At 39.1% G+C, this 288,358-nt stretch overlaps 1 protein-coding gene and 1 long non-coding RNA gene across 8 annotated transcripts in view; one reads left to right on the top strand and one right to left on the bottom strand.

Annotated features, from left to right (window-relative positions):
* Positions 1-65,532: 65,532 nt before the first annotated feature.
* Positions 65,533-268,321, bottom strand: NTRK2 (neurotrophic receptor tyrosine kinase 2). 7 transcript variants are annotated; one of them, XM_048930850.1, is made up of 18 exons: positions 267,988-268,321; positions 250,876-250,950; positions 250,561-250,632; positions 244,358-244,426; positions 240,710-240,864; positions 226,701-226,837; positions 223,701-223,833; positions 221,895-222,194; positions 216,639-216,671; positions 212,063-212,163; positions 210,190-210,289; positions 188,644-188,715; positions 153,646-153,834; positions 117,953-118,083; positions 110,195-110,367; positions 107,008-107,242; positions 68,171-68,329; positions 65,533-67,348 (listed from the first exon to the last, which is right to left on the bottom strand). In XM_048930850.1, exons 1-18 carry the CDS (start codon positions 268,194-268,196, stop codon positions 67,163-67,165), a joined length of 2,529 nt encoding a protein of 842 aa, XP_048786807.1. In that variant the 5' UTR covers positions 268,197-268,321; the 3' UTR covers positions 65,533-67,162. The 7 variants fall into 7 exon arrangements, with proteins under 7 accessions (XP_048786807.1, XP_048786808.1, XP_048786809.1 ...); XM_048930851.1 differs by lacking the exon at positions 188,644-188,715; XM_048930852.1 differs by lacking the exons at positions 65,533-67,348; positions 68,171-68,329; positions 107,008-107,242; positions 110,195-110,367; positions 117,953-118,083 and adding an exon at positions 127,458-133,574.
* Positions 268,322-286,944: 18,623 nt separating this feature from the next.
* The window catches only part of LOC125686652 (uncharacterized), a 1,889-nt gene continuing 475 nt past the window's right edge, over positions 286,945-288,358 (top strand). Inside the window, exon 1 of the long non-coding RNA XR_007373861.1 lies at positions 286,945-288,302. This is a non-coding gene — a long non-coding RNA (uncharacterized LOC125686652). The remainder of the gene's footprint in view (positions 288,303-288,358) is intronic.

Raw genomic sequence — 288,358 nt, 5'->3', positions numbered from 1 at the left:
GTTCAGACAGCAATTGTTTACTTTTTTCATAAATCCAGCTGAAAATGTTCAAAATACTAATCAATTTATATATAGATTCATGTTCACAAGTATTCACGAGATAGTGAACACTTACAATAAATTTACAGTAGGTGTCTCATGCAGAAAATCATGAGTCCTGTCCTGGGAGGGTCAAGTAGTGTCCAGGACCAATATCAGCATTCAACTCCATTTTGTTAGTGGACCAGGAGTTAGGGCAGAGCTGTGGAAAAACAGTAAATTGCAGAGGAAATGCAACAGAGTGTGGTTTTTATAAGTGCTGCTTCTACTGACTTCAAAAGACATTAGAGATCTGTGCAAAGCAGCTTTTGCATTTTGTGTTTGTAAAATCAATCTGAAAAACCCTGATTCAACACCAACATTCCTCCCTCTACCTTCTACTATGTCCTTGTAGCCTTTCAGCTCCACCATTGTGTGGGCTTCAGGTGAGTGACTTTTGGGGGAAATAAGACACCCAGCTGGAATGAAAAGGCCCACAGCAATGTGATTTGCTCTTTACCTTTTGCTAAGGTTGTTTAAATAAAGTACCATAAATAAATGAAGGGTTCAGAGCAAGGTTTTCTCAATCAAGGGAGGTTTTGAAATAGATCCGCACAGAAATGAACTGTTCCCTCTGTCTCCCTTGTCCTTGCTTCTCTCTTGCTCAGTTGTGTCTTGTTTCCCTCCATCTGCTCTGGCACCAGTGCTCACTGACTGCCCAGCCCTGCCATGGGGCTGCTGGAAAGACTGTCTCATGGCCCCCCATGTTTGGGGGCTGCCCCACATTAGGGCTGTGATATCTGTCAGGTATCCTCAGGCAGTCTTGTGCTACATGGAAGCTGCGCCAGGAGTGGATGTGAAAATGGTGGGTTTGCTACCGGAAGGAGCCTCATAAGACTTGCTTCCTCTTGCTGCTTCTATCTGCCCCAAACTACATGTAACTGTACCAATAAGGGCTGCAATTTTTCCTTGGAATTCTTTCCTTCTGTTCACATCACCTTCACTGGAAAGTCTGAGGCTGATCCTAAAGCTAGAAAAAATACAGAAAAAAAACAAAAGAATGGATAGACTAGAAATGTGTCTGCTGCCACGATGAGCAAGACTATAAATATGATGTGGTTTTGAAATATCCTTCTCAAATATGAGACCCTTCAGTGTGCTGATTATCAGCCTGCATTCATATGTAATACACAACACCAGAGTTTCTACCATTTTTTCCACTTCATGAACCACTCAGCATTTCAAGGGTAGTTTGTCCTTGTGGTAGAAAGACATAAACAATCTGATACATGATCAGCAATGCAAAGGGTGGTAACAATCCTCCTTCCTTTTTCAGAGCTGAGAGTACAGCCTAAATGCCAAATATCTGGTACTAATCTTCCTTGCTGAAGCAGCCCCTCGCAGAGTGCGGTTTCAGCAGGGCAGGGGGGATATGTGATTTCTAGCACTGGCTGTTCAGTAGTCACCAGGGTCTTGCATGCAGATTTCCAGCTATGGCCATCTACCTCTGTGAGGGTTTGGGTGGCTGCTGAGAATGAAGGCAGATGCTCATGCATGTTCCAAAGTTTTGCTCACGTGCCACTTTTGGTTTTGCCAGTCCTCCTGATTTTACTGGAATCACAGGATAATTTACTTCATGGTGCTCGGAGATTCAGGAAATGAAGATAATAGCAGGGTGTCCTTTTTGCAAATTGCTTTGAGACTCAGCCAAGGTGTACAGAAAGGCCCAATGTTTATTTTTAAAATCTCACAGATTTTAAACTAATCTCATGATACTTGGAAGACTCCAGAGCTTCTTCATTTCTGAGTTCACGTGGGTTGGCTGGGCTCCTCCACTTTTTTTCTTTATTCTAGATTGATTTTTCCTCTTCAATCTGTAATTGAAGTCATCCCACTCTAGGCTGTCTTTTGTTCTTTGTATAAGAAACTATAATGGAAAATCCACATTTGCCAGCAGCGATCTTATTTTAGTTTTGGAGACATATTCTGCAATGACTTAGTATATGCACTCTGTGCTTTGTGGTTAAAGAATAGCCCTGGTGGGAGGCAGATGCCTGGGAAACAAATAGGTTGTGGTGGAATGTAGAGCTGGCTGTGAATGAAACTGTTAAGAAGTCTTTGACCTTGACTTTTGCATCTTGTTATAAAGGCTGACAAATATGGATTTATTTTCCACTGGAATTTCTGTGATTGCAATCTACTAGAGAAGAATAACTTAATTGAATGCATTTAATTAAATGCAGGCTTATAGCAATCTTTTCCTCCTCCTGAACCTGATGTCAAACAGAGATGGCAGCCACAACTGCAGAGCTGTCATGCATCAGGACAATGCCTATATGCAGCCCCACATATCTCCTTGCTCTGCAGCTCCTTGTGCCCAGCAGCTCCCTGTGCCACACAGCTCCCCAACCTGCCTGTGGCTGACTCATGGTGAGGTGAATGGCATCACAAGCTGGTCAGTGACTGATCACCCTATTTAAGAACTTCAGTTTCTCACATAACTATCATCCCATGCAAAAGTTCCCAGTAAACCAATGGAGACTTTTTGTTTAATTTTTAAACAAATGCTCTTTCTATGTATGTCTGGACAACACATCCAGGTTGACCAGGCCCCTTCTTTTCCTTCTTGTCCTTCCAAGTTGGGGCTTCTGATGCATGCATAGGTTTATAGAAGAAGCCAGTGAAATGAGTCCAAAATTCTTCTGCAGACTGCAGAATCTTCTTTATGGTAGAGTTATAATGTTATAATATTTTGTTGCACATAAATCTTTCTCACATTTTTACTGTCACTGCTATTGAAGATAGTTGTGTCAGTTTTTCATACGTTGGCATCACAGTACTTGGTGGAGTGCTACAGAATGAAATTAAACAGGTTTACGTAGTCAGCAAGAATTTGTTTTTGCAAGACCTGCTAAAATGCTCAGCTCAATATTTCTGAGCTGTAGATTACTGTGTTTCATGAAGCCTTCCAGACAACACTGCAGAGATCAAATAAGTTCTCAGACAACCTTCTTGTTCTGTCTGATCTTTCCTACTTTCCTCTCCTCACTGAAGGACTCTGACTTCAATGAATAAAAGAGCAGACCCAGACAGTTTTCTGTCTGACAGTACTTGAATCGCTCATGCAATTTTCCAAACTAAGTGGTTTATCCTCATGATGATGTGTTTCCATGTAGAGTCTGAAATGAGAGGGCTTGAGAAGCATCAGGACAATGACATATGACAATATATGACAAACAATGACAATCAGGATAGCTATACATGCTATACATTAAATGCAAGAGAGGGCAAAGCTTTTTTCCTCTGTGTGACAGAGTGCTCCTTGATTATGGGGAGTCTGTATTAAAAATACATTAAAGAAATAATTTCTGTCTGGTGAACATTACAGAATTGTCAAAGTTTTCTGCTGAGTTCTATTAGTTTTTATTGACAAAAATGTGAGAAAACAAAATTATTGCTTTCAAACTTGGATTCACAGACTTTACCCACCGCTGGTTATTTTAGAGATTCTAAGAACTAAACAAAATTAGAGTGTGAATTATGTCACGCTGTCAAAAACAGAGCATCTTTCCTTATTTTGAAACTGTCCCCAAGAACCTGCCATGGCTCAGAGATCTTTCAGTTGTACTTGGGCTAACACACAAGAATTACGCTAAAGAGAAAAATTAAACATAACCATCTACCTGGGGGTTAAATGTATGTTTAACTACGTATATCTGTGTTAACCAAGAAAAATAGCAATTTTCACATGCTTAATTAGCTGTAATAAACAACTGCAGCTTCAAAATTGAGATACTTTCTGGCTTATGTTATCAGATTGTTTACTCTGAGGTGCTTAAATGCAGTTTTGTATTCTCAAATAGAGGCAACCATATCTGAAAACATGATCCTTGTTGAACAGAGTAACACAGTGCAAAGTGAATTCTGTCCTTCATGGAAGAACAAATAAAAGATTCACAGTGCTGAGCCTCAGCCCTACCCATCTGGCTTTGCTTTTTCTTGAGACGCTCTTGAGAGAACAACACCTCACAGCCAGGTGCATTGTTCCAGGAAAGGTTGGCATTGCCTCATATAAGGGTAGGTCCAGGTTATCTGTCTTTGTGTACAAGAATTCCAAGTGGAGTGCTAAGTAGGCAGGGGGAGAGATGCTTAGCTCCATGGTCAGAAAAATCAGGTGAAAACACCCCTTCTTTAAAAGCTGGTGTTTTCAATGCCTCCATCTTTTTCTACTCTGTCCATCTAATACAGATGGGTACCGAAGAATTTATCTAATAAATTAGGGCTTCCCAAACTTTCTCCCTGTGAATTTCTCTATTTATATCTTTCAAGTACTAACTTGACTGCATGTTATTGCTGTTATTTATAAAATACGTGAACAACAAAAGCATTTCCAAGCTGACATGCACCAGTGACTGGTGTACTATAGGGTAATGTGGAAAGGACACTGTTCTGATTTTTAAAAGCCATGTTTTTAAGCAAATATTCCATGGTAAGTCTCAGTCCTACACATCTAAAGAACAAAATATAAGGCTTCTAGTCCAGGAGGAGGTGCCACATCCTTTTTACCTGTTGTCTCTGTGGGATTTCTAATTTGTCCCTAAAACAATTTAGGAAGCTCTGTGAAGCTGCTCAATCTAAAACTGCCTTTTCTTTGCTGTCTATAGGTGGCAATGCCATGCTGTTGACAGTGTTATCACCAGTGATCAAGTCTTCAATACAAATAGGCTTGCAACTATCCAATTCAGTGAAACAGGGCTGAAATACAATATGTGACAGAGACCTTTTTTTCTGAAGCATTTGTCTCTCTTCTTAAGAGCAAGGGCACATCCTTGGCTGCCCTTCTGTAATGCAGCACTGCACAAGAAGCAGTAATATACAAACCAGTCCTTCAAAAGTAGCTTGTGCAGTCACCTTTCCTGCTAGCACAGAGCACATTTGTGCTGCCTATGTTTCAGCTTTCTGCAAGAGGGCCATCTCTGGAGGATGCAGAGAGTAGTCAGCATCAGTCTTTTTTGCTGGGGCAGCTCTTTGGAGCCACAGTACAGCAAACGAGGAGACTTGAAGGACTGAGGAGAAAACATGGTCTATGTATCCCAAAATGCTTTAGAGGGGAGCTTTGAAGTGACATAAAGGCAATGTTACCCTGTCCCCGCATTTGGTACTAACACAGTTGCACAGAAATGTTCCACTATCCTTACCCATTTATGTTTTCAAACATCCAAGCTAGGCACAAGCTGGAGTGCAGCTTGATCAGCTCATAGAGCATGACCCATTTTCTGTAGCATCAAAATATAGCATGGCATTACATCCACAGTATCCAATTCCATCCTGAATAACAAAGGGTCTCACCATACATTGAAATGGAAGTGATCCAGCACAATGTGCAGACCACCTCCCTACAAGTGCTAGGGCAAAAATAGTGCTAACTAGAAGTAGGTAAGTGGGTTCTTGAGTCCTTCCAACATCACTGCTGTATTTTCAAGTTAGAATGAACTTTCCATGGGTTGGTGACTTATAGCAACTTTGTGACAGCTCAAAAGTCAACTTCTTTGCCCCATGCTTCCAGTGCTTTCAGGTTGCATGGATGTTTTGGTCTGAGTTGTGAACAAATTGCAGACAAAATACCTGATAAGTGACCTCAAAAACATTTTAACTGAAGTCAAGAAAGTAGAAATAACTTTTGAGTTAAGATTACCAATTACCCAGCTCTTACTAGCTTGTTAACCATATCAGGCTAGACCTTTTTGATGGCAACTTAGATTATAAAAGAGTCAAATTAGTTGTTTAAACAAGGCATTCACAAAGGGCTACCTGCTAAAATCGATCTTCAAACACTGGCACAGTTTGGAGTGGTTGCAGATTTCTTTCTAATTTTCTCCCAGGCAGATCGGGCAGAGTTTGAACATCCTATGGGTATATTCTGAAAAGTTTTATTAGTGAAAGTGCTGATTTCATGTAGCACCGTGTTTCCTGTGTGCTCTTCAGAAAGTATCCAACTTAAAAATGAGAGTGGCCTCTTTCACTTCAAAGATCTTAGAAAAATGCTGTATAACTAAGATGAATCTATTTTCTTGTTACTGTGGGCAGTAATAAATAGTAGAGCATTTCCTTGTTTTCAGTTTGATATTTGTATACTAGAAGTAGGATATCTGATGATTATCTCTCAAAGAGAAGGACGCTGTCCCTAAGAAAGGATATGGATTTCTCCATGGTGTCATAATCAAATCAGTATTTTATGCAATGCTATACATAAGGCAAGTATTTAGTCTAGACCTTATTTTAATCCTTCCCAATATTCTTAATTTTGCAGTTCAAAGGAAAGGGCCTTGTGCATAAGCTTTTGAGCCAGAAACATTCTTAGAGAAACTCTGCTTAGTATGCCTTGGGCAGCAAAAGGGGCCGTTAGAAATATACAACTCTAAGATGAAAAAGTCTGACAGTACCAAAATTTTCTTAAAATTCTTTGTGCCCTTCACCCGCAGAGAAGATGAACCTCTAATCATATTTCAGTACTAACAGTTTTTGTAATTCTAATACGAACACTTCATATCATTCTGTACTCTGATCTTGGGTCATTGAGTCTGTCTTTTGTGGGAAAGATAAGGCAGAGAATAATCTCTCTGTATCCTCTTACCTTGGGTGGTGGTAGTTCTCTTGTAAATAGAACTCTCAGCTTTCCCTAGCCTAATAATCATATGTTTTCTGAGGTGCATGGAGTACTTCTTGGAAGTAGAAGATCTCTAAATAACAGCAAAAAAAAAAAACAGCAGGCTGAGGTGCTTGCATCCAATCTAAAGTGGAGTGAAAACAAGATAAAGGCATCAATTCTCCAAGAAACCTTAACCTGGGAAAAAAAAGCTGGCTGTTCTATACAGTTTTTGACTCAATTATCTCTCTTTGTCTTTCTCTCTCTCTTTCCCTCCCCCCTCCCTCCCCCCCCCCCCCCCCCCCCCCCCCATAAGAAACATGGGCCAGAAAATGAAGAGGCCTGCTGTTTCTACAATTGCACTGCAGGCCTGAGCCATCCCTTGGGATCATTCTCCAAAGATGTGGAGGGAATGCTCTGAAGGAGGAAATGGGGTTCCTGGCAGACACAAAGGTGCCATCATGCTCCCTGGCAGTAGCAGCCTGATGAGGAGCTCGTAGTTTAGCTTGCTAAAAGGGGCCATTGAAACAGATCTGTTCAGTCAATCTGTGTCTCTGAATATGACACCACTGGCTCCCTCGTGACTGAGAATTGCTGAGTCTATTATTTGTGCATTCATCTCCAATGAAAAACTGACAGAAAAAACAAGTGTAGCGCAAGCCTGCATCTGTGCTATTATGCCAGCTGTGTGTGTTTATCCTATGCATTTATGTACTGAAGTTCTTTCAAAAGGCATAAATACAATGGAAGTCAAAATAATGAACTCTGATTTATCATGCTTTATCCTGAATGAAACAGAATAAGAATATGCAATTGCTACTGCCCTCATCTTAAATTATATCTTTTGGTCTTAGATAACAACCTTTATGAGTCTGAAACTGCCACTTAGATTTTCATTGAAGAAATGTTCATAAATAATGACAGTATCAGCAGCAATCTTAACAAAACCATAGGATATCTGGGGAGCCTGCCTAGAAGCTGTGCTTGGTCATGGCAGAGCAAGGCATGATGACTCTGTTCTCATTCTGTTTTGCCTGTGTGGGTGAAGAGCTGCTTCTCTGCCCAAGGAATAGGAAAGCTTTCCCCTCAGGCTTTCTGACCAGTAGTCCCTACACAGTCCTGCAAGCCCAGTGCTGGTAGCACACTGAATATTGTGTTGATGTGCAGTCTCACCAAAGAGACTAAGCAGATCAGTTATTTTTGTTTCCTCAGACAGAAGAGAGAAGGCTGTTCTAACTAATATTTACTAACAGCAGGTGCTAACATTACTATTTGCATCTGTATTATATGACAAGCAACCCCTTCAAAAGCTGTTGAAATCCTATGTTAGAAATTTTACTGTCATCTGAGAACCATTCAAGTATATTTATTTTACCTCCATTAAAAAAAAAAACAACAAAACAACTTGGCTGTTCTGAGGAGACAAACCCTGAAAGGACCTGAAGCTGTGTTAAACTTACTCCAAATACTCACAAGTCAAGGAAAATAGTCTAGTGATTTGATTTATTTAAATTGTAACTAATGTCTAATGATGGCCACAGATTATTTTCCCATTTGTTTTGCTTTTAAATCACAAACCTAAGAGTGGCATTCAAATAAGCGAACAATAAATTTTCTCCAGAAGGAAGTTGACTGGGAGACAGGCAGCTGTTACCAGTGATTTATCGTTGTACCGGAAGATTGTACTGAGTGAAGTATCACAGAGGGTTTACCCTAGATGGTGGATTTGCAACTAATGACCAATGTGCTAGAGCAGAAAGCATGTCTGCAGACAACACTCAACGGGACAGCAAACTGGGAGGCACTGCCACCAGCTGGGGGGACGGGATAGAAACTCAAAACAGCCAGGAGAGATGAAAGAAATAAATTCTGTGAAAAGAAAGGATACAGTGTATCTGCATGCAAGGTATTATCGCAAATTTGGGGTAGGATGGAATAGCTTGGCTCTAGTATTGGTTACGCAGGAGTCATGAGGGATGGGAAGCCAAACATGAGTCAGCAGTGCTGTACTACTGTGAACGAGGCAGATGTCACAAAAAGGAGTTTTAATTGGCTTATGATATAACATGTGAAGCTGTCATTTCACTCCGCAAAGCCTTAATTGAGATACTGTGTCCCATTTGCACATGGCACTTCAAAAAATCTGTCAACTAGTTAAAGAGAGGAAATAAAAGAATGGCAAAAACATTCAGAGCTTTCAAAAATGTGATTTGCAAGAATTAAAAAGAAATTAAGATTTTTAGTTTCAAATGAGTTAAGATGAAGGGAGGGGCATGACAAGTCTTGAAAGATATTAAACATTCCTGCAAAGCGAAACATCTGTGTGAGGACAGTAATACACTGGAAGAACTGTGCTTCCTCTGTCTAGTGGCAGTTTTTAAGAATAGAGCAGATAAACTCTCTAAGTAATGGGAAAAGCATGGTGATCCTGTACTGGGGTGAGTTCATGGAAAAGACTATGCTCTTGAGAGTTTATTCTTTCTTCTTTAAGATTCTCACTGACGGAAATGGAGATATGTCCATTACATGCTCCATTTATTTGCAGTTAGAGCTGGATGTCCAGGTCTTCTGGTTCCCTTTCACACCCCAGAATCTTGATCTGTGTTTGTTTTGGTGATTTATCTTACTGTGAGACAATAAAAAAATACATTTACTACAATTTGTCACATCAGGAAAGTGTTAAAAATGCAACATAATAGAAAACACTCAGACTGCTGTGAACTAGAGTGTTTAAAGCTACCAACACTCCTATTTAAGAGATGTTTGTGATTTGTAATTAAAAACAAGATGAGAAGTTTCCTTAGGATGGCTTTACTAGCACTTTTGCCTTTACTTCTGTGAGGAGAGGTCTAGTTCATCAGGAAAAACCTCAAAGAAATCAGTGGTATTTTTGATTTCCAGATTGTAAACATAGTAACATCTCTCTATGCACTGTCATAGTTCTCTAATGAAGGATAAGTACTCGGTTCTCATCCATTACATCCCTGTTACTATCAGTAGTGTTCTTGCCAAGACTGGGTTGGAAATTTTTATAGGCATTTAGGATATTTATAAGAATGGAGACATTTATACATGCACTAGTGTATTTTGATGTCAGTATTCATTATGTTTCATAGCCCACTGTTCTTGTCAGTATCCTCTGAATGAATGTTTCCACCTCATACAAAAACATATGCTTTGCACTAGACCTGTTGTAACACAGATATGAAGGTGTTACAATGAATATGTTTTTCAATAATGAAAAAACATCAAAGTGCTGTGCATTAGGTTTGTTAGCCTTATCTCCTTCAAGCTTTAGTGAGGCATTCATCCCAAAGCGGATGCTCAAGCAGCATCCCAGACCACAGGAAGAAATATCTCGTATGTGTGAAAGAAGATGCTGAGTTCATAGGCTGTGGTGAGTAATACAACTCCTCAGGCTGAATACAGTTGTTCTCATGCGGATGGTGCAAATCTATATCATTCAAAACTGTGTATCTTCATAAAATTAATCAGGAATTTTTGCAGAGCCCAGCCTTGTCATCTGGCTCCTGCAGGTTCCCCATCACCAGCCAAACCTCCTCAGCAAATCCTACATAACTCCTCGTTTTCCTGTTTTCCTGAGTTTTTCTCCTGTTCTTTTGAGGGCACAAGCCAATTTCAGATTAGGGCTGTAGGGGGCATGTCTTGTCCATTAAGGCAGTCCCAAATTATCATTCCAGCACCTGTGGTAGATTTGATCATCACACAGCATACGGTTCAAAGCCCATGCCAATAGAAATAAATAATTGCTCAGATCCATTTTTTTTTTCAATCAGTGCTGCAAAGGCATTAAATCACAGGATGAACATGACAAGATTATAGTGTCAGAGGCTGATGTTTAGAAAGAAGTCATTACTTTGCTCTCTATATCAGCACAGAGAAGTGCTCTGCTCTGGATCCGTAGCAGCTCTACCTTCATATGAATGCAAAATGTCTCAATCACAACCAGGGCATTCCTGAAACACAAACATTCACTAGGAGCCTTTTTTTGGAGTGGGATGGGATTTCCTTCTCTTGGTTCCTCAACAATCCCCTCTAGGGACATGCATTTTTTGTATGTCTCCTTTATTGTGCTCTGTGTTTCAGAAGGACATGTTAGTTCCTGTGAGCTTTTATGCCATCCATCCAACACTGCCCTAATGCATAGGCAAGGTAATTTCTAGCAGAAGGCCACATCTGTGATATGCAATACATTCACAAGGGCAGCACCTTGATTTCCACGCCCTTCATTATCAGTGATTGGTAACTACAGAAATTAATGTTGCCATCCAAAGCATACTCTTGATTGCTTTGGGAAGACTGTCTTGCCTCTCAAAGACCTTTCATTACTTAGCCCTGGAGCAGCTACCTGCTACTAGCAATGTGTGTGCCCCCACTAAATGCAATTGCAGCTACATTTTGTGAGTTTAATGAAGATGTAATGGAAGCTTGTTGTTTTTTCCCTACGTCCACATACTAGCGTATGAAACTGACACAAAAGACAGAAAAGGAGAGAGAAAGTGTGAGAATTTGCTTTTATGAATCTTGTATTAGCAAACAAAGCTCACGTAAATATTGCCATCCATTTCAGGAGCCGTGTGCATTGACAAACCGCACTGAGGAAACACAGATAGTGCTCTACCCTCCTGGTAATTACACTATAACTCAGGTTTATATTAGATCTGGCTCAGAGCTACAGCCCAGCAACATGTCAGAGGGCAAAAGCCACAGTGGTACAGAGATATTCCCCGAGTAAAGCAAAATCTCTGGGGCTCTGGTCTGATATTTTTTTCAGATGAGCTATGGGCTAGATCTACCTGTCTGGGTAGGAAAGGCCAGCATGCTGTGTGATGACCATCATGCAATAACCCACTATAGAGTTCAAGTGGACTTAGTGGTCTTGTCCAACTTTTTGACCAAAAAATATTCCATGATTCCATGGCTCTAGGTATTTACAGAGTGTCCTTAGTCCTTAAAGAATGACTCAAGACAGCTCAAGATGCAAGCTATTTCCACATAAATAGAAAAAAACCCAAGTATTTTGCAGTCTGTTATCTCTTACAATAGTGCTCTGCAGTGCCTGTTTCAGGCATGGTGGGACTCCTACCACCTGCTCTGTCTAAAGTGATCAGGAAGTCCTCAGCTCTGGCCCCAGGGAAGGACCAGGGCGCAGGCTCCATCCTTTGCTCTTACTTGTTGGGCACTGTGGTAGAAACATCTGTGCTAGGAAGGGAAGCACTACAGCCTCACATCTACACTCTCTCATAAAACCCTATTATTCAGGATTTATGTGAGTGAAGAAAAATTCATCCCATGTGGAATGTTAGTCAAATCCTCATTTTCTGTCCAAGTTTTACCTAAATCCAGATGTTTCAGTGTACTGAAAAGGATAGATTCAACATGTTGTACATCACATATGTGCGCCCTTTGCTCCTATGAACTTCAGAGATAAGACTGAATTTCAGACATAGAACTGTAGAGAGATAAGGACATGAAGAAATCCTACTTTCCTCTTATTTTAGTGTTCATTTACCCAAGTTACCTGCCTCCCCTTGAAAGAGCTCCTAGCCTCCACCTAGGATGTCTGGACCCTTGGGATGTTCTGTAGATGTTGCAACTCATCCACTGGACAGCCTTGAAAACAGTGTATTGTTTGGCTTGGGCTCCAGGACATAGCAGTGAAGTGGGAAGCTAGTTTTGACCATTAGGTAAAAATAAATCCTTGTGAGATGACTAAGATGAAATGCCTTGGATGTCAGTGTAAACTCTTCCCTCTCTGTTGTGTTGTGGCCAAAAAAAGGTTACACCATTTTTTTCCTGAGCCCAAAGTAGAAGTGGGATAATCCAAGTAATTCAGTTTTAGCAGACTCAGATGCAAAAGATGACAACAAAAGCCTCAGTGGGAATTCATTCTCCCCACTGTATCTTTTGCAATAATACCAGTGACTGTTGATCCTTCTGGTCCTGCTGTCTGCCTCAGATGCTGTGATGCTGAGGTAACACAATGACTTCCAAGCAGTCTCATAAGGCACTTGTACAACTGGAGATGATGTGACAGCTCCTACTTAAAGCCTTCTGTCAATCCACAGAGTTCAGGAATACAGGAAATACATACTTCTAATGCTCTTCATTTCGAACCCGATACACAGAATTGGATCTAGATTGTAAAATATGAATTCTGTTGTCTGTTTTCTGTATGCCATATCAGGGGAAAACAGGGATGCTTTTGTACAGACGTGAATATTCAGCTAGTGAAACATTTTGCCTTTTGTTATCATTTCATGTCACAACTCTCTTCTTCCGGAACATTTTCAGAACTCTTTCCCATTTCCTTTTTGTCAGTCAAGTCAGGGTGCCAAAAGCATTATTCCTCAAGAAATGATAATAAAGACATCATCAAATGTCTATAGTTTTTAGTGTGTTTACCATGTAAACATAGATGTTTAGCTAATCAGACCTCAAATGCAGACCACAGAATGAAGCAGCTCTGTGTTTTGAAAGGTGCTAAACCTTAAGAGGGATCCTGGAAACCTCAGTAACAAAATCAAGACCACTGGATTCTGTTCTTTGAATATATGGGAAATAATATGGTTAGGATTTGAAGCCCATAGTTTTAGAGCCTGCCTCACGGAGGTACCACATTTAATGAAAAATTTCCAACTTAGGTCACTGTCAAAAGACCATTAGTGAATTCTTCCATGGAGAATATTACTGAGGATTTATCTTAACGCGTCCTAAAACAGTTCGGGACACTTTTTTTCTTTAGCTTTATCCCCTGTATATTTTCATAACAATCTCCATGTAATGATTAAAAGACCTATGGTGATAATTGCAACATAATTTTCCCTGACCTGCATTACTTCATTGTCTATTAAAATACAGATTGCTGCCCTGAGTTTTCACTTAACAAATTTCCCACTCCTCTGCCACATCTGGGACTCCTGTCCCTAGGGTAGATGTTCTCTCCTCTTGGTCACAACCGATGGCTCCAGAGCCTGTTTCCAGGACCATCTCTTGAACACTCTCAGATGAGTTCAGGCATCCAAGAAGGATGCCATCCACAGGTTCACCTCAAATATGTCTTTATCCAGGCTGCTGAGATAATTTCAGGCATGCACCAGTGACAACGGCATTCTCTTGAAAGCCTGAAGACAAAGAGTTCAATCTGTGTTCTCTGCTGAAATGTAGTCAACTGCTTCCTCAGACATTATCTTGCACATTCTCCTATTACCTTTAAATTCACATTAGGAATCTTTCGTGAACTTTTTAACTGATTAGTTACTTTATCCACATCCTAAGCTCACATAAAGATGTCAGCTTGTATCAGCATCAGGTGTTTGGTCCTTGCTTACACCTCTTAGTATATGCACCCTTCTATAATATCACAAAAGACTTGCATGGCCCTGATTAACCCTTTGATGAATTGCAGACATCCTGTTCACTAGTTGATTCTTAGTAAAATTCTCAAGATTCTCATTACTGCAGATGCCCAGTTGTAACCAAATTTTGTAATTGAATTTTGCATTTTTCAGATTTTTGTAGCACAGCTGTATCATATAGTTCCAAAGAACTTTGTGGAACAAGGGACAAGATAGAAAATGGGCTGTTTTCTCTGTAAATGATGCTGCTAGCTGCTTTTCTGGTAGCTGGAAGAAGTAGAGATAAGTGCTTCAATGCTTTTAAAGCTTTAAATGTCCTGTGCAGAATCTCATCTGCCTTCAGTGCTGTCAGAGGGCTTACTAGAAAGTTTTGCTTTTTGTGATCCATAAAACAAAATAGTGTCTGTGTTTGAAAATTCTGTTGTAGTATCTGTGCTTTAGCCACATTAATATATGTATAATAGAATAACTGGGAGGAAAGTTACCAATCATGCAAGAGCAATGACAGTCTGTATCTGAGCAATTTCAGATGCTGATCAAGAAATTCAGAAGGATGTGACAATGATAATTTAAATACTGAACTTTTAATACTGTTTTCTGTTGCTTCAAAGTTAAATCAAAATTAAACTTACAAATTAATTTCAGAAATCAGCCACATAAAAGGTGATACTTCACATCTCTTGGACTGACTGCTCATAGCCCATTGATCCCAAGCAGAAGATAAGAGATGCTGCTTGAGTACATGTGAGGGAGGAAATATTTTGGTTTTAAAATATTTTTATTTTCAGACATGGTTTTTAGAAATAAATCTCACAAAGTCTCTTTGAACATCTCTGTGGAAAGAGAAGAAGAGAAGTACAAGGAGTCAAACCAAATCTTGTCTGCAAGCAGAACCCAAGATGATTACTTTCCAGCAAGTGTGTGATTGAGAGATCTCTTCAGCACAGATGATGCAATTATGTAAGTTTAATTTCACCTCACTTTGTACCTTGAAGTCCTTAAGTGATAATTGCTTGTGAGAAGTCTTCTCATTATATTCTGCACAGCGATTAGCATTTCTGACCGTGAAAGAATATCTGAGGATAAATCACTGCAAAATATCCCATTGCTCTTTGGAATAGTACGAACAAGAGGCTGGTAACAGTGCACTAATGCCATCAGTATAGATTTCTCACAGTTGTATTATAATCAAGGGAGGAATTTTAAGACTATTTTCCTGATCAAAAGGAAAAATTTAAATTGTAAAAATATTATAATTTATTAAATAAGGATGCAAATGTCACTTTAACATAAACAAACCAAGTTCATTTTAAAGCCACATTATCATTTGTTGTACAAATCTTTGAAATGGGAACAGTGTATGACAAGTGCTAGCAAAATATTTTGAAAACCCTTTTCCAATGTCCTTTTTTCTCTATCCTGCAAAATAAAGCATTACAAGCACATTCCACATTTGTGTATATGCAAAGAATAAGGAAGGTATCAACTGATGAAAGTTGGCATCATTTGGGGTTTTTGTAAGACCTGTACATGTAGCAGCTGTGCATGGCAAACAGCATCCTCCAGCTGCTTTTTGCATTAACACTTAACGGTGTACACCCGGTTTTGACTCCCACAAGTTGCCATACATACAAATTGTATATGTGTGTTTGTGTGTGTCTTTACTAGTATGTGGTTTTTCATGACTTAATCATACTCAGACTGGAAGATATCTATCTAGTGCTATCAGATTTAGAAAGTGAACATATTTACACATTTCTTATCAAAAACTGAAACAGAGAAAGAACATAAACTTAATTCAGAGTTCACTGCCGCTAGTAATGTTCCTTTGCAGAATTTAATTCAGATGATCAAAAATCACTAATCATATGCAGGAAGCCGTGGTGCCTGGTATATGTGGTAAAGACATGACATATCAAGAGGAATTAAGTGACAGAAAGAGAACCTCAAAAACTAGCTGACTTGCTGCATGCGTGCAGAGTGATGATCTCAACCACTGTCTTATCAAACATCATTTTGGTAAAGATCTCAATTTGTTAAGAGAGAAAACTTATATCACATCTTGAGGATTTTCCTGTGGCTTATTGCCACTTCCTCCACTTTGTGCATGGCTCTGTGGTTTGGGTAAACGCTCTAATCACTGCAGTTATAGAAAATTCTGAGAGAAAACACTTTAGGAGAACATTTTATCCCTTAGCAGACTGCCTGACATGCCTATCTAATCTGGGTACCCTCCTTTTCTGAATGTAAGCCCAAGTGTTTCACTTTTGCAAACAAAAATAGAAATATACCTGTAGCTGTATCATCCACATCTCTGATACATTGTCCCTGTATATTTATGTAATATAAATATTTCTATTTATCAAATATGAGTTTATTCTCTACAAGTTTATACTTATTCCTATCTTATATTGATCCTAAATGTGCTTGTATTTACATGCAAAATTTTTCTTTCTTTCTATTCAGTTATACCTGTTCACCTTACTGTCACTTTGTATTTCTCCCCTTTTTGACTGCTGGTAGTGAGGATTACTGAAATTGGCAGAACTTTTTGGCTGAAACATTAGCTAAAACAATAAATGAAAATGCAGAAATGTTTCTTCTAAGGTATTTGAGCAAGTTGGACCCTCTTTTCCCCAGGTATTTTTAACTTCACCCTCTTAGCTTTCATTTTTCTCCCTTTAAACCTTGCTCCTCCCCACTGCATGACTGGTAAACTGATGCCTGTGATTTTGTCACAGTTTCCATCCTATTGCGTGCTTATCTTTCAGGAAGAGCAGATGTTCCCATATGTGCCCTATCTTCATCCTCTGATGCTTTTGCTTTTCAAACAGAAGATTGTATTTCAGTTGCCCTCTGTGTCTGGAGAAAAAGATACAGCACTAAGGAGTTTTTCTATGTTACTAATCAATAGGGTTTATAGGTAAGCAGAATAGTCCCTAGCCTACTTGTTTCCATTACTGCTACCTCAGGTATTTTGTTTTGGCATTTTGGCTCTTCTCTCCTCCTCAAATCTTCATTTTCCCTTGTTTTCCCCTTTAGCTTCTCAGTCTAATGAAGGAATAAGAATTGACTAGGTGCACAAAACATATGAACCCACTTTGGTTTCCCCATTTTCTCAGAACTGTCTCATACCAGCATGTTCTGATGAAGGAAAGCTCTGGGCCTGATGACAAGCCATGTAGGTACCAAGTAGGATTTACTCCTGCTTCTACTATGCACAGATAAAGATGTAGCTGAGGAAGTGTGGGAGGACCAACTACAGTTGTTAGGAGAGGAATGCAAATATAACTCCTTTGGGATGAACCTGAAATCAAGATGTGACTCCATGCTCATTGCAGGCACTGTTTGGTGGCCTAATGCTCCCTTTTTCCAAAAGCAGTCCCTGTTTTTCTCTTTGCTTTTCCCAAAATAATTCCCATCTTTGTTCTGCACCTATCCCTTGCCCACTAAAATCCAGGGCATCTTGGACTAGATGATCTTTAAAGAACTCTTGTTGAATAATTCTACTCTCCTAAGCAATCTCAGATTAAACATCTACATTCACACCCCAGGCACGTTTTCTGCCTCATCAGTAGGGATGAACAATCAGATGATCTCTTCATATGGAATACTCTCAGTCTTGACACATTTCATCACCTGTGTAGTAGAGAGAGCACTAGCAGACTTATCCATAGAATCATAGAATCTCCTGAGTTAGAAGGGACCCACAAACTTCATGAGTAAGGTTGATCATAATTGAAAGTCATGGGCTGATCTTGGTCTTGGGCTCAGCTACTTCAGGGCTGAAGTGGCTGGTCAAAAGACACTGGCAAGGAGTACAAGACAACAACAAGACTGTATCTATACAGAAACTCCTGGGATGTCAATCACTTGAAGCCTACACTATATTAATTACAGGGGCTTTGTAGCAGATTAGCTTCAGTCTCGTGCTGTGGTCTGGACACCCATTAGAAGCTGAGACTTCTTCTCGCTCCACATCCTTGTGCAGAGTGCCTTGATGTGAGAGCCAGATTGTAGTAAATAGAGACTAACAGGAAACTCATTTCAAAGCACACATCCCAGCTGAACTATTTATTACACAAACACACTCATTTAGCAGCCTTTAGCAACCAAAGTTTTCTCTTGGACTATATGGGTAATTGGGATCTAAATATCCTTGCAGATCTATCCTCAGCTGCTATTTCTCCTGGTCATTATTTACTATAGGATTCTTTTGTCTTGGTATTTATTTGAGAAAACATTTCCAGATAGAGTTGTCATCAAGAATGCTACACAAAATAGTCAAACTGGAGATTTGGAGGTTTTCTCCACAAATAAGAAATAAGAAACTCAATATTATTTCTACCTAGGTTATAATGAGAAGTTAGGCCTTTTATGAATTTTTCATAACCTTAACAGTTTAAAATGACTTCTATTTTTTGTATTACAATAGGGAATATACGTGGATGGCAGGGCCTCATTGTGGCATATGACTACTGCACCCGGCATACATCATCCCACAAAGGATATTGCAAAATTAGGCAGAGGTCAAGTGGGGCACTGAAAATTATTAGGCACATAAGAAAACTATTTTAGGAGAATATATTCGAAAGACTAGGACTGTTTATTTGTGAAAGGTTTTGAATGAGAGGAGACATGAGAAAAGCATAAGAAATAATGAATATTACCAAGATACCAGAGCAGGAACTTTTATCCTTACTGCTTGATAACATACATGACAATAAAGCATTCAAGGAAATAAAAGGTGGTGAATTCAAACCAGATAAAAGGAAATATTATCCCATACAAAACATAATTAGGCTGTGGAAGACTTTACCAAACGCTGTCCTGTTGGCCAAAAATGTAGTTCAAAGTTAAAGTTCAAAAAGAAAAAAGAACGTGTTCTTCGCATAGTAAGCTATATAATAGCAATGCAAAAGGAAAAAAATGGTGTCAAAAATCTTCAGAGTACTTTAAAAGTACTTCAGAGACATAAGCCACTCAGTAGGAGTGGTAGGACTAGGAGGAGATAGGCTATGCTGTTTCCTATCTGCTTTTCACTTTTTTTTTTAATCTTCTCTGAAAACATATGGGTTAAGCTCTGTCACAATGAATCCATTTGACATCATATATGGAAACCTGAACTCAAGGTACCTGAAATTTATACATCAGACCGTGAACTTTTGTGTTGAAGAATCTGCAGTTACTCCTATCTTTGTCCCCTTAACCACAGGGACAGTAACTGCTAGCACTCAGAGCGTAGCATTTTAAATTGCCTTGACTCAATTTACCACTGCTTATCTGGATATACTCTATGACAAAGTAAGGCAAAATGCTGTCACACTTAGCTGGTTGTTACTTCATGCATATTTCATAATCACAGAAGAGGTCCTTTCCACTCTCTTTTCCACTGCTGATAACAGTTGGAGAGGAAAGAGGTTTCTTTTTCACAGCCTGAGATTCTTCAGTACAAGGATACTGTGTCATCTCATCGTTAGCACTGAGTCTGCAACATTCCACACCTCAAAAGGTGAAAAGACAGAAGTCCAAGTGAGAAAAGAAGGTCCTGTTGCTGTAGCAGACAATAAGGGTTGCATTATTTTGGCAGGGTACTTTGCGATTTTTATCTTATCAGCATCTTAAAGAAAGAATGTTTTAGCTATCTCCATTTTGCTTTACACAGAGGAACTTGTTCCATTAACTTCTCAACAAAACCTGATACTTAACAGTAGGTAGTGACATTGTTCTTTCGATTCCTCTAATGTTTTCCAGGTTCTCTTCTTCACTTTTTGCCTGATTTCTGTGTGGAGAAGCAGCCTTGGTGGAGATGTGGAAAGAGGCACATATGCCTTGGGAGGAGAGGGGAAAACTTTTATGATTTAGAAAAGAAACAGTTAGAAAGTGACCTATGGACAGTTCAATTCCTTGGAAAAGTTCACTTGAGATGAATGCTCCCTTTGGGCAGGATGAAGATGAACATATATGTGAACAGGAATCACTCGTTTCTCTAAGGTGTGAAAAGATCACTTCATTGTCTGGATGATGAATTTTGAATGAGAGAGCAAAACAGCAGTGCTCTTAGTGTAGCACTTTCAGGAAAGATAAGGAGGGAAGTGACAACTTCTGGTGGCACACGTACTTGAGAGAAAAATGCTTTGGGCTTTCCTGGCATGCGCCTTTTTAATGAGCAACCATCGAGTATCAGTCTAAAGTATATGCTCTGTAACAATATGCGTCCATTGTCTAAAGCATTTATCTGTGATATTTTGTTATAGAATTAAAACGCCCCACCTCAAGTGGGAAATAAAATTTCAGTCCCAGGAAATAAAAATAAGCCTAAGAATCACTTTTGCACATACTAATAACAGAGTCAAGTTCTACATTGCAGTGTTCAAGAGGCGTCTGGACGACGTGCTGTGTGATATGGTTTAGTGCTAGTGGTGGCAATGGTGATGAAGAGATGGTTGGATTAGATGATCTTATAGCTCGTTTCCAACCTTGTGATTCTATGATTCTATGATTCTATGATTGCTCTGTAACAGACCTAGCTAAGCTCTTTTTGTGGATTTTATACTCTTTCATTCTTACAAAAGAATTGCTTCTGATCTGAAAGGCCACAGTAAGTGGCCAAATCTTGACATCTATGTACAGGTGTTCCGATGGTGCTGCTGTCTGACTGTGGACAAGAGGACAGTGACTATCCATGCTCCCTCCAGAAGCTGCTCTTCAACTATAAGCTTGCAGTTACTAAAAGCAGAGACATCCGATGCCTCTGGAAGTCCTGGAGACAAAAGTGTCAAGTGGCCTTCTTCTACAATTCTGCCTTGTCTAGTCTTAGTTGAATTATAGAATGGCTTGAGTTGACAAGCATATTTGGAGAAATCTGCTCCGACTCCCTTCTCCAGCTTCTCTCACCCAGAGCAGGTTGTACTGGTCCTTGTCCAGGTTGCTCTTGAAGATTACCAAGGATGGCACTCCACAACTTTTTTGGCCAACCTGTGGCAGTGCTCTATCACCTACACTATTTGTAAATGAAAAATAATTTGTTAGCCTCTCTGTGGTGTAAGGCTTTCCTGCTGTGTATCACTATATAGAGTGTGTTCTAAAAACATGGTTTTAAAACAGATCCAGCAAAACTACAGATACAATTGTTCCAAGACAGTCTAAATCTCTACTCTGATTACAAACAAAAACAAACAAAAATAAAAAAGGAATATGATATGCGCATAGAAAATATCTTGAAAACAAGTAAGAGAAATTATAAGTTTAGCATTTCAGAAGATCCTACTCCAATGAATTTTGGACATTTTAAATCAGTATTTTGTTGTTAGAGTGCCAGCATAGAAAGCTGGCAGAGGATATACAGCATGTGTATACGAAGGATGAAATATGACGGTATCCCATAGGAGTAAATGCACCAACCTTAAAAAATAACTGTCTGTAAATCTGCTTTTGGTGCAACATTGCAAATGCATACCAAGAGCCTAGATGCTCTTCACTGAAAACATTCACTTCGTCTCTTCCCTTTCCACCCTGAATATCTAGATCTGTTGCGTTAGATTTGTTACTGCAGGAAAAAAAAAAAAAAAATCAAATGAACACACAAACACATGGAGTTTGAAGTCTCAGAAGTCTCATGTGAGAAGTTCATGTGAGAAGTTCAGACCCATGAAGGAAAATAGTAACAGAAGAGTCAGTCAGACTCTCTGTATCAAGCAGCTTGTCAGTATCAGAATACTGACTGCCTGATGGCCATAGTGCAATTAAGTAGGTACACATTTGTAGTGTGTCTGAGAACAGAGGTGTGAAATAACAAGTTCAATAATTCTTTGCTTTTTCTAATGCAAATGCATTAACTAGCTTGAGACATCTCAGACTACTTCACAGTATTGAGTCTTCCCCTCAGCTGCTATTGAGGGATTACTCAGTGCAGAAAAATACAGTTGAAGCTCTTAGCATTTTCTGGATTATTCCATATATTACACTTCTATTTGTATATTATGCATATGTATTTGTATGTATGCATTATATGCATATATGTACATATACTATGTACTGAAGAGATGGCTTCAGTACAATTTATTTTGATTTGCACCAGAATTACCAAGAATTACTGAACCACTTTAAGTTTTTTTCTATCTAAATATGGTTTTATATTTTGGCCTGCTTCCTGCTTTGGAGCAAGTTTTGGTGACAGTAAGTAGTTGCTTTATAGATGCCATAAATTAAAAACTCCATAGAAGTCAGCATTATATTAAAAAAGTGTAACATAAGCAAAGTAAGTACAATTTGGTTTAGGATATTTAAAATAGTTGTTTTAGACTCCAGCTTAGCTGGAGTTTTCTTTTTCATGCCAGAAACAATAATATCACTTTAATCTTTTGTCTGGCTCTGAATGAGAGACAAGTAGAGACCAGGAAAAATTGGTTTAAATCAGCCATGTGGTAGAGTTGAAATAATTTTCCAAATCATCCTAAAGTTCTTGGCGTGAAATTCAGGAACTGTCTAAGCATGGGATCAAATAAGGATGAGAATTAGCGTGTTAGTGAAATACTTCTAAGAATCTCAAGTATTCTTTTTAGTAATGGGAGTTTCTTTTTTGTTTCGAAGTTTAAATTAACAGGAGAACATGTTTGCAGTCAATCATTTGTAAGTAGGCACCAAGGATCATTTACAAGAGTAGTGTTGACTTATTTTCTTACTGTGAATGATAAGCAGTTCTGTAGGGATGGAGTCCATATAATCTTGCTGAACAAAACTAAATGACTGCTGCTTATTTTGTTCGAATCAAGGACATTTCCTACATGTTATATGCTGAGTGATCTTCTCCACTATCTCCATGCGAGTTATTAGTACTTGTTTTGTGATTAATGAGTACAAAAAACATATGTAGGGCTTTTTCTTCCTCTTTTTTCAGAGAAAGTCTTGTTTTCTTAGAATATCACAGCTCATATAAATGAACATAATGATATTCTGTTTTTTAGAGGCAGCAATTTATTCAGTGTGCCTTGAAAGGAAGGAAAGAAAGTGGGAGAATTCCCATTCATATCAGTTTTTCTTACACCCTGCTCTTTCTAAAACAAAATCAAATAGTTGATCTCAAGCCACCTGGTAGTATTCTTTAAAGAATCTTCCCAGTATATTTTTATACCCACCCAGAGGGACATAGTTCCTGGAACATTTTATCAGTTCAATGAGAACTGGGAAGCTAACGAATATAAAAGACATAGTGTTCTTTTAGCCAATTTCTTCCTGTTTTGATAACACCACCCTTAAAGAAAACAAAAGGTCTTCAGTTTCTGCTGATCTAGGGTCTTGAGCTAGTTGTGTAATTCAGACCACTGCTGGAAAGAGATCTCCATCTGCTTACACAGACAGTGAAAACAAATGGGAAGGGGGATTTTTTCTCATGTATTGTACATACATTTTGATACCTTCAGGGAAAGTTAGTCTCAAGTAAGACAGGAAGTAACAGAAAAATGCAGCTCAGGCCCTGCTGTCTTTCTGTGATCTATTTATAAATGTGGTTGCCAAAGCTATTAAAATAATGTCAAGCATGTAATGATAAGCTTTAAGAAGATGTATTTGACAGTGTAATAGTGACTAAGACAATGAAATGTCATGGTTAAGTGCATTACACGCTATAATGTACCATGCCATTATATGCCAGCCACACAGGGAAATGGATACTATGGACTACCAATGAAACTTTTTAAAACAGAAAAATTTTAAAGCTTTGCTTTAGACTTCCACCAGTTAGCCATTTCACAGAATCACAGAACGGCCCAGGTTGGAAGACACCTCAAGGATCATGAATCTCCAACCCTCCTGCCACAGGCAGGGCCACCAACCTCCCCATTTTATACTAGACTAGGCTGCCTAGGGCCCCATCCAATCTGGCCTTGAGCACTTTCAAGGATGGGGCATCCATAACCTCTCTGGGCAGCCTGTTCCAGCACCTCACCACTCTCTCTGTCAAGAATTTCCCCCTGACATCCAACCTAAATCTTCCTTCCCTCAATTTAAAACCATTTTCCCCCTGTCCAGCAGGTTCCTGGTGGACGACAGGTTGGCCATGAGCCAGCAGTGTGCCCTTGTGGCCAAAAAGGCCAATGGCTTACTGGGGTGCATTAAAAAGAGCGTGTCCAGCAGGTCAAAGGAGGTGATCCTCCCCCTCTACTCTGCCCTGGTAAGACCTCATCTGGAGTACTGCGTCCAGTTCTGGGCTCCCCAGTACAAAAAAGACAGGGATCTCTTGGAAAGAGTCCGGCGGAGGGCCACGAAGATGGTGAAGGGCCTGGAGCATCTCCCCTATGAGGAAAGGCTGAGTGAACTGGGTCTGTTCAGCCTTGAGAAAAGGAGACTGAGAGGGGACCTGATCCAGGTCTATAAATATCTGAGGTGTGGGGGGCAGAATGGCGAGGCCGGACTCTTTTCAGTGGTGAGTGGAGACAGGACAAGGGGAAACGGCTGGAAACTGCAGCATAGGAAGTTCTGCACAAACATGCGCAAGAACTTCTTTACAGTGAGGTGACGGAGCACTGGAACAGGCTGCCCAGGGAGGTGGTGGAGTCTCCTTCTCTGGAGACATTCAAGACCTGCCTGGATGCCTACCTGTGCGACCTGCTGTAGGGAACCTGCTTTGGCAGGGGGGTTGGACTCGATGATCTCTGGAGGTCCCTTCCAACCCCTACAATTCTGTGATTCTGTGATCTACCCTTTCAAAGAGTTGATTCCCCTCCTGTTTGTAGGCTCCCGTTAGGTACTGGAAAGCTGCAATGAGGCCCCCCCATGGCCTTCTTTTCCCCAGACTGAACAAGCCCAGCTCTTTCAGCCTGTCTTTGTAGAGAGGTGCTCCAGTCCCCTGATCATTTTTGTGGCTCTCCTCTGGACCCTCTCCAACAGCTCTCTATCTTTCTTGTACTGGGGGCTGCAGACCTGGACACAGTACTTCAGATAGGGCCTCACAAGAGCAGTACAGAGGGACAATCACCTCCCTGTCCCTGTTGGCCATCCCTCTTCTGATGGAGCCCAAGATACCATTTGTTTTCCAAGCTTTCACAGGCAATCAGGTTTTTTTGTCAAACCAGATGATTACATCCAGGGTTAGGGATGTCAATAAACTGTTGTTATGTCAGAATTTCACTTGGAAATGCATAACTTTCCTTATAGATTTGGCTCTGGACTTTATTTGTGTATTTCTTCTTAGACATAGAAAGCATTCAAGTTATCTGAAGCAGCTGGACACTTGCTTTTCTGAGCAGTAAGATTTCAACACTGCTGAAACAGCAGTGCATATACATTTACTGTCTATCTCACATTTGAGTTACAATTTTATTTTTAATATATAAGGTTTAACATACCATGAGAAAAAGCATAAACCCACTGGTCTCATTCTTAAATGGCTATTACTCTCACCTTCCTGGTGAACTGCTTCAATCAGTAGCAGATCTCCCCATTTCCTATATAAGATATGGATTATCCACGTCAGATCTCTTAGAAAAGAAAAATAGAATAAGAAAAAAAAAAAAAACTTTTGAAAAACAGGTTTTTGAGTCCATAAGTGCTTTTGAAATTCCCTGGGATAGCCATAAGTGCTGCAAGCATGAATCTCACAATTAGAACAGCGTGTCTTCAGCTTAGCTCAGAGAGAATTCAGTGTCATTGAGGCATTACATAGCCTTAACTGATAACATGTTTGGAAAGCAAACAAAGCTGGCTATCCCTCATGGCAAGTCTCCTCCTCCAACATCATCCATGTTGCCCCATCCACCTGTGAGGTGCTGCCCTGGTTACCGCCGTGTCCAAATCCCTACTGTGTCACCTGAACTTTCCCAAGACCTGTCTGCTCTGGTCCCAGAAATGCTCCATTGACAGGAGTTTCTAAGCTCCCTTCTTCCTGGGCTGTCTTCTTCGTGCATCAGAGGATAGACCCACTCATGAGGGAAGAATATTGCTGACCTCTGGCAGTGCCAAAATGTTCCTTCATGCCTATTAGTATGAGCAGTCTGCACACTGCTGACATAGTTTTTCCTTTGTCCTGTGACAGCATTTATTTCCCACAGCTTTGCTTAGTGCCTAGCACAGCAAGCTTCAAGCCTACAAGGTGGCTGCATACAAAAGGGAATGGGGAGGAAGTTCTCATAACAATTTAGCAGTGGATTATGCACTTTATAACAAATGGTGAGGGCAAGCCCTGCTACACACGTCTGTCTTCACTGTACTGCTGTGTTCAGTTCTGCATGACCTGCTGTGAATGCAGAGACCCTCCCCAACCTGAGGAGCACTTTGTAGATTTACTCCACACCTCCTGGGCTCAAGGCCCTGCTTACATTCACATGGGAATTAGAAGCAGGGAAGTGCATGCCAGGAAGCTATAGGGACTCTTCTGTTAGATGCTTTGAAAGATCATTTGGCTGATTGACCTTCCAGTGCTACAGAGATTTAATTTGCTTCACGTGCCATTCCAGTACTCCTATTTCCCGCACTCAGTATGGTTCAAGTGCCAACTCAGTTAGTGCTGTCTCCTAGAAGTGTATGATGGGCATGGGAGTAAGCAGAATAAATCCTTTGAGGGTGATAAATGTAGTCAGAATTTACAAGCGAAGCAAGTCTAGGGAGTTAGCTTATTCTTACAAAAGGACAAGTCACATCCCAAAAGCATGTCTTGGAAGGAGCTACAGTCCTTAATCAGAAAATCCCAAGGGAAAAAAGACTGACAAAAAACTGAAAAAGTCAGAGAAAACTTGTCTAGCATCTGTTCTCATTCTAGTCAGCTTTCTCAGTATCTAACTCATATACCCATCAAAGATATATCTAAATTGTGAACAAGTAGTATTTTGAAAGAGAAAATTTAAAAAAGCATTCAGCATATAGCAGCTATTCAGATCAACTGTGCAAGTAAACTTTCTTCAGACAAAGCCAAATAGCAAGGCAGTGATATTTATTGGTAGAAAATGATCATTCTTTAAAACAGCTTCTGTCTACAAGGGCAAATTAGCCACAAATGATGTGTTACTATTGTATCAAAATGACTGTTATGCTCTGCTTTGCAGAGCAGGATATTAATGTTTTAGTCTAGAAAAATGTGCCCCAGATTTCCCTTGAAGGTAAGGTACATGATATGTCATGTAATTTGTTTTTCTAAAACCTGCTAGATCTTATCAAATAGGAGATGTATTGTACTCTTAATGTCTTACAGTGTACTTCTGTTATTTTGGTAACCATCATGTGTAACATAAAAACACAGTTTTTAGAAAGTAGCCTGTATTGAATAAAGGTCAAGGCAAGCACAGATAGTTAATCTGAAATCTTAATTTCACCCTACCTATGTAATCTAAAGAGCTCAGGCTCCATTTGTTAAGTTTTTTGTTTGTTCGTTTGTTTCACTGTACTGCATTTGTGTATGATGCTATGTTGTTTCATTTATCAGGACATAATACTAGCAATAAGGACAGCTCAAAAGGAAAACACTGTCTTCTTTCTCCTTTGTGGGAACAAAATTGCTCACATTAAAAAAGAGGATGAAAAATCCTGGCTGCAGACTTTCTTCTTTCTCAGGCAGGCTAGGTTTGCAAAAGGTCTTCCCAGTACTACTTTAAGTCTCATCACCATTTTTATGGATAGGCACTGGAACATCCCAGTGTAAAACAATAATGTCAGGGATCTGGTATAAGTCTTTCTGCAGTTCTCATCCTGCCTTCACATCTCTATGTTGCTGTCACAAAAGCTATCCAGGTTTCCCCCCAGCATTATCCTAAGGCAATGAAAGTTTCCCTAGTCACATTCCTCTGTGCTTGTCAGGGAACCAGCTGGCTGCCTATTGCCTGCAGGAGTAACAACAGCATGTAAATAAGTGATATTTCGAGCAAAAAGATAGTGGATCGAGTAAGGACTTTTGTTTGACCTGAAACAAACTGTTTAGCTCATTTCTGGGTACTTGAATGCTTTTTAAGTGTCTCTGAATGATAAGTTTTGACACACAATGTTGTTCTAGAGTGAAAAATTGAAACTTCTCAGTCTGAAAATGTCAAAACACTGTGTTCCCCAAAAGATACCTTTTCTTTCAGTGTGAACTACTTGACAAACTAAACACAAATTCAACAATGATTTTGGACATTCAAAATCTTCATTTTTCTGGCAGACCTAATTCCAACCCTAATATTTCACATAACCAGAGACAGCAATATAAGCACAGCAATATTCAAGTTACATGCTGTGAGTTCCCCTAAGTTCCTTTCAAGCTTTGAGGCCAACTTTTCTGATGCCAGCAGACATATCAAAGTTATCTTTTTTTTCCCATATATTTTCTTATTGGACATGGGAGAGAAAGTAAAGTGATGTAGCTTGAATGTCAATTAATGTACTTTAAGCTAGAAATTGCTGAAGTCTACAACAATTAGATTAAATAGCTATTGTCAATGCTGTGAGGGAATAGCTTTCTTGTTCTAAATACGATTCAATGAAAACTGCTAGAAGTTCTCAGCCTCAATCTTTTGTTTCTCTTCACCAAGAACACTCACGTTTCTCTGAAGGGAAACAAAAACCTGAAGGAACAGTTCTGAACACTTGATTTCCTGGCAGTATCTTTTGATCCATTCAAATCTGTACCCAATTGGCAGCTCATGAGGGCAGCAGAAACTTTTCACACTCATTCACAGAACTGGCTATTTTCTTAGGATGCCACCACCAGCATGAACTAATCATCCTCCTGTATGCAGTGACTCAAAAATTCAGAGCTGATCCTGCACAGCAATATCCATCTGCTTGAATCCTTTCTGGAGAAAAGTCCAATACTTCAGTAAAGTTTTGGAAGCCACAAGGAGGACTCCAAGGACATGTATTCTTAATGTCTATTTCAATAATTAATGCATGAAATGTAGAAGTTTTGGTACTTAGAGGCATGAGTTCCTGTTAGTCACATGATGTCAAAATCTTACCTTCTGTAACTCGTGTTCTCCTTTAGAAATATTCCTTCTCTAAACTGTCATATGTGAAGACTTAAATGATGACTTTGGACAGTTTAAGCCCATGGAAACCAGGGGGCATAGATCAGGCAAATCATTGGAGGTTGAAGGCATGCAGAAATGAAACACAATCTAAGATCTCAAGTCTTAGTTGAGATTGAGGAAAGACTGTGCCTTTGAGGACTTTCCATCTGATCAAGGAGAAGTTATTACAGCCCAGGCACTGAATGTATCAGCTTGTTTCTTTTTTCCAGTACCAGATAGTTTGAATGATACGTTCAAGGAACGTTTGATTTTGTGTTGAGGGACACGGTCTAGCGAGTGCTATCGATGATGAGTGGATGGTTGGACTGGATGATCTTGAAAGTGTTTCCAACCTCGGTGATTCTGTGATTCTGTGATAGTGAGAGACTATTACATTTTCTCTGAAGGTGGTTGTTTCTAACCTACAACTGAAGATAAGCAAAGATATGAATCTTTGTAGAGACAGTTCCTTAGTTAATAAGCAATGAGCTTTTGTGATGGATGGATTGCCTGATCTGCTTCATTGTCTTGCTGCTTTTGATTTTAGAGGTGTGTTAGTAACTTCCACTATGGTAATCCTTGTCAGGACCAACATTCATATGGAAGTTGCAGTTTTAATGACAACAGAAGACACATAGCTCCATCTATGCTATTCCACTTAACTGTAAAGAAAATGTTTTCCTAACATTCTCTGTGCGCCCTCCCCTCTTTACCTCTCCCACACCATTCCTCTCTCTTCCTTTGACTACTTTTTTATTGTAACCATAGAATAAAAGTACAGGAGAGCCCTCTATTCTAGATGTATATAATCTGCACATAGTGAAGTAGAAGTGAAATGGTTGCTAAGCCTTTTGCTGTTTTTTGTGGATCAATTTTCATACAGTAGTTATTTGCTCTGTATCTCTAAGACCAAACAAGAAATAGTCAACAAGGCTATGTTTTATCACCGATATTTCCTCTGATTCTCTTCTTCCTTGCACATCTCCTTCTTACTGTTACCACAAAACATGGAAATACCACTTTTTCTAGCATTATAGCTGAGTCCACAGGTGAACTTGTTGTAGGAAATACAGTTGGTTCTGATACAGCAAATATAGTTTAATCAGTGGTCACATGTTGAACATGAATAGCTTCCTGCATGTCAGTTGGACTGCTAATATAATACATTGGGCATATAATGAAGTATTATGTCTTGGGCCTCTGCAAATGTATTTCACACCAGACAACTAAATACCACTCCAAGAAAGTATGGTGGGAAGAGGTCTCTTTCCACAACATCCTTGTTTTATTTAGGAACTTCATTTACTGAATACTCATTCACCTTTTTAGTGAGGTGATCTTCCTCCCATGCTTATTATCTAGCACTGCTTTAGTACTGCAAAAGAGTGAGGCATATACTAGATTGTTATTCTCTTCAACACAATGATCAGCATTGTAACAGTAGTATCAGAATAACCTTACAAAATTGCATTCACTCTTGTATTCAGGATATAATGTGAAAGCCCATTTGTCTTCCTCAACAGGATATTTCTTGTAGAAAACCTGTTTTTACATTGCTAACCAATGAAAAAAAAAAAAAAAAAGGAAGGAAAAAATCTGCTCTCTTGATAAAGTGGAGCCAGCTAAGTCAACAAACGGTGCAGCAGGTGTGAAGGGTTCCACCTTAAACAGCTATCGGGGGTGATGTCCTGCACCATAGCACTATGAGATGGTTGGTCTGTTTCAAAAGGACTTGGAGAACAATGAAATACAGTGGCTGGAAAGGGATTACAGGAAGCTGTAAGGGCACCTTCCCAAGACACCTGCCTCTCCATGTTCTCCCAAAGAGAACAATATTTTTGGAAAATATTTTAACATTTTTGGATGTACCTACATACAGACACATGCATGCATATGTTAAGACAAACTATTCCACTGGGTTTCATAGCTTTGACATTAGACGTACAGAAAAGGGCTATGAACTAGCTGAAGATTGTGAAGGAAAACAAAAATTGTGTATGAAGTATGAGCATATTATTCACCAAAATGACCTGAAAATAACCTTTCCTTCGCTCATAAGCCACAATATTGGTCTCAGGCAAACAACATAGAAAGCAGCATTTCTGGAAAACACATCATACAGAGTACCACCTTTGTAACACAGAGAGAGAAACAGCTGCAACTCTGGCAGTTCTCTGCAATACTCTCCTTTAAGTTGAAATAATTAACTGATCATTAGTGTAACATTTGGGACACTTATTTGAAATCAGCTAACGATAAAATCAGAAAAAAGCATCTACTTTATTAGAGGAAGTGGAAAGCACAGTATTTAACAAACCTGAGTAATCATAATGTATCCCATCAGTTACTTTTTCAGATAAAATGAAAAGCAGTTAAGAAGCCTCTCAACAACTCACCAGAAGTCTCTTGCATAAAGAGGAAGCAGTAAATGCAGTGTTTGAGAGCATATTCTGTTCCATTTTCTCTGCTCAAAACACCTGTGTTTCAAAGGAAAGCCTGTCTTTTAAGAGATCTGGAGAGCAAAGGTGCCTAAGAATAGGTGCTGAATGTCATCTATCCCAGATATGAGATATCTGGCTTACAGTTCCTACCTTACAGGGAAGGAAATCTGCCATATCTGATATACTACTGTATGTCTTGAGCACAGGGAAAAAGTGAAGTCTGTCATTCACCCAAGAGCCTCAAGATCTAAGTTCTTTATGTCCTACATTCATAGGCATCATTCAAGTTTATGAACAAAGTTAGCACCAAGTTAATTTTATTATTATTATTAATTTTTATTGCTAGTAATGCAAATTTCATAGATTTTCTTTTACATGTGGTAAATAGTCAAAATTATACCTTGTTATTATTTTAGTCTCTGACCTGTGTCATGTAAATCAGAGGACTTTCTTGAGTCAGATCTTGTTCAGACTACAGTTTAACATGTTGAAGCATATCTCAGCACTATTTTAACATTTTTGTTTAAGAGTACTCAAGAATATACTACACTCTTTTATGGATTCTTTTGGTGGTGTTGATTATAGTGCACTAATTCTCCATTTAATTTTTAACATTGGCTTGGCCAGTTCTAGATTCCAGGCACTGAGTTGTGTACTCTTCTCCAAACTATCAAACACATCAAATGATTGACTTGTGTAGGCAGTCTCCTACGTTTTGTAGTATGCAACATTTAGCTTTCTTTTCAAACTGGTAAATATGTGATGATCTTTGAGCTGTTTTTCTAATGTATATTTCTGTTGTTTTTGATCACACCATCAGCTCATCTTTGATTCTTTCCAGAGCTGGATGTAGTAATCCACGAGGAATTTTAAAGGAGCTGAACACAAAGGTTGAATTATTTGTCTAGCTGTGTCAGCTAAAACTTTTCCAGATTCACAGTTTTCCCTCAGTCAGTCCCCAGTTCTGCAGGCATGAGCTGAATCTTGGTTTTGTGACTATGAATTTGGCTCTGCTAAAATATATTAGTTTGGATGGGCAAGTTCAAAAATTGATTCCCCCCCGCATTATTTGGTTCTCAACAATGTTGGTGTCACTTATTGTCTCTGTTGGTAAAGATTTTCATTCTTCTTCCAAGTCATTAATAAATTGTATAGCCAGCTTTTAATCCACTTAATGTGGGCCATGTTGATTTTGTACTGTTCTAATTTCTTAATCAAAATGTAATGTGGTATCAGATCAAATGGTTTACAGAAGTCTAAATGCATTATATTAACATTGTTACCGTTAGCAGTCAAACCTGTAACCCCAGTAGAAAATATATTAAAATAGCTTTACATGTGTCTTATAAAATAAGCTTATGTGGATTGTACCACAGACCAGTACTTTGCTAGACAGCCACACTAATGATTTCCACATAAATGATCCTAAATAATGTAATTGATTTTTTTTTGCTAGCATACAAAAGGAAAACTGAGAAAAATGTACTTCCTACTGACATTCCACTCAGTGCACATATCTCTTTCCTACATTAAGTGCTTTATTGCATAAGGTTTTATGAAATATTTTTAATTGATTACAACACAGTCTATTGGGGACTGAAGATGGGGAGTGGAAGAGAGTTGAAAAAAAGGTACTTATGCATAGAATAGCAAGAGATCTGTGTGCCACAAACTAACAAATTACTGCACTTCCAATTCTGGAGATCTTTGAAGAATAAATTCCATCATAATTTGTTTTATTTTATTTTATTTTTGGTATAATACATGTTGGATAGTTTTACTGATTTGGAAGCTTATTTTTACATATTCACAAAAGTGTGGCAGGGTAACTTTGTTCCATTGTAGGACTACAGAACATTCTTACCACAAGAAGAAAGTATCTTCATAGCAACGTGATGTATGGTCTGCTACAAAGAAAGAACAATCAGCCACTTAAAATCAAAGAAAGCCAGGGTTTGTATTTTCCATACTGCCTTTCCTGAAGGTATCATATAAGGAACATAACACTTACAAACAGGGACGCAGTGAAGACATTCATTATAAGTTGTGAATAGGATTCATTTTAATGATAATTCCACTTGCCTACATAGTGTTCTTAGATGTGGAAAAAAAAAAAAAAAAAAAAAAAAAAAAAAAAAAAAGCCATGGGATTAGGCCAAATATTGTCATGGTAACAGAAAGAAAAGCAAATCATTCTGAAAGGGTTTCCAATAAGTAAGAGCAGCTAACATTTAGTAAGTAGCCTTCAATAGAAGTTGACATCTGTTATTCATTTGTTGTTTCTAGGTTTGAAGAACAGCAGGATAATTGGAAATAGTACAGAGTTCTGGGTATATATTGAGTGAAAGGGCTCTTAGTACTTTTTAAATATTGGTCTATTTATCCTCAAAAACATTTAGCATGTACCTTCTTTGACCATTTACAAATTGGACAAGCTAGTTGGAAGGTTGTCTAGACTCAATTATGCTCAAGCAGTGGAAGATCAAAGCAAGACTTTTGCTTTTAATGAAGGGAACTACCATTTCAGTTAAGCAGGGAACACTTATTTCTGGAAACTTAGGAGAAGATGAGTGTGAATAAATTGTATAAAGTTATATATTTACCTCAAGCTGGGGACAGGCTGGGGACACATTAATATGCTCAAGAAGCAGGCACAGTAGAATTGCTTTACACTTCTTTTTCTGAAGCATACCACTCAGCCTCATGTAATAGTGACCTTGTGACAACATTGGAGAGAAAAAAAAAAACCAAAAAAAAAAACCCACCAACAACAAACCAGATTAAATTCAGTTATGGAATTCAAAGAGAAAAGTGCAAACCAAAAATCAGAAATCAGACATATTCCACACTGAAGGTGGTTATCAGTAGCACTGTATTTTACTATACATAGAATTTTAAAGATCGTCTTAGCAAAATTTCTACAGGGTTGGTAAAAAAGTTCATCATGTGCTGCTGAGCACCTAGTGTAATGAAATCTTTGTTTAATCACCTAGAATACACAGTGCAGCAATTAAAATGCTTTTGAACTATGAATCCATGTGGTATTTTATGCACCTACTTTCTACAGAAGTGGATGATCTGAGACAAGTGAGTTTATGATTAAAAGCCAGTGCATTTGGTAGAACTGAAAGAAAGACAAGTGAGAATGATTTATTTATCCTCAGTATTATTCCATTATTTCTTCATAACAATAAAGAGGTAAAACAAAGGAGAGAATAAAACTTTAAAGCTTACCCGATGCTACCAAAACCAGAAGTCTAGAAGGATACTGCTGTACAAAATATTTATTGCTACATTTTTAGACAAATGCAAGACACATAGATTTTGTACATTTCTGCCTGTACTTGAAATATTTTTGAGCTTTCAAGGAAAGTGAAAATATTTCTGTCACAAGAAACAATTAACAAGTACTCAGTAATGGCTGCACAATCTCATACTTTAATAATTTGATGTTAAGATTATGTTTTCTTACTTTAGGGTTAGATATTCTTGGAACACAAGGGAAGACAGCAGGACAAATCTGTAAAATGTATGTAAGAGTCTATGGAAGCACTCTGTCTGCCAGTGAAGAGTTAGTAAGTCTTCTAGCATCCACCAGATTGGTTAGTTTCTTAATTCTCTCAAACCTAAGGCCAAACGTTCCTCCTGTAAAATAAACTAAGACAATACTGACTGACTGAACGTCAATTAATTTGTTTCTTTTTACAGCTGGCAAACAATCATAAATTTGTCTGGCAAAGTGAGAAAATTCCTTGCTGTCTCACATGTTAATGCTACTTGCATTAGTCCTGAGGACAAGAAATAAAAGTTGTCAATTGTTGTACCTGACTATCTGACCAAACATCTATTATTCATCCTTGTTCAGGACTCCTGCATAGCACACAGAGGTCTCAGAGGCCCAAACTTAGTGAACACTCCAATACACAAAAATCTTCTCTGCCTTCTCTGATGGAGTGACAGATCCATATGAGAGATATAAAATTGAAGTTTATTTTTATTTGCCTATTACTAAAATCAACAAATGCTTGGGACAAAGTGCTTGCAAAATAGCTCTAACATCTCTTTATGTATGAGACCATGTGTATACATATGCAAACACAAAGCTAGACTCCCACAGACTCCTTGAAAAGTCCCAGATCAAGAAATTAAAAAAGTGCCCATGTTTTAAAGTGTTTTCATTTTGGAAAGCACTCTGTGTATCATCTGCAGACATTGCCCTGTAGATTCAATAACACATCCAGAAATCTTTGTACTAGCTTCCAGCTGGATTGTGTGTGACATAGGTCACATCTTTTGCATTCTTTGTCTCAGGATTAGGTTGCCCAATAAATTCATGCAGTTTCCAAATCCTCTCTGGCTATTGGTGAATGGGAAAATGCCTCCTGCTCAACCAGACTCACTGTCTTGCTCTCCTGCTTGGCTGCAGGGAGCCAATACATTAACAGCTGCATGTACTGTTTTTGCAACAGCTGGGGAGTTCTTAACGTTAGGACAGCTCGGTCACGGTCAAATCTTATTTGTATACAGAAGAGCAAAAACAACATCCAAAAGATAACAACACTTGAGTGTGGGGGCTTTGTTTATAGTGACGTTTTGAAAATTCAGCTCCTACTTATTCTTGTGACTATTTGTCACAGCTTTGATTTTCTTTTCTTTTCTTTTCTTTCTTTTCTTTTCTTTCTTTTCTTTTCTTTTCTTTTCTTTTCTTTTCTTTTCTTTTCTTTTCTTTTCTTTTCTTTTCTTTTCTTTTCTTTTCTTTTCTTTTCTTTTCTTTTCTTTTCTTCTCTTCTCTTCTCTTCTCTTCTCTTCTCTTCTCTTCTCTTCTCTTCTCTTCTCTTCTCTTCTCTTCTCTTCTCTTCTCTTCTCTTCTCTTCTCTTCTTTTTTCTTTTTTTCTTTTTTCTTTTTTCGTCATTTTTTCTTTTATGAAAGAAAATCTGCAAGTTTTAAGCAGTTGCCTGAATCTGAATTTCATACACAGAAAAGACTGGGCTATTAAAAGTGGTTATGGTTAATGAAGAGCCAGCCATACTCTGGGCTACACCAGGCCCAGCATTGCCAGTGGGTGATGGGAGAGACTGTCCTGCTCTGCTCTGTGCTGTGTGGCCTCACCTCCAGCACTGGGTGCAGCTTTGGGTGTTACTACAAAAGAGGGACATCAAAAAAGCTGCAGAGAGTGTCCAAAGAGATGATAAAGAGATGGTAAAGATGCTAAAGGGTCTGAGGTCAAGGTGTGTGAGGATCAGCTGAGGTCCTTGGGTGCGTTCAGCCCATAGCAGGGCAGGCTGAGGGCAGGCCTGATGGCGGCTGCAGCTCCTCACAGGGAGCAGAGGAGCAGCGCTGAGCTCTGCTCTGTGTGACAGCGGCAGGGCCGAGGGAACGGCATGGAGCTGTGTGAGGGGAGGGCAGCTGGGGGTTGGGGACAGTTCTGCACCACAGGGCGGTCGGCATGGGACGGGCTGCACAGGGCTGTGGCACCCAAGCTGTTGCAGTTGAGTGTCTGGAGAGCGCTCTCAGATGTAGGGTTACAATTTTGAGTGGTTCTGTGTGGACCCAGGGGTTGGACTCAGTAGTCCTCATGGATCCCTTCCAGCTTTGCATGTATTGCGATTCTTTCAAATCCTGAGAAATTTTGTTATTTTGCTGATTCACGGTCTGGGCTGTAATAATTTTGCTGTCTCACAGTAAGAGTGGATGGGAGATACTTGGAATGGTTCTGTCTGCCCTGTACCTGTGGGCCAGTGTCAGCTCTGGGAAACCACTCATCTCTCCTGCTAGTCTTCCTTGAAAAACCACTGAAACAAGTGCACACTTCTTTCAGGTCCCGTAATACCCCATAGGAGCAACCAAGTTATTTCCAGGAGTAAAAATTGTCATAGGAAATATAGAGAATCTTTTTCAAGTATTGTCCCTTCAGCTCCCATGACTGGACTTCCTGATGAAAGGCAGGGCAGGAGTTTAAGAGAGCAAAAGCAATTGGTGTTGCAATTAAAAAATAACAACCTTTACTGTCATGTTGAAGAGATTGTCAACTTCAGTACATAGTCAGAGGTAATCATCATATTCTGTCAGCAGTAGAAACCACCTCAGATAGCTAGAGATTATATAATAGGGCTGGAAATGAAATAGGAAACTGATTTATTCTTACTGTCCATTACTGCAATTCAGTCCAATTTATTTAAGGCCACTATCTCTCACTCTAAGGAAAAATGCAAACATTAATCTTCATAGACTGTATCTTGGATACCAGTGGTCTGGATAATTAGTTTGTATTCTCTGTTCATGCTCAGTCCTTTTGTGTTCAGCAAGAAAGAGGAGTCTAATCATGCACTGTATATGTGGGCTTATGTACACATCAAAGTTTAAGCAAACAGGATATGTTTGTTACCTGAAAGTCAGTGATACACTCAGTTTTCTCTTAGAAACAGTTTTTATTTCTTTTAAACAATATTTATATTCTCACATTTATATCCTCCATATTCCTACAGAAACCTCATTTCTCTTTCTGGAGTTGGAGAAATCTTTGTGTCTGGAGTAAGATGGAGATGAAGACAAGTGATGGCACAAGAGATTACCTAAATTTTCAGATAGATTTTGTTGTCCCTGTTTATCAGTACACCTGTCTAACACGACACACTTTTTTTTTTTCAGACACAGATGCATCTTGTGCGTGTGTATGTGTGCGTGTACATGTCCCACTTTCAATGTGCATATCCCATTTTCAATGATCCTGAAGTCCAAATCACTGCTTCATGAATACATACAGATTCAGCAAGCAGGAGCCCATCCTTCTTCATCTTGAGTTGAAAAAAACCACCACCAGTGGGAAAACACTCCAAGAAATCGACAAGCAAAAATCATAGAATCACAGAATGGCCCAGGTTGGAAAGGACCCCAAGGATCATGAATCTCCAACCCTCCTGCCACAGGCAGGGCCACCAACCTCCCCATTTTATACTAGACTAGGCTGCCTAGGGCCCCATCCAATCTGGCCTTGAACACTTTCAAGGATGGGGCATCCACAACCTCTCTGGGCAGCCTGTTCCAGCACCTCACCACTCTCTCTGTCAGGAATTTCCCCCTGACATCCAACCTAAATCTCCCCTCTCTCAACTTAAAGCCATTTCCCCTTGTCCTGCAGTTATCAACCCTTTCAAAGAGTTGATTCTCTTCCTGTTTGTAGGCTCCCTTTAGGTACTGGAAGGCTGCAATGAGGCCCCCCATGGCCTTCTTTTCCCCAGACTGAACAAGCCCAGCTCCCTCAGCCTCTTCATTTTCTCTTTCACTGCCTCTTGATTTTCTCTTTACAGAAACAATCTGTCCTCTTGTGTAATACTGGTATGGCATCAAACTCTGTAACATATCCTATGTGAGGGAAGGGTAGGGTAGGTTAGGTTAGGGTAGGCTAGGCTAGGCTAGGGGAAGGAAAGGGAGGGGAAGGAAAGGGAGGGGACCTTCTTGTTTGCCTAGGAGTAGGTGAGGAGGATTTGCTCTGCTGGAAATGGTGTAATGGGAAGTGGAAGACAAGCCACCTGAGGACAGAGACTTAGATCAGGTCCTATCAGAGGACTCCAGCAGCTCAGTGAATTTGCATGCTTAATTCCTGCTTTCCCAAGTAGCCATCAAATGACAACAGTCAAGCAGCAACATTAAGATTTTAAAAATTATCCAAAGAGTAAAGCTGGTTTAGATAATAGACAAATCAGACAATGGTATATTTGCAGAATAGGTCCTCATGTGCTCTCCATAAAGAGCCATACCCTGGAAAAATTGCTCTTTCATGATCAATTTCGCATCAAAAACTATTAGATAATTAGTGTACATGATATACACAATGAGTAAGCCCTCAACAACCCCATTAAGGTTACTTGTTGAAGCACAGAATTACCTACAGAAAGTCACTGTAAGCAACATGTATACATATATGCCTTACCCAAATGTTTATAGAGAGTTGAACTTTGAGCAACCCTTAGTAAGTGCAAGTGAAACTATCCTGTAGACAGCCCTCGCCCCACACTCATGTAGATTAGGGCTGCTGGAAAAGTCCCAGGAGACCCTTACAGCTGCAACAAGATATGTGCAGCTTGGATCAATTTAGGATCTGTCTCTGTCCTCTCTTAACATTTAAATACAGCCAGGAAAAAGAAAGAGCTCACACTTCAGTTTGGATGATAGAACTAAAAGTCTGTGCCTGGCCTGCCTTTATACTTTTCTGCAAAGAGCTACTACACACAGAAAAGTAAAATTGGAGGAGTGTTTATTTTTCCTTGTGGTACCCACTCAGCATGTATGAATAGCTCTAGGGAAAAAAAGGAACCAGTCCACTCGTACACTGAGTTGATGTCTACTCCCATTGGCTGTTGACTTAGACAGGGGGTCTGTGATTGATACCAACTGGAGATTTGGCTGCTGGTCTGCTTCACATAGCATGGCACAGATTAACTGTTGGGTAGGCCAAAATGGCTCATGAAATTCAGTCTATTTTCTTGAGTAGTGTTGGCTGAAGGCAAAGAAAATGGAGAAATTTTCTGGAAGCAAAAAATACTTTGCTTTGGGTTTGGATTTATAAATCACAAGAAGTCACAGACTGTGTGCAGACTAAGAATTTTATAGGCTTTGCACTTGGTTCAAGTCCAAGCTCTGAATGTCATCAAGGCAGGAACTGAGGCCAGGTCTCCTGTGTCCAAGTATGCTGTTTAATCCCCAGCTCTGAAAGAGGAGACCACCAGTGCTTTCTCTTTACCATCTTTGTGAGAGTGGCATATAAAAATGCGAGCGAAATGTCAGCCAGTGCCAGTTGACAGTCTTTTCCTGGTTTTGTTTATTTCTTTTCTTTTGTTGTTGTTTTCCATTGTGTGTTTAGTGTGTAAGTTTTTGTTTTGGCTTGGTTTGGTCTGGATTGTTTGTTTGTTTGTTATGGAGCTTTTTGGATTAATAGAAGAAAAGGATTATCCAGACACAGAGTTCATTACTCTCTTGGAATTTCTCTTCACCAGGCCCCTGTTGGAAGGCAATGACAAGCACCAAGGAGTGAACTGTCAAGCAACAAGCCCAGAAGAAGTCTTCAGGGAATCTGGATCACTACTGAAGGCAGCACTGCTCCCTTGCAGCCTATTCCCCACCCAGTACTTCTCTGTGTCTAGAAATGAGATATCAGCTTCTAAATCTTCTACATCCTCCAGACATGTCTACCTGTTAGAGCGTTTGTCTTAACTGATCACCAAACATGTTATGTGTACAATCATGACAAGATTTCATTCTTGCTCCTTAAAAACAAAACAAAACAAGACAAGACAAAGCAAAACAAAACAAAACAAAACAAAACAAAACAAATCAAATCAAATCAAATCAAAACAAAACAAAACCTTTTCTTAGTGTGAGAAACCTTACAAGAACAACCTGTTTTCAAGACATGGGCGTACCCGCAGGATATACAGAGTTATGAGCATGGATAGCAGCATTTTTTAAGTACATCTAGCCAATTGACAGCAGTCACTCCATCCTTAGATGTGTCCTCTAAGTAATACACTGTGGAAAGATTCTATTGGTGACATAGCAAATTTGTTCACCTGCACAATGGGGCAGAAAGCAGGCTGTCCTTACTTGATCTAGGGACTCAAGAGGGAAGTGCTGTGGGAATGAGGAAAGGACATTTCTGTGAAGGAGACCAGGAAGTGAAAGTGTTCAAGAAGTGCTGCCCTGCTGCTTGTTATCTTGTTAGCTAAACATCAGGATTTATTGCCAACTATGGTGGCTCTCTAGCCCTAAGAGAGACTCTGAAGGTTATAAGAAGATGACAATTATTTGGATGTGTTTTAGTTAATCTATTGTTGTACGAAGTGAACCGAGGTGAGACTACAACCTGGGCACAGGCTGATCTCTCCAGCACATTAGAAAGCAAAGAATAACCATGACCTTGTGAAATCAATGGGAGTTTTTCCAGTGGCTCCAATGAAGCCAGAAACTCACCCTGTGTTTTCCATAATGAAGGCTAAAGTGTCCTCTTGATTTATGAACCATAGGATCTTCTCCGCTTCAGTGCACATTGTCTATTATTTTCTTCCAAAAATACTTTAAAAAGCTGAAGTATACCTCCATGAAACAAAGGCAGATAAACAAATGCATTTCAGTAAAGTAAGGTTTATAACAGGAAGGCACAATGTGGACGTAGATTGCTAATTCCACTTTGTTACTGGTATAAATGCAAGTCACAGCAGCACTTGTTTTCACAAGAGATTGCTGCAGCTTTACAAAAGGATCATAGCACTGACCTTATGTTAAGGATGAACAGACTGACATGAACAAAGAAATCCCACAGTTACTAGTTCCAGTTAACTGCTTGTTGGCCTTGCTAACTTTACTTGAACAAAATGGCAACTTTTTAGAGAAAGCTTTTCAGTAACTTCTTGCTTCTGCTGAGTTTTGTGAGTCTGTCAAGGTCTCCACTTCAACAGAGTAGCTGTTTCATTTTAGTATCTGAAATTCTAACTTGAAGAAGTAATTGTCTTCCTTTTCTTCTTACAGTGTCTACAGTCTTAATGAGAAAAAAAATCTTGAAAAATGTGATCTCATGGACCAAGATGATTCAAAACTAAGAATGGAGGTACTGTAAAAAATATGAAAATTTTGTGTCCAATCATATTTTTGAGCTGCAAATGTTTGAAGTCATCAAGACCAAGAACACAAAAAGACCTTGGATTAGGCAACTCAGAGTAGCACTTCCATTTTTAGTATGATTTTCTGGTGGCAAAACAATCTGGTTACAGGAGGGTGCTTTAGAGTTTGGTGATTTGCTCACCAGGGAAAGAACTGAAATGATTAAAGAAGAATCATAGAATCACAGAACTGGAGGGGTTGAAAGGGACCTCTGAAGATCATCAGGAAGAAGGAAAAAAAAATTCTATATAGAAAGGCCAAGGGGCAATTAAACAAAATGTATCCTAAGTGCCAGATTGTGTGCTTGGGAGGAAAGAAGGCAAGCAGTCCTGAGAGTATGTGGAAATGTATCCTTTGACTAAATGGCCCTGAATGGGCACTAGGGGACATAATGCATAAAGCAATTCAACATGAGATATTCTGCTGATGTGATAACAGTTAATAAGAGCATTGAGTGTATGAACAATGAAGAAGTGAATAGGAATGGAGATAAAGGTAATATTACCTCCCTGTACAGTACAAGGCTGACTACTAGGAGAATCTTGCACAATTGGAAAACGATGCTGAAAAAAAAGAAAAAAAAAGACAACACAGAAGAAACACAAAGCTGGTAGTAAGTCTGAAACAAGCAGAGCATTTTTCAAACAGAAATGTAAGAAATTAAGCTTATCTTATCAAGTAAGAACTGAAGAGAATAAACAGGAAATAATCTAGTCTTGGAAAGAAAATGGGTAATACTTGCAGGATCTTTAATTCAGTGGAAGGCACAATAAAGACGGCATCTGGAGCAGTCCAATATATTTAGATAAACACTGAGGGCACACCTTTCCTTACTTGATCCAGAAGTGATCAGCCATTAGACACACTTGAAGGGGAAGCAGTGTGTACCCACCTTGCCTCTTGCTGACCTGGCTCCAAGTCTAACCACCTTCCAGGAAAACACATATAAATAAAACAAAGCTAATGGAGTACAATGTAGCCATAATTGGATGAAATATAATGATCTGTGTTGTATGGGAGAGCAAACTACATGATCTAATGGTCCCTTCTGACCTTAAACTTTGTAAATTGTTTCTCACAAGCTGCCCTAATGAGCTAGCTTCCTATTTAGACCAGAACTGGCTCTGACCTTCCCACTCTAGTTTTACTGCAAAGGTGGCACCCAGGACACTTTCAGGGCCAGGAGCAGAGCACGTGGCCAGAAAGGAGATTGTACTTGGTGTCCCACCACATCAGCAGCAGCACAGTGCAGTGTTGTGTAAGTGTTGATTTTCATGCTCTTTTTTAGTTGATGGTAATGGTTTCTGGAGCTAGTCTTTGAGCTTGCAGTACCTTGACTAGCTTATCTCCTAAGAATGCATCTGTCAAAGGATTGTATTTTCTGAACTCACTTTTAGGAAAGCCTGTGAGATGGTATCAACAGCCATGGGGCCACACATACACCTGAGCATGGTGTATTGCTTTGATAACATGAGGCTGTAAGCACCTACTGAACAATATCTTAAGGTGAGGTATATTGTTTGTAGAGGGAATCTCTTCCTTGCAACTATTTGTCTCATTTGGAAGAAAAGCAGTCTTATCATTTTGTTCCTCTCCTTGTTACAGGAGCTCTGTTGAGTGGAGAACACACTTTTCTTCTTCCTGCTGCCAACCTCTCCCATATTATAGTATTTCTATATAGAGCTAATTGATGTATTAAGAGATTCCATTTCTGTAGGCCTCACAATAAAGACAGATGTCCATAAAGTTTGTTAAAAATTAGTGATCTCCTTTCATTCAAATTTAATCATCAGTGAAGTTTAACTTGCATTTGTGAAGGATGAGGCACTCTGAGATGGCTTTATGGTTGCAAAAATACATAATGATTTTGATTCTGGAGCCTAAAGATCATTATCAGACAGGAAGAAAATTCTCTTCTTGGTAGTATTTAAAATACTTTCAAAACCAAGTGCCTTAAATTGAAGCTTTCCCTGCTCTTGAAGGACATTGAAAATTCATGTATTGAAAATTATATCTAAATGTAATGAGATCTAGTATAGTATATTTCCAGATGAGACCTTGAAATTCTGCCCTATTGTTCAGATATCTTCATTACATTTATCCTGTTAATTATTTAACAAAACTATCCTTTCTTGCTCTCCATGTGAATGAGCAGCTGATTAGTTATATTTGAAATCACAGTCTGATGTCCTTGCTGACTACAAAAGTCACTGTCACACTGTCGTGTTTAGAGGCATAGAAATACATACATGTAGGCATATTTGCTCTTATAGCATAAATGAAGAATTACCTGTCACTTACAAATAAGCTAACCAAGTATTTCATTCTTCAGTACTTTCACAGTAAATACCACAGCTCCAAAACAAAAAGTCTGCTACTATTTTAGCTACACACTGCAGCATACTGGAGTGAGACAACATAAATATAGTTTTGCTCTGCATTCTTCTGTCTAAATTATGACCGCATGTATGAAGGACAGTAAGATTATATTAATTTTCTTCGAGTTTTGGGGGCATTTTCGGTTGTTACTGAGTGACATCCTAAAATTTAACAAGTTTTTTCCTAGAAACAATAAATTCTTCCTTAAATGCATTCTAGTGAATGAGAAAAGTACAATTTTTTGGAAATTTATTCAGGGAACAGCAGCACATCTCAAGTGCTCTGTGTGGTTTAAAAGGCCACCACTTGAGCCACGGATCAAATCCTTTTGAGAACGGTGGCCTTCCACTTGTATACACATGTATGGATCCCTGCTCTTGAATGCAGCTAGGCGAGTACCATGAATTACCTTTACTATTCTTTCTTCCTCTGAACAAATGAAAATATTGTGGAGGAGAACTTAAGTAAGAAATAATATTGTTTTCTTTTGAATTTACAGAAAAATTACACAACTCCACAAATTTGCTGTTGTATGTGAATGATACAAACCAATGAGAAATCGGTGTGTTTTATTTTCATAGATTTTGTTACTGTTCTAGTTACTTTTTTCCATCTGTTTTAATAATTTGCAGTTCTAACACAGGAATTGTATGCTCAGAATTGTGTTGCTGTTCTCAAATCAGTATTTTTCATTAGCAGTGCTCCTTTCCATCTGCTCGGTATAGAGACATTTCTGATGGACGTAAACCAGATCAATTCAGCATGCCACTCCTATATACTTCGGAGCAAACAAAAACAAAAAGCCAGAACAGTGGGGAAAGAAAAAAGATTTTAAACTTTCTCAAAATAAAATGAAGCTCCTGGCAAGAATTTTGGCAAGGTATCTGATGAAGAGCTTTCAGGATCACCAGTCAAATCTTTTTGCTTCTGCTAATCTAGTGTTAACCTTTGTCATTTTTGTGATTTTATCTTTCAGATTCTTGGAACAAAGAGTTGAGGTCTTAATGAGGGCCATCTTGAAGGTGATTTCACAGACCATTACAGCTCTGCTGTTAATTTGATAGAAATAACAGGCAATGACTAACATAGATTTGCTGCTTTTGAAAATGCAGTGTTTTCTCTGTGCATCATTTTTTTTTCCCATACAAACATTTCATTTGCTGCTGCTACAAGTAGTGTATTCTTTTCAGTTCAGTTTCCATTGCATTTTCTTCTGAAGTGTTTCCTGTCATGTTCTAAACTCATTTTGATGACAACTGAATGACACCTATGAAAAATTAATTAGCACTGCAACATATTAAAATGTTCTCCCCATTTATTAGGGCAAAACAAAGTTTGAAACCCTAGGATCTTCTGTGCTGAGCAAAAGCTCTGATCTGCGCTAAAGGTTGTAGATGGCTTTGTCATTACTTTGAGGAAGGATACTCCCGATGATGCAGTGCAATTTGGGAGTTAGTGTGCTAACAGGTTCCAGATGTTTGCAGTGCATAGCCTTGTATGGAGAAGAGTGCAGCTGTGCATATCTCTTTTTCCCATCTCCTATTGATGTTATTCTTCCTTTACATCAATCTGTGCTTATTTTGTCACGTAGCTGAGAGAGACAAATCAACACAGATGCACAACTGGTATCATGCAAAGCACATGAAGGAAGCCTTAAATTCAGTATATGTGTCAGCTGTGGAGACACTGGCAAGATGCCCTGCTTACAGCTTCAGGAATGGCACCATTTTTGTGTTTTGGGTTCAGTGGACACAGGCACTTAGAAAGACTTTTAGTTCCAACTATTTAGGAATTTTGCTCTAGCATGCTACTATGTAGTGAACAGAACTATTATGCACTTCAAATGGCAAAGGAATTTGGCCATGCTTCAATTTGTAATGGCTCTGCTGCCCTGAACTGTAGTGCCATTTCACTGTACTGGAAAAGTGCAGTACCTGTATCAAAGTTTCCAGGGACTGTGTCTCAAATGCAGACTATGGGCTGGTTACTTATTAGCCATCATTATATCCATCATCCCATCCTGCAGCATTTCTGCAAAGGGCTATACATGCGGGAAGAGGAGTCAATGCTCATGAAGTTTGCATGGATTAAAGCTTCCAAAACTCATGTAGGAATGAGGCTGTTGTCTGACACACACAATGAAGTCATTATGTAATGAATATGTAGTGCAGAGCGTAAGGGAACTCTCAGCATAATTATCTCCCTATTGAAAGTAATATCACTATATAAATAACAGAGTGAATAGTGGCCTTTTAGAACAGAGTACTTATTGGGCAGATGTCTCCTGTGTTGGATTGTTTCTGTTATTTCTGTGCACAGATACTCGAGATCCCTTGCTGCCATGTGCACAAGTGCCCTGCGCAGTGTCAGCACCCTTCAGCTTCTTTCACTTCAGACAGTCAAGTATCTCTCCACAGACACCTGCTTTCTGACATTACTGGCAGTTTTTTCACAGTCTGCTAAGGCTTCATACCCTTTTCACCTGACTTGTTCTGAATGTCCGTGACAGGTGGACTACTCCATGTGCTGTCCTTTGAATCTACATTTTCAGATTTACCTTCTCTTATCTTTTCTTCTTCTTTTTTATCTTCTGTTTCCTTTGCCAATGCCTGAACTTGAGGAAGACTGTTAAGCAAAACAGACCTGGCTGGCCTGAAAGGGTCAAACAGGGAACACGCAGCCCCTCCTGAAAGGGAAGGACTGCCACGTGTAACATGCGGCCCTTCCTGAAAGGGAAGGACTGCCACGTGTAACATGTGGCCCCTCCTGAAAGGGAAGGACTGCCATGTGAAACCAGCAAGCATAATTAACAGCTTCTTCGTTCCATGACCAAGAGCAGAACATGTTCTGTGGAGAGAACACCTTTTGATCACTGTACTGATCATAATACAAAGAGCTAACTAACCAATGATGTATTGCTGTCAGCCACATGAATGTTATCCTATTTAAGTATTGTATACTCCTGTAGCTAAAAGATATAAAAACCCTGTAACAACAATAAACTTTGCTTCTTGCGCCACCAGAGCCTAAGCCCGTCTGTCCCAGGCGTCTTGAGCTGGTCTCCGTCATATGGTGCCGAAACCCGGGAATCTCGGACTCCATATGACAAAGGCGTCGCTTCCTCCCACGAGCCGCGGTTGGTAAGTTGGAATAGGGAGGTAAGGACTAGGGAATTGGACAGATTGTTAAATAAAATGGGACAAGCTGCAAGTACAGAACGAGGCATTTTTTCTGCAATGCTGAAATCATTATTAGTTGCCCGAGGAGTAAAAGTGACTCGGGGTCAGATTAGTAGTTTTTTAGATTTTATAGAGGAAGTATGCCCCTGGTTTCCCAGGGATGGAACTATTAATATTGAAACTTGGAATAAAGTAGGTGAAAGACTCCAGGGCTATTATGCTGTGCATGGTCCTGAGAAGGTACCTATTGATACTTTTACACTTTGGACTCTAATAAAAGAATGTCTCAGAGGAGACACGGGAGATGAGAAGTGGCAGCGGACCACTCGCTCAACAGAAAAGTTATATCCTGCCTTGTCGCGATCAAAATCTCTTGATCATATCCCTTTGTCTATGCCATCGGCACCCCCACCCTCCCCTCCCCAATATGAGCAACCTTTGATTTGTAAATTAGCAAACGACTTGCCGCCTTGTAAACCTCCTGGCACTAACATAACAAAGGATATTTTACCCCCTGATGATTGGGGAGAATTAGAAAAAGAGGCTGCTAAATATCACCATAAGGACTTAGCGGCTGTATTCCCAGCGTTACAGGTTGCTAATGCCGCTGTGCAGACACAACAGACAGTCAATCAGGCTCGATCAGATCCCCTTGCTGTTTCACCTGCCTTTCGAGCAGGGCGAATGCCTCCCCCGCCTGGAGTAGATGCTTTGCTTATGCAACAATCCCCTATGCAATTAGCATTAAAAGAAGCTAGGAAAGCTGGGGAGACAATTTATGATTTTTCTGGGCACGTTTTTCCCGTGATACAGAGCCAACAAGCAAATGGAAACACAGTAAATGATTATGAGCCTATTCCTTTTAAACAACTGAAAGAGCTTAAAGCTGCTAATATTCTTCCCCCTTCTGACTGGAAAAGCTTGGCAAAGGCTGTGTTAAGTGGAGGTGAATATTTGCTTTGGACTTCCGAATATGCGGAACGGTTCTTCTTGTGCCCCTTTATTACCAGCTCCTCATTTTGGAGTGAACCCCAGAGGATTAATGCCTAATGATTTATGGCAGATGGATATCACGCATGTACCTTCTTTTGGAAAATCTTCTTGTGTCCATGTAACAATTGACACTTTCTCTCACTTTGCAGTAGCCCTCAGACTTGTCTGGTGAAAAACTCTCTTATGTATGCAACCATCTTTTGCATTGTTTTAGCGTTATGGGAACACCGAAATCATTAAAAAACGATAACAAGACAGCTTATGTAAGTAGCAGTTTTGCAACCTTTTGTCGACATTTTAAAATTTACCATAAAACTGGAATTCCATATAATCCAGAAGGCCAAGGTATAGTAGAAAAATTTAATCATTTATTGAAAACTCAACTAAAGAAAATAAAAAGGGGGACATGAGGAATTAAAGATACTCCATCCTCTATGTTATCACATGCATTATTTGTTTTAAATTTTTTGACATTGGATGATGACAGAAAATTGGCTGCTGATAGACACTGGAGTAATAAAAAGAGATAAACCAATGGTATATTGGAGAAATCCAACGGATGGTAAAATTTATGGTCCTGATCCTGTACTAATTTGGGGCAGAGGATATGTTTTCCCTACAGATGAGCCATCACCACGGTGGATCCCTGAACGACTCATTCGACATGCCGAAAACCAAGATGGGAAAACTGCGAAGGAAGATTCAGAGACTGACTCTAACCCAGACGAATCCATTGTGTGAACAAATTATAATGCAGCAAGATTGGGATACCAATGTTTCAACAGGAATTCATTGGGCTCTGAATTTTCTCTATATAGATTTAGCTAATGGGACAAGAGGTTCTGGAACACCTCCCTTAAATTTTCCTTTATGTCAAAGCACAATCACTCCAAAAACAGAATTTGCACCTTTATGGAGAGCATGTCGAGCTAACGAAACAGTGTGCATTGATTCCACTATCTGTGATTGGAATATGATAGGAAATCAAGGGCGACCAATTAATTTGGTCTCAGGAATTTGGACAAAAAACAATCATACGTTCTATTCTAATTTATGGAAAGCAGTCGCAGCCATGGAAAAAATCAAAGCAAAACGATTAAACTTGACTTGGATTCAAATAAATAATAAATGGGCAATGACTGCAGAGAGTTATACAACTGAGTTTTATATGCGAGCTTGTGTTCCAGAACCTTATGCCTTTTTAAGCGGACCACTAAATATTGTAAATAGCATAGTGAGTTGTACCAATTGTGTAATCTCTAATTGTCTTAATAGTAGCAGTAGTTCCTTCTTGTTAGTAAAGCAACCTGATTATGTCTATCTTCCTGTAAATTTGACACATTATTGGTATGCTGATAAGGGAATGGAAATTCTCCAAGAAACTTCTTTGCAATTAATAGAGAGATCTAAGCGAATGGTCGGATTAATAATAGCCGGAATAGCTGCGCTCATTGCTGCCATAGCAGTAACAACAGTAGCTTCTATTTCTTTAACAACTAGTATTCAGACAGCAGCTTATGTTAATGAATTATCAATTAATGTATCTAAAGCGTTACAAAATCAAGCTACTTGGGATGAAAAGATTGAACTGCGTCTCAATTCCTTAAAGGATACAGTAGACATCCTGGGAAGACAGTTACAAATTATAGCTACTCGTGAATCTCTCTTGTGTCATGCAGAATACCGAGCTATCTGTGTGACTCCTGTTGAATACAATAATACCAAATTTTCTTGGAACAAAATACAAGATCATCTTCAAGGCATATGGAATAATGCGAACACATCATTAGATCTTAGGGAATTGAGACAGCACATTCACGATATGATACAATCGCACCATATAGATCTTTCAGTAGCAGCTCAAACTACTACATTTATAAGCGCTCTAAAATCTGCATTTCCATCCTTCAAATCATTTAGAAATGGAATTTATGGGCTGATAGTCATTGCCATAATGATAATAATAGGAATTCTTGTTTGTCCATGCTTGATGAAAATGATAACAAATAAACTCCAAAATTTGCGTATAAATCTTAAAAAATTGGAAATGGAAAACACAAAAAACAAACCACCACCACCCCTGGTCTAATAAAATAGAAAAGGGTGGAATGAGGAAGACTGTTAAGCAAAACAGACCTGGCTGGCCTGAAAGGGTCAAACAGGGAACACGCAGCCCCTCCTGAAAGGGAAGGACTGCCACGTGTAACATGCGGCCCTTCCTGAAAGGGAAGGACTGCCACGTGTAACATGTGGCCCCTCCTGAAAGGGAAGGACTGCCATGTGAAACCAGCAAGCATAATTAACAGCTTCTTCGTTCCATGACCAAGAGCAGAACATGTTCTGTGGAGAGAACACCTTTTGATCACTGTACTGATCATAATACAAAGAGCTAACTAACCAATGATGTATTGCTGTCAGCCACATGAATGTTATCCTATTTAAGTATTGTATACTCCTGTAGCTAAAAGATATAAAAACCCTGTAACAACAATAAACTTTGCTTCTTGCGCCACCAGAGCCTAAGCCCGTCTGTCCCAGGCGTCTTGAGCTGGTCTCCGTCATGAACTTACATGTGAAAACAGAGAAGTGAAAAAGGCAGTCTAGGACACACCATGTATTAATGTATTTGCTTATTTATGTGCTGTATTTCTGTCTGATGCCCTAAGACAGAGAATATCATCCCTGCAGAGGAGGAGCTATCCTCAATGCAAACCTTTGATTGAAACTATCACAAAGAACATCTTCAGAAATGCCATTGAAGTTGCTGTCATTCATTACTTGGATTTTATTTGGTTTCAATTTCATTTGTAAAAGATGTTCTGTTTACTCCCTATACTTGGTACAGCCATGGCAGAAACAGTTAAAATAGAGATGCCTTAAAAACATAAACTTACAGAATTAAAGAATACAAGCAATGCCTCCTATGTTATTCTGATAGCCCATGATGTCAGAGATAGATACTGGTGATATGGCAAAGGTTGAATGTTTCCACCAATATCCTGTTACATGTTGCTGCTGTTAGACAGACGGCAGCAGAAAGATGTAACAAATGGCATCTGTCATGGAAGTGCTTATGAAGCAAAAGGGTGTCTCCAAATTCCTGCATTTGGAAAAAATGGCTCCTACTGACATTCATTGATGCTCACTGAATGTTTCTGGAGACCAAACAGCAAATGTGAGCACAGTGAAGAGTGAGTGGTACGTTTCAACATTGGCAACAGCTTATAGAAAGTGTTTAGTTTTCCAGCGAGCATAAGACACAAGGTCATACAAAACTCATGAATTAACATGGAGTTCGTAAGAAGCCTTGGTTTTAATTAAGGTGTCAAAAGTGAAGATACTTATGACTGTCCTACTCATAGCTACAGAGTAATGCCACCATTTTCCCATTTTGCATACAAGGCCTACAGATATTTATAAAGGCATATAGATTATATTAGTAAGCATCTCACACATAATCATGAGTTTTGAAACCTTTGTGATATGACCCCCTCCCTCACTCTATAAGAGTTCTGGTAATGTACCAGCTGGGTTAGAGACCATTTCTTGATTCCTGTCATTTGGGAGGCAGAAAAACAGCATGGAGATCTCAAGGGACTCCATACAGCATGCAGTATTTTTTTATTTGACTCTTAATAGGAGGTCTGTTCACTTAATGTCACGTCTTTCCATGAACTTCAGCCTGCCGCTCTTAAATGAACACCTGACTAAGGATTTTTTGAGTCACCGAGGGTAGGAACTGAATGTGTGGGTAATCTCAAGCAAAATTACTTGATTATAACAGAAAAATTTATGAGCAATTTTTTTTTTCTTTCACATTGTTTCCTTTGTAGAGGTTTATTGGTAGTTTGCGTATTGCTACACTTACTACATTTTCCAGTTACTTGTAATCATCTTCTTTCACATAAGATAAACAAGTAGAATGTAGGAAAACAGCTATATAAAAATCATTAAAATTGAAAAGAATGCTCATGAGCAAGAGAAAGAAGAAAAACATGGATTCCATTTTAATGAGGCTATGTACTTTCTGTGTCTGAAATTTCATTTAAGACTGAAATTAACTTGAATTCAGAGGCATGGTTTCCTAATTATTCTACCTGAGATTTTGCTGACCATTATCAGATATTATTGACATTTAAAAATATATTGTTGGTGTTGCAACTAATACCTCAATACCTGAAAGCCATAGCTGCAGACATGCCATTCACTCATTCTGAGAAATAATTGGATATGCATGGTGGTACTCGACCGATGAAAGTTCACCCCATGCCAGGAGCTGCTTGTGGCTGGTGCCTGGATTTCTGCAAGGTTGCAAGGACAGAAAGAGCATGCAGTGATAACCTGAATCTTTTCACAGTCTCTCATTGGTTGTAAAACAGTTGCTAAGGGACCCCTCCCCTCAAAGATGGTTTCACTTTTCAGAATTTAGATAGATTTTTCTTCACACTGATTTGTTCAGCAACTTTTGAACCCACCTTGCTGGGGTTCACAAGAATCTTTGGCTGTGTTAAACCTTTGGCAGCTAGACTGCAGATGTGTAGCAGTAACTTTTCTTTCTGCCTGTGGAACAGCCTCTTATTTCTTTTCAATGGCTCTCAGCACTTGATTCTGAAAAGGAAGGATGAATAATCACGCCTTACTCATCTCCACGGGGCCACTCACCTCTTCTATAACCTGGAGATTTCTGCTGGCTGAAATGAACTCTCTGCCAGGCTGAGGCACTGCCTAGCTACCACTTAACCATGAGAAAATCACAGTGAATAGTCTGCTTATCTTGAGAACCAAGCACACAGTGTAAACTTTCACTGTTAGAATGAAGTCAGGTATTGCACAACTAAACTGCTATGCAGGCAGTTTTTCATCTCATTCTGTCTAATCCCATATTCTCTTAATCAAGTCTGTGATCAAAGCAGAGAGAAAAAACCAATCACCTCCACTTCATTTTTCTTCTTTTATGACTGATAACTTGTACAATTTTTTTATTTTTTATTTTCCAATTTTAAAGTTTAAAGATTTCAGCCAGTTTTATTTTTGCATGTTTTCTACTTTTCCATCTCTCTTTTTACCTTGGTCTTTGTTGCTTTTTTTCTTTTCTGTAGAACTTCTAGATGGCACCAGTTGGAGATTCATTTGAGCTCCTTTCAGTGTCCATCTGCCCCAAGTCTCGCAGCACATAAATGATTTGGAACTTTCTTCTATGCCAGTAAATTTTCCACTATTGGAGTTCTTCCAGCATTCAGGAAAATTTGGAAAAGTAGAGAAGATAGTAAAAGGAGGTGAGATTAAAAATATACATTTATGTATTTATGCATGTTTTTTACATACACAGATTTATGTAGAAATTACACTTTTAAATTGAGATTTCTTGTAGACAGAGACATACTATTCGTTTATGCTCTTAGCAGTGCTAATTCTGAAGAAAGTCTGTATCTTAGCAATGTTCCTGAACAGCTTGCCAGTTATGTTTCTGGACTGTGGTTGTTTTTTGTTATATGAGGACTTTCACTAGCAACATATTTTAAAAAGTGTATATACCCGTAAGATGAGGAGAACTGTAAAGAATCTATCAAAAGAAGTTCAAATCATATTATAAAGGCAACATGGATTCTTCTGACTTTAATTTTACTATGTTTTTTGTATGTTTTCTTGTACAACTGTTAAAACAATTCTGTGTTTTTTAACCTTTTTCTTGTTCTGAGGAAATGGGTGAATTTGCTACATTTCATGTAGTTTCTGGGTGGCTTTTTATTTACTTATTAATTTATTATCATCATCATTATTATTATTATTATTATTTTGTTATGCTATGCAGAAAGCATGTGTCTAATTTTTTTCTCTGCAATAACGCATCTTTCAACAATACCAAATAAAACTCATTCTCTTGGTGCCAAGGTGTAAGTTAACAGTAGCACTGATAATTCTCACACACAAATTTACATAAAATCCTCTTTATAATCCATTGTTTTTCTTTAGTGAATTGTATTACTATGATACAGCAGCTCAAAAATGTAAGTATCAAACTCCAGTCATAACTGTATGAACTACCCTAATAATGCAAGTGGGTTCATTAGCACATAATCCTTTCCCTGCAGCCTACTGTGGCAGGTATCAGTGAAGTGGTTGCAGTCCTTTTAGGACTCACTTACACAGCTCATACAGTGATACCACATGTAACAGTAAATGATTTCCATTGTAAATATGGTGGAAAGAATTGAATTCATAAATACTGCCAGGAAAATTGCCCTGTATACATGATGATAAGTTTATATGAATGTTTTAGAATCAGTCCAGCAGTTACTTATATGAGAAATAAGGGAAAGAATAGAAAATGTGTTGAACAAAACACTCATGGTCACTCTAGAAGATCATTCAGCTAGTATTGTATCATCTGATCAGCACCTAAATTCACCTCTTGCAAGTCTCACCCACTGCATCGAAGGAAGTTTTCCCAGTTGTTTCTTGTGGAGTGGCAAATGATTCACAATCAGCCAGAGCAGCAAGCCAGTGAACTAGAAAAAAAACAGTTTATCAGTATTTCTAAAAGTGCCGGGCATGATAAGGAGAGACTTAGTAAACTAAACAAACCAACAAACAAACCAACCAACAAACAAATAAACCAACAAACAAAAACCAACAAACCACCCCATAATCATAACAGTCAGATGTGGAAAACAATATAACAACTTGATCTGGATTGTCTCAGGAAGAACACTCAGGATAGCCTCTAGATGCCAGAGGCAATTGAGTGGGACACAATTGCTTTTCAATACAGAGTATGAGGGCAGGAGGAGTCCTCACTGGGTCATGTAGTCCAGCCTGAGGCACCTACATGAAGTGACTGCAGCTGTATCACTTGTAGCATTGATTTGGCCACCTTGCTCTAAGAGATATCCAAAGGTGGACATTGGAATCTCTCCCTGTGTTATTTCTAACATGTAAACTGATATCTCTCTGCATGTTTGCTCATGTATTGTCCATCCTCCTGATTCACCTGTGAGCTCTCGGTCACCTGGCACTACTGTGGCATGTGCAGACCAAGGAACACACCTTAGCTGAAAATATGCCACGTCTTAGCCGTGGTCCTGCATTTGCAGTAATTAGCTTGTTTTCATATCACTTTTTAATGATTCCCATCTTGGGGAAGGAAGCCTGGCCAAGCTCCTTCTGCTTGGCCTAGGGCCATGTGTCCTGGCCTAGAGCTCTGTGTTCTGGCTCAGTGAGATCTTTGGCCTGTTCTGCAGAGTTTAGGAGTTCTTCATGCAATGCTGACCATGATCTGCTGCAGAATGAAACACAGCCTTGTTCAAACCCCTTGGAAGTCTGCACTTCTTTGAGAATATGGTTAAAATACAGCACCCAGTAAGGTCAGGGTAGATAGGTTGGCCTGTCAATGAAGAAAACCTTGTTAGTGGCTCTCATTTAGCAGCTGAATCTCTGCTTTTCCAGTCACTCAGCAATTCTGCTCTGTTCCTTCCCAGACACAGAGCATTTCCGATTTGAAGAATTACTTTCCCATAATTAAATGCAAAGAGTTAGTCTCAGTCCTCTGCACAAATTACTACCCAGTGAATGCAGAATAACTTATTACAAATTGTACTTTATTCCATTTATTGTACAGGTATTGATGTGTGTTGGATTTGTTCTATTTTGGAAGTACTTCCATGGTAACTAGTCTCCCCTGACAAAGACTATGTCAGAGAAGAAGTGGAATACACAGAAACTGTACTTTGGGCACCCAGAACAACGAAGTCTGCCAGCATCAGCCTCACCAAAGCATCACCACAGAACGTGCTGTTTGCCCATGTCTATCTGAGCCTACTGCTCACTGGGGAATCCCAGCAGTGTGGAGGCACAGTGGCAGCAGTCAGCAATGTCTCTTTAAGGTAAAATATCACAAATCGGTTCATTTTTAAGGTGCTGATTGCCTGAATGTATTTTATCATGGTCACATTTTAAAGAGGAAATAGAGCATGAAAGTGTTGCCTTTGGCTGACAGAGCATTCAGTGCCAGCAGAAATTCCTCAGGTAACAAAACAGCCAGAAGAGTGAAAGAAACACCAGTTGTGCTTTGCTGCCTCTCACTGCTGTTCTCACTTTGTGTGTAATGGTTTTGCTGCCATTTTGAGGTGCTGCTGCTAACTGCCATTTTTAGCTTTTTTGAACCAGCCCTGTTTTGCTTTCCGAGTCTGGTGAGAATACCCTACCCCAATCAAAGACTTCCTGACACTCTTGCTACACACACCTTTCAAGATTTCATCTCTGAAGGCCATACAGCAGGGCAAGGCCTGCACAGAGTCCCAGAGATGTCCCCATCCCCCATGTTGCATCCTATCCTCTCGGGTGGCTGTCCTCCACTGCCACAGCCAGGGGCTGTGTGTGTAGATTCAAGTTTGACCCAGTCAGTGCTGCAGATTTGAAGCCAGGAATACTTATGCCAGTTGGTTGTATTTTGGGCTTTTTTAATAGGATTTTGCACACCTTGGGAAGACAGTGTGGACTGTGATACTGCACACCTCTCTGATTCCTATGCAGTTGCCTAGCACTGAAACTGGGGATGCACTATAACACAAGGCAATCCAGCAAGTGGAGTGCCATGCTCTTGACAGAGTGATTATCTCCCACTGGCAAAAAAATAAAAAATAAAAAATAAAAATAATCATTTTCTGCCAATAGGTGCTATTTTAACCAAGCAAAGTGTGTATTTATTTAGTAGCCTCTCTGGTATCAGAGGCAGCATGCTTACTTCCCATCTGCTTTCTCTCACCCAAGCTCCTTTGGATTCTGGGTGGATACGGTGCTAATGACATTTGTTAGCATAATTCCCTAAATCATGAAGTTATGGGAAAAAAAAAAATGAACAAAAATCATGAATGGATAGAATTGAGCTAGGTTTGCAATGGATTATTTGCAGAGGCTTGTGTAAAAGCTTGGAAGAGATGGAAGACAAACAGACTCTGCATTGAATCCTCTCTACTCAAGGATGATGGGAAGAGGGGAGTAGGGAATATGAGTTCCATATGTTCCTCTTATTTTGTCTCCAAAAGACTTGCTGTTCCTGGTAATTTTTCTTGAAATGTTAATTATAGGCACTGGGGATATCAGCAGTGCTCTTAATAGATTAACTTAGGTACTGGTAAAAAATAAAAATAAAAAATGCTTGATGAATAAAAAGACAGTTTCAGAAAAAGCAATCAGCTACCATGAAAGCAGGGTGCGCTTAGGGACAAAGGACTGTCCCGCTGCCTCCCGTTCTGTGCACTGTGCTGACTCTCATCAGCTTCTGTACCACCGTGGCATGAGCTGGGGGACCTCCTGGGTAGAGATAATGGTGGGGTCCTGTGATACATGGAGAACAGGTATCTTTGCACAGCTGGGTCAAGATCACTGAAGGGAGCGAGCTCTGTCAACAGAGCTCTCTGGGGCAGAGAAGGCCTAAGAGTACCCACGGGAGAGGAAAGGCAGGGCCCATTCAGACACTCCCCTTCTTGGCACAAGACTAGGACCCAATCAGTCCTCTGCTGTCCCCAGACTGAGGGCAAGGTGAGAAACTGTGCACAGCACCCCAAAAATTACCAAGATCCAAGCCTAGCTGCCAGTCCTCTCTGGAGATCAAATAACACAAATCTGCAGTTTCCCCTAGCCAGCAGATCCACCTAAATAGACGTGTTTCCTCTTGAGGAGATGTCCCATGGTCAGGAGCACCCACCTGTTCCATGACAGGTAGCTCTGTGCCACCCTTCTTGCTGTCTGCTTGTTCTGATGGCCAAGCGACATGTAGAGATGTGTTGTGAGGGGTATTCAAGTCTGGGATGTCTGTGATGGACAGATGCCCCAGAGATCGTAGGAGAGTTTTAAGGAAGATCATCAACCACGAGCTGGCCAAGGCCTCGCTCTATGCTAGAGAGGCAACCTAATGCTTTCATGAGTACCCCTTGGGACTGCTCAAATGAGCCATAAATGGACAGGAGGCCCATCATCTTTGCAGGATTTGACAGTTGGTGGATCTGTAAGGACAGGAAATTCTTGGTTGCCAGGATTCTCTCCAAGACTGTATGAGCCAGAGGGCTGTGCTGTCAATCTGTGTTCTCCTACACAGGAGCAACCATGCAGTGCTGGTCTGTTCCTTGCATACTGAAGGCTTTGCAAAGACAGGGAAGTATTTGTTTTCATGAGAAGAGACCTTCCATGGCTACTGTGTAAACATCACGTCACTGATATCTGCTTAGGATCTCTCAGTGGTGTTGCCAGCTTTGCAGACTGGTTTAGCCACCCTTGGTATTACTTTTTTGCTCTCTGGGTCATGGATGGTACTATTGTTTGCATGGCCTTCTGAGTACTGACAGCATGTGCTGTCTTCTCAGTATCAGCACACATAAATTAAAGAGCAGTTACAGGTATGAAGAGCAAATGGAAAGGAACTTTTCCCAGTTCGAAGCTGACCATCTCTGGCCAGTCTGAAGGGTCTGCCCAGGTAATGCATGCTGAAAGGGAAAATGTTGCCCAGATCTAGGGAAGGTAGCACTGGTCAGAAGAGCATAAAGGTGCTCTACAGAGGAGGCTTTTTCCTTTGATCAGCCATTGCAGAAAAAGTAGTAAATTGCTTCTTGTGAATAAGAAGGTCCTAAACATCTTGTCCTTGTTGTTGCAGCCCCAACCTTATACAGAAGGATTTGGGTTACTTGGAGCAGGAGCCCACCCTGGGAGTGACCTGTGTCAGTGTTCCTGAACAATTTCCAAGTGTGTAAGCTAAGATTATTTAACCCCATATCCTGCCCTGCCCATTTTGTGACACACATAACAGCATGATCAGCTTGTATGTTTTTAAACAAACTCCTCCAGAAAAAAGAATAGACGGTAATAGCGCTGAACCTTCCATGATACTTGCAGTCATTGTACCATGACGAAACGCTGCCTAGAAACATTGACTTCTGCATGAGAACTGACTAAAATATGTGTAAATAATTGGTTGTGTCTGTTCTATTTGTCTTTAAGCTCAGCATCTAGGGCAGCAAAAACACACATTTCTATTATTTACATCCTATTTTAAATAAAGGATTGCTCATTTACTCTCTTATCTTCTCCCATCCAGATCCTCTTTTCCTTGTATACTACTTAATAGAGATCTCTTCCAGAAAGAGCACAAGCACTGAACTCTTTTGTTCTTAGCATCCCTTTTTTCCTATTTTGTCTGAAGTTCTTCCTACCAGAACCTAGAACTCAGACAAGTTAGGCTGTGGGCTGCTTTGGGAGTCTGCCTGATCCCATTCTAATGATATTCAATTCTATTTTATTTTATTTTGTTTTGCCTTTCTAGTGCCAATCATTCTTCTCTGTAATGTGAACTTTCTCACTGATTTCAGAATAAATTATTATCGCCATTAAAAATACTAATGGGAGTAATCAATAGGCACTGTGAATCACTTTAAAATAATACAGTGATAAAGATGATAGATTTTTCAGTTACAGAACTGTTTAACACCAAGTCTTAATCACAAAATCACTTTGGGGATTTTGTTGAGTTTTGGCAGGAACAGGAGCAATACTTGTGTTGAATAGCCCCTCCTGGCCCTGTGGTATTTCACAGCTCTCCTCACGTAGAAGGCATCGGAAGGCTGGTGGTTCCTGGACTCTGCAGCCAGCTGAGAAGGGTGCTCAGCTGCTGGTGCACAGTGTGTCAGGGACCCTAAACACTGTAACATTAAAAAAGCTACCTGGTCTCTCTGACACGTTTTGGACCATCAGCAAGCTCTTGTCATCCTCCTTAAAGGGTCTTCTGCTAATCCTTGTGCAGCCTGAACTAATATCTTTAACCTTACAACTGCAGTGATCTGTCACTATTTTTAAGCTGCGTCTCTGGTGTCATGGCGTTCTCATGAAGGTTGGAGAGGCAGAAACCCACACAAAACTCTTCTGCACCAAAAAGAGGTGAGCAAGTGTCATCTCCTACTGTATGCAAGTGCTCTGTCTTGGGGGGGATTGGATGAGGTGTTAAGGGGCTAAAGGACACCATGGATTGGCAGTGTCTAGTTCTGCCACTGATGCACACCTCTGGCCTTAAAACCCCCAGAGAAAGGGGTTGGTGGGTTGTCCTTAGGCAGCTAAACTGGGAAGGCAAGGTGATGCTTACATGGGCCAACCCTGAGAGTTGCTGCAGGTCTTGTTGCTGCCAAAAGCAATTCTTTGCAACCAAAGTTGTTTCATTTCAATATAGCAGCAACTCACTGAGTCTGAAAGACAACCATGTTTTGCTGAGAAGGCAGACAGGACATGTTTAAGCCCCTGGTTGAACACAAACAGCCAACAAAGCTTTTCAGTATGAACTGGGGGTTATTTCATAGCTTTAGACAAACTATACACTGAGGCTTCTTCTTTGTTTTTGAGCACTTACCACCAGTTCACCTCATCTCAAAGACGTATCCTGTCAGAGGGAAGCAGACACATCACAGAGTGGCTCTCACATTTCTTTAACCTTGAGGTGTTTGGTTTACATCTATAGCTGATGGAGGGTTGTTCAACCATCTTACTGAACTTACTGAACTTACTGAACAGAGCTAAGTGCTCTGCATTCTGGATATTACTAATCATATTCTTTAAGGACTTAGGTTTATTGCTTTGTTAAGACTGACATGTTAAAAAGAACAAACCTTCCTCTTCTGCATTTTTAATGGAACTTCAGTTTGAGAGACACACTTTGCAAAAAGCCATAAATACTTGCAGACAACATAGATGAATTTCTTGAAGGCCTGTTTCTGGGAAAAGATAAACAGATATTTGCAAAGCCAGCTCCCCAAATGAATGAGTTAAAATATGATCTTTGATGTGGAAAACAATGGCAACAACAACAACAACAAAAAACAAACAAACAAACCCAAAAGTCAAAACAAAACAAAAAGACTCTACCATTATATTCAGATTGAGTTTTTTTGTTTTTTTTTTTTTTTTTTCCCTATTACTACAGGTCTCCTCTTTCATCAGCTAAGAATTCAGTACCCTGGTTTTCATTCAGGGTCTTAGAATGCAAATATATCATGCTTCTAATCATACCAAACTCTTCCTTAATTTCATACTTTTCAAAAAGAATGGAGATAAATGAAAGCATTTCAACAAAGAAAACACGCAACACTTCATGAAAATTGTAGGTCTTTAAAGTAATCATTTTATCTTTCTTTTGTATGACATTGTTTATTGTAAGACATCATTTTTATTAAATACACTGGAATACAAGAGAATTTCCATGTCGTGGAGAGAAACTGGTCACATGATTCACAAACAAAACTTTTAACACTGATACCTAGGCATCACTTCAAAATCAGCCAAGATGCAATGAAAGTTTTAAAGCAATGACTTGTTATAACAAACTGCAAAACAAGAACCACTAAATTTTTGCACAGAGACATCACATTAAAAAGAAAGAAAAGGAAAAAAGAAAGAAGAAAGATAGCTCTACACACCAGGTCATAGTTTGGTGACAGTAATGAGATTTATATTTATACGTAGGTATCTTCCTCTTTATCTCACAGATATTGCGACAGAGAGAGAGATATCTAGAAATATATATATGCATAAAGTATAGGTGGAGAACAGGGCTGGGGCAAATATTTCATAATTAATTGATTATTCAATTAAGCATCAATGCTTAAGCATCAATTGCTTTTATATAAAACATTCTTAGCTGTTTTTCTTCGTTACAGAAAGATACATATAAGCTGCAATATATAGGCCTCTGGAAAGATTTTATTTTCTTACATATTCCAATCAAATGGCCTTACTACTGGCAGCTTCTATCATCCTTGCACGAAGTACTTGGTGTTTATAAAATACCAGCCAGTCATCACTCAGAACCTTCTACAAGCAAACAAAAAAATTCCCCACAGACCTGGTCTAGAATGCATAGACGGTAAAATAATACACCCATCATTTCCCATTTCTTCTCCTGAGACATATGTTTAAAAGATGGCAAAATAGTCACTTGGTTGCTATTGTGAAATTCACAGTGTTTTCCCTGCAACATGTAGACTTTTTGTTATTTTTTTTTGTTTGTTGTTGTTTGTTTTTTTTTTGCTTCATATTTATGATGAATGTAGCATCCCTCACCCACCCCCCACCCCAGCCCAAACAAAGGTCTTTTAACTAAGGCTCTTAAAGGACCTCTTGATTCACAGCAGCAGTGGTTCATCTCAGCCCTGACAAGAAAATACAACTTCCTGTGCTATCAAAACCTTCATCTTTGATTAGAAACCCTGATCTATTCACCATCCCTTCCCTGGCTACCTCCCTCACATTTTATAGCAGTATTTGAAATTCCCTTACAGGCTGCAACAACTCAGACATAGTCTAACACATATGCACTGCATCTTATTCATCCAGTGACCTGATCATGGGTTGTTGTTTTATTTCTTTTTAAAGTGTTTTATAAAGTCTACATCTATCACAACAAAAACAATATCTGAGAAAGGTGGGAAAGAGTATACAGGAGGAAGGCAAGAGGAAAAGAGAATCAAAAAGAAAGGCGCTAAAAGAGAAGGAGATGAAAGAAATAGAGAAATAGAAGGAAAGAAATAGGAAAGAGAAGAAGAAAGGAAATGAAAGAAAAAGTGAGCGAGAAAGAGAGAAAAAAAAAGGAAAAGTGAAAAAGGAAGGAAGTAAAATATAGGCATTACTTGTTAAACCATGGACAATATACAGATATACTGGTTTACAAATCAAAATGAATGAAGTCATTTTTAAAAGGGCACACTCCATCATGTATCATGGGGTGCTGTTGCTTTACAAATACCTGTTCACCACCACCAGTTCTGGGTTCTGTAGATCAACTGAGAGTGAAGGACAGTGTGGCAGCTGCTGCAATTATTACTGCTGAATTTTGGCATTCTCAATGTGCTACATGTAGTGTTGCAGTCTGAATAGTCCAGCTCATGCTTGGAATTATTTCGCTACTGCAGATGAGTATAAAATGCTAATGGAGCTGCACTGTTATTCTAGGACAGCAAAACAACAATAGCACAAACCCAGAAATGACAGTCAGTCAAACTCTACTTTTGGAGTTTGGAAGCTTATTTGTTCATTTCTTTGTGACAAATCAACAGGTGAGATGCAAATGGAAGAAATGTTTTATGCAATTATATGGAGGAGAAAAGTGCTTGTTATATCTCTGGCATTCTAACATTGCTTCTGCTGCACACCAGTTAAAAAGTTGACTCAGAAACATAGAAAAAGAAACATCGAAAGAAAATGTGATTTTGGCTACTCAGCAGACTTAGTTAATTTATTAATAGCACTCTAATTATCATTTGTTATAACGTAGGTGTATGTAAATTTATACATATACACACAATCCATACATAATGTGCATGCATGTCTGCACATATAAATAAAATACAACAGACATAGGCATACATGTATATGCTGTGTGTGTGTATATATATATGCCATATGCAAGCACACATATATATTATATATATGATCAGTTCATAGCACAGTCCAGAAAGACTTTTAAAATGAGCCTGATTGTCATAGTTACTCAGTGTACACAATTTAGTGGACAGTGCAAGCATGATGAATATGCACATATACTCACCCTTTACTGGGATTTGAGAATATTTCTTCTTTTTCTCTGCTCATTCTGCTACACTTACCCACCTTTTCATGAACAAATGCAAAATATGTATAGCTACTGTTTATAGCTTGTCTACTCTGATTACAGTTTATGCGCCATCAAGAACATTAATGATATAGGTCAAGGTTACCATACTGGTGGCTCTGTAGAACATTTGGTCCTCTAGAAGTTTAACATACTGCTATGTTATTGCACAATGCATTGTAACATTATTCATTTTCTGAAATGACTGCAGTGGTCTCACTAGTAAATCAAAAAGAAGATGCCAATAATTATGATTTCAAGGTTTTGCGAGTTTGGATTGTTTTGTTTTGTTTTATTTTGTTGGTGGTGATTTTTTTTTTTGTATTCATTCTTTCAGTGCTTGCCAAACCCACCTGTTTGCTTTCAGGCTGGAGCCCGCTTTTCAGTAGAAGGAGCATCTCAGATGCCTTTTCCTCAAGCTCATAAGACCCTAAGATAGAACACAGCAGGCAGAAAGTCGGCATCTCTCTCTCTGTCAACTGCAGCCTTCTCCCACCACACAGTATCAGTGGACAGTTTTCTTTTCCACAACTGTTATTTTGAAAATCAGACTCAAATTCCTTTAAAAGATGAAACTCAAATTCTCAAGTGAATGGGTTCCAGTGGATGCTCAGTCTTTATCTAGCTTTCTATATGTATTTCCAGGACAGTCCAGATAAAATCTTAAGGCCCATTTTGTAGGAATCTTCCTCTGGCTTTTTGTGTGTTTCCAGTTCAGTAGCAATTATGAAATAACATCCTGTTATATAAAGAAATACTGAGTATGGCTTTATAGATACACTGTCATGTTTATTTGTAATGCTGCCCTTTCAATGACATTGAGAAGGGTAAAACTCCGTCGTTGTTCAATGAACTGTTTTATTCTGAAAACGTTCAAAATCTTTATAAGCTAGCTCTAAAAGCTTCAGAAGAAAGAAAACTAAAGTACCTCAATAAATAATATATGCATGCAAATCATATATTAAATGTGTTATGAGAACACTTACAAAAATAAAATGCTTAATTTATTAAATAAAATATCCCCAACACAAAAATGAAGGACTATTTTGATCTGGCTCATACCAATCAGAAATAACAAAAAGAGAAAAAGAAAACAAAGATTTTTTTTTTGTTCTGTTTTTTTTTGTTGTTGTTGTTGTTGCTTTTTTTGTTGTTTTTTTTTTGTTTGTTTTTTGGTTTTTTTTTTTTTTTTTTTTTTTTTTTTTTTTTTTTTTGCAGTAACGTCCCCTCACAGAGGGAGGCAAAAGTATTGAGGAATAGATAAGGTAGGTTGTCTCTTGTAAGAATTCATATTAAAAATAATCCTAACTCTAAATTTGAAATCTTCCAACTTCCGGTTTGAAAAATAACAGATATGCCCATGCACTTGTCATCAACACAGTGGCCATGCAAAAAGTACACACACAGTGCCCATCCAACAAAAAAGAAATTATTTAAGAAAGACTGGATGTTGGTAATGACAGCACTAATACCAATACAAACATGGTGCTGAGCTCAAGGTCTTTGCACTCTGAGAAGTGAGCCATAACCTCAGAGTAATTTGTTTTCCCCAGGTATCTCACTTTATCCCCTGCCATGGCTCAAATATAACCAGTGATGTCCATGCTTTAGATTATTCATGTAGTATCAGTCTATTGTATCTGTAACATTGTAAAGGCATTTTAACATAGCTAATGTCTTTGATTATCCCCTTTCAATGAAATATAAGTTATACCATTATGAGTTTGCTATGCCTACTAAGGTGTTTTACAAGATGAGTGACAGTTTCTGCACAAAGGGCATTAATTGACAGAGACCATGCACATTTTTGCTCGCACGGTTTGAAAAAAAAAAATATGCTTCTGGACAAGCAGAGTGTAAGATACATCTGCCCCACCATCCATAGCTTGTCCTGTCTTATCAAAATCCTTAGTTTCGTTGTGCGATCCTGAAATTACTACTGTACATTAATAAGCCTAGCTTCAGCCTTTATTAAAAGACTTGCTGGAGAACATTTATGTACCAGTGGCATGACAATATTCTACTAGAAGACGAAGTAAGGGCATGTGTTCACTTATCACGTTGCAACATAATTACGTGCAGTGCTGGCAGCATCTTTTTCCCTTTTAACATAAACTTGTATCTGGCAATGAAAGCTACTGGCAAAGTACCTCCTTGAATCCCCTTACTCCTCAGAAAGACTCTCCAGGGAAAGTGCTAAACCTCCTCTTGCCTTCCATCAAATCATTTCAATGTTTTCAGTGGGGTTTGATGCCATCTGATCCCACAGTTCCTCCAGATAGTGGATCACACAACACTGTCTTGTTTTCATCTGGCTTTTTCTCTGCAAGGAATACTCTTCATGTAAAGAATACCAGTCTTCTTTTTCCACCCACATGCTGAAGCAAAAAAATTGAGGTGAATCCATAGAAACTCTCAGTATCTTTACAGCAGACATCACAAAGTTCGAGTCAAATATATTTTCCCTTTTTTTTCATCCACATCAAAGGCATGAATACAACAAGGCATTGTTAGTTGTGATGGGCAAACTGGAGAGTCTGCTGATATAACAGATCAGGTTTTTAAGGCCTTTGTCTATGCAGAGTTACAATGATGCAGAAGCCAAATTGATTAGAAAGACAGGAAAGAAGAAAAAGATGATAGAAACTGAAAGAGGGAGAGAGAGAAAAGATACGTCTCAGTAAAGTCTAAAAAGTCAATACTGTGTCTACAGATGGAGAAGTGTACATTGCTTGCCCTTTAAAAGCTTCTCCATAACTCTGTCATTAATACTGTCAAAGTTAAGAACACATTTTAATGGAGTTCAGCGGCAGTAGAACACATTCATTCACACAGCCCATAAGAAGAAATGCTATGAGACTTTAGCCTAAAATATCCAGGTAGACTGGAGATGCCTTGGCCAAGTTCTGAAGGAGGGAATGGATTTCTTTGATGTTGAGCCTCATGTGAGGTTCCCGTTGCCAACATCCCAGCATCAAGTCATACACTTCTTTGGGGCACGTGCGAGGTCGCTGAAGAACTCGGCCCTGAGTGATGCACTCAATCACCTGCAAGAGATCAGAAGGAAAGAATCAACATAGCTGTGACAACTACATAGGTCTTATCCACAGAAGAACTAGCTGCTGATGATCACATCAGCCTCACTGGTGGCAGCCAATTCTGTGAAGGACTGTATGTCCAGGTAGATGGATGGGGAGCAGGATGCAATCCTGAAAATCACTGTAAATGTATGTTACCAAAGAGCAATAACCTCACTGACATCATGCATGTCCGTCCCTTTTAGTTCTAAGGAAATGATGGTCAGGAAGCATTCCCATATCTTCTTTTGCTACCCATCTCTTTACCACACTTAATCTCAGAGGATAATTTTTCACTTTGCTCACAGAAAACATCAGCACCCCTTTGTCCCTCCTTATGCCTTTTGAACGTTGCTGCGGCTAATCTCTGGAAAGGCATTACTTTTTATTCTCAGTACATTAAGAGAGCTCCTGATTCGTTACATCTATTTAATAATGCTTTTCAGTAACCACTTTTGCAATGGCATGTGTGATACTTAGCTGAAATCAGCCAAAGGCAGTAATGGAATTAACTAAGTTCCTTTTCATTACCTCATGGTCCTTCTCAAAACTGAACTATCATATACAAAACAGGAAACTACATTCCAACCTAGTTCTGCTTGAACAAATTCCATCCACCTTGGAAGGAAAGGCTGAAAAAGAAGAAATTAAACCACAATATTTATGAAAATATAATAAATAATTGATATTAAACTTTTTGCCTGTACTAGATAAATTCACTGTTGTCTCTCTCCTATAAAAATCATAAAAAGCAAGCCTACCCACAAGCAGTTTGGAATATATTGCACATACCTCATTGTTTGAGAGCTGGTACCATGGCTGTTTGCCATAGGTAAAGATTTCCCATAATACAACTCCCAGGCTCCAGACATCACTTTCAGTGGTGAACTTCCTGTACATAATACTTTCTGGAGGCATCCAGCGAATGGGGAGCATGGTGTGACCCCCAACCTGAGGAAAAAAAAAGGAAAAAGTTAGAGATAATTCCTCCAGATCCAATCAAGGGAGAGTATTAAGATATTAAACTGGGTGCATTCATTGTTTCTACTTTTCCTGTCTTTTGCCATTTGCTTCAAAGAGATTTTATTCTTAAATGGGGAGTTGTGATCCAAACTCCTCTCCTCAAATGACAGTCACTACTGTGGTAGATTTTTCAGCAGAATCTCCAAAGATACTATTTCTGAAGTACAAACTCATCTTGAAGTACAAACATTTACTTGGCAGTTCCTGACCAAGGAACTATAAATTAATTAATTTAGCCTACTTTTTCACTTCAAATTAGGTGAGATTTACTCTCCATTTTAAGACTCAGGAAACTATAAATAACCCATGCAATGAAATCTGCCCTGATGATTCTCCTACAAAATCAATGACATCAACTGAAATCCACAATGTTGCAGTGGCATGTGTGATGCTTAGCTGAAATCAGCCAAAGGCAGTAATGGAATTAACTAAGTTCCTTTTCATTACCTCATGGTCCTTCTCAAAACTAAACTATCATATACAAAACAGGAAACTACATTCCAACCACAAATCAAACTGACTGAATTATGTAGTAGGATCAAAATTTACATGGTTTAATCTCTTAATTTAGATTGAAAAAAAATCGCCTGTTGGTAATTTCCAAGTTAATCAATACATCTAATTACTTTTTCCCCGTTAACTATGCAGTATCACGTAGCTTTACAAAATTTTCAGTCCTTTGGATATATTCTCATCTTGCAAGACATAGAACCTTGTCCCAAATCAAGTTATGTTGAATTTCCAAGGAACTTTGTACTGAATTATTGACTTTCTGAAAATCACATAAAGCACTTCTTTGTTTTCCAAAAATGCTTCCATAAAATGTCATCAGCTAACCTTAATTTAAATCAACAAATACAATCCTTATTTCCAATTTATAAAGGATCAGTTGTTCCAAATATTTCCCATTCTGACACGACCACATCATTAAAAAAATCTACTCCAAGTACTTCTAAATAGTGGTACTGTGATGTAGATATATAAGCATTCTGATAATTTTTACACCAAGACAGTTGTGAATATTTCCAAGGAAGTAAGAAAACAGGAAAAATTTTTCAAGGACACCAAATTTTGATTAATTATCTTTTTCCTGTGTGAAAACGTATTTACTTATGAAACCATATTTGCTCTTTCAAGGTTCTGTCAATTCAATGCATCATTTTTCCTTGTTAGATTTTTTCATATGCTGTTATAAATAACATTCTTTGTTCTTATGTTAAAACAGCAAAAGGAAAGAAGACTCAATACAAGTTCATATTATTTCTAAAACACTCAGAACATCAATTTCCAGCAATTTGTCAATGATTCAGTGTTACTACAGTATACCAAAAACATAGCTATGGCTTCTAGATCTCAGCTTTGTTGCATATGTTGCCGCAAGTCCATGCTTGCTACTGAAGCTGTAAAAACAGAAAGTCATGACAAAACTTTCATAGACTTTCATGCCTAGTTTTAGGCATTTTTCCCTCTACCTGAGAAATCACATGAGGAGGAATACTTTTTTCTTCAGATGTTAAACAAAAGGCAGGTTCTCAAGTTCAATGTCTGATAATGTGAATCTTCTGACTCAGCACAAGCTGCTGTCTACAGATGCTAGAGCCATTCAAAATAGGCCCTGCACCTGCAGCATCTGGAGTAACTTGAAAACATAGAGGTGAGCAGTCTGTTTACAGAGAATGGATATATGCTTTTAAATGCTTTTTTCGATCAGACTGATTAGTCTTTGTGATACAGTTTATCCCTCTGACTGGCAGAATTCCTGTAAGACACTGGTCATAAGTATTTTTAATAATCTTTGACCAAGTTACTCAAAGATGTGGAGAGTTCAAAGTGATGCATGAAGAAAGCTCCAGTTTTCCACCTTATCATAAACTAAACTGACATGGTAACCAAACAGCTCCAAATCACCACTTTTACTACTGCCTTGAGGGACATTTCATTAGCGAGTCAGAAAAGTTAGTCCCTTTGAAACATACAGTCACATACACCCGGCCAAAGGGCAAGTGCCATTAAAAGATGATTAGTGATGAGAGGCTTTTGGTCTCATTAAATATTAAAATGGCTCTTAGGTCTGCTCATCATATAGCCTCTGTGATTGGTTGTTTTCAGCAATTTCTTTGACTCATTCCTTAAAAATTAATGAAAGCTATAAACAATAAACTAAGTCTCTCTATTTTTTCTTATTTGTCACATCCTACATTAAGAGACTTTTTAAAGAGCAATTAAAAATATCGCTCTCCAAAACTTTTCCATCATTTCCTGCTACTGAACAGCAATGTACTTGTGGTAGAGCTCTGAGCCTAGTTCCTAGTGTCATTCAGCTGCATGAATATCTCTAGAGTGATGATGAAAAATGACCACCAAATGATGGTTCTGCAATAAGCTGTAACATAACAGACTTATGTGTCTCTCTTGGTAGACCTAGTAAGACCAGCTCATCAGTACTGGTCCTCACCAGGAATTCAATTTACAGATAAGCACAAAACATAAGGCTCTTTGGTGTCTGCCCACATAGCTTCGCCTGGAGTTGTGTCCATTTCTGTTCCTGAAAGCAGAAGACTTAACTGGGAAAAACATTGTTTCAGGAATAAGAAGTTCTGAGATGTCTCCAACTCTATCATGGCCAATATCTACCATATTAAGCAAAGTTACCTCCCAAGCCTCAGACTCTTTGTGACAATAATATTTAACTTCTTTGCAAAAGTACCAACACTATTATTATATGTTTTTTTTGTTTTTTTTTTCCAGATTTCAGTGCAACAAAGAGAGCAAACTTGTGTAACACTGAGCAACATTTGTGGCGGTCCGCGCATCTTCTGTTTCTGGTCCAAGAACATCTTCAGCTTTAATGAAGATTTCAGCAACATCAAAAACATATATCAGGGTAAGATCAAAGGCACTATTTCTAAATGCACATTTCTTTCTCTATTAGAGATCAGTGGTTACTGAGCCAACTATTACTTGGTTGTGTTAGGTACATGCTCAAAATGAAGCACGTGCTTCAGAACCTTCTTGAACTGTAGCCTGGGGCTTGACATCATAGTTCTCAGGCTGCCTGAAACAATTTGCCAGTCAAATGTGAGCTGCTTTTGGTACCTACCTGCACCCACAGCTAGGTCATTAATAGCAGTGAAAAGAGGCAGAGTGCCTTTTGGCTCTTGTTGCCAAACTCTCAGCACAGTTATGGGGTATTTCCCAAGAAGGATCAATGAAAGTAAGCATGAGTATACTGACTAAACTTCAATGGTTCTGAGTATTTAAAAGGGATGCTTTCTGTGTATAATAAAAAATGCAAGCATCTTACAGCATTCACTCCTGATGTTCACACTATAATTGCAGTGCTGCTTGATACGTAAACAGCCATATGCTAAGCAGACTACCACTGGAGGTGAACAACACCTTTATATTCAATCTAGCTATGGTTATGACGGGTTTAAATATATTACAGTTTTAACTTAACATGCTACCACTTTAAAATGTTTTCTGTAGCTACAAAAATGCTGCAAAATGACAATTTTCTGGATACTAAGGGTAAGTTTTCTTGATGCTCACCTGAAGGAAGCTGCATTTTTTGTTCATTTTTATTTAAAGTTGAATGGATCCTTCCTGTGACATAAGTACATACTTGAAAACATCAGTTTATGCAAGCAAGCCCCTATGTAGCCTTCTATTAACTTTACTAGCAATATTGGGCTGGAATCTAAGCCAGAAAGCCCACTGAATTAACTTTTGCAATATGCGGACTATCCACAGGGAGGAGACTGCTATGCTACATCAGTGAGCTATGATATTCTCTAAGGAGAAACTGCCACATTGCTCAATGCATGAGATGCTTTACTTCCAACAAAACAATGTTATTCCACTTGACATCACTTTTAGCTCTCATTTGTTTTTTAATGAACTTACACTTTGAAAGATGCCAAGTGAACATACCTTGGACATTGTTTCTTCCTATTTACAAACATCAAGCTTCAAGGATCACCATGTCTTGAAGCTTGACACCTAAAGCTTCCACCAAAAGCTTCCACCACTTTGAAGCAGGACGCCTAAAGCTAGAGTCAGCTGAAGTTTGCTTGCTTTCTGGCTCCATAAGTTCCATATCTGGCTTTGCAAGGTTTTTGCAAGGTGTTTCTGATGCAGCAGCCTCTATTTTAAGAAGGAAACTTCCCTATAGCATGTAACCCTGTGGAAGGTGATTTTTGTTGCCCAAGACTGTACACATCCATCCATCTCTCCATCCATCCATTTAATGTAGCCATTGATTTTCAACATAAAATTCAATGGAAACATTAAGGCACATAAATATTACTACTACATGAGCCTTTATCTGACTATCATCAAGATCAAGGTAATCAATCACTGCAATTTTTGTATGTCATGTGAAAATATATCTGTGAACATGCAGCTCCAATCACTGTTTTCACTGCCACTGCCCAGTCACTGTGGGAACACAAAGACCTCTTGCCTGACATTTGTAGAGAAATTGATTCGTTCTTTTACTGAGAACAAGAAAATGAAGCCTTGTGCTCCTGCTGGGAACAAGAGGATATGAGTGGGACTGGGAGAAACCCATTTTTTTTATGTGGAAGAAACAGACTGTTTCCAAATCCACAGACTGTGTTTGTGAGTACACAGATAAGATAGAAGCTAAGGACCAGGAAAGGTGCAAGAAATGTGTAAAGATGGTGTCTCAATCAATTTACAGCAGGTTCATCCCTCACTCATTCACACTTGGAAGAGAGGGAGGGATGAGTGGATGACCCACTTCTGCAAAGCATGCCAGCTGCAGCCCAGGCTTACCATAGTAACAGTGTGAGCTGTGGTGCTGAGATTGCTACATAGGGATTCATGACTCCTGAGCCATGCATCAGGATGCTTGCAGGATAATCAAAGATGAAGGTCCAACTGGTATAATCTCTCTTTCCATTAAATGATGGTGGTCATATATGAGAGGCTTCAGCTCTCTGTGAGTGCACCAGTCTCCGACTTTTGCAAGTGCTGTACAGTGTAATTATTTTTCCCTTATTTTCAATTTCCAGCTTACAGTAGTTGATTATGCTGAATTCATGCAGTAAAAAATACAGCAATCAATTGCATAGATTTGGAAACCAGACTTCGTTATTTATGTTCAGCATTTGCAGATTCCCATGATTCTCTCACATAGATTCATAGAATCATAGAATCACAAGGTTGGAAAGGATCCTACAACCCATCTAGTCCAACCATCCTCCCATTACCACTGCTACTACAAGCACTAAACCATATCTTGTAGCTCCTCATCCAGATGCCTCTTGAACACTGACAGGAATGGAGACTCCACCACCTCCCTGGACAGCCATTCCAGTGCCTGACCACTCTCTGAGAGAGTGTGACACTGCAGTAGTGTGTGACAGTGGCTTGTTTGTCCATTCTCTGAAAACCAGTGCTATTTTAGCAACAGTAGAAACAGTAATCTGTTTACTTGCTCAGTCTTATGAAGCTGAATGCCTAACCCTTGGGTTTCAGCCGTGACCCTGCCCAATATGCTGTTTAGCCTGACTGCTGCACACATCTCTACAGTGTCCCTCTGGTTACAAGCGGAGGGCAAGCCTTTTGCAAATCAGGATGGTTGTCATGAAAGCGACAACACCGCCCAGCATTTGCTTAAAATAACTACATGTGACAAGTACATTCCTGGTGTCCTTAACGCAGCTTGATCTTAATTTGTTAAACTGGAACCACACTGCATCATTTACTTGCTCTAATAAAGCATCCTAGAAACTTGAGACTACAGTGTTTCAAGGTAGTTTTCACATTTTGTGTTTTGGTCTTCTGAATTGTTTCCCCGTATCAGGGCTGCAATGCTATGTAACTGCAATGATATGTTCTTGGCAAAGATTAGCATGTCTTGCTGTTAAAACCAAAACCCTCTCCTCTCTTGGTGAACCTCTGCTCTTTCCTCCTAATAAAATCCGGGAAAACATTTCTCACAGCACAAGAAAAAATCAATAATTGTTATTTTCATTTCTTCTATGCCATGGCCTTACAGACAAAGTCAATGTCTCCTCTTTAACTATCATCAGTCTTGCCATACCCACTTGCAGAAAAGCAATATATTATTTTCACGATCTCAGTCTGGATGATAAGCCATACCTCTGCAGCTCACGAGGTTATGAATTATGAAATAACTTATGAAGATTGTATGCCAACAACTGAATATGTTTTCACTTCCATTTTTAACACTGCTTTACCTCATTTTTATTCAAGAGGGGCTCATGTCTATAGTTCTTAATTCTTCCACTGGTACTGGTACAGAAAAAACAAAACAATGTCCAGAATAACATTTATTACAATGTACATTCTCTCCAGTTGTGGAACTTGAGTTCAATATTGTGTGTCAGCTTTGTGCCACTGGAGATAAAATTCTACTCATTAGTCTCAGTGAAACTGTAAGTAGCATGGAGAAGATGGAGAAGAAACAACTGCTAGCAGCTTTATGTAACATAAGAACCACAAAAAAAAGAAATTAAATTTGTAGATGGCAGGATTTGTAACAGATTAAAACAAGCACTCGGTCATGTAACAAACGGTTGCTTATGGAATTCATTGCCACAAGATACTGCAAGCAGCCAAGTTTTAGCTGGGATCAAAAAGTGATTAAGCACACGCATGGAGGATAAAATCTGACAAGGGCTATCTAACATGATGATAACATCCTGGCCCAGAAAATGCCTGAGCAGTGGAGTGCTGGAGGCTAACAGAGTACACGAAGGAAATGTTACTACATACTTACCTTTTCTTAACCTTTCACAGGCACCTGTTACTCACACAGTCCTGAAGAAGGGCCTTTTGAAAAGCAGTTGTTGTGCCCCTACATTTTCAAAATGAGGTTTTTAATCAAATGTCTCAGCAAAGCTTCAGGAGCACTAAAAATAATTATGCCAAAAGGGTGGAATGATGGAAATTAACTAGATGAAATTGCCTGTGAATGATCCATTGTATCTTATAATTCAGCTTCTTCCAAAGTCCTTTTAAAATTCTAAGTTGAAAAGATGTACAATGTCTTTCATTGTGTTTTACACACCACAGTATCATAATGGGTCAGTCAACCATAATGCATAATTAACAATGTGTAGTAGTTAAATCATTATGGGGAACTTAACCTTCCAAGAAAGTAATATGAAGTACCCTTGAGGTAAGATCAGACAAATGCTGAAGAGGGTGACATGATTCATATTTCTGATTAAAAGAAAAATTTTTGAGTCAAAGGGACAGAAAGAAAATTAACCCTGTGGAAATCTGCAGCACTCAGACATAGCAGATTACAGCTCTTGAGTGCTTCAGGATAAAGGGTCTATGAACACAAAAAAAATACCCTATTTCTTTAGAGTATCATTTCTTTTACTTTCAGATAAGAATAATTTCTAGACATAAACAATAAATTATAATTGAAGTGAAATCAAAAGGAGGAATACTGTGTTAAATTAACAGGAAAGGTAACTGTTTCAGTGGACATCTGGATTCATTTCTGAAGCTGAGAATATGCGACTCCGGAGAAAAAGCAGAGAGATATAAGACTTGGAAAAGCTGGCCCGTGGAAGCAGATGGTCCATTTTTTCTAGAACCAACTTGTATTCTTTCACCTTGCCATATCAAAGTTATGCAACAGCATACTGTTACTGTTCATTCTGATGTCATGCATGACTGAAAACTCAGAATATTGAGCTCATAGGAAGTCCTGTGTTTTGCTCTAAAAATGTGGATGCTGTAACACTTGTACTTCTACCCTAGTACTATTCCCACTTGAGCACCTGAGTGTCTGCTGCTCAGACCTCTGGATGAAGAGAGATATCAGGTACCAGGAGACAGCTGAAACAGCACATTAAAATCCCCACAGGCTCTGAGGGACTCATACAATGTGTCCAAGGCAACAGTGAAACAATTTTTAATGCAATATTAATGAACAACAGCTATGATCTTTCTGATTGTCAAAGCAAACAATTATAAACATAAAATTTCACTTTTTCAATTAACCCCATGGAGTCTGGGATAGCAGGGACAAAGACATTTTAAAACCAATCTTAATGTGCAATGGAAGATGACTCTACAAGTCTCTACTATACCCAAAGTTTGTGTTGAGAAGAGATGCTAACTATCAATATCAGTGCACAGTCAACATCAATAAGTACCATGTACATTAGTGCAGACTCTGAAAGTCAGTTTACATTCAGTATGAAATCTCTGCACCTAAAATAGTCTGAAAACTATCTCTCAAGATCAAAACCCTTTTCCATATTTTTTTCAATTTTACTGTAGGTTAATGTAATGTAATGTCTGTCTCTATTGGTCATGTCAAATTGCATCATGAGAGGTGAGGGGAGAAGCAGAACTTGGTTTGTTGCTTTACCTCTCCCTTGTGAGTCACAAAAGTATTTCCGTAATGTACACCGCATGGGAGCACCATCATTCTTACTTGAAATACCTCAGATTGTCAAGTTTTTTCAATGTTGATGAAACTCTTTTCCTGGTTGGTTAATTTACTGTATGGCCTACAAACACCAATTTAGAAAACTGTCACAGTATGAGGCAATTAAATGGGCAGAATCTTTAGATTCACGAATCCTAAAAATACTAATCTACTAATCTACTGAGTTCCCGTGTCTTTCCCATAGAATAAGGAAGTTGTTTTGAACCATTAGTGCAAAAGGGAAGTCAGTCATTTCATGTCAGCTATTTCAGTTTGTACACAGACTATGTATATGGAGCTATGCAAGACATGTCAGATCAAATTTGCCAAGTACAACACGAAAAGAGTTCAGAGATGCACTCCAGTGGGAAGTATGAAGAAGGCAGATCTTGGCTTCATGAATTCAAAGGAAGAAAATTAACCTTAATATTTCAGAGAATTAGTAAATTCTTATTTCCTGTGCAGATCTCTGCATGCCTAAAGAGCAAGTAATCATTACCTCCATCACAATCCTGATCTGTTTTCAGGATCCACATTGAGAATGTCTACATTAATGCTATCAGCAAGGTAGTCTATGCAGCTAGTCATCTACATCAGCAAGGATCTGAGAGAGGAAAAACTATGCTGCTGCCCAGCTAGGTGCCAATAAACAAACCAATGGCACGGGCTTTGCCATTTTCCTTCTCTTTTACAGTCTTGCTAATGCCTTTTGATTCTTTATTGTTTTCTTTCCACTAATTCTAGTTTTTAACCCCTTACTGGTACTACGGTATCACTCTATTACACAATATATAATATGATCAAACAGTACACAATCTGGTCATTAAAATTAACAATAACTTCTATTGCGAAAAAATGCTTCTTCTTATGGGATTTGAAAATTCTATGCTAATCTTACCTAATTCATATCGTGAAATATTCCTCAAGACACGCTTGAAATATTGCACAAGAGTTAATGTATAACTCAAGCAGCGTTTAAAACTTAAAACTTCTAGAGCTATTAGCTCTTCTGTTTATACCTGCAGAAGGCTTAGAACCATGAATTTGATTGAGCTCTCTGATATAAAACTTGTTAAACTGGTTCATTACTAGAGGATCTTAAGACACAGAGGAAGATCACAGTCACCCCTGAAAGGCTTTTGGACTCTACATCAGTGCTGCTGCATCTCAGGTAAGGGCCATCTGGACTTTCACACCACATTATAGATTGTACAGTGTACTCTTCACATCCTTCACCAAATGCTGGTCATACATGGTCAAGGGAGAAGATATGAGTGAGAAGGAAGCTGTACCCAGCTACACCTTGCTTTTCCATCACATATACCCCATGGCAGCATTCTGGAAAATACATTCCTTAAATATGAATGTCTCAAGTTGCTAAGATGAAAATCTTCCATTAGTTTGGGTTTTTCTGAGATTGCTTACAACCCCAGTATTTTGCTCAGTGAAGGAATAATTTGCACTAGGTCTCCCATATCAGACTGTTTGAAAATATGGCACTGTAAATCACATTTAAACAAGGCTGGCATTAGACGTACTCTTGTACAGTGCCTAGGTCAATGAAATCCTGATCTGTGCATTAAGCTCCTCCACACTTTGTAATACAAGTATTATATAATAATAAACTCTTTTTAAGGCCACATGTTAAAAGTTATAAACGGGCTTTCTTTAACTTGGTTATATGATAGTGGGTTAGTGTAACCCTACTAATGTTTATGAGTCTTAGGTATTTCAAAATATTTTGCATCTGCTCCACAGGAAAACTTTTGAAATATTATTGCATAAAAAACGGAATTTCCTTTTAAAGCCATGCTACTTTCATGACATTATTTGGATATGATTAGGGTGAGCCATATAGAGTGTTATCAAGTGCACTCAATGATGTTTTTATTAAAACGTTATGCGCTTCATGCCTCCATGCATAGTGTTCCTTGTTTTCTTGCCAGACAAACCTATTATTCTTTCTGTACATCAGACTGACACCTTGACTAATCCAAGTCCTGGCCTTTATGTATATTTCCAGTGTAATTTTCAATGGATCTTGTATCCATCAGTCTATTTTAATTTTTTGCTTCACCCTAGTATACTGAAGAGATCCTGTACCTAGAATGTAATCCTTCCCTTCCCTTCCCTTCCCTTCCCTTCCCTTCCCTTCCCTTCCCTTCCCTTCCCTTCCCTTCCCTTCCCTTCCCTTCCCTTCCCTTCCCTTCCCTTCCCTTCCCTTCCCTTCCCTTCCCTTCCCTTCCCTTCCCTTCCCTTCCCTTCCCTTCCCTTCCCTTCCCTTCCCTTCCCTTCCCTTCCCTTCCCTTCCCTTCCCTTCCCTTCCCTTCCCTTCCCTTCCCTTCCCTTCCCTTCCTTTTCCTTTCTTTTGCCTTCCCTTCCTTTTCCTTTCTTTTGCCTTCCCTTTCTTTTCCTTTCCATCTGTTGGATAGGAGTCTCCATTCAGAAAACACGAGTCACTGAGCAAACTAGAAGGCACTCATTAACAAAAAGGAGATGCACCACTACATTCTCTCTTGATAGGATAACAGAATCACAGAATCCCAGAATGGCCAGGGTTGGAAGGGACCTCAAGGATCATGAATTTCCAACCCATCCTGCCACAGGCAGGGCCACCAACCTCCACATTCAATACTAGACCAGGCTGCTCAGGGCCCCATCCAATCTGGTCTTGAACACCTCCAGGGACAGGGCATCCACAACCTCTCTGGGCAGCCTGTTCCAGCACCTCACCACTCTCTCTGTAAACAACTTCCCCCTGACATTCAACCTAAATCTTGCCTCCCTCAACTTAAAACTATTTCCTCTTGTCCTGCTGTTATCTACCCTTTCAAAGAGTTGATTCTCCTTCTGTTTGTAGGCTCCCTTTAGGTACTGAAAGGCTGCAATGAGGTCACCCCACAGCCTTCTTTTCTTCAGGCTGAACAAGGCTGTCCCTCAGCCTGTCTTTATAGGGCAGCTGCTCCAGCCCCCTGATCATCTTTGTGGCTCTCCTCTGGACCCTCTCCAACAGCTCCCTGTCTTTCTTGTACTGGGGGCTCCAGACCTGGACACAGTACTCTGGATGGAGCCTGACAAGAGCAGAGAGGGACAATCACCTCCCTGTCCCTGCTGGCCACCCTGCTTCTGATGGAGCCCAGGATACCATTTGCTTTCTGAGCTGCAAGAGCACACTGCTGGCTCATGTTAAGTTTTCATCCATCAGGACGCCCACATCCTTCCCCACAGGGTCGATGTTCCTCACATCATAACAATTCTGAGTTTGGAAACCCAAAGCATTACACAGAACCCATTCTGTATGTATGCTCCAGCTTCCGAAACAAGTGTTATTATCCAAGTCTCATGTTCAATGTACGGGTTGGCTTAGTACTAGCTAGCTAATAATACTGACAAAATAGTGCCTTGCTGGCATTTTAACTCCATGTAAATATTGACATTTTAAATGAATGTCTTCCAAGTTATTGAATTGTGGATTTGATTTGTTTTCATTTAAATGTTTAAATCTTTTGAGAACTTTGCACAATTTTCTGCAAGAGGGACTAGGTGGTCTGCTGCTGAGAACTATGAACATTGTAGTGAGGAAATGGAATTAATACAAGTTTATGAAGACTCCATCATAAAATGTCGTTAAATCTTGATACATTACTTACATCTGGTTATATATAGGATGTCTTTTTACAATAGTAAATAGTGCAATAATAAATGCACTGTAGTATATTTGCTAAGGGTACTTAACTCTTAGTGAGACCTTACCATCATCATAACTTCCTGAAGGGAGATTGTGATGAGGAGAGGTTTGGTCTCTTCTCCCAGGTAACAAACAGGAAATGGTAACAAGTTGTGCCAAAAGAGATCTAAAATTAGACATAAGGAAAAACTTTTTTTTTCTCTCAGAGAGTGGTCAGGCACTGGAATGGTCTGCTCAGGGAGGTGGTGGAGTCACCATCCCTGGCAGTATTTAAAAGGCTTCTGGATGAGGAGCTACGAGATATGGCTTAGTGCTTGTGGTAGTGATGGCATGGGAGGACAGTTAGACTAGATGACCTTGTGATTCTGATTCTATGATTCTGTTCATGATCAACACAATATCTTTGATGAAAAAGGAGAAATGGGTTCCATTTTCTGTGAGAATTGTTGAGCTAGGGAAACAGTCAAGTGGGTGTTAATTATTTTAAACCATGTTTTATCAGACAAGAATTACATCTGACAATTCCTAAATGAAACTCAATCCAATTTCTTGCTCTTTAATGCAGACAGCTTCCCAACATCCATGTCCTCCCTCTGGCAGTCCTGACACAAAAATAGCAAGAAGAAGTTATCTTCTTCAAGACTGTCTTATCCCTACAGAAAGCAAGGGAAACTTCCCTGTTGAATTAACCTAAGATGATGAGCACTTGCCCAAATTAGGTCATCTTACTCTAATAGGGACTTCTTTATGCTCAGTAGGATCAGTTTAACTAAGAGGCCTCTAGTAAAAAAAAGTAACAACAGCCTTGCTCTGGAGAGCGGGGAAAAGGAAACAAGATGAGTACCAACAGGAAAGAGGATACCTAGATAAGAGGAAGAAAAGATGAACAAGAGTTTGGGGAAAAAAAAAAAAAATGGTCATGACAGAAGACTAGTTCATGTGGAAATGATGTATTCCATTCCATTACAATCTATCTATTGCAGAATCACAGAATTGTAGGGGTTGGAAGAGACCTCCAGAGATCATCAAGTCCAATCCCCAAAGTGGTTGCAGTGGTTTCCATCACTCAAACAATTAGCAGCAAGCATTGTCCTGGATATAGCCCTCTTATCGTGCTCACTCCTTTTCTGGACAGGCTGAAGGTTGAAAAGTACTCTTTCAGACCCGGTCTTATATATACCTTTCAGATCAGCATTACTACTCCACTTGTAACTAATCAGTAACAACCTCCTGCATTAGGTGACTTACAGTCAAAACACTGCCAAGTTATGAGACGCCTCAACCTTTTTCTGCTTCAGTGAAAGGAATGCAATATTCAGAATGATCACTGCTAAAAAGAATGCAATGTTCAGAATATGTGCATCATTTCATCTCTCCAGCATGTAGAACACAAAAAAATGCAGAGTTGGTAATTTATTTTTCCTCTAGGACAGAGAGGTGGGGAATGAAATAAAGTAGAATTGGTTCCTTCTCTAAGATAACACAGAGAGCTTTCCACTGCCCTGCAGGATCCCACAGGCCCTTACCAGCAGGAGAGAAGTCCGACTTCCATGGGCTCTTGAGGGACTTCACAGTTCATGTGTGACTGTCAGAAAGTCCTCATGGAATTGGGCTTTTCAGGTGTCACTGCCATAAACAAGGCTTTCTCCTGTTTCAGGCAGTACTACCTACCAGAGTAAGCCTCCCGGCTTTCTGCAGGTGAAACTCGGAGGTCTGGGGAAAAGATGCCAAAACTTTGATTGACCCTAAGCTTCTAGGACTCTTGGGATTGTATCTGCTACCACGTGGAGTTGCTCCCACCAAAATAGTTATTCTATTTGCATTCTATCTTGTGGCAAAACTTTTGTCTATTCTTTCTTTGTATCAGGAATTTTATTTTTGAAATCTAACACTCGGACAATGGTCTTTCATCATTACTAGCCATTAACTTATTCTCATTTTAAGTTGTAATACACAACCAGGAATGTCTGTATCTACTAATATCTTTATTATTTCTGTCCAGGATTAGCATTCTGTGATCATGTTCCATCACTGTGCATGAAACCATTTATTTTTGGCTAGGCAAGGCCAGGCCTTGGAAGACACGATGTTCTCAAAGGACAAGAGAAGAAATATACACCTGCTGCACTGGGATAGGTACTGATCTCTGTAAGGTATTTGCCAAAATTTGTTTCCAGAATGCTTCATTTTAACATGTTAAAATCACAGAAACGCCTTATCATTAGTATTGCCAAGACTGTTAATATTTTAAAAATTAAACATTTAATATTTTAATGGTAACCTCAGTGCTACAAAATACAATCACTGGTAATTTTGAGAAGAATGGGTATTATGTACACAGAGAAAGAGAAAAATGCACTTAGATGAAATATAGGGCTGTATCTCTGAGTGTGAACTGAGTTGTAGAATTCAACCTTTTTCTACTATTCCAAAGAAAATAAAAATGTTTTTATATCGTGCATTGGTATCCAGAAGTAATCCATGTGGAAATGGGCCCTAGAATTTTTAGTTATATATTCCCATGCTGTCTCTCAGCACTGGACAGAAAAGGATCTGTTTGTGCATGTCCAGAGGAGAGCCACAAAAGTGATCCACAGCATGGAACATTTCCGCTGTGAAGCCAGGCTGAGAGAGAGCTGGGGTTGTTCAGCCTGGAGAAGAGAAGGCTCCGAGTTGACCTCATAGCAGCCTTTCAGTATCTAAGGAGGAGGCACAAAAAGGAAGGGGGCACTCTTTAGCAGAGTCTTTTGTGACAGGATAAGGGAAATGATTTCAAACAAAAAGAGGGGAGATTCAGATTGGACGTAAGGAAGAAGTCTTTACAGTGAAGTTGGTGAAGCACTGGAACAGGTTGTCTGGAGAGATGGTGGATGCTTTGTCCTTGGAGACACTGAAGGCCGGGCTGGGCTGGTTTCATCAGCCTGATCTCCTGCGACTGACTGACCCACTTGGTGGATGTGGGAAAGGCTGTTAACATAGTCTATCTAGACTTCAGCCAAAGCCTTTTACACTGGACCTCGCATTATTCTCCTGTAGAAGCTGACAGCCCACGGCTTGCACAGATTCACTCTTCGCTGGGTAAAGAACTAGTTGGGTGGCTGGACCCAGTGAGTGGTGGTGAATGGAGTTAAGTCACATGGAGACTAGTCTATGAGTGATGTTCCCCATTAGTCAGTACTGGGACCTGTGCTGTCAATATCTTTATTGATGAGGGGATTGATTGCACCCTCAGTAAGTCCGCAGATTACTCCAAGCAGGGAGGAAATGTCAGTCTGCCTGAGGGTAAGGTGCTACAGACATCTGGATAGGCTGGATTGCTGGGCTCAGGCCAATGAGATGAAGTTCAACAGGTCCAAATGCCAGGCCCTTTGACCACAACCTCAGGCAATGCTACAGGCTTGGGGCAATGTGTGGAAGAAATGGACCTGGGGGTACTGGTAGATGCTCAGCTGAACACGAGCCAGCAGTGTGCCCAGGTGGCCAAGAAGGCCAGTGATATCCTGGCTTCTATCAGAAATAGTATTGCCAGAAGGAGCATGGAGGTGATTTCCCTCTGTTCACAGCTCTGGTGAGGCTGCACCTTGAGTACTGTGTTTACTTTTGGGTCCCCCACTACAAGAAGGTCCTGAAACATGTCCAGAGAAAGGCAACAAAACTGGTGAGTCATCTGGAACACAAGTCTTCTGAGGAGCAGCTGAGGGAAGTGGGATTGTATAGTCTGGAGAAGAGGAGGCTCAGAAGGAGACCTTTTAGCTTTAGAAATAGGACCAGAGGAAATGGCCTTAAGTTGCACTGGGAGGTTCAGGTTGGATGTTAGCAAAAATTTCTTTGAAAGAGTGGTCAAGCATTGGAATGCACTGCCCAGGGAGGTGGTGGAGTTACCATCCCTTGAAGTGTTCAATAAATGATTAGACATTGTACCTAGGGACACGGTTTAGGGGGTAATACTGATGATAGATGGACAGCTGGATTGAATGATCTTGGTGGTCTTTTCCAACCTTCATGATTCTATGATTCTACAATTTTGTAGACAAGGCTCTGAGAAACCTGATCTAGCTATAGATGTCCCTGTTCATTGCAGGGGAATTGGACTAGATGACATTTAAGAGTCCCTTTCAACTCCACAGAATCAATGATTCTATGATTCCAAGTATAGTTTCAGTAAAGGTAGATATGATTGTTAAGAACTAACTAATGGAAGAATCACATTAACTTTTTACTATTGCTCAAAGAATCATAGAATGGCTTGGCTTGGAAGGCACCTTAGAGATCATCTGGTTCCAACCTCCTGCCAGGGGCAGGGTTGCCAACCACTGAGTCAGTCTTCTCAAAGCCCCATCCAACCTGGTCTTGAACTTCTCCAAGAAAGGGACATCCACAGCTTCTCTGGGCAGCCTGTGCCAGTGCCTCAATACAGGAAGAATTTCTCATAATGCAGAATTTCTTCCTCATATTTAATCCAAACCTACCTTCTATTCGTTTAAAATAATTACATCATGCCCTATAAGTATACTCCCTGAAAAAGGGTCCCTCCACAGCTTTCCTGTAGGCTCCCTTTATGTACTGAAAGGTTGCAAAGAAGTCTCCCCAGATCCTTCTCTTCTCCAGGTTGATCGAGTCCAGCTCCCACTACCTGTCATCACAGCAGAGGTACTCCAACCCTCTGATCATCTTTATGGTGTTTCTCTGGACACACTTCAGCAGCTCCACATCCTTCTTGTGCTGGGGTCCCAGACCTGGATGCCATGCTCCAGACGGGGCCTCGTAAGGGCATAGCAGAGCAGAACAATCACCTCCCTCGCCATGATGTTCACACTTCCTTTGATACATTCTGATTCAGAAGTATCATAAGAAGAACAGTGACATCAAAACTCAACAAGGCAGCCTCCTGAAATTTTCCTTTCCAAGAAATCCAAACTGGTTTACACAAAATCTTCTTTAGATTACTTGCAGTCATCTTATTAATCTACTCAAAAGAACAAGAGTGGTCGTTCTGTTCTTTGTGAGAACTACTGATGTACTGTACTGAAAATCCTCCATCAGGCACTGAGGATTTTCACAAAACGGTACTGCTCAGATGGAGAAAAACTGAAGTGAAAGATTTTACTCTTTTTCAGCAAAATAAACCAGCCAGATGCTCCCAAAAGATTTCACAAAAGATGGAAATTTAAAACAAAATGTACTCAAGACAATTAAAAATAAAATGTGATTGACGTTCAGCACATTCTACAGCAATTTTTTTATACCATGCATCTTTGAAACTGACTGTGAAGGGAAGATCTACAAAAGTCTGCTAGGAAAAAATCAGTGTCCACAGCCAGACTCCCCAAGAGGTAGAAGAAAACATTGTGCTTTTGCAGGGCATCTTCCAGCAAACAGTGGCACCTGCTTGAGTATGAGGCAGCCCATACAGGGAACTTCATTGTATTTCAAGCTTTGGCCATGGCACGATGTCTGGAAAGGGCATGAGAAGCATGTCCCAGCACTACTCTGAATAATTTCCAGTGTCACCTCCAGAAAGAATGCAGTCCTGCAAGAATTGCTCTCCTGCCTAAAACTGTTCAATTTATTCATAGCTAAAATACTGAAAATCTGTGCTGAGAAAAGCCTTGTTTTACAGAGATTCATAGGAAAACAAACCAACAAACAATGCTTCAAGCAAAATCAATAAAGCATGACTTAAAACAATTGGATACCATATAAAGCACTAAAACGCTAAAGAGAGCAAACATATATTGGTAAGAGGATGGATTATCTAACACACAAAACAAATATAAGCAACAACAAAATTAACAATAATTAATAGGCAAATCTTTCTGAATTCACCTGGAAAGTGACATGCTGGGTAGGAATGATCAGCACTTAATAAAAGAAATCAATATCTGAAATAACACCAATATTTTACTAAGATACCTAGATTGTTTCTCTGCTAGAAATTAAGCATGTGAGAGTATATGCATTATTAATCCATCTAAAACCCTCTTGCTGTCACATTGCACTGTTTATTCAGAAACATTACAAAACATTTATAAATCCTGTAGAGCTGAAAAAAAAAAAAAAAAAAAAAAAAAAAGCAGCTCTGACTGATGAGTAGTCAACCTACAACAAAATACTGTATTCACTTAGCAGAGAAAACTAAAATAAGCACACACCTATCAGAACAAAACAAGCAAAAAAACCCCACCAAAAACAGATTTGGCCTAGAAATTAATAAAAACACCAGTCCAACATAAACTTGATGCTCTACAGGAGGAGAAAGCATGTCTCCTGGTATTGCAACCTGAGTCTACTAGAGTCCTCTCTTCTGTTGCTGTGACCTCCTAGCTGCATCTTTTCTAAAAGACATGTTCTGCCATGTGCTGCAAGCTAAGTGGCAGCAGAAAAAATCTCTTTCTCTTTGTCTGATTTAATTTTCCCATCTCTTTCCCCCTCTCTTGTTTTCCATTTGAATGCCACGATATCTGACTCATTATCAGATGCAAAAAAAATTGAGAAGGTCTTCATAATTTTTATCCCTGCTTTTGGCCAACAGAAAATTAGGGACTTTCCAATTTCTTTCTTTTTCAATTTCAATATTTAGATTGCAGGGTGTGAAAACTCATCTGTAAGAGCAGGTGCATGACTTCTATGGTACCATCCCTTGGTAGTCATGCCGCCATTCAAGCAAACCATTCAAGCAAGGGACAGTTGCCCTTCAGCTCCTTCCAGCTGCAGCCAAATGCCTGCCACTCCATTTTCCCTGGGTCTACAGAGCAGCCAGGACACCCCTACCACCGCTAATCACTGCAAGCACTGCCTGACATAGCAGCCCTGGCCTTGCATACTAATTGGTGCATTTAATGACTTTCTCTTGCTTTCCGTCCTGTCTGCTCCTGAGCTGCTGGCTGGGAACAGAAGAGTCTAGCTGCCATGGAAACTGAGCATCCAAACACCAAGAACCTTCCTACCAAACTTTTGAGCGGTGAGGCTCAGGAATTGGATGGTTGGATGGATAGTTGAGTTGCTATAAAGGCAGAGAAGTGGGAAGAAGTGATGCTGACTTCGGTGGGAATAAGACTGGAAAAGTAAGACTGTTCGGCAAAATGAGTAGGGTAAAATTATAATGAGCATAAGAAGGCAGTCACTTAGGGCAACAGATTAATCTTCTATCACAAATGTTCTTCATCAAACCTTTCAAATCCACTTACAGTCGGGATCAAACACCCCAAATTTGTGCACAGGCCACATCATCAGAGGGGTTTTGAAAAATTGCATAATCACTTTCATATTTGAAGGACTGCTTGTAGCCAGCAAAATGCTGATTGTGCAAAAACTTAAGGAAGTCCCATACCTTTCAAAGCACAAGTTGACAGAGGATAAATCCCTGCCTAGGCAGTATAGCTGCAATCCCATGTGCAGCCTTGCAGTCTTGATTTCCCAGGCTAGCAACAAAAGTGCAGATGAACAGAAACGCAGTCTTTGTGGTATTCTGTGTGCAATGATGCTTTTCTCTGGGCAGGTGCTTACACCATCAGTAAGAACTAACCTTTGTACAAATCTTAGTAAGTATAGATAGATAGCAAATATATACTTTTATCTCAGATAGGATGACCATCCTTGAAACTGCTAAAGTGATGAAGTAGAGAAACTCTTAGTCACAGTGTGACAACTATACCTGCATCTGAAGATAGAAGCATCATGAAAAAACATGTAGATAATTAGCATGTCTATCTAGCCTGCAGGCAGGGAGATCAGCCCTATTTTTAACTGAACAGCTGTGGACCAGAGTAGTGTTCAAGTGACAAAAGTATGTATAAAAAAGTGTCATGAACATCCCGGTGTGTACTAGCTTTGTGGAAGACATCTGGCACCCAAAAATTCCACAGCTTGGCAATAATTCAACAACTGTGCTGTCAACAACTGTCTGTGTGTGTGAGATTGGCTTACTGCACACTGGGTAATGAATCTGCCTTTTGGACAACACCTAGTTCAGCTCCAGTACTGTGCTCAAAAATATTCCAGATCCTCATTTCTAGCTGTCTGACAAAGGAAACTACAACTTTTGTCCTCAGTTCTGCCTCCTGAGGATTTCTGGACATATAAGAAGGATAAGAAGAATGCACACTAAAATCTGATTTAGTGCCCAAATCTCAGACTTTGAAGACCCTCACTTACTCCCAGCAACAGAGTATCTCCTTGGAAATCAATTTGTTCTAAGCAAAGTTCCCCATGATACATATATAATTTATTCATGCATGGAGCCCTCAGAGGTCAGTAAAACTGGAGTGCTTCCAAAAATACACAAACAAACAAAGTGGGGGAGAAAAAATAAAAATAAAAAAAAAACCAACACAAACTTCTGTTCTTTTAGTAGAACACATAACATTTTAGACTGGCTCAGTGCTTTTCTATGGACTAGACAGAGCTGATTATGTCCAAGGAGACCCTCTCACATGCAAAGGACATTACAGTGTCTATCCCAGCAAACTGAACGACCAGCTTAATGCTGGGTATTTAATTCAGGTCCAAGTCAGAATGCACCTGCCAGGAAGAAACAAAGGCCCTGGTTAGCATCCTGAGAGTCAGGGAGATCTACTGCAGTGTAGGCTGGGGAACACAGTAAAACAGGTGTTGAGCTTGACGACTAAGGACAGTCCAACCTGCTTCCCATAACTCCTTTTTAGCAAAGGGAGATGCCTGCTTGGATTTTCACTCTCTAGATACTGTGTTTAGGTCGTCTTGTGCCTGATCTTGCAGTTATGAAGCCAACACTCCCTGCGCCTTGAAAGGACTGGCCAATTATAAATTTTGATACATAAGATCTATCACATATGAATTGCTTCTACAGCACAAATAGGTACATAAAAGATCAGGAAATGCAGAAATTAAAGGTGCTTGTAAGCCACTTGAATGAATGCAATGCAACCTAAGAGGGAAAACTGTTTTACAGAGTTTGCACTTTATGTGTAATTGTCCTCTCTCAATAAATCAAGTGAAAGTGATTTTACTAAATAAGAAATAACATTTGAAACAAAAAGTGCTAGAGGATTACAGAAAGGGAAAAACTTTTTTTTTTTTCGAGGAAGAAGGAAAAGTTGCTGGCTAATATTATCAGGACCAATCAGCATCCACCAAAATCTGAAAGTATGTAGGTGGGAAACTGCAGGTGTATGACTATCATTAGAAACAGCAACTATGCAAGAGAACTGATGCACTGCACATGGATAAAAACAGTCTGTTGAAGATTCTTTGAGTGGAGTGGAAAACAAAAGCTTCTTTTGAATAGGTTCCTACTCTCCCAGCCTAGGAGCAGCCTACAGGGGAGTGAGGATGCATTTTGACAAATATGATCCGACACAATACATGTAGATTTCCAAAAAAGCTTTGATTAGGCTTTACACCATAGATTATTAAAGAAATTAAGCTGCTAAAGGGTTTAGGGAATGCCTTTTTATAGACTGAAGACTGGTTAAAGGATAAAAAGAGAGTAGAACTCGACCATCATTTCTCAGTGTAAAGAGGAGGTAGCACTAATTCTCCTCCCGATGTCAGCAGCATGACCAGTCAAGTTCAACAGCTTTATCAATTGGCTGGGTATGGAAGGGTACTTCCAATTAATCTGTGTTTGTGGATGATACTAAGCTCTCGGAAAGCTTTTGTGGGAATGACCTCACAGAACACAGGGAATAGGAAACAGGTGAGCTTCAATGTGGATAACTACCTGTATGGCAAATAGGTGTGATAACCTAGTAACACGTTTGTTCTCAGAACTACAAGCTACAGCGCAGATTGGAGATCTTGGAGTCATCTCTGACACCAACAATTTAGTAAGCAGTGGACATTTGAGCATCATCAACACAAGTATAAGACACAATTCAGCTGTGAGCAGTTCTGGTCTCTGCAGCACAGAAAGAATGCAAGTAGTTGGAAAGATGCAGAAAAGGGAACAAAAATGTCCATAAACAGATAGGAACTGGCAGGAATGTACCTGACATCCCTAGTCCTAATCCCTGCTGGCTGTGCTTCTTTTGATGTAGCCCATAATACATTTGGCTTTCTGGGCTGTGAGGGCACACTGTGGGCTCTGGATTCTGAAACAGTGTAATAAAATGCTCACAAAAATTACTGGGACTAACATACTTTCCCTAAATAACATATCCTACAATGATGTCATAGAGTTACTAGGGTAGGTAGACTTTGTCCTGTATTCTCATGATTCCCATAGCATCTTTCTTATATTAAACAATGATATAGAAAACAATCAGTTAAGGGTTTAGGATTTTTGAGTTCAGAAAATGAAATACTTTCATAGCTTAGTACCTGGGAAAAAACAAAACAAAACTCTAGTTTTCATAGTCAATCAGTGAAGCACCTGTAAGAAATAAATGCGTGCTTAAGGAATTGCTTGGTATTTTCATTCTGCAACAGTTCAGACCGGGGAACATCTTGGAGCATTTCTGTAGTCAACCCAGAAGCCATATCTTAACTCCTCATTTCGATGAGTAAACTTGGGTTCTAAGATGAAGACAATACACAGGAAAACTACTCTTCAGAATCTTCCCTTTCGAGTATCACTTTGGAAGAGGGAACAGATAGCTTACAAGCAAATGTAATTTACACTTAAGAACAGGTCCAGTCACATTTTTGAAAGGCTGAATCATTTTAATTACATGACTTGATAATATTGTTTGACAGGATCTATGTTTAATTCTGAATATTTGCTGGACTGTGCTCAGGAAATGAGGGAACTTTTTAATATTTCTACTTAATCTCATAACTCAGTGTGTGTCCACCTGCTTAGCTTCTTCCACATCCAATTTTATGCAAACACAACAGTTCAGCAATAGGATGATTCAGATCAGCAGGAGAGCTAGCTGGTTCCTAAGATATGATAGTGACCAGGCTATCTCTGAACTGCTATATGTAGAATGGATCGGCACTGACAGCAACTGTTGGCACAGTGATTACAGTAAATATAATCACGTTGCCTCTTTCTCTCATGACTTCTGTAAGAAAACAGGCATACATCTCATTTTGCTACATGTGGGATCCTCAGGAGAAGGATAAGCTGCTTTGGTAGGTATACAACAGGAGAGCTGTGGTGGAAAGGAAGATAGTTAACATTCCCTTGTGATATAGGAGCCTGGTCTCTGCAGCACAGAAGGAAGGCAAGTAGCTGGAAAGACACAAAAAAGGGGAACAAAAATGTCCATAAACAGATTGGATCTGGCAGGAATGTACCTGACATCCCTAGTCCTGCGCTTTTCCCAGAAGTGTTCTGGAATGGTCTGGGCAGTCACACAAGCCCAACCCTAAGCAGTGCACTGGAGAAGCACAGGTGGACACTTTACATCAGCAAGTATTCAGCAGTCCACCACCATGAAAAGAATGACGTACAGATCTGCATGTCTACACCATGCCCATGCACATGAAGGAACAAATTTTAGTGCTTACAAATCAAAATCTACTAAAAACAAATATGTATCTCTGTCTATTATTTCCAGTACTTCAGTATGACAACTGGAAACTGCACTGATGAGCATTTTTTTATGCAGCAAAAGAGAACATTGAAGTGAAGGTTGGAAACTGCAAGTTACAGCTTGAACGCTAGAAAAGTTCTAGAAGGACAAGCAAATTTTTTGTTTTGTTTGTGTTTCATGAAGGTGGGAGATTTGCTATTCAGAGAGTAGTAATCTTTAAATAGCTGCTTGGTAATAACTATAATTTAACCTGCCTGTCCCCAGAAGTCTTCAGACTCCTTTTAAATTCTGAGTAGTTTCTCTGTAAAAGGCAAGGGATCATCCTATATAATTAAAATTACAGCTGTAGGGAGATATTCTCTGGGATTTAAATGTGAAACAAAAGCTTCATTGCCACCTTGGTACTTGTGCTTCCTGCCACTCAGGGTTCTCACTTCTTGTAATGAAGAGCAAGACTAGACCAACACACCCACATACCTACTGGAAATCAAATAATTGATCTCAGTGCTGTCCAACCCTGCCCCATAATCAGTAACAGAAGAAAGAATGAAAACATTAAGAGAATAAGGCAAAACACATCTGCCCCTTTCTAAAGTAATATATTCTATTCTAGGTCATGCAGGGAAACTTGGAGTGAAACAAAAATACCATTACCTGGAGCTGGTATATACCAGAACCTGGTATATAATGTGGAAGCCCCTACACTACATCAAAGTCCCTCTTTGCATGCAGGAACATAGCTTTCTGATCTAAGAGGTCTTTCCCTCCACAGTATCTGAGAGACCATTTCTTCAGTGGTTACTAACTAATTCTAATTCTCCTGCTTATATTCTCTCATAACCAGTTTATGCTCATTTTTTCCTTTGTAAACATTGTCCTTGAAATACTTTATTTTTGTTGCTGTTGTTCCTAGATGTTTATCTATCTTCTGATGCAGTTCTATAGCTCAGTTCTCCTAGACACCTCTCCAAAAAACATTTTCAATGGGAGAGTCTTGATACTTCAGTTTGGGGAAGAATTCTGTCCTCCTGACAACTAGGGAAAAATGCCCGTTTCTCAGTTGGAATATATCATTATCATAGCTTGGCTGCAGAAACACTTGTACTGGTGCAGAAGAGAGAATGATGCAGGAATTATTGGTTGAGACAAGCAAAAGAGCAGGACCATCTCTCTGGACAGCACTGCTGGATTACACTGCTTAAATTGTTTCCTGAACTCTTAGTTTATTGTTATAGAACAGATTCTCCATTTCCATCATTTCTGTAGGATGTTTTCTCTACATTTGCTCCAGGTTTAGCTTTCATATTTCAACTCCATTAAACACTTTGCCTATATTTTTGCATTCATCTCTGTCTTTTCAAGACCCGATGTTAAAAATCAATTTTGCTTCCAAGCCAAATTAAATCTTATTTCTGCATCATCTTGTCTATGGCAGTTTCACTTTCCCTCATTCTCTTCACATTTAAACAGTCAGGAATCTTCTCTCGTTTATTTTAATATCATTCTCAAATTGACTACCAAATGTTTTTTGCATTTTTCACTGCATCCCAGTAGGACCTAGCTTGCTTTCCCTATTAGTCTTTCCTGCTTGAATGTTATTACTTTCTTCCAGCATCATTTAGGATGTGAAATCACAAAAAGTTCTGCAATCTACTGCTTCCTACTACTTTTCCGGTTTAAGGACACAAATTCCAATTACTTTTCGTACTTGTATGAAAGCAAATCCCCATTTCACCACTTCATAAACTGCCCCTAAAAACCACTACCCTACTTTTTCCCAGAGTTGAACTTCTGAAGCTGTGGTAGACCAGTAAGTAAACAAACTTCTCAAAGTCTGAGGTTACAATCATTTCATGGTTAGGAGTTCTGAAAATCTCAGTTTTAAAGTCCACCACTACGCTTTAAGGTTCTCTTATGATAAAACAAAACAAAACAAAAACTACAGATGCAAAGTAAATGCCTACTTTATATAAGCAGAAGGTTAAACAGATTTGAATTTATTCCCTTTTCATTCTCTTGCTTTGGTCCTTTTTGTCCTGAAAAGTAACTAGTAAGGTGTTGAAAAATACTGGCAGATTAAAAAAAATAACTAGGAAATAAAAATTCATTTTTTGATCATGTTGATTAACATAATGCTGTTCTCTATGTCCCTAATGACAAGGCTGAGCACATATAAACACATGCCAACTTTAAAGTTGCTTTGTCCACAGGTGTGAAATTGTACATCCCAGGAAAGGAGTATTCACTCTGCTTTTGGCTGGTCTTGAAGTCTGCATCAAGCACATCACAATTTTAGAGCTAGTTGTGTCTGCACAGTAGGCATACCTTCAGTCTCAGGCTGTATAGTGGAACTGTATAAATCTTTCTGTAAAACTCTGTTTTATTTCCCATCTTATGCAAATTTACTTATACTTAAGGCCATATTTGAAAGGCTTCTCACTGCATGCAATATAACTTTGTCTGCTCTGCAGCCTTCAAATTCTTCCTCTTCTATTTTTTGTTTTATTTTACTAACCCATGCCGATCAAAACAGAAAACAAGGTTAATATTGCATAACAGAGAAGCATATATAATCTGGCTTAGCTCCAAAACCACCATTTAGTCCCTCTCCAAACTGCCACGGAAACATTTGTTGTTCAAAACTGTATGCTCCTCCAGGCATGATTGATGTAAAAAAACGTCTATGCAAAGAGGAAGGATTTATGCAAGGTAGGTCTTACAATCACTTTCAACAGAATCCCCCTCTGCAAAAAAATTGCAGTGTTACGACTGTATATCTCAACTTATAAGCTCCATGTTGCAGATTCAAGTAGTATCTGTTGGCTTTCTAATGAGGGGCAAATTCACTCGCTGTGCATTGGCACTGAACTTTATTTTAACAAACTTGTTTTTCCCACACAATTACTCAATTCTAGATTCTTTTATCTAAAAGAGTTTGATATGCCATGAAACACCAGTCCTAGAATATTAAAGGATACTCAAGGAACATGGAAAAATCATTTGACTGAAAACTGCAAAATCTCGTTTTTTATTGGTGCATTCAGTGCAGAATACAAGACACACTGCCAAAATTATGACATGAAGTATTCAGCTTTATTCTGATCTCTTTTTTTTCCCCATGTCTTGTTTCCCTAAAGATGATTTAAAACTCTGCTTGCTGAATCCAAAAAGCAAACAGCTCATGCATACGACAGAGTGCCAAGAATGCAGGACCCTGCCCTTCACTTAGTTCAAAAGCAAGAAAAATCTCCAATAAGGATTCTGCCAGTCAGCTATGCTGCACTAAGTCTCACCATCAGAAAATAACATTGGCCGCATAATGATCTATAAAGGGACTATATGCAAAGCAGTAACTTGCAAAAATCCTGGCCCATCATTTATCCTTTCAAAGTGACTTGGGGGTGATAGGCATCTGGCAAATCAATTGGGGAAGAATCAATTTTCTCCAGGTAACATCATATTTTTATTTTATGGGATTGGGCTGAGGCAGTCTAAGAAATACAGATGACAAAAACAATGTGGCAAATGATTTGTAATCGTCATGTCTGTCATTCAAGTTGCCTTTCTTTTTGTTTTTTGGTTGTGTATTTATACTGGCAGTAAAACAACTGTAAGATTGATGTGTTATCAAGGAATATCTGGCAATATTTTTAATGAACAATTCTTTCTTTATCTTCCTAACATTCTATTACCATGAAAAAAAAAAAAGAGAAAGGAAATGAAAACAAGAGCAAGCTCTCTGCCATGACAGGATTTCATCCTTTCTGAATATAACATTAAATCCCGTTAAATCCAGGCTTATCGGAACACAATCTTGCAGGTCATAAAATAATTTGAAAGAGTCCCTTCACACACCTACCTTTGAGTGGACTAAATTGTGTTACAAAAATATCTCCTAGGAGAGAATAAGACTCAGTCATATTTTATATATCAGCTGGAGGGAACAAAATAAAATATTTTTTTTAAAAAGGCCAAAAAAAAAAAAAAAAAACAAAAAAAACCCCAAACCCCCAAAACAGAAAAACAAGTAATAACCCCTACATTTCCAGCAAAACAGTGGCTTGTTTCACACTGTGGCATGCATAGGCTAGATCATGGGCTGATGTGATTTTTTTTCCTTTTTTCAATACTGCACTGAACAAACAAATGAAAGCAGATGTCATTAAAAATTTACAATTACTAATCGTAAAGGTAAAAATCCTGTTCCTCGTGATTTCACTTTCAATTTTTCCACTGAACTAGAGCTGGACAAGTTTTCAGTCTCTAAATATGCATCACAGTCTTTCTGTCCTCTATAAAAATTGCATGCATTACAAAACTAGCAGCTTAGATCATATTCATTTTCAGTAGCAACTGAAAAAATTATGTATTTTGTGGCTAAAACCACCTCACTATTAAGGTTCCTGTATCTCTGTTGTTTTTTTTTTTTAATACGTTTTATTTTCACAATATACTGCTTTTTTTATAGAAAGTCATTATTTTTTCAGATGTAAATTTCCAGTCTCCTACTCTGTTATTAAAAGCTTTCCACTATAGCTCTTCCTCAAAGTCTTGACTTCCAATCGTGTGATTATGTGAATAACTGAACTGAGATTTGTTTAAAAGCATATACATCCAGGATGCATAGCTGTGGAGACAAACCTGAAGAAGAGTTTCATTAGACATCAGGACCTCTTCCCGGGTATTACAGCTGACTATCTTTAAGTTTTTCCCAAAGCGTAACCACTTCTTCTACCTTGAGATAGTCTTGTTTGTGCTGAAATGGCACTTTCATACTTTCTCAGCCTGTAGATTCAGCATCTGTTGCCATACCACCTTTGATGTTCTGGGCCAATGCAACAAAATAGGAGCAACCCTCATTCAAATAGCTACAACTAAAAGTAAACTCTTAAGTATTAAAGTAGATATGCTTCTTGAAAGCATTGCTCTGGATTGGGAACAAAAAAAGTTACTTCCCACTGAAGCAGTTTTTCTTCTGTATTTACCCATCTGATGGAGACAGAAGCATTTGAGACATCATAAGCATCACTAATTTTTGTTTCATTCTGCCCTTGATATCAAATGCATTTTCCCTCACTCACATTAAATCAGGCCTTCATTTCTGCTACAGCTAGGAACTTGACTGTATTTTGTAAGAATTTTGGCTCCATTTATAAGACTACACTAATGCAAAGACAAGTAATAGCTGAAGTTTAAGTTCCTGAGCCTGACAGATGCAAAATCATCTCAGTTCTGAGGTTCTCACCTTTTGGCAAGCCTGGAAGGAGTCCTGACAACTTGTCAGAAACTTCAGTACTCTTCATGATCTCTGATATTAAACAGGCTTCAGAAAGGCATATGGGTTGCAACTATATATGTGACCTAGGTAGGTCACTCTGAAAGCAATGTTTCCTATTTATTCCCAAGCAAGTGGACATGAATTAAGTGAAATACTGTTTACAAGCTGTTGTCACTTCTGTAATGCACCACCCACTGCCTCACTGTGCTCACATCCACTGTTTGGTCTCTCAAAACATTCAGCAAGTGTCAATGAATGTCAATGGATGCCACTTTTTCTGCATTGAGGAATTCAGTGACACACCTTCGCTTCATACACACTTCCAGTCATACGCCTTTCTGTCAGATTGCTTCTCTTATGCCATCTGCCACACAACAACAATGTGTAACATAACATTGGTGGAAAGGTTCAGCCTCTACCACCATGCCATCAAAACAACGTAGCGTTACTTTCGGAGCAGCTCTTGTGCAATATGCTGGTGAGGGGTCTGGAACACACGGCTTATGAGGAGAGGCTGAAGGAGCTGGGAATGTTCAGCCTGGAGAAGAGGAGGCTCAGGGGAGACCTCATTGCTCTCTATAACTTCCTGAAGGGAGGTTGTAGTGAGCTGGGGGTCGGCCTCTTCTCTCATGTCATTAGTGATAGGACCAGAGGGAATGGTTTCAAGCTACGGCAGGGGAGATTCAGGCTGGACATGAGGAAGTATTACTTTTCAGAAAGGGTGGTCAGGCACTGGAATGGACTGCCCAGGGAGGTGATGGAGTCACCGAGCCTGGGGATGTTCAAGGAAAGGCTGGATGTTGTGTTGAGGGACATGGTTTAGTGGGAGCTATTGGGAATAGGTGAACTGTTGGACTGGATGATCTTTTAGGTCTTTTCCAACCTTGGTGATTCTATGATTCTATGATTCTATGCTCATATTGTGCTCTGTCATTGATGCCAACAGACTTAAACTGACCCATGTTGCCAAAAATTATTTCTCTTCAGCTCTCTTTTGGAGTGGAAACGTGCAGGTGCTTCATCAGATGGCAGAAGGATTCAGAAGGTAAGACCTCAGCAGCCTGCAATGCTGCAGCTGCTTCCTTTTTTCACCGTTTACAGACACCATCAGCAGCTCTTTCATATGCGCACACCAAACTAAGAGCCGTATTTGCAGACTCCACTTTATTATTAGTTGATGCTGTCCTCTCATCTTCTCAGTCCCTCCTGTTACAGACAGTATTTCAGAATAATTATCCAAGTCTTCTTTTCTATGCTTCCTGAGTTTTGTGAGCCAAAAGAGTGCCAATTGTCCTTTGGTCTCAGACAAAAAAATGCACGTTTAGGAGAACTGCCTAGCAACTTCTCCCCTTACTGCAAGGAGGGAGCCTATTAGCATAAGAAAACCTTCCAGCTGGAAGCTTGCAAAGAGTCTGCTGGGACTGGGTCTGGGAGCAGCCTTCAAAAGAGGACCCGGCTGAGCGCTGCTCCCCCTGGGTGGCCTTTCCGCGCCGCCCCACGGCCGGCGGGGCAGCCGCGCGTGGAGCACTGTGCTCTGCTCAGCCGGGAGCTGCCGCTCCAGTTTCTGACTGTGCTCACAGTGTTCCCAGAGATCTTTTTTTCTCATTTTGTTCCCACATCTTCTTTTGCTCACACTGTGTGCATCACACATCAAAGTCAACAGCTTCAGCTGCTAACCTTTGGAGTTCTGTCATTTGCTTTGCAGATTTTCTGCCAAAAGTGATGGTCTGTAGCACTACAGTACAGTATCTATTTTTCTGGATATTTACGATTGCTTTCTCGCCACAGTCGCAAAATTACATTAATAGTCAGTCTGCACGAGAACTTGGTCCACAAAGCAAAACTATCAAATTCACTTCACCTTCTCTCTTGTTTTGCATCAATTCTCTAAAAATGCTGCCTGCGAACTCACTTTCAAAAACCCTGGACTAAACACTGGCTCCAGTAAAACCATAGGAAAAAACTCCCAGCAGCCACTGAACTGCAATCCAGCAAATTGTGAACAGGATTGAGATTAAGGACAAGGCCCTCTGATGTGCTAAATGTCTCAGCAGTAGCCAAATCATTCCAGCACCTGCAAAGACGGCTTTATGGGGGCTGTGCTGCTACTTAGTGAAATGAGCCGACTTTCGATCAGAGTTCTGTAAAGCTTTCCAAATTGCAGTTTGGAAAGCTAATTTCAATATGTGAATCACTGCTTTCCTGCAATTTATATCCATATGTGTGGTTATTTTTAAGAATGATTCAGTTTTGTATATATAATTTTAAAAGGACTTTTAAAGTTAATGAGCATCTGCACTAAGAGCTCCTTAACAGAAAAGCTTGTGTCAGCCACCAGTGCTGCTGACTGTGTAAACTTCCTGCTATTCTATAGGCATGCATATGGATCCTAAGGCTCTTACCTCTCGCATACACCAGGAGTAATCCTCCTGAAATCCACAGAATTAAAATGTTTTAAAAGCAGTGTAGACATGAACTGAATTTCCATCCATTTGAAAACTGTAATATCTCCTTTACAATTAAAGTGGAGCCAAAGAGTAAGTTCTCCAAGTTTTTAAAAAAAGTAAAGAGAGGGAAGTTTCTGAAACTGAAAATTTCTAAAGACTTTAGTTCAGTTTTTGACTCACACAGCTCTCAAAATGTTTAATAATAGTGTTGGTCAACAGAATTTCAGTATCTTATGGGGAATATTTCTAAGTACTGCTTTGTTCCTGCACATCTCTTCTGAAGATGAACCAATTTTTATTTCTTGATATCCTGCAAGATAACCATGGCAGTGTAAATCTGTCAGGGGCAGATTTCCAAAGGAGCAAGAAAAAACAAAATTCAATGACTAATCAAGTAACTGGTCACAGAAGTGAGTGCACTCTGCTCTGCTTTTCTATCAATCATTTTTCAGCTTTCTCATTATTCTTCTCTGTTTTTGTCATCTCCACATGCTTTGAACTCACAGAGCAAAGGACAGTGTGGCCCATGAGCAGCGGAGGTTTCCCAGTTGTGCATTTCATGTGAAAGGGGTCTTAAACATGGCAAAATAAAAATATGCTACAGCTTCCTAGTTAAAAAACTCACTTTCTATATCTTGCCATTAATGCTGCAAGATGAAGCTTGGTAAGAACTTGCTGTTAAATGCACCAAACTACGTGTGCTGGATATCTGATGCCCTTTTTCCTAGCACTGGTTTGGAAAACTTTCGTAGACACACCTGTAGCATCAGTGAAAATAGATAGTTACAGGACTATAAGCAAGATCAATGAGCCTTGTGTGAAGAGAGAAAACTCTAATGGGAAGTGATTGCGTCTATTATGACTAGAAAGAAAATTAACAACAACAGACAAACAAACAAACAAACAATAAATAAATAAATAAAAACAGTAGGGAACTACACTTGCTTGGAACAAAGCTGAATTTGGCAACCCTGCAGAACTGAATGGGTCAGGAAACTGGTGTATACAAACTTCTAAATGCAGACATAGGGGTGACTTTTATGCACAAATCTGCTCACAGTTATTTTAGTTTAAATTAAAGTTACTGCACTGACTTAAAGAGAACTAGTTCAGATTTACGTCTCTGTAGCTGGCCCATTATTTCCTTTATTGTTTCTAGTTGCATGAAATCATCTGTGCACGTCCTCGAGGGCTGCTGGAACCCTCTGTCCTCCCCAGCACTACACATGATGCAATGAGCCTCTGACGGAGGAGGAAAGCTAAAAAGTCCATGTAGGGAAGCAGATAATTTCCTTTTGAGCAATGGATGCAAAAATAGCAGCTAATAAAAAGCCTTCAAACTGTGCCTTCAAACAGTGACAATTCAATACACACACCTACGAGGATGCCTTGACAAGCTGCTTGACTTCTCAGTAACTCTTTCTTGTTTTCTTTAGTGCAGCCTCCTTCAAACTCCCACATGCAGGTATTCAGCTCTGTAGTGACAGCTGAGACCTGCAGGTGTTTGCTGTTGCTGCCCTTTCAGAATAGACAAACACTTCTTCCTCACTGTAAACATTTGTATGGTGGTGCTTGCCTGGCTAGTTATAGCCCAAATAATGATGAACCAGCCTTTTCTTTTTTTAGTTGCTTGCTATCATGCATTAATTCTCTTTGTAAATAGTCATTTGGAACTGGAAATAGCTTATGTGAAATCACTCTGGTGATTATTTTACTAGCATTATCTTTTAGCAAATGTTTCATATAGAGAGTCACCAGAAAAATATATTATGCAGTTGCCAGAAATACAGCATTTCACAGTATTAAGCATTGGGCTCGCATGCGAAGGAAGGACTGTGCCTAGCAGGCAAGATGCTTCTCACCATTTCAGTACTCTAATACTAATGTTACTTTACTGGCTTCAGTGACTGACTGAGTGACAGCAGAGATCAGAATTGTGCTTACTTGCCAGGGGGCTGTAATACTCCCAGGGTCAAGAAGTTATCTAAAAAGAGATTTTGACCTTTCTGTGCAGATAGAAGGTCTGGAAGCCGGGTATTTTTAAAGTTAGTTTAGAATATCAAACTGTGTAATTTTTAGTTTTTTTGGAAGTCTTCCTGGGAGGCTAAGAAACATAGTAACTTCTCACATCTTAACTAAAAGTGCATGTGATCTCTATGTTTAGAACAGATATCCTTTTCCAAAATATTCATTTGACATTAAATAGAAGTGATCAAGAAATAAAACATTAAGAAATAGAGCCACAATCATCTAGAAAATTTACTTACAAATCTTTCTCACTCCCTCAGCAGTTTATTTTTTGGTCCCATGACTCTGTTTCTCTAGTTCTTTACTCAACACCAAATTAGAAAAGACCTGAATTTTAATTTTAAAAGAATTAAATAAAAAGCAGCCCCCAAAGAATCTAAAAATAAATGAGAGACAGCAGTCTCTCTTAACCACCAGAGGAACAAAATGTGCCAGCATGAACTGTAAAGTCACTCACTTAGGGACTGAAACCAAAAACCTCAGAAAAGAGGATGTTCTTCATTTGGAAGCCGTAGAACATAAGAGTAGCCCAGAGCACTGTTTGACAATACAGTGACTGTGTGCCAATAAGACACAGGCTATGTGACTTCAGGATGTACCATACAGTGCATTTTCATTAGAGACAGGGAAATACCTCTGATCCAAGAACAGGCAAAACCTCACTTGGAAAATAATACTCACAGTTCCATGTCTGAACCAGAAAGAGACATTTTCACATGCTGAAAGATGCGGGAGGAGGCTTCTAGAAGAAGTAAAATGAAGAATGTTTTCTCCTGACAGTGTGCATTGTTTAACCTTCCAAGTCAGTCTGGGACGGAACAGGAATACTTCATCTACATACAATTGAGATGTTAAAGCTGGGAAAGAAGAATTTTCTCTGTTGGAGAATTATGTGATCAAGTTGGTGTACAGTGATCATGAGTTAATCTAGGCTATTGATTAAGAAAAAAATTTGCAAACATTAGAAGGATGAGGTTGTGGAACAGCCTTCCAGGGAAGGCCTCGGCAGCAATATCCTGCTTATTTTCAACACCAACCTTTAGAAAATTAATGGGAATTGCTGTACAGCAGGACAAGAGTGTTCTAGGAGTCAAAAGTTCAAACTTCAAAGACACAAGACTGTTGCTGTTGATAAATCTGAGAGCCATCTGAAAAGAAGCTTATCAATGTTCTGCAGGCTGCATCATGTTTACGTATTTAACTAAATTCTTCAAGATTTGCATTGGTCTCCTACATTTTAGTTTTGCCCCTTTTTGCATTTTTTGTCTCTCTTAAGCTCTATTCCCATACTGCCCTGAGGCACTGAGGACAGAGGATGTACAAAAGCACCATATTGGGCCAGATGTGCTCCAAGGGACATCACACAATCCCAGTAAAGTCAGGTGGGTGCAGCTGGTTTGACCACTCATACCATCATACAGCTTACTTGAGAGAAGGTAATTCTCACAGAGGCAGACAAACAGATTGGTATCACCATCTGTTATGTGTCAGGTATGACCAACTTTGTAGGACCTCAGAAATTTTTGTCAAAAGAATTTCTATTTCAAGGCCTAGCACACTACTGATACTCTTGACATATCTTTCTCTTTTGCCTTGGCAGATTGGAATTTTCATGAGATTTGGTGCTAAAAGCATTAATGAGTTTCAGAATTTTCCACATGGTTTAGGGAAGTCTGATGTTCCTGTAGCTTCTCTTGCCCTTAACACCTAATGTATAGCTTTCTGCCAGAGGAAAGGAAGGCTCTGACTCAGTAACTTACGCTGACTCTTACAAATCTATATGCTTCCCTCTTTTTAAATAGCAAGGGGACAACAACAAACATGGTATGAGATACACTGAAGATATTAAACAGATAGTAGGTCACTGGAATTCATACTGAAACACAGTCTCTTGGGTTCTTCTGCCTCATCCACGCTAGAAGTTGAAGTAACTAAAGTGAGACATCTAATCCTCCCTGTGCCTTTTGGACAAGTTAGGCCTAAAAGAAGGTGGAAACATTGCTACTAGTCCCTGGCTTCCAACAGATCCTTGTGTGGTTTGAAAAGTGGAGGCATGGAGTCCTTATTTTCTCAGCTGCTTCTTGGACTGTTGCATAAAGACAAGTTAGTTATACAATAGCTAGATAGTGATTACACAACTTAGCTCCATAAATCTAAATCAGGATCAGAGTTTCTATTCTGCACTGGACAGACAAAACAATGTGGAGGGGCAAAATTCTGATCCTAATGAAGTTAATGACAAAACTCTTGCTTAGTTCTGTGAGATCACAGTTTCATGCAAAATCTTAGCTCAAGCTTGTAGCTGGCTAAACAGGCTGGGTATTTAAAGCACATCTCTGTTAAGTTTTTCCAAGTACTGATGTGAGATGAGTTTCCTTTTTTGCTTTCTTTAAAAAACATAGAACAAACAAACAAAAATAATATTTTAAGACTAAATACTAAGCAGTGTCTGCAAACTTGGCCTGTATGCCTGGAAAAGTCCTGAAGTACTCTCTCCAAGTTCAAGAAAACATACTAGCAAAATGTCCTTTCCCATGTTTCTGCGTCGGCACTTTAAGCCACAAAGGCTGCTGATGAGTCACATTATTTGGGTGTCAGAGAAAGAAGGGAAAATCTGACTTGTGGTGGTTACGTGTCCAAACAACAAAAAACAGACATCAACAAAACAAATCAAAGCCCCAGACCTAAAATCAGCAAGTAAACAATGCCATGAAACAGTGCACTGTGATACAAGGACTACAAGGCAGCAGCGTCACTGCTGTTTGTCACACAGATGAAACTAATTATTTGCCAGTTGGATTAGTTTGACCTGGAGTAGATGGCACTGTGGGAGAAGAAAAGGTCACTGCAATTTCTTCAAGTACCCATGCTCATTCTGGTCTGACTTCTGAAGACTACTGCTGTTTCATTGAATGTTAGCACATATATCAGGGTTCCCTTTACCCTCGAGATTCTTATCTGATGAAAAACAAAAGGGAAAAAAGGAAGAGAGGAGGTAAAAGAAAGTTTATGTAATTAGCATTGCACATCGCATACATTCCCAGCCCAAGGGTTACTTCTCTCACTTTTGTCCCTGAAGTGTCTTTTTACAACTGAGTTGATTCAGTGTAGAGTGTCATTAACAATCTGATGGTGAAGAAGTACTGATGACCATCCTTATCTTACAAAGGCAAACTATAAATAAGCATCTTGGGAAAATCCAGCAACCTGACAAGGTTGGTAGGATCCCAGTAAACTAATTCCAGTGCATTAATACACACAAACACCAAACCATTTCCCATGGGGCTTTTGGAGTTGTATAAAGCCTTCCAGTAAGCATTAGATGGATCTCTCAAGGTTGGGGAAGAATTGCTTCTGTGTATATGATTAAGTGTGAACAGTTAAAACAGACTTGGTATAAACAATTAGGTACGTTCAGTCAATGCAATCCCAGTGTCATCACTGATGATTTTATTTCTTAGGTCCATCATAAATTAATTCTCCGGGCAACAATCTGAAAAGTCATCATTCAGCTTCTGACCAGCCCACATATGGCTGGCCCAAGGAGGGCTGTTCAGAATCTCAAAGGCTCAGCTGTGTCTTCCAGCTTTTATCAGTCCAAAATAGAGTGGCAGAGTGGGCTGTGGGTCTGTCTCTCCTCCACACTAACTAAATGTGAGGTGATGGGGAAACGGTCCTTCTTGGTTTTTTACTGTGCCAAACAAATGACTATACAAATCTATATTTTCATTCAGCCCCTCTGACATTTGTCTACCTCATCCTCACTTCAGCCACATTTGTGTCTTTTTACTAACACCTCTTCCCAATCTTGTTTTCTTTCCTAATGAACTGACTTACTTAGAACATCTCACATCCATTATATCACCCTCATCACACACCGTCCTGTTTCTTCTTTCTTTCTTCCTGAACAACAATGGTTTTCCCTTGGCCTCAGAAGACTGACAAAATAATGAGGGAGAGAGAATAAAGAGTGTGACTCTGAAAATGAAGCAATGGAAAAATACAGAGTTTCACTTGAATGAGGTGCTTTGAAAGGCACTCAATGACTTCCAGGTTACTTAGAACTTCCCCATGTCATGGCTCAGGTAGGACAAAATTCTGCTCTCGTTGTAAACTTCTGCTCCATTGTGTAGAAGCTTTGTTTGAGTGCTTGTGTGTAGGACTCAAGGATTAACAGAGGGATGAGCAGTGAAGAAGACACTGCTCAGTACACTATGACATGCTTGTGCCAAATCTCAGCTGCCTCTAGGAAGCACAGATGATTACCTATCTTCTATCCTTTTCTGCATGTAGTTTTTCCATGGCAAGAGTTACTTTCTCTCTCCCTCTCTCTCTCTCTTTTTTTTTTTTTTCCAGAATTCAAAACAAAGCAAAACATTTATCACTCAAAAAATGCTGCCTTTATCTGTTACTGCTAAGCTTGAGCTTTCATTCTTAAGTGTAATGATGAGGATGGTAAGTGAATCCAATCTTGCTCGAATACAGAACAGAGGCATGTCCTCAGTCACAGCAAGTACAGTTCACTCTTCAAATGCAAATCAAGAAAACCTAGCCTTTGGTGCTCACTGGTGTCCTTGAAAAAACAAATAGAGCCAGTGATTACAATTCTGTATATTTTTCCAAGTCCTGAAATGATATCATGCTTGTTTTATGTACACCAAGTAGCTTGAGGTGCCAAGTTTACAAAATAACAAAATATAAGAGAAATCTGGTTTGTATGTTTACTAATTACTATGTTTGCCTTTTGAAAGAAGAAACAAAGAACAGAGAAGACATTCCTCAGCTGTTAGATAAAGCAACATTCAACAAACACTTCTTATGTCTACCTTCCTCTGTCCTGTCAAGCATCATCTGGACATCAAGGCAATCTCCTTTCAGGCATCCCACAAACAATGGCACAGAAGTGGCATTGTCCTTCTACGGACACCAGCACAATTAGAGTGGATAAGGAGGAGACCTTTATTTTACCTAAGAAGAATTCACTGATAACAAGTGATGTGAGAAGCAGATATAGAGCATGTACTTAAAGATTAACAGTAGCTTATCTTACAGGATACAAGTCCAGCATTCACAAACTAACAGCTAGGCCATAGATTGCCTTCTGTAAGCCATGAAAACCTGATAGCCTCTGTTCTATTCATGAAGTCACACATGTGGGAGCAAACAGCAAATGCTGCCAACTACACGACTTGCCATATAGCAGGTATATCACTATGGTAAGCTGGACCTCAGTTGCTAGCACTTACAGCAGTTCACTTACCCTGTAGTAGTCTGTGCTGTACACATCTCTAGACATCCCAAAATCCCCAATCTTCACCAGTAGGTTCTCACCAACCAGGCAATTCCGGGTAGCAAGGTCCCGATGCACGAAGTGCTGTGATGCCAGGTAAACCATACCAGCTGCAATCTGCTGGGCAATATGAAGCATCTGGGACTGCGTCAGCTCAGCTGGTCGGTTGCCTTCTGCCATCAGTACTGCGTCTGGACCATGTGCCCTGCAACAAAATGCAAGCCGATTTAGTGACAGGCCACTTCTGAGATATAGAGGTGAAAAGCATTAGTGATCCTAAAACCAGAGAAGTGACTTATTCAAGTAAAAGAATAAAAACTGTTACAGATTCATTGGTAAAATAGCAAGAATTTGTGTCTTGGCTTTTTTCACTTATTGTTTTCTATCACTTAGAGAAAGACAGGTGATTTGAAGAGAATTATACAACAGGTATATATATTGTTCATAAGGAGATTGGTTCACAGCAACAACCCCCTGTCTCAAACAACAACCTCTTTCATGTTACATCCTTGTAACTTTAAGAAATAGTTATCAGCATTCCTGCACTATAAGCATCGCTAACCAATCCCTGGCTAGTTAATGAGGCAAACATACCTCATTTAATGCAATTTATAATCTTCTGAATAACACTTTCCATCCATTCTTCCCTTCTGGGTTTTCAGAAACCTTTTTAATTCCATTCCTGCAGACTACTCTTTCCAAGAGATCACCCCAGCTATTTTGGAAAAATATTCTACAACCAGTTTTAATTTTCTCTCAGAAGTCCTTCCTTCCTCCAAAGGAGAGTTTCAGAGAATCGCATTTCTAATCAATAAAGGTGAGACCTTAATTTATCCCTAAGAGAAGGGCATGGGAGTTTGGAAAAGAGGTGCAAATTAATCAAAATCTATGAGATAAAATCTGACATTACCTATTAGAAATGCGTTATTAAAATTGCCCCAAGGGAAGAACTTCAAGAGCAGAGTGACAGATGTGAGAAAGAAATGAAAGAAGGTACATAGCATGGCTGGCATTGCATCTGTTACCAGGTAAAGAACTTAACATCACTTTCTTTGCCACAGGGTGTACCTAGCCACTGATTTGGTTTGAGTAAGGGAAATAACCAGGAAGACATGAAGGCTCCTACAAATACCCAGAGAAAATTTTTATCAAAAAGCATTGTACCCGTTAATTGAGCTGATTTTTACTAATGACTGCTCTCAGATATGAAGCTCCAAATCACTAAATTAGAGAGCTCTACAGTTTTTGTTCGCTTCCTTGGTCTGTATGTAATGAAACTTTTGGATTATTTTTAACATTCCGTCTATTTTTCTTTTACTTGTGATGTGGTCTGTAAATGAGGTGCTCCTCTGTGTCTGCAGCAGCCAGTAACATTCTTTGGATCCACATTAGCGTCCACTGCCCAGAACAAGCAATGGGCAGGAATGACTTCGAGGCAGTGGACCTAAATCTGAAACAGCCTTTGGCTGCGCACAGACAGCAAGGCTAATTTGGGTTACATTTCAGATTCATTTTCCCTATTAGCCTTTGGTGGCGCTATAGGGTAAGAAATACAGGCTGTTACAGCCCGCGTACCGCTCACCTCTCATCTGCAGCACAAGCTGCATCAGATGTGAAAGGAATGACAAATTGCAGCTTAGGTTAAACAGCTTGTCCCAGCATAATCATTTTACATTCTAAAGACCAGGACTGATTAATAATTAAAAAAAAAAAAAAAAAAAAAAAGGAGTGAAGACCTAATGGGGGAAATATATTGACTGTTAAACTACCTTTCTGTACAACAATTACTGTGACAGTTAGAAGGTAAGAAAAGGTCAACAGAAAAAAATCAAAGAATAAGTATTTCTTCTAATGACAATGAATCAGCAGCAAATCTGGCTTCCTCTAATGGAAATTCAGTGCTCTGAAAAAGTATTGGGCTGGCATCTTTGGAAACTGCAGTCTTCTTATCCACGGCAGAGGTCCAAACAGGCAAATGTAAATGCACCGACATTGCTCTCACAATACACTTCAATCCTTTGCCAAAGAGACAATCAGTCTGGGAAAAGTAGTATTTGCTCTGCATCCCCAGTTCAAGATCTGGTCTCTCTGCCAGCCCCACCAGCCCTTCCAGTAACGGAGGATGCTAGTTGATGTCATTTGCTTTTATACACTGTGGCTGTTTGTTCATTGGAGATTAGAAGGACAGCAAACTCACTTCACAAAGGCTAAAAAAAATGGTGACACAAGCAGTCACTAGCAATTTCAGTAAGACAAAAAACCTGAACCATTTAAAGGGACATTACTTTGATTGTTTTGCTGCTTTGTCAAAAGCATGCATTAAAGGAACATCTTTCCAAAATGGTGGTGCTCCTACCAGAAGAGATCTCAGTACAGTGAAACGTTTTTTGATATTCTGTGATGGAAATGACATAAAAGACCTTGAAAGAACAGTCCATTATGCAAATGTTTTTATGTAGGAGCACAAGCTGTCTCCTAGCTTCTTATTTTTATGTTAGTGAATACACACCGGTGGAAATGGCACATACACAAGGCCAGTGTTCAAAGCTTGCTGATTCATGAGTTAGTTATTATTCTGAACCTTAGGTATCATCTACATATCTATGACTTCTTTACTGCCAAATTTTAATCTGTGATGTACATTCTTCAACAGCTTTATGAAACAAAGCTGTACTCCAGAGCCCAAGATTCAGCATTTTACACTGCACTGAAGTTTTCATGGCTCACAGTTTTCTTGCCACAGACTAATGGCACTCATATCAAAACACTGGGAGGAGGGACGAGAAAAGAGGATATGTTTCTGAAGCTTTTAGATGCCTACAGTTAGTGATAGGTGTTAAGTGGGATCTTTCAAAGTGCTATCAGAAAACAGTTCCTATCACAAGCTTTATAACCAAACATTTTAGAATGCACTGAAATACATCTTGCTTGGTTTCAGTTTTTTTGGTGCAAAGTTTTAGGCTTAGCATTAAGCTGAGGCATTTCCAAATGTGCCGGAAAACAACGAGCTCCATACCACAGTACACATAATGACTGTTACACAGATTTGTACTTTTTGGTGTTTGCATTTTTCACGGGAGTTAAATTGGCATTAAATACCAGTAGCTTCCTTCACTGCCCAATTCTGGCTCTCTAGTACGATATGTGATTAATTTACCTGAGGAATTTGTTCAGATCTCCATGCTTCATGTACTCAAAGACCATGATGAGTGGATCACCCTCGACACAGACACCATAGAACTTGACGATGTGCTCGTGTTGCAGGTTAGTCAGCAGCTCTGCCTCACGGTGAAAGTCCTTGCGGGCATTGTCACTGGCATCCTTCAAAGTCTAGCGGAGAAAATGAGAATGTTAAGAAGGAGACACGTTCACAGAAAGTAGTGAACATGTGGGATGGCATTGTAAGGGTAAGATAAGGACACTGCTGTGTAAAGGATGGAGGAGTTATATTCTTAGTAACATTTTCGAAATGCAGATGTGACGTCTACATGCATTTAAATAAAAGCAGTAAAGTACAATTTTTGTTCCTCTGCCCCATGTCATCCCAAACAACACTGTTTATAAGAAGATGTAGGAATACTCAGTCTTGCTTTTCCAAATACAGGAAAAAAAAGCCTTATCAAAAAAATACACTAGTACCCGGCTGATTCATATCGTTTAGCATTTAGTTAGGCAAAATCCCAGTATCTTGTTGGTATTTGCCTCTGGTTTATGTTCCTCCCAATAAAGCTTTGCTTGCATAAAATACTTAGTAGGAATGTAGATGCACTTCTTACGTATCAATGGCATTGTTGCTATTGATGTTGGTCCCTGTGTGTGTGCTATATATTAGGCTATATATTAGGCAGATTTGTATAAGGGAGATCAGATCATATATCCAAAGACCTCTGAAATTCAGTGAATGTATTTGCATGACTAAGATTAACCATATTATAAGTAACTGAAGGTTCAATCTCAAACTGATAGAGAGTAAGTAGGAGCAAAAAAGAATCCTTCCATGTCTATTTTTACTTTTCCCCCTTTTATTTATAGAACTCCAAAATCCTGAATATTTTCATTTTGAATGACATATATCAATGCTGGTTCAAATAGTAGTTTAAACTTTGTATAATGAAATAATGATAATTTACTGCTGCACATGAGCAGTTTCAGATCTCTTCTAGCATGGAAACACTTTCATGCATGAAAATAAAAGGAAATTCTGGCACCAATTAAGTTAGGAATAATCATAGTTGACAATAAACCACTACTGTGCTCTACCTTCAGAGATTTTGCTATATTATTTCAAACAATATTTTAAAAACAGTGTGCGAACATTAGCATGTTACCAATGTTCATAATCTATTATTCACAAAAACTGAAGGCTGGGCTCTGAACCTCTGTACTTTAACTACGTGCACACTTTAAACAAAGGAAGGTAAGACAAAACTAACAACATTACCTTAACTTATGATGGTTTTCGCTGGTTATCCAGCCACGTTGTTTTCTACTTTGAATTCGTAAACATAATGTGAACCAAACATTCACGTCAGAACAGATATAGATTGATTCTGTGCAGTCATTATGCCAACAATCCCAGTTTCTTGTTATTTATATTCATGTTTGTGTTTTTTTTTTTTCCCACAGTTTTTCTTTAGTACATACATTTCAGACCATTCTTTCAGTATTAAACATATGTATGTATGCATATGAGGGATTAGGGACTAAAAAAAGACTGTCAGAAAACCTTTGCTTTATTTCTGAAATGGCAACCATAGGTCTCAAAACAGAACAACTAAGGTGACAAGGTGAAAGAGAAACTGACTGGACATTTGTCAGATTCAGGGGCTGTTCCTTGTGAATTTCAGGCTTTGGGGATCCCAAGGGCAACAGAAGCCTGCCATGCCACAAATGACACTTCCCTGAGGGACTCATTTATCAGTTTAATCTGTCTTCAGGCATAAAACCCTTCTTCCACAAATTTTACTAATAATGATGCAAGGTTTTGGATCACCATACCTTCACAAGCTATTACATATTAGCATAAAAAACTGTATCATCTAAGATCGATATCGAGTTTGCTCCTCAAATATACACATACAGATACCACATACAGATCAAACGAGGAATGAAACTGAAACGTCTTTCAATTGTTCCAGGCTCTAGGATGGTGCCTGAACATGATGCAGGCACAAACTCACAGTCCAACTTATGATGAAATCAATGAGAATAGTTCTATTGTCAATTGAGTCTCCTATGGCGGTTTCATGTATAATGCGATATAATTGCATGTTGGACTAGATGTCTTCCCAGCAAGAGAAATAAAAAAACAATTCATATTAAAAACATTTTAAAATAATAGCTATGTAGGGAAAAAAACAATTATATAGAGAAGCACAGGTTCACACTGTTTCCAGCATACTCTTTCCATGGAAAGACAGTAAAAATGCTGACAGCTCTGCCCTGTGAGGATGGCATATTGTATATTTCAGAAGACTCTTTTTATCTCAGAGAAACAGCAAAATTATCATATGACAGAGCAGTTGCCATGGCAATTACACATTTTCTGTCAAACAGAAAAATACAGAAAGGTCTAAAGCCCTGGTAAAACTCAGACAGGGTTTCTACTACCAAGGGGCAACCTGACGTACTGTTACCTTCCACTGGAAGGTCCTCTCATTTCCTTTTAATTATCTCATGCAGCACAAAGAATAGACACAATGCAAGAGAGACAGATGACAAAGGCTAGGAGGAGGCTGGAAAGTGAAACAATTAATAAGCAAGGAACATTTACATGGAAATTACACTGTGGAATGTGTTGAGCTTGTTCACAGTGTAAGCGAAAAAATCAAACCAAAATAAAACCCTAAGAGTACAAGGCAGAAACAAAGACATATTCATTAGTACCATTACTGACAAGTAAGCCAAAGCTCTGCATGCAAAGTACTCTTAGCAGTCAATGGGAGTTTATCCAGAGCAGGGAAAGAAATACAATCACAAGCACATTTCCAATCATCAGGCTGCTGGACCAGCAGCTAAGGAAGAGCGGCATGCTCTCTTGGGCAACAGAAGCCTTTCCTGGCTAGTGCAGACAAGTGTCCAGTTCTGGGCTCCCCAGTACAAAAACGACAGGGATGTCTTGGAAAGAGTCCAGCGGAGGGCCGCGAAGATGTGAAGGGCCTGGAGTGTCTCTCCTATGAAGAAAGGCTGAGTGAACTGTTCAGCCTTGAGAAAAGAAGACTGAAAGGGGACCTGATCCAGGTCTATAAATATGTAAGGTGTGGGGGGCAGAATGGCGAGGACGGACTCTTTTCAGTGGTGAGTGGAGACAGGACAAGGGGAAACGGCCGGAAACTGCAGCATAGGAAGTTCTGCACAAATGCGCGCAAGAACTTCTTTACAGTGAGGTGACGGAGCACTGGAACAGGCTGCCCAGGGAGGTGGTGGAGTCTCCTTCTCTGGAGATGTTCAAGACCTGCCTGGATGCCTACCTGTGCGACCTGCTGTAGGGAACCTGCTTTGGCAGGGGGCTTGGCAGGGGGGTTGGACTCGATGATCTCTGGAGGTCCCTTCCAACCCCTACAATTCTGTGATTCTGTGATTCTGTCCTTGCCCAGACATCCATGTAGAAAATGGTTCCTCCAGACTTGTTGAGTGCAGCAAGGACAAACCAACAGCTCCTCAGTCCACCCCGACACTACAGAGCTGCATCCATGCCAAGGTCAGAGGAGAAGTGTAGACATCTGGCTCACACCAACACCACTCCTACAGTATCAAGAGGCAGCTGAAAAATGTGCCCTGCGGGTCATCCTTACTTCCAGCCCTGATCAGCTTAAACAAGGGCAAAACCATGTCTGGTAAACCAACCAGTACACAGTACCCAGAGCTTGAACAACCACTGTGGCATAGCAAAATTGGCCAATAGTGAAATGATAACTTTTCTGGATAGACTGGATCAATGGACCAAGGTAGACTGTATGAGTTTCAATACGGCCAAGTGTCAAGTCTTGCATTTTGGCAACCCTACAGGCTTGGGGACGATTGGCTGGAAAGCTGACGGAAAGGGACCTTGGTGTGGTGGTGGACTGAATAGGAGCCAGCAGTGTGCCCAGGTGGCCAAGAAGGCCAATGGCATCCTGGCTTGTATCAGGAATGGTATAGTGAGCAGGACAAGGGAAGTCATCCTGCCCTGTACTCAGCTCTCGTGAGCCTCACCATGAGTACTGTGTTCAGTTCTGAGCACCTCAGTACAGAAAGGACATTGAGGTGCTGGAACAGGTCCACAGAAGGGCAACAAGGCTGTTGAAGATCTTGGAGAATGTGCCCTATGAGGAGCGACTGAAGGAACTGGGGCTGTTGAGTTTGGGGAAGAGGAGGCTGAGGGGAGACCTTACTGCTCTCTTCAAATACCTGAAAGGTGCTTACAGTGAGAGTAGGGTTGGTCTTTTCTCACTGGTGACAGGTGACAGGATGAGGGGAAATGGCCTCAAGTGCACCATGCACCATGGGAGGTTTAAGTTGGATATCAGGAAAAACTTCTTTACAGAAATTGTTGTTAAGCATTGGAATAGGCTCCCCAGGGAGGTGGTTGAATCACCATCCCTAAATGTGTTTAAAAACCGTTTGGATGTGGTGCTCAGGGACATGATTTCACGGTGGGTAGTTAGAGTTAGGGTAATATAGTCAGGTTGCAGTTGGACTTGATGATCTTTAAGGTCTTTTCCAACCTGGGCAACTCTGTTATTCTATGATTCCATGATGCTGTGATTCTTTTTGCAATCCTCTGTTCTCTAAAAATGTCTGCAGTAAATGGTATGCTGGTTTGATTTGAAAGCACACCTGGGGAGTGAGGCTAATGCTATGCCCAGCTTGTACTGTGATGAAACTCTGTGTTCACAGATTTTCTTCACAAGTAAGCATTTAAGAGAATCATAGAATCATAGAATCTTTTGAGTTAGAAGAGACCTTAAAGCCCATCTAGTCCAACTCCCTTGCAATGAATAAGGACACCTACAGCTAGACCACGTTGGCTAGAGCCATTTCCAGCCTGTCCTTGAATGTCTCCAAGGATGGAGCACTCACTACACCTCTGGGCAGCTGTTTCCAGTGCCTCACCACCCTCACTGTAAAAAATTTCTTCCTTATATCCAATCTAAATCTCCGCTCTTTTATATGGAAACTATTTCCCCTTTATCCTGTCAAAGCAGACCCTGCTAAGGAGTCTTTTCTTTTTTATACACCCCTTTAGATACTGAAAGGCCCCTATCAGCTCTCCCCACAGCCTTCTCTTCAGCCCCAGCTCTCTCAGCCTGTCCTCCTAGGTTAGGTGTTCCATTACAGAATGGCTTAGATTGGAAAGGATATAAAAGCCCGTCCTGTTCCAATACTTGCCACACACTAAATCAGGCTGCCCAGGACCCCAACCAACCCAGTTTTAAACACCTGTTATGATGGGGCATCCACAGCTTCTCAAGGCAGCCTGTGCCACTGCCTCACCACCTTCTGACTAAAAAATTTCCTCTTAACATCTAACTTGAATCTCTCCCCTTATAATTTAAAATTGTTCCCCAGGCTATCTTACTCCTTTTCCGATTAGCAGAATCTCAAGCATTTTGGGGTTACTTATGTTAATCCTGCTTCTGTACCTTCCCAGGTATCTCTGGAACTCTTAACTCCCAAGCAATTTGCTTCAACACTATCAATGTCTCACCAGCCTGCTGATGAGGAAAAGGATGCAGGTTGGCTCAGATATGAAGATGTTCAGGCCAATGTTTTAGTGTACTTGCATAAAGCCATACAGTTGCACGGCAGTCAGCAGTCAAGAACAGCAGTGTTGGCAGGGACCAACCACACGTGGGTGAGGATGTGCTTTCTATCAGCCTGAGTCCCTTGGCTCTTCCTCCCTTATCACCAAACATATGCTCCTACAGGGTTCATGGAATCTACTTCATGGAGACAATTTTGCTGTAGTTTGCAGGGGGGTAAAGCTGTCGAAAGCCTTACTGTTTGCCAGGAGAAGCTACCCTTGGCTGCCAGTATACAGACCTCATCCTCTGAGGTCAAAAATTACACATTTTCAATAAGAAACCCGGTGCCAAATGGTAGAGACCGGACACAGTTCTCTGCCTAGCTCTCTATGTGTGATAACATTCCATCTCTATCAGCTCAGAAAGCACCAGAAGATCAATCGCTAAGTTATGTGGGGATCAATCCACTCAGAGAGTTTGCAAAAAAATTTCTTCTTAACACAGTGACTAGAGCCTCATATTAAGAGCCAATGTAAGAACCATTAAGTGAGCATAATCGGTCCACAAAGGTTATTCTCTGCATGGTTACCTGTGCAATTCTGTTTGATGCTAGAAAGAATGGGTTTAGCCAAAAAAGAAAAAAAGCAATAATAATAGCAATAGTAATAATAATAATAATAATAATAATAATAATAGTAATAATAATAGTAATGCAGTAAACTGATAGATTTGTCATCTAAACCCATGGGGACACTTCCCCTTTAAAGGCTGACTACTCTTACTTGCAAATTATACTGAGAAAGTGCATCAGAGAGATGCAGAACAGCATTTAACAGTGGAAGTGCTAGGCTCCATTTGTTCACGACATTCAAAGGGAGCAAGAGAACAGAAAGACTATTACTTTGCTATCAAGAACTTCTCCAAAAGTGATAGAGAAGAGGAAATTTCCACACTAGTTTCACCAAAAATACAACAGAAAATTCATTCAATTCCAGATTTGTCTTATTCTGTCCCATATTTTCTCCCCTTAGGACCCCTCTTCTCACATGATTCACATTTCTCCTCAACATGACCGAACTATCAAAAACCTTGTAAATTTGGCAAAGCAGAAAAACCTGCTATTTCTGATGGAGCAAGAAAATGGCCTACAAATCCATCCTCTTTTCATCTTCTCGCACTGCCAGATCCCGTGTCTTGTTTCCATTTACAAAAAGATGATGTTCTTGGTTTCTTTTACTGTATGGTTTCATCCAGAATGTACACATGGTTGCCTAATCATGGCTGTTCAGGAAAGATTGTCTTCTGATTTCTAAGCACAAATCGAACTCTAAATACATATTCACCCTGCATTTAATGAGATACCTCAAAATGTTGAACATCTCGTTCAGCTTTCAGCAGAACAACAGATGGAGATAGGAGATTGTTGCCAGGGAGACTGAAAACTCTGAGTGTAGTTTCACTGGTACTGTTTGCTGGTGTAGCTAAGGATGATGACTGACTCTTAGTCTTTCCACTGTGGGGGACTAAATGGTTTTGGTACAGTAAAGCCAGTCTGATGTCCAAACCCTTAGACTATACTGGAAATCTTCCTCCTTTGGACTACACTTTGGAAGGAGTGACTAAAGATACAAAATTAAGGGTTATTCCTCCAGGTCTTAATTATCATAATTTCTAGATTTCCATACAGACCATTTTTAACATGAAAATATTACCGACAATTTTGTAATAACATTCCTGGTAGTTATATTAATGGCAATTGCCCACATATAATTTCAGTGGTTGATTAAAAGAATCACATAATCATGAAAAAAAGATCACCTCTGACTGGTAGTTGTACACCTAACCTATCCACTCCAATGGCTACAGATTATTTTGTTAGACACACAAATGTAACTCATGTATTTTTAATAGCCCAGGCATTATTTTTCACTAATCATATTTTAAATAAATCATAAAAGATTTTGCCCTTTTGTGACACCATCTGTTTTTCCCCTTTTTCTTATGAAATTCAGCTTTTATTTTATAATCCACAGCAAGATCAAGTATCACATTCTCTTAACACTCCATTAGCCTTGTGAACCCTCACACATATATCAGAGGAGTTGTATTGGGCTACAGAAAAGGCAAACACGATCATTTACAAATAAAACATGCAACCATGAATTAATGATGGAAATCCTAGACTCTACCTTCACTGCTACCAAGATCTTGTCCTGTTCGGGACAGAGGTTGTAACATTCTGCCAGAAACACTTTTCCAAAGGCTCCTTCTCCCAGCTCTCTTTTAAGAACAATATTGTGGCGCTTGATGTGCTGAACAACTGCAAAGAGAAGACAAAACAGAAGACAAAATGAGCTGCAAGGCTAAGAGTACATGCTTACAGATAAATAAAGGTCTGCGTGTAGAATACACTGCATGCAGTGGAAAGAATCATTGTGCCAATGCATGATTTATTAACACCTCGCCAAAAAAGGCTGATTTAAATATATTTATATTTAGAGAGTAGCACATTTCCTAGGTAAGTAGATGTCACCTGGGAAAAATCACCTGGGAAAAGCTTATGTATCACTGTGTTTTGAAGACTGCTGTAGACCATACTGAACAGCCAATGCTGTTGTGATATTTTCTTTTTCATTTTTTAAAAAACATGAAGGAATCAGGAAACATAAGAAACCTTTCTCATATCCCTTCTAGTGCTGTACCTCTAACAACAGCTGAAGTGTCTCATCCAGAGTCAAAAACATTTGGAAGAAAAAGATTTAAAATTAACCTAACCCATGGATACAAAACGTGCCCAAAACTAAATCCAACTTACTCTCTGCACACACTTTTTCATCTGCTTTCTCTCTGTGTGCTATACCATAGTTACTTTAAGATATACATTCCATTCTGATAAATGCGAACTACAGTATTGCTCTGAACTAAGAGAAATAGAAGATGGACAAATGTTTTAGTCAGTGTCATGGACAGAGCCTTAGTGGAATGCTGCCCAGAAGCAATTGATTCAGACATTGAAGTCCTTGAGCATTTTTGTTCATCTCATTTCACAATCTCCTTCCAATGCAGGCTTCCATTTAGAAGATTTAATATTTAAAAGACTACCAATCACTGCACTATCAATTCACAATGTTTCACCTAAATAAAGCATCTGCAAGTTCAGTTTAACTGGTCTACTAAACAGAGTGGACAGCTTTTGTTGCTGAAATCACACAAAACAGCTAGAAGCTACTGACACATTTAATCTAAGCACACTTAGCTGCATTTGCAAAAAATGAAATTCAACCCAGCTTGGACAGAACCTATTTGCAACTTAAATCCTAAATGCAGTGGAATAAGAAGCACGGCACAGGCATCAGGCCACCCTTTGCCAATGTACAAATCTCCCATTAACCACTTAACTGCAGAGACAAGAGCTGACCCTTGTCAACAGCGTGGGATATATTCATATGTAGCCAACTTCCTGACCCTTTGCTTGGCCACGTGCCTTTTCCAAACCAAGTTACCATTAAACTACCCTGCCCCATTACTAGAGAATGGAAAATGGAATGCTGATAATACCAGCAGCGAGAAGAATCCCATCACATCCCATTCCCACCAACGTTGACAGCATTTGGAGAGTGGGTCCACAGTCCCACAGAGAGAAACTCCAACATCCTGCACCTTGAGCTGTGGAGGACACCCAAGGTCTTGTAAAATGCACATGAAGGGAGCCTGGAAGAGCAGCAAACACTGCTTGGCTCTTCCTTGGTACCCCTATTCTTGCCTGGGGAGCACAAGGTGCTTGGGCAGCCATGCCAGCTCCTGGCTGCTGTGAGAGGGCCCTGATGCCATCAGTCTAAGTCTATTCAGATGGAGGTGGTGGCAGCTGGGAGGTTGTGCAAGACCATGCAGCCAAGATATTCAGTTCCATACTACCACTGTCATCGCCTCAGAATGTCCACAAAGCCCATCAGCTTTGATAGCAAAGCAGAGCTGAAATTCTGTTCTACTGACATCAGCAGCAAAATCCTGTGTCTGCAGAGGGGAGGGGTGTCTTTCATTTAATTCTCTTTGCAGCTACCAGAAACTTGGTAATGACCACTTCTGACTTTCTAGATACTGCTCAGGTCCTCCCCACTTTGAACACCAAATACCACCACTGCCCTAGCAGTAAGAAGACTTTTGTCAAGTTCTTGGAAGATTCCACAAACAATAGTGTAAAAAGAAATAAGAAACATATCAGGTATCTCCCTATATATGTGTATACTTGCAGCTGCTAAATGCTCTGACATAAACCAAGCATTTGAATAAACAACCTGTCCCATACCAAACTGTCAAAAGCAAAACACTGCAAGCCACAGAAGAGCTTTGCTCAGAGTATATTCACAACTTGTCATGCTCTATCAATCCCTGTTACTTTTCTGAGCTGAACCAAGTTACTGAACAAATGAAAAATGACAGTAAATACAACTAAATGGGCGCAGATTAAATCCAAGAACAATGTAAGTAAATCAAACATATATGATGTGATAAAAATATAAACTAAGAGAAAAATCCATTTAGCACACTCAGAGCCACAGCCCTTATAACACTTTTTTCAGTAAGAGGAGATTCCAGGAAATATACTGAAAAATGCAAGTCAAAATCCGCTTTCAGTTAATATCAAGATAAAGCCAATCATTTCCACTGAAGACCAAGGATTATCCTGGATTTATATTGAAGAAACAACATAGAATTTGGCCAAAGATACGGCACAACTGAATTACCAAAGAAGTGGTCTCAGAACATTTTCTCAGAGGCAAAGATACACAAATACTCAAAGGGTAGTTATGTATTTTCCTCTTTTTCACTCTAAATGGTGATTGCACTTGAGCTGCCATTTGTGCTTTTAAAACCATGTCATTCCTCATTCAAAAGATCGTTTGATGACTGTAAAAAATATGTTACATTAAGCTAAGAGCTAAGTCAAGTTGAAACACTTAAGAGAAAAATGAAACCTAAAACATAAAGTGAGACTATGCAAACTAAACAAGGGTAAATGCTGAAAAGAGGCTACAGAGTTAAGTAATGTCTATAAAGCCTTGCCCAAAGAAGCAGCAGACTCTCCTGGATGACTGTGGAGAATGGGCTGGCAAGAAAGAAAATTGCAGAATAGAGTTTTCTTCTCAAAGTCCCAGAGGCCTTCAACAGGGAGAATTGGACTTACAGTATCTCAGACACTAACAAACTGCATGTCACATTGTAAATGATGCATTGAGGCCTTATCCTGCAAACACTATCTGCAGGCATGAGATTTCAGTCCCCAGGCAATCAACCTCTGATGGTGAGGCTGAATAGAGAGGATCACAGCACATTCTGGAGAGGATCCAAGCAATATGGGCAGCTCAGAATCGCCTCACCACGTTGAATTCAATGAGCTGGTTATGGCTGATTTCAGCCACAGACAGGACACAACACAGTGAAATGCTGTGACAGAGTAGAAATGTTTTTCCCTCGGTTACAAAGCATTGGCCTGAACACTTTGCAACTACATGTGACCATTACACCACCTAAGCTGATCTTCTGCACAGCATGGAGCACACCACTGATTTAAATGACTTGTTCTTGGCAGGAAAATACCTTCTGAAAGGAGATGTGCCAGTCTTTATTAGGATGCCTGAGCTATTCATTTGCCCAAATGTGTAATAATTTTAACTGCTAATAAAAATGCAGACCTTCTTTATTTTTCTCTTAATTTTTAGCTTGTCTGGCTTGTATCTACCTCCCTTGAGTTTCAGGAGACTTTACAAAATATCAATACTATTCTTGCTATTGGTAAGGCAAAGAAATGGAAGCCCCTCTCATATAAGCATTTTTTCTAGTTTGTCAGTCATGATAGTTCCAGGTTTTTTTTTTGTTTTTGTTTTTGTTTTTGTTTTGCTTTGTATCTTTTTCTTTTTATCTGTACTGGAATTCACATTCTTGTATCACTTTCTGAGCGTGACACAAGCTTAAAATCACCTTTTGTACATCAAAATCACACTAGTCCTTTTAAGTCTATGTTTCCTAAAAAGTGCAAAAATTACAAAGCTTTGTGACATACATGAATGAATGTGAGCACAGTGTGAACACCTTGCTCAGCTGTAGTATCACAAGTGCCAGTTTCAGATATAGTTTCACATACCTTATGAAAACAGCTGAGCAGAAGAGAGATCTCTACAGTTATGGAGGGGCTACATCAGGAATTCACTGCATGATGGACAGACAGTAAGAGCCATAGCAATCAGGCTTCATCCTCACTACTCAATTAACTACCAACACTAGAAGATTTCATAGTGTTGCATACCCACCCAAGTCACCTGCTAAGAGTCTTTTCCAGGATACTGGAAATTAAAATTTTCATTAGTGGTACATATGTGGAACATACTGATAATGTCTGTTGTACACAGTGTTTAAGGAAGAGAAAAAGGATCTTCAAGATGTCAGATAACCAGACAAGATAATATTATAGACATATTTACAATTTCATGAGAAAAAGGCAGCAGCAGAACAGATTTGTGATGTGACATGAGTTGTCATAGAAAGACATTTTACAAAGTTTCTTCATTATCTACTCCCATCATTTTTCTTGCAAGCACTACAACTCAGGTCTTTCTAAGATATTGCTAGAAAAAAAAATAGGTGTAAATGGCTGAGTAATTGCTCAGATTGTATACTGAATTTGTTCAGCATTTGTCATTCACATAAAAGGCAGGGTGGAATTTCAGAGAGAATCATATAGCAGGAAGAAACAAAATCACTACAGACAGCAGACAGCAAGTCTAGCCCAGTGACCTTCGGATTCTGCAGCAACTGTAGCACTACAACCCTGTGTGCTATTGGCAGAGTAGAAATTTTGGCACACTGAGATATCTACTCTCTAACATGATAATAAAATGGCAGTAATAACCACCAGCATCATAAAGTAAAATAAAATAAAATAAAATAAAATAAAATAAAATAAAATAAAATAAAATAAAATAAGATGACAACTTGCCTGTCACAACTGCTTGTATGTAGAAATAAGCTCTGTATTGAGAATATATTTCTGATTATTTGTTGTTGCTTAACCTATACAACATCTATTACTCACCATTTTATTTAATTTTTGTGTGATGCTGCTGTTTAATTATTACCATATGGCAGCAACAAATCCTCATGCAAAATCAATATCCTGTTCTCGAAAGTGCAAACAAGCAAGCAGTCAGTTTACATGTATATAGTCCACACTTGAGACACAAATAATCCCTTTAATGAGATTAAAATAAGCCAACAGAAAATCTGCTTTTATGTAGTCTAACGGAAATCAGAGATGCCATACAGGACATAGAAAACAGAACATGAACAATCCACAGGGGAACTACTTAGTCAGAGGAACACTCGAATCTTTTCACTTCACCACTACAAATATGGCATCTGAAACAGTTTGTATAGCTATCAGTGACTTTCCCAGTCTTTCAGTTATTTAATGGACAAGCTGATGGAGGCAATTCCATGGGCTGTGATCATCCTTGGAAGAAGAGCTGGAGACACGTACAAGCACCCACTAGAATGACATAATCTCCAGGAATTTCCTAACTGTCAGGAGATATATCTGATGATAAACCCAATAAATCTGTGACTGCTGTAGCCTGTCCTTTGAGTGGCTTTGTTTACAGCTTAAATCCTCACCGGTTTTTTACTTTGAATCCCAGTGTTTCCATTGTTTTGACTGGGAATTAGGTTTCTCCTTGTGACACAACTTGCAGCGCTTGGAATAGTGTCCAGGTAGCAGTCCTTTCCTAAGGGCGTGAGGCACCACAGCTCTTGAGCACTATAAAATCATTCTGCTGTAGCTATCATGGCATTTCACTGACTGAAATTCATGTGTTTGCTGACTTTTGTGGGTTTCTATTTGACTTCTAAGTCAACAGAAATTTCTTATTTAGTCAAAATCTTCTCAGTATCCTACAGAGAGATAGATTGCCACATTCAGTTATATCCTTATAACCAAATAAAAATACTTAATAGTAAATTACAATAACAATGCTATCCTGGTTTTAGATACATGAGCCTTATGAGCTAAATTCACCCTTAACGAAAACAAGAATAATGAAATTGACAGCTTCTCCAGGCATGAGTTTTACTTTATGAGAACTAAGGTATGCAAGGTTCTCAAGCCTCAGTACCCTGGCATTATTTTTTTATTTTGATGTTAAAAGAAGTGTTAAGTACGCCTTTGACAAGTTGCGTGCTGAAACAATTGGTTCAAAATAGACAGTAGGTATTATTCACTTTGGTTGTTTTTTTTTCTATATGCTGCTTCCTGCTTACTAACAGCTTTTCAGCACAGTACTGCAAATCAGCTCTAAGCAGAAAACTATGCTGCATTTCTGATCAAACTCTGCCTTTGCAGATGCTCATGCATTTAATTTGTAAATGCCAAAAGTTACAAAACTTAAAGAGCAAAGTTAACAAAACTTAAACTCCTGTGCAGGAAGTACAGAATAAAATGTCCTATACTATAAAAATAGTATTATTTTATTGTGGCAAATCGTCTGCCTTACATGTTTAAATTAGCTGGAGAGAATGATCTCACCACCACTACCCTTCTCTTAGCTCAGGCCAGGAAATCCTTTCCCTCAGCACAGCACTAATCTTTATGGATCTTTCGAGCCACAGGAAGAGAAGCACTCAGCAAAGGAAAGTACCATGGAGCATATCTTGTGCAATAGGTGCTTGCATGGGAGAAGTGCTAATAAACATACCGTCTTCAAAGCATTAACTCTTTTATACCTGTTTTTTTGGTTTTTTTTCAGAAACCAGCATGATCTGACAAGCATCCCAAGATGCCAGTCTGAGAAGCAGGACCTGAAAAAAACATCACACTTTCAAGGGCTGAGCCACATTCAAGCTTTGACTAAGTGAGCTTAAAGGTACAATTCAAAGGAGATAGCCTCATTCTTCTGTATGCTTCATTGCTTTACTTTTCTTATTTTTAAAATAAAAGAAAATCATTAAGTATCTTAATATGAGGGAAAATAGAAAGGTTTTACTTTTGGTCTCTGAAAAAGAAATGTGAAAACCAAATCCAGCTTTCAGTCCAATGCAAGAGTAAACTACATATTTGGCTCACAATCCCAAATTCTGTCCTCTCAAAAGGGACAAAACAGTTAATTATTAATACAGACTTCATTACCACTTTTTCTGAATTATTTTACTGAAAATTATCACAGCACCTTATCTTGCCATCTTAGATTAGTAAGACTGCTCTGTTGCAGGTAATTGTGCAAGGAAGGAAATGAAAACAACAGAGAAGATATCACAGGAGCACAACAAAATTCAGTCTTTTATATATCGCTTTTAAACATTACTACTTACGCTTTTTCGAGAAATTTTTGCCCAGCTTTAGAGCTCTTGTCAGAATTCCATCAGGGTGCATGATAATGTATGGCTTTTCACGAGGAAAGCTGAATCTTAGGCACACCCATGTTTTGATTTCTTTGGACTAGCTGAGGTAATCTCTTCCCTTGGTGGAAGTTTCACTCATCAGCTGAACTGCATGCAGTCAAGGCTTTGAGGCCACTTGGCTACTCATGTTTATAGTTTTATGTATGCTACCCCTTTTCCTGCTTTTCATCCCATATGGCTGTCAAACACAGTGTAATTGCATTTTAAAATAAGAATTTGGGTTATTCCTGAAGAGGACTCACGGAAGATGCAATGACATCAAGAAAGGTAAACAAATAAGAAAAGGAACAATCCTTGACCTTTGGTCAGATTTTCCCATTATTTATCAAGAAAAAAATCAGCAGGAAAAAGAGAACTTTTCCTTTACACTGAAAATAAAAGAACTTCATTTTGCCCTTCTTCTCCTCCATCTGGGGTCACAGACGGGTTAGCACTAACCATTATCTTGCCTGAAAACCCCACACAATAGGAGAGGCAAGCAGAACCATCTTAGCAGGTGGGCAGATGTGGAAAGCAGGTTATTGTCTCTTGCAGATGTGTCCTTACAGTTGTCCTTCAGTTTTTCAGTTCAGCATTAGTCCTTCCTCGGCAAAGCTACTGCTGTTCTGCTATACTTTCATTGACAGGGTGGTACACCACTTTGCTAGGGTGTGCCATCTACAGCAGCTTACATCTCTAGGTGGCTTTTCCTCGTTGGCCTCTGTCATAGTTTCAGAACTTCCATCCTTACTGATAACAAAGGCAGCTATAACTAGAAGCATACACATGCAAAGTACACCTAGAAAATTCATTTCTACTTCTGGGTTAGAGAGCTCAACTACAACCACAAAGCAGTCTGAAGATTACTAATTCGTAAAAGTTTCAAAGAAATGCTCTGCAAGTTCTCAGTTGTAAGTCTTTCAAATGAAGTCACAGAGAATTTGCAAGACAGAACATGATTAAGGTTTTACATGATTAGGACTGCAAAGAAAGTATCACTTTTATTTTGTTGCATGTTCTCTGGGGGAAAAAAAAATATCTTCCTTTGTATCAACACAAATACATGCTTAAATTTTCAAACCTACCCCAGATCACACATCACCTCCTCTGCTGACCTGGCCTTTCCCTTCTCTCCTCTGAAGGACTGAGGCCATAAAATGTGTATAAAAGTCATGATGTTTCTGCAGCCTGTGTAATGTCTTATCGTTCTCTGGGGCATGATAATCTCCCCAAATCCTAGGATGGATGGAAATGAGACTGTGGCATGCCTCTTGTACTACACTTTGCTTAAATAAACAGTGATGCTGCTACCTGGAACTACTCTGCAAATTACACTAAACCACAACCCAGTAGGATTTGAGAACACTTCAAGGAATCTTTCAGTAGTAGAAGGATATGTTCTATTTGTCCTGGTAGGATAAACAATCTTTCTCATGGTTACAGTGAGAAAAGATGTGACTTGACACTGGGAGCAACAGGACTTCCCAGATTTAAAAAAACTGCTGTATTTTCTTTTCTTTCCTCTTGGATTGCATGTTATTTTCATGTAATATGAGAACTAACAGATATAAAAGGCCTAGCAAAGATTACGAGTAGTCTCCTTCCATTTACTTGAGCTCTGACTATTGTTATCTGTCAGCTAAAATTATATTTTCTTACATTTCAAACCAATAAAAGAGACTCTTTCTTTGTCAAAACAAGTTTGTTGGGGGAAATGAAGTCTGCTTTACACACACTCCCTTGTAAATAGTCTGCGCAGCATAGGATCCCTTGTCCTGTTAGCAGATGAGAGGTAATCTCATGCTCTGTATGTCGTTGTGGCCGCTGACAGCAGGTATCAGTCATCTGGTTGACACGTAGCCCCTCTGTCCATCCAGCAACCAAATACAAGGAGGCAGGGGCCATAAAGTAGGAGCAGAGAGTGCTCAGTTTAACTACATCCAACAGGTTAACAGGTCTGCTTCTGTTCCTTCTGTTTAAATAAGGACTTTGAAAAGTTTCACAAGCGTACAAATTCCCTTCCATATATATATATAAAAAAAGCCTTTATTTTAGAGAAAGAAAGTGAACACAGATGCATTAACCAAACAGCAACTGTATGATACATCAGCAGCTAATGAAAAACAAAGATCTGTTCTTCTTTAGGGTAACAGCTTCCTAAAGGGTCTAGTGTGTTAACGAACTGTCAGAGCTTAGTATCAAATGCAACAACACAATAAAGCACAGACTAAATGGGATCTTTCAAAGCTGTGGCCCATGAGGAGGTTGAAGACAAGTTCAGTCTCTGCCATTATGATTTCAGCACCTAAAAGCATCTTGTTTTTGAGTTGATAATTACAGTGTGCTGAGCCAAGTAGCTGTCACTAAGGAACAGGAGCTGCCCAAATACAGCAAAATGCATGGAAGTTTACTGGTTGATTTACTGCACAATAATGAACTCAGTTACAGCCTTTTTCTGTTTTTGTTTTTATTTTTATTTTTCCCCTTACTTCCATGCCTCAAAAGGGAGGAAATAAAGGAATGTTTGAACATTTCGTTCCTGTCAGTTTCCAAGAAAGAGGAAAACACCTGGTGAGGCTCAATCAAAGGGTGCCCTCCCACAGCCCACTGTTGCAGGAGAAGAGACCGCTGGGCAGATACCTGAGACACATATTTCCCAAAGCACACAGACTCAAAGTCTTTGCAGAGATGTGAACTCTCACTGATGGCAGCACGCACACATAGCAGAGCAACAAGAAGAAGAACATCAAAAATGGCTGAATGAACTTTATTCAGGATCTGACATACTATGCCAGTATAATGAACATGACCTAAAAAAGTCTGTAACACTCATAAGCAGACTGAGTTGGCAGCTTTGACCAATTAGTACCAGTTAATTTTATGGTTATAGCTACTACACACGTGTGATCTTCTATAAAAGCTTAATAGATGTCAGCATAAATCACAATCACCTTTCCCCTTGTGCTCTTTATTCTTGGAAAGTACTTACAGTTGATTCTTCTGTAACACATGCATTCTGAAGTGAATGCAAATGTTAATCCTGGGAGCCACTGCGAGAAACCAAAATGCGTTGGGCAGAAAAGTTCTCACTTCGGTTCTCTGTGACTGTTGCTTTTAAAAAAAGCAAGTCTGTTGTGTTGGGACTACTGTACACCAAGATATTACAGAACAGTTCAAAGAAACTGTAGTCTGCACAGCAAGAAGACAGACGTAATTTTAGTTTTATTCTTCTTTCTGAAGTTCAAGTTCTCTCACAGAGCAGGTAAGTACCAGTTGCTTGTGCATTCACGAACATGGTAAACATTTTGAGCAGCAGTAATCAATGCAAATGGCTGCTACACTTATTCATCTGTAATGGAGAATACCCTATATATTTATCAGTGCAGAAAGTATTAAAAATTACCATAGTTTTTATTGTCAGCAGTGAATTTTTCTGTCTCAGTGTCACATATGGATTTTTCTCTCTAGTTGCTCAGAACTGGCTCTTGCAGCGAAAGAAATGCATTTTGTCTGCTGGTACATGTGTCGCCTGTACTGAACTAAAACAGATACACAAAACGTAAGTCACTGGTCAGCCTCACAGTCAGGATGTCACCAGGATAGATTAATAGACTGCTTCACAACCAGTGTCAACTAATCATTGCTTTCTGCAAGACCACCACCAGCATGAGCACGAGGTGTTACTCTTGAGAAGGACTTGGTGTGAAGCCAGTTAGGCAGTTGCGATGCATGGCTTTTGGTAGCCCAACATCAATAAAATGGGCCTCCAGCATTTCCAGGTCACAGTTTTTCTAGTCTGCTCTTCTAGACAGAATTTTAAAGAGAAAAGAAAGAGTCAGAAAATAACATAATCATCTACAGATTACTTCCAAAATTTATTGGCTACTTTTTCCAAAATCTTCCCACATATGGGATCACAGAACTGCGGAGACTAGGAGGGAGCTCTGGAGATCATCTAGTCCAACCCACCTCCTAAAGCAGGCTCCCTACAGCAAATTGCACAGGAAAGTGTCTAGATGAGTTCTGAATATCTCCAGAGAAGAAAACTCCACAACCTCTCTGGTCAGCTTGCTCCAGTGCTCTCTCACCCTCACAGTAAAGTTCTTCCCCATGTTTGTATGCAATCTATGTTCCAATTTATACCTGTTGCCCCTTGTTCTGTGGTTATACACCACTGAAAAGAGCCTGGCCACTTGTTAAGATGCCCCATCAGTTTCTTCTTCTGCAGGTTGAATGGTTCCAGGTGTCTCAGCTTTTCTTCATAAAGGAGATGCTCCAGGCCTCTAATCATCTTTGTGACCCTCCTTCTCTACAGGTTCCCAGTCTTTCTTGAACTGGGGAGCGCAGAACTACCTCACTAGTGCAACGTAGAGGGGGAGGATCACCTGCCTTGCCCAGATGGCCATGCTTTTTTTAATGCACCTCAGGATGCCATTGATCTTGGCCACAGGGGCACACTGCTGGCTCATGGCCAACCTGTTGTCTACCAGGACACTGAAGTCCTTCTTTGCAGAATCCTTTCCAGCAGGTCAGCCCCTAACCTGTGCTGGTGCATATGATTATTCCCCTCTAGGTGTAGGACTCTGCACTTACTCTTGCTGAACCTCCACTATGCTCAGCTCTCCAGTCTCTTCAGGTCTTGCTGAATAGCCTTCTGGCGTGTTAGCCCCTCCAGCTTCATATCATCAGCAAACCTGCTGAGGGTGCATTCTATGTCTTTATCCAGCTCACTGATGAAGATGTTGAACAAGACCACAGCCACAGACACTTTAGGAGAACTGCTAACTACAGGCCTCCAACTAGACTCTGTTCTGCTGATATGATCCTCTGAGTTCTGCCAGTAAGGTAGTTCTCAGTCCACCTCAGCAATCCATTCATCTATCCCACATTTCCTAAGCTTACCTGCAAGGGAAACCTTGCAGAAGTCAAGGTATATGGCATCCACTTCTCTCCCTCCATCTACCTACCCAGTTGGGACCCCATAGAAGGCTACCAAATCAGTGAAGCATGATTTCTCCTTGGTGAACTCAAGTTGAATACTTGATCTTTTCTTCTACTTGCCTGGAGATGATATTCAGAATAAGCTGTTACATCACTTTCCCAGGGACAGAGATGAGGCTGACTAGCCTGTAGTTTCCCAAGCCTTCCTACTTGTCCTTTCTGAAGACTAGAGTGACACTGGCTTTACTCCAGTCCTCGGGCATGTTTCCTATTCTCCATGATCACCTTTCAGAGATGATTGAGTGTGGCTTGGCAGTCATTTCTGCCATCTCCCTCAGTACTCATGGATGATTCCCATGGTGGCCCATGCATTAGTATGCATCAAATTTGCCTGGACAGACACTGGCCAGATCTTCCTCAGCCAAAAGGAAGTCCTCCCTTCCCCAGAATCTTTTCTTTCCAGGGTCTGGGATTCCTGAGGGGCAGTCTTAGCAGTAAATACTGAAGCAAAGCAGGCATTCAGTAACTCTGTCTTCTCAGTATCCTCTGTTACCAGGGCACCCACCTCATTCAGCATCAGGTCCACATTTTCACTAATCTTCCTTTTGCTACTGACATACAGAAGCCTTCCTTGTTCTCCCTGACCTCCCTCATCAGATTTAATTCCAAGTGGAACTTAGCCTTCCTTATTGCATCCCTACATGGTTTGGCATTTTTCCTGTATTCTTCCCAAACGGCCAGAGCCCTTTTCTACATAAAAATCACTATTAACTTAAAGGCAAGTGTGTTCTTTTCACCACTGCTTTCGTCACATTTGTTCTTCCCTTTTAACATTTTCTTCTTTATGAGAATAGTAATTCGGCCATACATTCTAAAAATACAGCAGGCTCTAACTGCAAAAATAACCATACTGATTTGCATTTTTCCTTCCAGAGAAACTACAGAGAGGCAACACTGTTTACTTCTGAAACCACAACAGACACACGTAAAAGCAGAAAGGTATTTAGGTATTTGTCATGAGGGCTTCAGCAAACAACTTCAAGACACTTCTGAGTGAATCCCTTCATCATTGTTTTCCCAACCTACAAAATAAGACCAAAAGTGCTTACCTAGCTGCCTTATAATATTTTCTTCTGAAGATGAACTTCTTTCTATTTGGGCAGTGTCACAAAGACAGAAAGTGTGTGTGTTTTACACTAGTGTTTTGAAAACAATGTTAGAAATGCCTAACAGCTGTCTTATTTTAAAATCTAAAGAAGAATTCAATGAATACTTTCTTTTATTTTTATAGACATCTGATTCTGACCTCTTTAAAGTTTAAGTGCATTAAAACACACTCAAAAATAAAAGCAACTAGAATGAAAAAAATACATTCAGAAAAATTATTTTACAACTGCTCTGTTTCCCTTCCACCGTCTTCAGATTTGCCTTGTAAACCATGAAACCAACTCTGCTCTCACTCACAAAATGTGAACTGGGAAACTCAGTGCATCATTCTAGATCAAAAGTCACAAAGAGAAACTACCAAGGAAAGCAATTAAGAAATCTAGAGCATTCTCTGATTAAAACAAGACAAAACAAACAAACACAGTGACGACAACAAAAATGGAAGAAAATATGATGTCTGCTGCTCTTCTGACTGCTATAATTCTTTTTTTACTCCAGTCTGTATGTTGCTAGTCATTAAAGTACTATTCCACATAAAAATAAACAGGCCTTTAGGGATTAACATACCACAAACAACACTTAAAAACTATTTGCTCTTGATTTCTTTCCACACCTTCATAAGTGTAAACCAATTAAGATTTCTGAACAGGAGCTACTGGAATGATTTTACTTCATATTGTGCCAAACATTCATCAGAAATGCCAGTTGTGTAAGTTGGGGAAATGGTAAGCTGCATCTTAATGAGGTCTATTCTAGCTTAGCATCCAAACCACACCACTGAGAAAAACCTCTTCTTAAATTCATAGTATTTAAAACAGTCTTTTTGCTTATAATTAACCCAGTTATAAGTTAGTTACAGTAGCTATAGTGGTTAGAGAACCTTCATTATCCCTGCTGCTGCACAGAGTACGATGTTTTCACATATGAAGCATGCTAAAAGCCATAGCTATGAACAGCTGTAATGACATTTGCTCCAGTAAGCAGTTTTTAGCTCAAGCCCAGGTCTACAGGAGTTTCACACAACTTCCCCAAATCAGTGACAGACTTGCCACTGCCATCAAGGGGAGCACGTAGCATGAAGTTTCACAGAAAGGAAGTACATTTTGCTCAGGAATACAGTCTTTCTAATCAGACAAGCAATGAATGTGTATGAAAATAGAAGCACATGCTTAACAGATGTGCTGCACAATGCAGCTTCCACCTGGTAATTTGTGTATGAAGATACAGTGGAGAGGAGGATCATGGAGTTTACCTTTTCCCGTGAGAAGCACAAGCCTGAACTGCTCATAGGTTTGAAAAGGAACACAAGGGAGGAGACTAAGTATGGGTAGGGTGAAGTATAAATTCTGAAAAGAAAGGGAAGATGGCTGAACTGCTCCAGCTCAACAGAAGGGGAAACTCCAGACCTCAGCTGATTAGTAGTGCTAATTAGATTTCTTCCTGTTTTTGCACTTAAGCATTTTAGGCCCTGTTAATTTAGATTTGTTCATCTTGAACAGCCTGTTACAGCTGCTATGGAACAAGACAAACATCTGCCCTTCAAAGACTTCCCTTTGAGATTTCATACAACATTTTGATTAAATGCTGTTTCTAATATGGCAGAAATTTGGCTGTATTCAAACCAGTGCCTCAGCCAGTAGCTTCTGCACAATGACTCTTTTCTATTATATTACGCAATCTCATTTGGGGTCTGCTTAGAAAAAAAACAGCAATTTTTGCTGGCTTATTTATCACTATTTCTTAGTGACTCAGCCTTATTTTAATGCCACATATTACACAGCTGCTACCCTGTTGGAAATATTCCTGCATCCTATTTGGTTAGTGACCCTACAGTTTCAAAAGCTTGTGATCTCATGGAAGTTTGTAGATGTCGTTCCCTCACCCTCCCCAGCTATTGCATGGCAGTGCATGCCAGAACACAGGCTCTGGCACAGACCTTGGAGATGGATGTGGAAAGGTTACACAATTTTGCAATAAATTCTTTATGATCAAGCAGCACCAGTTAAAGCAATCACTACCCTGGCCAAAGAAATAAGTAAGCAAAAGAAAAACAAAACAAAACAAAAACACAAATCTTCGCTTTTCTGATGTCCTGTTGCATCAAAGCACAGGTTGCAACAAGCAGAGAAAGTGTAATGTGCTTCAACGTCTTTGTCAGTTGCTATGGTACAGTTTCTTATGGAAAATTCCTTGTTCTGCGTGATGTTTTTCCTGCCTCATTTGGGATGGCAGAACCGTTCCTTGTGTCACCTGAGAAACCGGGCTGTCAGTTTCCACCTATTGGTGAGAAAGAAACTCATCAACAGCAGAACTCAATGGAAAATTCCTCGGGTAGACTTGTCTGCACTGGAGGCCAACAATACACTAGTGAGGAGGACAGATGTGTCAGGAACTGAGGGAGCCATACCACCATGCAAGAGATCTGGCTTCCTCTCCATGGCTGGTCACAGATTTCCTGCATGAGAAGGGCAAGGCATTACATCTCTAGAATTTAGTGAACCAGACTTTAGAATTTAGTGGCCCAGACTTATAATCTGCCCATAGGACAACCAGCGTGCTCCAGGGTATGGGAGCCTCAGCCCAAAAGCTCTTCAGGCAGGGATTATCTGCAGAATCCCACAGTGCTTTGCTCAGAGAGGTGTTGTTTGGGTCTTGGGGCTCTAAAATAATGAACATGAATAAAAACTAATAATTGTGTTGTTCTCTGCTCTTAAGGAAAAAATATCAACATAGGCAAGGTGGGAAACTCCAGCATGGCTGAATAGTCAAACAAGAAAAAAACATTCAGCTATTAGAGGAGATGTGCAATCTGCTTACTGCATGTATTACACAAAAGAAAATTGCTAGAAACAGTATAAAAACAGTACTATAGCATCACACTAGTGATACAAAGCAATAGGGTTTATGGGCTTTTCAGAAGGAGAATGTCTTTTATAGATTAGTTGGAAGTAATCAGATTTTAATGTGAAAATTTTCCTGCTGGAATTTTTTTCCTTCCAATCAAAAAATAATTAAATTTCACTACTTTTGATTCATGACAAAACCACAGCATGGTTAAAAAAACAGCATTAACATTTTAATGCAGTTGGATACCTGCTGTACTCTAAAATGCCAAAATTCCCTTGGGCTCCCTATGGAGATGAGAAGAGCTTTTGACCTCTTCGAGGAAATGGATTTTAAAAATAATAAATGTATAAGTGCTTGAAAAGAGTCTCCTTCACTAACTTCTATCATGAGAATGAAAAGCATTCAAGATGTAACAATGCAATTGCACTCTACGGGACATATTTTCTGTTGGTGCCAATATTTAAAGCTCCATTGACTTCAGTGGAGTTTCACCCATTATTACATAATGTTTTGGATAGTTGGACATCTTTTTCAGTAGCACACAGCCATCTTCCTCTTTTGGAGTTCCTCTCTCTCCCAGATGATTTTGACAAGAAAATTAATGGAAAGAAGTGTAGGAATGAAGGAAAACGTAACTAATATCAATTGCATACAAGGAAAGACATGCAGAATTTTGATTTTGATAGCATAAAGCCAAACAAAAAATGTTATTGAAAAGTACTAATGATGTAAAAGATTCTGCAGAAAGATAATGTTTTAAGTTATCATTGTGGCTTTCTAAAATTATGAAATTCAACGTTCAAAGTTGAAAAAAATCTTTCCCCATAAAAGACGATCCAAAAAAGCTGGCAAACAATTTTGAAATGTTTGTCAAGTTTATTTTTTTCATTTAAACAAAGCAGATTATTTCAATTTTATTAATGATAGGCAGCTTTCCCCTTTCAGTATTTCAGCTTGAAAAAAAAAACTGAATTAAGTGTTCTCATCTTAAAATTAGATTCTGATTTTAAAATCAGAAAGTAATTTTAAAATGCTGAAATCTCCCTAGGAGATTTTTTTCACATAGGAGGAAAATTCTGCTTTTAACAGTGTCACTTCTGTACATTTTAAATCCCAGCTATTACCTTGCTTCAGTATGGAGAATTTTAGCAGGAGGAGTTATACCAAGGATATAATGATCCTATACATGTTCAATTATTCTGGTTGTACAATGTAGGAAAGGCACTAGGATCTTCCCCCTCTGACTTTACATTATGGTGGAGGAACCATTCAGTCTGTCATCTGTATGCCACTCTCATACAGAAGTCTATGCAGGAATGCCAGCACATCAACATGTAACTCAAGTAGTCTTTTTTTTTATCATTCTTATCTAGAGGCTACAAACTTTCTCTCCTAAGAAACTTATCCAGTAGAAGTCAAGTGGAAACAGCAAGGGAGAACAAAAATCAAAACTAAGCTTTAAGCAGAGCAAAGTTATGAGCAAGTTCTAATGAAGTTAGAAAATTTTAAACTGGAAGAATTTACCAAGAATTGAAAATGGCTGACTTCTGATAAACTTTACATCCCAACCTAAATGCTATGAGCTAAAAGTAGTTGCTCAGAAAATCTCTGTAAGACTGAAGAAAATGATAATTGTTAAAGAAAAACTCAGCAAATTAATTCCTGTGGTACTGCAAATACTTGTCAATGTACAAATACTTCAGAAAAGCAGAAGTTTTACATATAGCAGTCAATTTTGTGTAGAGTCCTTCATCTGGATTATACGGACAACCTCCTTGTTAGTGAGGCTAGTGGTTTTACATTACTACTTCTAACATAAAATTTGCAAACCTTCTCCTTTAATTTTCAGCAACCAATGCAAGTCATGTTACCTTTTAAATATACTGATCATTTGGTAGTCACAAGCACTGCTGCTACACTTATTTTTCAACACCGTAATAATTTTTCCCCTCATATTTCCAACAGCAGGAATAGTAGCAGTAGGTTGAGGGGCAGGAAGGGCGGGAAACAAGGATGGAAATAACCAATGACCCAGAAGAGCTTTCTGTTCTTCAGCTATCTCATTCTCTATTGATCCTTTCATGCTCCCTAGAGATCAGAGACATTTTATAATTGGGATCATAATTAAGTGCTGTCAGGGATTCAAGAGGACTTCCCCCCTGAACATCTATAAATGCGATAAATATCAGTTTAAAATCTATGAAACTAAATCAACAGTTAAAACTGCAGATACAAGGCCCTGCCATGCTGATCTCCACTTCTCCTGAATGAGGCCAGAGCTGAACCTCTGCAGGAGTAAAGATATAATTCCCTTCCCAGCATGATGTTCAATTACTTTGCTGTCATGATGAAATGCAAGAAAGAGGAAAAGCTTGACGAACAAACCTGCCTAGTGAATTGCAATTAACAAGATCCTTAACCAAACGCAACTTCTTTTTACAAGTTAGGCAATGTATCAAGAGCCCAAATCCTTTTGTTCCCCTAATCCAAATCCTGTAGTCATGCTGTCAAGGAGGGCAAAACCTACCTGGTGACTTTAATTGCTTGCACTTTGGAACAGTGCAGCTGAAAAAGTCTGCCTTAATTGTAGCATATCACCAACAGGCCTACCCTTTTGTCCCTCTTATCTTTTATTTACTTTTCCTAATTTCACCCTCTCCTTCCTTCTCTTTGTCTCAAAGAGGGAGATTTGTACACATCATTGTCTCACAGAGTGCCTCTTCTTACTAAAACAGTTTCTGGCTATTGCTTGGATACACACAAGTCATAGACTTTTGTACTTTACATGCAGTTTCCCTACTGTCTGAGCATGAATTATCTGCTTCATTGTGATGTTGGTCCAGTTTTGGCCAGAATAAATGACTTTTATTAGTAATTGTGTCTAGGATTTCATATTTATGATTAAAACTGCCATGAGCAGAAGAGTGGTCACCCATAACAACATGCATGTTGACTAAAACATCCACATTTTCTCCACGACTGCAACATGAGTTATATTTGCTGCAGCAAAGCCTGGGCTCCTGCAAGGAATTCTATGCCTATGGAGCAGCTGTCTGTTAAACGTAACAAGTAAAATGTTATACAGTTTATAACACGCCTCCTTTGTTCTGTAATCTTGCTGTAGAGTATGATGTTAAGAGATTGAATATATTTATATTCTTTACATTTTTCAATTTGTGAATATGATGTACATTTTTAAAGTTTTTACACTATATTTTCCTGACAATTTGCTCCACCATGTTTCATTGTATTGCAAAGGAGGGGAGAAGAGTTCATCATTTCCTATGAATTAAGCCATATTTTGTGGATTGTATCAAGAACTGGCTGTCCAAATGACTGTGATTTTATTTTCAGTTATAATCATTATAAGGACTGCACAACTTAAAGAGCAGTGCACATCAAGAACTTCAATAATTCAAGCATATCAGGATGCAGAAGTGCTTAGCTTATACAATTATGAACAACTCTTTAATTTTTGAAAAAGCAACAACTCAAAATTTACCTCCAAATAAACTTGTCAGAGACAAGGAGGTTTCCTGCAGATTTGGTTAGATAAAGCCTGTTGCATTACAGAATCTGAGATACAAAGAAAACTGTTCTCATTGGTTTTGATTCAGATGTACTCTAATAGGCTTTGATCCCTGGCTTTCTTAGCCTGATTACCCAGAGAGCAAATCTGCCATGCAAAGATTCAAGTTCAGGTCGGCACTGACACAGCTTCTGAGAATCTGCCTGCACAAAGCAGAGCAGGGAATGAGGGACAATTTGTGACTCACAGCCACAGAGGGTTTATACCAAAGTTTGTAAATTAGCATTCCCTTTTCTTATTATAAAGCCTGAAGATGTAGATAAGATTTAAGCCAAAGATTGTTATCTTTTCTTAGACTGCATTTCCATTTAAATAATTGCCTCTTTTTCTTTAAAATGAAAACTCCCAGCATCAAGATATGTTTCTGCAAGCAGCTCTGTTCTTATCATTTCCCTGAATTTCTCTTGTCTTTCTGAGAGGGCCATTTGAGAAAGAACTTCAGTAAGTAAGATATGAGAAATTCAAGGAACTATTTTGACACAATTTCTGCAGTCTGCTGAAGTACTCTTTTACCACAGGGCATAAGCTAGTCTCTCAGCTATCCAAATGTCTCCCAGCACAGCCTTTGGCTGCAGCCATGGAAGAATCCAAGTTCTGAGAAGACAGCTGTTGAGACGGTTTACCTAACATGTGCTGTGAATTTTAACACGTATACAGACCGTATACAGATGTATACAATACACCCATAGAAAAAGATCAAATAGAGCACAACAAAATGTTTCTCAGATTGCATGGAATGACTGATCTGATGAGACCAGGAATTCACCATGGGTAGGTTCAGACATTTACTTATGACAAAAAATAAATACTGTATACTCAGGCACAGTCTGAGTCACAGAACCACAGAATGGCTTGTGCTGGAAAGGACTTTAAAGACCATCCAGTTCCAATCCCCTGCTGCGGGTATGGTAGCCACTGATCAGGTCAGGCTACCAAGGACCCCATCCAGCCTGGCCTTGAATGATTCCAGGCATGGACAGAACAAGTAAAATTCTATGTTTTCTCTGTACACTTTCAATTGTTAAGGAAAATACCTGGTGCTTTTGTTGTTGTTGTTTGCTTTTTTTTCACAGAAAGTGTTGTACATATGTCTGGGTATGTTTACTGTAAACAAACAGCAGCTGCAAATCTAAGACAGAAAAGAATACCTGTGTGCTTTGTTCTCTCTTGAAACCATTCAATCTTGCAGACAAGAAAATTTACTAGAATGTTTATTTCACAAAAACTCTCATACGAATAATACAGACTCTCATACGAATAATATTTTTTTCATTGGTGTACCACAGACTTGTTTCACGATGTTGAGGCCAGACTCCAAACACACAAAGAGCTACAATGACTCCCGCTGATTTCAGCGGCAAATCTATTCTAGATTGGGCCTATAGAAGAAAGCTATCACTGCAAAGAAAAGCTAAAACTTCTTTCTCAGCATTTCTGAAAGACATCCTTTCTTTTGCACTGTGCCATTTCAGGGTTCTCTAAAATGCTGCCATCAAGAGGCAAAAGAATTGTAGCCTTAAAATGCAATGCGACATTGTGACAAAAGTGCAAAACCACAGCTCAAACAATTCCAGTGAGGAAACATGCCAAATCAGAATGTGCAATGCAAAAGGTTTTCATGAGTTGCAGAAGAACCATCTTGTAGCAAGATAAAGATTCTTGGGAATTGCTGGATTCAGACCAACATTCAGCAGAGTTCCCTGTACTTGCAAGGAAAGCAAAGCCTTTCTCTTCAGAAGCAAAAGCTAATAGAAAAAGTAAATACTTTCTTCAAACAGGCATGCATGAATTTGAGGCTTTCAGACTGGGTACCTACACCACATCTCCAAGATGAGGACTATGATTTACTGTGTCTGAAGCCATATCTCAATGAAAAAGCAGACTTAATGTCTCCTTCCAGCACAAAGTACAAGCCTGAAAGCACTTTGCCACACTGCTGAGCTCAGCACAGAGCATTGGGTTTCACTGCTTGTGCTGCAGGGGATGCCTGTGGCAGGCAAAGGGGTGCAACTTGTGAATCCAGCATTTCCTGGGAGTGTTGGAGAACTCAAGTCAAAGTCCACTTAAAAGCTGTCTGAAGGCTGGGGGATGGTGAACTTGCTTCCCCAGCTGCAGAGTGGTGACAGCAGATAGCAGTCACCTCTCCAGCACCATCGTTATTTCTGGCAAACTATGAGCAAATTGAGGGAATCAGATCCTGGGATGACCCCTGTCACTAGTGCCTACTCCACAGTAATGGCTACAGTACCTTTAAACTGCTTCTGACCCCTCTTCTCTGCTTACCTTATCCAAAAAGCTTTGGCCAAAGGAACACATTAGTATGCTGATCTTAACATCCAGGAACCTGGCTAACACTGCTTTGCATCATACAGATACATGCTGATTTATTACACAGACTGGCATTTGAAAAAGGACATCAATTTTTATGTCCTAGAGTACAAGCCAACTTCCATGTGTTGGAAGATTTGGAAGAAATGTACTGCATAAGGATTATTAGATACTTGGTGAAGAGTTTCTAATCTATACAGTACCACCTGTTTTTAGGTGTCAGAAAAATTACTACTGATATGTGCTACTGCAATTTGTTCATTACCAAACTGTGCAGATACAGGAGGCAAAATAAAGTGAGAGTTTACAATCCACATGACAGTACAACTAATTTGACTCCTACCAAATCCACTACTGTGCATTTCTGGCAGCACAAGCAAGATTCACAGGTCAAAGCACCACATGGAGTTTGCAACACTGTCAGTCCTTGGAGGAGAAACCCTCTCTAATGGAGAATTTCCATTTGTAAATTAGGGGATGAAAAACTGAGCCCATAAGCTCTTGCCTGGCTCTTTACCACACAAGAAGGAGTTCTTCAAGTTTTCCCACACAGTGCTGGTCAATGAATTTCTGTCTGGAGGCAATCCTATTGCTATTCCGGTCTCAACTGCCATTTGAGTAGAGACTGCAAAGCAGTTGCTTTTCTATGAGAACAAAACAGGGACAAGACAAATCACGTCCTCCTGCACGAGCAGTCAGAGCGTATCAGTCATTTACTGTTCTTTCTTTGCCAAAAGCTGAGACTAAGGTTCTTTTATTTCTTTTCCATTTGTTTCTTTCTTCTTCCCTTCCTCTCTCCTTTGTGTGGGACACATTCCCCTCAATGGGTATTGTTTTCAGTTATTTCTCTATATATATATATATATATTTTTTTTTTTAAGGCAGCCACAGGCCTTCAAGCTGTGGGCAACAAAAAAAATAAGAGCATATCCTTGAAAGGCAGACTAAGAAACCAGATCTAAACAAATCCTAAGCAACACCTGGAAATGAAAGAAGCTGTGTGGGGATGGCTTAATTGCTGAAAGATGAAAGATTCTAACAGGCAACATAGCTGGTAAAAGTACTTGTAATGGCTGTTCAAAATCATGTCAAATCTGCATTCAAAGTTAGATTTGGCTTCTCACTATCCAAACTTAGACACAAATAGCTGCTAGAAAAAAACATTCCATTGTTTCTCTCCAGGGACACAAAGCAAGGTGGGAGGAAGGAGGAGAGGACGGAAGTGCCTTTATGAAGACAGCTTCCTAACTCCTTAACTCTGAGTCCAAAACTCTGTTCAAAGGATCCTCTTGGAGATAGAGAGCCTTTTCCTACCCTGTGACATATAAAATCACTGTTGTTCTATTAAATAGAGTTTCAACAAACATTTAGGTATCTAAAAGAGAAGCAATAATTTACTGGAATTGTCCAAATCTGTTCAAGGGCTTTTCAGAAAAGGAGTTAGTTGTTGAACTGAATATTTAGCACCTGAATACCTTTGAGAATTTCCTTTCATATGCCAAGCTGACATTTGAGAATGGAACTTCGATTACCATAATGCATAAATTAAAAATAAATAAATAAATGAAAAACAACAAGCAATCTCTAGAGAGATGATTGGTTTCATAGAGATACCCTTCAATTTAGAGAAATAGTCAATAATTGATGCGTATATGCCACACATTTTTTTTCTGAATACAAACAATACCCCCATGCAATATGTTTTTCATTAAAATATTTCTGTTTAATTGCTCCCAAAAGCTAATGGGTAAGTTGCTAGCTAGAGGTACAGCATAACTTCTCATCAACAGTGCTTCAACAGCAATTTCAGACCTTATTGCAGGGTCTTGACTTCAGTCATTTGACACTATTTCCCCCTGTGGGGGTTTTATACTTCAATCACAGTGACTCCCTAGCAATCTGCAAATAATAGTCTTCAATTATTATAGGAATTGATGGGCTAGAGATAAGACCAAGTAAGTGTTCACCTCATGCCAGATCTGTATGCCTCATGCCTTAATCTATGCACTGGCCTTTGAAGAGTGATAACCTGTCCTCCATGGAATGTCCTGCTCAACCACCTCGTCAAGTGCTAAGAAATTCATACCAACCCTCGCCTGGGAACTTCTGTGCTTACAGACTGCCTGTCTCTCCTTGTATCCTTCAGTCATAGCCCAGTAAGTCTGCACTTTTTGGAGAGAGAACAGCTGCTCCCAAAAGGCCTTTTCTTCCATTCAACAAACCCAAATAAAACTAGTTTACAGGAGAATGTGAAAGGGATGATTCAAAAAGATGACCATAAAGATGTGCTTTAGCAGTTAATGATGGAAACATGTTGCTGGACTTCAGATGTGTCAAAAAACCTGAGCTCAAGCATTCTACTATACAGAATATATGTCCAAACTAAATCAATTATATTACCACCTCTCAGTGAGAAAGAAAACCAAAACAAAACAGCCTTATCATTTTCTCTGACTACTGTTTAGAAAAGCAAGGAGCCTGTTGAAATATTAAATGAACTACTTAATGCTGAAAGACTGATTTGAAGAATATTACAGAATATTCCAGAGTACTACTGACTGCATTACTTTCATCTCTGTCAGCACTTAAAAAGGCTGCTACATTTCCTTTGCTTCTGACCCATCCTGTGCTCACAATGCATGTGCATGCAGTAAAGCCTGAGACAGTGAGAGGTTCCCCAGCAAACCCCTGTGAAAATGAAATCAAACATACTCAGATCTTACAAACTTTGATGCCATTTTTTTTTAGCAAAACCAATCAAACTGCACAGAGCTCAGACTACAATAGTCTGGGAGATCAGACACCCTGGAGTAGTTAGAGCGCCCTTCTCTTTGTAGGGAGAAATGGGGCAGAGGCAGGAGCATAGGCTTTCCACTTTCCAGCTGCACAGATCCCCTCTCTAAAAGGATATTATGGGGAAAGCACTTCTATTGCTGAATCTATTAACCTTGATGAAGAAAAGGGGGAGACAGAGAAGGTGAGCTAATCCTGGGTGCATGAGCTGCTATGCAAGCCAGCACACCCTCATGCATGAACAGAAACATGTAAATAAGGGAGCGTGTGCATATTCAGAGCAGGCAGCAGACTTTTCAGCAGATCTGGTGTGTACGAAAGATTAATCTGTGGATGATTTTGTGCTCAGGGCTAACTGCATGTTACACATTCACATTTTTTAATAATGATGCAACTGCCTGGTGATGAAACTTGAGAAAATAAAAGTAGGATTTATGATATTATTTTGGCTATAAAGTTATTTGATTTAGTTCTGATTTTTCCTTACTTCAGTATTCATTAAACCTAATATCTAGAAATATTTATATATTTGTATTTCTTATTTTATTGTATTTATTCTGATTGTATTCTTATTTACATTATCTGGCTTCTCTTGCATCTGTATTTCTTATTTAGCCAAAGCTCTCACTGACACAAAGAATAAATCAAAGGCCTAATCCTGTTCCCATGCCCAAGTTCATGATAAACAGGTTTTCACAATGGATTACGGTCTTTCCAGTCACCTTAATTGTAAGTACTACCCACTTAAGTTCTGTCATGTTACTTCTCATTATAATTCTATATACATAGGCAGGTTTTTATATATTTTTATATATAAACAACATTCCTATAACTTACTATACAACACAGAATCTGAAAGGCATAATTTAATAATTACAACATAAACAGAGCTATTTGTCATCTACATATAACTGATTTAACTACATGTTTTGGTGCCAAAACAGTGCATGAATTTCTGATACAACTGTACTGTCAAATGACAATCTTAAGGTAGTGAAGCTACTGAGATTACACCTACTAAAAAAGTGCTAAATTGTTTTTTTTTCATCTTGACTAATAACTCAATTGCAAAGAATGTTTATGCAAGCTTTGAACTGCATTTCAATTTTCATAGGGTTCCTAAGTAGGCATTTCACATGAGGCTTGCAGTAGTGCTTGATGCTGAAAGTGCCTCTAAGCACTCTGCTGTGCTTAACTGAAGTTAGCCAGGCAAATGAGAGCGCATGTCTCATGCTCTCGTTTCATTTTCTCTCTTTGAATGCTTTGAGTTGAAATGTATTCAGCAGCATACTCTTGCAGCTCAGAAGTCTAATGTTATACTGGCCTCCATCAGAAGAGGGGTGGCTAGCAGGGACAGGGAGGTGATTGTCCCTCCCTACTCTACCCTACTGAAGACCCATCTGGAGTACTGTGTCCAGGTCTGGGGCCCCCAGTACAAGAAAGACAGGGAGCTATTGGAGAGGGTCCAGAGAAGGGCCATGAAGATGATCAGAGAGCTGGATCACCTCCCCTGCAAAGACAGGTTGAGGCAGCTGCCTTGTTCAGCCTGGAGAAGAGAAGGCTGCAAGGAGACCTCATTGCGGCCTTCCAGTATTTAAAAGGAGATTATAAAAAGGAAAAGAATCAACTTCTTATTCAGATAGATAGTGATAGAACAAGGGGGAATGGTTTTATGCTCAAAAGGGAACATTTAGATTGGATGTCAGAGGAAAGTTCTTTACAGAGCAAGTGGTGAGACGCTGGAATAGGCTGCACAAGAGAGGCTGTGGGTACTCTGTCCTTGGAGGTGTTCAAGACCATGTTGGATGAGGTCCTGGGCAACCTGGTCTAGTACCAGATTTGGAGGTTGGTGGTTAGGTGGTATGGCAGGAAGGTTAGAACTTGATGACCCTTGAGGTCCCTTCTAACGCAAGCCATTCTATAAGTCTATGGTTCTTTGGATTTCAGTTTCTCAGATCTTCTCATAGCATCTGCTGTAGCCAGAAATATGTTTATTGCGCTGTATTTCCAGGTGATAAAATACACTATTCATAAATTAGAGATCAAAGTTCAGGCTGCTGTTTCTGTGGTTGCATTTCCAGAGCAGGGCTCCCAGTGGAAATTGGAGTTTCTGAAAATGTAACTGCTTGCCTTTTTTAAAAGATATAAATGGATTTCATGGACAGATCAAAATAGCAAAACAAGTAACTTCTGGGGGCAAAAATGACTCTGTATGTTCACCTCTACATTAAACGCAGAAATAGTCCTTTCCTTACAATGCTGAATTTTTAAAGAGGTGAACATCCTCACTGTGTGAGTTAAAGCCTTTTGGAGAATATTTTCTATTTGCTTAAAGAGAAAGTATGTTTGCTGAGACTCAGAATTGGGTGTTAGACAGCCTAGTTTCTCACAACTTTACTTATTCCCTGTTACATTTCATTTGTTGGGCACAGGAACTATGTGACAAAACTATTCGGAAAAATAGGCTCCAGCAAGATCTTGTTGTAGTTTTCCAATACTTGAAGGAAGCGTATAAAAAGGGGGGACAGCTGTTTACAAGGGTACAGGACAAGGGAGAATGATCTCAAACCGAGACAGGGGAGGTTTAGGTTAGGTATTAGGAGGAAATTTTTCACATAGAGGGTGGTGACACACTGAACTGGTTGCCCAAGGAGGTTGTGGATGCCCCATCCCTAGAGGATTCAAGGCCAGGCTGGACGTAGCTCTGGGCAGCCTGATCTGGTGGTTGGCAGCCCTGCACATAGCAGGGGGATTGAAACTAGATGATCATTGTGGTCCTTTTCAACCCAGGCCATTCTAAGATTCTATATGATTGTGTATATATATATGTATATGAAAATATGTGAGAATCAAAGTGCTAAGGTCTGGGGGACAAATCTACTTTGACTTAAGAAAAGTCAAATTTGGCTAATGGAATACATCACCCCTGTACGCAGATAACATCTCTGACATGTGCATCTCATGGTGAAAATTAGCAAAGATAGAAAATGTAGATGGTGTCTGCAATTAGGAATTAAAACTTAAAATCGAACTATGAAAATCCTCAGTCAAACCAAGAAAATATATTTTCATATATATTTATGTCTTTATCTAGCCAATATTTCTCTTATATATTTATCTAGCCAAGAAAATACCTTTAGGGTAAGGCACACAATGGGATTAGGACAAGCAGTAAATATATTCCTTCTCTCAATCTCAATCCTATTCACAGTTTTTTTGGCACATAATGCTCCTCAGCTTTCAGCATCTAAAGATTATGATCTTTGCAAAGTAAGTGCCCTTGTAAACCTCCCATCCTCTGAACCTGACTGCCAATGAATGTCAAGTTGGGCAAGTTCAGTCTGGGCAGCGAGGTGTTTCCTCTCAGTATGGATTACATGAAGATTGATTGGTTTTTCTTCTCTGCACTCTGGCTGCTGAGGTCAGACTGTTCTTTATAGGAAAATGAGCTACTTATAAATTTTCAGCTCACCGAACTTTGGGAGTTGACGGAAAATCGCCAAGCTTACAGCTTAGCTGGCTAAGAAACCACAACAGCCTTTCTTTTGCAGTCACTGAGATGTAAAAGCCTTTCAAAAGAGATGAAAATGCTGACATTCTTTCTCTTGGGAGACCTTCTTGTGCACAGGGAGAGAGTCTATTTTTTGCCCTGTAATACACATCAAAAAATGACTCCTGTAATGCTGTAAGGCTGTAAGATTATAGATACAACTTGGAACACGCTGCATTTGTTGCATGGAAGACAAAGTCAAAGAGATTTTCCAATACAGACAGTTAGCTCACTTTGTGTTTTTTGTGTTTTTTGGTGTTCTTTTTTTTTTTCTGTTTTTTTTTTTTTTTTTTTTTTTTAAAAGGATGGGCAGTAGACAGAAATGAACAAACTCGCTGCTCTGAGTTAGACACTGGTCAGATCCCCGCAGCGCACTGGCTCTCTCCTGGTGAGCTGTCTCTTTGCTGGCAGGTTTCCAGTCACCAGACCCTCATGCTCTGTCTGCAGTGACAGGCCACACACTGAGACAGACGTGACAGGGCCACACCACCATAGCAGGAGCCTGTGCTCCTGAGGCAAGGACGCCTGAGAAACACACCTCGAGTGTTTTGTTGAATCTCCTCTTGTTGAATCTGGCCTGGAAACAGTTCTTCTTTCAGATCAAATGGCTAGTGATTCAAGGGCTGGGCAGAAGGTTTTCAGTTGACACCAAAATGAAGGGGAAACCAGCCCTGCTGCAGAGGCATAGATGACCCTTGAAAAGGACTAAGCAGTAAGGTAAAAGCAGCTGCACCCTTCCACTGAGCTTCTGGGAGAGGCCATGTAGCTCTGTGAGGCCAGAGCTTGCCAAGGCTGAGCCATGGCCATGGCCCCTGGCTGGCAGGGACAGGCAGCTCTGCACCACACTGTGCTCCTACCAAGCTCCGCACTACTCCATCGTGAAAGAAGCTTGGAAAGAATCACAGCATCATGAATGACACAAACAAAGGGAACACAAATCCAGACCTCTTTCCCAGGCTTTTGGGGTGCCTCACACTCTCAAGTTCTTCACAACTTTTCCCCTTTAAAATTGAAGTTGAAATCATGAGCAGATTCAAAAACTTGTGAATTTGAAGTGAAAAGTCCAATACTGTAGAAGTCATAGTAAACTGACAAGAATAACACTCCTATTTCTTTTCTCGCATAAAAGTTATGCAAGAAGGTGGTGGACTGGAGAACAGAACTTCTGTTACTTGCCTAGCAGGGATAACCAAAGCCCATATCTGTATACCTTGGAAGAAATCTGTACTCACAGAATACAGCAAGTTAGAAAAAGACTGAGATCACCTGGGATGTAAATGAAAATGCCTGAGAGTAAATTAACAAGTCAAATGCCCAGAAGGTCAACTGGAAGGGCAATAATTATTCACATTGGGCGTGTGAGCTGTGTCTCATCTACCAACTGAAATGATTCACATGCATTTTTTCCATGTATGTTCACTAGAACCTGAACTAAGGCACACAGCAGGCATTAAAATTCTAGAAGCCACTCAGCTAAGTACAGTAATTGTTACTACTTTTCAGTGGCGTCTACATAACCCACTACTTTTTCAACATAGTATTGTAATAATGGGGCTGCTATCTGTGTGCTAATAGAAGTCCATGTGATGCACAGACATTATAGCACGTAAGCAAAACCCTACATTTTTATAAAAGTAATAAAAGCAAATTTGAAGGTTGCACTATTCTTTTTTATCCAGTGAACACAACTAAAGGGAACACTCGCACTCTGGTACTTGAAGAAACACCCAAGTCTGCAGAAATTTAGACCAAATGTTAAGACTACCTGATGAATACACATTCATTTACCACTTGAAAGTCACAGCCCACACCACATCATCTAAAACACATAGTATGTAGGTACGGCCACTCATCTTGCCACTAAACTACCTACTAAATAGGCTGTTATTTTCCATTATTGATAACACCTTAAAGGACAAATTGAACTGAGTTGAAAGCATGGATTCACTGGAAATGGAAACTGACATTACTGCAGTTGGCATTCATTCATCCTCAGGGACCTGAAATCTAGAGCTTACAAACCGCTTCATGAAAAGGCTAAGTTCCACCTTCCTCTCAGCTGCACCAAGTGGCCATGGTGATTTCTTGGCATGGAGGTGCAGGATGGCTCGTGCTTGAGTGAAATTCAGAGAACAATTTGATTCTTAAGATCCCAAAACCACCTGCAAGGAAATTCTTATCCAGCGTTTGTGTTCGAAGTCCAAATTTGGGCATAGCCACTGACGTCTTTCATGTGCCCTCTTCCTAGGTTTTGCTTTTCACATTAATGTTCAGCTCAGCAATCTTATCTGCTGACTGCGTTTCCACCATTAAGCACTGAAATGTAATAGTAATGGGCTGATACATTCTAAGACCTATGCTGCAAGCTAAGTGATGAGTGAAAAGTATCCATAGCTGTTCATGGGGAAAACAGCTTGGTTCCTTTCAGCCTATTTCAGCAGATCTGGCAAATTCAGCTGATAACTTTGGCAACCACAGTGTCAATGCAGGGATGTAAAAAACTAATTTTTGACACATTATGGTATTAATGAAGAGACTAGCTAATTTAGCTGCTGTGACATCTCGAAGGATTAGTGAAGCCAACCTTTTAGCAATGGTTAGTCACTATGCCCACAAGACATTAGATCATCTTGATTTCAGGAGAGACAATTTGTGTCAAAGTTTGCCATCCATGCAGGATTTCTGCATCTGACAGTAATGTTTAACTACAAAGTTATGGCTTGATTTTCAGCAACAGCTACTGATCACTATTGATAATTCCCAGGCAAAAAGTTTGCAGGCTAACATTAGTGTATCATAGCGTGGTTAACAGTGAATTAAGTGCAAAGAGCATTTCACTACCTCCAAGTGGTAGACTTCCTCACACATCTGAAATAAGAGTTGTCACTGTTAGCTAAGTACTGACAAAATGAGTGATCTTTTGATTTCTCATAGAAAGAAACAGAAAAGTCTGGTACATGCCTGAAACGTGCACCACAGACTGTAACTTTCCAAGACAGAAAGGTTCATGATACTGGTGTGGCAGATGAGCTGCACTAGCCAGCAGTAAATAATGGTCCACGGCAGATAAAGGAAGAATCTGAAGTGCTGGAATGGGCTGGCAGACAGACAAGTGCCCAAGAAACATCAGTGCATTTGCTGCCAAGGCAAAAATGGTGGGCAGTCGGAGTTGGAAGTATCAGATAGTTCTAGTTAGAAGATGAAAGGTAATTTTCAATTGTTAAGTCAATTAAAAGTTCATATGAGCATTTGGGCTGAAACCTGGGACAGAAATTCAGCCCTAAGTGATGACTGTAATCCAGATCCTGAAGTCACTGGGGCCTTGGTCTCCATGGATGTGCATTTCCCACCTCAAAGACTGTCCCACAGGAGAAGGGAAGTACTACAATTTTTTGTTTGAGATTGATTCTTTACGAGACAGCGCTTTTTAATTTTTAGTCACTAAGTCATAATAAGTCACTTTTTGATTTAAGTCACTCAGTCACTAAAGTACCAATACACTGAAAGTGTCAGAATTTCAAATTAAATTTACTGCTGTCAATTTTTAAATTTTCTTTTAACCGTGCACATTTTGAATACTATGCATTAGAGCATGATAAAATTTACTTGAAATGGTTATCTTTACAGAAGTCAAGATAGTTATTAAGTTGTAATGAAACTCCAATTGCTAAACACAGCAGATATACCCCTTCAGCTTCTGTGAAAACCACAACTCGATCTTCATACAGTTTCACCTAGCTCGAAGTTCAATCCCTTTCTGCAGGCCAGCATTCAATAAATTCGTTTCTAGCAGGACTGTCAATGATTGCTGTCTTTAATGCTAGAGGACAATGGAACTTAGATGAGATAGGAAATAACTATAAATGTTAATTATCTTGCTGCAAATGGGAAACCAGATGATATCTGGTTATTGCATACAGGAAAAAAGTATGAGAGCTACTTAGCTTATAAATACCAGATATATACATCAGGAGGAAGCTGATGAGTTACAAAAAGACAAATGCAGCTCTGTACTAACAAGGGAGCAAGAGAGAGTATGTGAAATCATTCACAGAAGGGCTATTTTTCTATCAGATAATTTGTATTTCCCTCTAGCAGACAGATTATAGAATCACAAAGTGGTTGAGGGGCTCAGATTGGTAGGATTTTCTGAATCCATCAGCTCCAGTCTGTGCCCAAGCAGGGAGAGCCAGAGCAGGATGCCCAAGATCACATCCAGACAGTTGTCAAAGATCTCTAAGGAGGAGACTCCACAACATCTGGACAGCTTGTGCCAGTGCTCTGTCATTCGCACAGCACTGAAGTGCTGCCTGGTGTTCAGAGGAAACCTCCCATGTTTCAGTTTGTGCTCACTGCCTCTTGTCCTGATACTGGACACCACCAGGAAAAGCCTATCTCTGTTTTCTGCACTATTGCATCAGATGTTTGTACACTTGGACCAAAGATCCTCCTGAGAATGCTCTTATCCAGGCTGAACAGTCCTGGCTTTCTCAGCTTCTCCTCACAGGAGAGGTTCTCCAGGCCCTTCACTATCTTGGTGGCCCTGCATTGTCCTCTTTCCAGTATGTCCATGTCTCTCTGTAATGGGGTTCCCAGGTCTGGACACAGTGCTCCAGATATGAGCTCTTCACTGCTGAGTAGGGGTAAAGATCACACCCTTGGACAGCTGGTTCACTGTGATATGGGGTCGGTCACACAAGCAGCATCCAAAAAAATTATGGAGTCAAAGCAAAACTGATCTGCACAAAAGATTTGAAGCTCTCTGACAAACAGCGTTAAAGTGTGTTTATGTGTGATGCATTCAAGCGTGTACAAGCATGCTCGTGTGTGTTCAGGTCTGTGGTGTGCTCACAAATGCATGTGTATAGTGTGTACATGTATGTTCGAGTATGTTCAGATGTGCAGTGCTTAAATGTGCATTCACATGTGTCAGGCATGTATGTGTTCACAAACATATGTTCACACATGTTCGCACTTGTGTTCACGTGTGGTGTCTGAGCATGTCCACACACGTGTCCACACAAGTTCAGATGTATGGTATGTACATGCATGTTTACATGTGTTCAGGTGTGTAGCATACGCATGCGTGTTCACATGTGCCTGCCTTGGTTTATACACAGTCGCAGTTTTCCTAATTTTCTTTGCTACAATAAAACCAAAAGATTAGGACCACCATGGCAATGTGGCAAAATGCAGAGCATCAGCCCCTCATAATTCCCCAGAGCACCATAGAAAACCCTTCAGCCGTGTCTTGCAAACATTTATGCACAAGCTGAACTTCATGTACTGTGATTAATTTCCCTGACACCATGCGGGTTTCATTGCAGCACATAAAACCAAACACAGACTTATATACTTTTAGGATCAGGACCTACTTAGTGCTGCTCAGCTGTGATTTAATGCATCTGTACTTAATGTGCAGCTTACTAAATGTGAGATAATTCTGTGCTTTCATACAGTTTTTGCGTATTTTTCTCCAGAACAGCATGTATGTTGCTTCAACATTAATGTTGAAAGTGAAATACTCCATAGTCACTAATGTTTATTTAAACAATTATAATGCTGTCTAATGCAGCTGGGAACGGAGGTACAGTAGCCTCATATTTAGAAGCATGGCCTTTTATATAACATTAGAGAGCTCTAGTGGGCATGTTGCCCATTTCTAATTCTCTAGTGGCTTCTATTTTTCACAGGCATTAATGTTCTAATCACAATGTATCTTTATAACATTTTCCTTGTGCTGATCAATTATCATAAAATCAGTGATTATTTAATACATCCTCCCACATATACTATACATATACTAGGCTATTCAAATAACCTCCGGTATAAGAGATAATGGGGCACTTCTAGTCTTAAATAGTGCCACACATGTAAAAATCATAGTGAAGGAGAACACTGGAAATGTATAATAAAAGCAGAAAAATCCCTTCTCATGAATGGCAGAAGCATTTTTGTTTGGATTATTCTTAGTGCAGCTATCATGATGTGGATGAGTATCAATGTTTGGAAAGTAAGTAGGTAGACCAGTATCAGACTTTACAGCCTTAGATGTAATGCACATACATATGCAGGCACAAACCCATGCATAGGTTAAGGAAGATTGCTATTACAGCACTTAAGCTTTGCAAAGTTGGAGATGATGACCTTTGCTTATGACCTTATGACCTAGGCAGGCAAGCCCTAAACAACAACTCATGCTTTGAAGCAGTATCATTCCAGGTATGACAGAGATGGGTGGTGATATCCTTTAGTTGCACACCCAATGGTCATCAGCTGCACAGGGAATCTCTGGATTGAATTCTCAGAGAGACATATTGGACTTCCAGGGAAACTGTATGTACTCTCCCACCAAAAGAACAAACAAACAAACAAACAAACAAAAAACGGAGGCAAAAAGATGGCTGAAACACTTAAAGACCTAACTGTACTGATGAAAAATATTAAGTACTACAGCTGCTATGTGATGTGATGGTATCACAGTACCATCCAGGTATTCTTTTCAGTTTTTTCACTGCTAATAGCTGGTTCAAAAATCAATATTTTACGTGTCCAATTCTACAGATTGTCATAGGTTTGAAGAGCAGTAGCTGAAGTTAGGAATACTCTTTTCTAGCTATGTGTAGTTAATTATTTTTAACTCTTCATGGCACTTTACATTTCATCTTCAAACTGAGCATGAAATAATTTCTATGTGACATTTATTGTCCAATAAGGAACTTCAAGCTCTTTTAAAAAATATTTAATGTCTTTTCCAGCTACAAAGATTGAACTGCACAGCTAAATTAAAATAATGGAATTTTTAACCCTTATTGATTCTTAAAACTTTACAAATTCTTAGATTTCAAAATCTGGTTATGTTTTTTACCAAAACAAAAGCAGTGAATATGTAACAACACTGAATGCTGTATCTGACCCAGCATTTGTTTTCTCCCAAGACAGCACTTGGTGCAGAGGACTGGCCAAAGACCACTGAAATCAATGGAAAGGCTACCAGTGACTTTGATGGAATATGGACTGGGTTTTGAGTATAAGACTAATGAATTAATTGACTCATTACAAAGTCTGAATTTGTCTTTGACAGATGTAAAGCAGTACATTAAACAAATCGCAGACGTTTTAACAACACCCTTTCACTCGCAGGAATTCAGACTCTTTTTTTCTGTTAGCTCCATTAAGGAGCCCCAGCACTTGCACAAGAAAAATGAATGACTGAAGTACATATAATTATTTGTACTTACAAGTATCTGGTTTGAGCTGACTGTTGGTAATTCCAAAGTACTGGGGATTTTCAATGACAGGAATCTTTGTCATCCCAATGATGACCGCATCAGGACCTCCCTCAGAAGAGGACGGAGTGTTACTGCCATTTGAGATGTGATGGAGAGGACTGGCTGAATCGTCGTCATTGCTGATAACTGAAGAAGGACCTAGAGTTAGAAAAAAAGATTTGCCTTAACTCAGCACGTTTCCTTTCCCTCAGACCATTCTTTTTTATTTACTTTTGTCAACAGTTTAACCTCCATCCTGATAGTCGAACACTCTCTTTATGTGCTTTGGTGATCTGACCTCATGAATTTTATATGTCTGGGTGGAGATGTACAAATGGTAGGCTGTTAGGAGTTGGAATGTGAAGCAAATTTTTGCACTGGTAGATCACCTAGACTAAATGTGTCAGAATTTAGTATAGTGTATTACTGGGAAAGTTCTCCAAATTTGATGAATTCGTTCTATCATTCACTGAAATACACATTAACTTTTTCAACTTAAGCTCTTCTCAGATCTCCCAGCAGTAATGCCTTTTTCACTGACTTTGGGAAATGCCTGTCTTCTCTTTGATGTGGTATTAAAACAAGAAAAAAAATGGATGGGAGATCGGCTCACCCTAATGGGGGAATTTCTGTCATTTCTGAAAAGCAAAATGGCTGACGGTCAAAACTGTGTGGACAGTGGTGACAGTCACAGAAGGTCACATGCCCGAAGTAGTAGAAAAGACATATCACATCCCACTGTGAAATACGGAGTCATTGCACTGTGGCTTCTCCTGTCCAGAACATTGTTCTGGCTCTTCCAGCCCCACCCATACCTGAGACGAGTCACATTCCAGAAAGAGGCTTATTTTGGTCAGTGATTTATTGAGAGTTTTGTTTTATTTTCACTTCATGATTTATGTGCCATGGAGATAAAACCTTATAACCACTCGAAAAAAATGCCTAGCTGTGTTCCACTTGTGTAAGCCACTGAGGCTTCTGATCTAACAGCAAGATCAGTGCAGATACCATTTGAACTCTTGTGATCTAACCCTGCTATCTAAATTCTCCATAACTTCCAGTTCACTGCCAGTATTCAAAGAAAACCAGTAACCAACTAGCAGTAAGAATATTTTGTCTAACCAGACAACTGAAGAGCCAGTAGAGAACAAGAACTTCACATTTCAGATAATTCTCCGTCCAAATTAACCGGTGATTTTGAGGAGGTATTCACATCATCTAATGTGAGCAATCAATAGATGATGCTAGAAACAGAATGATTCACTCTCTTGATGTGCCTATCCTGGAAGGACATCCTCAGAAGACACCTTTGTTTGCTTCCACCCTACTTGCTAAAGAAGGAAGTAGCAGAGAGGAGAGTGGAGAAGACTAACAGATGTGTTTACCCTGGGACATGAGCCACCCCTTATCAAAGTGTCCCAAACTGGATTTTAGGTTGGACAGAAGAGTGCAGAGTTACAAAAGATATAAGCACCCCAGCACAAAGATGGCATCTGTATCAGTGGTAGAGATGAAGGATACAGAAACAGAGAAACTGGGAACCAACACAGAGGATCTGAGAGAAGATGAGAAGGATTTATCTCAGCATAGACACAAATAAGGAGCAAGGGCAGGCCCAAGTACATCAGCCTAGAAAAATCTGCTTTAAAGAAAGGAAATTTAGCCTCTTTTAATGTTTTGTGGTGCACTATATCGTAACAAAAACACTTTATCATTTCATAGTATGGCTCACAGGAATAAAATAATTTGGCATGTGGCTATTCAACCCTTGCTTTAGAGATTCGAGCATACTCCCATGCCTGTCCTGCTTTCCTTTCTCCCCAGTTGGCTTAATGGTTCATGAGGGAAATGTTCTCATAGTTTGAAAAAGTATTTCTCTCCCTCTATCCTGAAACATTAGAGGTAATTTTTCAAATGCCTTGCACTTCACTGGAAAGTCATTGTTGACAAATGTAAGTGAAGCCTAGATCTCTGCAATTTATCAAGTGAAATACTAATACCAAGGCTGTTTTTGTCATTACCGATCACTGAGATTGATTCTACTAGGAAAACTGCCAGGACTAAGAGTTTTTGGTGAAGATTTCTCTAATGAACTGCAGAGCCTAGCAAAGTGTGGGAAATGGTCCCTCAAATGACACACAAAATACTTACGTAAAGTCACAACGTATTTTTCGGGTGTGTGAGTTGTGTGTAGTGCAATGAGAGTGCAAATACATTTAAAACCATATGCAATTTTTTTGTTGAGATTGTCCTAAGGTGTCTTAAATATCTGAATGCCAAGCTAATGGCACCAAAAAGCAAGCAGGCAAATACAAGTTGTCTCGGGAAAATGCAGTTCTTTTATACTAACAGAAAACTTGTATGAGGGTCAAATCCCTTCTCTTATAGCAAATGGACAAATGCTCCAGCCTCTGTAATTTCATAGAGGTGATGGCAAGGAATCACATATTTCTAGATGTTTGAGCAATATAATGAATAGAATCTCATTCTGTTGTCATATTATTTCTTCACTACTCTAAGACCCCATTTTGCACAGCAAGCTATTTTTTTTCAGTCAGTGTAAACTGCAAAGAGCTGCAGGTGAAAAGTAGCCAATCGTTCTATAAACCTATTTACTCAATTAAGATAACTGCTATCAAATTGTCATCCCTGTGGCTTGAAGGTGGTTCCACATGTATTAGACTCTCTGATGTAGATGAGGAAAACCTGGAAAACTAAATGATTCCTCCACAGTAGGAAACAGTTTAAGACAAAGTAAAATGTAGGAAATTTGTGCTGTGTCATTTGTTGTCCATTGTCATTTATTAGTAACGAATTAGCCCGTGCAATTGTCTTTGGAAACAGTTGTTTGGATTAAAAAATCCTATTTCCTTTTACTGCATATTTCTTCCAGTTAAGCCAAATGCAACATAGCCGATGGAAATTTTTGTCTACCAGAGGCAGTTGAGCTCAGATGCTTTTAAAAGAGCCTTTTTCTGTTAGCATCTTTTAGAGAATATGAACAAACTGACAGACAAACTGTGTCAATACTTGCATATCTGCCAGACTGACCACTTGCTGTGAAGATGCATTTCATTTTTTGAATGCATTAAGTGATATAACAATTACAGATCAGAACTGCAGCTCACTTCTCACAGCAGCAGCCTATGACTTATATTCCAGTAATGCAAAGCCATTTTCCTGGATGAAGCAAGATGAGACCATCATCTGTGCTGACGAGAAACTAGAATTGCCCTTTTCTGAATTTTCACTGAGCTCAAATCTAAAGATAATTTCTTAAAGTACCTCAAAGTATTCTTTCATGAAGATTAAATGGGGATGCTTCATTATTTGTTAAAAGCAGAATGAGTATGACAATTACCTGCAGTCTACTATTATTGATTCTGTTTTTTATCAAATCTGCTGTTGGTTTCACATCCAAAACCCGGAAATGTTGGACAAAATGTCTTTGGTGGAAGTTAAAATTATGGGTTATGAGTAGTCATTAGTTACTGCCAATAGCAGTCTCATAGTCAGCTTAAGCATTTAGGGAAACTGCAGAGGTTTTCTCTGCCTTCACTATGCTACCCAACATCTTCCTTGTTACCGCTTTTTGACTGCATTTCTTGTTTTAAGAAGACAGAAGCTGGAGCCAGATGAGAAATGGTAGGCTGCCCTAGAGAAGAAAGATGAGAGCTACACATTACAGAGCTGAATTTCTCCACTCTCTGGTGCTGAGCTAAGAAACTGTCCATTCTGCACAGCCTAGGCTCAAGAAAAATCCCTCTGTGTAGAAAAAAAAGCAGCTATCAGACAAAATGGTGACAAGAAAACTAATTATATTCTAAATTGACAAGCTATAGAAAACCCAAAACACTCCTCATATCCCTAGGTTGTGAATGATCCTAAGACATGGCATAGGGATAAGCAGGAACAGCAGGCAACTCTTGTTGCATGCCCTGCATAAAACTGGAGAAAATCACACGCTATGGGGGAAGGGAGGTCTTGTTTTATCAGCACCAGTGACAGAACAGGGCACCCCTCTCTGAACACAACTCATCTCTGCATCTCTGTGCTGCTTCCTCAACACAGTATCTCCACACTGTCCTTGACTTAACCTCACGCCAACAAATATCAATTTTCTTAGATTTAGAAACAAAATTTAATACTAATAACAATTTTCAAAGCATGCTGTTATTTCTGACCAAAAGAAAAAGTTTCATGATCATAAATTCCATCCTTTCATTCCACCCCTGTGCCATCAAGAGGCAATGCAGTTCTAGCATGTATGCTCCCAACACATATCTATACTGTTATTTGCTGGGGCTGGGTTTTGCTTCACACTATTCCAGACTTCAGCATATAATTAAGAAGTCGGCTGTGGCAACATATTTGACTACAGACTGCCACTGAAATAATCCACATGACCTTCCTGTGCGTAAAAGTACGGAAATAACCCTATAGTGAATAGTAGCATGAGCCAGCCAAGTAGGCTCAAAAAATAAAAATGAGAGCTTCTCAAAGGCAGAATTGGAAAGAACACATGGTTTTGGTTTGCATCTGGCATGGCCTTGTAAACATATATTCTTAGACTTCAGTTTAGATGGTCAAAAAAGTGATCACTGTGTCTACCTACTTCTCCTTTCACCTACTGCATCAAAGATAAAACCAATTTACTTTACGCGTATTTGCTCCCTAAACTCTAAAAAGATCTCTTGAAGACTGCAATATCCTGAAACCCCCTCACAACACACTTCCGTGAGTTACACATCACTTGAATTATCCCTGAAGTCACTACTAATGTCTCAGCCATGCTGAAAGTCATAATTACCAAAAACCAGCCTATTTTAGTATTGTGACAGGAGCTGTTTAGTTATGAGCACACATATGCTTAATCAAGTAAGAAGGCAGCTCAGATAAAGAGGATTATTTATAGAGTTGATTTTTGTGCCATGATGTCTTATTAACTGTGGCTCCTTCAATGAAAAATGACACTGTTAGCCTGAAAGATTTCCCAGTTGATCTTGCACTAGCATAAGTTCTTTTTGGAGTCCATGCAGGGACGTACCTGCATGACACACCACAAGTCAAAAGCGGGACAGTAAATACATACCACATCAGTCAGCATCACCTCTGCTAGATTTTAAGGCCATAATGAATCTTCTCTCTTCTCTCCTTTTGGGAGATGTGTAGTTAAATATCTTGCCCTAAAACAGTTTACCTGAGACTTTATTCCCCGTAAACTTCCATATTTGCTGTAGATTCTACTTTCTTCTTTATTTTTTGCATGATTAATATGTAAGTTGTGTGCTTCAGCAAAAGCATTGATTCAGATTCTTTTATTAGAGAGTTAAGATTCAAGTTTCCTAACAGAACAGACATCCTTTTAGATCAATTGTTAAGTCCCTATTTTATCTTTCACTCCCTTTAGAAGACAACTTACAAGTCATGGCTTGGTACTCTTTTTTTGACCCAGGTGATACAAACATTACTTTGAATACTCTTTGCCATTCCCAAATTCAACTAGTACAGGTAACTGTGATGTCGAATAATGTTTATGCAATTCCATTAGGCTGAATAAGAGGACCCAGCCTAATAGAGGGTAATGCAATTATAACAACATTATTTTATATTACTAGTCTCTTAAAATGTTCCACGCTGAATACAGATAATTGAATTAAGAGCCAAAAATAGAATACAAGGAGAAAAATCAAGGCCAGCTGAAATAAGCTGCCCAAAGAGAAGCCAGCTTAGACTCAGTTCAGTTAGTGGAGCTGTTAGAAGTAAATTCGGATTCTTCTGCAAATTCAGAGTGGGTTTGTTAAAACAGTGCTATTTGCTTTGCAACTGCTGCTGCTTTTCATGACGGAAGGAGCACAGCACACTGCTCTTGTGCTTTCTCAGCTGTTCAGCTGTGCAGAGCAATAGCTGTTCTTGCTTCTTTCCACCTTTCAGCCAACCTCTCTTTGTCTCTAATCTCTAACAGCTTTCCAGAACAGAGCCATCAGTGTTAGCCACAGTGCTGTCACCTTAATAGTCCTTGCCACAGTCAGTTAATAGTGGATTAATAGTGCTTTGTTTGTGGTGAAGGAGACAGAAGAGGATCGCCCCAAGCAGCCTTATACCCAAGCCTTTCCTGATGAAGCACACTGCTTCTCAGAGCTCAAACAAATGCATGCCCTTCCATCCTGATACAGCACATTGAGCCAAAAACGATGTTGTAGACATTAAGTCTGTGATTCAAAAACTGAGACTTGTCATGCTTGGGTGTTTAGAGGATAAATAATCTCACATCTTCTGACAGGTATCATTAATCCGTTTAACAGATTTACATCCTGCAGTGCGTTTTTAAGCTTGCACTCCATTGTTTCTGAATACATGAGGTAAGAAAATCTTTCTTATGCTGCCCAAAATGTTCATTTCCCATCCAGGAGCACGCCTCTAGGAAGTCAGAGGAACCAGAACGGATGTTGATTCAGAGAGCCAGAGAACATTCCCACACCCAGCAGATGAATGCCTCCAGTCAGCACATGCTTCATAGACTCCCTCTCCAACAATCTCTGAATTATAGAGTAAAGGGGACTCCTTGGAGAGCTCTCGTAGGAGAAGCTTCTCCAGTCAGGAGAAACTGACTGGAAATGGAGGCTTAAAATCAAGAAGCAGACTTTAGGCGTCTGTTCACCTGCAACTACTATGAAACAAGGGGGAGGCATTTATTTGAAGATCATAACAGACAGAGAACTTTGACAGAGTCAAAATTTAACCCAAGCGATAAAGTCTCTCATTTTGCTTTCACATGAAAATCAATGTTTTGTATTTCCATATTTGTAGCAGCTTCACAGGAAGACCAAATTATGTTGGTAACACCGTATCACTTTCCAGCAGAATAAATCAGTGACAGATTAGTTTCTTCCCTACACAGCATAGTTTAAGCAATAGGTACCCACGACCATAATTAAATAAAAAGTATGTTTGTCAGCTTCACAGGAACAAATCTTCAGTGTTGTCAGGTATCAAAGGTCAGCCTCAGTGACCAAAATGCTTTTCCCCTAAAATGCATGTTCTTCTTGCTGGAAAACTTGTTTCAAATGCCTAACTCCTCTAGATAGAAATGAATGTGCAATCTGTGTAATTTCCACTGAGATGGTTCTGTACAGATTTTAGCCACTCAAATATATCATCAGGCCTTTTTGTTGTTGCTTTTCATCTAAGAGTCACAGCTGCTTATGTGTTGATTCAGCTTTATTTTGGAGCACGATTGTGAAAGATCCCTAGTCAGTGCCAATCTAACTGCTATTTTTTTTTCTTACAGCCTCATCCATATTTTCATGTATGCAAGCATTCACACACCCCTAGTGCATTCCAAAGGTCATAATATCTGCAAGGGAAGTTTCCAGTTAAGGAAAATACCCTAGAATCTGTTAGAGGGTTGCTTTATAAAGCAAGTGGTTCCCCCAAAACCATGCAACCTACAGGATGCAGGAACAGACCAGATGCACAGATGTCTAGGTCTGGGACAGGCTGACAAGGCAGTTCACCCAAGAAACCTATTTTCCAGCACTACAAAACCCTGTAGGAAGAAATAAGAGGTCTGTAATTGTCCTTGTTTTGGCTGAGATCTCTTTTTTTCTTTTTCTTTTTTTTTCTTTTTTTCTCAGAGGCTTGCATTATGCCATGTTTGGGATTTTTGATGAAAACTGTGCTGTTAAAACAGGAATGTTTTCATTGTTGCAGAACAGTGCTTACACAGAGCCAAGGACTTTGCAGTGTTTCATACTGCCCTGCCAGGAAGGAGGCTAGGCAGGGAAAGAAGGGGGTCAGAGGCAGGACAGCAGACCCAGGCTGACCAAACAGATTAAAACTGTGACGTGCTCAGTGATAAAAGCTGGGGCTAAGAACAAGGAATGAGAGTAAGTTCAGAGCAGAGGTGTTTGTCTTTCCAGTACACTGCTATGCATGATGGGCCCAGCTTTCCTTGGAAGTGCCTGAACATCTGCTCGCCCACTGGAAGCAGTGAATAAATCCCTTGTTTTGCTTTGCTTGTACATACAGATTTTGCTTAAAATACTAAACTGTCTTTATCTGTCAACTTGTGAATTCTAACACTTTTATGATTCTCTCCCCTATCCCATTATGGGGCGACGTGCTGCTGAGCTGCCTGCTAGGTTAAACCAGAACAGTAATGCATAGTGTTTTCCAAGTGCAGCCCATGAAGGAGGGAGGATGGGTAACCGCCCCCTTCTCCCCTTTACTTCACAGGTGATTGTCATCAAGGGTTCCACCAGCAAAGACTTGTCCTGCAGCACAGTCTCTTAAACACAATCACCAATAAATCCTCATGGTTTGTCCTCTGTGAGGCACATACTATATTATTGCTGTTTTGGAGGCAGCAGGAGAGGCTCTGTGGCTCACTGATTTGCCTGCACTGCAGATGGGATCTTTGTCAAAGCCACAGGCAGCACAAGGAAGAATGGCCAGCTACTGTTGCCAAACCAGGCAGCCCTGGGAGAGCTAAAGCCCTCCTTCAGCTGTAGGATAAATGGTAGCCATACAGCTGCCTGCTGTCTCACAGGCATGTCTGCAGTATCTGTAGCTCAAATGATGTGCCCTATCATAAAGCATGAGGAATTTATGGCCTCTTGTTATTGGTTGTCAAATGAAACACACATCAGAGACAAAAATCTAGCAGGAATGGGGTGTATTAATCAGTAGAAATATGTGAGCCAGAGAAGGATACAGGGCAGCAGAAGACTTGCATAGAGAAGGAAACAATATTTGTATAGTGCTAGATGGGAACGAGGAGTTACATGTCAAAATTCAGTCAAGAAAAACTGTGATAAAATGTTATGAAACCTTCCTCAGTCAGTAGAAATGCACATAAAGAAGTTCAGAAATCTCCACTTCAGGAAATTTTAAAGTTATGTCAGACAAATATCTGTTTGGAAAACTATAGGTATGTTTTTTACTGGCTTGGGAAGGGAATTACGGCACCTTTTCAGTCGTATTTTTCCACAATACCAAAATGTAGACCTTGAATGGTCTTATGGAAAATGTTTTAACTCTTCAAGTGGTGATTTTCCACTCAAAACTGAGTGAGGTCTGCAGCTCAACAAATACAGAGCTTATGTATATGTACGTACATTTCACTGCATTAGCAATTTACTTTTCCGATCTGAATGATCTGAAATGGACCTATGCGGTGTTCCTCTCTCTGCCAATACAACAAATCAGAGATGCTGAATTTATTTCAGAATAACACTCTTCCTTCCTTAAGTGCTATTCCTGAAGCCGTGAAGCCTCACATCCTCCAAACCCCCTTCAATTATAGAACTAAAAATTACTGCTGCAGAGAAAGTGACACCCATGGACAGAGAGGCATCACCTCATTATTTCAGCCTGCTCCAGCATCACTGTACACAAGTTGTGAGATCAGATGCACAAGTTGACTGACTTGACTCTAGATGTTGGCACCCTACTGCTCTTCGCAGCCATATCCTCCTCCTTGTCAAAGAACATGCTTTATTCCCTACAGACTTCCTCTCCCTTGCTATTTTCTTTCTAACTGTTGCTGTAGTAAGCAGGAAACTGCCCAATGCAGAAAACCATTTGCACCACACTAGCTAGCTCAGCCATCCAGGAGGTAGTCACAGTACAAACCAAGCTCTGTCAATTTTGCTAATGCAGATTTGAAAATGAATACATTAACTGTGAAATTCATCATGAAAACACAATGGGGTTTTGGCAAAATATTAGAAGGATCAGTGTTTATATTTTGCAGAGCTCTAAATAAAGCAGTGTTTCTCTTTTCTTTTTTTTCTTTTTTTTTTTACCCAAGACATTGCACAGACTATTTTCACAAAACATAGAATCATAGAATCATAGAATTTGTCAGGTTGAAAAAAACCTTCAAGATCATCAAGTCCAATTGCAAAACATCTTCTGCAAAGCCAAGGAACTTTACCAAACATTTTCCTCTAATTTTTTTTCTGATAAACCTTCTCTGTTTCTGTACTGACTTCCTTCTTTTTGAAGAGTTTTGCCTTTCTCTTTATAACCATCTTTCTCTTGACTGCTTGGTTCATCAGTGCTGTCATTTTTTTTTTTTTTTTTTAATCACACTGGATTTCTTATTTCCTTGCAGCTTCCCATCACCTTGTAAAACACTTCAGCTTGCAATTATCCACTTGTGAATACCCACTTATGGCTTCTTGTGTTGTAAGTTAGATAGAAGCATTAAATAGCTTCAGCATCAATATTCTCTATTTTTGGGATAACATTAATTTATTCTCAAACTTCCCCTTTTACAAAAACTTCAGTCATGGCTGTTTCTTAGCAACATATTGATTAGAACAGATTTACATGGAAATCAAATACTCTCAAAAAGGAAGCTGACAATATAGCCTTATTTCTGATCAGCAAAAGCAAATACTACCATGCAGAATGCAATGGTTTTTCTGTGCTAACCTAATGAACATACACAGAACAAAAGCACAAAATGAAGTAGAAGACTATATAGACAATCCTAATCAGTGTATCTCTGAGTTGATCTGCAAAAATAATTTGCTTGCCTTCAGAGGCTGCAAAACAAAGGAAACTGCACACAACCACAGTCCTCCTTTGCCCTGGTCACGAATCAAAATTGGAATCTCAATGGTCCTATACAAACAGGTCCAAACGCCTAAATCATAAAAAGCACACACATCACCTCCCACATGCAAAAAAACTATACACTCTTACTTCATGTGCAGCAGTCCTAAATAAACAAGCATCAGACTTCACCATACGAACACAGTCACTGAGTACTTCATTCTCTGGGGTGCTCAAATTTACACAATTTCAGCAAACTGGAAGTTTTTCATTTTCAGTCTTTAGAAAAGACCTACTTTCCCTGAAGATTTTTCTACACTTCACTTATTTTGCCAGATTAGTTTTTTGTTTTCTGTTTTTTCATTGTTTTGGTGTTTTGGGTTTTTTTTTTCATATTTTTTTTTTAACCCAAAATAATGCACTGAACTCCAACTAGCTAGTTCTTTAGGAGTACAGACAAAAACACATATGAGGATAGCAAGAAAATTTGAAATCAAATGCTAAGCGTGAAATCCTACAAACAGAAAAATGAAACAATAATACAAAAAAAAGTCTAATTCTCTTCACTGTAATATCAACAGAGAGTAATTTATTAAAGTGACAGTGGTGCAAAATCCCTGTGAACATCAGTAGAATCAGGACTGCTGTATTTATATGAAGAATAACGGTATTCTTTTTCGGCAAATTAAGTCTTGATGTGCTCTGACACTTAGTTCTGTCACTAAAAGCAGCGTCTACAATATATGGCCACATATGAATTATGTTAGGAATGGGTTAAAGCAATAGATCTGTATTCTTCCCAAGAGGCAGTGCCAAAAATGTAATTGCCCATATTTGTACCACTAGGTTACAAAGGATGACATTTTCATGTCTTTCAAATGGTTAACTGAAAATCTATAAAATCCATTTCTTTTTCTTCTGAGAAAGTAATATAGGACCAAAACCTGAAATTCCAAGTGTGGTTATGCTCACACAAAAGTCCCAGGGAGAAGATTAAAAAAGTTATGATTTGCTGTATGCTACCAAAAATGTAAAGGTTCTGTACACAAGGCTGCTGTTTTGATTATTAAAACTAGTGAGACCTAGATCTTTCACCTTTCATTCACGCAGTCACGCAGGGACTGAGGGAGGAGAATAAATCAGCTTGTTGGGAAGCACTTATCCCTGGGCTGGGCACCAGCAGAAGCAAATTTCTCCTACCATTTCTCCCTTCCAATCTCCTCTTTAGTGCCCAAACAGAAAAAGGAAATGGGCAGAAAAAGGAAAGAAGAAAGCCCAAGTCCTAGGCATATTTAAATACAGTGCAGCATACTCATCCTGACAAACACGCAGAATCCATGCAAGTGTTTTGTGCCTAGGTACACCCCTTGGGAAGCTTTCAACTGGGCCCTGTGACACAGAAAAAAATCATCATAAATGACAGTCTAAGAAGTGGCCTACATCTATCAGCTTTGTTGGGCTTCTGCTGAGATGACCGAGCTGCCCTGCAACAGAGGGGCACCATCCCTGGAGAGGCACTGGCTCTGTGGACGGGATGCCACACAGCCTTGGGTCTGGGGCCTGGCTACTAGCTCTCACCACTGAGTTATCTTATCCTTGGTGGCACACAGACTCATTTAAAAGAGTACGCAGTTCATCAGCTGAGTGATTTGGATGTCTCTGTGCTCCAATACGACTTAAGAGAGTCCCAATTTTTCTTACTTCACCAGTCTATTTCTTCATGTGGGAGCAAAACCCACAGAACAAAGACACAATAACTTACAAGAGCTATCTAGCCAGTCTGCAAAATGAAGAAAACCTTAAGTACTGAGCTACAAGCAACTTGTAAAATGTTAACTTAGTCTTCTAAGATTTTATGAGAAAGTAAGAATAAGAACACCATTGTAATTATTAAAATGAAACTTAATTTTCAAAAGTAAGATTACAGAGGATTTCAGATATTTTCTATCACTTGCAATGCCCTTTTTCCCCAGTTTCATTTCAAATTGCCAAACAATTATTGCCAAAAAGATAATATTTATACTCAGGGATATTCATTACAGTGTATAAGAGAAAAATACATGTATAGGGATCACCACCATTTAGAAAATAATGATTCAGGTACCAGCATGAAGACATTGCGGTCCCAGGTCAGAAATAAGACAGTCTTGTTGAATTAAGTCACTCATCTGCATTCAAAATCAAGTTTCTAAGTATATATTGCACACAAATTCATTCAGCCCTAACAGTAAACAGTCTATTTCTTCTGTGGGTAACACACAACAGAAATTGTAAGATAGCACTATTTCACATCTTCATAATCTTCTCAATTATCATTTTGTAGGGGAAAAAGAGTGAAACTATGGACAAATACAGCTTTTACATGAAATCTGGCTAAAACAGATTAAACACACAAATCTAACTGTTTTGGAATTAAAATTACTTCTTTTTTTGGCATTTCTTAGTATATTTACTCCTACAAATGTTCACAGGCAGTGAATTTTTTGCCCTAAAATTTGTAATTCCCACCAAGTAGAGAGTAATTGTACTTATGAATGGCAAATATTTAAGCTAGTCTCTTATCTGATTTTTTTGTTAAGTGACCTGATTAATTTCTTTCTCAAGTCTTATTTTGACTTCCTCATAGTTTTGCATCCTATATAGATATATTCAGTGCTGAACAGGTAGATGTTAGCCATGTGGCATAAACAGACACATGGTGCAAAGAAGGACACAAGAGTAAGGCTGCACAAGTTGTGTTTGCAATTCCAATGCATTGGCAGCAATGACAAAAAGTTTTAGATTGTTAATTAAGCATCTAGATGTTATTCAGGTACAATTTATTGTGGCGCACTAACAGTCCTCCCTAGAATCCTGAAGCAGGCAGGACCACACACACAAAATTTCTTCTGTCTGTAACTGCATTAATGACACAATATCTCAGATGAATAAACACTCCTAATTTATTTTATAGGGGAATACAGTGCTGTGCTGTATCTAAAGTCAGAGTCTGGACTTTTGAATGTTGAATGAGGCAGGCAAGCATCTGTACTGACTCTTTGTATCCTGCGACAATCAGGTGGCACTCCTTATGAAAGCAGTGAGCTAAATTTACACCTATATTCTGTATCAAACAAATAAATCTTACAATAGCCTGATTTACAATACCTGAACCAAGATCCACAATGCCTCTGAATGGGGAAAAAGACTCAGAAGCTTTTCTGAGTTTGCCTTTCCTCTTAGAGATGTTCAAACCCTTTCTAAATAGACTGATGACAGGATAACTCAATCTCTCTGCCATCAATCCTCAGTCTGTCTGCACAGTCTGCCAAAATCTGCCCTTTCCTGGCACAAGTATCTGTTCCCTGGCAATCACCAATCAAACCACTATCATGCAAGCTATCTACAAATCACCAATGGTTACAGCTGCTCTCAGCTTGTGCAAAATTCAGACCAGCTGCCAGAAGGAAAAGTATTAGCACTTTATGGTTAGGAACTCCAGCTCTCTGAGGCCAGACCACCAGCTCACTATGACAGGTGACAGCGGATGACAGGTCTCTGGCTATGCTGCTCTAATAGAGGCAGGCCTGTGTTCAGACTCCAATAAAGACTGGAGCCACAGCAGGGAATGGAAACATGGCATCCCTTTGAGAAAGGAAAAGCAGGAATGATAAATTTTTCCCTTTGTCTTGAAGAGGAAGTGTGGCTCTTTCTTTACCCAGGAAGAGATTATGTCGGCTCCCAAGGAAGAGCCAGTGCTGACACATGGGAAAAGTTAACCTTACATCCCATGTAATGAGTAAAAAGTCAGCCTCTGAGCACTCTGCTTCAGAAGCCATGCCTCAAATGCCTGGTGGTTAGTCCAGAAAGGAGAAACTTGGGTAATTCAGTTAACTTACCTGATTTTGGTGCATATTCTCACAAGTCAACAAATGCAGTTTCAATGGCATGAGTCATATCTAAAAGCATTTCACGCATTGAAAAATATTGGGAAAGCCAAGCAATATCATAATGTTTGTTGTAATAACAAAGCCTGTGTTGCATAATCCTTCCCAAGGATTCTATCCTTCCCATCTGTGATTCTATTACTTTTACTGATTTTCACCCTGGGACCACCTTGGGCAGAAATGTTTGAGCTAACTGACCTCAGCACCAAGCGAGACCTCTTGAGGTAGTGTTACAACTGGCCTCATGGCACATGCCTTTAGAACACTTGCTTAGGAAGCAAGGTCTGTGTAAGGATGCCTATGGGAATAAAGGCATGATGAAAACTCAGCATGGAGTGACAATGAACTGAAAGAAACATTACCTGGCTTGGCCAAATGCCTATACAGAACTAGTTGTTTTCTTCAAACGTGTTCCCTGAAGCAGAGATGAAGTGTTCATTACTGAGGCATTACTTACTTCAATATTGTACACACTGAAACTCTGCTAAAACTCTTCCAGGATAAAACACAGCAATTCTTCAGTAAGACAACACTAGTCATCAAGAAACTGCATAAAGAATTGCCCATCTGCTTCAAAGACTTTCATCATTTTCTTTTCTTTTACTTCTCATATCCAATATTAATTACTAAGTCATTGAGGAAGTCATTGATGACCTGCACTGTCATCAAAATCTAGCTCCCAGCACACTTGCATATTTCCTTTTTGTTGATCAGCCCTCTTGGGAAAATGCCATGAGTAGAGCAGCCAGTTGAATAATCTGCTTTATTTGGATGTGTAAATAGGAGAGTACGTCTGCATGGCAAAAGCCATGTGCTGCAACATGAAGGTATGAAAGATACTACCACGTTCTTATTCTAACTCATCCAACACACTGTTTGGGATTTTATTTTGTAATTATTATTGTGATTATTGTTACTATGCCAGACACCAATACAGACTAGGAGATGAGTGGCTGGGGAGCAGCTCAGCAAGAAGGGACCTGGGGGTGCTGGTGACAGCAGCTCAGTGAGAGCCAGAAGTGAGTCTTGGAAGCCAAGGGTGCAAACTGCAATTAGGATGTATTAAAAACAGTACAGCCAGCTGCCCAAAAGAGGTGATTCTCCTGTTAAATTTAGTATTGGTGTGATCTCATCTTGAAAATTGCTTGCACTTCTAGTCTTCACAAGATATAAAGGACATTAAGGTCCTTGCAAGCATCCACAGAAGGGGAACACAGCTGGTAACGGGGCTGGGAGACATGCCCTATGAGGAGAGGATTAGGGCATGTGGGCTGTCCAGTCCAGAGCAGATGCGGCTGAGAGTTGACCGCCCTGGTTTCCCTATCCCCCTGAGGAGAGGAAGCAGAGGAAAGTGCCAGACTCTGCTCCTGGGAGCCGATCACAGGATGTGGGAACAAAGCTCTGACACGGGAGGATCAGACTGGATATTAGAAAAATTAGAAAACATTTCTGTACCATGAGGGTGGTCATATGCTGTCACAAGCTTCCAAGAGAGGTGGTAGATGCCCCATACTTGTCAGTATTCCTCTGAATTATTCTATTCTGTTCTGTTCTATTCTAAGAACTATACCTGAAGTTTGCTATGATGAAAAATGCAGTAGTGGCATCGAAAGGATTATGGGAATAAAACACAAATTTTCAAAATACAGTAGGGAAACAAACTGTATAAACAAAGCAAACAAATGCTTTTAAGTTACTGTTTTTCAACTACCAGAAAAAGCCATTCACTTTAAACACAATATTATCTTGTGTACCAAATGAGAACTGTAACCCAAATTCATTTTCAGCTCAATTTCAAATACACCTTTCTGTCCTCTTTACCCACACTCTCCTGTTGCCATACACTCTGAATTGCAATTTTATGTTGTGAAGGGACTATTTGGTTGAAATTCCATTTTCTGTTTACAGATCATAATGACAATCTGTCTCCTCTATTGCCAACTCTGCTCTGATGACGAAAGTCCAAGAGCTCTGGATATCAAATTGGAAGCCAAACAAAACACTATCATTTAAACACAGAGTGTCTGTCAGCTTCAGTGAACTACCTACAGAACACTTAGCTTAGAAACTTGCATACAGTATTTGTTTTCATAGGTATAACACATTGACCAAGAAGTATTTCTTTAGGATTATATGAATATCAGAATCAAGTTTTTGTGAATTTACAATCACCTCATAAAACTGCAAAATATGAAGACCTGCTTATGTGCAGAATTGTGTTTATTTTTGTTTTAGGGCCTGATTACTATTAACCTGTAGAAAGATGCATCAACAGATCAACCTGAAAATGATTTTTAAATTTACATTTAATATAGTAACAACTATAGTAATCTTTAAAATTTGTTTTTTACATGTAAATGAAGAAAGTGCATTGATAAAACAATTTAAGATGTTAATAACTAATACAAGCTGTAATACTCTTTTCCTCATTAAAAGAAGAAAAAAGAAAGGCAAGTATTTACAATAATACTGCTAAGTTACAGTTCATACTTATTTTTAAAAAAAATGAATCCTTGTTTGCATTTTTAAACTAATTTGGATTGTTAAACTCAGGAACATTAAGTATCTATGTTACTATTTATCCTGTTTACTTTCCAATTTGCTGGTCTGCATAAATGGCTACTTTCACTTTTACTTCTACTTTGCCCCCTTTTTAATTGTTCGCTTTAGATGGTAACCTTGTTTTATTGAGGATATAAATTTTGTAATACAATATTTCAATGTTAAGCTCTGTTACCCATTCAAAAAATATCCAATAAATGATTGGATTTGGCATGTACCAAAGACTTTGTTTTATTTGAATACTTTCTTTAAATAATTGTATCATCCAGTGCCATCAATATCATAATAATTTACCTTTAGTAGCAAGTCTTATTAAAAGTGTCTCCAAAGTGAATGGGTATCAAGCCTGCCTTTTATAAGGTGGCAATACATCATAATTATTTAAAATTGTTTAAAATACATTATGATGAAAAAGTCCACATGGGTATATAAAGCAGTTTGGGTAAAATACTCAAAATACTGTGATCTCATTGAGAAAAATGTGACCAAACACTTTACTGACAAGAAAAGGAACATATAATACAATACCCACATCTGCTACAAAAGAAAAAAAATTAAAAATGTGAGAGACAGAGAGAGAGAGACAGAGAGAGAGAATAAAAACTTAGGATGAAACTGTGACTAAACAGTTCCAAAGTTCTTATGTTGTGTATTCTGTTTCAATAGGTCTAATAAGAGACCCAAACAGTTCAGCCCAATAAACAGAAGATCTGAACCAAAACACACCCTTCAAGTCACAGCTCTGATCTTTCGTGAAAACAGTTTTTAAAACCATCATGGTATGCTTGAGCATTCAACCATACCACTGTTTCTATTTAAAAGTTCTGAGTAGAATAAATAATAATAAGTAGAATAAATAGTGGTCTGAAATGTAAAACTTGCTGTCTTATGATCAATGGCTGAATACAAAGTCATTTGATCTGAATAACTGCATGTCTTATTAAATGTACATTTTAAACACAGGTGCATTTATATAAAATTAAATAGACATATGATTATCATTCAAAGGTGTTTGCTTTGTTGCTTTCTTTTCTAAAGAGGGAGTTTTTAAAAATGTATTAAAAATCATTCATGATGCTATAAAAATAAAGAGTTGAGTCTTGCAATATATCCGAAAACAAAAGCAAGAATAAGCACATATATAACAAAAGATATCAGCTGAGGAACTCCACAATTCAGGTATTTTCCAATATAGTACAAAATTTCTAAAATAGTAAACATAAGCATTTTACAGTGAGTGAAAGACACAATGATAATGAATTATAAAACTTTATTGGCCTGTTAAAAATAAGTTTGTCAAATACACTTCTTTAAAGTATGGATTGTCTAAAGTGTTACAGTAGCACTTGGCAATAAAAACAGTCATTGTCCGTTATTTACAAGACATGTAAAACAGTTTCAATGTGCAGAATTAGATTGGAGAGAGAGGGAGCAAAAATTCATAGCCTGCTGATGGATTACAGCAAACTTTTTTTAGGATGTTGTTAAGGTAGAAGACATTTTTATGTCTTCATTTTTACATTTTATCATTTGGAACGTTAATTTTTTCAGCATCTGAAAGATATGTTTGAGTACAGAATGTTTAACTTCTGTATCTTGATACCAACTGAATAAATTTCTTCCTATTTTTAAATTGAACCTAACCTAAGAAATATCTAAATGTAGGACTCCAAATGGCAGAAGAATACATTTTAAATGTGTTTACCAAAGTCAATCACAGGTTGCACAGTGGCATGGGAGCTCTGCTCCATAAATATCAAGGAATTAGTTACATTTAAAAAAAAAAAATAATAAAGAAAGAAAAAGTTAGGATTTCTTTTCCTATTTTATGGACATGCCTAGAAAGTGCACCAAACTCTTCTTACATCAAGGAAAAATTAAAACCATTGGAAGAAAGCCCCAACTTTCATCTCTTTCTTGATCAGATAGTTCCCTGAATAACTACCTACGTGATTGTTCTTGTCATTCCAGGCAATGAAGGAGGTTACACTGAACACACATACAAGGAGAGAAATCTTCTAAATTAATATGAGTCTACTCAGTCACATTTCTGTGCCCTGCTGCCTCCAGGGACTACTGACCTTCAGAATGAAAACATTTTGACTCTGTACTGTCTTCAAATTTACACCAGACCAGAGCACGCGTGCTTATTGATCACATTCCTTGCAGCTGAAAAAATACAGCTAATCATGGAAGAATCATAGTAAAATTTCAAGGATGTGGTAGGCTTGTATCAAAACAATACATATCATACTATGGACTCTTTCAATTTATCTTTTTTTTCGTGAATGGCTAAATTTCTGAAACTGATTCCTAATGTAAAATATGAATAACTTCCATGTTATTAAAGACAGCAAGCTCTTCTACAAGTACAATCAAACAACTTGCATACCTGTGAAATTCAATACCTATACTTATTTCCAATTCTCTCCTATTTTAATACCAAATTTGTACATGCACAAGAAAAACAGAAAAAAATGAAAGCCAGATTCAAAAGTTTGGGCACATGCACTTACTTGTAAGTAGGGGAATGGAATGGACAGTGAAACATTGTGAAATACATGATATCAGTATTCTCTGCACTCCTCATGGTGTATAGTTCTCAGTACTTCCAAACATCAATAAACTCTTACTATGGAGACTGGATGACAAAATCTCAATGTGGCTCAATGCAGGCTCAATATGGGCCTGCATTATCATCTGGACTACTTTACTCTGTTGCACGGTGATGGCAAAGCCCTTCCAAAGGATATTCAAACACCCTGCACATCAGGGAAGATGTGAGAAGAGAGTTTACAGCACATGAAGAAGGAGGACGATTAAGTCTGTCAAGAATGGTACAAAAGGAATGAGAGAATCACTGAAAACCATAAGGAAGAAACAGAGAGTATAATGAGAAAGAAGAACAAGAAAGTAAGTTAAAAAAAATGTTCAGGAAAGCTTTGGGAGTTTTCTTCTGAAAGGGACATAAAATATTTACGTCCCTAATTTATGAATAGATTTTGAATAATTGAAAATGTTAACTGTGCAACAGGAAAAGGAGTGCTGAATTGGAAAGATGTCAAAAAAGAACACTTTTCCTATTTGTTTGTTAACTTTACAAACTTTACAAACTCCATTAACACTTGCAAGCATGCAAACAGTTGCATACAAAGTTCTACCCTTAATGCCCGCCATCAACAGTCAGCATGTCATGCACAACCAATGAAGGTCTCAGAAAAGGAACCTTTGTATGAATGCTGTTGTGGAGAGACTTGGTAGGAAGTGTATTGGTCATTTCTATGTGGCAGACTTCCATAATGCTTTTAGTCTTTGAAAAATGGTGTTTAAGGAGTGTCTGCACCATAGGGAAGAAATGGATTTTTAGTGCTTCAGCCCAATGTCAAAGAAGAGCGAGCAATTTCTGTGAAAGCTATTTGAAACAGAATCAAAATTACTTCCAACTAGTTGTCCCAGGTTTTCTTGGCACTATCTGCTGCCCCCAAGGATCTTGCTCCCGCTGAAATTAATGGCTTTCTAGAACTGCTGTGTGGGAGAGACCCAGCTGCTAGTCAAAGGCGTTGGAAAGGACGAGGTGTGCCTTGCTACCCACACACATTGCAGATGTGTCACAGTAACCTTGCTGACAGTGAGTTCTGTGACTTCCGCCAAAAAAGGACATAGTCCCAAGCACCTTTCTGCAGGAATAGCCTTCCTGTGGGCACCCACCTCACTTGATGCCTGACTTGATGTGGTAGACAACTGCAGCAAGGGTAATGCAAACCTGGGGCTCTGCCTTGGAGCAATGTACTCCTTTCCAATCTGAGCTGACCACTTCCACCAAGTTCAGCTGGAATGGGTTTATTTAGCAGCCTTGGTTACATTCCCTGTCTCACACCAAAACAGCCCCAGGACTCCTTCCAGTCCTGCAGGTAATCTGCCCATTTAGCTGTTCAACAGTTTATCTCAGTACTTTTCTGAATACATTAAACTCCAATTTAAAGCAAATTCGAGCATAAATCCCTTCTAGCAGAACATTAGGGATATGTTTTTATTTTAGGTTTTATGTCTGGCATATTGGAAAAAAAAATAGCAAATCTGCCTTTAAACATTTCATAGCTTTTTTTTTATTGCTTAGTGAAACAATATAAAAGCTTTTAAGTATCAAATCCTTGATGTTCAGCAACTTTTACCATGTTAATGGTTCCTGCATGATTCTTAGTTTGAGTGTCACTTTGTTTTAAGGAGGTCAGGAATTTATAATTAACTGAGCCCTTTCCAAACAAACACCATTTGAGCAGATCGGAATCTGAACAGTTAAAAGCAATGTCACTTACAGTCCAGCTGAAAAACAGGAGCTAGTAGGTACTATAACTACCACATTAGAAGTTTAACTCCCTTAGCTTTAAGAGGCTCTGGCCACATACTGAAACCATTTTAGAAGCGCATTCTCGTCTTCCACTAAGCATTAGACATCTGCATTAAGACATAATTAGTAACAAATCATGTGCTGTAATCCATTAGGTTCTGTGAATATTTGCATCAAATAACAGTGCACTGAGTGGCTAATATAAAAGATAATACAAAATACTTAAGAAGGAAATTCTACAATATATGTATAAATATATATTTTGCTGGTGCATAAATCAGTTCTGGTTTATTAAAGTTACCTCCATGATTACATAAAATCCAAAATACTGTGAGTACATGCTGAAATACTTGAAGGTCCAACCTACTCCTATATGATAAAGATGAACTGCAAAGTGCTACAAAATAAATTACAAAATAGTATGTGAAATCCCAAATCATTATCTGTGTACATTTATGCATATAAATATAACAAATCATAAAGAACTACCATTTAAAATGAAATATTTCAAAAAATCATCTCTCAAATTCCAACTTGGCAAGTCTGTGTTTTCCCTGACAAAAGAAAAGGGATTAGACTCTCACCTCATTTATTTGGCAATGAATTGTGAAAATATAACTGAAATATGCTGTGTTGAGAATAATTTAAGACCAGAATCTGGGCTACTGGATCAAGCTCTGCTTGTGATCCAACTTACACCTGATGTAACTCCACTGACTTTTGTTCAAATATTGATTATCTAAATGATTTGCTATTAGTTTAGAATCATCCCGGTGGCTTTGGATATTATTTCAAAATGGGAACAGTAAGCAATAAATGCGAGAATAAAATAATTAAAAGAAAGTTAAAGAAGAATCAGTAGCAGAATAGAAAGTATCACCCTAAACTCAGATAATTTCCACATAGACTTAGGGAAGAAAAAAGGCAGATATTCCCAATATATTTTTCTGAGAAATGGCAGAACACTTGCTGACATTTAACTTCACACAAGGCGTATGACTGATATCTTCAATTGTTGCCATCTCTCCCAAAATCACCAGAGAATTTGCAGGGTGACAAAGACACCACGATTCCTAGATCATCATTAGACTCCCACCTCTGCCCTCTTCTTTAATGTTATGTGTTAAAAAACACACATTTGGAACAGATTTTGGAGAAGGCAAGAAAGCAATTTAGCAATTGCAGCTCCCATTCCCTGGTCAATTACAAGAGAAAGGAAATATCTCACTACATAGACCCTGAAGAATTCAAATGTGGACATACTTATTGACTAATAAGGCCATTTGCAAAACTCGAAGAAAGAACTTGGATGTCAGAGACTGAAGAGAATATTTAAAAAAAATCAAAGAACTAGGAGTTTTTAAAGGCAAAAAGTGATAAAGTATTTGGAAAAAGAACAAAAGGGCCAAGAAAACAAAAAAGAAGATAGAACATACACTCTTGTAGAAAGAGAAGGATAGAGTATACTTTAAAAAATCATTGATGTTGACAACAGTTTTTCAATAAAAAAGTGAAAATGTCTGAAATTTGAAACAAAAAAAAGCAAAAAAAAAAAAAGAAAAGCAAATATAGAAGAGAAAAAATAATATAATCCTTCGCTTATTTCTCAAGAAATTAAAATCAAAAGCTCAGAAATTCAATCAAAATTCATAGAAATATATTCACCTATCTCAGTACTTTGCTGCTAATCTTCCTAACTAACATTCAGCTAAAATAACAGAACTTCACCTTTCCTAAGAATATTCCTTAAACAGAAAAGATCAAATTTTATGCTCAGGACTTTATAAGTAAGCAGGATAAAAATGAATGTCTAACAATATACCAAATGCATCCCTGTTCTTGCAAAATGTTTGTGCCTTTGCAAACCTTCCTTGTTATTGTAAAGATTCCTGAGGACAGTACACTTTTCTTTGAACAGTTGAATATTCCTATAAACATACAGTCTGAAGGACCAATAATATAGTGTTGTTACTCTTGTTCTTGGCTCAGAATCAGAATTCCAGACTACTAAAGCTTTGTGCTCTTACGGACAATATTGAATAAGCGTAGCTGACTGAATGATTAAATGATGGCAGTGGTTCAAAACCCAGAACAGTGATGAACATTGGATATTGCTCTCGTTATCCATACAGCTCAGAGTCAGCATCTACCTGGCAAAGTCAGTGGAACTACATATATAAATATGACTTACAGGGCCAACTCTGCAATTTGCTGCTTTAGTATTTAAGACTATATCCTCAAAATATACACAAACTTAGCTTTGAGTATGTCAGCATTCCCCTAAAATCAATGGATTTATACACATACTTAACGTGTTTGTGGAAGAGTTTTATGAGCCATTTATGCAAAAATACAAGTGCAACTTTGCAGTTCACCTTTGATAAATATTATTTATAAAAACAACATCTTTCTAGTTAAGTTCAAACAGGAAAAAAAATTGACATAGGAAAACAATATAATGTAATTTCATCTCAAAGACATTTTGAAGACACAGTGAGGACAAGGCAATAGGAAAGAGTGTGGTAGCTTATTTCTGGACTTTCTTGAATTTTATAGCTGCCTCAGGGCTTAGCTTTGCCCCGTTCTTGACAAACAGCTACTGGCTTGAAAGTACTTCTAGAGTTCTCCAAACAGAACCAATGCCTAAAAGAGAAGTCCAAGGGAGGTGGCACTTCACTGGGCAAGAACTGTCCACACCCTAGTGTGCAGCATACAGCTTCCACAACAAGCTCAACAGCCCCTCTCTCATCTTTTTCATATTTCATTTACCCATCCAGTGGGATCTTATGAAATAAAACAAAACCTAAAAGAAACAAAATAAAATATGAGAAATCATGCTATGAGAAAAAGTCAAAGAAAAATTAATAAGAAAGTCCAAACACAAATGGATACTTGACAAGCAAACATATAAACATGAAATGCATTTAAAGCATATACAAAATGGTAAATAAAAGTGGCACATGAATTTATGAAAATGACAAAGTTAGCTCTATCTTGAGGCCAGAATTTTATTCATCAATTAAAATATGTATAATGTTACTCATTTGTCTTTAATACGTCTAAATGTACATAATGAGCTGTAATGCAATCAATCTGGAAATCTGCAGCCAAGGCCTGCACTTTGAACTAGCAGACAAACTTCAGCCATAAGTCCTGCCTTGTCCAAAGGACTACAGTGAGTAAAATCATAATCAGGTTTATGTATTCTATGTATTTGGATTGGTCTATTAACTAATTGAGGAATCCAGCTATGCCACAAAGTTATAGTTACACAACAGTGGGGTCCTCTGCAATCTTTGATTCGTGCCTTCGGTCATGCAGATAATCCTCTCTCTCTGCTCCAAATAGATTTCTTCACTTAGTGTCATCAAATAACTTTGCAATGGCAGAAAAAAAATATTAAACTGGGGAAAATGTTATTTAGCTGTCATTTAACTTACTGTCTCTGAATATCAAAAGAAACTTGAAAATCAAAACATATATATGATGAAACAGTGAAATACAACTAAAGCCCCCTAGGTCATGTTCTGTTCTTAGATGAAGGAGAAATCAGAAATTAAAATGTTCACCTAATGTCGAAACATTACCTGATCATCTGCGGCTATTTTAAAGCTATATTCAGCCATATTTGACCCTACAGGAAAAATGCTTCCTAGAACAGCGTTCTCTTACCCAGTCTGTTGTTATCTGATGCAGTTGAGTTATTATGTACACCACTGTTCACAGTCACCATTACTTGTTCTAATGACATTTGGGAAAAAAAAAACAACATGTGAGACTTGTACTATTATGCTGTAAATGTAAACTTCCTAAGTAGGTTTTTTTTTATTATTATTATTATTTTTTTTATTTTTATTTTGGTCAGTGTCTTTTTTTTTCACGTTGCTTTAGTAAATTATCAATATTTATGAAGAGCTGAAAACTTAAATAACAACTCAGGACCAAATCTTGATTTGCTTGATATGCTTACATTATCAGCTCCACAAGAATTGAATTTGACTGTTAGTAATTAAGTAGCAATTAATAACATATTTACATTGCACTTTCTTGCTTGTTTTATTACTTTCACCCTGGATGCAAGTGATGGCACACTCAGAAGATGAACTTCCTAGTTTTGAGCCACTGCCCACTCCCAAAACTGTGTGTCAAAATTATTTCATCTGAAATAATTGATATGATTCAGTGTAATGCATCAACAAACCAGATCAAACCAAACCAGAAACAACTAAAGAAAAACAAACAAATGAACAAACAAACAAACAAACAAACAAACAAAAAGTGGCTAATTTTCCAATTAAAATATAACTTAACAGTCCACTGCAGAGTGAAGATAAATGCACAGTTGCGAAGTATATCAATCCTCATGATAGCATATACAAGTGGTAAACTGTCTAACAAATTTAAGGAAGACTGAGGATTTTTGAGGCTGTACAAATGTGTCAGGCTCTTCTGGTCCTTTTGTCAGAATTTTCACTACATCACTGCATTTAATCATTATTTCCATGGTAATGTTCTAAGAGATGTGGAGAAGTTAAGGGTTAGAGGGGAAAAAAGAAGCATCATCATGATTTTGTCAGCCTGGCACTGAAAGCTACTGTACGGTTAACACCTTCCCTTTGAAGTTCTCAAGCCATGCAAAGCTCCTATGTGGAATCTTGGTTTCTTATAGTTCTCATTCTACATACATTCATCAAGATTAAAGCAAAGGACAGATACATCTGTTTACATAAATACACATATCTGTAACACTACAGCAAATCAATGAAGCGAAAGTTGTCTAGTCTTTTAGTTTGTTTCTTACCTAGTCTGTTGCAATCACAGTGAAATCAAACTGCTGTGTTTAAAGTAACATTTTGATATTCATTTGAGAAGTTCTTAATTGATGAACTACTCTTAAATTTCTAGCATTGTGCACAACGTAGGTAGATAGTGTCTGCTTATATTCTTAATTGCAACTCTACGAATGTTAGCAACACTAGTAGTTTTAAGTGTTTTCAGAAGAAAAATACAGTACAGAAAGCAAGATCTAGGGACCTGAGCGAGAGTTGTTGACAAGAGTCAACAAAGTCATGGTGGAGTGCTACAAGTCCTATTGAAGGCACAGGTTTAATGACAATAAATAGATTTTGAAAGGGAAATAAAAGGGTTAATATCTCAGTCTACAAAACTGACTACTGAAGTGTTCATGAGCACAAATATCTATTACCTATTCTACCGTAAAACTGATCCAAAATTACATTCCACATAGCAGTAACTTATTTATTTCCCAGACAGAATAACTGGAACAACTTTTTACAGGGAATTACTATTTTACATGAACATAGTCAAACCCTAATTCAGAATGCAATTTCAAGTCAAATGCAATGAACTTTTTACAGTAGAAACCAAACCTCCAAAGCTAAATTTACAAACACTAAGAGGAGTTGCCACACTGTAATAAATTTCTAGAGGTTAGGACATGTGCTCAACATGTAGAAGACCAGATGATTTGTTTCTGAGTGCTCCAATTACAACTCTCTAAGAACAGAAGTATTTCTCTAATTCTGTGCATCTGGCTCTTATTTCTTTCACTTTTCTTATGTGTTCCTTGACAACAACAAAACAAACAAAGTCTTATTTTGTGTGTAATGAAGCAATTTGAGGAAACTGAAATGTTTCAGGTTTTCATTCTGGAGAGAAAAAAAAAAAAAAAATAAGAGGAAAGAAGAAGGAAAAGAGAGGGATTGAAAAGGAAGAGGAAAGGCAGAGGATAGGGGTCACAGCTCTGACAAGCCACAGGTGAAAAGGAAAAAAGGACTGAAATATAAAGATACAGAAATTGCACAAGAGTGCTTCAAAAATAGTTCCAGGGGAAGTAAAGAAATCTACAAATGCATTAAGCAGCAAGCAATCTGGATTTAATTTTTACACTTACTCTTTGACTATTTGGAGTAACAGAAGTAATAGAAGCAAAATGTTATGTGCAGTGGGTTTTGAGAAGATTATTTGTCATGTCCTAACTGCTTCTCAGAATTCAACAGAGTCTGTTGGACAGGTTGAGGCAAAACCTTTTGGCCCTATTTGGTGCCAGGGCATTGGATTCTGCCAGGACACTGGATTCAGAGTTTAATGTTAGTGTAAGAAAAACACGGCAGTTATGTAAACTGACACTCAGACTTGTAGAGAAAGTACACAAAATTATAAAAATTAAAAAACTCGATAAAAATGGAAGAGAGAAAAACGCTATCCATCTTCCCCTTACAAAGAATTACAGAAATTCATTCATCATTTAAGTGAACATTATGTGTCTGTCTCCCTCAGATGCAAATGTCTTGAATGTAATGGAAAAAATACAAATTATTTCAAAACATAACCCAGTAGTACATTTATTCCAGTATCAGTTTGTCATTCAGAGAGTTCAGAATTCATTATTAGTCTTAATACAAATTTGTATCCATTACTGATAGTAACGAATAGTAATTCTGCAATATACTATTTTGAAAACAACATATTTACATCTATCTGTTCTTTTCCAAAGAGAATGTGCTAAATAAAGTGCAGCATAAATTGGGTTGCTAATACAGATCCAGTGGAGCCAAGAATGAGGATTTTATTATTATTTTTTTATCTTACAGTTTACTTTCTGTAATCTGGAAGGGCTGCAAACCAACTATCTCAGGAGTTTTGTAAATCCATCACTGAGATACTAAATAATCTGTAACCTCCTAAGAGTTTACTTTCCTTGAGAGATTGATAAAATCTCTTTAAGACCAAATGCTTTTAGTTTTTCTATTCATTGTATTAACATCTTCATTGTTCAGAAAGGAAAGAGAGAAAGAAAGAGAGAAAGGAGGAAAGGAAGGAAGGAAGGAAGGAAGGAAGGAAGGAAGGAAGGAAGGAAGGAAGGAAGGAAGGAAGGAAGGAAGGAAGGAAGGAAGGAAGGAAGGAAGGAAGGAAGGAAGGAAGGAAGGAAGGAAGGAAGGAAGGAAGGAAGGAAGGAAGGAAGGAAGGAAGGATAGACAAAAACACATATATTTTTACATACTGAATTCATTCTGGAAAAAAAAAAATCATAGACTTCATTCTTTACATTCAGAGAGGATTTTTTTTCCCCTTCTTTTAACCAGCACACAATATAGATTTGAGTAGTTAAGAGCATCATTCTGGCATCATAACATCTAACACATTTCAACCCTGTATTTGGGAACACTACTGTTACTGAGATAGCACATCAATTGGCTCAATTTAATCATAGAATCCTTAGAGTTGGAAGGGACCTATAAATGTCATCTAATCCAGCTGCCCTGCAATGAACATACACAGCTAAATCTAGTTGCCCAAAGTCAGGTCCAGTCTGACCTTTCTAGCTGTCCCAAAAATTCACTATCGCATTCCATCTCACAGGAAGGAAAATGTTATGACGTGATCTTCTAAACATTTTCACAAAGAAAGAAATACAAAATTTTAGTTGTCTGAGATACTTGTTTAAAAAAATATGAAGAAATACATTCTGATGAGATGGAGGTCTGCAGGCAAGTTTCTTTGGTTGTTACAAACTTGATCTCAATTCTGCCATGGTAAACAGAAGTTTCCTGCAATGACAACTTAACTGCATTCAGAACTAAGTTTCATACAGTCATATCCCACTCTGCCAAATATGTCTCTAAATATTTGTAGTTGTATAAATTCAGAGATTCTGCATGTAAACTCAGGTGTGGAAGGGGAAGTACAAGCTAAACAAGTGTTGTTCAACTGAAAGTTCCTAAATCTTAATAAGCCTTCTCTCTTCTCCGAGTACAAGTAGTTTATCCTAAGCAGAACATTACTTAGGGCTTCGGTCCAAACAGTATTTTAAAACAACTAATCAAATGTATACTTTCATTTCTCATAAGTTAGAGGCAATCAAGCATAACAAGACATGTATCTGTGGTCTTTTTAAATGAACAGTAATTTATATGGAGAAAACTAAAACTGCTGAGTGGAGGGAAAAAAGTAAAGAGATGCAGTTGGATTACCTAAAAAGTTATTCTTATCAAATTTGTTGGTTTCTGATTTCAAGTAAAAAATTAAATGAAATAATTCATTCCTAGTTTCATTTTCTTCTTGGATTTGAGTCAATGTTTCAAAGACCAGTGCTGGCTAATGCAGTGGCAAAATGAGGACAAAATGTCGTCTCATTTTTACTGGAAAGAAAAGAAAGGCTCCTGGAGAAGTTTCTGCAGCATGTATATTGCACAAAGAAGAATAATGTCTTGTTTCATTAGAGCAATGCCTATACAGTAGCAGAAGATAAAAGATGTTTGAACTAATCCATACTTTTCCTTCTGGAATTTGCACTCAACAGGCTCAATAATGCCTTGTGTTTCAGAGCACAACTGTAACGTAAACATTTAACTTAATTTTTTCTTTATTTCTGAACAAGTATTTTACACTGTGAGATACAAGATAGCACTTTTCATTTACAATATTGAGAAATCTGATGATATAACTATTATTTTTCACACAGTGGGTAGTGTAGCACTGGAACAGGTTGCCCAAGGAGGTTGTGGATGCCCCATCCCTGGAGGCATTCAAGGCCAGGCTGGATGTGGCTCTCAGCAGCCACAGTGGTTGGTGATCCTGCACATAGCAGGGGGGTTGAAAGTAGATGATCACTGTGGTCCTTTTCAACCTAGGGCACTCTATGATTCTATGATTTTATGATTATTCTTTTCACTTACAGATAAAAGTATGGATAGAAAAAAATAAATTGAAATCTAAGAGCTAAACATACAAATTTGAATATACTCTAACTCATTAGAGGCCACGAATTCCCAGAAAAATGTTGATCTCAATTTCACTTTAGTCTTTCTTTCCAGATCAAATCTTCCAGTGACTAATTTTACTTAGTAATTAAAAAACTAGGACCAGAAGAGATTAAGCAGACTACCCTATAAACTTGTACATCAAAATTAAGAGTCTTGATTCTCATACTCACTCTGTTTACAAAAAAATAAGAACACAGCATGCTATGCAGCATCATATTAACTCAGTATAAATAGTAAAAACTATTTACAAAAACTTAAGAGGCTTTGCTCTCCTTTGTATCTCTTCAAAACACTGCAGTGTTATAAAAAGATTTGCTTTCCACTATCAGTAGCTTTTCTCTAATGTTTAAATTTATGCTCCACTGATAAAGACACATAGCTTGCCATTTTGTGGATGCTACCACCTGTGTGAGATTTCAAAATGGGCTTAATACAAGGGGAGCCATTAATATTTGTGTTTCAGGCAGCATTCAATCTACTTGATGGCTTGTTACATTGATCTACAAGTTCATAAAATGAAACAGGGTGTCAACATAATTATGCATAAAATAGGTAAAAGGGTCTTTAGTTTTTACTTTACCTAGTAATAGGTAAAATAGGGTCTTTAGTAAAAGACCCTGTAGAGCTATTCTCAGTGTAAAATTAGATAGGACCAACAGATAATAAAACTTGTCCCAGTCACCCAAAAATATATGGGGATGACAGTCCCCAATACTGCCAATGAGGATCAGTTAATATTTTAATCTGTTTTTAACTTGTCTGAAGTTTTTATTTTGTTTCTTTAAACGATATGTTGGAAGACATGCTTATTTTCCAAGCAGCCAGTATAAAATGAAACATTTGCACTTTTCAGAAGAAAACACTGCATCTTTCTCAAAGACAATCATTATCATCATGTCTTCCAGCAAAATATCCAATAGACGTTTCTTTTTGCAGAACCGTTCCCGATGCTGTAGTTGCTTTGCTTGCTATTGATTAGTGACAGTCAAGGATATTAAAACCTGAGGCTCAAACACCAGTGCTTAGAGCTACTCAGTGCATTTATTTTATTCAGCTTCTAATTCAGGTGTAGATCAAAGTAAAAAGAAAGAGTATAAATAAGCAACTGTTCTAACTCAAAAACTGCAGAAACAGAAGCTTTCCATAAAACCACAGAAAATGCATGTTAATAGAAACCCACTTTGCAGGAAAGGGCGTAACAATTAACTATCTGCACATACATTTTAAAATATAGATGTCTGCAGGTTATTTTATACTTCATTTGCATGTATGCCTGAGAGATCAATCAATACATCAAGGACTCCTTTCTTAAAGCTTTCTGCAAGTACTTGAAAAGTCAAAGCTGTTAAGAAAAAAGGCTGTTTACCTTATGACATCTGTAGCATTTCTGTTTAATACGCTCATTGGTATGCACGTAAAATGCAGAAATGCTGCCACACAGATGCACTTTTGACAAGTGTCAGTTTACAGGCACTAAAAGGAGGATCAGAGCGCATGAAGGACACAGAACAATTACATCTTACCCCTTTGAAAAACAGAATCACTTTCAACTCAGAAACCTTTCTGCCTAACTCTACTTGAATACTGAAGCCAACTCTACCAACATATTAGTTTGCATAATTCCAAGAATAAACAGATAGTCCACATTGTCAATACCTCTCCTTTTGACTCAAATTGGCAAGTCAGGCTATATATATGGAAATAAAGGAAAAAATGTTGCTCATTCTATTATAGTAAGAGTTACTGAACTATATTATACATATTCAGTTGCATTAGTTTGCTTACTTTTGCCTTACAATAAATAATTCCAATACCTTTGATTATTATAGGTCTCATAGTTGTTACTGAACAATTTTTCAGCTCCAGCTTCCTTCCTACGACATTTTATCTTAAAACCATGAAGTCTGAATTATTCTTAGAAGATGCATACGCTGATCACTGACCATATCAAGTAAAACAGTTCTCATTCTTTTACTCCATTAATTTCAATGATCTGCCCTTACAGTCACCGCCATTCAACTACCTCCACATGGCAACTAATAATTTTCCTTATAAAACCTGATCCGTGTTGAATAAATGCTGTTGAGAAGTAGCATGGCCAATGATGAGGATAATGGGCTGAGAGAAAACAACTAAGAAGCAAATTTCAGCTATCCCAGTCACAGTTTTGCTACATAAGCACTACTACAATATTTCTGTGCATCTTTTCCTCCTTCATTTTTGTAGACCTTCAGGCCATATGACAAGAGATCACTGCATCACTGATACAGCTTTGATTCAAGTATTCCTCTCCTGTTAGATTAAGATACAGGTCCCCAGATACCCTCACAAATTCTAATGTCACAGGTTAAAGAACAGACAAATTTACAATTCCCTTTTACTGAACCTTATGCACACTGTGATCCTCTGTGATTTGAGGGTAGAGAAAAAATACACACAGAATGATTCCTCACAAACATCATGATCTGAATTTGTAGCCAAGGAAGGCCACCCCAATATTTGGCACACATTTTTCAGGTAGGCAGAAGTATATAAACCAAGGTCTTGCCCCTTTCCTAAGGCTATAGGAACTTTTCTGTCTGTCCAGATGCTTTGCTAAGTCAGAATCACACTGAAGACACTGTCTATCTATGAATGTCCCAGTGATTCTACCAAAATACAGAGGATGGAGAATAACTGCTCAACTCAGAACTAAATAAAGCAGTCTGAATCTCCTGAAGCTCTTTGAGCCAAAAACAATATGCACTTTACATTTATCCTTGATTTGCTTTCTTCTGTTCTCCACTTTATGTGAGCACAAAATGGACCTTCCCTTCAAAGAAGCACTTTTTACAGGATGCAGCAAGGAACAGAGGAGGAGAATGGTACTGCAGGTTTGTCTTGAGGAAAAAGGTATATTCCCACTCTTTGTATATAAGAATAGTACCTTATATGGCACCTTTTTGACAGAACTAAATATGTACTACATTTAATAGGCTAATTGTATGTCCCCATCTGAAGACTCAGCCACTTTTGTACTGGCAAAAGTATACACTTTTACTAAATGATATAATTACTAAATGTAATTATAAACTGAATTAACATGATATAAATTAGACGGGAGTATATAATGGATACTATTTAGTGGCTTATTGCCTTAACTGCTAGGAGAGGCTATTATCAAGTCAGTGAATAAGACTGTTCTCTTTTTTTGAAGCTCTGTTCCTACAACAGGTACTGGTTTTCCTATCCGCATCTGACACGCAGTATGCTGTATACACTCCAGATCCTCTCTTGATCCTATTTGTCTGCTTCTTCAGATGCACAATAAACCTAACTTTCCAGGCTCTGGTAAGAGCCTTTCCCTCGTACATCTGGATCAATATCCTGTCCTGCTATCCAACCAAAGAAATGTGCTCCCAAAGATATCTCTGTTATAAATTTTGCAGGGTAGAATTCAGTTGACTCCACTAAGACAGAGTAATCATGCTAAATACTTGAAAAACAAAGAGGCTCGGGCTACATCTGTGTCAGTGAAAAAGGAAAGGCCAAAGCCCACGCTTTGGCAAGAGTATATCTTATTTTTTAGCTACAATTATTTCATCTATATTTAATTAGAGCACCCTTTTGACCTAAAATAAACAACACTCTCCCACACAGTGTTCCAGTATGGTTCCAAGGACAGCACTGGTCAAGAATTATTCACAATACAGAGCATGGATGAGGCCATTTTGTTTGAGGGATGAGGGAGAAAAGATTTTTAAATATATGGGCATGACTTATGGCTTTCCCTCAGGGCCAAAGAAAATATGCTTACTCCCTTTCTCTATGATGCCCTCCAACGCTGATATGCATTGCTCCAGACGTGGTGAAATGATACAGTACATGCAAACCACACACTGTATTTTCTCCCCAGCAAGATTACTTAACAGATAATACAGAACTGAATTATTTCTGATTATCTGACATACAATGAAGTGGAGAGGATGAGTCAGTTAATATGAAATGCATGCTAGTACTGTAACTGCTTAAATAATTCTCAAAATAATTGTAACAATTTTGTTAATGTAGGACACAAAAGCCTGATATTTGGCCTGTTCTAATTATTTAGACTTAGTGCCATGAATCAATAGAGATGGAATAGAAATAATTTTTCTACATTCTCTCTGAAAAATATATTAACAGGTACTTGAGAGCTCTTGTAATTTTATTCTTGTCTGGAATGGAAAAGAAGATGATAATTGAAAATATTAGCAAACTCAAAAACAAACAAAAAAAAACAAAAAAACTCTACTCATCTAAAGACACTAGTCTAAACATGATTACTTGGGACTTTTCCACAGATATACTGCTGGGTTTGCTTACACCAAATTAATTCTTACCAAGTCCTGCTTCACAATATACTTCTAATGAATGAAACAAGACAGCAAGTTATATTCTTATGCTCTGGTATAGTCCATTTAGTCCAAAATATTTCAATGGAATAAAATCTTTTTCAAGGCCTGTTCAAAGTCATGACAATTAAAGAAATAGAACTTCCCAAATTGATATGTATATATACAGATATAACAGTAATTATTCAAAATTTTCACTTATTAACATTTTTACATTAAAATTGTATGAATTGAATATATACATATAGGACATATGTATCCAGGAAAAAAAATCCTCTAAGCAACCACGGTATTTTATAATTACACCTGTTCTAAGAAAAAAATCTGTAAATTCAGCAGGTATATGTAGAAATAATATAGTCTTCATTCTTTATAGGTTAGGAGTCTGAATAGCTTTATCATCTCACCTTCAATGTCGCAGTCTTGCAATGAAAGCCATATTTGATCTACCAGACCAACTCCTTTTACTTCACCATGAACTGGAATGGAATGCATTACCATTAATGCAATTTTCAGGGCTCAGTTTGCAACTGCCAATTCTACTCTTTTGATATTTACTTTTCTTCACCAATTGCATTATTTTCCATCCTGCTCTGCAGGAGAGAAAGTCCACTGTGACATTTCCAGATTCTTCTCCATTCACATTTTTCAGTTAATGATCTACACCATGAGGAAGAGCTGCCACTATTAACTTACATATTTTATTTACTTGATTCTACTAAACACAGCTTGTACATCTATTTCAGAACTATAGAAAACTGCATGGCTTTAAAATATTCACAGAACTGAATGCTGTACTCTGGGTGGGGTCTCACAAGAGCAGAGTAGAGGAAAGGAATCCCTAGACCTAATGGTCATCCTTCTAACTTAATGTATTGATAGCTCCTTCTGAAATCAAGGGCCAATCCTTAGTCATACCTCATGGAGCACATTTTTGTTTATAGTTTTCTGCTAGGATGTTTGCTTTTGTTGAGGATCATATATAGACCAAAATTCAGTTCATTAATAGCCATGTCAGTAATTCACTACATTAATGAATCCTCAGAAGACCTACTAGGAAAACAGCTTGTTAGGTACCTGGCACTGCTCTTCACTCCCAGTACTGAAATTAACCTCTAACCAACTTGCACTGCCTGAAGTTTCTCCCAGCTGCCATCTGTTGTGACAAAGGCCTAGTATTCTTTTGCTGCTCCTGTAATGCAGGAGGCGATGTAATGTTCTGCTCCTCTTCCAATCTGTGGTAGCTCAGCAAGAATCATCACAACGAATACAAACAAAAACTCCCAAATTAAACCAAGTTTTTAGATATTGGTTCTAAGCGCTCTTTGAAACATGAAACTATGACTTCCATGTGCAAAGGCAATGATCTATGGCCAGTAGATTTAGAAATGTTATGAATTCAATGTAGGGACAAATGTATAAAAACAAAAAACAAATAAAAGCAATTACCAGCCACATGGCAATTTTAACAATCTGCATTTTGCTTGAAAATTTGGGTTGTTATACATTTTTATATATCTATATCTATCTATCTATCTATCTATCTATGTATATATATATATATACACACAAATATCTTTCAACATACTTCACAAGTCTCCAAACAGCTTTCTCCTTGGAAATTATTTTAAAGTACTGGTCCTTCACAAAAAAAAAAAAAAAAAAAAAAAAAAAAAAAAAAAAAAAAAAAAAAAAAAGCAATATAAGTACATTTTCTACTACCAGCGTGTTATGAAATCAATAGAGTATATATAAAACTGATTTGAACCACATTAAATACTACAATACTACATCAGTAAAAAGGGTAAAGGGAACTGCAGGCATTCTTTGACGGGTTAGGGACTACAATCCTCTGTAAATCTGGATCCATTGTGTTCAACAAGCATCATTAATTGTGTTGTGTTCTACAATACGTCTGACCTTCAGGAGGCCGATTATGAAAATATTATTATAACTCTCTTGACTGTAGACCTTTAACCTGTTTTCAAATTTTCCTAAAAACCAGGAGAATGAAGAGATAACGCCACAAATTTTATTTGCTATTTTTCAGCCAACATAAAAATTACACTGGACTTTTTTAGTCTTTCTAATCAAGTGAACAGATCTTAAACATCACTTTGAAACTACAGAATTTATATTTTCAAAAGTAAATAAATAATATTTAGGAATTTGATGTATATGTGAAAATTCAAGCATACAGTGACAGGACTTCTCACCTCTTGAAAAGGTATCAGATCTGTATTTTATTCAGAAAGCAAGTGCTTGGCTGAGAGAATACGCTAATGAGATTCCAAACAAAAGTATAATTAAGATATTCTTCTGTATTTGTGGGTGACTGCTTATGATTATGTGGGTGACATGCTATTTTACCATGATAGAAGTTTCCATCCTCATCAGAGGATCATTGTGGCCTTTCCTGCAATTAAAATACTGAATCTCGGACTTTTCTTAGGATTTAGAATATCACTATAGGAAGTGAAGTTAGTTATTGAGAATACAAAAAGTTTATTTAATCTACACTGAAACCATTTCCAAAGAAGGAAAAAAATAATGAACTATTCCTTTTATAATAAAAGGAATTTTTAAAATAATGAACTATACTTTTTTTTAAAAAATCCACCTTTTTTTGTGCTTTTCCAGAAAACAAGCTTCCAAAATACAATACGATGGATCATAACCCATACAATGAAAATGTCCTTCACACAAAGAAGAACTATTTTCTCAAATTCAACTCAATTTTACAAACCCTGCAGAATCAAATATCTGAAATTGAATACCATTCCTTCACAGCTGAACATACTTTCCCGGCCATAACACAACATAGAATTACTGGGGATGGGATGGGAGGGAAAAAGCTCCTTTCATGACTGCCAAACAGTGTGATCTGAAGCTATTCATCAGCACAGCTCCCCTGTACTCGGATAAGAACTGAACCTTCTCCTGTAATAACATGGCTTTATGTCCGAGCCTGATGATGCTAAGAGTTATTGATGACAACCTCGATTAAACTAGTAATTAAATCCTCCAGAACACTCATATGGTTGGGAAAGGGTTATAAGAAGGACAGAGACTGAGCAGCAGTTGTGACCTTGAAAGGAAAGTATTGATTGGATTTTGCCTTGTGAAAGGACGGAGGGAAAACTGAAACCAACCATCCTGAATCATTAATGAACTCCCACTGCATGCTCCCAATTCCAATTTTTTACATGTCCAAGTGGATCTTTCTTCATGGTTCCTCAAAAACAGCATTTACAAACCATTCATTAAAAGAAACTTCAAATTAATTTTAGACAACATGATCTACATTTAGGCAACAACTGAAAAGATGTCCCTTTTTCTAAATTCTAGACTATGAGAGATATGTAACATGTTATATATATTTTCATACGCACACATATAGGTCTGTGTTTATATATACATTATATTTATTACTATTTGTATATACATTATATACTATATTATATATATTATGTCTATATACATTATGTTTATTACTGTAAGCAAGCAAAAAATGCCATTGATTGTCCATGCCTCCACTTAGGCTTTCATAGTACCCACTGACGCAGAACAGGATTTTTCAGTCTCTGGATCTTTCCTAGGGTTGAAAGGCATTTGAGCACACTGTCTGTGAAGAATAACCATCTATCTCTAAAAAGAAATGTGTTTTTTCTTCTTCACAGAAAGGGATGATGAAAAGTGGTAATTTACATGGCAGGAAAATACCAAGAAACTGCCTCTTTATGTTGTTTAAGCACTAAAGCAATTTAGAAGAGAAAAACTGGAAGAAGAAAGCCAACAATTAGATGAGATGTTGGAAGGTGTATGATAATTTTCTCCAAATTTATCTTACATTTCACTACATCTTCATTCTGACTGAGTTTTCCTCCTCAATGATTTTTTTCATTTTTCTTGTAAAGTTTCCATTCCTACAAGTTATTTCAAACAGCTTTCAAATGAATATATCTAGTTACTGTGCTATTTGCTACAACACAGAGAAAGCTTGCTCTTTCCATCTTGGCTCATCTAACAATCCTACTGCAAATCACTCTCCAAATATTATTATTAATTATTAGTTATTCTTCAGAGAAGTAATAGCTTTTGTTATTAAGATTACAGAACTGCTCTTCTGATTTCAAAAAGCTTTTATTTAATAAAGCAACCATGTTAGGAGGCCGTATAAACATCAAGCTGAGATTTTTTTTTAAATGTGATCAGTGCAAGAGAACATGAAGAAAACTATCAAGCAGCCAAATGACCACTGACTGTAGGCATACTCTTGTAAAGATGCTGGTCAACAGACATAGGTACACCAACAAGGTGCAAGAATGAAATGACTTTTTTTATTTACCATCCACTGCATGAAGGAACAAATGCAACAACTTCTTTTTTCACTGCCACATGGCAACACACTGGCAGAAGTCCATATATATGCACAGAAGAGTCAATATGCACAGTCTGTATATGCACAGAAGAGTGCTCAGTGATGCCAAAGACAGTAAGCTCATGGATGTAAGGAATGGGTTATTTTTAAAGAGTCTTCTAGTTTCCATTTCAGCAGCCTATTTAATTACCAGCACTTCCACTTTCTAAAGATCAGAAAAAAGATCTTCCTTAAAAACCACTGCTTCAGAAACTGATACTTCCATTACCCTCTTTTTCAAGGACAAAACAGTAGCACTGCTAAAGTTCGAGAATAACTACTAGCAGTATTAAAGTTAAGTTAGGTGACTTGTATACAAACAGGACAGCAAAACCCATTGCAGTAAGTAATACTGATATTAGTGTTGTAAAATAAAATGGTAACCATAATCTTACTATAAATATATAGGCCATTAAAAATTTTGAATTGCAAAATTGCAGTCAAAGGGAGATTATACCTTCTGCTCTACATTCTGAAACACAACAGTTGTGCTCACCATGGAAATTTACATTTCTTTATGCTAGTGAAAAAACTTCCAAAAAAGAGTTAAAGGATTATCAGTAAAGAGCTAGCAAGTCGGGGAATAAAAAGGACATTTAATTAAGTAGGAGCGAAAGATGAGCTGTGGATTACAGTGACAGGCTACAAAAGAAAGAAAGTGGGAAAACCTACATTATAACCAAACTAGAAACCAATAGTCTTACTAAAATAATTGCAGTGTGACCAATAGTCTTACTAAAATAATTGCAGTAAATTTAGCAAGAATTTGGCAGTTGGCAGACCAGAAGCAAAATTATCCTCTTTCATTCATGCCACAAGCGCCCTACCTGTAAAGTCATTCACAGTGCTTATCCTGCACCAAACTGGAGTTCCTGTTTCCACCAGTGGTGTTTCCATGCTCAAAAAGCAATAGGATGTAGAAACCAGGCTAGAACAAACAAATTTGCTCTCACTGTTGGCCAAGCTATGCAGCACCCGTCATCACAACACAGTCTGCTGTTCTGATTTAAGAAGGCTAATCAAGTACTTCTATGCATACAATTACTTTCACACTGTGGGTGGAAGAGGTCTTATTTTTCTGCTTTAGTCATAATTTTAGTTGCACACACTGAACATCACCATATTCCTCGAAATACTCCAAGGAAGCCTATCCACTGCCCACTTACTGCATTCTTCTTTGAAGTGTTCACATCCAATCTTGTGAGCAGCACAGGTTCACCTGGTATTATTGTTGGTCTACTAGTCCTCTGGCAATGATCATCCTGAGGACATTACTTCATGTAGTCCCGACTTTTGGCAGCACTTCCTACTAGCCCTAACTAACATATCATTCACTTTCTGTGCTAGTTTTGCATGAACTGTGGTTTAGACCTGATTTTCCAATCCAATCTTCCACATACTGTACTTCTTTGCAAAACGATTATTGAATTCCTTACAGTAACTCTCATAAAGAAGAAAATGAAATTATTTTCACAAACTAATGGTCAAGGTGATGTTAGTACAAGGAATCCCCAATGACATTTAGTTCTGCTGAAGACAGACTAAAATCTACACAGAGAACTACAAAACATTATTTTATAGAAAAGGAAAAACAAATCTGTTTAATTTGGCTGCAGGAATCACGCAAACCCATGCAAAATTAATTTCAACTCACTTCGCGTGTGTTTCCATCTTTAACATTTTAAACATGTTTTTCATGATTAGCAGCCTTTTTTAATTAAGTGAAAAAGCAGAAATGTGTCAGATGTATAACTGTATTTTAAGATGTGAATCATAGCCAATAAAGCCATGAAGTATTTCAAAAATTGACGTACTTGCATGTGGAATTTTTTTATTTTTATTTTTTGTTTAAGTGACTAAACTATGAGTATACTGCACACATAAAAATATTGAAACACCAAAAAGTTCTGATAAGGAAGCAGAAAACTACTTTCAGCCACATTTGGGGAGGTAATTATTTGCAGACTGCTGACAGCTTATACACCAAACCAAGAATGTCTGGCAAATATAAACATGAATATGAACAAGGACATGAGCATGGTTGTTCATGAACACCTCTGTCCGTATGAAAAGGATTTGGTCTACTGCCTGTGTTCATAACTACCATTAAACACATTAAGTTTTCTCACTGGCATCAGCACAGTATCCTTTGCTATACCATTTATGTTTTGGCAGTGCTGACAGGTTTATCTATACTGCAGCTAAGGGTGCCCTCTAAAATTTCAGTTCCACTTCTCCATAAACATTTTGTAGATAAGGTTCACCCAGGAGAGTTGCCCTGGTCTGCATCCTGTCCAGGGAAAGTTCAGGAGAGACCTTATTAGCTGAGACTTCTTCCTGTTATCTCCTTCGTGAGTTCTGCTGCAGAAGCAATGTTCCAGCAAAACATTGGTATTTCATCCCTGGCTTAAAAAGCTATTTAAGAATCACTCTAATGTGCCTCCCTCATCCAGTGCCCAGTGTTACAGTGCCAAGGTTAACTGAGGAGCTAAAGTCCAAGATTAAGTTCCACCTATTCTCTGTGAGAATTTAGTTTCCCATGTCACTATAAAGATACTTTCCTAGATGTTCAGAGAAGCTGACACAACCAACCACAAGAACTCTGCCTGCTGAACTTCTCTTCCTAAAGAAATACCCACCCCCATCAACAAAAATGAGTCTGATTCCCATCTACACTCCATTACTGGCGGACTAGTATAAAGGGGTCATTGTGTAAAAAAAAGTCAAGCTCACTGACCCTTTTTTTAAATGAAGGATGCCATCAGCATACCAACATCTTTAGATCTCAAACATGCATTCTGTGCAGCCCATTTCCACTTCCCCCTCTCTACTGAACAAGAACAGGACTTCAGTTTTGAACATTAACAAGACAGCTCTTTGACTAGGTAGCTGTAATAAACACTGAATTCTGAACTCTCCACTGTAACTGAGGTTTTTCTTTTTTTTTTTTCCCCTGAAAAGAAGACAAACCAGTGATCAAGTTGTTCAACTGAAATTCTGAACTGATTAAATGAAATATTTCCATAACATAGCTCACTGTCCTGAATACCTTTCCAGGACTGTAGCAGAGAAGAAAGGTTAATAGTACTAAGCTGCAATTGAATGAACTGGAAAAACACAGGATATCTAACTAGCTGACTTGGAAATATCTAGTTAAAGTTTAAGTATACTTGAAGGTTAGGACAGCTGGAAACCTAGAAAACTCCCTGAAGCTCTCTGCCCTGTAGTTAAAAGGCAAATAACAAGATTAAATGTAACGTGCAAAAAATAGGGGAGTTCAGTGGCAAAGTGTGTACTGTTCCAAGCCCAGCTGGGGTATGCAATAGAGCACATAAACTTCATTTTTCTTGTCGTGGTCAGTGATAATAGTGCTCAGACTTATGCTTTGTGCAATAAAAACACCTGTTTGAAGAAGCACAGCTTGTATTTAGCATAGTTAAATACACTTGGCATAGTTAAATAGAATGGTCTATATTTATACAAGACAGAATTTTTGTCCTGGATTCTGGGAGCTAATCAAGATTTGCAAAACTTACCACCACTGCAGTATCTAAGTATTTAGATGCTAGGCAATGTCATTGTGATGAATTATGAAAGCACTATGGCAGGAGCATTTTTCAAAGTACACAGGTGGGTCATAGCCAGTTGCATAAATGACTGCAAATATGGTTGGAATTCCTCTCCCTTTGGTGCCAGAGAGTAAGGCTGTGAGACCCCAGAGCTGCCACAAAACACCAGCATGTTCTGGATTGCTGCTAGATGAAAAAGGTACAGGAAGGTATAATAAGACAGTCCTACTCTACTTTTCAGACTACCAGCTCCTCATAATACACATTCTGCATCATTGGGCCTGAAATATGCTACTGGATGGATACTTTCAGCCTCTGCACGTCCACATGTACTGTGGCATGCATCATGTTTAACATCCATGTATAGGCTGCTTTCTCAAGGACTGAAACGAAAAACATTTCCTCTGCACTCATGCTAAATCATCTGGTGAATTACAGGGAGATTTTACACTAAATCAAGTATAAGCAATTCCAAACCACAGCTTTGCTAAAATAAAGCAAGGTGTACTTATTTTACACTCTTCTTCACAAGAGCAACAGAACACCTAAGAAACAGAGAGAAGGAAAGTTTCTTTCCTTGCCAACCTGCCTGTGTATGATAGATGCAAGAATGCCAGAACAGCCACGTCAACGCAACCAAATAAACCACTCTTTCCCTGTCTCTGGCAGGAGCCAGAAATGTCTGCCTAAGGGATCACAGAAGCACAATGCAAGTGCACAGTCATATTTATCCAGAATACCTTTGCAGCCCAAAGCTGTCATGTGCCAGAGGTAATGTCTTTGTGCTTAACAGCTGTATCACTCAGAGCCTCTGTGCCATTTGCCTGGGATTTACCATATCACTAGCAGGTTGCATGAATTTTTTTGATGGCAGGAGTTTGCCTGAAGTGTGCAGGCAGACTCCAGAGCAAGAGCAGCTGCAAAGCACAAGATTCAGACATTAAGAGAAAGAGTTATGTTACTTGCCTAGCCAGGAAGCTAGCACTCAGAAGCACAAAAAGAGGGAAACGTAGTACAGAATATCTACTGGCCTGCAAGATGACTGAAGGCTCTGAAAGCTCACAGGAATACTCTAAGAGAATGACACTGATCGGAAATCTTTACTGCATACTCACAAACACAAAAGTTGGCTGCCTGTTTCAATTTGACTCTTGAGTAGCTACAGTGTGAGAGACGTTCTACAAAAGAGCCGTATCAGAGCCAGCTGAGGACAGGCTGTTTTTAGTCATGGGAAAAGGACAGATAACAGTGCAGAGAATGCAGGGGGTTCATTACCGAAGTCCTTTCCAAATAAATTTAAGGAAGTTAAGAAATTTTGGTTCAGGTATCAAATTTGAAACAAGTATTTCTGTGAGGAGCATTCCTGCTGCTGCCTATTGATGAAAATCACAGCAATATAACTTCTTGAAACTGCACAAATATACAGAAACTAAACCACAAAATGTTCTTGGAAGACTTTGGGCATCATTGGTTTCAATTGTGTTCACCAGCTCATTTTTCTGGGTGCTCCCAGGTGAAATGAAAGGCTCTTGTATCTCACTGATTTTGAAAGAGTGTTTCTCTGCTTTCACTGTTTACCATTTCTTCTGTCCAGAACCAAAGTTAAAACTTCGACTTGAAAGTGTCGTGCAGCCTCCATGATGAGGCTGGAGACAACTTTAATGGCATGAGGTTTCCTCACAAGGCTGACGTTGGAGTAACTCCTCTGGTGGCAGAAGCCTCCCTGCACTACAGATGCTAGGACCCATCCTTCCTGTTACTCCATGAGGTTGATGTGATTAAAAAACAAAATGAATCTGACGGAAAAATCTCAGTTCTGACTTCTCAGGAACAGCTAACATTCAGAGAAGAAAAGAAAAGGAGGGGCTGGCAGCAGCAGGGGGACCAAAGTCACACTATCTGGCCAAACTGTCAGGAGTTAAGTGAAATGTTCTGTAACTTGTCATGAGCATCAGAAGAACTTTGTAAAAATAATTTCTTAAATGTCTGCATTATTCCACTCAGAATTCAGCTGAGTGTGTTCAGGGTGTTCAGCTATATTGGGAAGCTGAGTAACTGTGGCATTAACCTTTAAAACTAAGAATAAAACACATCTAGAATCTGGGACTAGTAATAGTTCCTGAACTGCTATTTTTGTCCATTTCACTTCAGGATAAAGGACACTCTTCCAGCAACCCTCTACCCCTCTTCTCTTCCCTTCCTCCCCCCACAATTCTTTAGAAAGCTCCAAAAATCAAACATAACAAAACAAAATGGTAAGATTCCCATCTCCTCCATCTCCTCCTTTAAAAAAAAATATCTCAGAGATATAAAGCTGATCTTATTTTGTTAAATCTGATTTCTCATTTTCACACAGGTAGTGTCAGTTTTTCCTGGTTTCTGTCACCAGCTTAGTGAATAGTCTTAAAAGGACAGTACAGGACAGAGAACAAAAAGAAGAGCAAATGAGTAGTATTAGGGGCACTAAGGTTATTTAATAATCACACTCCAGTAGTGGACAACACTGAGAAGGAGGAACCTCAGCCCCTGGTGACCTGCAAAAGCAGTCTCCACCTCCAATCCCCACCCTCCAGCTTGATTACCAATAACAGATAAAAAGCTTTAACAGCTATAGACACTTGTGACATTCATGACCAAGATCCACAAGAAGAAACTGTACTGGCAGTCCATAGTGGATACCATACACAGAAAGAACAAGTGCTTGCAGTGGATGAATCCCTGTTAAAAGGCAATGAGGCTCCCCTCTGCCAACCTGACAGAGAGTCTCAAGAGAATCTCTCCCAGGTGCCAAGATCCAGGACATTGCCAAGATGTTGCCAGAGCTTGTCAAAAGAACAGTCTACTATCCACTGTTGGCCTTTCTTGTGGACATGAATGACAATGCATGTCCAAACATGGGAAGAATTGGGGAAGACTATGAAGCCCTGGGAGCCCAAGAGAATAGTACAGATGCACAAGCTACCTTCTCTTCAATTTTACATTCTGAAGAAAAGAGGATAGCCAAGAAGTGATATCTAATGCATATTAACTCCTGGCTATGTGGCTGGTGCTGATACAAAGGTTTTAGTTTTTATGACAGTAAGAATTTTTATGAAGATTACAACCTCTTGGTGAGGGACGGCTTCCACTGTCTAGAAGAGGCAAGATAATTTTTGGCAGCAGGCTGGCCAACCTACCACAGAAGGCTTTAAACACAATGATTAATGAGCAGGGTCCAAAATGCAATTGTACCTATTGCATCTGAGTAAAGAATAAGCCAGGACAACCAGAACAGTGAAAAATATTATTCAGCTGCCTCTCATGAAATAAGTCAGAAGGCCAGCTACCCTAAGGGTGTATAAGCTAAGGAGGTCCTCTTGCATCCCTCTAGGGAAAGCTGCATCCTCTGCTCACTTTTCTTCTCTGAAGTACCTGTACACACACAGCACAGGAAACAAACAGGAAGAACTAATGATTTGTGACTGCAATGCCATCATGAATGTCTATGTACCTTTTTAGGAAAGACAGGCCAGAAAGTCGAGGCAGTGGAGTTGCTCTATGGGTGTGAACAGAGGGGCAGACTAATATGGGTGACATCACTGTGGGTGCTTACTACGGACCACCTCATCAGGAAAAGAAAGTTGATGAGGCATTCTATAGACCGCTGAAAGTAGCTTCACAGTCACAGACACTGGTTCTCATGGAGGATTTAAATCACTCTAATATTTGCTGCAGAAGCAACATCACTGGGCACACACACAGACCAAGATGTTCCTGCAATAGAAGATGGAATGGAAGATAATTTAATGATGTAGGTGGTGGAGGAGCCAATGAGAAGAGGGCCTAGATCTTACAAACTATGAGGACAGGTTGGGAATGTGACGGTTGGGAGCAGCCTTGGATGCAGTGACAGTAAGACAGTGGAGTTCAGGATCTTGTGTGAAAGAAACAAGGCAATAAGCAGGATTGCAGCCCTGGACATCATGAGAGCCAACTTTGACTTCATTAAGGACCCATTTGGACAAATACCATGTGTTAGAAGATCAGAAGATAAGGGAGCCGAAGAGAGTTGGTCAGCATTCAAGTACCAATTCCTCTGAATTCAAGATCAGTGCAGCACTAAGAGTAAGAAATTAGGCAAAGGTGGCAGGAGACCAGCATGGATTAGCAAGGATTTTATAGAAAAACTCAAATAGAAGTAGAAAGTTTAGGGAAGGTGAGAAAAGGGTCTATCCACTTGGAAAGAATACAGGAACATTGTTAGAGCTTGCAGGAATGCAATAAGGAAGGCTAAGACCCACTTAGAATTACATCTGGTGAGGGAAGTCAAGGACAACAAGAAAGGCTTCTTTAGGTGAATCAACAAGAAAGGATGACTAGGGAAAATATGCATCCACTGCTGAATAAGAAAGCTGTTTTGGTAGTGGAGGACACTGAGGACAAAGAGTTACTGAATGCCTTTTTTGCTTCAGTCTTTACTGCTAACATGGTCCCTAAGGAAATAAGAGTCTGGGGAAAGGAAGACTTTCCCTTGGTGGAGGAGTATCTGGCCAGATGTTGTCTAGGCAAACTTGATGCACATGGTCTCCAATGGGATGCACCCACAAATGTTGAGGGAGCTAGCAGAAGTGACTGCCAAGCCATTCTCAATCATCTCTGAAAGAACATGGGGAATGAGAGAGGTTCTTCAGGACTGAAGGAAAGCCAATGTCACTGTGGTCTTCAGGAAGGACAAAAAGCAAGACCTGAGAAACTACAACTCAGTCAGCCTCACCTCTGTCCCTGGGATGGTGATGGAACAACTTATTCTGGATGTCATCTCCCAGAAAGTGAAAGAAAAGTTATTGGGATTAGTCAACATGGATTTGCCAACAGGAAATCATGCTTAACCAATCAGCCAGCCTTCTACAATGCCACAAGTGGCTGGATAGATGAGGGCAGGGCAATGGATGTTATGTACCTTGACTCCAACAAAGACTTTGATGCTGTCTTCCATAACATCATTGTAGGTAAGCTTAGGAAGTGTGGAATATATGAGTGGAAAGCGAGGTGGACAGAGAACTGCCTTACTGGTAGAGCTCAGAGGATTGTGATCAGCAGCACAGTCTAGTAGGAGGCTGTATACAGCAGTGTTCCTGGCTGCAATCCTGTTCAATATCTTCATCAGTGTGTTGGATAAAGGTATAGAACACACCCTCAGCAAGTTTGCTGATGATGCGAAGCTGGGAGGAGTGGCTGACACACAAGAAGGTGAGACCTGGAAAGACTGGAGGACTGGGCATAGAGGAATCTTAGGAGGTTCAACAAGAGCAAGTGCTACCAGGGAAGGGAATAACCATATGCACCAATACAGGTTAAGGGCAGACTTGCTGGAAAGGAACTCTGCAAAGAAGGTCCTGAGCATCCTGGTGGACAACAGGTTGGCAGCAGTGTCCCCTTGTGGCCAAGAAGGCCAGTGGTATCCTGAGGTGCATTAGAAAGAGCATGGCCAGCTGGGCAAGGGAGGTGATCTCCTGCTCTGCCACGGTGAGGCCACATCTGGAGTACTGTGTCATACTGTGGGCTGCCCAGTTCAAGAAAGTCAGAGAACTGCTGGAGAGAGTCCAGTGGAGGACCACAAAGAAGATGAGGAGGATGGAGCATTCCCCTTATCAAGAACGGTTGAGAAAGCTGGGACTGTTCAGTCTTGAGAAGACTGAAGGGGGAATCTTACCAGTGTTTATAGGGTGGGTTTCAAGAGGATAGGGCTAGACTGCTGGATGTGCTCAGTGACAGGACAAGTGGCAATGGACACAAAATGGAATGCAGGACATTCTTCATGAACATAAGAAAAAACTTCTTTACTGTCAGGGTGACAGAGCACTGAAACAGGCTTCTCAGAGAGGCTGTGGAGACTCCTCGAAGTATACAGAACTTGCCTGGATATTTTCTTGTGCAAATTACTGCAGGGAACCTGCTTTATCAAGGGGTTGGACTAGTTGATCTCCAGAGGTTCCTTCTAATCCCGATTCTATGAGACACTCCTGTTTAAAAAGGCAATTCTGACTTTTATTTATGGCTTTGGGAGCAGCCTAGAAATCTACACAAAAACAGGCAATACCATTTCTACTCATTTATGGAGAGAAAAGGCATTACGTATTTTTCTGATCCTTAGAGTGGAACATCATCCATGCTGATGACTGAATATAGCCACAGTCTCAGAAATAAATAAATGTAAAAGGTTAAAACAGTGCCTGAAGCAGGGAGGCATACTTACGTCACACAAGTGAGGAAGCACAAGGGAGGTACCATATCTTCTGTAAGAGAACTGCCAACAACTATGAGTCAGTTGGAGAATGTGTGTTCGGCTACCCATAAAGAAAATACCTTGGAGAATTCACAGGTTGCAGTGCTAAGGCTGTGTCAAGAACTAATACACAAAGCTGCTCCAAGCCTGTAGATATCCGTGGAAATGACAAACATGTATGGGTTTATGTTGGTGGTTGGGCATATGTGCATTGAAAAAGAGATATGAAAAGAACCCATTCATTCAAATAAAACAATCTCATTTGAACTTCTGCCCAGAACTGAAACAAAAATAGTGTTCTTTTTGCTAGATATTGAATTAGCTTGGTTACCTTTTGTCTGTATTTTTCTCTTGGATTTTATACTACTCAGTCTCTTCCTAAGCAGCAACAGCATTGCTACAGTGTTTTTACAGCATTTTGTGTTCACTCTGAAAATGAACTGTTATGAATCTTGCAAAAAGAAAAATCTTTTTTTTATGCTTTTTCCAAATATTTATTTTTGAAGAGTATAGTGCTATGAGAATATACAAATAAGCCCAAAGCACTATCAGATGCATTAAGGAAAGCTATTGATAAAAAGTTACTCTTGTGTTTTCTTGCTAGATCAGACGAGAAAGAACAAGTAGTTTGCCCAGCCTGGGGAAAATTCAAATAATTATAAGAAAACTTGAAAAATCGTATGCATTTTCTGAGCAGCTTTTGCTGCTGTGGCTCTTCTAGACACACATTTACCTGGGAGATACTTAAATGAGACTGATTTTTTCCTAACTTCATCCATGCTAATTTAAAGGACATAGCTCCACTGAGGAAGCAGAACAATAGCAGCTGTAGAGAGAGCCAAAGCACAGTGTGCTGTGCAAAACAGTCTCTGAGCTCATGGTGAATCTTTCCCTGTGGTGTGAAACACAATACCAAAAGCTTTTACAGGAATGAAACAAAAAAGGCACACCAACTGCACTCAGCATCTGCTAACAGAATTCGTAAGTAGCTAGTACAGACAGGCATTTAAAAACACATCATTATGAACCAGGTAATTAGAACATTATCTACTATTCAGGACAAGCGCAGGGATTCCCAACTTCAGGAAAAAAGAAAAAAAAAAGAGTTCTATTAAGATAGAGTCTGAAACAAAAATTAATGAGCTTGACCATAGCAGGAATCTTACATCAACGTTTGAAAGCTGAGGAAGGCAAACATGTGGAAACTCACAAACTCACATAAAATCTCCCAGGTATTGTAAAAGCAGTGGAGCAAAGTCCTAGGCAACATATACTTGTAATCCCCAGTGGTGTTACTCAGCTGAAATTCACATACCTGAATCACATAATTCTCATGAAAAAGATGTCATTTTACTGTAAGTAATATACATTCTACTTTAAACACAAGGGAAAAAAGTATACTGTAAGGGTAATTGAACACTGGTACAGTTTGCCCAGGGATGCTGTGAAGTCTCCATACTTTAAGATCTCCAATCCTGGCTGTACACAGCTCAGAGCACCCTGCCATCGCTCACTCTGCTCTGAGATAAAGGTGTTGGACCAGGCACTATTCAGAGTGACTGTCAATGCCAGCTGTGCTGAGTGTCAACATGAAGCAGACCAGACTGTGGGAGCGACAGAACAATTGCTCAAACAGTATCTGCCAGAAGCCCCTTCCAAACTAACCAGTTTGCTAGCTGGAGACTGAGATACAAAGGATATAATTTCTACCTAAATAGAACGAGTACCTTCTATTTACCTATTATTCACGTTCCCACCTGTGTTGTTTTACAACTGTTGTTTTTTAGCACCTAATTTCCTAGCATCATCTTGTCTCAGCATTTGTCCCTGGTTTTGTAGTAGATGGTACTTAAAGCATTGGAGAACTGGGGCCACTTCAAAAATAAAAAAATAAAAAATAATAAAAATAAAAATAAAAATAAAAAAGCTGACTCTGCTATTTTTTGTTCCTTCTCTTTCTTCATCTTCCTTCACTTATCTGAGTACTTCCTTCAACCTGTTTTTGTACTTGCTCTCACTCTAGTTACAGATAAACAATTATTATTACCCACATTCTCTCCTTCTTCCCATTGCACTCACCTTCGTATTTTTAACATGCAGCCTCCTTTCTTTCTAAAACTCATTAAGGGCAAGACCACTATTTGCTCTCACAAATAGCGCGTTCTTAAAACAAACAAACAAACAAACAAAAAAAAAGTATGATCTGTGTATGGACAAAAGTTCATAAAAAAGCGTGTAAGTGTTCAGGCATTGCACTTAAGAAACTAGAAGAGAAACTCTAGGCTCTGTAAAGTAATGCGGCATGGACATAGGCTGAATGTAGGTCAGCTCTCTGCAGTTTACACCCTTAGGTCCGACTCTTCGGTTTTGCTACTACCTTGATTAAGCCTTGTTTTAGGGCTTATTACTGTAAGGCTCAACTGATATCAAAGTAGAGCTCTAGAAACTGGGCTGGATTGTTCTCTTTCCATCTTTTTTCTAACCTGTCTCTTCTACATAAATACAACTGGGCAAATGAGGATTCAAGACTTGAAAGTGTTATTGAGACATTCTGTCAGAAGTGGTTATCACAAGTGCAGAATGAAAATACATACCACCGTTCTGAGCTTTTTACCTAAATTACAATACTGTAAGACAGTTGAGAAATCTGCTACATCTGAAGATGAGTTTCACTCTGCCTTCTCCTACACCGTCTTTCATACCAATGCTCAAAATATAGTGGAAGTTTACAAGCCAAAGCAATACAATAAATGATACACAGAAGAAGAAAAGGAAATCTGTCATTATGAATGTGCTTGTATTGGGATAACTAGTATCTTTTAAGAAAGAAGTTTTCAAGGAACTTTGTGGGCTAGAACAGAAGATACTGAAATCACTTGAGAGATGAAGCTATCCTGAAGTAGGGTAAAATTCAGTTTTGACCTTGTTAGGCAAAATCTATGTGTTTCTTCCCAACTTTTAATCAGCTTGGTGAAAATGCATGGCATTCCGACTGATACTCCAAGCGACACACAAAAGTCATAACAAGCGGCTAGCAAGGTCTTGAAGGAAAGGTACTATTTCGGGGTTGTTTGTCCCTAAAGGAATACTGCTTTATTCTCTGAATCAACCCACTTGATGTCTGGTCAAAGAAAGCTAAATTTCTGTACCCTGAGCTGAACAGACTATAAAGATCACAACAGGGGCAAATCATTCACGGACAGCAGTTCCATTTAGGACATGGTAGGCAGTTCAGAAAGAGATCAAGGAAGAAGAAACGTCATTCAAAGTGTGACCTTCAAGCTCACAGACATGAGAAGACAGCTAGCACAGGCTAAGTGTGATGGGAATTTCAGACTCTGTTTGTTCCCTTTCTTTGCACTGCTGCACAAGTCTCAAAACACAGACAGAAGCTTCATACAGACATTCAAAAAACCCTCTAGCCCCAGTGGGATTAAGTACACATATGTTTCCCTCTACTTCTGTCAGATTCTATTTGTTACCTTCTTATGAGAAAAGGGGCAGCTTTAGTGAGGGGTGGGTTTTTCCTCCTTTCTGTCTTTGGTAAAATGTTCAGAAACTGTCTATCATAACAATAAAACAGTTGCAGTAACACTCTGGTCTGCAGCCATCCACTTCCAGTGCATCTAGCAAGTAAAAGAAGTGCTATGTATATTGTCCTCTTGCTGGAATACAGGCATCCCATGCTACAATTTACTATGGCTCAAATTAGTAAAAATGTTTTCATCCTTTTAATTATGCTGTTTCAAACTTTATCCATTGACCTATCTTACATCAGTTTCCTCCATGCTTACATCCGTGCTATATTAACATTTGCAAAACATTAAGTTGGTTATTTTGCAACTAGCTGTTTATTTACCACCATTTTTTCAACAGGAGGGGTAGAATAAAAAACAGGACTAGAATAATTCTTCCATTAATTCTCCCAGGGAGATCACAAGCCTTCTCCTGCCCTCTTTATTTTAGTTCCCTTTTGTTATTTTTCAGTTTCATAAGCTGGTTAGATGGAGTCAGACATACACAAAAAATGAGATAGAGACATCCTGGCAGACTGCAGAGAATTCCCACTGTAAGAACTTTCACATCCTCCAGCAGGCAAGCAAACCAAGGTGTTTTATAAGAGTAACCCACAAATCCTAATGAATACATTTAAGAAATTAACTGAACCATTCAACATTCATACTGCAGCATCTTGCAAAAGCCTAAAAGCCTCACCTCCAGACCGAAGCAACCAAAAGCTCCACACAAAGCTGTTCTCAACAGACTCCATATAAAAAGGTGCTTAAAATGTACACACACACAGAAAAAAAGAGATATCTAAGTTTCACCAGCTACCCTGATGAATTTTTCAGTGATATCTGGAAGTCTAGCACACCATTCACAGACCAGTGTATTTTTTCATGCTAATCATAATTTAAATCTGCTCTTGCATAGACTGCAGACGAACCCTAAATTAATACAGCTCCTGAAATCAATCATCAGAAACTGCTATCTCTCCAGGTTCTAGAAGACAAGTGAAAAGAAGCAACACAAATATAAGAAAAACTTCCTTATATGGTGCAACTCAACTCCAGCTAGAATCCAGGACAAACGCAAACAAAATACTCTGGTTTTATTAGTGGTGGTGAACAAGTGAACTGATTTGCTTTTTGTCTTTTTCTGCTACTACAGTTTGGAAAGGTAACTGAGTGAAATGAACATATTTCAAGCTGCCCTCTCATCTGAGATAGACAACATGAAGAGAAAAGCAAAAGAGAAGTTATTTTTACCTCTTCTTACAGCTCTTCTGTACATCTTGCTAAGAGGTTATTAGAATAGCCAATGGACTGGAAGCCTGCAGAGGCATGAGGCTCCTTATCACACAAACTAGATTCTTTTCTGCTCTTCCTGTAGTTACAGGAAGAAGGCAAGGGGAGGCACGTTGGCTCTATGGCACTCTGTGGTTGCTCAGCACAGAGCTTCCAGGTACAGCCAGCTCTTATGCACTGTAGTTCAGACAACAACCTCTCATGCCACATCTCCTTCTGAAGAGATTAGATACTGTCAGTCCGACACTCCAACCATTTTCAAGCTCTGTAAGCACAGAATTATTCAGCAAGGACACAGTGCAAGTATGGGACAGATGATGCCCGTGAAAAAAAAATAGGAAATACTGAATGCCAGTCTGATCAATCCAGCTACTGGGTGATTAGTTTTTCAGTTTTTGGTTTTTTTTCCTAAATTACTTCCTAAGAAAGAGTGGAGAGATTTTTAATGATAAGGTGTCTGAGGTGACAGTATTGCATGTCCATGAAGCAACAGAAGAATGAAGAACTGCCTTTTATGAATGCAAAACATGCATTCAAATTTTGGGGAATATTTGATGAGATTTAAAAAAAAAATTAAATAACTGTTTTCCAAGGCAATCTAGATATTTTATTTTCCCCATTAACCCACAGCACCAAATATGAAACAGTGTCTATACGCAAAGTTGGAAATAATTTTGCTGTCACTGAATTCAAAGACATATGACTCAAGGAGTTCACAGATCTGATCCTTTTTATTCCCAGAACTTCACATTATACTGACCAAAATTTAATGTAAAAAAACTCTCTTCACCTTTGCATTATTTTACTTATAGTCAAATGCCTCAGGTTGTATTAATTACCAACATATATTTATGCAGTAGACTTTTCAGAGGAGGTAATATTATTATTCTGGGTATGACTTATCAAAATGGTGCTATGATCTCAGGCCATTAAGTATTGCCTTAATATAGTAAACATACTGATTATATTAATTAAGAGAGTATATCTGGGATGCAGTGTCATTGCTAGAGCTATACTTAGAAGTTCAGGTGTGAATGCAAACTCTGGAGGAGTTTGAGATTCACATCACAGAAAACAGAAGGTCATTCTTTTCTAATGAAATATTTAACAGTTATTTGTAGCTCACAGTTACATTTCACAATTGCCACACACACTATGTCTGTGATAAGTTTCTGAAGGAATGTATGTGAACTGTGAACTCGTATTACTGCTCTTGGTAACCATCACTGGTTATATTTAGAGAATAAAATAAACTCCACACTTGAGGTTGCTGCCTTCTCATAATTTCACAGTCATTATCCAGAAAGTGTACCCTTATTAAAATATGACCTACCTAATCAACTGCAACAAAAGAACCACTGAAGTTAAACCTACTGATCATCTAAGACCTATTTTTGTGCAAAAGTTCTACTTGAAAATACCAAAACATGGCTGCCATATTGAGTGCTCCCAAGAAGGTAATTAAGTTTCTTATCAGGCAAAATAAATCTTTGCACATTCACCCTCAGGGTACAGTTTCCTTCTTAATTTCTCCAGTGTGTTGAAATACACGTGCAAATTTTGGAAGATGTGATAAACATTTGGCTTTAAAGAGCTAACATTAGATGCTGCCAATCACCACTCTCATTCAGCTTCCACTAAGTTGCTTTCTATTTGCAATTCAGAAAGCTCTGCACAAAAATAAAATTTACATTTAACATTTGTTCAGTTGTTGGAAGTTTTCTATAGTATCTGGCCAAGACCATGAGCTCTTTTAATGTTACCAAAAGACCACAACAAAAAGAGGTAAGGGAAAAAGTTACTATCCTTGGACTATCTAAACTTCTGCTCTGCTCAAACCTCATCCGCTCCAGGAACTCTTCTCTAGGTAGAATATAGAAACACCAAATATACAGTAGGTATCTCTGAGAAGAGTATTGCCAAGGATAAGCCAGTCTCTAAAGTTTGCATCTTTGTGGTAATATGTCATAAGCAGTAATGAGAGAAAGAACATATGATTAACAGGAGCCTAACAAAAGTCTAGTTACCTCTCCCTCTACAGACCCTCAACTACACACCCTAAAAATAAAAGTATCTTTTTTGTATGCAGTAAAGAAACATCTAGTCCTCATTTTTCTTTTATTTTTCTTTTATTTCTTCCTTCCCCCCCCCCTTTTTTTTTTTTTTTTTTTTTTTTTTTTTTGGATTACAGTTCTACTAATATCTCCAAATTATGTTTGATGTGATCAGTAAAATAATACAGTAATAGAGTTATAGCCCTTTGTACACCCATGTTACATGTCCCTCCATCAAGCTGTAAAATTAAAAAAATGAATAAGTGGAAGGGCTGAGATGTCTCCCTCCCAAAGGGACTTGATCACTTGCCATCCTCTCCAGCTGACACTTACCAATATACACACAGCAGCTCACAAAAATGCATCTGTCAGATAGTCCTGTAAAACAGCAGGCACTGCAAATACACCTTCTACTCTTGCCACTGTTTTTCTTCACATCTATTATCTTAAGGCAACATTTGCAGTATGCTTTTATACAGCATGGATTCCCATCAAATAATTGTATTCTAAGTCATATCAAAATAAATTTAACTTCCTACTTTCTTCTTCCCTACACTGACTCAGTATTTTACTCCACGAGGTGTTGTATGTGGCTATTCAGAAGAATGGAAAGAAATGGTATTTGTCATAAAAAAAAAGAGCAGTACAACTTGATCCAAAATTCTGTATTCCAACTTGCATCTGTCTCTGCCTTTACTTACCTGATGAATGAATGAGACACTAATTGTGATTGCCATTCATTTGGTTATCTCAACTGTTCTTGGTGCAGAAGCCTTAATATGTAAGCTTATACAATCCACAGCTATTATGGAAGACATAAAAAACAACATTGCTTACCTTTCATCCCAAACTTAGAGTGTCTTCCAAACTTCAGAATAATGAGCATTATTACTAAGCCAGTGCATACCAGTGCTGCAATTCCCACCACAACATACACCTATAAAAAGAGGACACAAACAAGTCGATTTGTTTTGCTCTCATGAACTATCTTCAAAGACATTCATATTTATTAACCCAGTTATTAAGAAATTCATTTCAATCAGGAGGCATTTGCACTCAGATCAAAGACGACAGAAAACTGCTACTTGTTGAGGTTTCTTCCTCCCTACGGAGACTAGAGATTCAGAGAACTTCTGAGAACCACTTTTTCAACATCTTACATGTTCAAGGTGGGGAAGGGACACAGAGTGGCATGTTGCAGGAAAGCAAAAAAGTAAAACGTGTCAGAAAAAAGCTGCATCCAGTTCTGAAGCCCCAGCACAGGAAGAACGAGGAGTTGCTGGAAGAGGAGGAAGAACAAAGATGATCAGAGGGCTGGAGCACCTCCCCTACATGAACAGGCTGAGAGAGCTGGGGCCCTTCAGCCTGGAGAAGAGAATGCTCCAAGACCTTACAGCAGCCTTCCAACCTGAAAGGGACCTACAGAAAAACTAGAGAGGGACTTTTTATAAAAGTAGGTAGTGGCAGGACAAAGAGAAATGGTTTTAAACTGAAAAAGAGTAGATTTAGACTAGATAATAAGAAGAAATTTGTTACTGTGAGGATGGTGAAACACTGGAAGAGGTTAGCCACAGAGGTTGTGGATGCTCCCTTCCTGAGTGCATTCAAGGCCAGGCTGGATAGGGCCTTGTTCAACCTGGTCTAGAGGGAGGTGTTCCTGCCTACAGGAATGGGATAGGAACTAGACAGTCATAAAGGTCCCTTCAAACCCGAACCATTCTATGATACTATGATTTACTGTGAGAGTTGTTGAACACTACCACGGATTGCCCAAGTTGGCTGTGGAGCCTCCAACGCTGGAGATATTAAAAACAGAGACCTGCGACTGCTGTTGCCAGCCCCAGTTTGAGCCTGTGGGTGAGAAAACCAAACAATTTTCAGAAGTCCCTTCCAATCTCAGTCACTCAGTGGCTCTACTATCAGAGGAGATAAGAGTGCCTGAGATCCTCCCAGTTTTTCAGCACAGTCTATCACCGTGAAGCATTCACTGAGACAACACCAGCTGGCGGACCTTCCTTTCCTGCCTCTCCCCATATCACAGCTGGCTCCCTGAGCCACAGTGCACAGGCTTTCCCCCTCCTGCTACTGTGCAGGGTGACTGGTGTTGCGGACAGCCATGGTAACTGTTCACCTGCTGCTGCTCTCCAGCAGCTCAGGAGACCAGCATGTGATGCAAGGATACAAGTGAGGAGACCCACCAACACAGCTGCATGTGCTGAAGTCAAATACAAGTGCTCTTATAAAAAAAAAAAAAAAAAAAAAAGATAAAATCACATTTTAGAGACGAAGTTAAGTGTCTGAGAGTTCATTACAGCATGACCTCTCCTGAGGAGAAGCTGAAGGACTGTATTCAAACAACAATTTTTAAATTGCCTTGGATGTCTTTGTTTTGTAAATAAAGAGTTGTTCTCTTTGGCTTAAATTAGAAGCAGAGTCTTGGCCTAAAAATTTACACTTAGTTGCTCAGAAGAGCATGAAACAAATTAAATAGCAATTTCACTTGGGAAGTAATTCACTCTTTCAAAAGAGGGGACGAGGGTCAGAGTGGGAGGCACTGCTCTAACGTTTTCTTTTTTCTGATTTTGGGTCATTTGTGGTAATAGCTCTGTTTTCTAGTAGCATAGGGTCCTATTACAATCTCCATAGTTTCACTGGTTATATACAGAAAGTCTGCCAAGATTAGGGATCAGGAAATAATGTATATACTTACAGTGATGCTATCTTCGTTCTCTTTGTTGGAAACATCCGGAGAAGTGATTTGATTACTGTTATTTGTGGTGTCTCCAAGATCATTAGGCGTGGTTTCATATTCTTAAGAAAGGGGGAAAAAGGGTTGCTTTTATTATTTCTTAACTTCAGAAGGGAAAGAGTTGTCGTTATTATTTCAGCTCTGTAACACAGTAAGGTCAATAGCATATCTCAATACATACTTGCTTTTGTATCTGGTATACTATGGAGGAGATCCCTGTCACAGACAACTTTAAACAAATATGTTGTGACTGACAAACTTGAAAACAGAAGGTTGCTCTCTCTGCAGCTTTATAGAGAAGCAGTCTATGTCGTCATCTCTCTACTGGAAAACCTAGAGTTAAATAAGAACTCCATTCATAAAGCTATTTTTATGTGTTTCTGACTTCCCATTAAAAATGAAAGACTGCCCTCTACACTGAACTTCTCCAGCCTTGTATTCAGCCAAATATAAGACTGTCTTAGAAATTAGCATGGGGACTTCTGTCGAGCTGAGGTGAACTCAGCATGGCTTTTTAGCTCATTTATAACTATCAAATGTGAAATACCAGTTTTTCTTAGTTTAAAAAGTAATTAAAATATATTATTGAGTGTACAAGGGTTACAGTCTAGCATGACAAACTGTCACACAGATAAAACTTTAAAGAATTATATGCCTGAAACAGTATGAAGAAATTTGATTTATCAAAGTATTCCTACTGACAGAGGTGTGCATTTGAATCTATTCCATCAAAAGGATGAACAGGCTTCAATTATTTATAATTATTTAAAAATGAAACAAATATATTTACAGTCCATGATTTTCCGTCAAATTTATTCCAATGAGATAAAAATAATTAAATACTATTCATATTTACTTAGAGATACATACATTAAAATACAGAACAGAATATATTTTAAGATTACATCTGGAAATATACATAATGTTTCAATTTTATGACTGCAGAGTGTGCAGATGAAAGAAACAAGGGCAATAACCGCATCTATTACTAATGCACCTCCAGCATTGTAATTTAAATTAGCAATTAATTGTGCATTTCTTTGTACATTTTGATTAAAAACAGTTCCATGAGCCTACAGATGAAATCATAGCTGTGAATATGAAAAATGCAAAGTGCAGAGGCACAGCTTTCACTAACCGCACAGGCATTAACCCTTGCTGCTTAGCATGGGGAAGAAGGAAGGGCTGTGCCTTGGTAGAATTTGTCTTCTTTAGCTCCCAAGGCCATTTTGGAGAGCTCAGCTGGCACTGCTAGCAACAAGCGGCACCAGGTTTTTGATCTTCATGCATGCACAAACACATTTTCTGTCTGTAAAACACTCAGCAGGCTGCAGATTTTTTTGGATGTGAACCCACACTCTGCCACCAGTGCTACAGTCAGTACAGTCGGGTTGTCTAATCAGCTCACGTAGTCTGCTCTGGCTCTATACCACACATGCCGAAGGATAGGATTTTTTCAAGTCAAAATACATATTATGTCTACAGAACTTTCATGGGAAACAAAATTTAATTTCCTGGTCTTTTACCATTTGAACTCTCCAACTCAGCACTGTATCTATGTCTACAGCTTCCTCGACGATGAGGTCAAAATACTAATGAAAGGCAAACAAACAGTATTCCTAACTCTAGGCAGCATAAACCCTACCCAAACAGCTCACCTGCACAAGCAGCCAAGCCTTTGAGACAAGGAACTGTGCAGACCAGCCTCTTACTACACATTTTGCTACAGCAAAGGAGGAGACTTCTGTTTTATTTATTTGTAGGCAGTACATAGGCTCTTCACCAGAGCAGAATCCTGTTTGTAACAGGCATCTCAGCTTATGAGAATGGGCTTCCTGTACAATTAGCTGCCCCATGTCTTCACTAAGATAATTTTGACCAAGCCCATACTTACAGTAGCTTTACAACAAGACCAATAAATAAAACAAATATTTAGAGCCTTCACTAGTCTCTATAACACAAATTTTCAAGAGAGTTTTGGTTTTGTTTTTTTCTGCTCTTAATCTTACCTATAAATCATGGAAGGTAAAATCTGATGCTCTTTGCCATTCTGTTTATGTTCAAATTTGTCCTAAGCTACTGGGAAGCATATCCTGAAGGATTAATGAGAACTATGCAAAGCATTTCAAGTCTGGCCTGTGAATCCTCTGAATACAGTTTTACGTTAAAATGGGCAAGAGAAAATGTAGGCCATTTCAGTACACTGGTGTTGCACTGCCATTTCCTACTGTATAAGTGTGAAGCGTTTACTTGTGAATTATTGCCAGATTTTCAAGTCGTCTTGAAATGGGCGAGCCAGGCAAGGAAAACACACACAACAGCTATCCAGCCAAAACCAGCAATTCTGACTTAAGCAAATTCTTGTTCACTTCATTACAAAATCCTGCTACAGACACATAGCATTCTGATAGAGACAGGGTCACGCCTCTCGACTCACTCTCTGGGACTTGTATAGCTTCAGGGCCAGATTCCCTGGTGCCTAGCACCTTATACATCACCTATAACCGTGCCAACATCTTGAGCTGCAGTATCCTGCTGCTGTTCTATAAGCAAGGTGCTAAGCAGCTGGGACACAGACGAGATCACCACAATAAGAACCAGGAAGTCATTTTGCACAGCTCCCTTGGGGCTGAATGCTTCAGGGCACATTGTCTCTCACGTAACCATGTTAGAAGCAGCATGTCATGGAGACATGAGCTAGGAGCCGAAGAAGATGGCTTGGCATCAGTTTCCTGCTCAGCCCCAGGCAGGCGGCACTGCCTTCCACTGCCTCTCCCCATGCAGCATCACAACAGCTCTCTTCTTCACTTTTTGCAGGAGGCCCACACTATCCACAGGCCCGAGACAAGAACCCCAAGAAAACACAGCATGGCACAGGCTGCCGCTGCCTCATCGGATCTGTTTCCCACAGTATTTTTAAAGCATTTAATGAGAAGCCTTTGGAAACCATCTCATAGGGAGTGCAGAACACAGAAGGTCAGGTCCTGAGGGAGGGAGTGGGCCATAAACCTTCCTTTTAGCACCATCCAAGCTGTGAGTAAACATCAGCACAGGGATCAAGCCATATGAACAGGAGTCATGGAAAAGGCTCCATCTCCAGAGGGAGGCAATCCCAGTGGGTCCCTGACCACCACGCAGGCCCTGGTTCTTCGCGGAAGTGAGGGAGTTTCTTGTCTTTCCAGCCTGCCTTATATATTAATCTCACCAACTGGGTTTGTGAATTTACAATAATTAGGGAAACACTCTAGACTGCAAAGTGTTTCTCAAAGCAAGTACTGAGTCACTGAAGCAAAGATCAAAGACAGCTATTTCAAACAGCAGAGAGAAAAGCCAGAAATAAAAAGGAATACTGCTTTCATCAGGACAAGATCTTGCTGGCTCAGATTCACTTGCACAACTCAGAGCGCACATTTCAACAGAGCCTACCAAAGTCATTTGAAGCACAGTGCTCGCAAGGTGAGAGCCATGCACTAGGACCCAGGCAAAAAACTCAGAACCACAATCCTCATGTATGTACCTTATGTAATAGAATGTAAGTCAGAACCTGTGCCAACTGCCACCACCATATGCATCCCTCCAAAAAAAAAAATACTTTGCAAAGAGAAGAAGGGGAAGTGTTTAGTATTTCTGAGCACTTTAAGCCAAAATGATGCTTCAATTGCACATTTGCTAAAGTTTAATGACATGGAATGGAATCAAAGCAATAACATTTAAATCAGCTTAAGGAAACTTGAGTTATGGGCCATTTCATCCAAATAAAAGTACTCCAAATAGGATCAAGCTCCCATTAGAAGCTAGGGGGTGTTTGGGTATGTTAGTTAGGATAGACTTTCATGATCACCAGAATGTTATGTAAAACTAACTAGTTGTTTTTCTGCTTATAGCTTCTATTCCAGTGCATGCTGACTTTCACTAGGTACAGTCTAAAACATTTTGCCTATCTAAAAAGCTAATTTGAACACCATGTCATCAAATCTTCTGGCACTCACTCAGATATCACTGAGCTGATGCTCTGCTTATGCAAGAGAGATTAAAGGAAGGTACAAATGAGAGGGCAGAGAAAAATGAATTGCCTACAGGAAAACTTACTTGTGCCAACTTCATTTTTAAGTGGGATTTAGGGGTACATTTTTGGAGGCTAAACAAGTACGGAAACATTCCTGAAAAATAAATTAAGTTATATAAGGAGAAATCATGAACTTCCTTTCCTCTGCAAAATGCCTCACCAAATCTCATGCCTCTGAGCTACATCAGACAGCTGTCACTTTATAGGACCAATTGCAACCATTTGTAGTGGTGGATTTATGCCTTTTCTAATGTGAATCAAAAGCAGTAGGACAAGTAAAACGTCATATTGCCCTCATTGATTTTAAATAATATAAAGCAGGAGAAGAATGAACAATACAAAATACCTTTCAGAATTCTATTGTAATATGTGCCATTTCAGTTTAGCTGAGATTGACATACAATCTTTTAGTAGTTTGAGCTTCTACATTTCTATAATTAAAAGAAAAGAAAAAGAAAATCAAATATATACCATAAACGTCTGGATCCACAATTGGGCCACTACCTGTACATGGAGAAGAGAAAAAAAAAAAAGAAAGAAAAAGCCTTTGTAAATAGATTGCAAATGCTAGAAGAACAAGAGTTTCTTTAGTGTTTTTTAAAGGTTGACATGTTATTTGCAATAGCAGTTACCAGTACCTACATAAATACAAAGCAGCATCAACATATTGCACTACCTATTATCAGATTACATTTAAAATATTTTATAGGTATCCCCAGTGTTAATGCTTAGCTTTATGTGAAAAGCTTACATACAGAGTATTGGCTCTTCTAAAAGCAGAAATATTTCCCAACTGGGCAAAATGCTGGAATAGGTGAAACAATAATTATTCTTGTTGGGAATCAGTGATAAAAATCTCCCTGACCTTAAGAGGAAGCATATTTCAGTGACAGTTACAATCACTGGCTCTTACCTGATCGAAAAAATTTGCAGTATAAGCATTGTGAGAGCAAACTGCCTTACAGTTGCAGCACTCTGAGCTGTCAAGGTAAGGGCTAGAGTTAGCAGTGACCTAACCATCACCATCTCATTCACACCGTGAAAGGATGTAATTCAGAAGACAGCTACACAGCTGAACTGCAGGCAGAACTCAGTACAAAAAGAGTCAGGTCTCCCACAAGCCAGCTTTTACAGAGGCAAATGGACCCATCTATCTTACCCTTTTCTAAATTTTACTAGTTTCAGTTTCCAAGTTTTTTTATAATTACCACACATATGTAAGTCTAATCACATATGTGAGCATAATGCACAGGACACCCACTGAAATTAACATAGTATTAGATGGTTCACACTTTGAAAGATATCTGTATTATATTTCAACATACCCATTCATCCTGGTCTATAACATATCTATAGCATTGATTATGTAGTAGACTCCTAATCATCTTTTCTATATACTCACTCTGTTGTTTTGGAAATAAAATTAATAGATGGTAAAAACCTCTAAAGATGAATCAAACTTCAAAAGGCATAAGTTCTTATAATGTGCAGTAATTCCACACCAATGGCATTACACTAGCATAAAGTCACTGTCAAGTATGACTAGAACAATATTGTTTATGCTTATGTCAGCACAGTGTGAGAATCTGTGCTGAAAATCCAAAACAAAGAGTTGCAAACTATTAGCAGAATGGCAGCAGGTAATTAGGTTTCCCTCTAAATGCATTTGAAAATATTCTACATAGATCACTCTGAAAGTAATGCCACCTATTTATTTCCATGGAAACTACAAATACAAAGATCACAATAACATTATTTGATAGAGATACAAAACACTATCCTTCAATATAGTCACCCCCATTAGCTATTCATTAATCTGCATGCCACACTCATCAAAATCTGCACCAGTGGAGGCAATCCACTGTTGCTGTTGCTGCTGCTGAAACACACCATCCATGGCCTCACTGTTCTTACTGTGATCACATTCACTTGCTTTCCACAAATGTTCAGCAGGTATCAATGAATATCAATGGTTGCCATTCTTTCTGCATGGAGGAATTCAGTGACACACCTTTGCTCCATATGCACATCTATGCCACACGTCATTCTGTCAGACTGCACCACTGCTGCCATCCATTGCACAACAGCAAAACGTTAGGAAATGCTGATGGCAATGTTCAACCTCTACTGCCATACCATCAACATCTGCCTCTGACGTCATGGGCCAACATAATAAAATAGGAGGCATTACTTTCAAAGCAGCCCTCGTAGTATCCAGATACATAGCCTAATAGATCCCATGAGAACTGCTGTGAAAATGAGCAGGAATGAGTAAAAAGTGAAAACAGCCTGTAGTACTGTCTATGCTAAAGCAACTTATGACAAGGTTTTCCTTCCATAGTTAACAGATTCACTTTTCCCACTGTAAAACATCTGATAAAAGATGGTATTCCTAATTTACTTCTGTAATTTCAAGGAAAAATAACAACGACAAAACTCCCAGGCCTTTATTTCCTGAGTTAAATGGCAACATTTCTGTTACTATTTACAGGAATGGGGCTGAAGCCGTCAAACTAGTTTAACCCTTAATTCCTGCGAGGAGCATTCAAGCTAGAAAGTCATTGACTCCATTCAATATCTTTTATATAACAAAATATTTTACTTCAAATAAAGTGGCAAAAATCAAGATGCCGGACCAAACCCAAGTTTCTCTTTAGTATTGCCTATATAAAAACACATCTTCTCAATCATCAGAATATCAGTTGAAGCTACTTTAACATTAAACTTCACCACAGTAATTTTGCGTGTTTACATGCAATTAATTATTTTTAAGGCAAACAAAGAATACAGTTGTTTTGGTCTCTGTTAGAACAGGTTGTTGTAAATAAACTATTAGAGATTTATGATATTCACTCATCTTCATGAAGTACATCAACTGCACTTTGTTTGCGTGCTTCTTTCTTTATGAAATTGACATTTGCAAAATAAAGCAGCAGCAAAAGTCTCAATCCAAAAACATACTTTTGCAAAACAGACCCTGTTGTTATGCCACACAAGCAAGATGCTACTTCTGAAGAATATTTAACATATTCTTTTACTTTGACAAGATACTATGTGACTTGAATTCCTTCCACTGAATTTTATATTATAGCGTTGGTAGATGAATAAGCTTTCCTAAAAACAATTATTATTGGTAAAAATCTCTCCAGCACTCATTAGATAGTATGGATCAACTCTGGGAAAGCTCTCAGAATAAAACATGAATGTTTCTGCCTATTGTTTGCCATAATGTGCTCCGAATAAACAAGTTATCCTCTGCAAAAACAGCTACACTGCAGTTCAAGAATTTTATCAGATTAAAATTAGTTAAAAATCTAGGTAGCAAAGCCTGAAATTTCTTCTTCCAGATGTTAGCATCTAAAGCAAAATTTTAATTTACAGCACTAACTGTAATGTCATTAACACAATCGAATTTCACAATGTGAAGCATTTGTTTCCCTTTCCTTTATGTGCACTGTTGATGCTAGGAATATGCTGTAGACTTAGTCACATTTATTTTAGGTAAATGTATAGTTTATCGGTGAGGGCTTTTTTTATATTTTATTTTATTTTTTTTACCTGCAGTTCATTTGCCTGTAAGTGATGTTAATAACCAGAGAATCAGTTCAAAGCTCAGTGAGGATGCCCCACCCCATGAGACATCGGGGCTGGTATTTAATTCAGTCATGAAGGCATGGAATTGAATATAATACCAGGGTGTGGGCCTTAATCTTCATGCTTCATTGTACAATATGTGGGCCAAAAGAAGAAACTACACAGTAACGACAGCACTGTTTAAGGTTTTAGAAAAATCCTGACAGAGCTTTAAACAGTAATAGTAAATAATAATAACAATATTATGCATGGAGGAGTCTGTTTTTTTAACCTTTGTTTTTACATCTGCTTCAGTAGAGGAGACAACAATGTAGTGAAATATTAGAAAGCTCAAGTCATTATTCTTACAGAAAAAAATCTACTCTAACTAAACCAACATTGAGAAAGCTAACTAGATAAGCATTTTCCCCTGTTGTTAATTTTTAAGACTGGTTTGGAGCAATCCACCATGCATGAACTGATTTCTAATGCAAATACGTCCTGTCGACAAGTAGTCTAGCTTCCTCCATACTGTTTTTGTGAAGCTTAATCCATCACAGAGCTTGGAAATGCTGAAAAACGCAGCACATATTATCTTGGAGACCTAAATTCCCTACGAATGTAAAAACAATGGAGCAAATAATAATACTGTGTTTGTAATTGGGAGGATACCTCCTGCTCTATTTAGTGATTTTAAAGGCTGGGAAGAAGTACAGGGGAGAAGCATAAAAGCAAAACAGAACAGTAAGAGGGATATGGATTGAAGACAAAAAACGATAAATTATTATAGGTGTATTAGTGAAACTGTTATTCTGTCAAGAAAATGAAGCCAGATTCATATTAAATAGTCAGAATTTGACAGAGCTTCCATTGCACAGAGAACATGGAGAAGGTGAACTGTTACTGAGCGGTTACAGTACAGTATCAGAGGATGCCAGTAGCTGGAATCACGACATGTTCTTGTAATGAGTCTATTTAAGGAAGAACTGCAGAGAAGAAAGAAGAAAGGACTGCTAAGGACAGCAGGAGTTAAGAGAGTCTGGCTGTATCTCTCTTCACCTTCTCTTTCTAAAGGTGGGAAAGGAAAGGACCTGCTATGTTTTGCCCTGTAGCAGATCGAGTCGTTAGGAGCAAACACTAAGTACAGACCATATTTTTACTGTCTCTAGCCTGCCTGTACTTCCGGAGAGAGAGTTTAAATATTCACATCTTCTTCTGTCAGATAACATCAGCATTGCACATAGCCACTTCAGAAAGGAAGGCTTTTTATATTCTGTGATTAAAAGCCAAAAGTACACACATGCTCATATTTTCTGAGATGACTGTGCAAATATCTGCACTAAAACATGCCTGTGTTTCCACTCCTGCTGTGGCTGGTCTGCTCAGAGGTTCTTACAGATAGAATAATAAATTTGCATGTGCGTCTACATTCTCTTACATTCACTTCACACGTGGTTCTGAAGATGTGGAGAAACATCACACCACACAGAACATCAATCACTGGCAGTGATTGATTGAGTTAGCCTGCCTTGAGCCTGATCATGTACCGCTCAGAGGGCTGAGACAGAGCAGAAGATGCACATAATTAACATAAACCATTTTGAGCACAGATATTCATAGGCATGTAGGTTTTCAACCTCAGCTGAAACAAATGAGAATTTGACATCTAAATGCCTGTGAAGACCTGAGACTTCCATCATCCTACCACAGGGTTACTTGTTTTCTCTCCAGCTCCCTCTTGTGTCCTAAACAATTTGTTATTATCAACTCAGAAGACTGCAATACTGATTTTGCCACAAGTCACAAGATGCTATGTGGGCACTCCCTGTGTCTTTGGATACAAAGCCAGCTGCCTAGCTGAATTCAAACACAGTGTAGAATGCTTGTGGAGTGCCTGAACTGGCTCCCAGTGCTTTCCAGGATCAGTACTGAGGTTTGAGAAAATGCTTGAGAAGCAGCTACCTTTCCTCAAGCCTCACCTAGCACTGAGGAGGTTACCCAAAGGAAGAATTCAGAGGGAAGTAGCACAGCCTCCACAGTTAAAGAAAAACATTATTTTACAATGGATTTTAAAGATATTCATCCACAGAAAAAAACCTTGCTAGAAGCACATTCTCATCAGTTTGCAATGGCTAACACTGAAATCATACTCACCATCTCCAGGCACCGACATGAAATGAGCATCAACCCGCTTTTCATCTTCTCCATATTCATTCTTGGCCAGTAAGGTATAAGCACCATTGTTCAGGTGGGTTGGGTTGTCCAGCTGAAGGCAGCCGTGGTATTCACTTTGATTGATAACATGTATTTTAGTACAGATGTATTCAGACTCATTCAATATAGCTCCTTCATAGAACCACTGCAATGTGGGCTTAGGATTCCCTTTCACAGTGAATGGAATGCACCAGTGGTGGTCCGGGGTTGGAGACTCAATAAATGTGATATTTGGTGCAACTATATTGGAAAAAAGAGTAAACAACATCAGAATATCTGGAACACATCTTTTCCCCACTCCCTTAAGTCATATTTTTCATTCACAAGTATCACAGGAAGTTACTTTCAGGAATGATACCTATTCACAGCACACTCAAACATGAAGCTCATCAGCTCTGTGTAGGTTACTATATTTACAACTGAAACCATTCTTCTCAGAGAAGAAAAACTAACTGCTTTATCCAAAGACTGGACACCAGTTAGATCCCATACCTGACAGGTGTGGGAAAATCAGTTTCTGGAGAAGGAGAAAAGAGCAATTTTATCTTTACTCTGCAGAAGAAAATGGTGCAGAGCAGTGCTGAAAGAACAGAACAGCATTGAAAATATGTAAAAGTTGGCCCAAAGCAAGCAGTACTGGAAATATCCTCTGCCAGGAATCCAAACTTTCAGATGATTTTCCTCACAGAATCAAAGCCAGTACAGATGACTTCATTCCCTGGATTATTCTGTCAGGGAATGACCATTTTCTACTACAGGTTTTCTCATTCTTTATTCAAACCTGCTAAATGTCTCAAGTTTACAGACTTGTTCTGTTTCCCTCAGGAGACTATTCCAACACCTTGCTCTTTATTTCACTATTGGGAAATTTTCCTTGATATTTATTCTTAACTGCATCCAATTTCATCTAGTTACACTCCCTTTTATCACTCATAACAGTGCCAAGCACAGAATCTCATTTACACTGTTGAAATATTTCTAGTTTATGTTCCTTCCCATAGCTATTACATATCCAATTTCAACCTACAAGCCATTTGAAGTAGATCTATAGTGATTTTTTCTCTAGTTTTCCCTGTTGTGAACACATACTGAGCAAAGTTTGCCATCTACAAAGAGTTATGTTCTGATCTTCAATTAAACAGAGGGTTGCAACTTGTGAAAAAATGCTGTCTAGTTCACACAAAATGAATTCAGGATGGGATCTTCAATCTAAGTAGCCAGTTTCTCCGTATCTCATGCTCCTTACCCCTCTTTGGCCCTGACAAAAAGCACATTATTCAAGCCATGACAAATGAATTTACATCTGGCAGTACAAATGTTTCAAGTGTGTTATTTTCGAACAAAGCAGTTTTTGCTTTACATAATACAAACTTTAACATCTTACAGTTAGCATCTTACAGTTAATTCTATGCATTCTTAATTCCTAAGATAGTATGTATGTATATGCACACCACTACAAACCTTCCCACACTGGCAATGCTTTGGCTTTCAGACTATTGTTTACTGGTTGTCCTCACTGAAGATAAATTCTTTAGAAATGTATTTTTTGCAGAACGCAGAGTAGAAGAAGACAAACTCAGCAACTTCTGGCTGGGCTATTCCCAGTATTAACTGCAATAGGCAGTTCACATGCTTCAATAGTGCTCCTGTTTTAGCAACCTGTGCACCCCAAAAATATTTATACCCAAAAGAGCCGTTAATAATGGGGTTTGGCCTCAGGAGCTGCATGGAGGCCTGGGTACGTACAGAATACCGTCAGTTCTGCAGAGGTTTGGACCTCTCCCACAATGTTCTCCGCCACACATGAAATCCACAGTCCGCTGTCCATGGATGAAACATTCTTTATGGTTAACGAGGCAGGATTCTTACTTGTATCACTCTACAAATGATCAGAAAAACATGCATGTATCAACTGCAGCCTAGAGAAAGAAGGGAATGGTGGGGAATCACTGGCCACAACTCAACCGCATTTTTTGCCTTCCTTTCTCCTTAGTTCTATCAATCTGTAATTAATCAAAATGCTACTTGGCATCCTATCCAGCAGACATAAAACACAGAAACAATTGTAACTATCAGGGGCTGAAGTTTGAAAAGTGCAGTCCTGCAGTAAATACTGTACTCATCCACTTTGCCCTGTCCCAGCCAGATTCTGCCTTTTCTGAACACTTCTACCCCTCTACACAAATGTTTTCTTCTTCACTCGTAGCCTTGTTCATCCCTCTCTTCCACTTCATGACTGATTTCTTTGGTATGTCCCTTCCCTTGAACTTTTTCTTCCTCCTTCCTTCTTGATGCTTGCTTTATTCTTTCTTTGGTCTCCCTGCATTTGTCTGACATTTCTTACACTGCTGCGTTCTGAGTTCTGGTGTCTTTTCCCTCATCCCTTCCCTTGCCAAATTTCTTTTAAAAGTTTCTTCCTCTCATAAAGCAATTTGTGAGAAATGACATACTTTCTAAGACACTACTGCCCAAGTACTGTTTTATGTGTTTATATACTAAGGCTAATTAAAGTAAGAATTATAATTCTTAGAACTCTTGATTATTGTGATTCTTAGAAAGTTCACAGCATCTTTATAGCCTAAATGCCATATTAAATATGCAGCTATGCTACACTTCACAAAGTGGACTGTATTATAAAAAAATAGTAGCTAGCAAAACTAGTTGTCAAAGTTTTCTTAAACCAGGTCATTCACACGATCTCCAAATAATTACTATTTCCACATTTGAATACTTCATAAAATACAAAGCTACTTTCTTAAAAATGAATAGAATCAGAACACATTTGGAGAATAAGCAATAATAAGTATCCTTTTTAAAAACTCCTTTTGAGGTACTTTTCTTAGTGTACACATACACATCAGTGCTGCACAAACAGATAATACACCTGTAAAAGCAGTGACTTTCACCAGCAGTCAATGGGGACCCAGAGGAACAGTTCTGCATACAGAACTGGAACTTTGAACCTTGAGGTGACACCTTAACTCCATATGAGTTAAATGCGTTAAATGCCCCACTGATATCAGTGTGACACTGAGGGAGGCAGAGTGGAAAAGCCAGCAGCTCCCTGTACATTTCTCCACATGCAGCCCTTAGAGATGAGCAGTGCTAAAAAGAGGATTCACAGAAAGGGTTCCAAACACAGATTCGTGACTGAAATCTATAGCAAAAAAAAAAAAAATCAGCATAAAAGCTGAATGTGTGGTTAAATCTGCAGGAATAGGGTACCATTTTAATTTTTGTTAACGTTTCTCTCTGTAAAACACAAAAGGGAGAAAAAGCAGGCAAAAACAGCACAGGAGGTGAAGAAAAGGGAGGCAGAAACACAGATATGAAAGTGAGAGGAATGAAACAAAAACAATGCTAGCAGAAAAGGGAAGAATAGTTGCAAATGAGAAATGAGATTTAAAAGGCACTCATTCTTCCGCTACTGAAAAGGCTACTGTGCTCCACAGCTAAAGTTGCAGCTAGCCTATGCCACGAGCCCCTCTGAAATCTCACACATGAAGTTATGCCAGGACAGAGTATTTCTGGAAACCTTGAAGCAAACTGAACACAGCGTTTCAAGATAGGAGGGTTAAAAAATGAAGTGATCTCACTTCTTGAACAGTATCCCACATTTGTTTTGGCTCATAACTAAAAAAAAGAAAAATAGATGAAGAAAAAGCACAGCTTGGCATAGGTTCCCCAAACGGTTCTAATTTCTTGTTCTTTATGACGACTGGTGTCTTTGGGTAGTTTTACAGAGTAGAGGAAAATTTAAAAATAAAACTAGAGCTCTGCAGAATTCTTACTCATGAAAGCTGAAAGACATACTGGTCAAACCCTGTGAAGACCCAATATAATGACATCAAAGCAGAAAGTGCAAAGATTAAGAGGTCCCAGAGGTCCTGGTTCTTCTGCATTACAGAAACAGTTTTAGAAGTACACATCTCACACTTTGCACACATCAGGAATCTTCAGGCAGCCTCATACTCATGAACAGTATGAAGCCAATGCCATAAAAGTGTAAATAACAGAAGGCCTTAAACCATGAAAATTGATGGAATTTAAGGCGTCAGCAGCTGCATGTGGAAGACACTGCTCCTCATCAGCATCTCCATCAGAACAAATTGTCTCCACTGCATGCACAGTCCAAGGCAAGGACAGAGAACACAAGGGTCTTAGAAAACAAAAGTCCTGTTGCCTGGGACTTTGTTAAGAGAATGTCTTCAGACTTCATAAGAAAATGCCATTTTTTTTGTAACCTTTTAATTACCTTTTAGTGACCCTGACTTCCAAGACTTCATTGTTGCTTTGTTTTGTTGAAGAAAAATGAAACAAAACACAAAATAATACCAACAATCAAAACTGTCAAATCAATAGGTAATATGGTCACCATAGTTTTGGCTTGAAAATACAATACAATTTGCAACACAAAGCCTTTTTCATTGTCAGGATATGTAAGATTTATTCCCTCTGTGTAGGTGCTGAGAAAGCACTTTTCTTTAGTATCCTTATTCACTGTATAACATCCAAGAAAGTACAGTGCTCTCATGTACAAATCTCAAGGAGCAAATGTTTGACATTTTCCAGAACCACTGCAGCAGTTAGCCTGGGTTGAAACTAACTGGAATATAAATGTTATCCCAACATTAATCTTCATCTTTTTGATAAGAAGTTAACTAAAGCTGGACATGAACCTTCGTTCCATCCACAAGCAGGTATCTCTTCTCTCTGAATTGTCACTTCTTTGAATATGAAACTTACCTCATGGTTTGAAACAAGATTAGTGAGCACCCAAGACACATTAGGGGGTGGCCCTCCGGTTGTATCACAGTACAGTGTGATGCTCTTTCCTTCCACCACAGTGATGTTATAATTGCTTAAGTTTGCTGAGGGTAAGTCTACAACAGAAACAACAACAACAAAAAAACCATACATATTTGCTTTTGACAGAAATAGATGCTCATTCTAAACAAACTGTATAAGTGCAGGCAAAAACACTCCACTAAACTAAATATTCACCGTGGTCAATTGCCCACAATTCAGTCAGGGAGTACAAACAGCATCTCTGGAAACATATAGCAACAATCTTTAAACTGCTACAAAACATTTTTCTGCTCTGCCTCCACTTTGAATCCTAAGAAAAAGTTACTGCGTGTACAAAAACATTCAGCTAATTTTAAAGGAAAATGCTTCAGGTGGGCAAATAGAATTTACCTTCAGTTTTTAATTTCAAAATAACCATTCTCCCTCCTCATTTATTAAAACCAGAAATTTAATCTATCTCTCTGGTACAGTTGCAAAAGAATTTTTGTTTTCCAGGATCTAACTGGCAAGTGGTGCTCTCACTGTTCTCCACAGCACCAAGAGGAAAATCCCACCAGCCCCTGTATCACACAAGAGATTGTAGCCTTCCCTCTCATGCAAAGTTCACAGAAAGCACAGCCAAACCGAAGTATGAGGTGAGGGAAACAAAGCACTGAACAGATCAAAATAGAGGAGAGTAAGTTCAGAAGTGCAGGTTGGCTATTGTATAGAGCTGCTGTTCAAGGCACTCCAGCAGACTTAGCTGTTGCCCTCAGGAAAGCAGAAAAGCAGCATGATGGTACCAGGGAAAAAGGCCAGACTTTGCAAGATCCAGCACTTCCCCTCCATCTCATAGCTATAAACCACTTCACACCTCCATTTTCAGCACCCAAAGCAATGGGAACTTCCAGAAGAATAATATGTGATACACAAGGAAAAATAATAGATCAACCATCTTCAAAAATAATGCCAACAGTATCCAGCATTCTAGCACACAGGACTGACTTCTAGCACGCAGGAAGTCATTTGTCACACATTTCTTTGCAAGGCAAATAATCATTCATCATGCTAAAAACATCAGATCTTTCTTAGGTCGTTCCATGCTTTTCTGTGGAGCTGCTACACACTGTCCAAAGCCTTGCCCTCATTTATGAGGCATCATCATCAGCTGTTCCAGGCAAGTTTTGCCCAGAGTTTATGATCTCAAATAGCCTAACCTATCTGCTATGCTGGATGTGTATGCATGACCTTGCTACCACTTTTCTCTTTCTAAAACAATGGCCCTCTCTGTTTTATTTTTCTTTCTTCTCTTTTAAATTAGAGTACTGTAGTTTCATCACAGACTTGCATGTATAAAAGTTTAAAGAGGAACTGCTTTACTTATGTAAAAAGTCCCAAACAAACAATGAACAATCTTATTAGAGTGAACTGTAACATTTTGACATGTTTGCTTAAACTTCAACAGAATTTGTATGTTTTGGAAATCTCAGGTTTAATTAGTTCATTAGAAATGAAATGAGAGGAACTAACAGCAAAGAAAAGACTAATTGGTTTTCTTGCCTACTAATATCAGCATAAATGTACAATAACTGCTTAGACAACTTTACTTCTTTAAGCAATAATATGATTCTCATTATAGGTGTCATAAATTTCTTCTGATATGTTCACTTTACAAATCATATGTTGAAGTTAACTGAGACAAAGCTGGGCAGTCTGTATGTCTTGATGCAGTAATCTGTTAGCAAAGGTAGCCATCTGCTCTCGCCTGCTCTGAATTCAAATCTCAGCAGTGTCTGTCAACTAGTATGGCAGGAAATAAAGCTAATCTTGGGGAACATTTGGATATTAATTACACTGGTTGAGGAACAAGGAGAGAAGTAATGAGATCATCTACCACATAAAGTTATCCCTCCAGACTACTTTGAAAAACATTCCAATTGCTTTTGCCATACCTGAGAGTATGAAGACTGTAAGGCTCCCTTCTTCTTGCATTACCAGGGACAAAGCATACATGATAGATTGACGTTTCACAATGCAAATCTGCATGGTTATTACTAGCACATGATTCTACATGAATCCTCTCATATAAGCAAAAAGCAGCTTTGGTCCCTTAAAACTCTCCTTCAGTAGCTGTTAAATTCTGAAACAACCTCTTCTTACTGTGTGTTTACTTATAGGACAGACAACAGAAATTGAATTCCTCTGATACTGGCTCTGGTTCTCACTAAGAATTTGATCAGGTCCTTTTCACTTGCTGAAGTCTGCGTGTGCCATCCTAGTGTTACATCCTTGAGTAAAACAGCTACATCATGCTTGTAACTGGCCAGAAGGTTATAAAATAACAGTGCTTTTTATTTTGTAGAGTCTTAAAATTATACTAAAAACCAGTCGCTAGATCTTGCAGAAATCAACACAGTAAAAAGTGTGTAATAGTTATATGAATTATATTATAGTACAGAATCATAGAATCACCAAGGTTAGAAAAGACTTCCAAGATCATCTAGTCCAACCATCCACCTACCACCAATATTTCCCCATTTAACCATGTCCCTTTGTACAACATCTAAACATTTCTTGAACAATTCCAGAGAAGGTGACTCAACAGCCCACTCCTGGGGATAGCCACCAGCAACAGGCACCGTTCTCCAGTTGCTCCATGTAATGTCCCCCTGACATCATCACTTAAAAAGTCCCCTCCCTATACCAGAAGCAAGGTCACTCTGCCTGTGTCACTTTTGACAGATTTGTTTAATTTAGAATTAGACTTCTGTATCAGATTTATTTAAAATGTTTCTGAGTAATTAGTTGCATTAAATTTAATCAAATGTTAAGAGTATATCACAGTTGAATGTTGCCAAATATTTTCAATGAAACTATTCACACATATAGTACAGTATAGCACAGTGTAGCATAATCACATAGTTTTGTTTTTTTCCTTTTATTTCCTTTCACAGACAAAATAGGTGGGTGGGAAATAAAGAAGAATTGCTTTGAGATACACTTTTTTTTCATTAGGTATATTGAGTTAGTGAACTGTAATGGAAGGTCATTTTGTCCCTTGTTTCAGGTGTCATCCAGACTGCTACACACACAAATACACATTAGTTGAGAAGCTCTTTTTGGAAAAAGCAGATTGTAAAATAAGACCTTATACATAGAAAAGGTGATGTATTGGCCATGTCAGCAAGGCTGTGAGACCAAACCACAAAACCTGGACGAATAAATAAATGCATATAAAAAACACACTGCACTCTAACAGACACATATGCTCAGTATGTGTGCTCAGCGTATGTGAGTTACCATTTATAAGAGTCAGTATCATTTTGACACCTACACAATCACAAAGATATCCAACCATGCTGCAGTTCTTCCTGATTTAATTTGACTTAATTTGGAAGGAGTCCATTGGAGGGCCACGAAGATGGTGAAGGGCCTGGAGCATCTTCCCTATGAAGAAAGGCTGAGTGAACTGGGTCTGTTCAGCCTTGAGAAAAGAAGACTGAGAGGGGACCTGATCCAGGTCTATAAATATCTAAGGTGTGGGGGGCAGAGTGGCGAGACCACACTTTTTTCACCATTGTGTGGAGACAGGACAAGGGGAAACGGACACAAGCTGCAGCATAGGAAGTTCTGCACAAATGTGCGAAGGAACTTCTTTACAGTGAGGGTGACGGAGCACTGGAACAGGCTGCCCAGGGAGGTGGTGGAGTGTCCTTCTCTGGAGATGTTCAAGACCTGCCTGGATGCCTACCTGTGCTACCTGCTGTAGGGAACCTGCTTTGGCAGGGGGGTTGGACTCAATGATCTCTGGAGGTCCCTTCCAACCCCTGCAGTTCTGTGATTCTGTGATTCTGTGATTCTGCGTGACTGAATACAGCATTTTAGATATCTATCACTTATGTTGATATAGAAGTACATTTTAAAGGACTTTGTATATATTAATTAATACAAGCAATCAAACAAGTTCAAATAGTTTTGTATACTGCCAGCGCAGTTTTCAGGCAGCACTAGGAGAGTCCACACAAGGTAGACATGACATCATCTTCCCACAAGTCTCATCCTGATATCTGTCAGACAGAGATTAACCTATGCCCCAAAGCCTGAAACATAATATCTCTTTCAAACTTTGATAGCATTCATTTTTATAATTCTGGATATCAGTAATAACCCTGCTAGTATACGATTTATTTTTCTAAGTTTGTTCTATTCATAGCTTTCTGCAGCAATGAGCTGTACCTTTCAGGCTGTAAGCAAGAGCATTCCATTTACCTAGTTCCAAAATTTGTCTCTGAAGTTCAGATTTATTGAGCTCCTGCACAGTTGTGAGAGTACAACAATTTCTCAATTGTTTTTTTAAGACCGCTCTATTTCATTTGTTATTCTCATGTCACTTTTCTTAATAATTATCTACCCAAAGCTTTTCAATCTTTCAAAAAATGGGAGGACAGAACTTGCTATTGAATATTCTAAATTGTAAACTTCAGTTTAATGGCTGGCAGCAAGCATATACTAAAATTGATGTCTTTGAATTCAGATAGGAACAAGCTATATTATTTATAAGCTATAGTATTTCACTGCATAGAGAAAATCTGCTTTCATATTCAAATTGGTAATACTTTTATCCAAGGAATATTTAGTAGTTCTTGGTTAGGACAAGCACAACTCAAGCAGAATGAGGCACAACACAGGCAAGCAGGAAGGACTCATTTTTGTCCAGTGAGTCTCTACTTATCCTTAGAAGAAACAAACTCTCACTTAAGAGAGCTCCTATTTACCTTTGCAGACCACTGTTAGTGTAAATCAGTCACTTGAAGGCTGTATTACAATGGAACAGTGAAGCACCACTAAGGAATGTCTTCTATCTTTCTTCAGAGTGCACAGCTGGGACTTCAACAATCACTTTCAGCCAAATTCTTTGGCTGAAATTTTCAAAGGTTACTACAGTATTTGGCTAAGTATCTGTCAAAGAGAATTAACACAGAGAGTATGTCCAAATTCCTAGAGGGCTTTCACAGTCCTCATGCTGCTTCTTACTACCTTCTATAGAAAATATACACTGGCCTTGGTGGAGCAAAATGGGTGACATATCTACCAAAGGAAGTGTGTAACCTAATTAAGAAACAGCTGAGAACTAATACAAACTGTGGTCTGCAACCAATTCTCAGAACGAAGCTCAGGTTCTAGCCAGTATATTACAGCAAATTCTAGAAGAGAGTCGTAAGTAAGGAGAAAAATGAGTTCACCCTTACACCCAAGATGTTGTTTTATTGGTTAACTATCTTCACAGTTCCAAAATTTTTTACAAAATTATTTCCAGATTGAGTTCTTCAGCTTCGTCTTACACCCATTCAGTTCTGAGATTTTTTCAGCTGCTTGAAAGCCTTCATCGAAAAGTTCTCTCAATAGCGTCAGTTACCCTCCCTAGTACCTCAGGAATGACAAGATGAAGAAATGAGTACCTAAGAGAACATTGTAAATTCAATATTGCATTAATTTATTATTTCCTCTGCATGCTAAACCCCTGACTTTCATCAGCTGTCTTCAAACTCCCACGAGTCTAGCCATGATGTACTGTCACTAAATGGTATTTAATGTGGCCCATGACACCTCTTTTTAGCTTGGTATATTTTTGCAGGTCAACCTGTTCCTGAAAGAACAAATAGTTTTCAGGAAAAAACTGACATTTTTTCTCATTACAAGTCAACTACATCTGAATTTCAATAAAGTCATTTTAATCCCTATCTGAAATTCTTAATCATCTTTTTAATAAATATATCAGACCCAGAATGATTAAATTAATACTAAGACCACCAACCACCTATCAAACTGAACCGGATGAAGAAAGAACCACTGATTTATCAAATATCCTCTATGATTCGTAAGATACAGTGTTCCAGATCTAGTCTGCTTGCCTCACGTAAGGTTTAAATACAATCGAAGTTTCTTGGTTTCTCTGGTATTGCTTTTTCTCTCTAGGGAAGAGGTATTCCACTAATTAAAGCACTAGCTTGGAAACATCCAATACTTGTATTATCTGGAGCCTGAAAACAGGATATTTAGCAATGCCATTTGTTTAAGAATTGTGTAAACGGATCTGCAAGTTTCAGAGATCTTACTGGCTCTGGCCACACTTTTCTCAATGCAAAGTGTAAGAAAAGTAGTTTACTTGTATCATTCCATTAACATTCTGCCTTCTTTGAAAATACAGGAATGTTTACAAATTCCTGAAGTCTTTTCCAATGGGCTGTTACGGGTTTAAAACAGCAAAGCAAAAAAAACCTTTCCACTAATTCAAGATGTAAGGCTAGAAGCTGTTATATGTGATATGTGATTCACCTCCTGTGTCATTCACTTAGCAACTACCTGCAGCCCAACAAGCTCCAAGCCAAATTTCATCCATGGGGTAAGTGGGCATGTTTCCACTAAACTCTACAGAACTCTACAGTGTCAGAACTCAGGCTGACTGCATTTTCAAAGCAATTCAGAACGGGCTGTCCAAAAGGTTACACACAAAAAATGAAGAAATATATCATCAGATTCTATTTACTGTTGCACCACAACCATGAAATCAAAATGCTCAACACATAATGATAACTGCAGAATCTCACAAAAGTTATCCCCAGATGATAACCACAAGCATCTTCAGTGAAAATTAAAACATTACACAAAAAAAAAAAAAAAATACTGAATCAGCAACAAGTAAGAGACATGCAAAAAAAATTACCACCTTTCATATATCTTCATTTTTTCATAACTTCACTTTTGCTTCATTGACTGCTCTAACTGCTAGGACTACTCCACTGTAACTTTGCTACCATGCAAAGCCCAACTTGGAATGTCCATCAGATTAAAATGATGAGTAATAGCACAAATCTAAAAGGCAGGGTAAAAGGAGGAGAAGGAATCCTGTCTTACGACCTTTGTTCCTTTTTATTTCCACTCTGTGAACTGAATGTTAATGTAAATTAAAGTGTCCCAGAATAAAATCTCTTCAGCTCTTGTGGAGGATATAAAACTACTGAACAAAGCACTGAAAAAACACTGAATAGAAGTAGAATTCTCCATGAGGCACAGCAAATCTTGAAAAGTATTTTCCATAATGATCATGGTATTTTTCACAGGCCTGACAGGTTCAAGATAGAATATTCTTGAATCCTGTACAGGTTAGTGGTAAGGACATTTTCCCCTAATCTGCAGGCTAGACCCCTTTGAATCAAGAGAAGGGTGACATATCTCCTCCCATTGACACAACACTCCTTTTTTATTTTTTTAAAATAAAATAAAATAAAATAAAATAAAATAAAATAAAATAAAATAAAATAAAATAAGAAGATAGAGCTTATGTTATGCCTTTTTGAAAGGAAAAAGTATAAATTCCTACTATAAGGAGAGACTATGTCCAAACTGTGTCAAGGAGGTTGACAAAGTACAGAGGACAGTTTACGGCTTGTTCACACCTTCACCATTTCCTAATGAGCAGCGAGAAAGCACACTGAACCTCATTTCAGAATAACCTCTTCAGACCACCCAGATATGCATGCTGCCTCAGCACACTGTCTTAAAAGTCCAGGTTTTGCTTTTGTACATGCAGGATCTGGTACTCACAACAGTCACCTCGTCAGTCTGTGGAGAATATCCTTCTTCAAGGAAGCAGACTGTGTGATGTGGCAGTTCACTGAGCCACTCAAGTATGCTAAAATATTAAAAGAAATCTGCCTCCAATCATGACATGTCTGACTGTAACATTCGGCTGGGAACTTTTACAGAAAATAACTAAATAAGCACAGCCTCCACCGGAAGATGATGATTCTTTAAAGTATGCTTTCTCAGAGCCAACACACCCTTACTCTGCGTTCATACTTATCCATCACTCCCTGCTTAACTGACATTATCATCAGAAACAAACATTCAAGTAAAGCCCATCTATGCCACCAAGAACACAAAACTTACTAACACATCTTCACGACCACAGCAATAACAACCTCTGCAGAACAGTCAGGGTGCACAGCTGCATCATCTGTATGCCTAGACAGTGCTTTGAGCACCATCGTGAAAACTAGGAAGGTAAGAACCACCATTTGGAGTGCACTGTAACAAATTCACCTGTAAAGACAGCCAGCTTCTGACAGAAACTTCCAGGTGACTTTTCAAACCAGTTGAGGGCTCATGTCTCCATGGTGTCTTTCCCCAGCTAAGTCAGTTCGTGAACTTCTGCCCGCCCTTCCAGGTCACTATTCCTGGTGTGGGTTCTAACAAAAATGTGCTCATTCAGAAAGGATCTTGCAGAACTTCAATCCTCTGATTTATCTCATCCTCAGTATTAATATCAACAATTTTTCCACAAGAATTTTCAGACTATATATTTCTGTAGAGGCTGCTAACCTTATTACCCCCTTTCCTTGGTAACAGTCTCCTGAAGGTACATGGTGGCCACATTTTCTCTCAACTTCCCTGAACAATTAAGGAAATTAAATTACATCTGGAGAAACTGTTCTCAACTAGTATGTAAGCTTCAGTCTATCCACATCAACTTTTAAAAGAAAACCAAATGCACTCAGTGTGGTTGGGGAGAATACAGCAGCCACAAGCTTAACAGATGAACTAAGCTAAACAGTCTGTAATGCAAGATAATGAGGCCTGAATTAGCTTATGTGAACCTCTAACAAATGGTTTCTTACTCATTTAGTGTATGGTATGTGGTTATGATTCCTGCAGCTTTATCTGGAGAATTCTATGTGTGTCTGGAAAATAATGAAAATAGCGCCAACCTGTCATGACCCTTGAACAGAAACATTTTCAGAGAACCACATCAATGAGAAAAATGATGGGTTTCGCCCTTGATACCTTGTTTGCATATGGATGAAAGGACACCTTCATGAATTATTTCCAATTCTTAAGTGAAAAAAAAAATGACTTTGGAACACAGTTATCCATTTGTTAGTCTTCATCACACAAATTACATCAAATCATTACATCATTACATCAAATTGTGAGGCCCCTTCTGGAATACTGCGTCCAAGTGTGGAGCCCGCAGTACAAAAAAGACAGGGAGCTGTTGGAGAGGGTCCAGAGGAGAGGTACAAAGATGATCAGGGGACTGGAGCATCTACCCTATGAGGACAGGCTGAGGGAGCTGGGCTTGTTCACCCTGGAGAAAAGAAGGCTGTGGGGTGACCTCATTGCAGCCTTTCAATACCTAAAGGGAGACTACAAAGAGGAGGGGAATCAACTCTTTGAAAAGGTTGATATGTGTAGGACGAGGGGAAATCGTTTTAAGATGAGAGAGGTGAGGTGCTGGAACAGGCTGCCCAGAGAGGTTGTGGATGCCCCGTCCTTGGATGTGTTCAAGGCCAGGTTGGATGGGGCCCTGGGCAGCCTGGTTTAGCATTAAACGTGGAGGTTGGTGGCCCTGCATGTGGCAGTGGGGTGGGAGATTCATGATCCTTGAGGTCCCTTCCAACCCTGGCCATTCTGTTATTCCGTGAAAAAAGCAAATTAGGAATACCTATATCCAACAGCCATATTGCTGTTCTCTCTCATTAGAATAGTATTCAACATGTACAAAGACAGGCCAAGTCAGGCACAGAGAGTACCCTGACAAAACTGCTCAACACACTGAATTCAACAACATTTCAGTGGTTACATTTATTTTTCTTAAGTAGTGTCTTTCCGCTTTATATTTTTAATCAGCTTTGTATTTTAAACCTATTTCACACAAGTTCATGCAGAAGTCAAGTCAGTAAATAAGTTATGTACATCTCTGATTCCTGTCTTCTTTTCAAACTATTGGTTATTTTAACTTAAAACTGAAATAATGTATTTTTTTCAATTCAGTACAGAAAACCCTAAGAACATCAGAGCAGTAAAGTTCAATTATTGTCAAAACGCTCAGGAAAAAAAAAAAAAAAAGAAAAAAAAACCCTACCTTCTTCATGCAGCCCATGATCACAGATAAGAATTAAAACTAACAGAGAAAATATGAAGAGTTTGCCACCATACATCATGCATAACATCTGATTCTCAAGCCAAAATAAACAACACAGGCTAAAGAGCCCATAAATGCTCTGAAAGGTAAACACGGAGAATGTTTAAGGGTTTTTCAAAAATCACTGTAATAGTCTCTTTCTGATAGTCTTATCTGTGAAGTCTGGCTGATAATGGAAAAAGATGTCAACACCCACTGGATTATGCCTTTGCTCATGGTTTTAGACTACTTTGCACAGTGACTGCCTAAGAACTAATGCTTATTTTATTGACTCACTAATACTACAAATCTTTTCTGTAAATTTAAAGAAATAAACCTGTCAATCCTTCAGCTTGCCTTTTTCCCTCCGTAGAATTTATAACTGCATGACTCCAATCTGGTTTTTCCTTTACTTGCTCACCTCTAAGATAAAACTCTACCACCAGAATGCAGCTGAAATGAAGACAAACCAATCCCAGTCCATTCATTGTCACCTGAGTAGCTGCCTGTGAACACATCATGTCTTTCCCAAGCAAGCAAGAAATGGGCCGTGCATCTCTTCAGGTTGCAATTCTACATCACAGCAATGACTTCTAAAGTGTTGTTAGCTCACATAAGAAGCACCAGTAAGAGTAAAACCAACATTCTACAGTGCCTTGTACACAAAGGAAAATGTTAAGGGTTACGTCTCGGGTTGGACAAAATTTCTGCATATCTAAACAAATAACTAGCTAGCCTATACATATGTTTGCTATATGTTCAATAAATCATTATATGAGAAGAATTTGCCGCTTCATTCAATAGCTGGCATATATAACCAGTGAATACATATGACAAATGAGCACAGAATGCCAGCAGGATAAAAAAAACTGAAAGTCAGATCAAGCACCACACCGGCACACATAAATCAATTTGTCCAATAAAATCGGCCAGATAAGGCAAAATGGCATTATCAGACTGAGATCCAGAACAACAAAAAATACACATGGGACTGGAAGACAGTTGTAGAAGCCGTATCTCTACCAAAGACACCACAAAAAAAAGATATCTTCAGTACCATTCAACAACAGCAGCTGAGTGATCAAATGTTTACCTGAGAGTGACACCTTAATAATTAGTTTTAAGGAACCTGTTTTTCTTTCTGCAGCATTCATAGAGCTCCAGGTTATCTGAAAACCAAGAAACTTAGAAATGACCCTACCCACACACCAGTAGTGATTGCAACCATTGCTTACAGAAACACAACACCCAAAAATGTACTTCTCTTTCTAGGTTTTCTAATACAGTTTACCAGGTAGAAACAAATTAAGAGGATGGTCTAGGCAGCAAAACTATCTCTGCTGCATGGACAACCAGGAAATGCTGTGAAAACAGAACTAAAATGCCACAATTTCTCTAATACTATAACCACTGTGGTAGTGGTAGATAAAAACCTTTGAAATGACTTCAAAATCAAAAAGTATCTGACAATTTTTATCATGTATAAATACATCTCAAATGCAATTGAAAAAATATTGCTGCAAATATCATAACATTTGAATATTAATTGCAGCTGGAAAGGATCTTCTAGCAAAACATAACTGATTTTAAACCTCAAGAAATCACAAATTTGATGGCATCTAAATTGCAAACAGCCTTTAATGAATTAATGAACATTTCCACTATATAAGCAATAAGTAAAGTACCTCAGAACTTTGCTAATTTTCACATCAATTACCTACAAACCAGAGCCTTGTGATCAAGAAACCACAGTGGCCTCTTCCAACTTCCCAGCAAGAGGCTTATTAAGAGCACACAGTTGTGAGATGTCCTGTTATCAAGACATTTACCACACACTGTACTGGCCAGTTAGTATCATATTATGAATTAATTAATAACACCTACACCCATACAAAAGAGCAGATTTGCTCAGTTCCTAAATAAAAAAAAAAAATAACAAACAAGAGAGATGGGTTGAAATCTTTTCATTAGTAGAGAAGGTTAGAAAATGTTTTACTAACAAAATTCTGAAGTCTCTGAGCCCAAAAAATTTCTCTTGACATTAAAAGGAGCTGAAAGGACCACACAGTCCAAAGAAAAAAAAAAAGGAGTCTACATAACATGTGTCAAAAGGTGGATTCTCCTTCTGCTTCAGTTGCACTTAATAGCCTCTCAGAAAGTGCTAGAAATTAAATAAACTAACTACACCAGTGGTAGCGTTGCTTTTTTTTGAAATTGTCTTGTGTTTTTAAATACAGAAAAAATATCTGCAGGTATCCTGACAAAATAGTCACACAGTGGATCTTCCAGATTTCAACCAGAACTCAGGACACACTCACAAAAGCCATTTCTTTTCACCTGGGATTTCCTCTCCTACACCTAGGAAATGGCTGTGCTGTTACCATAATTAATACATTTGTTCATACTGAAAAAGAAGTAAAGTAAGTTAAAAAAAAAAAAAAGAAAGAAACTGAAAAAGAAGGAAAAAGGAATGAAAAAAACTGAACAAGCCCGCACAATGTGCACGTGTATGCACACACACCTACACAGTATCAACAGGTCAGGTCAGTGCAACTGAAGATGGTGAAGAACTTGAGAGAAATAAGTAACGCCTCGTAGGTTTAATCCTGAGTATTTAACATGGAAGGTTTTCAGAGGAAAATCATAGATGCCTGATAGCATGTGTCAGCCAAAGATGATGTAAGAGACTATGCTGGAGTTCCTGTTTCATACCACCTGACCTCAGTCCACCAGGAGACCTTTCCATGCTCACCAGATTAGTCCACTTTGTATTTCATCCATCTGAGCCTGGGGGTTGGGTATATATAACTGACCTTGATATCATCTCTCATTTCACATAAATCAGATCTTGCAGCACACAAGATCTCCTGAATAGGTTACATGTTATTTTTAATCCCATCAGACCGTAGCATAACACACTACCACACCTGACCCCAACAGGGATGCAGGACCAACAAGATCAACAGAATGGCCATGATACACGCTTCTGCCTTTAAAGACAGCAGCACGGGTTAGGACTGTATCAAATCTCTTCCATGGCTGCTCCTGGCTGGCAGCTGCTATCAGACAGTCCTGCATGTTCCAAACACTGTGGATAAAAGGATGTTCAGTGAATGGTGAAAGGACAAAAAGTGTAGGTTTTGTGTTCTTCCTGCCATCCACCTTCACTTACAGCTTCCGTTCAAATCAGCCCTCCATGAAGAAACCCTGATCTCTTTCCTTTTTGCCTGCCAGCTGCTAAGCACCCAGCTGCCTGCTCTGCAAAGAAAACTCCAGACTTTAGCAGGCCTCATGCTGTGACTGGAACACTCAGGCTCTACCTCTCATCCACAACAGATATCAACCACTCTCCAGCTGTCCAACATATAGGAAGCAAAACTGTATCGAAAAAAAAAAGGCTTTTTGTGACATTTTCCCACAATCTTCAAATCCACTTACACTAATGCAAAATATTACAGGCCTAAGCTTGCAATGACTCTTTTGCATAAATTATACAAGTGAGTTCAGTAGATTTCCATCTATGTGAAGAACTGAGCTATTCCCTAATTTGTGCTGTTGCTGACACTTTTTCTTTTTTTCTGAATTCTCTTTCTTTGGTACTGGCACTAGAGTTTACAGTTTTGAAAGAAAGTAAAGATTTCATTAACCTCAAATAGTTTTAAAAAATCAAGGAAGAAGAATTCTGTGCCTGTTCAGCTTGGAAGTACTACCATTTAGTCTGACAAAGGCACATGTTTCTTATACAATTCTTCTGTGTTATCTATAATTCATGTTCTGTCTTCCTGCACTTGAATAATGGTATATTTTTAAAAGGATCAAGGAAAAGAAGACTATACGTGAAGTTACTCCATGTGGGATGGAAGACCACAGACAGCTTAATCTCTCTCTTAAAGCACTGTCTTTAAATAGAGTTGTCATTCTGAAAGATATCTTGCAAAAAATCATGTTTGTCTTTCTCATCTTACAACAATTTAGCAGTAAACATATGTTAAAAGAATATTACCGCAGTTTGGGACCTTCATATCCATCAAGGCTGTCCGCTTGTTATTGTCATCTACGCAATATATATCTTGAGCTTCTGTGTAAAACTTGGTCTCTTGAAACTTCTTAATCCACATAATTTCACAGGAACACTTGAATGGATTGTCCACCAGTATCCTACAGGAAAGAGAAAAGTATATATATTTAGAAAGCAGAATGTATCACGCATGTAGGAAAAGCTGATAGGCAGAGGGACTCAAAGTACTCAGCTGGGTGGAAGTGGAAAGGTACACACCAAAACCCTCAGTGCAACGTAAGCTACCTACCAAAGCAGATAGCTATTTCCTCACAGAAAACAAAGCTTTGCTTGCATCCAAACTGCTGTAGATCAAAGAGATCACAGAGGGGCTCAGTCACAGTCTCCAATTAATTGATGTAATTCAGGAGACATTAGGCTCCATTCTATTTTGTAACAATTAAGCAGAGAACAGAATTCCTCCCTTCTATGCTAGATACTATCCCAGGAAGATTATGCCAGGGCTTACTGCTGTTAGGCGGCAAATTCCTTACAGACTTATACATTATGGGTAAACTCTTAAAAACTCTAATAATAATAAAATAAATTCACCGTAAAGATTCACCTCTGATAATACTAGAAAATCTCAAAGTAAAAACACTATGTAATGTTATGATGAAACGCTGACTGAAAAGATGACACTGAAACAGAAGTGTTTAGAATAATTTAGCTACAGAGTACACTGTACAGAATTTAAACCACAGGTTACCATAATTAGCAAATTCTACATAACAGTGTAGTACAGTGCAGTCCAAGTAAAAATAAACAGAAACATCCCAATAACTATAAAAGAAGAAACTCTGCATAGTTTTTTCTCTTATAGGTATAGATCACAGACGATGGCCGTGATAATCTGAGATGAGATCCAATAAAGCCCATGTGAGTGACTGTTTGAGGCATTTCATTACTGATAGAATGACTATTCCTAACAAAATTTGCTAATTATTCTCGATGTACAGAAATTAAACTCAAGTTGCTTCTAGTACTTGTGCTTGTATATGCAGAAGACTAACTTCTGAGTATGCAAAATGTTCAAATCATGAAAAGCTCAGGTTTTCAGAGCTGCAACCTGTTCCTTCAAAAGCCTGTTCCTCAAAAGCCATCTGTAATTCTTTGTGGATAAAAAGCTGCAGGGATCATTCTTGCAAACCTCTTAAGGAACAATCTGTAGTCACAGCAGTTATCAGCTGGACTTCCACAGCACTACTGCATAAACAATAATCACTTATGCAGGACAAAATATGAATACTAGGATCTTGGGTCAAAGCCTAAAATGTGCATTTCTCATTTCTCAAATAATACTATTTTTCTTCTGTTTCATTATACAACTTCCATTTAAAAGACAATTTTCCCTCAATCAGTGGCTAAGCAGTCCTTTCATCCACTGTTATATCTTGTGTCAAACCCATTAGATGAGTTAGGCATATAATGGGCAGGATGCTGGATAGAAGCATGATGACTCTCCATATATTCTTGTGTGAAATAAAGAATCTAACCTAGTAGAAGGAAATTACATGTCTTTATCTTGTTTGCCGTAATTTTACAGCTGCAGCTACAGCTTGTTCTAAAAGAAGAAACCTTTCAAGGTGGCATTTCCTTCCCTACAGTATCTGGCAAATATCTTCTACATCACCCTTGCCTGAACTTTTCATCCGTTTATGTTTTGATTTACAAGTGTGCTAACAACAAGACACTTCTTTTTCAGATCTAGAGTAACCTTCTCACAGGCAATTTATGGCACATTCTCCTCTCAGAATTCCCTTCCAGCATTCTTATCCTCCCCATTCTAATCTTCCACCTGTATGTTACCTATTTATCAACAGAATTGTTCAACTGATACTGGTTTTATCACCGCTTTTCCATCTTCCAGGCTCTATTTTGTTATCCCCATCTTCTTTCCCTTACATTTCTTATGTCAGCTCAGTTATGAATAAAGCGACATTGACTTCATTCTCCCTCAGAATCTTTGCAAGCGTTTACTCCACATAGAACCTGAAAGAAACTGTTCACCTGAGATGAAGACGTCCAAGAGTGGTTTGATTTGTGCTTGAGAATAAACCTGTTAATTGCAGCAGAATAACTCCAAGGAAACCCCAACAGAGTTGGAAGCACAGTATGCCTTCAAAGTTGCTGTAATTTCCTTTTGAAGTTACAGCATACCCACCCTTATAGTTCTGCATCCCATGGAAGTAAAGGTGACTCTGTTTCTACATTATCTGCTTAGAAACATTAGGCAGACCCCAAACAAAGCACACTGCACTGGTCCATATCTTTCATCCTATTATTCAAGGCCATGCCTACAAAAACACAGAAGCTACAGATATGTACACGCTAACAGTGTCTTTTTGGCAAGGACTTAATAAAAGTGTGAAGCAACAGAAGCTTCAGCAGCAACAGATCTATGGAAGGCATACAGCAATTTCTTCTGCAGCTAGCTAGTCTTTCATCAGTGATCGGCTGTGCTCAGCAACTGCCAAGTTATGAAAGAAAATTCCAATGAGCAATGTTCCTGCACTGTAAAGAAAGAGATTATACCAACTTAATCATCAACAAAACATACCTAAGGGGCATAATCTCCTTTTGCCTCATCGTGATTTACTCACTTCATTTCTCACAGGATGAAGTTCACTAAAAAGGGGTTCAGGATTGCTAAGCCTGCGTTGCAATTCTTGAATTGGCATTTGGGTAATTTCTGACCCTGACCTCTGAGCTCTATGAGAGCAGTCTCCCTCTGTTGTACAGCTCCAACTCTTTCAAAGCTCCTGAATTTCCTCTACAGGGAATTCCTCTTCCATATATTTGCAAAGACTGCACACAGAAACACAATACCAGGCCTTAAAAGTTCTTTCAGAAAAATCAGTAAGGAAAATCATTATTCCAAAGTATTCAAAAGACAGTCTCTGTCTTCCCTATGTCTTATGTCAATATCCCCATTCCCAAAGTCATTTGCAGACCTCATCTTTTCTGCAAGCCTCAAATATAAGAAAACACTATCTGCCACAGAGGCAAGTTATGTCCTCTTCTCTCATTTTTTAGCCTTTAAGAATAAAATTTTGGAATGTGCACTAATTCATAATCTCTGCTTGAAAGAGCAGAGCATAAAAATGTAATATTGAAGTGACTGGCAACTACACGTCCATCAGTACTTCATTAGCAAATGATTTCTTAAGGCACAATGCAACTCAAAGGGAAAATAAAAACTTTCTTTAATATCCTACTACAACCACAGCAGCTGTAGGGTCAATATATATGGGAATGTAAGACAGAGAAATCATTTGACATTTTGTAGATGGCTGTGCTAAACTAACTCAAATGACATTTTCTGTGAATTAACTCAAAAACAATAAAAATATTTCACAGCTGAAGAGGCTTTTTCAACCTGTTTATTTTTTATAAAACATACGTTTGATTCCAGTCAAGCCCTGCAATGAAAATTTTTCTGTATTTAAATCACTAACATCACTGCTTGCTTTGGATCTGAACTTCATTCCAAACCACTGACGGCTGTCTATCTTCTTCAACAGAGCAAACTTTTAAGTCTTGTTCTTCCACTGTAGCCACAAATAAGCTGTATTTTAAGAAATGTCAACTTACAGATCAGACAAACCCAGATGGCGAAAAGGCTTCTTGGACAAACTTGAGAGCTTGTTTCTAGATAAATTGCTATGGGAAAAGAGAAAGATTGCATTAATTAGGATTGCTGCTTCTTCTTAAACTGAAAATAGAGTTTGTCTCTCTTAATGAAGTGAAGAAATAAAACCAGTGCTAAAAAGCCTTTATTCCTTTTACTTCAGTTGGAATGAAATTGTGCTCTTTTTACAGCTTGATGGGTTTCAAGCATTTGAATCCAATCTGAATATGAAGTCAAGTACATTCAAAATCAAAGTCAGCAGGGGACAATATTTTCACTTTTAGCTCTTCTGTTTATTGCAGAAAAGCAGCAGATTTAATTGTGTTTCAAAAGTATTTTGTCAAGTCCAGGTGTTAATTACATGCTCAATTTATTCATAAGTGAAATGGGTGTATCCCTTCCTTTGATGCTGCACCATACTCTGTACTCACACAAACCCTCCTTACATGCTAGCACACATCCACATCAGAGCCTTTTAGTTATTCTTTTCAAATTGCATGTACAATATGCACCCACATGGAAGATCAAAAGGAAAACTGTAAAATGCCTATATTGGGCTTTTTTATGTCAATTAAGCACTTATGGTTTCCAGTGGTAATTAAGTGAAAGGTCCTCTCACTTTATGCAAAGAAACGTTCATGTGAATCAGAAATACTAACCCCCTTCCCAGGCTTACAAAATTGCTCTCTCCACCCTAACCCAAAATAATGTTGTCCCTCTATTGATTTATCAGTCCACCAATTAAAGACAGTGAGAGCAGTAAGCTGTAAAACTGCCAGCAGTACAGTGCAAATCAGTGTTATGAGCCAAAATACCACACAAGTTTTATGTGGTATTATAAAAGCGCCAAGGGGGCTCCATAGCTATAGCTGCATTGCATTTAAAACCAGGGATTAAACCTTTTTTTCACCCTGACTAAAGAACATAGTATTTAATTCCCAAATTTTCAGTCCTCGATTTCTGAGTACAAGTCAATTTTCAAAGAAATTACAAGAGTGCAAGTTGGATCTTCTACAAAGTTTCAGATCAGAATCCTTACAAGATTTTATTTACCATATTTCTTTATTGATTTGTTCCAGCATGCAACCATCCGAAGTTTACAAATTGTGTGGTTCTAATGTTGGAGCACAAAATAGATGAGATACTATTTCAATTGCCAGATGAACTAGCCTGCCCTACTGCTGATGTAGGTGGATGCATCTAATTGATCCTGATCAAGTAGAATCATAGAATCACAGAATCATTCAGGTTGGAAAAGACCTTAAAGATCATCGAGTACAACCGTAATTAACTATACTAGCCTAACTCACAACCCTCCACTAAATCACATCCCTGAGCAAGTATATCAAAATTGAAGTACACTTTGCACATATGGCAGAAAACATGTTTGAGTAAAATACACCACTTTGAATTTTTTCCCTAGTAAGCAGAAGCTATATGTTGAAATGCTAAAAAAAGATGGACATGGGCTTTTGTCTCCAGCATTGAGGCAACATGGAATATTGAATTTAACCATTCCATGCACAACACTTCACTCACCATGTGGGAAAGCCCCTCTAGTTGTGACACTGCTAAGCAGTACATGTGGATGCCTCCATGGCACTCCCAAATGAGGCAAGTGCCTGTTTTTCCTACCTGCACAGCAACTGAATTCTACCCTTACCAAAGGACAGTCATATATACATGGGCCTCCACTTGCAGGAAGGTGTTCATGCCCTCACTAGTGGGAGGCAATATACTCCACATCATGTATGGACCAGATTTGGCTCCTGGTTTCCACATAACACAGGACTTCCACTTCCATTCCAGGAGGACCTAACTATCAGACAGTGGACTCCTCAGGAAAATCTCTGTCCAGCTGAAGCCATTTTGTTTTGCACAAAATGTTCAACAAGGCCAGCTTAGAGAAAACAAAAGTATTTTAGTAGCTGTAATTGTTGTTTCAGATTTTTACCAGCTGCACTTGATGCATACCAGAAAAAGGAAGTGAGAAGCAGTACAAAGAGTAACAAAATTAATTTCTGCACCTATATTCCTGGTCATGGGTAGATACATTTAGTAATTCCAAGACCACAGGGATCACAGGCCTTTATTCCATATAGTTTAGAGCCTTAACGTTTTTCAAGTTGACAAGTAATTCAGTAGAAATTTTTCAGGCCACCATTATAGAATTATCATTTTAAAAGACACTTTGACAGTATATTTACTGCTATACATCTTTTTTCAGGAGCTGAGCACTTTATATTGATTATAAAGATTCCTGCTGTGATCTCTTTAATTCATGTTAAGTGAAAAAATCACTACCAGTCTTATTATGAAGTAGTTAAGGCCTGCACTTCCACTTCCATGGAAGGAGAATATAAATTAGTTCCCCAATTCAACTACACACAAAAAGATCATGGTGAGCAGGAAGATCCATCTGGGGTTCTAAAGCCTGAAAAAAAAATGTGTGTTGCAGCACAGAGCTTGGCTCTAAAGCTGCACCTAAGAACAGGACCAGAATTCAGTCAAAAAGCATGTCTGTTTTTTACATACAAATATCAAGCTCACTTTAAACTAACTAGCCTTGACAAAACCAAGTTGTGGCAATTCAGGGAGTGCAAGAGCAGCTTGAGAAGCTATGTAAATATATACCCAGGTAGCAAGACAGGCACAGCACTCCACTGCAGTATCACTGAGCCGCTTGCCCCACTGCCTTTAGGGCTCCACACAGGGAGAGAAAAGAAATAGGGGGAACAGATCTAAGGAGAAACAGGGAGAAGAGTTAAAGAAGTGGGCATTTTGCTACGCTCAGTCTCCCTCCACAGGCAACTGCATGATCTGCTTACAGCTGGAACCAGCTTTGTATGTGCACATGGGAAAGCTGCCACTGGGTTTCAAACACTTTAATTTGTCTGCATTTCCTAAACCTGGTAGACAAGTAAGCACATCTTATTACCAAGATTTATATGCATATAATAAACACACATTTATGCTTCATCAGTGCAATTATACAAAGCCTGGCACATAACCAGAGCTATTTTTCAATATTCCAGGAAATAAACACTTGCTGCAAAATATATTTTTGTGTTTAAAGATATTGACAGAATACCATGGATGTGTATTACACAAGTCCATTAAAATTACTGTTAGTAGCAGGCAAACTTATAAATTACAGAACTACTACTACTAGTGTTGCTTGTTAAATGTAACTGTTGACTAATGTGAGTCCAAGTTCAATGAAAATATCAGAACTAGATAAGCAAGATTATTACCTTCATTTAAATAATATCTATTTGAGCAATTCTCCTTCAGTTGTTTTTCTTTTTTTTTTATATTATTACTCAAGTCTTCTTATCATCCTTACCTCCAGAAAGGTATTTGGCTACAAATGTTTGTCCAAGAAAAGAAGATGACGAATAAAAAGGGCTTAAGGAAATCTCTTAACAGATTCCTTATTATCTCATTTTTCTAGATGACTTGGAAAACAAATGCTGTATTCATATAATAAAGATCTTTAAATATATCAGAAGATTTTTCATGTTAGAAAGAGAAAACTACAGCAGCATTACCAGCAAAATTAAAGCTTATGCAGCTACTTCAGTAAAGTGTTGGCAGTTTTTGTTTTCTTTGTGGGGTAATAGAAAACTGTTGCTTTAAAATAGAAAACTTTTCAAAGGTCTGTGCAGTTTACTCTTGCAAAGTGAAATTACTCCAGCTCTTGATAGATTTCACTGTCCCAACCACAACAGGAACTGCATTTCATTCTCAGTGCAGTCAACATGAGTTTTACTGCTGATGACAAGCACTGATTTGCTGGGGTTTTCAGAAACATTTTAGCATGCATCAAGACTTCCCAGAAAAAATAAATAAGTGCATTTTTTTGCAGGATTAATAGATCAGCCTCAACAAAAAATATCACCACACTTACTGTTTTGTGACATGTATATAAAGCAGGTGGTGTCATCTAAAAATTTCCATCTTATCTGGGGTTGCCCTGTTTCTGCTAACATTAGTAATTCCTCACCAAAACAAAATGTAGTATGAGACTGAATAAGCTCCTGGATCACAACATAATTATCTTGAATTAGGATTCCATGTACATCAACCTAACAGATGTCAGCCAGCCTAATTTGTTTCTAAAAGGTCATTCCATGAACTACAGATCTCATAAAGCCTGATCACCAATCACTATGTGTTCCATGTTTGCCTGCGTGCTCCAGCTGAAGCTCTTCCTGTGGTTAAAATATTTTGGAGATATCTTATCCACATGTTCTTTCAGTGAATTTTTGCAGTGTTTACCTGTCCATACGGATGGGAAAGACTTCCAAACATTCATCTACCTTGATACAAATTGAACTCATTATTCATCATCCTATATTCATGGTCATAGAGACAACTGATTACTCTCCTCATTACAATTGCTCTCTTTTTGAAGATAGAGATATATATTCCCTTTCAGTCTTCTCTCTATTGGACTGAACATACTCAGCATCTTAATTTCTTAGAAGATTTCTTTTACAAAATACTCTACTAGTCCTCCCTGTAAGATCTTTCTACACATGTAGATTTTAGTATCCTCATCCTACATTTAGTATACTCATTTTAGTATCATTTAGTATCTAAATAGATGCCTTTCCTGGTCATGGGTACAGATGCCAGGATAGCAGCTACACTAATGGGAAAAATCTAACATTAAGTTCATTTTAATCCCAGACTGAATTTTCTCTGTTCTACTGCATTAAGCTAAGATTCTGTCCCAGCATAGCAACTGAATTGTTCGCAGCTGTGCCTCTTGACCAGTAAGTTCTCATTGCACATTTCCACAGACAGCACACATGCATTGGCTTTATAGAGTTTCATCTTTTGCAATCATAATTCACTGAGTAATTCCCACATAAGCAGAAGAACAAATTCACTTCAGGAATGTACTTCCTTATATCACCAACTAGTTATAGTAAAAGTTATTTATTAATGACTGTAAGAAATAATATGGCCTTACAGCTAAGCAAAGTCTGGTTCACAGTCTTCGAGTGACAGTAATTATATTTAGGCAGAAACAGATATTCACATCCACTTCCTTATGTAAATTAATTGCTATTCTTTGGAAAACACAGGTGTAGAAAGTTATTTCATTTTATTAGCAAAGCCTTGAGCTTGGTTCAGCAGCTCTTACGTATTACATGGAAGTATTTTTGGAAGCCTGCGGGTTGGTCTTATGTCTTTTTGATCTCATTAGGACCTAACAAAAGCAAAGGGTTGAGTAAGTGCTAAACATCTAAAGAAGATGGATGGACTGAAAATATACACTTGAATATTTGATTAAAATACAGTACCTGTGAGGAACTGAGCCCGACACACATTTTGTAGTACTGGACCCATGATCTTCCATGTAAGTAGCAAAGTGATCTATTCTTTAGCTGTCCTAGCAAAAAGTTCTACAGTCCTTCACAGGCATGTATGCACATCTAAAGTGTAAGTAAGCTCAAAAAACACAGGCAAAAAACTCCACTGAACACCAATTCAGCTTCCTGAAATTCATGAACCACAAACTGCAGTTGGGTATGAAAGTAATCTCATTCTTATATTCTGCTTTGGCAACATTTGCTTAGATCATGAGTGAGCTTCTGAAGTGAATCTTCTGTTCATCCTCACTTACAGGGCTCTGCTTCACAATCTTGGCACAGTCTATGGGAATGCAAAGTGGTCAAGCTACACTTGAAGATATGCTTACCCCATGCATGCAGCTACTGCACTGTAGCTGCTAAAACACATTTGACCCAACGAATCAGGCTAAATCCAGTCAAATCCTTGTCACTGAGTGCAATGCATAGAGGGTGGACAATGTGCCTGCAGCACCAGCTCAGTTCAGCTGAGACAGACACTGTGCTATACTACGTACCAAAAAAGACACAGCCAGAGACCACTTCTAGAGACAGGATAATGAGTTAGACTGTCTTTTCACCAGCCTACATTACGTTCCTATGATCAGCCAGTTCTATATCATACATGCCCTACACTCTGCGAGTTCCTTACCATACATACCCTACTCAGGTCAATGAATGACAGATTGTCACTATACGTCTGTCTCTTTATAACATTTTTTATTAAAGAAATGGTAAAAGAGAGAAAGAAATTCACAAGAGCTAGGGTTTGGATTTGAAAGGCAGGCGCTTTTCTTACTCACATGTATTGTAGGTTGGCATTTTTCACAAATGCCTGACGGGACACAAATCTTAAGCCCGAATCCACCACGGTCCTGTGAAAACAGATAAAAATGTTAGAGTAGTCCATTTACAATACAGTGATAAGAACAATGATAATAAATGGCTAAAATGAGAGTGTGGGGGAAATCACTACAAGGCTGAACTGCAAGATGTATCACTGTCCTCTGTAACATATAAAGTCATACTTACACTCTAACGAAGTCTGTACATACTTCCATGATAGAAATGAGAAATGAGAAAAAGTAATTTTAAAAATATTTATTCCATGTACTCACAGATTTTTAAGTCCAACGTAAAATCCAACTTCATTGTCATTGATACTTTCTAATTTTCTCTGGTTTGCGATGTAACTGTTGAAAAAGCATGACAGAAAAGAGTATGAGAGTGGTTCCTGTCATGGCTTTGATTGTTCAGAGGCCAAGTATTGAAGCCTGCGTGCTTCAGTGGTTGCTGACCTATTGCAACTAACACTAAGCCCTAGTTAGATCTTCTGCAGTGCACAGGTACACCTTAAAATCTTCCCCATTATTTAAATTATACTTTGAGGTCTGGAAGAGAAACAGTTGAGTTTTACAAAGGGAAAATGAAGCAGTGCTCATCAAGGAAGGAAGTCACCCTGAAGACAATAAATAAATCTGCATCACAATGTCACCCTTTTCCAGGACACTGCTTCCCTACATCATGCATTCTATAGCAGCAAAAGGATCAGCCATGATGGTGGCAGTGGAGTTAAGCTACTTACATTTGGGGTGGGATCCCTTAGTTTTACTTCCCTTGTACGGTTAGCTTAATCACTTGTTAAACTGATATCCACCCTGTCACAAAGCAGTTTCAATTTTATTCACAAGATGTAGCAATAAGAAAACAAAGGAAAGGGAGGATGCATTGCATGATATTACATAAACAAGAGGAATTTAAGAGAAGAGAAACTGTCATAGTGGAGCAAAACACTGAGAGTACACTCTCATATGAAGAATAACTATCTGAACCCCAGAAAGCTTGCGGGCATGCAGGATGGTCCTTTGTGTTATTATCATGTGCGAGCTATGATTGTCCAGTGGTATCCTACAGATTTTAAATTAAAATGTTGTCTGTGGAATTATATAAACTGTTAACTCTTCAGCAAGAAAAGAGATTTCACAGCACAAATAAGGCTGTCTAATAGAAAGGGTTAAGTAGAAACTGCAATTCGTTTACCTTCACGGGCTGAAAAATAACTCTGATGTACAAAACCTCCCGTCTAAAAAGTCCATGCATTTCAAAAGATAACACCAGTCACAAAGAAACCCAGAAATGCACTTGTACTTTCATAAACATCCAGAACTAATCAAAGCCACAGGTTTACTTATAAGGTTAAAGTGTTTCTTTGGTAGAATAAAAATTGTTTTCACTTTAAGAATTTTTTTCCTATTTAATGAGAATTCTGATGAAGTGGAAAGGAAAGAGTATTGCTTTCCCAAAATCAACTAATCTACTTTAGCTGGTACGTAAAAGAAGTATGTTGTGTGCCCACATCCCAACAAAAGCCTGAGAATCCCAAGAGTTGGGCTGGGCTCTCCTCCAAGCTATAAAGCTGACTTGGGCTATACTCTTGCCAAATGCCAGGGAAAGCAAAAAAGCTTCCCTTAATGGCATTCACTGTCTCTCGGGAAAAAAAGAAAAGCAGTGAAATGGCACTAGACATCACTAGTGTGACACTAGACAAAACACATTATCACTGCATCATACGACAATGAGCGCTCTGCGGGTCTTCATAGGCTAAAACTGGCCATTACAAGACTGTGGCTTACTTTGCATTTTGTGCATGCTTCCCTGAATTTTTAAAGGCAATCTGATCTCACCTCTAAGGATTTGTTAATCTATTTTGTTAGTGGTGGTAGTTGGGAAATTTATATATTTTGCCAAGTAAAAACAACAGAAATGTTTATTAAAGACCCCCAGTTCATCTATCTGAGTACTGCAAGGGGGTGCATCTGGACCTCCCTTGTTCATTATTTAATCTTCTCTGTGACTTGGACCTTATCATGCCAAAAAGAAGTTATGCAAGGGATGTCTAAGATATCTTCCTCATCCTGTCCTCTGTGTTCAACCAATGAGAACCCTGCTGAGACCAGACAGAGACAGAGAAAACATAAGAGAAATGAAATAAAGGAAAACAGACAGGGAAACACAGGAAGAAGGTACTCAGAGAAATATAAGAAAATAATCTGATGGACCAATTGCACTAGCTGAAGATTAAGCCATCAAAAAAAGCTCTGACAACCACTGCCATAACACACATCCATCTCTTAAACACATTTATCACACAACTGCATTTGACATCACAATTTTAATCATAAAAGCATTGAACAAGAACCTCCCACTAGGACAAGCTACAGAATTCTGACATAACTTATAGAGTTGCATAGAAATATATTAGTGTATTACATTCTGTGGTAAACCTCAGCCTATGTAAAACAGCTCAGCTGTGCTGCAGTGAGAGAAGCCACCACAATTTGCATCAAACAAAGATCCAAACGCACAGTCTATTAAAATAAATCAGTGTCAGTCTGCTAGGGAACAAACTAAAGGAACGGCATTTGGGAGGAAGAAGCAATAAAAATTCACAGCCTTTTCTCGTCTATCTTTCTCTTGCTATGCAAAGAAGGGACGTTCTTTACTCTGATTTTAGCCTCTTTATGGTGGATATAGCAAATGACTTATGATTCCAGTTTCTCAATAACTTGAAGAATTCCAAAAAACTCAAAACCATTGACTCTGCATAACTGCACTTCAAGTGAAGACTGAGAAGAAATTCTGACTCAGAAAAATAGCTGCTGTGTGTTAAAACACCCTCCATACAGTAAAAGGCAGCAAAACACATTTCATACCACTAGAAAACCTTGCAAAGAGTGGACAGATGTAATTTACCATAAGCAAGGACTCTTAAGCTTCCTCACTTGCTTAGCAAGACTGTTTTAAGTTAAGCTTCTGCAGTTTTTTCATAGCACTGAGAAAGAACAAAGTCCAATGACTAGCTGTACACTTTCAGGGGAAGTTCTGTTTAATTTAGAGGGAGGTTCGAAATAAAACCTCTTCTCTAACTGAAGTCTATTTTTACCTTCTTCACAACTACTCTACCTTGATGCTACTTATCATCAAACATTAATACTCTAAAAGCTCTGTCTTGCAGTGGGCGGCGCTGAGAAATGTAATTTGCCTGCATGTCCTTAGGAACATCCACCCTGTTCTTTAACTGAAGGTTTTTATTGTAGCAGATAAGAAAAACATCCTGACTCACTGCTGGCTGAAGTCACATGAGGGGCTTGGAAGCTTCCCCTGCACACCACAGCAAAGTGCAGCACCACCAAAACCTGGCTGGATAGCACCCAATGGGATGGTGTAAGGCACCTCGCAAATACCAGCTACTGCCTCTAAACCAAACCCTCTGCTGTCCGCAACACTACTCACTTGATTATACCATAGCATTCTGTCTCTACTTCAGTGAGTCATCAGTAAACAGTATCTGGTTTTAGACCTTTAATTTCATCTCCCCTTTGTAAACTACTGATTAATTCTAATAAAGGCATTCAGAATCATAAACCTACTGACTGCATATTGCAAACTACAACAGTATGTTCATTTCAGCATGCTTCAACAGCTATTGAACAGTATCACACACTTTACTCTTTCTGTAATCTTCTGGAGAGGATATTTTGAAATCCCATAGTGAAAGAGTTAGCTCTTCCATACTCTTTTCAGGAGGGCCAGCTCTTCATTTCTGCTTTTTACATATATGAAAGACTGCATATTGCATTTGCACAAAGTCAGCAGAGCCACAACTGAACTATGATAGCATGGAGAAACATGTTCTGCACTTTAAATCAATTCAACTTCCTTTGTGCTTCAGCAGCTCATAAAACTATTAAACTTAGAAATGACTTTCAAAGACTTTCTTTTTTAAATTGAAAAGAAAAAAAATCGGCCAGCAGAATTATATCCCTTTAAATTATACGATTAACTCTATTTCCTCTGTGCTAACATACATTAATATATACTACTCCATTTAGAGCTGCAAGGGCATGCTGGATAACTCAGCACACACCAGCCTGAACAACATAGATGTAAGCATATAAGACTGTAATTGGGCTCCAGAAGTACTGCTGCCAGGAAGCTCCCTTTATGGGAAATGTATTTTCTTAACACACTGAAAAATAAACCAACGATATGTTTAGTCCTGATTCATATAGATGGTTAAAAAAAATAATCAATAAACATTCCCTAGTGAAATGGAATGTTTCTGAACTTTGGGAAAACTTCATACTCTAAGTTATTTTTTCATGTAGTCTTTAGGGAGAAAGGCAGCACACTCCAAACACTGGACTAGCGTAGATGAATTACTATTTAATGACATGTCATGGATGTCCCTAATCTACATTACTGTGAGAGTTGTACGTAACATCCAAAATTAAACACTGCAAAGTTCCCTACTGCTGTATTTTCTTACAACTCAAATGTCAAAACAAGTTCATCAAAAGGTATAGTAAAACTTACAGAAACTTTCAGCACACCTGGGCTGATTTATGGTTATGCATCGAAATCATGCAAAATTTGTAAGCTTGACACAAAACTTGATGGAACTTGGCAGATTCAAATGGATTTCATTTGTAGCCCCTCTGAAATCAAACTTAAAATAATGCTTGAGGGGTGTGAACTCACATAGTTTGAAAATGAAGCATAGAGCTACACAATGCTGCGTACAAGGAATGCCAGGTTTCAGGCAGATGCAGGGACCAATGATATAATCTCTACTCAAGCAAGAAATATTTACACATAGAACCAAGCTCCCCATAGAAGAGAAATTCTGACAGCATGCAATGAGTACAGTGCAGATACCCACAAACTGAAACTTCTCTACAAATAAGCTGAATTTTATACCAGTTTTTTACTGGTTCCGCTGTCCTCATCTGCTGTCATCAGTGCCAGATTTCATTAGGCCAATCTCAAGAACTTTGATGGCTGGAAAAGCATGCCCCAACTCAGGGAAGAAGTGCAGTGTCCAGTTAGTCCACCACAGATCTATCAAAAATTCATTAAGTAATTTTACAAACAAGTGCTTGACTCCTTGGCTGTCAGGTGTCTTCTGACAAATTCTGAGCAAATGCTGTGGTGATTGGTGGTTTGTTGTGTTTTTGTTTTGTTTTGTTTTGTTCTTTTAACTGTGAATCACCTTATATTTCATGAAGAATGGAAATGCAACTATCACAGGCTCTTTAAAAGTCATCCTTTAGGGCTATTCTTCCTCCCAATTAGAGCATGTAACCATGAGTTAGATAAGACAACAGGAGATAGCTCTTCACATATCATGAATAACACATATCACTGAATAACACTGGGACCTGTCTTTGCAGCCACTGGCACATGCTTTTTTTGAGCAAATGCTTCAGTACACACTCAGATAAGATGCTGTTCAGGTCTATCTGGAGCAAGATATCCCAGGTCAGTGAATACAGTTAGCTTTAACAGTTCCCTGTTCCTGACGTATGGTTGTGCCAACTGGAGACAGCAGTGGTTTTATGCCAAGCTACTGAGGTTATTCAGTCAGTAGTATCCAATTGTTACCATGCAGTTTCCATTGGGAACTTCTCCTTTAATGCTGAGAATCCTGAACAGTTAGTGCCAGCCCAAGAACTTAAAGCAGGAGAAAGCACAAATGCAGTGGAGATCCCAATTTGGTTCTGGCACTGCAGGAGCAGATCCATAGCCTTTCTTATGACTACAACTTCCTGGGAAGTGGAAAGCCCACAGCTTGCCAGCCAGCCTTAGTTCACTCTTTACAGAATGCAAACATGAAGGCAAAAGTGAAAATAAACGAGTATGTCTGCAATGCAGAGTTTAAGGAAACAGTTACTATATTTAGAGGCAGAGAAAACGAAACATAATGCACCCTTGGGCTTACTTATGTCTCTGGTTTGGCTTCAAGGTGTTTGCTCTGTTCTATTCAAATAGCACACTACCAAATGAAGCTAACTCTCAAGACAGTTCATGCAGCTGCCCATATTTAAGATTCATGCCCTTGATACATTTCATATAAGAACTGCATTTCCCAAAATTAATGCAGAGCTTACTTAACTATTTTCTCCATTTGGATCACCATTCAGAGTACCTGTCTTCCCCGCTGAGCTCCATGAAGTTCATACAGCTAAAATTTCACCAAGACATCAATTTTTGACATTTCTCCAGAGGTCAGTTGACAGCTATGGTCTAGCTTTTCTTTAGCAAAGACATTTTGGAAATGCTGATATCCCTTGATATATTCAGAAAGAAGTATCAGTTGGACAGACAACAAACTATTAAATCAGAAAGGTATATCTTAATCACTGACTTTATACTTATCTAGAAAATTCATTTCAACTACTGTGCATGAAATCGTCTCAGCAGACTGTCAAGAAGAGACTTAAACTACTGTACCAGGCCCTTTATAACACATACACTAAAAATAACACATTATATAAACACAAAAGAAGAGTGGTGAATGTAGCTCTTTATTAGTTCTTCACAGTGAACACACAGAAGAGTAAACATTCTTTTTTATCTTTTTGTAATTTGGCTTGTTAGTATGAAATACCATCTTGAAGGAACATATAAATACAAACAAATATGTGACATTTTTCCTCCTACAAAATCACCTATTGTACTGACTTTTCAAAGGATAGTAACACAATTGCTCTTTTTTTCAGCACTTGTATACACTACCTCTGCAGCTGTTACTGGCCTGGATGCAAATGAGAACGGAAAAATATCAGTTCCGTAACAGGATTGCTCCTAACTATCCTTCAGATGTATCTTTTCAGTTCTCTCAGTGAATCAAAACATTAAAGCATCTCAGTTGATGTCAAAACCTTTGAATTCTTTTCTTCCCAGGCACGAAGCTCAGGCAGTGACTGTGGAAGTCTGAAGTGAGTTGCACATCCTTCAGTTAGATTAACACTTGTTGACATAAATCAGTCTGCTTCACAACAGTTCAAGTGCTTTTCCTATTTTCAAGTTTTAAGATGTTCAGCATTATGTGTGTCTTTTTACAGAAGTTGCCCCAAAAGTAATGCCTCCTACTTATTTCCATAGAAATTATAACAGCCACAAGGAGCACGGTAACACTGTTTAATAGAGCAAATTCTCAGCTACAGGATGGTATTTTTCAACATAGTCACCACCATTAGCATTGGTCTGCATGTTGTGCTTGCAAAAATCTGCACAAGTAGAGGTGACCCACTGTCACTGTTGCCACTGCAGAAATACAACACCTGGTGCCTAAATGTGCTCACACCCATGTTGTTATCTCTATCAGTGTTCAACAAGCATCAACAAATGTTAACAGGAGCAATTTTTTCCAATTCCAATTTTAGAGGAATTCAGTGACAGACTTTTGCCGCATATGTACTCCATTGCCAGACACCATTTTGTCTGACTGCTCCTCTGCTGCCATCTGTCACGTGGTGACAAAAGGTAAGGGAATATTGCTGGGAAGGTTCAACCTCTACTGCCATACCATCAACATTGCTGCTAATGTTGTGGGCCAACATAATAAAATGGGAGGCATTTCTTTTGGAGCAGCGCTTGTAATCTAAGATGAAATATTCCCTCTGAAATTCCCTCTGAGATCAGTCTGCCTTCTACATTTACCTCCACTAGTTGAAATCCACACTTCGCATTATTTGGTTTCAAATTACCAGATCTTGGAATATCAAATATTCTGTTCATGATATTCTGATCAAGAATACCTGCTCTACTTGGCACTTCACCATTCACTGTGTGTAGCACAACTTCCTGCCAAATGCAGATCAAAAGGCAGTACTTTCAAATGATGAAGTGAAACTACAAAACTTGAGGGCATCTATTCAGGAAAATCCACGTATATCCTCTTAATAGATTAAATTTGCTAAATAAATTGACTGCTGACATCTCAGATAATATTCCCTTTTCCATAAGCTATCAAAAGTAATTCTTCCCCTATTTTTACTTAAGTCTTGAAAGTCTACACACGTGGTAATAATCTCTATCACTTTTCTCTGTGATTACTAAACAGAGAACTCAGCAGGTAGACGTTTTTCCAATCTTCAACTGATACTGTCTGCTGCTGTGGTTCACAATTCATTTCTTAGTCTCCTTTTCAGGACCTGTGAAACATCTTGGGTAGACTTCAGTGCAGGTCTGTCTTCTCCAAGCTTTACACTGTATTTTAATGGAAGATATACACAAATACATCTTCATATTATGTTACCATAATATTGTTTTGTTTGCTCCTCTAGGCCCAGAACATGTTGCCACCTAATGTATGTCAGTACCAATATTATTATTTTTATTTAACCACAGCATTTTTTCAAAGAAGGTTTAAACAGCATTATAAGTACTTTGCTAAAGCTTTCCAGGGGGACTCTTTGCTCTTCCACATCTGCAGTCTCCTCTTTCTATTATCATACTTATTTCTATTACTTTCTCTGTCCTGTATTTCTCTTCATTTTAATTGGCCAATGTTTCTAATTTACAACTAAAGATAGCACTTTTCTTCACTTGAAGCATCCTATTTTTCACTTAATGCAAGTAGTTTCCTACTTGCACTGCTTATATTAGCATAATGATATATTTGTTACACTGTCTGAACACGTGTCAGGATCCACCGTATTTCTATCACTTGTGCTGACTGCTATGTTACAGCCTCTTTTTCCATAAATTTCTGTTTCTGTACTTGTCCAATTTGACTTTCGGAAAATCCTCCCATGCAGTGATACGCACAAACCACTGTACTGTATCTTCCTTCAGGTTTCTATTTGTATTTCTGTTTATTCTGTTGCTTGACCTATACACATTGCCTTTGCTAAAATGAGATCAATCTGATTTATCACTGCATTCATTTACTGTTACACTTCACTGTTACACTTTAGCAAAATCTACTCTTTTCTAACTGTCAATTTTGACATTATTTCTAATCTTTGATCAGCTTTTCTGCTGTTTTCCCTTCAAACTATACACTTGCTTTTCGTATACCTCTTTCACAGCTAGTGTTGAAAGACTGGTCTTCTACAGTTTTCCTCCAACTTTTCCAATATTTCTGCAAACTCACCTTCTCCTTATCCACCAGTGCTTTCATAGCATCCTTCCATTATCTTCTGTCCCTGCCACTGCTTAGGAGTAGATCAACATTTTTCTCATCTGTCAGCAGTTTATTCTTAAGGCTCTTGCAACCACACCACATTTCTGCACACACCTTTCAGTGCTCCTGCAATCTATATACCTTGCAGCACATCCCTTTCCCAGGATGGATGAAGTGTTCACCTGCAATTACATAAGCAGGTGTCAGCCAGACATTTTGCTGACATCCCCAACTTTTCAGGACTCTCATCCCCTAAGTCTTTCACTTCAGACAACCTCTGTGAAGAGAAAAACTGCTTCATGCTAAATTGTTCATTTTATGTCATGACAAGAGATGGAAGTATTTTATAGCAGACTGATTCTGTCCATATAATCAGACCAAGCCAACAGAAGGACCGAGTGCCCTTTCTCTTTACAGACAGAATGCCATGGAGGGCTGGGAGAAGTGTTCAAGGCAGGAAAGATCAATACAATCTTTCTTCCACCCACTCTCACTTCCAGAACAAGTGGTATATTTCTGCAGCTGTGCCACCTAGGTCCACATCCGCCAAACTTCACAGGCTCCAGGCAACAAGGCAGCCACTGCACACAAACACAGTACAGCAGCTGCAGTGATTGCTAAAACTGAAGGAAAAACAAAAAATAAAAACAAAAGAAACAGAAAAGCCTACAGAAGTAGCATCCAGCTTTAATATTTCTTTCTAGTTAAGTGCCTTAAAGTCACATGCAAACGTGCCAATTCAAAATGTTTGTAAATACGTTTGAATCTAACTTGAAAAGTTTAACATTTTGTGTACATGTGTAAGTGTGCAATACACTGTATTCAAAAGATATTTACATTCCTTCCACTTTAAGTTGTGCGAGTAAAATACTTCATTGTATGCCTAAGTTCACTAGTTAGTCCCACTAAAGTCAATAGAACTGCTCCCAGCAGGAGGGTAGCGTGTTCACCAGGTGAGGACTACTGTACACATAACATGTTCAAAAAACAGTTTATTAGAAATTAGAAAGACGTGAGTCTGGAGGAGGAAACAGGAGATGAATAACCAATATCCTATTCACCTGCCTATACAAAATAAAATGGAATTTCACCCTCTTGAACTAGACCCATAATCACCAAATAGGTTCTGTTGGTTTAAAAATCAGATCAAAAGCCTGTCTGTATGAGGTAGCAGGCCACAGGCTGGAAAGAAATTATGGATATTGCTGTCCACTATTGTCCAGAGCACTGGGTTCAATTCTTACCTCCTCCTAAGGGAAGTCTCTCAAAGGACACCATACCATTATGCAACCTGAGAGAGGGCAGCCTCAGCCATACCTGTTTGTGCAGCTCCCCTTTCTGCTGTAACTGAACTCTCTGTGAAGCAGGAACAGGACCAAGCCTTCCCCTGCACAAGCACTGTGGTCATTTAGCTTAACAGACTGTCCTCTCTGGCCCAAAAGCAATTCAGATGCTCCACATCAAGTAAGGCAACTCAGACGGGAAGAACTGAGGCAAATCCACATCTGTATGCCATACAGGACAATGTTACAGTTACAATGCTGACATGCAAGACCCAGGTTCAGACCCGCACTCTGCTTCAAGCTGTGCAGTCCCAGCATGCTTCATGGAAGAGGTTTGGTTGGGCCACGCAGACATCTCACTCGACAGCTTGACACTTCTTGCTGGAGGAATAGTTGTGCTTTTCTGTTCACCTCGCTGAACCAAGCCCCCCAGGTTCTCTGCAGAGAGTGGAGGCAGAGGATGTCTCCATCAGGTAATTCACAGCAGGAATCTAATTTGGCCTCCTGAATCACTTCCTGGAAGAAACGCGCTCTCCACTGCTGGCAGGAGAGCAGCCAGATGCATTAAGAACCTTCAGTGCAGTCTGCAAGGAGTCACCAGATTTTAAATGCTGCAGCCTAGGACGTTCCCAGACATGCTGAGCAAGTCCAGCGCGTGACACTCACAGCACATGCTGTGAAGTCTCTCAGTGCATGCCCGTCAGTCTGACATGCCCAGTATGTGCACTTGATTTATCCACATACGCTTGCTGTGCTGTCTGGCATTTAGAAAATCAGACAGTTGTTGCAAAAGAATGGGAAAAGTCACGTCCTATACACACTTCATATGGGATAAAGCATCTGATTGTGTAATACGCATTGCACTGGATATCAGCTGAATATGGCCCTAATTATTTTTACTTGTAGGCTCAGAAATAAAAAAGTAAAAATAAATCAACAAGTCTCAAACTGAGAGATTTCTTTTGGCTCAGATGTCAAACCATGAGGAAAAATAGTGAACTCGCCTGGGCCGAGGCAGAGCTCCCATGGAAGCCCAGGAGTATTGTCCTTTCAGTGATGTTATGTTTCTGCAATGGAGTAACTTTGATTAATGCATTATGCCTTTATTTAAATACCAGGTGGACGTAAATAGTGGGCCATGTATTCTCTGTGGATCCAGCAAAAGCTTCTGTAGTGACTGCAGGTACCACTATTTTGCACATTGGAAGCACTGTGCAGGTTTATTTCAATAAAGAATTAGTGAAAAATTGAGAAGCATCCTTCTAAAGCATTCCATCTTGGTGTCCTTTTGATTCAACGTATGTAGTCTTCAGAGGGTAGGAAAATGCTGGGAAGCCAAGAAAACCCCAGAGAAACATACATCAAGTAAAGCAGTAATAGGCCCCTTCTGTCCTAAGGGTAAAACAGGTAGGAAAACACCTGAAAAAGTCACTGCCATTCTTCCTTTGTGTCTTCTACTCTGCCTTGGTGGAATATCAGCTCTGTCAAGTTTCGCCATTGACTTTAACAAGGCCTCATCTGAGCATCAGCTTTCGCTTAAATAAAAGGCATCAGAGCACCTGTCAGAGCACCTGGCTGGATTAGAATCAGTTCAGGTTGGTTCAAGTCACATCATTTAGAGATTGGAGATTAAAATGCCTTGGGCTTACTTGCTCCACTTTCTCCTAGTTCTGCAAAAGGTGTATTTCTTGAAGCCTTGTCTGGGAACCAAGAAATACTGACCTGAAATTTGATCTTCAGGAATACATCCTAACAGTGACTAAGTCAGAAACAAGAATAGATGAATTGGTGTGAAATATATTTAATAGTTCCAGCTATAACTTCTGCTGATAATCAACATTCAGTGGAGGTCATGTTCTTCCAGGAAATTTTTTTAAAATTGCATATTCACAACAGAATATCCATGACATGGCTTCTTTCCCATAAGTGCATTATGGTTCTTCAATGTTATGTTAATAGAAGCTCTGTAAGAAACAGTATCTCCATATACATATTTCAGTGGAGTTTAAGCTTCGTTTGCTTTATGTGGTTTCTGAAAATATAGGCTCACTATCAAAAGTTGAATTAAAGTGCATACCCAATATACATGATTTCAATAGCACCTCTGTGCCTACATACATTTCTATAAAAAGATCCTAGCAAACACAAACAGTGTGCAGTAACAGAGCAGTGCGGGCATATGGCTTTCAAACGTCTGTAAATTTATTTCTCCACTTGAAATAATGTGAATTAATACAATCAGTGCTCCACTTTTTAAAAGACAGCTTTCAAAGAGAGGCTTTTGAGATGTGACAAGCTAAATATACTTTTAACATCAGTAAGTATTGAGAGGGTTTTTAGGATTTTTAGAGTTCCCTGCTTCATTTTTTGTCGTTTGTAACTTTTCATTACCTGCTATACACATCCAGCTTGGGCAAGGAGATTATGCTAGCCACCATCATCAATGTGTTGTTAGACACTGCCACAGTGAGAGATGACAACCAGGGACGAGAGAGAAGCATAATCCATAAAGATTTTTTTTCCTCTTACTTGACAACAAAATCCAAAATGTAGAAATAGGACTCTTGTTTAGTTGTATAAAAAATTTTATTTTATCATGATTTGAGATCTGGAATCTTGCTATGCTGCTGTCCCCCTTTCACTTAGCATTAAAAAAAAAAAAAAAAAGAGAAAATGCCATCCTAACCATATCTGAGGCTGGACTGCCTAGCCCTCTGTTTTCCCATTAGTAGGGGAGGAAATGCAAGCCTCTTGAAAACAGCATATTCAAGAGTAAAGTCTTGAATCCAAAGAAATGGCCTTCATTTTCATGTATAAATCTCAAACATCTCTTAAAAATCGAGCGACCAAAGGCAGTGTTTCGCCAGCCCACTCCTACACAAGACTGAATACCTCCTGATGGATGCTGCACTCACCCAACTCGCCTCAGCCTGCTGGAGAGAGCCTCTGCCAGCCCCCAGAAGCCCCATCGCTCCTTACCAACCGGAAGGACAAGGAATAAAACATGCCATAGAGAAGGCGACCTGAAAGCAACAATACCCAGCATATACAGAACCCTTTGATTTATGATCTTTTAAATGTTTTTAGAGTCTGGAAATTAAAAAACGGATTTTCACAATGCTTACTTTAAACTTACCCTAACCCATCACCTAAAACTTCAAAGAAAGATGAGAAAAAAGTGACAAATTCCTAAAATGAGCTATTATATCACCAGTGTCCAAAACCTCTTTAATAATTTGTAGCCCAGTGCCTTGTATTTTACTGTATAACTCCAAGCCACTAGAAAGAGCTTTTCAATCCAGCTAAGCCAACTAACACTGCAGAGCCAACAGTTCCTTTGAGGAAGAAAAGGCTAGGAGCTGAGAAACCTTCTAGATTTACATTATATTTATAACTTTACATTATATTTAATCTACAACGGTCTAGAAATCTGAAATGAAAGAGACCCAAAATACCAACAGCACTGAGCTTCAGATGAATTTCAATATGCCTTTTTTTTAGCACAAGCTCACGTGACTTGTTAAATAATTTACTCTATAAATTACTTATCCTGTCTTATTTATTAACAATTCTAGAGTGCTTTATATAACTGCATTAGTAATTTACTTTGTGGTTTTGAAACGTACGCAATACACAATCACCTCTCTCTTCTACTAGGCAAGCATGAAGAAGTCACCTACTATTTTGCTGGCAAGCAACTCTTCCTGACACACACCAATTAATTTCAAATTCCATTTACCTGAATAATCATAAGTCAACGTATTAATGACTTGATACCAGAAACTGGGCCAGGAATACACTAACAGCGCAAGGAGTTTCTTTGAAATCAAGATCTATGAACTGTCACACTTGCTGACATATACTAACAATACACACTTCTTAATGAGAAAGTATCAGACTGATCCTTCCACAAAAAGTCTTGAACACTTTTGATGCTAGTAATTTACTACCTACTAATATTCTTGCTCCAGTGATCTCAGTGAGGACTACTTATCTGCTGTAGTGCCTGGATTTAACAATGCTCATACACTTGTTTTGCTCTCACCACTCTTGTTCCTCAGCTCTTAGCATGAGCTTCAGTGACTGATATCACTGTTTTAATGTAGGGCTTCACTTTGGAGTACCATTTATCTCCAGTAGTATCAGCGCTACCAAACAATTATTATGATTGAGCTCCGTTTTGATGAGCAGTTTTAGCACTGGCATATGCTTTCCAGATCAAGACCAGCCCATGTCAGCATTCTAACAAACAAATCCAAAACCTTATGAGAGGCAGAGCATTTCCAGAGTCTGTCTCTTATTCCTCAGAATTAGAAAACTTGCAAAACAACAAGGAAGGGAAAGAGTGAGAAAGATGACTAAGAAAAGCACCAGGCAGAAATACTCCTATGCCCTCCTACACTGAGTTGCAGCAGTCGGGCTTCACATGGCTGATGCTTTAGAGGTCTTTCTGCTGATTTCTGTATGTTTAGATGCAGATCCAAGCAGGAATACAGTTACACTTGGACTGGTAGGAGTGGGTTCATTGGGCTTTAACCTGCCGTTTGCCTGTGGGCCACGACGGAGACAAACCTCCATGCGCGGGACAGTATGGGCACACAGCACTGTGGGTCTGCTGTTCCTACCATCACCACCCATCTCTCTCCCAGCTCCCAGGGCCAAGGGGACACCCTGCTGCCCCTCGCATCCTTCCAGCTCAGCAGCCAGCCCTCTGCACCACCACAGGGTTATGTGTCCACCTGAACCATATGGTTCTCGCCAAACCCCAGAGCCTAGGTGTGGGACTTTAAGCAGTCAGTGGACACCTTGCCTAAGATTGCCAGATCCACTCCAGTCGAGAGGAAGGCATGAGGGATAAAAGGAGGATTGGTCTCAACAGGCATGTGGGAAATAGATGGGGACAAATTACCAGAAATAGTCTTATGCTCTTCTCACTCTTATTCATACCAAAAGTAATTCCACCGGAGATGAACAGAATTGTGCTCTTGTATCTACAGAGCACAAAAAAGTAAAATCAGGTCTCATGCTTTGTAAGTAAAATGTAATGCTTCAGTCTATTAGACAGGTTTCTTAGCTAGAATAAAGCAGGGTATGCAGTGTTAAAAAGATGTTTTCACAATCTGCATCTACCATATAAGAACCACTTTCTCACATATTTACTGTTCACTAAATTCTCACAAAATAATATGATGGCCATTGCAGACCAACTTTTATGTCAACAAAGTCATCGAAGAGCCTTCACATTCTGTGTTAAAAGTACTCTGGGAAAGACCGTCTTAAATACGTGCCACAGCATCTCCTGAGAAATCCATGAGTCAAAATTATTTTTGGATCACCAAACACGACAACATGCAATGTCACAGAATGATACAGTAAAAACTGAGCAGAACTGTAAAGACAGCAATGCTGAAAAAAACACAGGGCACAATAAAAGCAAGAAGCACCAGTGCAAAATGACTAGACATGTTTCAAGCTGGTCATGGATGGAGTACAAATTTATGTACGCATTTCTTTCCCTGGCCTTTTAAATAGATTTTAAATTCTAGGGGGAAATTGCTGCATTGCCTCCAAATAGGAATTATGAAGTAATAAGCCTAGGAAAGCCTATGAAAATGAGCGGTGATTCATAGTTCGAAGCAATCTTTTTTAAAAAAGTAATCCACTGAATATTAAGCAAACATCTGAAACAATACCTGATGTAAGAACTTGGAAATATTGTAGGTCCTAAAATCTACTAAAGATAGGCTACAGAGGAACAGCAGGGATGAAAGCCCCCATTTTTTCCCCTAAACTCTCTGGGAAATGCAGCAAACAGACTACCAAAATCTGCAGAAAGGTAGCCCAAAGGCTATTGAATTAATCTAATGTCACACGACACTTTGTGTCATTTTTGTGTTGGTTCTAAAGAAATCTGAGAAAGAGGAGAAGGAAGTAGAAATGAAACTGCGAGAAATCAGTACGGATTTAGGGAAAAATATTCCAGAAGCTTTTACAATAAAATTGTCACGTGAAAAAACGTTTGTGAATTTTTGTGAAAAAATCTGGAAACAACAGGACCCGGGAAAGAAAGAGATGGAAAAAGCAAATTTAGAAGTCTTTCCCCCCAGGTCTGTCATCCGCACCCCCGTGTCCAACATTTTTGTTCAGCAAGTGTCCTTGTGCCTTTTCTCAGCTAAGGCATGCAGATGACCCTCAGTGCCAGGCTGTCAGAGGATGCAGGATTGAGCAGGAATTGCTATACAACTCCCTTACCAGAATCAGCTGCTGGCAAGCAGAGATGGAAGTCACACACAGGTTGAGACAGAAAAAACTTTTTGCTCACTATTAATGGGTTTCCTAATCCTCCATCACTCGCTAAGAAAGCACCGGGCTCGTTCCCTTGCAGGCTAGGGGCCAACTTACTGAGAAGGGCAAAGCAGGCTCGCACTCCTATGGCTCTGGGAGGGGAGACAGTTTGCGGCTGCTCTTTCTCAGAATGTGCCGCATCCCTTCCCTTTCTTTTTTATTTTTTTTCCCCTAACAGAAATAAGGTACAAGTGAAGAGACAGTGAAGAGGGTGAAATCCCACTAAAGCTCACAGGATTAAACTGGGGGCGAGAAAGTAAAATAAATCAATAACTTAAGACCTTCTCCGGGTCCGCTGCAGAGGTGCGCTGGGGGCTGCGCTCGCCCCGGGATCGGTCAGGACTGGATGCAACACCGGGCTCCCACCCCGCTCCGCGCTGCTCCGCGGCCGGCAGCGACTCCGCACCCACCTCCCGTCCCGCTCGCGGGGAACCGCATCGCGGCAATGGGGATTTATCATCCCAGTGGGCTCGCAAGGGAATCGCTGGCAAGTCGAGTGCAATTAAATCACAGCGGGATTTCGGGCTCCCAGCCACCGCGGCTGCCCGCGGAACAAGTGCACCTCCGCGCGGGGAAGTTGCCCTCCGCCCGCCGCGCCCGGACTGGAGCCGAGGCCGGCCCGTACTCACATCTCGGTGACATTGTCATCCTCGGCGCTCCGCTGCGGCACGGGGAAGGAGGCGATGCCCGGCACTGGCTCCGAGCACCAGATCCGCCAGGAACTGCAGCGACAGGACGCGGGGCAGCCTAGCGCGCCCCTCCAGCAGCCCAGCACCAGGCAGCACAAGCCCCACAGCCGCGCAAGGCCGGGACCCGGCCTCCGCCGCCAGGACACCATGCCTCCCGCTTACTCCAGCGCTGCCCGACTGCCTCCTCCCGCTGCTGCCGCCGCCGCCGCTGTCGGGGCACACGCCCGGAGGGAGGGTGCGCAGCCTTCTGCGCCGCGGGCCAGCACTCCGTGGCCGGGGCTCACATGGGCGCGCCGCGCCGCAGCCGCAGCCGCCCCGCCGCGGTGCCTGCCCGGGGCTGCGGAGCGGCGGGACTCGAGCGAGCGGGACTCGGCGTGACACCTGCCCCGGCCCCGCGGGCGGGCAGCGGCGCCGCCTGCCCCCGCGGCGGCTCCCGATGATGCTGCAAAACGCTCCGAGTGGAGCGGTCGGGGCAGGTGGCGGAGGCTGCGCTCCTACCTGCGGGGGCTCGGGTATCGCTGCCCGCGAGAGAGAGGCGGGCGGGGAGGGAGGGCGCAGCCCTCGGCGGCGGCGAGGCTCGGGGTTCCGAGCTCGCCGCTTCACGCACCGTCTCCTCCTCCCTCCAGCTGATAATAAAGCAGCCCTAGCTCCTGCTCCCAGCCCAAGCCGGGGAGCTGCCGGCAAAGTGACGTGGAGCTGACGCAGAGAGGGGCAGAAACTCCACAAAATGAGCCTGAAATCTGAAATCCAAAAAAAAAAAAAAAAAAAAAAAAAAAAAGGGAACAAAAGCAACTAGGGAGGGAGGAGGGAGGAGGATAGGAGGGAGGGTGCCGAAGAGAGAGATACCAATAGGCAGTCTGATCCGAAGCCTTCGCTCACTCGCGTGTACAGCCACACTCGCTCACACACATACTCATGCACACTCACGCACCCCTGGGAGATGTGGGACCGCCCCGCCGCAGGTGCGGACGCTGGAGCGGAGTGGGAACACTTTGCCGGGAGGCAGCGGGCAGCTGCCGGGGCGGGGGCGACGGCACCCCTGGCTTCGGGGCGCTAAATGAGGATGCCTTAAGATCCCTGGGAGGCGGCAGATGAGCGGCCTTTCTCTTTCCCCGGAACGCCCTGTTCATCCCTCGGCAGCTCAGCACTCTGGTTCTCGTTCTCCCCCACAAACGTCCCCATGTTCCTCTCCCCCCCCTCCCCTCTCAGGGTGCGGATTTTCCGCAGCGATTTTTGCGCCCGGATCCCGCCGCAGTGGCCGGAGCTGCGCGCACCGCAGGCGCCACCGCGCGTCCCGCCGCCGCCATACACCGCGCCCGCGGCCGCCGCCCCGCGGAGCTCCGCGGCACCGGCGACAATCGGCGCCGGCCGTCGTTTACACCCGCTCCCTCCCGGCCCGTGCGGCGCCCGGCTATGGGGGCTCCTAGAGCTGGGGGTTATCATTGGGTACACATCTGATCTACACGCGTGTCATGTGTTTGCAGATTCAACGAGCGAGCGGTCGGGGAAACTGGGGATCGCGGTGTTGCTGTTCTGTCGTTTCCGAGTCACTGTTCCCCGTGTCCTGATAAATGCCGGGCAGTCACTGCCTCATTGGTTGGCAGACTGCTTGCTTGCCTACATGCCATTATATTCAAAGATGGTGATGGCCCTTTCTTACTGAATTGCTAGGGCTGTGTATTTTGAAATGAGTAGATCAGGGTTCCACCTCTGAGTTAAAGAAAGAATGGTCACAGAATTTTCACTACGATGATACAGAACAAGTTGTCACTGTGCTGTTTAGGAAGCGCTTGTGAATCAATTTGACATGTCACATATTAATTGACTGAACACTCTGTTCTATTTGCATTTCTCAGGCTACGGAAAAATACAGTTCTTGCTGGGTACATTCATAGGCCTGACACAGTCACCGTCAGGGCTGTTCTGCTTTCAAAGAACATCCTGCTAACACAGCTGCAGACATACCTCGCCGGAACTCTGATTCATGCTTCTGTATAGGGCAATGAGTAAAGACTGGAAAAAGATATGTAAATTAAAATAGTGTCAATCAGGTTACCATATTTACGTCAAATCTATTAGAAATCTGAATAAAATGGTTACATGTGTACAGGTCTTCTACTCAGAATACAAATCATTCCTGTCAGGTCCAGCAGTCTGTCATTTCTAAATAAAACACAAGAGGGGTTCAGAGAGTCCCAAGCAATAAGAATGTCCTAAACCCACATAATGCAGCATAGTGCAGCAGTGCGAAAAAATCATAAAAATATTATTCAAGCACAAGATATTTTGTCTGTAGGTAACACAACTCTGGAAAAAAAAAAATGGGAGGAGGGGGCATTAATTGTTTTAAATTAGGATATTTTTTTCTAAATGGAAATGTTCATAGAAATATAGCAAGTAAGATTAAAAAAAAATCATAGGACAATGTTCTAGATGCAGTATTTGTTGGGATTTTTAAAGTATTTGGATGAAAGTGTTTAAAGAGGAGAAGAGAGACTGGAAGATTAATAGCACAAATGGCAATATGATGCTATTTACAAAAAAAAAGCTGGGGAAATGTCTCTAATGAAGTTAAGCTTCCAAATTTTGGAAACCACTGCAGAATGTGAAATACTGTTCTGTGGAGAAATCTGCTTCCAGGTCTATGCCTGATTTCTTCTCGGTGAACACAGGATCAGATCTTAAAGGCAATAAATGCTCATGGTAATATCCCTAATGACTTCATGACAACAAGCTGCAATTTTCCTGATTTTGTGTGGGCTCATACTGGACTTCACTATTTCATGGGCATAAGTTTGTTTTCTGGGTTTTCAGAAAATTGAGAACTGTCAAAATTTTATGTGGAGCCACTCATTTGGATCCAGTAATCCAATGGATCAATGGTGTTGGAAGAATGAAGCTCTACAGATAAGATCTGGAACTTGATGAGCTGTGAGTCCATATTAAATGACTCTGGAGCATGCATTTGAAAGCAGCATTAGCACCTGTTATAGATGATGGCTTGGATTTTCCATAAAAGCATTGCTGGGGCACATGGCAGTCCTTTTGTAGAAGGGTTGGGGCTCACAGCACCATCTCTACTTGTAGAGCTTAATGACATAGATTGCTGGGGTGGAGGAAGATAAGAAAAGATGCCCACAACATGTCTGAAATGAAGGGAGTGTTCCACCTGGAACCACACAGCTGTCCTGCAGAGCAGGGGAAAGGGATACTCCTCCACGGGCATGGCTGTGAGCCTGGAGTCCATTAGATTCAGTGTTACAAGTGGCACAAAGAACGTATGATAAAATATTACTGTTTCTACATGAATGCATTTGTCTATAAAAATAGCACTATTCTTCTATGCTTTTTCTCACAGAATAAGGCTTTGTTCAACTACTGCCTATGAGCTATTACCTAAAGGACAACCACAACCAAACCACCAGAGAGAAGGAGCTTTCTGGGAGTGCCACGAGAGCGCACATCATTCCAAAGGTGGTAAAACTAGAGCAAAGCCCTAAAAATGTGACACAGCAACAGAGTGTGATCAGAGGCCTAGAAAATACAAAGTCTGCGTTAGGATTGAAAGAGCAGTTTTGTTCGGTGCTCAGGAGTTTGAAGGGAGGTGCCATAACACTCCTGAAATACGCAAAGTGTTCTGCAGGGGATAGGTGAAAAATTTTTCCCTTGTCTGCTGGATAGGACAAGGAATAGTGGACTTGATTTACAGCCAAGAAGATTTGTGTCAGACATTACAAAATCTTCTGTATTGCTAGTACGACAAATGGGTCACCTCAAAGAATGCAAGGATCTCAAGCACCAAGCCTGTTGAGGGGCAGGAGGTGAGCACCTCCCCACATCAGGTGAGTCAGAGTCAAATTTGTCACTTAGTTAAAAACAAATTAACAACCTTGCAGGTGTACTTTTCCCTTGCAGTAAGCATTTCTTTGTCCATTTTTTACTAGTGCAAATGAAGTTATGAGAACGTGTTATGAATATGCTGAACAATCAAAGTGTTTTCTTGAAATTACTTGAAACTTGAAGTTATATATCATACATAAAGCATCTTTGTGTATCATAGAATAGAAATTACAGTAAGTATGTGGAAAGGTGCAGCATGATGGATTGGAGCAAAAAAGACAAGGTCTGAGAATTCAAAGAATCTCTGCAAGAGTGTTGTTATTCAGCTGGGGGTATAAGGAACTATGCTATGGAGGCTAGGGAAAGGTGAGAGCATGATGAAGGCTTGTGCCAGAGTGTCCTATCCTTATTCAAAGGCATGCACACAAAAGGACCAGCCTTACATTTCAGCACCAAAGCTGCAGCGGAGGCTTTGCATCCTTCCTGCATTTTTCTTACTGCCTGGAAATTCTGAGCAGTTAGAGGAGGGGAAGCATAGACTAATTCTAGGAATTCTAGATTTTATCAGTAGCTTTTTGCTTACCAGACTTATATGCTGATTCCATTGCAACTTCCCACATTAAGATTTTCATGCATTCATACTGAACCATGATCAGAGGGACACAGCTGCACTATGACTCACAGCACACATATAAACTTAAATCTCCAACGTCTGCTACATTAGTAACTATGCTGAGGTGGACTTTTCCTTCTTTCTCAGTCTCCCACATCCTTTCCCTCAACAACAAAAGTCGCTTCCACGCAGCTCTTTTCAGAATTACCACCTGTCTCAAGGTATGCTCTAAGTGTCCTAGCCCAGCTTTTGTTATGTGCAGTGTTCCACTTGTTTAGAGTTTCATCTACCTTCTTACTCGTCACTCATTTTGCATTGCTGAGTAATGAATGCGATTTCCCCTTACCTTTTTCAAGCAGCGATTTATGTTCGTTGCCTTTAAAGTGGAGCTCAATCCTGCCACCTCGTGTTCAAGAAGATTAGCACACCACTTTATTTTGTGAGGAAGGGAAGGCTGAAGAGAGAGGAAAGGTAAGATGTACCTACCACATTTCTAACAAGCAAGGCATTAAATGAGACTCTGAGCATCTAATGGCTGATTCCAGTTGGATGTTAACAGAGAATTCATTTATTTTGTGCAATCATTTTTCTAGGGGCACTCTTCACACTTCAGTGTCACTTCTTACATCCCACAGAGTTTCAAAGATGAAGGTTGTCAGTGGCCTTCCCAATACACTAATAAAGCAAGGCGTGTACCCCAGTTTCCTGGCCTGCCACCTATGTCTGTCTCATGGCTGAGGTATTAAACAGAGTTCCTGGTAACACTGTGTTAACGTTTATCACAGTGTGTTACAAGAGCAGCATTACATGCTTTTCATCAAGAAGCAATCACATCATGGTAGAAGCAAGGATTCTCCTCATTTATCACAAAAGCTTGTATTTTTGGAGAAGGTAGTGAAAGTAATGATTGCATGGAGCACAAAATTCCATTTTCTGCTGAAGTCCAAGGCAGAACTGTTTTCTGTCTTAAGGGACTTCACAGCAGCAATCCCCTGTCTCGATCACTGCAGGCTGCTACACCTATTTCATTGCTTTATCCACCACTCTTCTGAGTCTCTCTGCAGACAGCCAAGCAGGAGAGCTTGTTTGACTGTACATCTATCTATGTACAGCTTCCTGAACGCTTGACATCTTTATCTCTGCATTGGAACAGGCTGCCCAGGGAGGTGGTGGGGTCGCCGTTGCTGGAGGCATTCATGAAACATTCAGATGTTGTACTGAGGAGCATGGTTTAGTGGAAAATATTGATGGTGGGTGGTGGATGATTGAACCAGATGATATTTTCCAATCTTGGTGATTCTATGATTCTGTGTCAGTGACAAGAATCCCAAAGTAGCCAATTAGCTCTACTATTCCATTTTTCTGATTTTGTCAAGTGATATTCATTCAAGTTAAGTTTTTATCACATGCACGGACTTGCACATTCACAGTAATGATTGGTCCTCCAGATAATCCAACTTATTCTATGTATATCTATATGCAAACACATATTACAAGGCTCAATGGGTGGAAAGTGCAAACATAATAAAAATCTGGAAATCACTTGCAGTTTTCTCCCAATTTAAAAACAATTGAGACACAAATGATTTTTTTTTTTTTTTTTTTTTTTTTTTTTTTTTTTTTTTTTTTTGCCATACTGAGCCAAAGAAGTTTTGAACCTTCCTTTATAGGAATCAGTAAAATAGTAAAACAAACAAACAAACAAGGCAAGCTCAGTTTTTGGTACAATAATTTAAAAGGTAAGAAATCATCTGAAAACTTAACTACAGAACATTGCAAGTCACTTTCAGTTACCATTGCAAATTACTAAATCACTGCTACACTCATTATTTCTTGTCTCCCTATAATATGAGCTACGTACCACAGATGTGTTTCGCTCATGATTTTGGAGTTAAGGTAGTTTCACAAGGGACTAAGACATAATTTTTACTCCTTACCTATTGGGCCATATGTGATACAGCAACCAACAGAAAGAAATCTCTGTAGCTTAGTAAGATAGAAATCACTTGATTTATGATGCAGATATGCTTGTCACAGCCGTTCCAATGTCTCGCTCAAGCTGGGGTACCATTTCATGACATGGCCTGTTTCTCCAAGGGAAAATATTTCATGTACAGTTGTGCATATTGCCTGTGGCAAAGGAAGGACATGGTAACTCACACAAAAATACAGATGATAGCTGAAAATGCTTCTTCTCAGAATGGTATGGATAACAGCCATGAGCAGAGATAAGCTAACTAGCAGAGAACTAGAAGCTCAGGAATTGCTTGTTTCAAACTGACCCATTTAGAAATGAGAGATCCTGATGGCCTGTGAGGTGAATAGAGGTAATTCTTCCACTTAACTTATGCATAATATACTGTGAACAGTTTGGTAAATTTAATCTTCTTCCATCTGAAGGTCATGTATACAGGAGCACACTTCATTAGTTTTTATTTTGTTACGTTAAAAATATTGGTACCAGAGATGATGCTATGTAAAAGTGCTACTTCTTGTTAGCAGATTATGTTTTATTTTATTCTACCTGTCTCAACTGATGTCCTACAGATACTAATGACTCTTCCATACACATTTAAACACATTACAACCATTCTTAAGACTGAGCAAGAAGAAAACAGGATTGTTGTTATAAAAGACCTACCAACTGCGGACATAGAACAGTACAATACTCTGCTCTCAGAAAATGGCTTTCTCATTCTCTGCTTATGAAATCATCTCTTGATGCTGATAAACTTCTGTGCTTGACTTTTCTATGTGAAAAACATGTAGTGACAAATTTACTACCAAGCCATTTTGCTGCAGAGTTTTCTGGTCCCTTTCAAGTTAGATTTCAGGATTTAGTCTGGAGTGTAAGTTATGCAGATCTCTTTGATTAATATCTTTTCCACCCTGCTCTTTCTCCTTCAACTTTTGATATGGCCACCATCCTTGCCAATTTTTTTCTGTGGCTCCACAGCCTTTGCTCTGCACACGTTTGTGTGGCAACTAAGATATTGTGATCTTTTTCCTGTCTCCCCTGGAGCCTTTTCCTTCCAACAACACCCAGATTTGGTAACAGGCCATAAGGGATTGTTTTACATAATGCTCTGCGGGTTTCTATGGTACTTCCACTTGGTTTCCCACAGCAACCACACAGTATAAGAGACATTTTAAGCTATACCATCATCATCACTTCTTAATCCTTTTCATAAGATCTTGATAGTGTTGTTTCTTTGTGCAGGCATTGTCTAGGCACCACTTGCTGCTGAATTTTCTGAAGTTCAGACAGAGTTGCCTTGTGGCTTGGCAACATCTGGATGAATGAAAAAGCTCATAGTAGCCTTCTATATCATAGGAGCACACAATCTGAGAATGTTTTGGTTTTGAAGGTGTTAGCATAATTTAATCTTGGGGCCTGAGAATTTTTGGTACTGTTTCTAAACTGCTAGCTAAAGCAGTGAACAGCTGGTTCTCTGAAGCTGCAGGGCTTATTACATGAAGTGCACTACCTACAGTTCTGCAGAGGAAGCAGTGCCTGATAATAGTATTCACATTCATTTAAAATGAATTCAACTTACAGTTTAAGTCCTAAAGCTGAAGTCAGGAAAAGATTCCTATTGCCATAACTATCATTTATCTGTCCTGCGCAGCTCTGGATTTAAATGCTGCTTGAGTTGTACTTTTTTACCTTGGCCTTACATTCCATCTGTTAGCTGGAACTAGTAAAGCAGCAGAAGTTTATACCTATTTTCATTGGAATTTGCTAGAGGTATTTGTAGGGATTATCTTCTCTAGATGTATGAAAGTTCTCTTTAATTTCCATTCATGCCCAAAATATTTGGTTATATTCCTTTTTTTTTTTCATATTGCACACTGAGGCCTCAACTTTCATTAAATATATTATTCACTTGAACCTTTCATCCAAGAATTACAGAGAAAAGAAAAAAAAAAGAGGAAGAAGAAGAAGAAGAAAGGGAAGGGAAGGGATGGTTTTTCCCCTCTCAACTCTGTAACTACAAACTGAAGATTTTGTTTTCTTAGCCATAGATTACGCTAATACTTCCAAAACTTCAGATCAAAATTTGCATTCCAGTTAAATGTATTTTTCCCAGGGCATGATACATATCCCCCCCATATATTTGTCATGAGCTCGTGGGTCTTTAAAGGAATTAAGCTGTAATTTTGCATAAGCCAGGAATAATGGCTACAGTTTTTCTTTGCCTAGTACAGACTTAACTCATCAAATTTCTGAGAACATGCCATGAGTCAGCCCCCATTGCCTTTCCAGTCACTGCCTTCAACTTAGTGAATCAGCTGCTCCAGTTCTTTGGCTGGTTCTCTGTATCTTAGAAAGATTCCGTCATTTCAAATGCAGTCTGCAGATTTTAACAACATTTTTAAGAGCACCAAGTTGCAAAGGCAATTCAGGAGCTTCTACTGAGGGTGACACTAAAATATTTGAACTTGATTTTCCCCCATCATTCGCAGTTTCATCACTCATCCTAAGTGATGAAGATTAAATGAACTGAGTGAACCAAGACAATCCTACATGTTCTCTCATCAGACTCTTGCTTTTGTTTCTCATAGATGTGGACAACTCTATTCAGGAGTTGTCAGCTGTAATTCTTAATTACTTAATTACCATCTGTCAGTGGTAATTCTTAATTACTTTTCATCTTGAACTGTCAGGTATCACATCTCATTCACATCATAGGCCTTCCCCCAAATTTTCTGTATAAATACACACCACAGAATTGTAGAATCACAGAATGTCTTTGGTTTGAAGGAACATTAAAGATTATTTAGTTCCAGCTCCTTACCATGGACTTGGTTGCCACCCAGTAGACCAGGCTGCCCAGGGCCCCACCCAACCTGGCCTTGAACACCTTCAGAGAGGAGGCACCCACAGCTTCTCTGGATAGCTTCTGCCAGTGCCTCACCAAGATGTGAGTAAATAATTTCTCCCTAACATCAAATCTAAATTTCCCTTCTTTCAATTTTGAACTGTTTCCTCTTTTTCTATCACTATCGGGCCACGTGAAGAGACATTTTCCATCTTGTTTATAAACTGCAATTTATAAACTGCTCACTTTAAATGCTGGAAGACCACAATGAATCTCCCCACAACCCTTCTCTTTCCCAGTCTGAACAAACCCAATTCCTTCAATGTTCAGTCTGGAGAAAAAAAAAGGCTGCAGGTGCTACCTTCCAGTTTTTAAAAGTAGATTATAAACATGAGGGAAATCAAATTTTTGTACAGGTAGACAGCAATATGAGAAGACGGAATGGTCTTATAATGAAGAAGGGAATATTTAGATTAGATGTTGGGGGAGTTTTTTCACTGAGAGGGTGTTGAGGTGCTGGATGAGGTTGCCCAAAGAGGTTTTGTTTGTCCCTTTCCTGGAGGCCATGCCAAAAGGGATCGTGGGTAAGCTGATGTAGTACTTAATCTAGCAGTTGGCAAACCTGCCTGCAGCAGAGAAGTTGAAAATTGATGATCCCTGAGATCCCTTCCAATCCAAGACATTCTATGATTCTATGATCTGCATGGACTTCCTCTGGATCAGCTCCAACAAGCCTATGTCATTCTTTTGTTGGAGACTCCAGGACTGGATTCAGTACTCAGCGTGGAGTCTCACAAGAGCAGAGCATATGGAGGTAATCACTTCCCTCACCCTTTTGGCCAATCGTGTTCTTCTTCAAGAGAAGAATGACCAGAAGATCGAATGAGGTGACTCTGCCCCTCTACTCTGCTTTTGTGAAATCCCACCTGGAGTACTGCGTCCAGTTCTGGAGCCCCCCAACAGTTGTTAGAGTTGGAGCAAGAGGGCCATGAAGACGATCGGAGGGCTGGAGCGCCTCCCCTATGAGGACAGGCTGAGAGAGCTGGGACTGCTCAGTCTGAGGAAGAGAAGCTCCAAGGAGACCTTATAGTAGCCTTCCAGTACCTGAGGGGGGGCCTACACAAAACTTTATAAGGGCAGGTAGTGATGGGATGAGAGGAAATGTCTTAAAAATGGAAGAGGGTAGATTTAGAATAGATTAGGAAGAAATTCTTTACCATGAAGTTGGTGAGACACTGGAAGTGGTTGCCCAGTGAGGTGGTGAATACCTCCTCCCTGGGGGCCAGACTGAGTGGGACTTTGAGCAACCTGGTCTAGTGGATGGAATCCCTAACTACAACAGAGGGATTGGAATTAGATGATTTAAAGGGTCATTTCCAACCCAAACCATTCTATGTTTCTATGATTCTATGAGCATGTCCTGAAATTTTCTACTGACAAAAAAATCTTCGGGTGACTATCTAGGTGTGGAAGACTGTTTTCCATATACTTCTGCCTTTGAATTACCCTTTGAGGAAATTTCTGCTGAGGTTCCTATAAATATTTAGAGGACACAAAGCACTGAAAGAGCATGATCAAAAGGAATTTCTTGTTCATAGTTCTTGACCATCTTTTATTTCTGCCAGTGATGTGTAAGAGACTTGGAAGAGCATTCTCCTCAAAAACAGTAAGTTCCCCTGCAAGTTCAAGAGCATCATAATCCAGTATGCCTACACTGTTAACTCTGTTGACCAGAGGCCCGTAGCACTTAGTTTTCATCATGATTCAGACAGAAGGTCGTCTTTTCTACATGTAGCACAAGTATTTTGTCAACTGTATAACTGTCCAACAGCATTCAGTGTCTGTTTTCCAAGATTTATTCCTATAGAATTTATCTCAGTTTTTGCATTTGGGCCCCTGATGCCTATAGCGTAATTGATCTGATTTTTCTGGCTGATACCCAACTACTCAAACATTCTTCCTCCCCTCAGTGGCTGTAGGCATTGTACATCCTCAGAAACAAACTCAGTTCTGAAACATATGCTCAGCATCCAGCCCTGAAATTCATGTCCTTGTAGTCCACTCCTGTTTGGTTCATTTAGGCACAGTGGTAAGTCTACTTCTCTTGCACTGTCCTGGCTAGCATGCAAAACCCAACTCTTCCCGTGGTGCAACGTTTCCTCATAGCCCTTGTACTTGGAAATAGACATCTGCGATTCAATATTCTTCCTGGCACAGGACTGTGTCTCATCAGTGTTTTGTGCAGTCATGTCTGCCAGAGATTTCCCAGGTGTTTTTATTGCTAAGAATAACTTTCTTTAGTCATGTTTCACGCATGGTCAAACCCAATTTATGTCCTGGTTTCACCCTTTAATGCAGGTACAGCTTACTTAAAATTGGATGTACTCTCCCTTTCATTTTTTGCATCCACAGTTGCTGAGCCAGTCTAGATCCTCCTATAGCTACAGAGTTTCCACCAGGCTTGGGACAAGCATCTGGCTTCACTGCTGCTGTCTGTGCGAATAGGGCTGCAGAAGTGATTTTTTCCATTCCTTTTTAAGGAAATCAGTCTTACGTCCCACTTCATGTTGCATATAAATCTATGTTATCTCTTCTGGGAGGCTCAAGAGAGGTCACTGAGACTGTTTAGTTTTCCTTCCCATCACTGTTTCTCATATTGTGTTCTGTCTAGATCTGTTTCATGGGATGGAACTTGCACAGTAGCCCCTACTTTGTTCTTTTTTTTTTTATTATTTGTTTTTTTTTTTTTTTGTTTTGTTTTGTTTTTACCTGAGAGAGGATGTGGTAGTTGAAGGGTTTCGATCTCCCACAGATTCCAGTCATAAGAGCCTGAACAATGTACACAATCCCTTTCTTTGGTGTTTGAACCAAAAGCAATATTTCCTGAAAGGCAGATGGCCTGATGGTTAAAAGGTTAAAAGCTTTGTTAAACATGTGTGTGTTGCCATTGATTGTGGATTTGATGGTATTTAAGTGTACTTTGAAAGGAAACCACTGATGTAGGGTTCTCTCCTTGTCAACCTTATTCAATTCCAGTGTGAAACAGCCTAACAGATTGTCAATTTATTAATTGACCACAGAGTGTGGGTCAAAGGACTGAAGTACATAGGTGGCAATTACTGTGGATTGATAAATCTGGGCACGTGAAAGTTCAAGGCTGCTTCAGTGTAATTTTTTATGTAGTGAGATAGCTAACAAAAATCTGGAGTTAAGTTTGCTCAATACTGATGGCCGAATGCCAAAATATCTTTTCAAGTCATTAACTTTAAAACTCTGATCTGGAGATGTTGCTTCAGGAGATGGTTTGTCTTGGCAGGACAACATAGACTCAGCCACATGTGGAAAAACAAGTGTCACCATTTTGAGAGGTAGATGAATATGATTATTAAAGTGATATGTTTACTAGAATGAATGAAGTTCCTCCTACTGCTTGAGGATTTAAATATTTGAAGGAATGCTTGCTTTTGTTCTCTTTCTGACCTGATGTTAAAATGAATTGTTCCTTCTTACCTAGTTGCACCTGAATTTCTAAAAATTGTATTTAATTTTTCAGGCATGATAAACAGGGAGTAAATGTAAGCAGCAATAATGCAGATAATGGTATAGAAAAAAAATAGTATATTTTTGAATAATTGATCTATTCAAGATAAATATGGTTTTTTTAGATGTGATAAACCCATTGTATTACTTTTCACACATCTATAAAACTTCATATTCTAAGCTTATATAATATATTTATGGAACACATATATTTGTATTTCATATTTTTATATTTTTCATAATTATATTCTGAAATATTTACATTTTTTTATGCTTAGCGAATGACAGAACTATGCCTGAAGCCACTGGTCCAGCTAGTTTGTTAAAGTTATCTAAGATCAATTTTCTAACACTAAGCGTGTTATTTCTGGTGACCTAGAAATGCAAACCATAAGCACAAGAATGCAAGCACTTTAAAGCTGACAAAACAAAAATCACATGCTTCTGCAAGCAAAGCAGCATCCATGAAAATGTGTCTTGACTGCTCTTGCTTTTGAATTAACTTCCTGTTCTTGAATATCTGGGATGATTCTTGAGAACCACAGAGTCATGCAAAGCCCAGTGTCCTGATTAAAAAATTGTGCAACAGTGTAAAAGCAAGTTATTATTAAATTAGTGAGATGTCTTCCACTTTCTAAGATATGGTTTTGCCAAGACACTATGTGCATTAACACAATCATGTATGCACAGCCTGAGTACTATTTACACTGGCAACTCTGTTACTCTGAAAAGCTCTTCAGTTGCCACTCGAGGACGTGGCAAATGCTGGGTAGAGAAGATTCTTAAAAAGCAAGCAAGCAAGCAAGCAAACAAACAAACAAAAACATTGGAAATGCCTCCTATTTGAGTCTGAGCATAAGGAGACTTCATAAAATCAAGAGCATTTTCAAGGACATACAAAGTGATCTCAACACAGAGCTAGCTCAAGTGTTTATTAGAGGGCGTTCAGTTGGCATGGACAGCGAAGAACAAAGAGGCTGTTCACCTTTGAGTGGTAATTATTAGAACGTGGAGCAGTCTCCCAGCAAAAAAACAAAACAAAACAAAACCACTGGGAACACCAATACTTGGCGCATTTTAATCATATTAAATAAAGCACTAGAAACTCTACTACAGGGAATGGACTTCCACCTGCATGCTCTAACCCTCCTGTCTCCTGAAGTCATGATGTCCAATGTCCTGATTTCCAAGCCTGTGAGACCCATCACTTCTTTTTCAAATCATTTCTTTGACACATTAATACAGTGTTGGGTCTGACCAAAAGCTGAGATGTTTGACATTTTGTTAAACCCCGCAACTATGAGAATTCTCCTGCAATTAAAACTTTCATTTCTCTCCAGAATAATAGGGGAAAAAATCATGGGTAAATTCATATCTACTGCATTCCCTGTGCCATTTCTTGAATGCCTTCCCTGTAGAACAGACAAAATTTTATGTCCCAGAGCATCTCTTTCCCTTTTACTTTTTTGGTGTGCATTGACTCTGTTGGATTTCAGAAATTGTGAAACTGGGTGTACCTGGCTGGAAAATTGCTCAATGGGCTGCTGCTGGCAGATAATTGACTATTTGACATTTAAGCCGAATCTCAACACAAGATGGTCGATTCTTTTGAGGTTTTGCATGTAATTTGACTGCAGAGTGTGAGTGACAACATTGAGAAATGCAAAGTAATTGCTGAAATACAGCAGTTTTTTGACCCTTGCTTTAATGTAAACAAAACAACAAGAGTAGTATACCAGCTGCAAGCAAAAGGTTACTGCTGGAAGGTTCTTAATGGGTGCCCGCGGCGCTGGCATTAAGTCTGGCTGTGTTGAGCCTTCACAGTCATCTTTATTGACGGCGCCAGTACCTCTTTGTCTAGCAATAATGGCGCTAAACTCTGCTCATCACAGAAGATACGGTGAGACAAAAAGCCTGATTTAGCAATGAACTATCCTACTTTCATTCCATGTTAATCTCCCTAACTCAAGCAGAAGCAGTGACTTCTAACTGAAGGAAGAGAGGTGTGAATCTATCTCATCCCAAGGTGAAAATTTTCACTTAATAAAAATATATTATTTTACTGAAACAGGATATCAGACAACATTACAAACTATATTTGCTGAACTAAATTATGCTATAAACACTAAAAAGTACAAAAATGATGTGCTACCTGTCTCAATTATGTTTTTTTTATGGCAGTTGTCATCAGAGAATACTAACACTGTTTTGAAAAATGGTTTCCTAGACATGCAAGTAAAAGAGGGACCTTCTGTATGATGATGATCTTGTCAGAAGACTTTTTACTTTACCCTCAAAATGAAGGCGGTTTCTTGAACAAGCCTGTATCTGAAACTAGGAACAAATTTATTGCAAGATATCTGAAACGAGGGGCTGGCTATATGCCATTTAAAGACGTGCAAGCAAGGATAGACGTGAAATGCATGCCGTGGAGTAATCCTAGACTTTGCAAATCATTCTTCACCTAAAAGACCCTAGGTGCATGTTACCTCATTCTAGAGGGGTGTTCTGGGATCTTAGTGAGACACTTGTATTGGAAAAATATGAGGAAATGTTAGCCTTTTGGTTATATTTTCTGTGAAGCTGAAGAAATACCATGAGAATTATCCCCAGAAACATGGCAGTTGCCTAAGGCAGTGAGTTCTAGGCAGTCCTGAGGGCTCATGTTCGTGACTTTCAGTCATGCTGCTGAACTCAGGGTTACAAAAGTGACGCCAGTAGGGCCTATTCAAGAAGAACTGTGAGAAAGTGTCACAGGGATAATAAGAGTTTTTAACTGTATCCAGAGACCCAGAGGTCCCAGCTCTCACATTCAGAATGGGCATCAACACACCAGACTGTGGTGCCAAGTTATTTACCAAAGCAGTGAAGTTAAGTTCAGGGACAGGTGAGATACCTAGAATGAGTTCCTTTGCTGTACTCAGAATCATGGACTGCTTTTCTTTAAAGTTTGCTCCTCTTTGCAAATATAATTACTTTCTAAAAGCATCATTTTGTCCTGTGGGAATCAAATGTTGTTTCTGCAGTAGAATTGGATAATATTTTTTTTTATTTCATGATCTCTGCTGTCAGTTCTTTTTGGGAGTCTTTCTACTTAATTTGGGGAAGATCTCTGATAGTTTACATCACTTATCCTCTAGACGAACCTTGCCAGGAACGCATACTCTGTATACAGGTGTATATATGTATTTTGTCACACACACTGAGAGAATATCCTGCATGAGACTGATCAAACAAGATAACAAGTCATGGCCTTCCGGAGGAAGCGCCTGAAGAGACATCAGAAGGATGTCTCTCCCCCCCAATGTTCTTTGTTTAATGAAGACTCTGAAGAAAATCACCGTATCAATATGACAAGAAGAGCACTGAGACATCTTGGAAACAAGAGGATGGCTGCTGACTGACACCAAATAACACACGAATTAACAAATGTAAACTTTGATGAGACTGTGAACCTGGAGTACCCAGCCAATGGGGAAACAGGGCAGGGGATGGATAAAGGTTAAAATGGTGTAAAGACTCTCATGTTGTGTTCATAGGTGCTCCTGCTTGCAGGATGCCCACCATTGCAATTGCAAATAAAATTGCTTTTATCAGAGATACTGTCCTGACAAAAATTATTTGGACATTTCCAATGGTCCCATGAACTAAATGTCTACCTACAAACAAACACTTTACCATAACTTCTCCCAGGAGATAAATAAGTGCTGTGCTTTGCAGGATATAAAGCCACAGAATTGACATCTCTACACTTTATCACAGAAATTCTGACTACATTGACATAAGAAAATTTTCAGCCAACTTTGTAGGATTATAATTGAACTTGAGTCACTCAGAATCAGATACAAAATTTACTGAAGACACCGAGGTTCTCATACAAATTTCAGATGGATTGATAGACGCTATTTCTACAAGGGTTTCTCCAAAAGTAATACCTCTGACTTTGTTAAGCTGGCCCACAACATCAGAGGCAGATGCTGGTGGTATAGCAGTGGAGGTTGAACCTTCCCATCAATATTCCATTACATTTTGTCACCATGTGATAGATGGAAGCAGAGGGGTAGTCTGAAAAATGGTCTCTGACATGGAAGTGTGTATGAAACTAAGCACGCAGAAAGAAATGGAACCCATTCACCGATGCTTGCTGAATATTTATGGAGACTAAACAATGGATGTGAGCACAGTGAGGTGGGTGTTGCATTTTAGCTATGGCAACAGTGTCAGCGGTCACAATTGGAAATGTTTATGAGCCCAGTATGCAGCTCTTGTTCGCTGCTGATGACAGTGCACAGCTAATGGTGGTGACTATGCTGAAAAACAAATAGTGTTTTGTAGCTGAGAATTTGTTCTATCAGACAGTGTTACTGTGTTCTTTGTATCTGCTGTCATTTCCACGGAAATAAATAGGTGACATTACTTTCAGCTAAACTTCCATAAAGTTTTTGTTACTTCTGTGTTAACACACATCTAAAGTCTGAGAAAAGAGTACAATTTCTGATTCTCTGTTAAATGTTTTCTCCTTCTCTGTACCTCATTCCCCTTCAAATCTTTGGAAATCCCTTATGAGAATTCAAATCTTATTCAACAAAATGTGCTTTCTGAGACACTTTCGCATACACTGTGTGCTCCGTCACCCTGTGAAGATCAGACTTTGTAACAACAAATAAAAGTTCCCACAAGTGATGAGCAGATTTCTATTTTGAGAGAGCAAAATCATGGTAATTTTTATAACTATATCAAATGCTGCTTGCCTGTGTATTATGTGATTCTCCTTCCTGCATCAGATACCTGAAGTTTTGGCTCCTAGACTGGGAGGTGGCATCCTGCACAAAGCTGACATTAATTAAAAAGAAATCATGTACTATTGGTGTTCTTGAGATGAGGCAGTAGTATAGCACATTCTGGCCAACATCCAGTCTTACAAATGATATCACAAATTGCTTGGCAGAAATGAAAGCTCTCATCATTAAGGAAAAGTAAAAGAAAGCTATTGGGATTCCTGGTATGCTGTTTAAAAAAAAAAAAAAAAAAAAAAAGAGAGAGAAATAAGAATTCCTCAGTCCTCAGAGTTGGAAAGCAGATAAGCTACGTCAGTGCGTACCCAGTAGCAAAAAATTGAACTCAATGGATCGTGCCAGCATATGCTGAGATTTAGCAGCCATCACTACACCCTCAACAGAAATAGAAGAGATTCTGTGTGCCCCCTAAAGTACTAGCACTCCTCTCACATCACCAGTCTTCTGTAAAATGATATGTTCATTCATTTCCATTTGTGTTCATTTGATTCTTTTCCTCTGCATGTTTCCACATTTTGATTTAAAATGATAGTAATTTGGCGAATACTACTTACTGTTTCTTCTAAGCTAAGTATCATAGCTCAGACTCAGTTGCTTTTTTTTTTTTTTAACTCTGTCATTTTTTCTTCCCAGCAGGACTAATGTGTGTGACAAATCTTTCTGACTCTGTGATTCCCAGAAGAACTGAAAAATAGAAACATTGGTTACTACAACTTATGTTTGGAAGCTGCTGTATGGCCCAGCCCAAAAGCTCTCCTTTTCCCAGCTAGATTCATCAGCAGTGCAAAATAATAGATAGTCACTGAACACTGCTTATTATGGCCAAACAAGAAGGGAAGAGAGGAAGAGAAAAAGGAAGAGAGAGAGAAAGAGAGAAAGACAGTGAGAAAGAGAAAAAGGGGGGGGGGGGGGCAGAAAGAGAGAGAGAGAAAGAGAGAGAGAAAGAGGAAGGAGAAGGGGAAGGGGAAGGGGAAAGGAAGGGGAAAGGGAAGGGGAAAGGGAAGGGCAAGGGGAAAGGGGGAGGGGGAAGGGAGGGGTGGGGAGGGGTGGGGAGGGGTGGGGAGAGAAGGGAAGGGAAGGGAAGGGAAGGGAAGGGAAGGGAAGGGAAGGGAAGGGAAGGGAAGGGAAGGGAAGGGAAGGGAAGGGAAGGGAAGGGAAGGGAAGGGAAGGGAAGGGAAGGGAAGGGAAGGGAAGGGAAGGGAAGGGAAGGGAAGGGAAGGGAAGGGAAGGGAAGGGAAGGGAAGGGAAGGGAAGGGAAGAATGGAGGGAAGAATGGAGGAAAAAAGGAAGGCAGGTGGGAAGGAAGGAAAACACAAAAAAGAAAGCGTGTGAATTTCTGTGAGCAATCATGTTCCACTGCAATAGTCAAAAGTACTATTCTCTGCTATACTTTGCCTTTTTTTTAAGTCACCCTATATTCTGATTGGGATTGAGATTCTAACATCTCAGTGGAATAAACTTATTTATTTGTTGTTAGGGGACACGTGTACTAAATCAGCAGTACTCATTAAACCACTGGCCCATGTGTATCAGTTTCCTGGATCTAAATTTTGTACACACAGAGAAAAAATTGATTGCCAAAATGCAGAATATTTACCTGCCTTTCTCTAATTAGTTGTTACATTAACATGTGAGCTCTGATGTAACCTTGTATATATAATTATGGGATGGTCACAGGTGCATAAATTAACTTTTTTCAATGGAATAGTAAAGGATGATTGATACTTCTGTATTACGGATTGATTGAGATACTTTCAGTCACACACATGTCTATATTCCCCTATGGTGCATCCCCATAAAGGAATATTAGACTCCTTCAGTCACCAGATCTTCTGTGAGTATGTGTACTCCAGAAGCTGGAGGGAACCCACTGTGCCCTCTGGACTAGACGTTTGGGTGTCCTTAAAGGAAACCCAGGACACAGCATATCCAGAAGGTCCCAGGCCTGGGCAGCTAGGATCCTCCAGATTCAGCTACAAGATATGTAGTGATGGTTAATATTTTCTCCCAGATGCCATCAGTAGAGGTGGTGCATTCCTCCAAGCCTACAACACTGGAACTCTGTCACCTTGAGGTAGCCTGCAGTTCAGGGTTACCAGTCAAGGAGAATGAGCTGCAAGGAAGGAGGGCAATATCAGAAATTCCCAGCAGAGAATTGTATACTCTAGGCTGTAAATTTCTTCTGTTTCTCAAAGGAGGAAAAGAGAAGTTGCATAACATTTTATTAGACACTTTAGAAAATCATTACTACATATTTGAAAGGAAAGCAGCATATGGAATTGTCATAAACTATAATGTATATCTGGCACTTAAAACATTTTAAGGGATTTATATTTTCAAAAAGGGCTTTGATTCTGTGGTCACATAAGTGACCCAAAGTTACTGTTCTGCCAAGCCAAATTCTTTTCACTTATGGGATTTAACAGATAAAGTTAAAACAGTGGAAAAGAAAATAATTAATAGCACGTTTTAGTCATGCTTTAAACCAAAAATAGCTTTTTCTTTTTTAACTGCATAACTATAGCATAGAATAAGAGAACTAAAATCCAAAATCACGCTGTATGATAATACCCTTTCCACTTGCACATTTCAGTCACAGTCCAGTGATGAGTTCCATCAAGAAAGCCTGGAGATCTTAAACAGGTGAATATCTGATATTTTTAACAGTTATTTGCTTTTGTTTTGGTTTGGTTTTTTTT

Source organism: Lagopus muta, chromosome Z (genome assembly GCF_023343835.1).
Source record: "Lagopus muta isolate bLagMut1 chromosome Z, bLagMut1 primary, whole genome shotgun sequence".
In the NCBI taxonomy this organism is placed as follows: Eukaryota; Metazoa; Chordata; class Aves; order Galliformes; family Phasianidae; genus Lagopus; species Lagopus muta.
This window is presented reverse-complemented; position numbering and strand designations above follow the sequence as displayed.

Bases quoted from the DNA above. Each gene is read 5' to 3' on its own strand.
- NTRK2 (XM_048930850.1), bottom strand. From the start codon at position 268,196: ATGGTGTCCTGGCGGCGGAGGCCGGGTCCCGGCCTTGCGCGGCTGTGG. The intron at 223,834-226,700 runs GTAAGTTTCATA...GATCATTTGTAG, and splicing joins ATCTTGTTTCAAACCATGAG to AGTGATACAAGTAAGAATCC. The intron at 222,195-223,700 runs GTACGTACCCAG...TTTCCAATATAG, and splicing joins TGCAGAACTGACGGTATTCT to TTGCACCAAATATCACATTT.